Consider the following 288358-nt stretch of genomic DNA (forward strand, 5'->3'; position numbering starts at 1 on the left):
GGCGGCGGGGCGGGGCGTGCGGGGGAACCGCCCTAAACAAAATGGCAGCTGTTTGCGCGCCAAATTTTGAATTTGGAATTTAGATATTTGCATAAAGATGTTTTATTTTTGTAGTGTTACTGGGAATTAATAAGTACATAGGTACCTACCAATAATTCTGAATACTTACAAGTGCTTTACATAATAAAAAATGAAATTAACTAGCCCTATGAATTCATATCTACTATAAGTACCTACCTTATTAATAATATAATATTAATTTAGTGCCTATTACCTACTTCAGAAATTACGAAAGAAAAAGCCATTATACGCTATTTAGGTAATAATGCAGGCAGAAAGTAACAAATTAAATGTAATTTGTCTACTATTTTGAATTAAAAGGCCATAAATGACCATATTGATGACCCTACATCACTACCTCAACAAACATTAAACATAAATCTTTATTATTGCAATTTAAGGACCCATTGAAAGCTAACTTAAACCTACGCCAATTCAAATACAACCCTAAAAACACCAACATACGGTTCATAATCGCATGAGACTAAACAACACTTTAACTCTCATAAACTATTTTCAGCCGCTGCAAATGAAGAGACAAAGCTTCTTGTCCCTTACTATCTCAGTGGTTCGCAGTAAGTGTGAATGAGACAAAAAAGATTTACGAGGTGTTTATATCGATACAGGAGCGTTGATTTAACCATTGCTTTGGTTTATTGCAGTCGATAAAATTGAATGTTATGAGGCAAGGTCGTACGTCGACGTCAAAGATATGTTTACACTTTTCGCCTTATTACAAAGGAGTAAGGTTCAAAAGTGTAAACATATATTTGACGTCGTGTACGTGAAAAATTGTTAGTTATTTATGTCTTCATTGAGACAAGTTTTAATGTCCTGTTTAGTGTTTTTTGTTATTGATTTTGTTCCTTTTTTGTAAGATTAAGAAAAGGAGGATTATTTTTTCTTTAAGTCCTTTACCTTAACAAGATAAGATGTAATATTATAATAAATTAGATTGGTATGCATCTTTCTTTACATTGACATTGGTATTTTGGATACCTTAATCATACAAAATTAGTTTAAGTTTTGAAAAAGGGGGCAAACGTGGATTTATATTCTCTAATTACTTTTATATCTAAATCATTCATAGGTATTTATCCATTCATTCAAAGTAACCAAAAATTAAAATCATAATAAGATGGAAAATGTTAAACGTTAAATAATACGCAAGTGTGGTCAAGGCATTAAGTATTTCTATTTTCGAACAATGTTTTAAACTGTTTGTATAATATGACCTTCCACACTATTACAATAATAGTGGGTACTGAGCGTACAACGCCTGACCGTGAACCCAATTTGTGACAAGTGCAATGGCACTGAGACCAATAAATAACACTTTTCAACTCTGACCAGCCGACGTGACCTCTGGATCCTACTCAACTGGACAGAGATGTAAGGAAATTACTGACGAGAAGGACCTTTGAGGAATGGTCGCGAAAACAATTGAATGATAGCTTATCAAGGTATAGAAAGATGGTAATAATATGGAAATAAGAAGATACAATTAGATAGAGTCCCCTCTCTTGTTTTGGAAGTACGCCTGACCACAGAATAAAATAAAAGTACTATTAGGTACAGAGGAGGCCTGTGCTCAGCAGTGGCTGAAATGATGATGATGATGATGATTAGGTACAGAAGACTCACTCTAACGAAACGCGTCTGTTACGATCAGGACAGATATGGCCGCTAGGTGGCGACAGTGTCACGCGCGGCTTATGGGTAGCCACCAACATTGGTGTGGAACGGATGTACTTTTAGCTACCTGTAGCAAAGCGACGAAATCGCGGAGTGAGCCACGCCTGGCCAGATTTGAAATCGTAGAGAACTGGGTCACTTTTTTGCTATTGAGAGACCTATTTACAACTGTAGTACATAATTGTTTTCCATCGTATTTTCTCGGAAACGTTCGTTATTTGTCATGCTGTTTCAGTCAACTTCAGTACTTTTTGTATTGAGACTGACTGAGATAGCAAGAGACTTTCGTACGTTTCCGTAAAAATGCGAGGGAAAATAATCATGCCCTACATTTGTACCTAGTTATAGTACCTATTTGACGAGTAATACAGACAAGACAAGAAACGAAGACACAAGATGATTAGAGCGAATTCCACTGCTAGCAGTTCACATTAAAAAGGATGAGGCAAATTGTTGCGTGCCTATTTTAATGATGTTCTTATTGCCAACATAAGGATGCAACCGCTTACGTTGGCTGGACGTTCGGTTATGGAACGGAAAACGTAGAAAAATGTTGTACAAATTTGGATGTGCCTAAAAATCGATAATAGGTAAGATAGAAAATATGAGTAGGTAGGTACACGGACTTCATCGTTCTTGTTTTCATTCGGTTTGTTGGCTTATACTTGACTCGGTTGTACCTTTATATGTAGATAAAGCACGAAAAGGGCCCATAAACACAATTGGATTGCTTTTAGCGTAGATCGAATAGTTCCATAACAGATAAAACTAGATACAAATCTGAGCGACAATAGAAAACCTTGGCGCAACAATGAAAATCAAAAATCAACAAATGACTTCCGCAGCATTTCGACCAACATTAGTGAAACATCCGTGGAAACATATACCGCCATTTAAAACGCAGCAAACCCATAATTGCCTCAATTTGAAACTTGTCAAAATCGCATTAGTTCACCTTACGTTGAAATAATGGCGCGGCTGAAGGCGATTGGATGGGGGTTTATTAAAAACGCATTAACGTTGGCCACACCTAGCCTTATAAATAACCCTGTCGTGTTGAAACAGAAAAAAGTAATTTTGAGATTTGTGGTGGGAGGGGCCAATCACCCGTGACTGACACGGAAGGAACCCGGCCACGGGGCTCTATCACGCGAATCATTATTTTGTCGTTAGGGAAATGTATTATAATGTCGGTATCTCGGCCCGCGATCAGCGTGTGGAGAAAGACTTATACTTATCTAGATTAGACGTAATGCGGGCTAGGACTTGGACTTTGTTTTAGGCTTGAAATTTACCTACAGAAATGATTCATACAATTCTAGTTCGATGTATAAGTGGTATAAGTTAAAACTCAAGTAGTGTAAGCGAAACAAATAACAAAACATTACTAACCCTTATTTTGTTGCAACAAGGATTACAGCCGTATTCGAACAATGAGATACGTATCTCATTGTTCGAATACGGTTGTTACTATCGTCAGATATCTGTATAGAGGATTGTATCAGGAAATACTTAAAAACATAGACATTAGGTATATCACACGTCTCCATGGGAAACGTTTGATTAAACGACAAAGCGTCTTACATTATGATCACTTTCTTTACCACTAATTAGTCATAAACTAAATAGACTCTTTCGCGTCTAGTGATGGTTTCTACGACAGTTCCTTCAAGTCCCTTTTGGATAGGCTAATTTAAAAATAATTGATGAATATGTTATTACTGTATTTTTATTACATATATATCTACAAATATTAAACATGACAGCTACTCTGTACAAAAATGAACTATGATAGGGACCATCATTTGCCGCAAGAGGTACCTATACTTAGGTCCACAATATCCGATAGAAAGGTTAATGAAAATTCTCAGATACAATCATTATGCTTTATTAATTTCATGTATTTATATATTTATGACAATATCGTCTCACCTAACCTTATTAAGTTACTAATTATAGTTATATTTCATAAATTTTGAATCAATAGGACATAAACTGGTAGGTAAATAATATCGTTTTAACCAGGGATTTTCTCTAAGTGAAGTTTCTATTTCTCAAAATTTAAGGACAGTTCTGAGTACACCTAACATCAAAACTTAATAGTAAATTTTCTCATAAACCTAATTTTACATCAAATAAATTTAATGCTCCAAGACAAATTCGAAATTGAGACCTCTATCTGGCAAGGGATTTTTGTTCTTGTTTGAAGATTGCACATTCGATTTCTTACAGATGTAGATTTTGTAAAATATCGTCAAAACATACATTCTAGCTTCAAGTGTTCCGGACAAAACAACGCTTACTACTACAAACAACTGTACAACACAAACACGAGATTATTTCTTGAGCAAACGTCGAAATTATACAACAAAAATTCACCCTTAGCCAGACAGTTCTTAAACTAACTTTACCAGTTTCAATAGAAGATAGAAGTCAACGAAAGATAACTAAATTAAGTGAATCAATAAATAAATATCGGATATATCGACAATATACAATTATTACAATTTACATTTACTTAACGAACACAGCACAAAATTAAAATATGTATAAATGAAACCGGCTCACTGGGTCCTTAGTAAAAACGTTCACTAGTTACAACCTACGTGAAAAATCAATGTACAAATAGTTTACATTATTACGAAACACGTATAACCAGAATCCTGACAACAGCTCACCCCTCCTATATCACCCTCCTTTTAAAATATTCGTAAAACTATCGTTACGAGTAAATATATTCAATGTTCGATATTTTTCTTTACGTATATCGGTTTCTTAAAGCAATGATTTTATAAAAATACCTTTTACTAGAGTGAGGTGTTCTCGACGCTTGTATATGGGTCGCTTGCTACTCCTAGCCGCTACAGGGTCTACGGACGTGACACCCACCAGTTTATTCTCTAACTTTGGTATACTGTGTACATGTACGACGATCCGTACCAACCCATTCCACAATAAGATTCAAAATAAGAAATATATCAACTTTCTCTGTACCTACGAGATTGAAGGTAACTTTTGTTTCATTAATAATAAATTATTAAGTAGCGATTTGCACCTGATGTTTTCTACAATGAAATGTCTTTTAGAATCATTCTCCATCGAATGGCACAACATTCATTTCGTCCGAGTAATAGATTTTTATCAAAGGATATTGAGAATCTCGATAAGAATTTTCTAAATTATTAACGTCATTCTCGTAACATTTTACATTCATTATAATATTTCCTATTACGTTTATTATCAGTTAATTACGTATATGGTGTTATCGAAAATCGTATACATTGCACGTGTACTGGCCTTCCCAAACTACAAAGAATGTATAAAAGAAAGTAAAAACCGAACTGAGATTCACAAAACCAGCTCTCGGTCCTGATTGCTAACAAAATGAACTACTTAGTCGTTGTGTCTCAAAATTAATCTCAATAAAATTATTCACACTAAAACAATTGTACAATATTTAAACCCTAAAAATTATTACGTACGTATTTACAGAATAGCAATTCGACAGCAATTAGAAATAAACGTCAAATATATTAAATAATAACAATATCGTTACTAATTGCCTTCTTATCAATGGTTAATTATAAGAGGTCCTTATGGTTTTGTGATTCAATATCATGCAAAAACTTTGAGAATTTAGATTGTTTGCAAATTGCTTGATGTCAGAAATAAATAAAGACCTTCTCTACCTAGTCGTAAAGGTACGCTGAAGTAATCTATAAGAAGTTCTGATAGATGTGCTATTCGGAAACTTATATTAAAAATGTCGCTGTTAGAATAATAAATAACGAAGACTATCAAGCACTTTGCAAAAAAACAGTTCAATAAATAGCCAATCTGTGAATGAGAAGATAATACCAACATGATAATTATCCATGTATAATAATCACATAATATCGATGCAGTTTACTAATAATATACACTGCTTTTTTGGTAATTATTGGTATTGAGATTGTTCTATAAATAAATTTATACTTAACAACTGCAAAAATCTCTTCATCACACTATCATTACTCTTTATGCGATGTCACTAAGTTACATGCTAGTTATAATGTAATATTATCATGAAAAGTCCAACATACAATTTATACAAATTAAACTGTTCTAGTAACAGCGGCCGTTGGATCGATTGTTTCAGATTCACCCGTTGATGCAAACTCAAGATTCGACGTTACAACTAAATGGACACCGAAAACCAACTGTTCAATGGCCTTAGTGGAATCTGAAACAGAGATCGGAGAATGGCCGCACCCGGGGCGAGCCTACTGCGGCGAGGTGGGCGGACTCATGTTGTCCGGTTCGTCTCCGGAGCCCGGCTCGCCTTTGGTCTTGTTCTCCTTCTTCCACTTCATTCGTCGGTTCTGGAACCAGATCTTGATCTGGCGCTCCGTGAGGCAGAGCGCGTGCGCGATCTCGATCCGTCTCCTCCGCGTCAGGTACCGGTTGAAGTGGAACTCCTTCTCCAGCTCTAGCGTCTGATACCGCGTGTACGTTTGCCGTCCCCGCTTCCTTTCTGAAATCAGATAACGTAGCATGTTAATACAAAATAAAATTTACATTCAAATCGAAAACAGTTGGTTTCATTTATAAAATTCGCGCGGCAGCCCTGAGAGCGCCAGACGTTAAAAACTGCATAGGCATTTCTGATAAATGGTGGTTATTTGTAAAAGGCGAACACTCCCGGCGGAGTTAATTGAAAATTGTTTTGAGCTTATCAATTTGTTAATTGTTTTTGCTTGTCGAATATTTCTCTTCGCTGTCGAGAACTAGTTTAATGGTATCTACATTGCTAATCGAGTTTTGACATTGACTGCACAAAATCTTATACAATTAGCTCGTACGGCAGGTCTAATTAGTAGAGTTGAATCAAGAAGCGATATTTCGCAATCATTGCAAGCACACATTCAAGTTCATTAGTATTCCTTACGATTAGTCTTTGCCTATGTCGATTAGGCTAGTGGTTAACATTGAATACCATTATGGTTGGTATTGTGCGGATTAAATTTGAGGTGCGTATAAAAAAACGTCACAAAATCAGCTCCTGCGTGTTTGTGGATGTGGAGCCGCGGCGATCCGCTACCGGAGCCAATTAAAATAATTTAAGACGCCGCAGGCCTTTTTTCGTTTTGTAATCATTACTCTTCGAGGAAGATGCAAAGCCTATTATACACGGTTTAGATTCTCTGAACTGTAATTTGTATTAAAAGAACTGCAGCGAGATTTAAGTGATGAATGACACAATATTCACAAATGAATCATTCTAAATAGCAAGGACTATCGAGTTAACGGGTGAATTCCTCTAGATTGAATTATAGAGACAGGCTTTAGCATAACAATTGCACAAAATTTCTGAGACAATACTTATTTATAACACAGTTTACTATTGAAAACAAGAGCAAAAATTTGGAGCAAAAATGTGAGAAACCATTCCTTCACCTTGGTATTTAAAAACATTAACATACCAAAACTTTTACCAAATTCTTAGCCCAATTTTAGCCTTTAACATGAAGCATAAATCTTCAGGCTATTAAAACTCGGATAGTGGTGAGGTGAAGTTTGAAACTCGGGCGCAAAACGAAAGTTAACTGTTTGTGCCGCGGTTTCACATCACGCGAAACTCGATGTATGCACAGACACGAAAACTTCGTGGAAACAGACACGGGGTTTAGTGGCAGCCCTTCTAAGAAAATGTACAGTCAGAGATGATACCTAAGTATCTGCTATATCATATGTCAGTATTACTAATATTAAACCAATACCGTATGTTCTAGGACATAAGAGCGTTTTCAGAACATCTTCTAGTCCAGATGTTGACACTAAAGTATATAAAAAGTAAAAAACCCGTGATGAGATGATAAACGTATCGTTTTGTAAATGTTAAGACTTGCAGTGACAAATGTGGCCGCATATATCAATATAAGTAAGGGCAGATTGTGACCTTTCTCTCGAATCGCATTAGTCTTGATTTGGAATCGAAGTGGATTGAGGAGATAGCTTTTTTGCATGTTTTGCTTTCATCAATAACAATAATATCTCGAAGAATGACTAACCAATTTGAACATGAACAACACCGTCAAGAATTTCTAAAACAGATACCTAGTGGTAGGTAGATAGGTCTACCTATCACATTTGAAGTTACATTGCCTTCAGATTCCAGTTTTCTATAATTTTGCTTTTTAAATCTGTCAATCCCGTGTCCGCACGGTGAAGTTTCTTGTTGTCTTTATTTGTAAGTATATTTTACAGTCATTTACTACATAGATGGCCATCTTTTGATATTTATCATTTATGTTTACTCTTCACTGAACGAAACCATCGTGAGGAAACCGGACTAATCCCAACAATGTGGTTGGAAGGTCAGATGGCAGTCACTTTCGAAATCCAGTGCTTCGCTAAATTTTGGGATTAGGTTGCCCAAAAGCAGATCCCGATTTCAAACAAGACACTTACTCGTACTACTAAAGTATTTATATCACATCTTCCTTTACGATGATATTAACCTTTTGGCTTGCTCATTCTTACAATACATATTAAGTAAATTTATCCAAAAAAGCAAGTCCCGTTTCCCGAGTCTACGGATCGGGCGGCTGCAACGGGTTCAAAATTATCGGCCACTTGTTGCCGCCAAATTGATAAGTCTTCCCTCCCGTGAGTTCCAGTATGCAGACCATTGTAGTTTTAAGTATTTCAATGTTATTATAAATGTTTGTAACTATATATTTGTACAGTCGCCATCAGATACATAGGAGCGGCCAAATTATTTACAAATATCTAAACAAAGCCTCTATTATCAAGACGTTAAAGTGCATGTTTAGTTATTTTTAGCTTCTTGGCAGCTTTGATATATCTGATGGCCTCTGTACTTTTAATTTTACTTAGACAGGACGAAGCCTTTCTTTATCTTTATACCTATTTTACCCTAGTAAAAGTTTTCTCTCGAAGACTCAAGAGCAATGAGAAGGGTCTTCAATCCGTCACTCATTTTATCAAGGGTAATAACAGATACATCGGTCGTGTCATCACCGCCGCAGTAAAATCGCGACAGTAACGCAGTTGCAGGTGACATTCGAATGTCACCTTAAAACAGTCCAACGTTAGGGAACAGGCGTCAAGTCCCCACGCAACATCAGGGCGCATAGCCAACGTGCCAATTGTTAACGTTCCTTAATCCGTAGCGTATCGTAGCCATCTCTATCACTCTTCCCTAGTAATGCGACATTGACAGTTGCGTTTCGGTAGCTACGGAGCGTTAACGATTGCACGCTGGCTACGCACCCTGAGCGGGTTGGGCACACTGCATACATGTTTTTATGTATAAACATTACCAAAACCACCAAGTAATGCGCTCTCGGCTCCCAGCGGCTTTATTATACGCGGCTACGGGTAGCTGTGGATGCATAAAACATGATCCCGCGTCAGATTTAAACCGTATGTAATAAGAACATTAAGGGCGAGGGCACATTGGTGCGCAGTGTTGGTTTATATTTTCTATGGATGCTTGAAATTAGAACAAGTGCCGTAGCCAAAATGACAATCGTTTGTCGACGAGCGACAATCGAAAATTTAAAAAAATACAGGATTCCAGGGGCCTGTTTCTCAAAAGCTTGTAACTTGTAATACAAGCGGATGTCACTTTTTGACAGCATATGTTAGAAAGGGACTTCCACTTGTACTACAAGTTACAAGCTTTTGAGAAATGGGCCCCTGATGGTACGGAAAGTCACGTGACTAATTTCATACATTATTAAAGTTTCGATTGAAGTTTTCCATCAAAAATCGCAATCTTTGTTAGACCCCCAGAAATTTATACCCCCATTTAGACCCCCAAAAAATACATCTCACATGAAGTTTTTTAAACGAAAAAAAGTCTACAAACTTCCGTACCAATGCATTTTTTTTTATAAAACTAGCTAACTAACTTATTTTACAAGCAGCCCTAAGAAGAAAAAGGGGACGTACCATATTTTTTTATTCTAAACAAAACACATTGTTCATATAATATATCACATTATGCACCGTATATCCATTATATATTTTAATCAAAATCTCTTACACCATTATTTAATTAAGCATCCAAACGGGCGTTTTTATGAACGCGCCTTTACTCGCGCGGTTGAGCCGTTCGATACTGGCCTTTGAGACACTACGCCTTCTTAGTACAAAATAGGAACAAATTACAACGTTTATGTAATTTTCGACTCTTTAGTAACGTAATTAGGTTTAGTTTGAGTTGAAACGGTGTCAGATATCAATCATTTCAGTTATGAAGATTCTTAGTAACGTATTAATATCAAACACAGCTGTACTCTGTATTTATAAGGAAGTATTGCGATTTGCATCATGCAATCGTTTTGTTATTTCAGACTAGTCTGAGATTAGATTATTAATGTGAAATATCTTTCGACTAATATACTTGTACCTACCATTCATACGGATTGCGTGGAAAATATTAAATTGTATTTAAATTGAATTAGATATTATACTTCATACGAAATTGTCATTTTCAATTTATATTTTTAAAACTCCCTGCTTTAGTATAACAAGTATATTTTATGGACCTAAAAGTGGACCTATTTACTTACAAATTGCTTTTTTGGAAAAAAGGCGGTAACATCAATTACGTATAAATACAAACTGGAGTCATGTTTTTATTTTTTTTCTTTCCTCCAAAATCAACTTTAAAAACCCCAGGAACTTGAATTATTTATGTTCATTTATTCTTCAAGCAAGTCTGACCAAGATTTTTCTTCAAAGGTGTCAAGAAGTTTCGCCCGTGATACGCTTTTTTTACCTTTTAAACTAAATAGCACTCTAACTAATATATTATCGTGTGAAACTCGACCGTCTGCACAGCAAACGCAGTTTGAGCAGTAAACACAGCTCTACATGTTTCAGGGCACATCTTCATATCAAACAAGCGTTCAAACAGCGTGTCAGCCGCCCGTCTGCACCGCAATCGCAGCTTTACCAGCGGGCGCAGCGCTGCATGTGTCGGGCCCCATAAATCATCCGACAGCAGGGGACCGGGGGACCAGGGGGGAAATCGGGGGCCTTTCACGACACGGACCGTGGACGTTCGAGAACTTTCCTGCCCAAGGAAACAATGCGCGAAGTTTTTTGGGCCCGTAGTGGAAATCGTGGAAAGCGATAGAAATTATGGGGACTTATTTATGGATGTTTCGCTGTTCACAATAAATTTGAGCTTAAATATGAACTAATTTTCCATGAAATACTTTATTCTTTTAAATTTATTTTTGTTTAAATTCTCTTATGAGAAAACTTAACTAGATAAAACCACCCAATAACATCCAATAACTCACATTTACAAGATAATGAACGACACGGTTTATGATGGTCTAAGATGACAGATTTGAGCAAGTCAGCGAATGCGTCTTTTATTTATTATTACCTACAATCTCCATGTAAACCTGTTACGCCATTAAGCAAATATACGTTATAGCAGCTTTACTTTTTCCATCGACATAAGCCTCATGGGAAACTCGGCAACAATCAACAAATCCATATCTCTCGGTACAGAATATTGGACTAATGTTCCCAGGCACCAGAGGTCGAGTACATTTATCTGGATAGACGCGCAGAAATATTGAGCGGTCTGGGTGCTACTATCTGGGACCGCATTTGTACTGATTACGGCATGCATTCAGCCAGGGGTCGAAAAGGGCTTGATAACAGGCGGCTATCCGTCAGGCGGTGACAGATTAAATCATTGAATGAAATGCAATTTAGCGTAAAAGGTCTTACAATTGAGTATGATTTGAAGTTCTATAGAGTTCTACCCTGTGGCGACCTACTTTGGTCGCGTTTTTATTTATTATCACAGTAAATAAAACATTTGTCACATTCATCTTGTCAATACGTGACGCGACTTCTTAACCCACAGGATAGATCATTATCTAGGTACTATCCATAGATAATCTAGTTTTAATAGGTAAATTTCGTATTGTCAACATTACAGCAGAATACAATTAATTTAATGAAAGACCGTCATATTTTGTTGCGTGACCTTACCATTGTTTTTAGCTATTTTGAATTTATGAATTCATAACCGCACAACATATTCAACCGCAAATTCCGGCGTGCAAAAAGAGCGCGTAGCGAGCGAGCCTATAAATACCAAATTCATCAAGGGATGACAAGTGAAAAGAGCTTTTAATTTAATTCGTTGCAGCGCCCGAGGAACACGAAAAAAATACAGCGACAGCTTGAAGCGATATCGACAATCAATAATTCATGTCGTACAATTTCATACATATCAACGCAAGGGTATCATCACATCGTGAACCACAGCCTCAGCTAAATACCCACCTTATACGCTATAGCGGTAAATCGAACTTCGTTTGAGCGCGGTCGCGAGGTATTATCTTCTGTCATTCTGTGGGCACTCAGTGTATTGCAACATCGTACATGATATCAAACGGGTATTCAGATTAATGCAATTTCTCTTAAACGCTTGCACGTCATAAATAAAATTGCTGGTTTCCGACGTTGTTCGGCGAAGGTCCGTGTGAGGTTAATACGTTTAATTGATAATGCATTATTATCTGGGAAAATTTGACTTTCCCTTAACTTCAACGCCCGGATGATGATATCATTAATATATGAACAACACTTTATTGTATAAAGACTTTGTTATAAGTTCTCGAATATGATTCAGGTATTCTGAGCAGCATGACTTATTATATTAGGTGATAACGCTAGATGACGAACAACCATCATAATAATAACAACAAATATATGTAGTAGAGTGTAATACTATTTGAGCAATTTTTAAAGATTGTTCATATAATTCAGCGATATGTCAATATACAAATTATACATGTACTACTTATACAGATCATTGCGTTATGAAGACGTCTCGTTATGATCGAGAGTTATTCGAAGGATCCCTAAAATACAAGCTCGATACAGCCTGATTGCTTTACTTTTAAGGTCGTAGCAATTTAATCCCGTCGTTGGACCAGAGCGATTTAATTTATCCTTTTCAGTGAGAACTGAAATGTTGCACGATTGTAAATTTATGTCCTGCTACTATCAAAATAACATAATAAATTATGGTTGTACATTAGACTTCAAAACAATTGGACTCTGGAAGCAGCACAACGAGCCAAAATACACAAGCTGGTAACCCTACGAAAACAATTTGTGAGCGCCGTGATAATATCTACGCCCAAATACGATGGATGACAAAACACGCAACACCATAATTATAATTACCCTTACATGAGTAATGAAGAAAAACAAAACGCAACTCTCATATTTTGGACGTGTGAGCTTTATAGGCAAAGAGATAAAGTAGAATTTGGACTAGCACGGGCACGGAAACTGTCGCATTAACAACATGTTACGTGATAAATTGAAGTAGACCGGCTGATAGCTTGAATTACTTGTGTATGTAGAAAAATTGCATTTGTATGGACAGTTTATTTTGTAATTACTTAAACCTGTAATTTACCTTGTAAGTATCATTGTAAAGATATATTGGATTAGCAGAAAAAAGTTGCGTTATAAACGATTTCCTTTCTAAAAATAATGTTAATATAATGATGACATGTAAGTACTTACTTATTAGAATTCTAGATTAATGGCTTTCATTATACCTAATTTAATTTATAAGTAATTTGGTTAAATTCGAGTTCAACGCATAACCACGAGATGGTCTAGTTAGTTAGATCAGTTATTAACAATATTATGTTACTCCTAGATACAAAAAATAAGTTAATCGTTCTTACAGCGCAGTAGGTGGGATTAATTTATTTGGTCGGAAATGAAAAAAATGCAAATATGGCCGCCACTGCGACGTTAGTGGGCCGGCCCCTGATTCTATCCACTGTTACGTCTAATGACTTTAAAATATCCATGTGATATACCTATATGTAGCGTTTTCATGACATAGTAGAGAGGTACGTGGAGGTAAATATGTAGGCTACTGGATTAACTTGAGTATCATTCAGAAATATATTGTGAATCATTAGCATTTAGGTAATATTTTTCCATTTCCCCTTTCATACTCCGTGCTGCTGAAAAATAATTTATATGATGTCACACAACACAAAGACATCATTCTCCGCTGTCGGCACTCGGCACTGATTCGCGGCGCGTTACGAAATGGAATGTTATTCAGCTTAAATTCCGTCGGTATACGCCAAAAATTACGCGGTCCCGGTCGGGGATTGAACCAAATTCCACCCGCAAAAAAGGTGTCAAATGAAATATTCAAATATATTTTAATATAATTCATGCGGCGGGCGTTTCATTTCTCCCTCGTAATGGAATGCTAAATTTTCGGGCGAACAAAAAATATATATTAATGCGCGTACCTAATAGCTTATACAAACTCGTTTGTTGGGCATTGTCGGTAACAATGGGTGCCATAACTCGACGTCGCCGGCACGGCCGGTGACGTCTTTGTTAGGCCGAGCTTTGTGTGGGGCTCCGCCCGAGCTGTCGGCGCCTCGGCTAAACAACGATCACAACAGGCCCTGGTGCGGGAGCTGTGCGAATTGTTCAATTCACAGATAGAGCGGGTTAGAACCAGGTGGATAACAGTTTTGAATGATTCACGGTTAGTTTCACTAGACATATCGACACGACACTTTTCATATCGCGGTCGATAGAAGACAGGTGGATAATGCTGGCTAGCTGTATGCACCAGTCATAAAGTAAGCTCCTATTTTATGAAGAGTTACCGCGTTGCGTTTCTTGCGTCACCTATTCAAAGGTATTATATTCATTAAAATGATCCAATTGCGATAACAACCAAGCCGCCTAATTTCAAATTCCCATTACCTAAATGAAATCCATAATTCATAAGGCATCATCAACTAATCAACGGAAAAAACTAAAAACGAATCGTCCAGGCTCTTACAAAAATGAACCTCCCCGCGCGGAGGTGGGCGGCTAGCCGCCTAATTACCAGTTTTGTTCGACCATTACTATAATTTGCAGGAAAAGCACGAATGAATATTTTATTTGAGAAGGCGATGGAAAGTGAGTAATTGCGTCGGATCACGAAGTGAAAAGTTATGAAAGGTGCCGGCGAGAGCGATTTTTCAACGCCAGCCATGAAAGTGAAAATCTTAATGAAAAAGAAAATATTCAATCAAAAATGCTTGGGACGCTATCCATACGGGCGTCTTCGGATCTTGCTTTATTAAAAAGCTATGTATACATTGATTTTACAAGATATAATCAACTTGTTTACGTGGAAGTCAATTATAAGTTCCGAGCATTAAGATAGAAGCTTTCTTTAATTTCGTTTATACTCTTCTTGGACATTGACATACTTAACCAAATTAACTATTTGGAAAGACACAGGGCAGCCAGAGTAAGCAGGACCTCTTATTTGCTTTATACAGCTGATAAACTGAGACGGCTGGCTATCTTTACACACAACGCTGAAAGCATATCTTATTAAAACTAGGTAGATAGCGGCAAGATAAATAAGCTAGAGAGGTGCCTAAAAATTCATCTCAACGTAATGCTCAGCTCAGAGCGCATTAGGGCTCCAAGATGAGCCTCGCCGCGGGACAGCGAGCCCCAGGGGGCTCCCCTGCCCCAAACGGGGGGCGGTCTTCGCTCCAGAGAATATTTGACACGGGTCTGGCAGATAGACAGGCCGGTCATGTGTGATACCGAGCAGGAAACGGGGGAGGGGGGCCTTTTTTCCGCTCCTCTATCGACGCGGCTATACTTATAAGTATAAAGATACATTTATGATTTATGTGCCACCGTCTCACAGCACATGTGCACGCATCGGATGCGTCGCTTTTTGTACCCGCCTAATGATATGAATCGGCTTAATATCACATTAATGAGTTTCATGTGATAATAGATTCCAATTTTAATGTCTATTACTCTAATTTGCTTCTTATTTCACCGTAAATTGTTAAGTAGAAAGGTAGAAACGCTCGCGTGCATCAGACGGCAAATCGGCCATTATCTATTTCAATTTGAAATGGTAAGAGTTTGAAAATGGAATTTTAATACCACATAATAAGTTCGGCTTCGGCGGCTTAGCGGCGGTCAAACTTTGATTGGCGTCCTATCCCGGGCTTTAATTAATGTCCGCCAAGACCACCTCGGGCCAGACAGGGACAAGCGAGACGAAAAGGGACGACTACTTTTCGTTAATCTATAATAGGAACAAAAGAGCTTTCAGAACAACAATCAATCACTTAAACTTTGAACTTTATTTATTAAGTATCATGGTTGAAATTGGAAGTCGCATGTTAATCGACTAACTCCTTCTTAGTTGTGAAGATAGGAAATGTTGCCAGTTAATCAGGTTGAAGTTTACAAGTAACGCAAGCGGGGGAAATTTAGAGGTCCAAAGTCAAGGAGCAACTTGCGAGGGAAAAGTTAGTTGGGAAATGAAGGATTTAAGCCAGTGGAAATGAAATGCGACACGTCTAGAGCAGGCGACTAAGTTCACGACAGATTTTTGCAAGATCTTGCAACATTAACGACCAAATAGTTATAATACATATATCTATGACGAATTTACAGCTATTTTGTCACTTTCAAGTCTTATTTTAGCACTTTTTCAGTGGTTTTCGGTTTTCGTCACATTTGATTTTGCCTATAAGGCAGGTACCTATTAATTTCATTACTTAAAAACATTATAAAATATCGACGTAAAATAAAATTTACAATGAACAGTAGAACACATACCTACATATACCTAGGGGTTTATTTCGCCTGAATGTTTTTTTTTTTACATTGCTATATACAAAATTATAAATTACCACTAAAATGTCAAACTTCAATAAACTGGCAACTCCAATCACAACACACTCAAAACTACTGTCGCGTCAATGTGTGAGTAACATCTCGTACGACGCGAGCGCTCGTGTGTGAGTCGACATGTATTAATGGGGTTGGTGGATACGGACGTGGGTGTGCGTAGATAATTATAAGATCGTAATGGTTTTTTAATAAGCTCCCAATTTTTTTTACCCCACTAGTTTGTACACTTGGCATGTAATCTATTTTTTTGTCTCCACATAACAATATCACATTTTTTAATGAAAATTGTGGCCTAGACGACTAATGTGGTTTAAATTGCATGTTTTTAAATTACATTGCGTTGCAAAAAAGGCTAATTACGGAAATTTGCATGATATTCACTTATCGCTGGATAATAAACAGCACAGAGCTATTATTTACTTTAGCGCCACCTATGTGGGAATGGCGGAACTTTAAAGTTAGTAAAGTTACTGTACGCCACACTGCGTACATCATGAGCAGTGAACCGAAAACATTTAGTTAAATAAGTTTTAAATGCTTTTAAATTAATAAAGTTTCGACACTTTGATGGTGGATAAATTCAATGCTATATAAGCCTATATCTACGGTGAGTCTATACCTAACTACATAAACAAGGGACACTTAATTAGACATTAGTTTTTTTAACTTATTGCTATTTTAATTGTGAAAGTGTCTAGAGGTAGGTATTTACATTTTAAAGCCAGTCCCGATGAACCTAATCCAAACAAAACACCTAGTATCTAAATTCGACCGTCCCTCGCACGAGCGTTCGAAAATTCCCTTTCCCGCGTTCCCGTAAAAATATCAAAGGACAAAAATGCCATCCGTCAAAGTCACGCGTACTACCGCCTAAACCGGAAACTCAGTACCGCACAGAATTAGAAATATATTTTTATACTACAGTCCCCTCCAAAAAAAGTTTATGCAAATAATAGCACATGTAAATACAGGGGGAAATCGGGATATCGCTTTCTTGGTCTAAATAAATAAACATTTGGGGTTTCTTCTCTTAGGGTAGCTTTTGTAAGAGAGCGACGAATTAGTGCATAATCTAAGATGACGTTTGTTTTTTGCGGATCATAAACTTAATTGCGCAAAAGAATTGTGTATTTCAATTGGGAGTAAAATGGATAAGTAATTATTTTTTAATGAAAACTTTGGAATTCTTTGTTCATTTCATGAGACAAATATCTAGAGCGAATAGTCATTTAGAATAGAAAATAAGTATTTATAGATTTTATTTAAATAAATACCTACTGGACAATCTTATAGTTAATACTAAAAGCATGAGCTGTTTTCACTAACTAAGTATCCAAGTTAAAGTCAGTTCTGTTCAAATTATTTTAGAACCTACTTTAGATTTGATTTTTACATATGATTACAACAAATTAGTTAAGTGTATATGAATTCGTGTTTTAATATAGTTAGTCGTTATTTATTAGAGTCGAAAGAGCACAGACATTCATTCATGACAATCTATATCCGGGAAAATCGAGAAAAATCGTGCCAAACCAATCTAGAATTCTTATTTCAGGAAAAATCAGTTAGGGAAGAATGGCACGACGACATTGATGCGAGGCACAAAAGGCATCGGAACCAATCTATCGGTGCATTTATCGACATTGTCCCATAATCGATCAGGGCTATGTCAGCGGCTTGCCGAGGGGTGGACTTTTTCGTTTTGGACAAACCAGAATATACGCGGTCTCCGAATGTGTATGCTTTTGTTACGGATCTCGAGTTACGTTATGCTGGTTCGCCTTAAATGGATCTGATCGTCCTCGCTTTCCTAAGTTAATACACGAGCAGGGTTTTTATTTCCATAAATACATATGAGGGCATTCGCTGATTATCTACTCATATTTTTTCTTATGTTAGGTTAGTCTCAAGAAAATGTTGGAGAAGATATGGAAATGTAGTAGTAGATGAGAACAATAGTATGTTCACGGTGGCTAGTGAAAATATTCGTTGGAAAATTGAAGAGTGTTTAGATAACATGAGGCTGAATAAAGATGGAAGGCGAGTAAAGACTCCTGGGAATTAGGCAATCCTATGTCCTATCACTCTATCTAGAGTGGAGGCAGATCTCCGTGAGCTCAGCGTTGGCGAAAGCTGGTGAGATACCGCTCCGGACCGAGCAAAGCAGCGTGCGTTGTGTTGGGAGCCAATATTCATTTTGGGTCATCGCGCCATCCAAGTTAGTAAGTAAGTCACCATACCATAGGAACTAAGGTGGTGGTACTAGCGCTCGACTAAGTTTCAAGATGACATGTACTGGGACCCCGTCGAGCACCTGTACCACTACCTTAAATTATGAAGTGAATGTGTCTATACGGCTGCGCTTCGTTTGTCAAGATTGAGATGGTATATTATGGTGTTGGTGAATCATACTCCTTAATTAGTTTTACAGGGCATTATGCTAGTACGTATGAATGCTAACATTGCTATCTCCACAGTGTTGCTAAGTAACTTACGTAACCTAAGTTTGATTTGCTTAGTTTCGGACTTGCTAAGTGTCATATGAACTTAATTACCTACTATGATCCCATTCTATCTTTTAAAATGAATAGGATTAAGCCTATAGCTTTGTTAAATTGCGGTCCAGGGGTTTTTGACATGACAAAAAGCTCCCGAAAATCGTATTAGAAACAATCCAACCGCCATAATAAATACGGCTATACATACGCCCTCTATTCAGCCTCTTTCAACGCAAACGGGGGAAATCACGAGCAGGCACCAAAACAAATTCTCGTATTCAATCATCGGTTGTTCACAAAGGCTTGGAGGCTGATAACTGTACAATGAAATGTAACAAGTCGTCTATTCCCCATTGTGTGACGCGACCTAAGGGGGTGTGGGTGGGGGGGCCCATTATATTTCCATTTCCACCTCGATTCGCGGGACTTATCGCGGCCTACCTCGGACTAGGTGAGTCTATCTTTCTGTACCGTTGGGCAGGGTATACGTCATTGGTTTGTTCAGAAAGGAGAAACGGAATATTATAAATTGGAGTATCTTTATAATTTTCATTGGATAATTAGACCAGATATCTTATACATACTTGATTCTGTCCGCAACTTCGTCTGCTTGGAATTATGACGATTGATATAAACTATCCTATGCTTTCCCGGGTCTCAAACTATCTCCATACCAAATACAATCTAAGTGTCAATAAGTGTCTAGGATTAAAAGATTGATTGAATAAAAGAGATAACAGACAGATTCCTAGATAGAGTTACTTTCGCATTTATAACATTTAGTAGGTAAAACAAGCATTAGTAAATTAAATGAATAAGGATTAAACAAGTATTTCTAATAGGTGAATACGAGTACCTAGAAATAAATGCTTTTAAGTACATGATTACTCAATAACTCGACCAAAAGTAATTAGCTATTCAATTTACTCGAATAAAATCTACGATCGACAATATATTTTTATCTAACATTCTAAATGATGTAAAAATGCATCCAAGAATCGTATAACATGCCCAAAACATGGAATCACATTATTAATGGCCATAGGATACACCACGGGAATGATAAATTACTCATCCGCTTCAGCCGAGACAGCGAATCTATTTTTAAGAGCATTGCCATTGGCCGGGTTTTTAAAGATGGCAACCGATTTTCGAAGATAAATAGGCGAATGGTTTCAAGTAGATAACATGGGCTAACGAGATATGGTAAGTGCAAGCGCTACTGGGTTCTAACTTTTAAGTGGAGCCCATCTTTCATGCGTTAACTATCTGGTTATTTGCTGGTTAGGAGATTTGGAGAGTTTATTGATTTGGATAACTGTTTTATAATTATTATATCAGGTAAATGGTACTTAAATTAAATTTTATTAAACATGTTTGTGTTAAGATAATGTATTACTTGTGCTTATATAAAATAATTATTTACCTTATAATGACTGTAATGTTAGAGTTACCTAGACCAAGAAAAGTTTGCAGAGATTTTGAGAGCACACGCATTGCAGGTGTTATTTTAAACGTCAAACTTGTATGAAATTATGACGTATAAATAACACTGGCACTGCGTGTGCTGCCAAAATCTCTGCAGACTTTTCTTGGTACAACTCTATGCTATTTGAAGTGGTAAAAATATAGTAAGTATATGTTAACCGTTTTTTAAATAAAAACGAAATATAAAAACAAAAAGTTTTATCAAATTAAATGTATGTAGGTAGTTATTATTATTATTCAGAGCCCACTGTGTCCCACTGCTGGGCAAAGGCCTCCCCCCTCTTTCTCCACTCGTCTCTATGTAGGTAGTATTAATATGTAAGTAAATAACTCTGTAATATTGTCCGACCGTTTCCCCCATTATAAAAGGTCTGACAAACTCTGTATTTACCTACAACTACACCATATTTATAGGTATTTCACAGATAGGTAAATTGTAATTATTTTAAATACAACTCAAAATAAAACAAAATTTGAATGAATTTCTAAAAATTACAACACGGGTCTCTTTTTTTTTTTTTTTATTATGCATGGGTTTACTCATGGCCACAGACTAGCCGAGGCGTAGACGTGGCCTACGATGGTGCGAGCTCGCCCAGAAGGTGCCTGTTCACTCTTGATTTGAAGGTTGCCGGGTTATAAGAGCACGGAAATATAGACGCCGGCAAGGAATTCCATTCCTTGGCAGTGCGCATAAGGAAAGTAGAAGCAAAGCGCTTAGTGCGAATTGGCGGAATATCTACCAAGTAAGGATGGAAACCGGCCGTGCGTCTAAAAGTCCGATGGTAGAATGGGGACGGTGGAATGAGCTCGTGTAGCTCTTGGGCACACTCCCCGAAGTGCAACCTGTAGAATACCGACAGGCTGGCGACTTTCCGCCGATGGGCCAAAGTCTGAAGCTTAGCCGTTAGCTTCTTGTCGCCAATCATCCTCCTGGCTCTGCGCTCCACTGAGTCCAAAGCAGCGAGTTGGTATTTAGCTGAGCCATCCCACAGGTGGCTGCAATACTCCATACACGACCGGACTTGAGCTTTGTAAAGTGTTAGAAGCTGTCCAGGTGTGAAGTATCGCTTCACCTTATTTAGGACGCCCAGCTTTCTGGCCGCAGTTTGTGCTTTAGACTCAATGAAGCTGCCGAAGCCGAGGACTGAACTCAGCTCCATGCCGAGGAGTTCCAGGCTGTCGGCAATAGGTACAGATGCACCCCGGAAAGAAGGAGTCAGGTCGAATGGACTCCGTTTAGCGGAAAATAGACACGCCTGCGTTTTGGAGGCATTGAACGTGACCAGATTGTCATCACCCCACTGGGAAACGAGACTAAGGGTCAAGTTCATTCGCTCAACCATGGCCTCTCTCTGTGAACGTATATCCTCCCTGCTGTCCCCTGCACTAGCCAAATATCTCTCAACAACCGTACTGTCATCTGCATAACCTACAATGCTGGGTTGCAGCATGTCGTTAATGTGGAGCAGGAAAAGGGTTGCGGAGAGAACAGACCCCTGAGGAACACCGGCGTCAATGGCCATGAGGTCCGAAGAGCAGCCATCAATAACTACTCTGATCGACCGTTCACTCAAGAAATCAGATAGCCAGCTACAAAAATCAGCAGGGATGCCGTAAGCAGGAAGCTTGCTAAGGAGACTTGCGTGCCAAACCCTGTCAAAGGCCTTCGAGATGTCCAGTGAAACAGCAAGCGCTTCACCGTTCCTCTCGATGGCCTCGCCGCAGTAGTGCGTGACATACGCTAAAAGATCCCCAGTAGACCGACCTATGCGAATCTATCTATTGTTTCCTATAAAGTTTTAAATCATAATGTATTGTTTGTCCACATTTTCGTTAGTCATAATTTGGTTTTTCTCAGAAACGCGTAACTTTTCAAGATTGCTAAAACAAACCTAACCTATTAACCTATCTAAAAAACAACCCTACGAAAATGCTGAAAAGTTAACGGTTTCAGAACTTTGACTGGCTATTGATGATCTGACAATCATTACATTATGACTTTCAATAATTATGTCAAACAAATGGACCCCCTACAAAACATTGGCCTAGCTATGTCACTTAGCCCAACATCCAATTGAGTCCATGAATCCGTTTGGACTGCAGGGCATGTCAAAAAGTATACATACAAACTACATACTATACCATTTGGAGTTGAAACTCTAGGTCCATGGGGTCCCAGCGCGCATTTAAGTTGTTCGCAGAAATCGCGAAGCGTCTGGTTGACGTAACTGGTGACCGAAGAGCTGGCGGCTACCTCGCACAACGTATCAGTATTGCGATACAGCGGGGAAATGCCGCCAGCATTCTTGGTACAATGCCTCAGGGACCTATTTTAGATTTAAGCTAGTTATTAATTTCATTTAGTTGTACCACTGTATATATATTGTATCTAAATAAATGGTTTTATAACTACATACTAAGTACTCGTACATACACTATTACAACCACTTAATAGTGTAGTTACGTTTGCAACTAAGTAGTTACGAATGAACATCTTCCGAGGACCAGATGCTTGGAGCTATTCTCGTAGCCATGCATCAAGCTCACACAATCATAATATATCACTGCCTCATCATTAGAAACGAACTTTCAATTTAATTTTAATAATAATTAAAACACTGGCTCAACGTAGTGTGAAGACAACATAGGTAGTACATACAATTATGTTCAGATATCTATTATTTACAGGTTGGCTAAAAAATGACTGCATTCCCGTTGACAAGGAGGTTTTGGGATTATACTGAGCAACTTTTACTATGGGAAAAACCCTGAAATCGCAAAAAAAATTGGCTATTTCATACATTTAGGCTGGTCCATTTTCTATGGAAGGGTAATTTTTTTTCGCGATTTCGGAGTTGGTCCCATAGTAAAAGTTGCTCAGTATAATCCCAATATTCCCAAAACCTCCCTGGCAACGGGAATGCAGTTATCTTTTAGCCACCGTGTATAATATTAAAATATTGGGTCAGTATTGTGACGGGTAGGGCATAGAATTCTAATTTAATTATGTATTCACACATATTTACTAACATGTAGTTTTTTAAGCTTAGATATAAGTAGACTAACACAAATATGGATTGTTAAAAAAAAAAACTGAAATATATATTTTTTTTTAATATAGAGCATTTGTATGTATGATGTTCGTGATGAAACACTTTGATCGCTCTGACTATAGTAGTACATATTTTTCAAACAGCTTGGATATGTACGGTGACAGTAGATGTCATCTCAATACAATTTTGCGAGATTTTGCGTTTTAAGGTTATAAATTGTATTGAGATGACATCTGTCCGCGTACCCAAGAAATTTGAAAAATACTAATACATATAATAAATACTTACTACGTACGTACTTATATGACGAATGATGTAAAGGTATATAGACTATAATTTACATTAATCACTTTCGATAATGTTATTATAATAGATTCAGAACATTACAACACATCTTAATATGTTGTACATATATATAAATATGTTTGGAAGGTATCGACCGATAGATTAACTATACAGGGTAGATACGTATTCAGTGACACGGGTCCAGACAGAACTTCGTAGTTGGCGTAGATTGCCCTGAAGTAGGGGTAGCAACAGTATCAAAGTATAATTAAAATGCGTCAACATTAATTAAATATCTATAATACGTCCAACAGCTAATTGTCATTTGAAATTAATCACCTACCGTGCTCAAAACATTGAAACAATGTAGCACAGTCGCCAGGTGAGTGACGATTCAAATAAGATTTTTAAAACATTATTATACCTGATTAAAACTCACTTTGCTTTGCACTTTACACTAAAAATTTTGTCAAAATTTACAAAAAGTTATTATTATATTCTTTAATAATAATTTCACTCAGAAAACTTTACAAGTACATAAATCGAAATTAAGGAGAAACTAAAACGCTTTTAGCACTGCAAGATAGTTCCTGGCACTTCGAATTACCGCGGCGCAACTACGCTCCAAAATTCGCAACTCCGAACTCCAGTGCTATTTGAATGACCTCGCCAATTACAATAGAATCCCTAAATCAGGCGAGCCACCATAAATCAGTTCTCAGACAAATTCAAAAACAGTAGGAGACGGCGTACCACGGCTCATTGTTCCCGATCGGTGGCTAAACAGAAGGTGAGCCTTTGTACTCGAGAGTTGTAAATTTCATGAAAAGTGAAATTCCTTTTGAATACCACTTCGACCCATAAAACATAATCCCGGAACCGTGGCATTGTTTCTGGCACTTATTGTTTCACATCAATGCGAGGGCGAAATTTGTCTACCGACTTGCGAAACGTTTTTGCTGACGCTACATTGTGCAAACTTGCAAAAACTAATTGTATTAAACGCCACCGGAATCCGCTTTTACTTTTAAACTTTTTGCTGCCACCTGCCATTGCTGTTCTGAGAATACGATAAGTACTTATCTAATTTTATTAGTTCCAAAATTGAGCTCTGAATCGTGATTACGAAATCCTATCGGTTATCTGTCGTTTGTGCCGCAGTTACGAAATGTTAACGGAAAACGATGCAGTAATTTTCGAAATTACACCTTTGCTCTCTACAATCTGACAGCCAAATTATAGGCAGGTATCTTTTGCTACAACTGTTTAGTAAGGTGTGCTACGAGCGGCGTAGCAATTCGTGGTTACTAGTTGTACGCATGTTGTGGTATCAATTATGTTTGGATACCAACTTAAATGCCAATTCTAGTTTTAGTTATTAGATCTGTTTCCAATATTATACAGATCTGTCAGTGTCAAAAGTAACATTTCGTCAACCAAAAACTTTACTTTTGATTTGACACTGACAGAATCAGTATCACATCTGTATCATATTGGAAACAGATCTAATAACTAAACCTAGAATTGGACTGCTGGTTGGCTTGGCTGCCTGCTTGGCTGTTACGTCTACCAAACCACTCATTTATATAGACAAAATCTTGCTTAACAGTATAAAAAATTGGTGGTGAACTTACCAAATTGACTTCTCATCCAGGGGTAGAGTGGACTAGGCAGCGATGCGTTGGTGTTAGGCGGGGGCTGCTGGGGGGGAGGCTGCTGCGCATGCATCGGCTGCTGGTGCATGGGCGGCATCTGCGTCTGGTGCTGCATGTCGTCCACGGGGTACATGAGGTGCTGCTGGTGCGGCACCCCGTGCTGCACCATGTGCTGCTGCGAGTGCATGTGGTGGGGCATCTGCTGCGCCTGCTCGAGCGGCGGGCTGCCCGGCACGCCCGCTGGTACGGCCGCCGCCGCTTGCAGCTTGCAGGACGTGTACGCCGGCGTCGCTTGGTGACCGTTCGGACCGTACCCATCCTTAGGACCCATATGGCCCATCTGAGACGGACTGTCCGGCCGGTAGCCGTTCTGCTCCATTTGCGGGTAGTAACCCAACCGGTCGTAAGGTGGAAATCTAGGGTAGGGCATCCCCGGCGCCGGTTGCGCCGGGTAGTGGTGTTGCGCTGGCCGGAGCTGCTGGTCGCAGCCGTCCATCTCGTGCCCCTGCTGCGGCACCGCGCCGTAGTGCGCGTGCGCCTGCTGGTGCTCATGACCACCGTTCCGCATGTCCGGCATGTATGCGTTGGAGAAGTATGCCATGTTATCGCAGCTGTTGGCGCTCATCGCGGGCCCGCAGCCCGCGCGGCTCACGTCCGTATCTTCCGTTGCAGATTTTCGGCCTCCCGGGCCGACACTACACCGTTCGATCACCACAAAAACACTTCGGATTCCATTCACTACACGGGCACGATCGATCTCACTTGCGGCTCACGCGGCGGACGGTGTCTCCTCATCGGATCCTCGGCGAATCTGGAAAGGAAAGGTTAACGCACTTAGTCGATCTATTATTAAAGTATTTTTCCAATGGTCAGGTATCGAGAGGCGATTCTCGATCGATTGTTTGCTTTGGCGAGCTCGCGGCTAGATGTGCCAGAGTCAACACTCCGCCGCCTGACGGCAGACACAGACTGACACGTGTCCTAAAGCTGGGACACACACGAAGACATAAAACCTCATATGTTCCGAGTAAAACGCCTATTAGCGACAACCTGTCTGATACGGGCCCCCGTTTACCGCAGATAACTAAGCGGCGCATTCTTAGAAACGCGAGTCAAGTTCGAAGTCCGTCTTTGTCTGACTGATGGAACACCATCTCCGAAAATGAGACAGGGATATGACATAGTGTCACGTCGCGTACATGTGGCTGACCCGCCGTCATAGCCTCGACATTTCCCAGCAGTTGATGGAGCATGAGTGACAGCCGCGTATGGCCCGACGACATAACTTTACCCGGACGTTAATTTCTGTAGCGAGGCTAGAGTCGCCATTACCTCGGCTTTATCGTGGGATCTGGTCCAACAGGTTTTTAAGTACAAAATTTATTGTGTACGTGGTTTATGTGACAGCTACCAGAATTTACAAAGTAGCTAGTACAAAAAGTATAAGCATGCAAATGTACCGTCAGTTTACTTTACGCGGAAATACAATGTTATGTTTGGAGCGATGTCATCTACTGAGGGAGTTTTGGGACAACACGGCAAAGTCACATCAAAGTGTTCTGGATACGGATTGTTAAACTTATGTCAAAAGTAAAAAATCCGTACAACACATTGCTGGAGTGGTGCCGCCCCTTGGGCCGGCGTAAGTTATTTAAAACCCAAAGTTCAAGCTTCATTAGCGTCCGTTAATGATGGCGGCAACTCTGAGACAATGCTCCTACAGAAAACATGCTACTGTTTATATATTTCATAACAGTGACATAGAAAAATCTAACAAAATGCTTTGTGTGATATTATTTATCCCTTCACATTAAACTTGAATCGTGCAAGACGTTGGCAAGTATATTAATTCCTAAGGTTTACGTAGGTACACAGATTGATTGCTCTTTTCCAAACACTTTGAAGTAGTTACCTACGGAAACGTTGATGATGAATTTAACATAACAATGATTAAAACCATGGGTACTGCCTAAAAGTCTACAGATTTATTCATAAGCCACAACTCCCCAGCTACCAACCAAAACCATGGCTAGATATTTCGTAAATTTGCATGTTGAGGGATGAACAATTTAAATTTACGATTTTACCACCCTCCACGCGGGACAACCCTCACGATTTTTTTAATTTTCAATTTCCATTTGCATTCCACCAAGTAGATTGGACACACCAATCTGCGAATACCTACTGCGTAGGTACAGACGAGCGGCTGATTTATGGCTTTTTGTTTATTTGAAATGCCTCGTTGTCTTTTTAATTTGTATTGAAACAGTGCAAGAAAAACATATTGGCGTAATTACGCTTTGTAAAATTGCAAAAACAACCGCCCTCACTAAATCGCTATTAACACGAAGTAAAAATAATCATAAATTTACTCACTCATGTTTCAATTCAAAAACTGTTTAGTTCAGTGTTTATTCGCATCATGAATAATTAAATTTTTAGATTAGTTAAATTTAATTCAGACGTTCATAATCGGGGTTGACTCATGTTTAGAGTTTTTTACCCAGACACAAAAACCCGTTAGGGGTCTAAGCACTTAAATTTGAGCTTCGCCGTTAAATATTTCGGGGCACAATCTCGGTTACAGTTTTTAATCTTTAGAACACGGACTAATGTTCTAGCCCGCAATTATTACGACGCCGATAGCATCTCGTGGCGGTTCAAGGAACATGTCTTTAGCGGCGCGAGCGCACGTGAAATTAACAGTCTCACGTGATTGTGATAATTTGATAACGGACGACCGCATTTGATTTATTAGAGGTCGGTTCTCGGACACTTGTTCTCATGATCTTTGAGGCCCAACTGTTATGGTTTCCACGAGAGATCTAATTATCTTTTTCAGAAATAACTGTGCATTCGTGTTTTACACAGAACTGTGTGTCAACTAGATTATGGACCGATGAAATACGACGTTAAATAAAAAGTAACATCGGGAAATAAATTGTACCGTTTTATGTATCAGCTGAATGAAATGTTTAAGTACATAATATATTTTATACGTGACACTAAACCCAAATTTATGCGCTCGATTTCATTTTTATATTTAAAAATCTATTCCATCAGCTTCATTGAGGAATCGGAGCGTTATTATATCATTTGAAATAGTCCGAGCGACATAAAAATTGTTAAAATATTCGATAAGTCGTCTTACATCGTGTTTAGAGACTGGCCGATAAATCAACTAAAATAAGGCCGTGTAATAGACTCGCGGCCAAATTAAAAAGAATATTAATATGATTTCGCGTAAGTCGGGCCGGGGCTGTTAATCACGGGATGATCAAAGGGGGTATTTCGGGAAATTCCCAGCGCCTGTATTTATCATTTCCACTATTTGTCAATTAAAGAGCTATTGTGGGAGCACAAAGTGGTTCTGATTTATTTGTGTATCGGTTCTGGAACGAGTTGCCGGTGAAAGAGCACGGAAACTCTTCCTTTTATTTACGATCAGAATAGTAGTTTGATATAAAAAGTTTAAGAAAACTGTTAAATGATTATTGCCTAGTTTATTTTTATTAGATTTTGCTGCTGATTTCGTTACCTAAATTTAGTTTTAGTTTTCTTACTTTTCTGTACTTGTCTATTGATTACAGATAATACAGATCATGATCAGACTACCACATAACTTTTACAAAAGTACCAATTTTTTATACCATAGCTTAGTCTACTCACGCTATCACAGAACAGACGCCAAGTTAGCGATTTACAACCAACTTTTATAGAACATTGAAACATCGGTAAGTATGTAAATATTTAGTGTTATAATTACAGGTATTACACACTTATATGTGACGTCCCACGGGAAAAGTTACCTTATGGTGGTTGGCGCTTACAACGCGTAGCAGTGTATTCGTATTGGAGGGTCGTGAATAATAGCGTGTAGACGCCAGCCGCCCGAAAGTACCTTATCCCGTGGAACGCCACATATTACAATTTAGTAAAAACGCATCTGTATCCGCGGCCCCGGCCCTCAAAGGGCAGTAGTGTGGGAACATCCATTACGCCAGGCACTCCTATTAATCTCCTTTCGTCTCTTCTGATCTCCTCCGATTATCTCCCGACTCAGTTTCGACTAATTTATTAATTACTGTCCTGAGGTTTTATTTGAACGTTTCTAATTTTACCGCGAAGTTAATAGATGTCTGAAATACACGTGAACGATGAGACAGCTGACTATTTTACCCTAGAATTGTAATATTACATTTATTTTTAGAAAATTATCCTTAGGAATTTTATGCAATTACATACATATTATTTGAAGCACCGATTCAACATACTTACAAGCAGTTCCAGAAATCGTTGCAAATCATTTTTCGTCATCCATAGTATTCATACTCATTGCAAGAATAAGCCAAGTCAATAAGTAAACAGTAAGTACTACCTGCCTAATGTTAATTCAAAACAATTATGCATTGACTGTTTGCAATGTCGAAAACTACCGAAAGTGTCTGTTCATCAATCATCATGTTTCCTTGTATGCAAATTTGCGATGGGTCATGTAAACTAAAATTAAAATTGCATGCATTATGTGCGGTCACGCATCGTCCTGTTGTTTTTCATAGATTTTCACTGAATAATCTTTAACGAACTTTGAAAAACTATTCTTAGGAAACGAAAGCGCAGGAACGTGAAAATACTTTAGTAAAAATAAATAATGTAAAAAGCATAAGGTATTTATGGTCTATCAATTGGTTCCTTTGGTAAGTTATTTACAAAAACACGTCTAACTAATTGTGAAATATTTACAACAGGGTACTAAAACTTATCTCTCTTCAAAAACACGCATCCACTCAATCCTCGCCTCATGAAAAATTATGAACCTCAAAATTACTGAACTTGCCTGATTAAATTTAGAAGTTGGGCGGGTAATTACAGCAACACGGCATTTCACTCAGCCCCGGACCCCGGTGGGGTCGTTGCCGACTTTTTGATGACGAAAAAACTGTCAACGCCCGAAGTGTTAATTCAACTGTAATGTTTTTATTTTTAGGCATGTGGACTGAAAATGTGATGTATGTTTTGAAATCACTTACGGTAATTTTTGACATGTGAGAATTTTATTCGGAATAATTTATGGTACATTTACAAAATTAAATTCAATGGATCTACGAAACGCCTAACCCGAAACTAGGTATGTATAAAAGGTACGTCCGATGTTTGTCACAATAGCGGTACCATCTAAGTATGTACTAATTTTAAGGTTTAATTTAACGGGTTTTTCGGTACTCAAGAGTCGTTGTTGCCTGCATCTACTTTAACCGGTGTTATGTTATGTGTAATTTTATTTCATTGAGCTGTACAATAAATCTACCTTTTAGTTATGTGGTTACAGACCATATACACGAAACATACATTTGTGTATTCATCCGATAGATACTACACGTGGATGCAAATATCCTAAACGCAGCAGGAATCTGTTAATTAAAGCGCGCGATCAATTAAGGGCAGCAATCAAAATGGCGGGCATTCCCGGCCTGCCATCAAAGGCGCGTCAGACACAGGTAATATCCGTCAGGTAATGTCCGATATCTTGCACACATAATGGCTTTTGTGAACATCGGCCGTTAATAGATTGGAGTATACATATAAGTACTTATACAGGTAGGAGAAATATAGACATTATTGCCGAACGAGTGCTTTCACTACTTAAGTCATAGGTACTTTTGTGTATGTATTATACAGTCGCCATCAGATATATCGGAGCAGCCAAGGTGCTCATAAATATCTGAACACGCCTCTATTGTCAATGTGTTAGTGTGTGTGTTCAGGTTTTTTGAGCACCTCGGCCGCTCTGATAAATTTGATGGCAACTGTACACAAAGTACCTATAAGATGACTATAAGACTACCTACAATACAAGTACCTATTCTTGGTGTGAAATCTAGATAAGATCGAAATGCTCAGAAATACATAACTATTTTCATATTCAGATGCAAACATGTTTTTCTTCTGAAATTGAAAGATTTGAAAATGCCACTAAAATATTACGTTTTTACAAGCTTTTATTTAGCTTGTTTGTTATTTGTTTGTTGAGTCAAATCTTGCAAGCTAAATTAAACCCACCTTGTTGGTGAATGCAATATTATGGTACCTACCATCGAGCTGATCTGATTATGGACATAGATGGCCATAGAAACTCTGTGATAATGATAAAACAACGCTACGCCACCTAAATGTGTTGGGTTTGTTAAAAATGTCTTGTTGAGTATTAGAGTGACATTCCATTCCCAACTGCAGCTGCAATACTGTTCATTTTACTATGGAATCGCGTCGCTGTCATTGTCAATTTCCATAGTAAAATGAACAGGATTGCAGCTGCAGTTGGAAATGGAATGTCACTCTTAGCCGCCTGTTGAAAGAAAAGTACAGTCAGCGGTAAAAGCTTTTATTAAAAATGAAATTATCGACCTATTAAACTTATTGACAAATTAATAAATACTTACCTACCTAAGACCTAGTGTATAAATTGTCTATGTACCAGTGGCGGCGCGTCAAATATATCCATAGGCAAGCCGTGGCTAATTTGGCTTACATATTTCCTTTACAACTCTGCTCAAACGTCCAAAAACAGGCAAGCCGGTGGACGGTGGGAATCGGCATTTATGTACGCGCCGCCACTGCTATGTACCTACCTTATTCGACATGTAAAATATTATGTTTTATGAATAAATAACGAATGAATGAATGAATGAATGAGTCATTATAGTACAAATTAAAAACTGATGTAAACACGCTTGATCTAGCTCAGCCATATCTCTAATAGGATAAGTAACGTCTACGTGTTAATCGCGTAATTACGAACCTCTGTATCTGACCACACTAATTGCATTACAACTAGATAAGCCCTAATGACTGCACGTTAGCTTGACAGGTGTTAATTTAATCGCGGCCTGGATTAGCAGTGTGTCAATTAAGTAATATTAATTGAAAGGATTGCTTGAATGTTGATTTTTTCTACGTTTTGTCGCAGAATATAGGTTACGCAAATACGCACTAGTTACACTAAAATCCGTCGAAAATGGGAAATAGTAGTTTTTAGTACCTGAGCATTGGTTTCATCCATTCTTGGTAAGCAAGTCAAATTACCCACAATTGCTGAGAAGTAAGTAACATCTACATTAACTAGATAATAATCTACGTAATAGTTTGAAAGAATCCCACGCTATGCCATCAAAAGCACAAATATCTATGGGTTATTTTCTAGACTCTAGACTAATAGAGCACTCACGCGTCATATTAGGTACCTTTTCGGGTCTTTACTTTGTCAATCGACGTTACGACAATGTCAGACCCAGTAGCGGCTCGATTCTGAAAATGTATTAGATCTCTACTAGACCTCAACAAGTTACGATATGGATAATTTAAAGATATTTGTAAGATAGATATGTCAAATTTGACGTTTCCGCGATTCTGGAGGTCCTCCTGAACGATTTCGACAAGATAGATATGTCAAATTTGACGTTTCCGCGATTCTGGAGGTCCTCTTGAACGATTTCGACAAGTTATGACTTAGATATCCAAGTCACATCTAGTCGATATCTAATGTAAATCTAGTTGATCTCTATATCGTTTCTAGATCTTGTGATTATCTCGTTTCCCGAATACGCGTGTAGGTCTCGCAATAAGCTAAACTGAAAATCATAATTAGATTCCAAAAAAAGTGGGACATTATGTTGCCACTTTTTACTAGCGCGTCTTGTATTTATGTAAAAATAAGTAAGTACTTTTAGTACTTTTTTAAATCGTAGGAGTAAAATTACCAATAAATAAATTATTTAAGCGTGTTTATTTATAAATAGGAATTTACTATTTTACAAACAAATTATTACAGTGGCAACATTTTTTGGAATCTAATTACGATTTGCAGTATAGCTTCTCCTTAGCAGGCCTCTCAAATTTGCATGGTAGTTTATCCGCCAGGCCGGCGCCCGAATCATATTCGTTTAATTAACATTGCTATCATACCAGCTAATTGTTATATCGTGCGGAGCTGATTTATGGCCCTACGGACGCCGACACCTTTGTAATTGCAGCATTCTAACATCGCTTGCATACGTTCGAACAATAGGATGCGCGGACAGTATCGGGAATATCTTCGCATCGCACCAGTATGTGACTTACAAATTACAACCCTGTCACTTGGTGATAGAGATTATATTTAAAACTGATGATGAAACGTCATACGAGGCTTTGAAAGTTAGGCTAGCGTATACATATTGCTTGAGTTCTACGTTTATTTGACAAGCTAAGCTATTGCATTAATTAAACTACTAAAAATGTATGAATTAATTAAAATATGACCAATTACACTAATAATCACAAAATTTACCTATTTACATTTTCTCGAAATGTTTTGATTATAGCGCCATCTGTTATAAAAAGACTTAACTTTTGAGAAGCTCCATCTGTGGTATTTAATCAGAACTCTGTCGATATGCAGGTAGCGTCGCTTAGTTAACTATGCCGCTGTTGTGTAAGGGTGAGCTTAAAAGCTCGATGTTCAAGTTAAGCGTCACAGATAAGATAATGCTAGAACCGTATTGGTTTTTTTCGTTGAAATTTTTTTCGGAAGCATTGTAATCAATGCTAAATTTTTTTTTGGGATATAATTAGAAAAATATGATCAGTTTTTTAGGATTTAACGTGACTTTATTAGAAGTCTGTAACGATCGGATATTGATAGAAAAATATTGACAAATGTAAAATTATTAAGTTCAGCACGCAGCAGCATGTAGTGCTGGGACCGAGGTGCCCAAAAATATCTGAACACGCACTCTAACTCCTTGATAATAGAGGCGTGTTCAGATATTTGTGAGCACCTTGGCCGCTCCGATATATCTGATGGCGACTGTACCTACCTATGCACAAAAGGATTAATTTAGACATTTATATTTAGGCAACGGATATGATTTAAACAAATACTCCAACCCTTTAAGGAAAAGGTGAAAGTTGAAACAGGAAGGCAGAGCATCTAAAAGTCGATTAAAATTCCGATCGTGGGCTGCTCCCGCTCCATTGAATAATTCGGAACGCTTTCTGAATGGCTATGCCGGCACAACCCTACGCACGTTTGCTTTCTCTTGGGTAACTATTTACACTGTTGGGAGTTTTGTTTTTATTTGTATTTATTGTATTGTAGAAATATAAATATATCTACATATTATACATATTGTACATATAAATAGAAACATCGATAAAGTTTATCGATATTCCATACACTAGGTATTAATGTATAATAAACTTAATAATAATTCGTCACATACCATAATTTTATCCGACTTCAAAATAAACTTATTTTGAAGTCGGATAAAATTAGTAATCGGAGAATTTTAGCATTTTGTAAGCTACACAACACAAGTAAAATGTTTTAAAATAAGTACTGACCTTATAATTCGACAGTGAATGTTTTTTCGTATAATTATGTACACTCTAAAAAAAATTTGGTTGGCCCTATCAATATCTTGATGGCCCTAATCAAGCATCTTGATTCCATACGAGCCTAACAAGAACTTAAACACATCAAACAAGGTAATTCTGATTGCTATTACTATTGCTAGGTAACTGAACCAATTAAGATCTTGTTCAATATTTACACGAAAAATAATTATGCTGACTAATTGATCCTAGTAAGATCAACTAAGGGCTTGATAATGAAAACAAACAAGTTAGTTTAACTAAGATGTAAATCAATGTTAACATGAAGAATTACTGTATTAACTATTTGACCCAAATAAGTTCAACTAAGAACATGATTACACCGACTTATGGCGTATTAGCCTGAACTAAGATATTGGTCAATTTGAATCTTAATTGTTTAATCATTTCAACTAAGATGTAAATCAATGTTAACATGAAGAATTACTGTATTAACTATTTGACCTAAATAAGTTCAACTAAGAACATGATTACATCGACTTATGCATCTTATTAGCCTGAACTAAGATATTGTTCAATTTGAATTTTAATTGTTTAATCATTTCAACTATGAAGCTTGTTTAGTACAATACCATTCTTGTTCAATTGTACTATGACTTACTTTGTCGCATTTACTAAAACATTTCTTTCAGATCTCTAGTTTTTATACGCGCCGTGCTGAATAATGCTGGTGGTCACTACTTATTCGTTTAAATTTATAAAATTTAAACGAATAAGTAGTGAATAAAATATAACAACAAAGAAAGGGATAAAACATAATTAAACTAAATCAAGCCCGTAAAGTTTTATAAAAAGGGGGTAAATGAATAAAACAAAATAATATTATAATAAGATGTTATTTATTCATTTAATCATTTTGAAAGTAAACGTTTTGCATTTAAATTCACACGCACGGATCCGTGTCTAAGCATACGAGGGGTTAACACTCGTTGGTCCAATCACGTTCACACTTGTTGGTCTATCCAAGCACACTACACTCGCAGTGTCACTACGCGAGTTTGATTCGGATGTCACTGGTTGTTTTTTAGTCAAACAAATCACAAGATTCCACACATTTGACAGTTTAAAAACCCATTTTCACGATTAAAATTGTTGTATTTGTGAATTAAGGCTTCTCTTACCAATCTTGGTATATTTATTTATTTATTTATTTATTTAACACAATTATGTTTACACGGCATTACAGTAAAAATACCAATGCGCCGAGAAACGCTTACAAAATATTTCATTACAACTAAAATATAACACAAAGTAGGTACAAGATACAACATACACAGGAAGAACAGAAATAACAAATCACATAACATAGTATTACCTATACACGGACTGTGGAAGGCCTGTCATCCATCGTCTCACAATACTTCAGACACTCACGGTACACAGTCGTCCATCTCCATGCAAACAAATCACAATCAGGTGCTGACGTCAGGAGCGCATTGAGTAGCGTCAATGCACGAGGGAGCGGGGAATTCCTGCGTGACACAGTGCGCGCCGATGGCACCGCCAACAGTGGGCGCACCCGCGGTCTTAGATTCATCCTGGGAATATCCGGCACGTGCAGTCTGAGCACACGACTCACGAGGTCTGGACAGTCGGATTCCCCGCGCAGCATGCGACAAACAGTAGCCAGTAAGTTGCAGTTACGCCTTACTTCTAAAGAGTTGTAACCAAGTGCTCCGAGCAAAAACTTAGTCGGGTATAAAAATGGGTAAAACCCATACATTTTCTTATACAAAAATCTAAGAAAAGCCTTTTGAATCCTCTCTAGAAGTAAGGCGTAAGTCGACTCATACGGGATCCACACGACTGACGAAGTTTCCAACTTGCTTCTCACCAATGCGTTAAAGACAAGCTTTATGGCCTCAACATCTCGAAAGTCCTTGACGTTGCGTATCACGAAGCCTAATCTTTTGAAACAGCTATCGACTAGCGTTCGTATATGATCGTGAAATGTAAGACGGGAGTCAAAGACCACCCCGAGATCTTTTACTGTGGAGACTCTGTCAATCGTATCCGGTCCGAGCGTATACTGCGCAATCAGAGGCTCTGCAGCTCGGCTGAATGAGCATACACAGCATTTGGCTACATTAAAGAAGAGTTTATTTTCCACGCTCCACCGCATCACGGAGTCAATGTCATCCTGCAGAGAAACACAGTCTACACCATTATTTACGCCATAAATCAACTTCAGGTCGTCAGCATATAGCAAACACTTAGCGTTTTTAACTACCATCTCCAAATCGTTGACCATCAACCCGAACAAAAGAGGGCCGAGTATGGAACCCTGACTGACACCAGATCTCGTGTGATAAGGAGCTGACACAAAGCATCCATGACGAACGTACTGCTGTCGATCGCGTAGATAACTTGCAAATAGAGTGAGCAACTATATAGTGGCGTACTGTCGAAATGACCTTGGGACTATGCAGCTCGATCCAGTGACTTATACCCGACTCAAGGTGACACTGAGCAATAGCTGACTTGCGAGCGTCGTTGTTCTTGACCGCAGCGATGTGGTCTTTAATTCTGCAGGCAATAGTGCGTTTGGTAAGCCCACTGTACGAACTACCATAACTGCAATCAACTTTGTACACACCAGGTTTTTCCAGAGGAATAAGTAATTGAATGAGCTTAACGCAACTGCGTGCTACAGAGACTGACTGCTCGGTCGCACGCGCCACGAGAGGGGCGCAGGCGGGGCGGAGAGCGGGTGTACAGGCGATCCCCCTTCTTATCTCTTGATTGATCGGATTAACCGATTATTTAATTTAATTATTAAGAAAATCGATTTAACAAATAATTCTTAGTAGAATGGAATATTAGTTTCGTAATCAATACGATAACTTGATCATAATGGGATTGAGTGTTTTATCTTCGTTGTTCTAAATATTATATGTTTAGTTGATTCAACTAGCAAATCTTATGTAAATCAACAAAGACAAAATAATTAAATAAACTATTAAAATGTTCATAACTATTAACATATTTATCTGTTTTAATTAAATTGTTAAGGATTGAATTAACTTACGTTACATAATTATGCCAACAAGTTAATAATAGATGCAAAGTATACAATTGTTAGGATTAATAACATACCTACTTTATTAGTTCAATCACAGATACACTTATTGTTTTAAGTAATCAGCTTTCTTTGAGTTATATAAGATCGTTATTGTTGTAATTAACTTAACGTCAACTAAGAGAAAACTGCTCTTAGTTGGTCTTCATTTTTTAGAGTGTAGGTATGTATAACTTTCTTCATTTTAGAAATCGGTTAAAATGTTGCCAATGTCATAAGTCGGGTAAAAATCTAGGTTTGATAACACAACAAGTACTTAAGTAACACATTTTTGGGCACAATAGTTATTCACTTCGAAAATAATTCGTTATCCTAATGAAATTGGCATGAGAAGTCCAATTAGAAAAAATAAATAGGTAGCTTATTTTTACACGGTGCCTAATTGCCTACCTATTTACTTTCGAATATTCTGGCCAAATATTCTTGTCGCAAAACAAACGTCATACAGAGCCGTGCGCAAATATGACTAAGCGAATAGAAACCAGGTAAACATACTTTTTTATATAAACATTTTTGATTGCTCCTTATTCTACAGACAAACGTAACGTAAGTAACCAAACACCGCTTGCACATAATCTAAAATGAAAAGACACCATTTCAATTGTCAAAAGCTCAATAAGTTCTTAGTTCAGTGGAAGCGTGGCGACCGAACGATGATGAACGGTTTTCATCGTTCACTTCCGGCGCCAGACCGGAAGTCCACAGATACCGCCCGCTTGCCCAGCGCGTAAATTAACTCACTCACGGACAGCTTCCGGTGAGGTTTGATAGCGTTTCTATATTTTTAAAATGGTTTTTGTAGAAGAAATTTCGGTTGAACTTGTATCAAAATATTCCATGAAGGAGGTAAAATGTTTAATATAGGTACCAATTTGTATTTTCCTTGTTTGCTAGGAATAATTATTGTAAATTGGGGGTAAACACATTTTCCCAAATAGATCTATTACCTAAGGTTAAGAACTGAGGGCCTACCGTGAACCACGTTCGACGTGTTGCCTCCCTGTCACACTTATGTACTAATTTACAAGTGCGACAGAGAGGCAACACGTCGAACGTGTTTCGCGGTAGGCCCTCTGACTCAATTTCACGACTAAGCTTCGTAGGTATTCATAAAACTTTACAAGCCTCAATTAGTTAATCTATATTTTATCCCTCTCTCTTACAAATAGATAAGTCAATATGACAGATTAAGACAAACGATGAATACTTAAGTAATTTAAGCGTTGTAGCGTGTTTAATTGTTTATCAATAACGCCCATAATTTAAGCCCAATTTTCTTTAAGAACGTGGGCAGCGAATCAGAAATAGGTAGGCAGAAAACAAGTTTCAGGTATTCTGGCATTAAGAGCCATAAATCTTATTATTAAATCGCCCTTAAGGTCACACAGCTAAATAGCTGCGAGGCCCTTCACGCACTATTAATTTAGACACTGTCACAAATTGAGAAGGGTTAAGCCTCGCGATTATGGAATTTAAATTTTCGCGTAAACACACGGTTTTGTCAATAACTTGATTAGAATTTAACGTGATTGGATATAATAAATGGAGTTTGAATTATTGAAGTGTACATAGTTTAATTTGAGACTACTTCTGTATAATGGGAACCACCAAAAACATAAATGTAAAAAAGGAGAGCCAAGTTCAATACAAAAATTATGCTTGGCTGTGGGGCTCGCCGCAAAAAGAATGGAGATCTAAATGAGTGCCACTGCCAAGTTCTATGCAAAATCCAAATATGTATTTATAGGAACAAAATAACATTATAAACAAGTATTAAACTCTATTTCCTTGCTTTATTGGATACCTATAACAATTGCTGTTATTTAAAAAAATGTGAGATCTTAAAGTAGGTTAGATTTGACTTGGCCAGTTTTCATTATATCAATCATTTTATATATATTGTAATTCTGATAAAACCTGGCCAAGCCAAATCTAACCTACTTTAAGATCTCACATTTTTTTAAATAACAGCAATTGTTATAGGTATCCAATAAAGCAAGGAAATAGAGTTTAATACTTGTTTATAATGTTATTTTGTTCCTATAAATACATATTTGGATTTTGCATAGAACTTGGCAGTGGCACTCATTTAGATCTCCATTCTTTTTGCGGCGAGCCCCACAGCCAAGCATAATTTTTGTATTGAACTTGGCTCTCCTTTTTTACATTTATGTTTTTGGTGGGATATCAATACTTTTTGTAAAGAAAACTAGGCAGGTATTGAGATTTAATGTTTTTTCTTGTGTTTCCGCTGTATGGTTTTTACTTCTGTTCTTTGTATAATTATGTGGTACCGCGCGCCGCCGACGACACACCGTTGGCCGGTTGTTTAGAGCGTATTAAAAGTTTTTTGTATGGGGACACCACTTATTTTTTGACTAAACTTTATTTTAATATAGCAAATATAATAATACATATATTGGGGTAGTTTCAAATATCTGCTTGTAACGGTTCCAACGCTACAATAAAAAAATATTTTTTTGTATGGGGACCCCCCCTATTTTTTAACTTTTTTTTATTTTTAGATTTTTTCCTACGCTTACACACAATAACCGAGCTGGATTCCAAATTTCATCCTTCTAGGTCATCTGGAAGTAGGTTAGGTTTAGGTACTTATATCAGTCCCAATAAAAAATGTTTTTTTTGTATGGGGACCCCCCCTATTTTTAAACTTTATTTTATTTTTAGATTTTTTCCTACGGTTACACGCAATAACCGAGCTGGATTCCAAATTTCATCCTTCTAGGTCATCTGGAAGTATGTTAGGTTTAGGTACTTATATGTCAGTCCCAATAAAAAGTGTTTTTTTTGTATGGGGACCCCCCCTATTTTTTAACTTTATTTTATTTTTAGATTTTTTCCTACGGTTACACACAATAACCAAGCTGGATTCCAAATTTCATCCTTCTAGGTCATCTGGAAGTAGGTTAGGTTTAGGTACTATAAGTCATAAGTCAGTCTTAAAATTTACGACTTTTTGACCTTCATACCTTTATAACCGTTTGAGCTAGCTTCATGAAATTTGGGCTTCTAGATATCCTTATGGATATAATTAAACACACGTAGTTTTATGTGTTTACGTCAAAGATGTTTTGAGTTATAGAAGGGTCAAAAGTGGCACCAAGTGGTTCGTGTAATATTACACTCGGCGCTGGCTAGCCAGTTCCTTTGCTTGAACTTGGCTTGACACGCTGCCGCGTGTCTAGATAAGTAGGTATGCATTTCTAACATTAGGTCAAATGGGGATATAAAAATGGCACCTATTTGAAATCTTCAATAAGTGCATAAATACGTTATAACTACAAAATGTTTAATATAAGGGGTCATCCATTAATTACGTCACACGAATTTCAAGGTTTTTTACCCCTCCCCCCTCCTTGTCACACTTGGTCACATTTGGCAAACCCCTCCCCCCTGGTGTGACGTCACATTTTTTCAACGAAATCGGCAAATTGAATTAAGTATTATTAATTTTTTGTCAAAATATTAGTAAATTTATAACCCGAAACTGATTATGAAAAAAAAATCAACTATTAAAAACGATTATCGTTCCAAAAACTTGTTTTTGAACTGAACAGTAAATAAAATTATTAAAATAAAATTTTGGTTACTGCTCTCTCCCCCTTGTCACAACATGTCACATTTTCTTGACCCCCTCCCCCCCCTAAACGTGTGATGTAATTAATGGATGACCCCTAAGTACCTATATCACCATATTATCATTCCATTTTAAATTTTTAAAAATCTATAAATAAATAAATCCATCAATCAGCGATCCGATTCATCAATTTGTAAAACAAAATACAACTTGCAATGTATGTAAGTTCTAAATCAATCTAATAATTAATGGAAAAAATACTTAGAATATTGGTAGGCTGTCCATACAAAGCTTAATTACCCTCTGCTAATATTTAACTATCACATTTCATCAAAACTATAGGAAAATAAAATAATCATAATAAAAGTCAACAAGCTTTTTAAAAAACCGAACGCCAATGGAAATACAATGCCATATGTATATTGATAACAGCACCATCTCTGACGTGCTTGACGAACTAAATGAAAAGTAGTTTACGAAACTTTTAAAACTCGCACGCCGCTGACCTCTGTCGGTGAGTAGCAAAACTAAATAGCTTTCTAAATGACTCACGCGCTGCTACCTTATACTAGATGGCATTAATATGTCAACCACATTTTCTAGAAAACAGCAATTTAATGATATTAAATAAAAAAATATTCAAGAAAGGTTTGAATACAAATATTTGAATTTTAACAATTTTCATGCATGATTTTCACGCTGATTTGATGTCTGTTCTTATAAGAATTTGCGTTCCAATTAAAATAAACTAATTCAATGAAATTTAACTCTATCCAATAAGAATAGGTATTTGCTTTCCATTGTCTTGTAACATCTGTGATCATCGTGACCTTACATTATTGTTAATTTCGTTCATTTGTTTAAATATTTCAACACGTAATTTGATAATTTGTATTAAGAAAGTACTCAATTCGTTTAGTTTGAATTATTCAATGCCCAAATGTTTTCTAGAACTTTTTTCTAATTGGGAATGAATCTTCTTGAAAACGTTATTTGTATTAGACCAAAAGTCTTGCTACCTTGTTGGAATATTTCTTTGGCGTGTTTAGGTGGTTGAAGTGGAATTTGTACTAAAACAGAATAGATATGTAATAAACACAATAAAGTACTACAGATTGTAGTTTGTCCCTAGTTAAAAAACAAATTGTAGATACAAAGTAAGTACTTACAAAATATCGTCTTACATGAATTTTAATCCTAAACACATTTTAATGAATTCAACGGCCCAAAATTTAAATTTGGAATTCCGTCGATCGATCCAAAAAGGACCGGCCGATAGGGATGGGATGTTCGTCTGTCGAGATTTTTTGCGCGATTTTTTTCGACGTTATTATTATGAGAAAAAATGCGGAGTCAGTAGAGCGGAACGTGGGGTGGGGGCATGACGAGGGTTCCCCGTTTGATTGAAGCGGGAGGTGGGCGGGGCGGTGACGTCACGGTCTCATAATAGGCCGTGCAATGGCCGCCGTATATCAGCTAGCTTGCACTTGAACCATATCTGTTGAGAGAATTGACGGGTGATAGTGGTGCTGATTTGAGATAAAGTCACGATTGATATTAGAAGTGCGAAAATGTTTCTTAAAATTAGTATTAGTACTACCTACTAATACTAGAAGACTGCCTAGTCTTCTTCTTCCTCGCGTTATCCCGGCATTTTGCCACGGCTCACGGGAGCCTGGGGTCTGCTTGACATCTAGTGAATATTAGTACCTACCTATTAATGAGTATTAGGTAGTAAAATAAAAAAATGGTAAGTAGGTATATTCAATACCATGGTCTGAACAATTTGAAGTTGCTGTAATTTGTTTTTTTTTTTAAGAACTAAAGTGTTTTTAATTTCCGGAAATTGCAATTTAATTAATTAAATAGTAGGTACTAGGTAGGTAATTATTAAAACAGTTATCTACGTCGAAATGTATGTTAACGGAAGTAAAAAAAGTCTAGGAATACCATTTTGAAGCCATTCATTTGGTGAATGCTTCTTTACTTAGTATTGGATGTGCCACACCGCACCGATCAAGATAACACAAACAATCAGACTTGACACAACTCCACGATGTTCCAATCCAAGCTGACACAAAATAAATTATTCATAACTCTTGAAATGCGACCAATAACATTAAAAACAGCGTTATAGCGCTAAAAAGCGTTAGCAAGCGTGCCGATGGGCGGAGCGTGCATTGCGTGCCACGGCGCACTTAGCGCGGGAACACCTAGCAGCATGGCACATCACATCACTAGCTACGCCTCTTGCTTGCCTGCCAGCATTTAAATATTTTTTTCTTAATTGCACGTTTGAATTCAAGGAGTTATTGCTGACGATGGAAAGCCGGTAGCTACTTAGCAACGAGTTTTTCTTGCCAGTCAGTGATTGAAAGAGGTGAATCGAAAGGAAACGGAATGTTATCCCAGCGTTCAAATGAGAATTTGTCTTGAATGTAGACTTAAGTAGTACACAAACACTAAGCGCAGGAACAGCTATGTAGGTAGCAGCTTAGCACATGACATTAGGTAAAACTAATACCTACCTTCTTCCTACCAATCATTTAACTATTTTCTCAATTCCACTTTTTAATTCAAGAATTCATAGAAAGCCGGTGGCTACTTATGACTTTTCTTGCCAGTAAGTGATTGAAACGAACACCTTAAATCTCGCATCGTTTCGTAGAGATACATTTTCTATAATGTAGGTAAGTTCTAGATATAAAATAGGTCACAATATATCACACACTTACTGGATAATTCCTGGTTTGAAATCAAGAAGTTATTGCTGACAACAAGCAGCCGGTAACTGTATGGATAGATTACCATTACCAACGATTTAGTTCTCAAAGAAACTTTACAAACAACCAAGAAATTGTTACTTCTCTTGTAATTTAAATAGGATATTTACTAGTTTTCTCTTAAAAATAAAATCTGTAAATAACTGATTAATCAGCTAACTTACTTATAAGGCCCCTTTAACTGCTTTTACTTACCAATACAACATTCTTTAGACAACAAAAGTCTAATAAAACTTAAAAGAAGTTAAAAGCAACGAATCTATTGCCTAACCTTTCAATATGGCTTCTAAAGTTTAGACCAAGAAAAGTCTGCATCGATTTTGATTGCTCACGCAGTGCAAGTGTTATTTTAAACGACAAACTTCTATGAAATTATGACGTATAAATAATACTTGCACTGCGTATGCTATCAAAATCGTTGCAAATTTTTCTTGGTCTAACTCAACCTGCAATGTCAGGAACAACTGTAAACTAATAAGGATAATTGTTTAAATAGTAATAAAGCATAAAAACTAATTACGAATATGCTTAATTAAGAACAGTGCAGGTATTTAAAACAGCGAATAAACAAAACAAACAATCTATGAGTACGATTAACGCTTTGTTTGGACAGTTGTTTCGCGCCAGAGACGTGCTATGTCAATAGTGCTTACCTATACATACTTCGAAATAAATACAATGATTGTCTTGTCTATTAGGTAATAAGAAAACTAGTTTAAGGTTTGTTTGACGGCCTCCTAGCCTAGTCGGCAGTGGACTACGAAGCAGGAGGTCCCGAGCTCATATACTTTTATAGTTACCAAGAAAAGTCTGCAGAGATTTTGACAGCACACGTAGTGCAGGTGTCATTTTAAACGTCAAACTTCTATGAAATTGCGACGTATAAATAACACTGGCACTGCGTGTGCTATCAAAATCTCTGCAGACTTTTCCTGGTCTAACTCTATCACGATTTTTTTAAAACTGTAAATGGCAATAGCACAAATTATAACGTTCGGGAAGGTCTTCTAAAATCATTTTAGCGTTATTTTTAAGTACTTTAGCTATCAAAAAAATATGGTTGTCTGTAAAAAATATGGTTGCGTGATAACGTCATAAGAAAATGTTAATTACCTACTATTATACTACGCAACGTTACCATGGAAATCTGTCCACAACGTTACCATGAAGATTTGTCCACAACGTGACATTTTTCATGCATGCTACCAGTGTTCATCGATTTATAAGATGTTATCACGTCAAAAATTTTTTTTTAATAAATTGTAAGCACTAGTACGATATATAGTAAATTTCTTAATCGACTGTTAAGTAATTCAAAACTAATGAAGGCTAAACTTGAGCACCTCCCCAAAGAGAACATCAATTTAAATGATTTAGCAACAAATGTGACTCAAAAAATTACTGGCAAGAAGGTCAAAAGGATTATAAAAATATATGATACAGATAAAGGTGGTGACATTTAACGTAGCGATGCAGCGACATTATCGTGACCTTGTTTATTCCACCCTAGTACATTATTCATACTGCCGATCTGCGCCGAAAATCGGGGTTCATTAGAAAACCTAGAATAAGATAAAATACACAGAACAAGGTCTGTGATAAAATACATTTCTGCTGCGGGTAAAAGTGATACGCGGGTTTTTATTCTATATTTGAAAAGTGACCTACGATCTTGGCCCAAGGGCGGAATTTGAAGTTAAAAAAAAAAAGACAAATTTTAGGTATTGTTCTGATTATAGGTACTTTTAGTAGATTTCGTTCGTGCGAATGACATATTATCATCGGAAAAATGCAAACGAGCTTTTTTAGTCGCAAATATATAAGCGAACGCGCCATAGGTACATACACTTTTCGTAAAATTTCCACGTCTAAAATAAAAAGGGAAGAATTTGCTACATTGGAAATATTTCAAAAAACCCGACCATTTTCCTCGAACAGCCAATTTCTGGATCCCAATTTTTATTAGGATATAAATCATGCACACATCACTGGCCGGTACAAATCGGCCGCAATCAGCTGCGATCAATAATAAATAAAAAATTACATACGAGACGCCGCGAGCGACATCTACATTAGGTTTGGGCTAGATAATAATTGGTTTGGGAATCTTACTAATATATCGATTTTAATCTTAGCTATATAGTACCTAATTGGTATCGACCAATTAGGTACTATATAGCTAAGATTAAAATCGATATATTTTTAAGTGTATATCGATACACTTAAAAATAACGGTTTAAATGACCGTGGGGCTTAGTCAATTTGTGTAAAAATGTTAATATTTATTTATTTTAAATGAAGATATTATTCTGACTTCTTGTCATATTGTTGGTTTTAAATAGGTATCGATTTAATTATTGATAATCTGGTTCTTTACTAACAAAACTTCCGTGAGACACAGACACATTAAATATCTTAAGCGTTTCTTAAAAGCGTCACTCACGTATATCCGCCTGCGCCGGTCCGTCACCGTAAACGCAAGCTCCTGATGACACTCCTCGGTACGGAGTGAAACATGTCGAGCGTTTTTCGACTTAAAATACGTGAGTGACCCGTTTCTTAAGATATTAAATAAATCTGGTTCTTTGCCTGTTTTGACAAACTTTAAGGAGTATTAATTTTTACCATTTTTTATAACGCTATTGCTTTGCGATCGCAAAACGTACCTATTCGTACCAAAGCACCTGTTTATGTCTAAGCAATAAAATACGTAACAAAAGTTAAGTGGCAGCCCTACAATAAACCGCAACAAAAAAGCCCTTATCTCACATCACAATCGATTGATTGGTTAACAAAACCCGATCGCCGCTAGGGTCATCACATCCTAATTCCGAGCGCCCGCGCATGATAAATATCCAAGCCGCCCGATAATTTCGCAAATTCTCAACAACCTATAATACACATTAATAATATAAAGTTCGCATGTCAAACCGCCAATTCGCATGTGATTATCTTTATTTTGCACTAATTTATCAATGTAGCGATTACTTTTGTTTAATACTTACTTTTTTTAGCTTTTATGGTTAAGTAGTCCTCGTGCTTATGTTTTTAATGCTACGAGTATTATGCTATCCATATTTATTATGTTTGCAATAAATGCTTTTGATTTTCATTTTGATTTGGCGTAGCTTTTAACCACGTGAGCAGTTATACGAGTAGTATTTTTCACACACGAAGAGTTGTCAGCTCAATACAATTTTGGAAGATTTGGTGTTTAAAAGGATCTAAATTGTATGGATATTACTTTACTACTTAATTTTATTAGTTACTCCTGTCACGGTATCCTTTATGTTTGAAAAATACTATAACAGACAAAGTAGGTAACAGAAAAGCAAGATTAGGTACAGTCAGCCAAGAAAGTGGTCTACCACTTTTCGACTCTATCATCTGATTGATAGAGTCGAAAAGTGGTAGACGACTTTCTTGGCTGACCGTACCTAGAGAAAAAAAAATTGACCTACAAAATCCTTATCCTTTTTTTATGTATTGTATCGTATCGGTAACCATTGCGAGTAGTCTTTTATGTTTAAGTTTTGTCGTTTTGTTAAAACATTTGACTAACAAATCTCAACATTTCGCTTAATTTAATGTCGATCATTATTATCTTTCGGCCACCCACAAGAGGTCGAAGGTGGGCTGATTCTATTATGAGCTTGAAAGCATACTCATCTGTTTTACATTTTTAATACAACCAACATATAGTTAATGTAGATATATTATATTTTTTTTAATATATGTTTTGTAATTTGAATAAGCCGTTCTATTTTGAAAGAGGGCTATCAATCGGTAAAATGGAAACAAGCAATAACGGATAGTGGCGTCAGAAAACAGTTGATATTCTATTATTCCTCACATACTTCAGCCTCTAGAGGGACATATTTTTACTTTTGACATATAACATGACTTGAAAGTTAATTAAAATATTTAATGAGATACCAGTTTAGTCGCTGGGAGCAGACAAGAACAAATGATATTAAATTAAAGTTGCCGTGGTGGGCGTCTACGGTGACGTTTAGACTAAGCGTTGAGAGGTTATGACAATTCTTGTGACGAATTGGTTGGTGTTTTATAGCAATTTACTTGATTGTGGGAAACAGAATACAATTAATTAGTTGAAAGGTGTCGTCATCAAGCAGATGCAGAAGAACTCGTAAAGGTTTTTGTTAACTATTAATTATGCTATGCAAGTCTAGAAATAAACAATCAATTGAAAATAACGAGTTAGTATGTAGGTAGGTACTTAAAGTACGTGTAAAGTGTCTACCCGACATCGGAAGTTTTTATACAAAACGCATAAATGTATGTATGTAATGGGAAGTGTTCAAAATTACTTTGACACGCTTTTATTCTTTTATTCTCTATTAATTTTGAACACCTCGCCCGCTTTAGCAACTTCTGCTGCTGACCGTACACATAAAATACTTAGTCTAGTTTTAAAACATTCTACTACCTATTCGATATCAAGAAGCTTGTATGATTAACATCGTTTTGTAATAACTAATGTTTCTAAAAGATAAATTTGTAAATGATTCAACGACTGGCCGTAAACAATTATTTTTATCTAAGCAGCTTTCATCGATCTATCGCGTGGCTGAGATCGCCAACAAACCGCTCGCTTTATTACCATACTTAAAGGGCAGACCGTTCCAAATTTGAATAAAAGAAAGAAAAATGCCGGCCGAACGCAACTCCTAGAAAGTCGTGCACTCGGTCACGGAGTATTATCACATCACCGAATATCTCCGCTGCGCATTAAACTCTTGTACATTCGCTTTAAAAACAGTTCATCAGATGGTCAGCACTAGATAGCGGTGAAAGGGACCGTTATAATAATAGCCACTATCTTTATCTCGTTCTAAAAATTTCATGACCATGTATTTGGATCAATTTATGGAGCTAGTTTTGACAGCTTAATTTTTTTTTCATGCGCGTTAGCTGATTGCTGCCAGTGTTGCGTAAAACCTTTTTGGCCGTGTATGTTATGTAGATTTTAATTATGAATTTCGATAGCGAGCTTTAATTTATTTATTACGTAGGTTGTAATGAATGCGAGAATATGAGATAACATCTGTGGAAAATATTGATGTAATTAAATGAGTGCAATTACTTTGACGCATATTTTATTATTAATAGTGAAACTGTCATATAAATGATACATTGCTGATTTCACGTATCTGTTTCCGAGCGTTATCTCAAGAAAAAAAAAAGAATAAAAAGGGTGACTAATTAAGGAATGTCTTGATGGTTTTGTTAAAGACCGTAGCTAACTTGTATAAATAAACCTTTTTGACGTAACGAAACAATAACTCATAATTAAAATAACTTAAGCGGTCACATACACACAATAACATACCGAAACATGTGGAAAACACGATTCCCAACATTAAAATATGAAGTCACAATGACTACATTATTGCGGCTAATCCGACCGACTGACATAAGCATTTATATGTAACAATTTTGTTTCGCACTAAAACTGTCCTCAATTGTTTTTATTACCTAGTCTACCAGTGCACTATAAAAATCTTCTACATAGTCTATGAATAATTATTACTTTTAAACAAAAACAAAGCCATTTCGAGAATAAAACCGGTTATTCTTAAACGTGGAATCTTATTTCCAGAAGTGTTTCTACAACTCGTATTTTTTGTTCTCCAATTACCTACACTTTTTTTTAATTCCGGAGCAATACATAATTTGCTTCCAAATTGGCACAATTAAAATATGTTAATTGTACATTCTTGTTTAATTGATTAATTTAGTCATATCGTAGCTCGGTATCTAGAGATTTATTTACTTCAATTAATACTAATTGTTGGGTTAAATGTTATTTCTGTTTATGTTGTAAATAAAATTAGTTCTGATTCGATAGCAGATGAAAAAAAATCGCAGTATAATTGAAATAAATTGTAATTTAAAAATTGTATTAATTATTTTTTAAACAGTAAGTATAATAATATAGTTGAGTGTGCTCAGAGCATAAAAAGGTCAACCACGGCGTTGCATGAACAAGAGATTTCCTTTGGCAGGATTGGTCCTTAGGTCCCAAGGATGGATTTAAGAAGTGGAGCCAGATTTTTGATGCAGGTGGGGGTTGGGGGGGTTTTTAAGCATCTGCGACTTCTGAGGTTAATAATTCTTTAAGTTTAAGTTCTAAGTCAAGTTTAGTATCATTTTCAACTAAATCAAAGATGTAGACATAGATTTCATCGAAATCGGTTCAGCTTTTAATGATTTCCCATACAATCCTACACCTTTTAATTTTATAGGTATTTTTTTTGGAATAAAAACTATTCTACGTTCTTCCCCGGGACTCAAACTATCTCTATACCACATTTTATCTAAATCGGTTCAGCGGTTATTGAATCCCCATACAAATTTCCTCCTCCCTTTTCACACCCTTAAGGGATGATTTTAGAGATTAAAAGTTTGCTACATTATTCCCTGGGACTCAAACTATCTCTGTACCAAATTTTAACTAAATTGGTTCAGCAGTTTAAGCATGAAGAGGAATTTAAAAAAAAGTATTTTTTTCATATTTTATGTGTTTTTACTTGGGAATGGTGTCAATATGATATCAGAAATGAATTCGGCACCCCCGATTTATACCAAACTTGGCCTAGTAGCTTAAATGATACAGATATCAAGATCAAGTTGAGCTCTAAAAATTTACGTCAAAAATCTCTGTGGCTCCACTTCTTGAATCCATCCTTGGGTCCTAAGGACCAATCCTGCCAAAGGAAATCTCTTGTTCATGCTACGCCGTATGTTAGACCCAGCACCATCCGCTAATACAAAAGAGGTTTACATACAGAACAAGGAGCAAATTAAGTAGGTAGGTTACCTTAGTAGAATTACTCATAAACATGACTAAACCAGTTTCTATGTGTATGTAAATTTACAAGCACGGTGAATAATAATGGGAACTTTTCTAGTTGAAGTTATGAGTGGAATATGTGTATAAATATGTCGACCTCATGCTGGGTATGACGCTCACAATAAAACGATAAACTAATGAGCCTCTTATTGGTTTTACATTGCGGCATAGAAATTAACGGAATCCTATTTTTTTTTTATAATTTCAATGGTAATTTAATTACCTCAAGAATAAGCAAAGTAGACTTAGACGAAGAAAAGTCTGCAGCGATTTTGATAGCCCACGCAGTGCAAGTGTCATTTTAAACTTCAAACTTCTATGAAATTATGACATATAAATAACACTTGTACTGACTTGTCTTGGTCTAACTCTAGACATTTAGGTACACTCAGCATCAAAAGTAGCATATCAGACTTTGCGTCAAAAATATCAAAGCATTCTCTGATAGCTTATTAAAAAGAGACATGTCTCCATGTTTAGAACTATTAAACTGTTGCAGATACTTTACTGCACTAACTACAAGTTTCTGTTTGGCCAAATGGTTGACCGGTAGAGATTGTCTCAAGGCATTAAGTCCGCCATCTGTACAATTTTATATCTTGCAATAAAATTTAAATAAATTATATTATAAACAAATATGTACCTACTTAACACTTTTAACGCGAACTGTCGAGATATATGTATTACTATTTGGAAAATTATTCGAGGGTAGCAAATAGATTTTCTTTAACACATTAATTTTGATGCTGACTGTATGTGTTCAAAAATAGGTTTAACGTTTTTTGTGACTTATAAAATATTGTTGATAAATATTTTAAATCATCATTATCAACCAGTTAAGTCATATTGTAAGAACGAATGCATTTATTTATTTTTTTGCATGGACAAATAAAAAGCTTAATTATTATAATTATTATATCAACCAGTTAAGCTTAAACAAAATAAAAGTAAATAATCTAGATGTACATATATTTTTCATTCACTGTGTTTCGATTGCCATTTCGCACGTTGTACTAAGCACTTTCAATTAAATTTCGATTTGGGTTAAGTACTTATCACACAATCGCTCGCAATAGATAGAGCGTGTCTAATCGCAACAAAATGGTATCTAACGACGTAGACAAAAAATGGGCAAAGGCGGTCTCTCTCTAGGGCGGACCCTCGACCGACCAACAACTTAATCTATCTCCGCTTTCGTCGACTACCATTTTGATTAATGACCAAGTACCTGCTTAAGGTCCGATATACAAAAATATATGCTGATTCGTGTTAAATGTCTCTATTTATCTTTTTGACGTGTGCACCTTAGTTTTTATAATTCGACCGACACAGCTGTTTTGTTTCATTTGCATTTTTATATTTCCGTTTGGTGATTTTTCATTTTGGTCCACTTTTTTTACTGTCGACGCGTTTGACAGAAAAATAGATGCGTTATTAAGAGAAAAAGTTTTGTGGGAAGGTTTTGGATTTCTGCGAAATAATGTAGAGCAAATAAACTGTGTAAAAAAGTTTTTCAGATGAATTTCAATCTCAAGATAAAAACACTTTTGGCTAATAATGTATACATACAAAGCATTAATTTCTCTAATAGTTAAGTATATTCTGATAACTTTATTAAAGTTAGCTAATACGTGACGTGACGGCCTGTTTTACCTAACGCTCTACAATGTGAATAATTCAAAGAAATCATTCGTGAATTAATTATACATTTTAGTAAAGGTATAGGTACATATTAGAGTTAATAAAGTAGAAAGCCATCACATAAACAAAGTACTTTATAATTTTGTAAACACTCACCAATTCACGTAATATCCAACTGGATTCCGAATTACAAAACCAATACACATTTCCAAAGTAAATAACGGATCACTATTAATCTTGTCACTCATCCACTAAATAGGCACAGTTTGCTCCGAAAATATCCAATATCAACTACACATCGTTAACTTTTATATATAGATAAATGCTTTAAAACTTTAAATATATCACCTCTTTTTTGACATAATTGATTTAGTTTATTGTCTTCCGGTATCTCATTAGAGAGTATAGTTTTTAAGTTTTTCAGTGTTCGCATAAATTATTCTTTCCAGTTGGAAAAGGAAAATGGGCGATATTTCAATCATACCGCCCCGCAAACTAATCTCTAGCGCATAGAATCCAATTGGCAACATAATAGACAACTTTTTTAGATGAACTGATCTCCCACATGTCACTCAACAGTCGGTAAACGCGAAATCCGAGCTAATCAAAAACAAAGTTTGCGCGCGAAAATACCGTCAAAACAAAACACTGCAAATTCGCGGGGACAACCGACTTTGTCGCCGTCAATTATTTCACGAAAATTACGGCCGATGTATAATGAACGTCTGAACCCGCATTGAGCTAGCTGTCAAATCTACGGGCCGTCATAGTCCGCTGCCATGAGTGGGCTCGCACACATGCTCACGTGCACGTGCAGCCATGGACACCAACACACTGACAGGCTCCAGCGGACCGCGAACGTACGCACACATCTAACCTCATGAATCATACACGGCCCGCGTCTGTGTAGGGGCGGGTGGGAGTGCGAACATGCAGCGTGCTTTTAACGCGGCCAGACGAAATGATGCCTAACTGCAAAAGGGAGCGTAGTGTGCATCGGTTTTACAAAATGGCTGGTTATACGCGACTACACGCGCCTATGTGGCCGATCACATGAGAGATTAGCCGAATGCGTGTGAATGCAATGTAAGCTACGGATGGGCGGGAAACGCTACGGAGATCCGTCGTTTCTGCGATGCAAATCAGACGAATGATTTCTTATTCAACATTTCATTTGTGAACATTGTAATTAGATTGATATCGTAATTAAGATATAAATATCCCTCCTTTCTACCAATTCATTGCGTAACTTTGCGACTCGACTCGACTCTACGATTACAACTCTTTTTAGTTATAGGTAAGAAAAAAAATTACGATAATTCAAATCATCAAGAGAAGGCACATTTGTATGATTGATAAGTTGATAACAACAGTAACCAATATTTTAAATAACTGTGATACGATCCATCAGTATGGAAACAAAAAAGACTCCCAAAACTTCCCTTTGATTTTCAGCTGTCGCTTACTTACACACACTGTTGCAGTGCATGCTTATTCGAACTTCGAACCGACTCGGAACGTGGGGGCCGCGCGAAATTGAAGTACGACTTTATGTTAATCGCGATTGAACCGTTAATCGCGTGGCGAGCACGTGACAAAACAAACGATCACTTCACACACACACGAACGATTCGCAATTTGAATTTGGAATTCCATTTCCGCGGATTCCGCGCTTCGCTCTGCGACGTGTGGTATTCTTACCTGAAACAAATGACAACGTCGTTAGTAATCAATAAACAGCTATCGATACTTATACATTTATTTATTAACGAGCATAACCATAAAAAGGAACTGTTTAATATTTTTTTCTTGAATCGGAATAGTTGATATGACAGTACAATGCCATTCATTATGCACTATCTGGAGTCCAGGAAAAATGTTTTCAAAAAGTCATTGCCTTTATATCTTTAACCCGTAGTATCAGCTTAGCTCATGTGGCGATACCAGGGTCAAGAGTCCAGCTGTTATCTGGGTCGGTGCAATAGAATGAGGAATCTTTTTATATTGCCAAGTTCACTTCATCCGCTGGCATTGGGCTCTCTTATCTTTCAATGTTACTAGGTCCGCATACTAGTATGTACGCAAAACCTGCTTTACTTCTTAAATATCGTATCTTAGTAATATCATTAAAGACGCATACATCTTATTTGAATTACATTGTTAGTGGAAATCTTTGCTCCAAACAAGTCATTGTTTCCTACATAGAGCAAATAAATTAGGCAAATCAATTATTATTTATTGCTTGCAATAGACTATTTATCCAGCGACAAAGAAATTAATTACTCTGAACCCAAATATGCACTTTTAATGCAGTGATTAATTGCATAGAGATAGCAAAAGTAATAAATTATTGAAAAAATATAAACAGCCATAGTGCGTTATCAGAGAAAACACATTAATTAAATTGATAAAATTGCAAAGAATTTTGTAAACACGGGGTGACGAAATCAATAAAAATTAATTGTATCTCTTTATCGTCGTAGACTCATGTTCAAATTATTGAAAAATAAACAGGTACTATACGATAACGGCGTATAAACAATTCCGTAAGTTTTATGAGGAGGTTATTTTTATCGAACGTTACGCACATCTGTCACAGAACAAACGGGTCTTTAACGAAATCAACAAAGTTCATCAGCTTTCAGTACTCCACTATTGTCACATACACACACACACACAAATAAAGCTCTCAAAACCACTTCAAATCCTTAATGAAGATGTTACCAATTTTCCACAGCAGAATGATGTATCTACCGTGAAATTTTAGAAAAATACGAGCCGACTCCAAAACGCCCTCGGAGAGTTATTACATTAATATATTTACCAACACGTCCTATTATTACGTTTTCATGTACTGGTTCGAGCATAAATTAAAAAGTAGTCAGTTTTTCTTTTGTCCCAACCCTTATTTGGTATTCATATTTGATATTTTGATATCACAAAGGACCGACGCGCTTTGAAATGAAAACACAAAACGTCCGTAACACAAGAAAAACCTGTTTCGCCACCAAAGTGGGAATGGTAAAGATACAAATTGTAAAAGAGGCAATCGCACATATTATGATGTGTTCTTATCGGTGGATAACCATTTGTATTATTGTGAACTGTATTATCGAAGACATAAGAGTTTTATTCAATTGTGACCCGAGGCACCGCTTCAATTATGGTCATATTGAATGAAATATGAGTTAAGTGAGGGACATCAAAGGGCAGAGCGGGGTTGTTTGTGAAATGTGAACTTTGAAATATGTACTGCAACACAGCACCCTTTTTAATTTGTACCCAACTATGAACCGTGGCGAATAGGGTCTCGAAAATATGCCCGGTTTTTTATCGATCGATAGAAATTCGCTCTTTCTTTCGTCTAACTACTTATGTATAATTTGTGACTATTTCGGTCGAAATTTTCGTGTTTCTTATTGCTTCCGCAACGAATTTCGTGCGACCCACAAGTCAATGATTGAAGCTATCGGGCATTCGCCGGCAGCGGCCGACTCCAATTTAGTTTTTCGGATTAGATATGGCTAACATAATAACATAATTGCTCTAATAACAGGCCGCGGCGGGCGCGCCGTGCCTTACAATTCACTTTCCAAATTGGTTTATTTTTTTACCTCTTATCTGTCTAAAACTATTATGATTTATTATCAAATTTTCGTGCAGGCAAATTACGGCCTCACTATTCGTGAATGCGCCACAGACAGTTCTCTCTTTCTGACACGTTTTGGATTCGTAGGTTAGATAAAGACGAGACTAAGTCATTGTATTTGGCTGAAAGCCGCGAGGCTTTAAATGGCTTAGGCTTGTGCATGATTTATATCGCTTTTTATAATTAACTCGTAATAATTAGTTGGATTAACATGTAACAAGGACGTGGCCATCCTATTTCTCAAAGTCACGGAACTTATTATGAACCTCCATTTTTAATTAAAGATGCCGACGAAACGGAAGCTTTTGGGAAAAAAATTACAGCAAAAAATGTGTATCTTGATTATATGAGATTCGACATTTTTGTTTGAATGCGCAAATAAATCACATTTAAAAGTTGACTCAGACAATTAAATGTCTAGGTAGATATCTACGAACAAAAAACAAATTTTATTTTTACAAGGTGTAACTAAAGTAGTGGTAATCCGTTGAAGACATTCGGTATCGACGGTATCGTGTTTTAATTAAGAAAAAGTAGAACAAAAATTCAACCAACAGTCGGCTGACCCTCCATACAAAGGCCTAATTTGCGCGAAAAATTTTTTTTTCTTCTTTTTCCTAATCAGAACATGATACTTACCGAATATGCCCTTAAACGGATCACCACTATTTTTGTTACAACTTGTATAAAATAAATAATCCGAAAAACTTTGTTCAGTATTTGGATATAACTTTAAAGTTTATCAAACCTCATTTGTATTTGTAATTGTGAATGTAGAAACTGAAATAGCGCAACCGACAAATGTTCATGACAAGCGGCTGCATTAAACATGAACTGCCGCCGAAGCATTACCATAAGTACAAAAACTCACTTTCTGTCCCGACTCCAAGGGAAACGCGTCTCAACCGACGTAACACCTAGTGTGCACGAAGCCTAACTGGAGAAAAAAAATAGGAATGTAAATAGCCTAATTTGCCAAAAAGGTTTTATGTATCATTTTAAAGTGTTAAAAATTCTTTGCGGCAAATTTTAGTGTCACTTTAATGAATGACTATAAAATAAATGATGGTCACATAAAACGTTATGAGTTTTAGTTTTATCAACGAATTTAAAGCGTTTGTAATAATGTAGAAAATATTCTCATTAAATTCAAGTTTGACCGCGTGGGAATATAACGGAATATACTTCGAAAACGTTGGCATTAAAAGCCAGCGTGGATTCTCACGAAAATTCTTTTTCGAGCATAGCAGCGGAATATTTTAGTAGGAATTCTCTTTTCAAATAATTTATAATAATAGAAAATCAAAACTTTTGCCGCAATGATAATCTTGTGAATTTTATCAAATGTGCTATTTTCATATAGTCAATTCAATTCAAAAGTCAATAGTTTTGTCACAAATATAACCTATTTTCTGCCAAAAATAGCATGGTGGCCATAAGTATTTTAATTTTTTTTTATTAACGAATTTGTTTAGAATTGTCGTTTCTGGCAAAGTTTCCCCTTGAGGCCAAGTTGGCTATAACGACGGTACATATGAAATGATATGATTTGTAGGGACTTACATGTGTACATTTCATATATACAAATATCTACAACATATGACGAAACTCTTCCTCATGTTCATATTCACGGAGTAAAGTCTGAGGTAAAAAAAATATATTTTCAACAATACAATTGAATCAGTTCACAACGGTCGTGTGCCTATCTACGTTTAACATACACATATACATGTATATACATAATGTAACATTCACTCTCAGATATCGCGAGTGGTGAAGCGGAAGAGACCTCCGACAAAGGACTGCGACAATGAGCGCCCCAGGGTTGCCAAACGCAAATATTTGCATTTTTTGTGAATAGGCCTCATAACTCATGAAACTTTTTAATTATGCGCGGTTTTTAGGGCTTAGAGAAAAAAGCTCATTAGATTTTTTAATTTAATTCTTTATACACAAAGAGTAATATGTTTTTTGAATTGCTAATCTTGGTTTTTCTGACTGTTTAGGGGCGGATAATTGTAAATAATCAACAGTCACAATGACAAAAATGCTTTAACAAAAACAACCCTTTTAATACATCTAACTTCATAATAAATTTAAATTATGACGCCGACTGACACTTTGGAGGTATTCTCCACAAGTCTCTCTACGCGCTCGTGAAAACATCAGGTGAAGGCTAGGACTTACAGGTCACGTAGCATAGCTTTAAACAGGCTTTTAAACGAAACACTACTCATAGGTCCAATTCTCGGAAAACTTAAGCGCGATTGCTTAGCAAAATCCCTGGAGGAAATAAATAAATCATGGCGGCAGGCAACCCTGCGTCGGACGCAGGCCCGGACACGTTTCAGTTCATGAGTTATAGCGCCAGCCGATGTGACTTTTCAATTTGAAATCATCAACCTGGAATTAATTTCATTTTTGAACCCCATTATTTCTGCTATCTACTCGCTGATCGCAATATGCGAGATCCACATTATTGCCGTGCCGACAAAAATATTTTGCGGTGCCATTCGGTTATTGGTAATTTAATTCTGTTTCGGGGCTTTAATTTATCTGAATTTTCAGCGCCCGGCTGATATTGTGTGCTGATAGAAACGGACGGTTAAGTTATTAAATTCTACAATTAATATCGCTTAATGTGCCAAAAAAATACAATTTTCAATTCTATCCGATCATGTTTTATAAAAATATGTAGCACAATAATTTATAAGTAGTACAATAATTTTCGTCGATTCCATCTAACTGACAACAGGGAATTAAAGTAAGATGGTCGTATAAACATCTGTAACCAACATGATTTTAATTTAAAAAGAATGTCCCCCTAACACGCTGGGAACGCTACTAAAATTCATCTATCAACCAACGTAAAAAATACGTCTTCCGCGCCCGTGTAACCTACGTCTGTAACGCACAAATCTGTCAGCCGAACCCACCGTTAGCTCGTGTTCCGGAATACTGCGTAGGACAATCTATTCATAAACGTATCACGAAAATCGGCCAGAATTAGACACAAAAATTCCATACAGAACACCAACCACCTAGACTTTTGTTGCTATTATCGATGGCGTCCATTCTTCGGCTGTTGACCCGAAATTCTTCTAAAATTTATCGATTTCTAATTTTAAAATTGTCTCAGAGAACGTTAAAGAAAATTTGCGACGCTAGCGAAAACTAATTTTGTTTTTAATTTCACGTCGCAAATAGCCGACAGTGACTCACCGAAACGGCCAATCGGAAAGGATATAAAATAAATGAGAACCTATATCAGATCGGATCGCAGCGGAACATTCTAAGAAAGCGCGCCCAAATCCCTAAAGAGGAACCTTATAACAAAGCTAATATTAGACAATCATTTCCTGTCAAAAGGGAGGCGGCCCCGGGTCGGGAGGGGGTCGGATGGAAATACCTCCTCGTCTCTCCAGATTTCGCAGTCTCCGTGTTCGGGTGTGAGTCTGAATTTTTATTTTTTGCTGTCAGTGTGATGAATGGATTTCTAATATCCTCCTGCAGCTGTCTGGTTTCGAAGGTCTCGTGATGAAAAATGCTCTTCTAAATACGTTAAAACTTTTTATCGCGATATGAAATTTTGTAATAGCTTTTTTATCAGAGATTAAATATGGATGTGACAGCCCTGGTGTTTAAAAACCTACTTTTTTTATTGTAAACAAGGAAAATTCAATGTCGCCGTCATGTCCACGCACGGGGTATAGTTAGACAGGCAACAAGACATCAGCATCCAGAGACGTCTCAATACGCGTACGGTGGGCAAAAAACGCGCCGCTCTCACGGCACGACTCTATTACGGGTCCAACGCGAATAAATAAAACATGACGGCCCTTCCCTTACACATACTGAACGATATATTTAGCATCCTCATATCTCATGAGATTATCTATTTACAAAACACGACCTTACAACTGTTTATGTAAAGTTCAAACTTCAATAAGTTGTTAAAGTGTGATAAGAACGTGTGAGAAACTTACTCTTGGATACGATATGGACTCCCGTACATATGTGTTGATGTTAACAGATCTTGATTCGGATCTGATTTGAAACGCTTTCTCCTGCTGAGTTTATGAAATATGGGTTTGCATAATAGAAATCAATATTTTATATTTAAAGTAAAAATCTAGGACTTTCAACGTAAGAAGAAATGCTTATTTAAATTAATTTTTGTGGGTCAACCCGTTTTGCCATATCCATCATTATACTCATGAATCATGATAATGAGTAATATTTTTAAGCAATTTTCTAAATAATATTAGTAAAGAAGTCATTTGAAAAGTTACCACTATTTTTCAGGCTTCTTGGCGCATTTTTTCGCACAGTCACACCTTTTTACGGCAAATCTCGAGAATGTGGAGCGTTCTGTATAAGAGCACTCCGTATAAATATGTAACAGCCAATCAGCTTTCAGAATGTTAACTTCGATCGTGATTCAAGAAATGACACGACGGCAGAGACTGAAAAGCAAGAGAAGAAACACACGGGGTACAGCGACGCGAAACAAAATAAAGTTAAAAATAATTTTGATTAGGGTCCTTGCACAAGTTGTGTATGTGTACTTACAAGCTTTGATAAGATTTATGGCATACATGCTACGACCCATGACTTTGGCTGTATGAAGCAAATGCAAGGTAAAAAGTTTTTTTAAGATTAGGAGTGAATCCAAATTATATGTGGATCTGTTATCTCTACAGCTGACTGTACCTACGTACGTTGATAAACAATACAATGTCACATATGTATTTTTAATATTGTACGTAACATTTTTATAGCTTTTAGATTAATGATGGTCATGAACATGAATGATATAAGATAGAATAGATAGATGTTTTTTTTACATTTTGGTACATAACTGACCTAAAACTTGGTTAAGGGAGATTAGACAGGTAAGTAAAGATAATGTCGGTTTTAGCAAACTAACATTTGACTTATCCAAGCATTACTGTTTGTCATAAAAATGTTTTCATGCACAAGACAAAACATTTAACACAGTCACACACGGCGTGTGGCGAGCACATAGATCAACTAATGGCGACTGCGCCGATGACAATAAAAAGATGCGCGCGCACCGCCGCTACATTAGCGAGCTCGCCATACTTGGCACCACTAGCTCCTCCCGTTGGCAACAGAGTGCTAGTGACGGAACATTCGTTATCGATATCGTTTGGATATTCAGTACTACGTACTATATTTAAAACTAGTCAGTTTCAACTTTTCAAAAAACCTACAAGTGGTCTGGACCTCAATAAAGCATTCGGTATGGTCAATAGGTTAAATTCGTCTAAAAAATGGACACTCAAGTCAGAAGTACCTATATTGCTGTGTTTAGAGTATATGTATGATGGCATTGGTAACGTAATTTAAATTTTTACCCCGTCTGTCTCAATTCTTTTCAAATGCGGAAAGGCTTTCACCAAGGAGGCGACTTAGGACCAATATTGTTTAGTGCTTGGAGTCCGTATAACTGTAAGCTGAAAGTTACATATTATCTACGGAATGATAGCTGCAAATTGAAGCAAAGACGTACGACTTAATACATATTTATGATTTCATACATTTTACTGGGAGCATCATATAATACGATCTAAATTCTAAACTAATATATGAGGCAAAATGTTTTGTAGAATCTTTGTAATTATCAAAATTAGTCATAACTCTACTCATGTAGTAAAATAAATTTAAAGTGCCTCTAGCATGTATATAGAACTATTAGCAAAAAGTATTTAAGTCAAACTTCTGTGCACAAGTTTCCCGTCGTAACTTTTTGAGCTATACTTGAGTTTTATCTTACACTCAGCTAGCTCCTCCCGTTGGCAAGAACGAAGCTAGTGATGGACGACAAACTTTATCGATACTAATTTGTTGCAAGCAACACGAGCATTGGTGATTTGTTTATATTGAAACGCGTACGTCTTGATTATAATAATAACGTCTCATAAGCGAAGCCATCGATCAATAGAGACAGGAGTTGCAATTGTCCAGTGTGCTAAAACTGTTTGTATGTCAATTTATTAGGAAGATTTCATACGTGAACAGTACAGAGTAAATTATGGAAAAAAAATAAAGCGAAAAAAATAAAATAACGAAACGATCAACACAAGCTCATTCATCGATACGTATACGTACCAACTCTCGCGCCTACGCAATTTTACAAGTATCATTTGTTTTTTTCTTTTCGAAATTCGGCAAGAAGAGTGATGGTATCAGCGGTTGGGAATTTGTACCAAGATACCAGGGGTGTCATTCCAAATGGCTACTAAAAAAGCAAGTCGAAATATCAAGCAAGCTAGTATACATTCGCTCTCTTATAATGCATATTTGTTATGAGTTCAAAGGTCATGTTTTGTTGGTTTGTTCAATATTTGGATGAGTCTACGCTAGCAACTAGTGGGAATTCGGTCCAATGCGATCCTAGCAGTGATCCCTGGCAAGCCGTCAGCGCAACTGTTCCGCGCTCTCACCCCACTTGGCACTCAATAACTTTCGCTTCACGCGACTACCACTATAATTTGTTACTCCTATGTCTATTAAATAGATTACTGGGCTTATTAAACGTGTTGTTATTATGTTGCAAACGTTCCGCAGACAGGGGACGAGAAGAAAAGGTCTGAAGTAGGTAATAAGAAATATTGATAAAAACAACGATTTTCCATTTCAAACCAAGACACTAGCAATAATAAAATAAGCAATGTTAAGGGCAAATACATATTTACTAAAATCTAAAAAGTCTGAAAAAAAACGATTTATCTATGATATATACCTACTTTCCAGGCCAAAGATTGCGACATTAGCTTACGAAACGAGGTTCGGTGTCTGTTGCTCTAGTTCTTAGATTTCATATGTTGCTTTACATCAGGATGTGATGTCACTAAACGGCTCGTATTTAGGAAATATCAATGTAATTAAGAAATAATATTATCATGAGAATGTACTGAAGGTTTAGTTGTATTTTGTATGTATAGTGTTATGGAAGTTATTGGCTATGATTTACTACATAATTGACGTAAGGTTGTTATGATATTAATATTAATGAAAGCTTAAGAGATTGATAGGCAATGTAAAATATGGTAAAAGGTAAGACACAAATTTGAAATTCTAACGAATTTTTCAATAAAAAGCCTTTCAAGAGTTAATAGATGATGGTCAGGATAGTGTTAACATGTAGGTAGGTAATATTAGATAAATTTGAAATACAAAAAATTATAAAAACTAGACTCGACGCTTAACAGACAGCCCAAGTCGATAGACCAAAGAGTAAGACAAAAACTAGTAAATGTTATGACAGCGCCACGCGTACAATGTGGCTGGGGACGAATATTTATTTATTTATAACATCGAGAGGCAGTAAATTAGCGTTGAATTTACGGCGCGGCGCAGGAGTGATCGCGAGTTATTTTCAGCGCAGGCGCATGATTTAAACAGTTCCCGGTGGCCCGTTAGATCGAAACTGGGGATTGTGAACATTGTGTGTTTGATAGCCAATTATAATGTCATTTGATATTTAATGCTTTTAGAGCGGTCCTTGTGGTGGTTTTTCATTCTGTCCATGATATATTACCTATATTTATAGCAAGATATCGCAAATCATTTCAATCGATTGGTGTCAAATAGAAATAGAACTTCTCGCTTTTGTTAGGTAACACAGTATCCACTTTTTAGGGTTTAGTCTCCAGGACGAGACACACTGAAAAAATTCACTCCGTCCGGTTAACTTTGTACATTGTGATAAATGATTCTGTACTTATGTTTATTACAAAATATATAGGGTAAGGTAAAGAGATACTCCAAAAGATATTCTAAAGCTTCAAACTGTAGAAGATGAGTAGGTAGAGCAAATTAGATTTTACGGTCATTATCTCCTCCATTAAAGGACAGGTACATAGAGGTGAAGTGTGAGCTTTAAGCTCCAGCATATCTTCGTGCAAGAAAACGGTACCTAGCCTAGACCAAACACATGTTAGCATGTCCCATTGTCTCCCAACCTGTCATGTGAACATGACGCAACAATAGCACGAATAGTGGTCGGTACGCAGCATACGTGACCCTAATCCTTCTGATCCCGTCTGGTATATTTCTGGCAACATTGGCCAGTTTAATTAATAGTGTTTTGTGTTTTTTTACGAAAGCTGACAAGTGTAGCAGACGATGTAGGTGTCCAGAAAATAAAATTAACTTTATCAATTTGTTGAAATATTGTTAATATTATTTTGTGTTGTTTTTAAGAAAGCTGACTCGTGTATCAGAAAATGTAGGTGTCCAAAAAAAAAGATTACGTTACCATTTGTTTATAATTATATTCCAACTTTCCTTGTCAAAATGTAATTTGAAAAAAAACTCTATTTCCTGTACAAAATAACATATCTGATATTTCCTGTAATAATCATATGTAGAGTTTTATCAATATACCCACATTTTACTTAAGTCTAAACCACGTTGTATTCAAGCAAATTAGCATCAAAACGGCCATTACTGAACATTCTACAAGAATTAATGTCACACCGCTTAATTAGACAAGACAACTACAATCGTAATTTTGCTCAACGAACATCAAAATAAAAAACAACATTCAACATTGTACATTTGTTGTAAAAAACTTCATACAATGGAAAGTAAAATTTTACTGCCGCTTCGCTAATGAAGTAATGACAAATGGTAGTAAAAATTCAGCAAATTGGTGCTTTAGCGAACAAATGAATGCGAACGGAGTTACCGAACGTGATAAACGGACTGTGATGATGTTTGTATTGTAGATTAGTGTCACGGTAGTGGACGGTTGACTTTATATTTTATGGTTCACCTGCCTCTGATGTACTAGTTTCATAGTATATTCCCTTCAATGCCTTTGCAATAATTTGCCTACTCGTAGATGTAATCTAATGCTTGTATGGGGTCGTTAGTAATCATTTTAATGGCATTATCAACTATGTTAAGCACATGTTTATATTTGTAATGACAAGGCGAGTCATGTTTATTAGTCATTTTACCATCACATAGTGTTTTTACTTATGAGGCACCTGAAGTATTGTATTTCGTTCCTACTAAATAAGTCGTATTCCTTTATGTGACGTTGTTTATAAGTTTGCATTGTATGAACCAGCATAATGATCAGAATGAACTGCATGTAGCTCATTTATTTTATTGCTTCATCAAATGCTTTTTAATTTAGCTATTTTATCTGAACTAATATCTTCTTACTTACAGAAATTTAAGATAAATTTAAAAACGACCATACATTTGCGGCTTTTGTGGTAGAGACCCGAAGGCCGTGGATTCCATAACCTCTTCAAGGGTCTATAAAAATTCTCCTTGAGATGACGAGTGACGTCTCTACTACTACTTACTAGTTTTTATTTGTTTAGTTTATAGTTCGTGTTAAAATCCTAGCTCATATCAATGAGTTTTTACATGCTAAATCTTTCAACAAATTACCCAGCAAGTTTTGGAAAAATTTCACACAGGAAGACGTGTTGAAAATGTAAACAAAAGAACATTAGTAGAACATTCTAGACGCGAGGCCGGGGACACCGGCGCACGCTCCGAGCGCATAAATAAAGAGACGTCGCTTGTTTCGCCAATAAAATTGATTCCTTCCCATATCAGCGACCTGCGAGTTTAATGTTTCGATTGCTAGGATTTCAGATTGTGGAGATATATTGTTGATTTATTATTGCTTACAAGTTTGCATTAGGTTAGGACTCATTTTACAAAGCGCCTTTTTCACCAACCTGACAATTGACACCTGACACCGGCAATTTCTGGGTCGGTAACTAACGAAGGTACATTCGTATTGGATGAATGTTTACTTATTGGACCAGAAATGTATATACGATGAACTGTCAATGTCAGGCGACAATTTTCAGCTTTTTGACAGCTTTTGTTAGAAAGGGACTTTCACTCTTCTCTAACGCTAGACTAAAACTTCATCAGCTTTCCTTTTATTTGATTTAAATGTTCTTTATCAAAATAAAAAGCAGATAGCTTACGTTTAAAAATAGTATAAAAAACGATATTCACAGTACGTTTACATTTACTCTTTATCGCATATTGATATCCAGTGTAATAGATAATAAAACTGTTTAAAAAGAAATAAATCTTACAACTAGCACCGTAAACATTTCAACGAAACAAGCCATAATTCATCGATGCCTCATAGAACTACATTTAATACAAGACAATAGTAAAAAGCGTGTTTTAGAACTGAATTTCGCGCTTCATACATAATAAATCATTATATTGACATCCATTCATTGATCCCTATTTATTGGAAACACATAACGCGTGCCAAACAGCGTTGATCAATGAAAAATCGGATCGTGACAGTATCTCCCTTATACCATAATGATATATCGTGTCCAGACCCATTATGCCCACATTTATTATTAGATAGCACAAGAATATCGTTTAATAGAATATCAATTCAGTATTCATCAAATCAGAATCGCATGTGTAAAATGTGGTTATCGGTTTTACGGTTTTTAATTTACTGTGCATTTTGATTGAACATAAAAAGTGACATTATCGCTGGTTCGCATAAATTACCGCCGTTGACAGAATAAGCGGGCCGTTTAAAAATGTTTTCGATCTCTGCATGGATCATAGTACATTGCGGGCAATGAAATGTTGATGTTAAACCTATTATTATTTGTAAAATATTACTAAATAAATAAATTTTACATTTATTGATTTTTACAAATCTAACAATACTTTTCGCCACAAAATAATAATCTTATATTCATTTTATTTTTCTTTTCTGAAACCTTCTCTCATTACCTATAAAGTCAGGCGTGGTGAACCTAGAGTTACTTGATTGACAAAAATATGACATGTTATTCATAGGTATTTAAAAAAATCTGAAACAATTGTGACCCTGATATATAGGTACCTATAATACCTAGAGGTAGTTTTAATAAAGTTTTAAATAGGTACTAATTTGTATGGAAGTCTATTCCAAACATACGCTGGCAATGTATAATATAATAATAATAATTATTATTTCCTCAACAACGAGTGTGGGATGCATCGTGATGTGGTGGCAGCTGACAGGGGCCTCACGCCGCTCTCCTTGGCGAACGAGAACTGGCGCAAACCTGTAGTACTAAGCACCGAGGACCGCAAGGCGGTATGGAAGGATAAGCAGCTACACGGGCGGTTCTACAAGGCCCTCATGGGACCCGATGTAGACCTACCCGCGTCGGTGAACTGGCTACGATTCGGGGACCTCTTCGGAGAAACCGAGGGTTTTGCCTGTGCAATTGCGGACGAAGTTATCATGACGAATAACTACCGGAGATATATCCTGAAGGACGGTACGGTCGACATTTGTCGGGCATGCCGCCGTCCCGGAGAGTCACTCAGGCATATTATCTCCGGTTGTTCTCATCTTGCTAACGGCGAGTACTTGCACAGACATAATCTCGTAGCCAGAATTATTCACCAGCAACTTGCCCTCCTATACGGCCTTGTGGACCGTGAAGTGCCGTACTACAAGTACTCATCTGCGCCAGTTCTCGAAAATGGTCGTGCCACGCTCTATTGGGATCGATCTATCATCACTGACAGGACTATTGTAGCCAATAAGCCTGACATCGTGCTGATAGATCGATCGCAGCGCCGGGCTGTGCTCGTCGACGTCACCATCCCCCATGATGAGAATCTCGTGAAGGCCGAGAAGGACAAGTCCAGCAAGTACCTAGACTTAGCTCACGAGATAACCGCCATGTGGGATGTTGACTCGACGATCATTGTTCCTATAGTCGTGTCAGCGAACGGTCTCATAGCGAAGAGTCTCGACCAACACCTAGAGAGACTCTCGCTAGGTGGTTGGATCAAGGGTCAGATGCAGAAGGCGGTAATTTTGGACACGGCGCGTATAGTTAGTACGTCGATTCCTCACTCTGCGGCCCTGACCACCGGCAGCTTGGGCCCTGCCCCGCTGCCGGCGGCACCCTAGGTTAGGTTTTTTATAATGTGTTTATAATTTTCTTTTTATTGTTTGTAAGTGTTTTTATATTTTACTTTTATATCCATATTATAATTAACCTAACTTAAGAAGAAAAATAAATAAAGAGTATAATAATAATAATAAAAGCAAGCCTATCAAAAGACCGGGATTTACAGGCCCGTGATTCCAAAAAAAAGGAGATACAAATAATAATAATAATAACCCCGCGGGGGCAGCTTGTGGCGAGCTGACGGTGAGTGGCGACACCGCGGACCCCTATTCCAGAGGGCCCTGTCATCTGGCCCTCGCCTCTGTGCTTGCCTTGATTGGCCGGCCAGAGTGGAGTCGCAAGAGCGGGACCTATGCTCCAGGTTGGAAGTGTAAAATGTCATAACGCCGGCGGCCTGCTGAACGGATCACCGGGATCTGGCTACCGCAGACTCACCTCTCGACAACCTTACAGCCGCTCCGAAGTGTTGCCCTATTGTCGCACTGTGCGTGCGGCCGTTGTAGGGCCCACTAAATGAGTAGGCGAGTCACCACCTGTCTTACACAATTTTGAGACTGATTGTCACGGCAGGTGTCCGCTAGTCTCTCCCATAGCCCATTATCCAGTCCATCCAACTTTCAAATCTATAGCCCATGACCTTAGTTCCCATCGCAGCACAAAAGTGCTGCACTCCAATAGTCTTTGCACCTGGCGGGGACCATCTCCGGATGTATCACATTGTGCGTTCGGGGATAGTATCCGCCACGTGTATCCCTTGCCTTTAGATTAAATTGTCTTAAAGGGCCTCTGCGCTGTTGGCTTCGGCCCCACGCACGCCTCCCAAAAGTCCGGGATCCCATGGTCCCGAGATGTGGAAAGGACAAACAAATAATAATAAAATTCTTTATTGTGCACTACTAAAGAAAAGTACATAATAGAAAAAAAAAACAGGACTTAAATGAGTAGGTAACAACAGGCGGACTTATCGCTATAAAGCGATCTCTTCCAGACAACCTTCAGATAGCGAAACAGTGGCAAGAAGTAAGCTATTGGGCAGTGCAAAACAACAACAGAAAAATAAAATATATGTACCTATATATCCATATGATACGCTTACTTTAAATTATAGACTAAAAACAATGAAACATACACTACTTAAACTACATAAATTATTTAACTGCCAAACCTACCTATATACCTAATGAACTTTAAATAAATTACATCTATAACTATTTGAGGCTATTTCATTTATCTCCAGCCAACCACATCAAGCGTAACCTCGTAAATACATGGAGATTATTTATTATGGTGGAGAAAACTAACCAAAGTCGCGCGCCGGAACAGCGGGACACGAAACAAAGCACGAAAAAGCGTAGGTGGCACTTTGCTGTTAATCCCGTCTTTCCTTTGTAAAATAATAAGCTTCTGGATGGAGTAAAACTTTTTTGCAAGCCTGATTACTAGGTAGGATAAGAATGAAAAGTCTTTAAAACTCAGTTGTTTGGTCGTCATAGAGCGAGAACAATCGTATTTGTATGCGTACTTCGCTCAGACAAGCGGCCCGATTCGAACGATGCTTATAAGAAGTCACAGCGGTACGATACCTATCTGTCAGTGTGAAAACGACGTTTCCCGGTTGAAGAAATGTTGCTTTTGACACCGTGTGTTATCCAACCTCGACACTGGCGGAATCATCAAGCCCTGATGGAGCCATAATACTCAAAAATTGATTGATTGATTGCTTTTGACACTGACAGATACCCGTCGGTGTGACTTCTTATAATATAAGCATTCGAATCGGGCCGTCAGTCAGAAAAGAAGAGCTTCGCTCCTTCTGCTCTACTGACCTTCTGCAAGTACTGTACAAAAGTAAGAGTTTGAAGCGACGAAAGAACTTATAGATGAAGGGTCTTACCAGTTACCTGATAGACGGTTTTCTACACATTGGCCTTATATTACCTGAGAGCTTGAACGTTTGCATATTAGTTATCTTTACAACGTGTATTTACGAATAGTTAGATGAGGGAAGCGTATGACCGGTCGCCGTGGAGATATTTAAGGAGCTTGTGAATCGATCATCTCCTTTCTTAGTACTTTTTGTAGTCTGCTTGCTTCATACAATATTTACTCACTTTAAGATACGCTAGAACCGTAGAGAATCTTTCATTGTCAGCGTTTCATCTGTCACAATGATCAAATTAATATTTAATCTCTCAGTTTCAAGCGTTTGTGTGAAAGAGAAAAAACGTATCAAGAAAGGAGATACAACTGTCGCTTCTAATAACCTCTGGGGACCTGGAGGAATATTCTAATCCCTTACAAAGTTATGTGTGAGCGAGTCGGGTGTTTCGGTTTAAGTTTTTTCACTGATTATGCTTTTTTCTTAAGGATCCCAAGGATCAAAGTAATTGGACCACCTGAGCTATTGACTGGTCAAGGAATGGGAATAAGGCCTTTAGGCATTATACGTACTTTAAATATTAATGCCGCTTAATGTCAATCTAGGGGAATCGTGACGCAATTTGAATGAGCCTGGCCTGTGTTAAAACTGTTTCAGATCAGAAATCAGCAAGTTCTAGCGGTGCTTGCGGCTAATTCTTATTCGTAAACTGTTTTATTTGTTTTGAACGCGACTTATCTAAAGTGCTGTGTTTGGAATTTGCTGCAGATTTAAATGTTTCCCTTTTGTTTATTTTATTGAAAACGACGCTTAGATATTTACCGATAAAACGTTTTCCTATTTGGAGAAAATAACAGAAACAATTGAAAACCTTTGTTCGTAAAAGGATTTGTGAAAGTACGGGTTATTTCATTATTACAATCGGGAGCGGAGTTAACCCTGCCAACACGCCGGTGGATCCAAATGGCACAGTCATAACGTTAAAGTTTCTTGCAGCACATATGCGACCGTTTCGTTCCTTTATTTTCGCCTCCATTTTCCATTTCCGCTAAAGCGAAAGCGACTTTTCACGGCGACTTTTTTTCTCTGAAAGCTGCGAGTTGCGGTAAAACAATAAAAAAAAACAATGAACGAAGAGAAATGGAAACAAAAATTTTCGCTTTGTGATAAATCATAAAACGCTCGGACTGGTACAAAGTTTGCAAGTAGGTATCAATGTAAGCATTGTCTACACAAAAATAGCGAGTAAAAATTGCGCCTGTTATTGTTTCCCTAAGTAAAGAAGTTTATTTAAGTGTAGGGATGAAAAATACGGAAAGCTGCGGGAAAAAGAGGCCTACGAAACTGGAACTATGGCGTAATATAAGTAAACGGGAGAGCTTAACGCATCGCTCGACACAAATCCCAAGCGGAAAGATTCCATTAAGAAAATCAAAAAAGGTCTGCCCGGTTCACGGCCCGCGACTATTTTCATTTAGCAAAAACAACCCATAAATTGTCATCTTAACGAGATTTCTGTTTTTGCAGCATTAGCACCCTCGAGTGTTTGGCGACTAACAGTTCTGTGACGTCCTTGTCTCTAGACTTATTGCGTCAGCACATTTATGGAAATAAATGGCGAAAGACACGAGGGAAATATGTTACTTGCTAAATCAATCATCAGATAAACATTTTGTTCTAGGAAAATGCTGGATTTATTTTCATATCTGTTCTAAATCTCTTGAGTAGAATGCGTGTGGTTTGGCACGCAGCGCGCAAGGCGCATGCGTGTCCGGCCATCACACTGCGCGCGAGTGCGTTCAGCCGCTTGTTATTTATTGCCTCATCAACGAATTATGTAGCTTTGTTTATAGCACCTACCATTCGTGGGCGAACTTCGTAAAAAGCTTATGAATATGTTATAACCAGCTGGCTATCGTATTCATTTAAACTAGTAGTAAAAAGTCAATAAAATGACGAGTATTTTTATGGCTTCATGCTTCAAGTTCGAAAGCGGGTGTAAATTATATCATAATATACAACTGCTAACGGACTATTGAGAACGATCGGCAACTGGAATAAGCTCGGGAATCATAATTAAAGAGCCGTTCTAAGGGCCCGTCACGTGATAGCGTTGCCCAAATTATCCGAGCGTCGTGTCATCTTGTCCCAATCCAATATGGCGCCATAAATCCTCGGAAGGAGAAAAGGGGGCGGCGGAGGGGGCACGTCACTCAAACTTTCTCTGTACTCCGTCTTGCGCTCTCGGTCTTAAGGGTGGGTACGGACAGCAACTAACTAGGCATTCATTTTTCATTCCGTGCGGTGTTTTGAGGGTTCGTCGCCATGCGTGCACCGAGAGATGTTATTATTGTTAACGTTTTTGGAGGGGCCAATGAGCGTGAAATTAAAAATGATCGTGGAACTCATTTTGGTAATCGAGTTGTGTAACGGCATATATTATACATAGATAGATACCTACATTTCCATACCTGGATACAGTCTGCATCAGTTATTTTTGATTTAATAAATGTAAAATAAACATAAATTTTCGATGTATTTGTAAACACTAAAATAAAATTAAAATACTTATATATGTATTAAAAACCCAGAACTACATTTTTTGTTCGTTTATTTGGCCAGTCTGGTAATAAACCTTAATAAACTTATTTGATAATTGTATAGAAATCCGTTTAGCTTGAATTTAGGTACTTATAAAAAAATGAACAACATTCTTTTCTCAATGGAATTAATTGACGGGTTATTTAACAGCAACTAGACATTTAAAAAACAATAAGCCACACTTTTAATAAAGGATAAAAGTGGGATAGATTTGAAATTACAAAGCATTTTACGGGCTGTTCCGTACAAACACATTCACATTCACAATCATCAGTATTTATTTTTGAGAGTTCTAAGACGATTCATTTTTTCCAAGGAATATTTTGATTCCTTGTCACATAAACAGGAACACCTCTCCTGCAAATATTTAGAAAATTCGCGTTTGTCCGGGACAACGGTAGACAAATTCTTGGAATGCTCCATACTTCTTTTGCCTGATTTTGGATGTCCCCCTCAACCTAGTTACTATACTCTTAAATATTAAAGATTGTAACTAGGTTAAGAACGTGTAATGTTTTCTTTTTTTATTTAATAAACAGATTTAACTTTTTTTTTGCTAACCTTACGTGTTCGGAGGAGGAATGCCCAGATAGAGTTCGGCCGTGGGATGAGTATGAGTAATCTCTTTTTGTTTTCCTAAGAGCGTTGGACCGGCTGATTATCGGCGGCTTTCCACACAACCTTTTAACCGCGATATATAAACAGTTGAGGTAAGGTATTTTGCGCAAGTGCGTAAAGGTACGATTTGTTTAGGTGTTAGTAATAGTTTCGCATTACAAAAGTGGTTAAGTGTTAACAATTCTTTAACAGGAACTAAAAAGTTTCTGGGAGTACCTACATAGTTTATTGGGTGCTAGTTTTAGAGATTTTAATGTCGTAGGTGTGCAACAATAACAATATCACCAAATAGGATAGATACCTACTTATGTGACACGATTTTATCATTTACATTCATTAGGTACCTATAATGGCTCCTCTACACGATGGGCCAACGCCGGCCACTGCAAAAGACGCAGCCATGCGGTAGAATGAGACAGCAATATCACTTGCTCGCTCTAACGCATAATTGGTTTTGTAAATATTGTAGGCTTTGTAAATTTATAGGTTTTGTAACTCACATCACTCAACAAAAAGGATGATAATAATCCTCAAGAAAATTTTAAGTTTTTATAAAGTTCGATTTCCATAAATCAAAGCACGCAAAATGCAAGTGATCAAGACATAAACAAACCTACCAAACCACAACTGAGTGTAATCGGTAATGGCACCTTAACCGCAAAGTAAAGTGGATAACTAGTGTTCTATTAACTGTTTAATGGTATCTTTAAGTACTAGTCTGAGTGAGGACTATAGTTCGTTTTTTTTAGCATTAGAAAGAACTTGCTAGAAGGTAAGCGATCTTGACATGTCTTTTAATTGAAAAACGCTTTATAAAAATCAGTAACTATTACTTTCGAAAGCAGAAGAATATAAATGATCGTATTACATTCATGATCGTTACATATTTGTCAAACATATTTTTAAAATGTGTTTTTCAATTAAAAGACTCATCAAGATTGTTTACCTTATTTCTAATGCTAAAAAAAACGAACTATAGACTATTTTACCGTTGTATTATATGAACAGTCAGGCTATCTATCATGCTAGGCTATTTGGTAACTGTTTAGTATTTTTATAAATATAAGGAAATGAGTGAATAAAATAAAATAGTCGTACGCTACTCACTTTGGGTTCGTCATTTAGCTCGAAAAATACCACAATTAAAGTATGTACATACTTAAGTAAGACTAAGTATTTTGATTTCGAGTGTATTATTCAGGAGTAGGTATTTTAGCAAATTTCGTTAGTGCAGAGATCCCTATCTGCTCTTAACAATAAACCTACATGTTTTAATATAGGTATATCATAAATATATTTAATATGATGTACTAAACACATAATGAATTTTCATAACTCAGTGGACAAACAAATTACAGTAGATTGTAAAAGTAAATAATCATCTAGTTCTAAGGCCAACTGTACATTAAAGCTAACAAATTCAATTTTACTCCCATTACTTCCGGAGACCATCCAGGTCTAATTGTTGCCCACATGCTCTATAATCCCATTAGGGCCCCTCGCGTGCTCACGCTCCATGTAGAGACACTTAGGTATTGGTTTTCAATAAAGTGGTCGTCCATCACATAGTCTTAGCGCTCCGGGGGGCGACTGTATTAGAAAACCTTCGTCAGACGTGTCTATCTACTTGGATTACACACGTGGTACCTGAGTTGATGAATTAATTTATAAGATAAAGTTAAAGAGTTCATTAAAATTGAATTGGCTTCTATGATGGTAGTAAGGTAACAGGGCAGTAATTTAAAAAAATGTGCCTAGATCATTAAAAGCCTGTGCATACCGAGACCGACGGCTCGATTCTGAAAATGAATTAGATCTCTACTAGACCTCAACAAGTTACGATATGGATAATTTAAAGATATTTGTAAGATAGATATGTCAAATTTGACGTTTCCGCGATTCTGGAGGTCCTATTGAACGATTTCGACAAGTTATGACTTAGATATCCAAGTCACATCTAGTCGATATCTAATGTAAATCTAGTTGATCTCTATATCGTCTCTAGATCTTGTGATTATCTCGTTTCCCGAATACGCGTGCGAGTGTGTGTTAACTGTGTTAGTAGACGTGCACGTGCTCGTTGTAATATACAGATCCTTATGAGAGACGACACACCGCTTGCGTGATGTGTGCGTGCGCGGCTCTAACATTTTAGCGCATGCGCATGTGCACGTCTACGCACACGCACCCGGTGTGCACTGGCCTTTATTTCATTAATGAAATCAAACAGAAATACAGAACTTCAGTTATTTGTCATTTTAGCAAGGAAAGGGGAAATCCTTAATAAAAATATGTACAAAAATAAAGTAGGTAACACTAAATTACAAAAAAAAAAGAAAAAAAAGAGTCCTTCACTCCCGAAGGACAAATAAACTAAACTTATAGTTAACATACAAACATGCGCTTGATTATTTAAACGCTTATCAAGTTAAAAATCTCTACATCGCTCTAACTTAATTTGTCCATGTATTTCAAAAGAAAGCAAGCAAAGATCCCACAGATACGACCGCTCAAAGATAACATTTCGCAGGCAGGTGGTCCCACGCGTCCAAATTATGTCCCTTCCGGTCACCCACGGCCTAAACTCTAACTTATGTTATGTAAGTACATATATGACAAGATTTTATGTGTGCATTGAGAGCATTCCATGAAATTTTCTACCATTTGTACCGTACAAACGCGCATTTTCTGAAGATTTGCAGGTATATGAGTTTCCTTTTGTATGACAAATGGTCAAAATAATCGCCTGCTTTAAATGTCGAAAAAAAAAGTCGCAACACGGGAAATAAAATGCGTTTGTAAGGGACAGCCCGTGGCATGCTCCATTGTAGAGTCGCCATCAGATATACCGGAGCGGCCGAGGTGCTCAAAAGTATCTGAACGCGTGTTCAGATATTTGTGAGCACCTGGCCGGTCCGATATATCAGATGGTGACTGTACACATACCATAAAAATATTTATAGCATAACACTAAATTAACTTAATTTGTCCACTTAATAACTATTAGGTTATATTATTTATATTTATTGAAAAAATATGATTTTGAGCGATATTCGAATTCATGACGTTCGATCGATTAAGTACCTAAATTTGAATAGGAGCGGGTGTGCAAATGCCTTAGTTTCAGTTTCCATCTTTAATAATGGCTTCAGGAAATATGTAGGTAATGATAATGTGATAAATATAAAAACTTTCGCCAATTGGGGAATGCAACCCAGTACCATGATTACGTGGTGTACCTACATTATAAAACGTGTTTGACATTCTCTACACTTATGATATCAATCTTTATTACTTTTGACAGGCATTCAAGATAAAATAATTCATTCTAAGCTTTAGATCTGATTGAGTTTTAAAATAATTCTGGTCAAACTGCGTTATTTCGGAACACGTACATTAACAGTAAACATATTAGGTAAAGAAATAAATAAAATTATATTAATATTTTAAAAATCTTTGTCGAAAGTGAATTCTTATACTCGTATTTATTAATACATATTTTTTGTGGTCACTTTATGCTTGTGTAACTTTAATAGCTAATTTTTTTATTAATTTGTATATGTATATACCTAATAACAAAAAGCAATTTTATTTTAATACTACCTTCCTATTATGTCATGCATGATAATTTTATATAATATAATTATATTAATTGTTACGTGTTGTTGTGTTGTTAGTTAAGAATATATTATCTTAATATTCATTTTCTTGTTTCTTTATTTATATGCCAGTGAATTGTTATTTTATATAATATCAAATTAAAAACTAGCTACGCAATTAGTAATTACCCATGCACTCATTATGTTATTCATGACGAGCATCTATTGTCTATGTTTAAAAAAAACGCAGATACTATGAATGCGTGAAACAAAAGCCTCGACCAAAATTACCAAATCATCTTTACCTCATGTTGTTGAAAATTAGACTGTTTGCGGTCGTGTTAGGGGCGAAGATACACGCAAATACTTAGTAAATTTACCAAATTGCTTTTTATCCTTATGTTACGGGATTGTAGACCGTTCTTCCATGTAATAGGGATTAAAGTGGACGTAAAATTGTGCGTTCACGCAGCCCGCTGAGTTTAGAATAACGGTAAGGGGATCATGTGGTCCAACGTTTTCGAGCTTTGGTTTTGGCCAAGAATTAATTATGCAAACAAAACCCAGTTTTATTGCCTTTATTGTTCCTTTTGCCGAAATTTTCGGGACTGTTTGGACGTTTTGCGTAATTTTTTTCGAAAATAGAATCGTCATTGTTTTGAAACGTTTTGTCTCCGCGATGTGCTCATAATTGGGGGCCCGTTGAGTAACGGTTTGGGTCGTTGTTTATTTTTCTGCTTTTCGAGTTTACAATAATTCTGCGAAAAGACATAGTCCCGCAATTGTTTGAATTAACTACATCTTAGAATCACAGGAATTTGGATTAGGATAATTAACAAAACAATGAATCGCTCACAAAATTTCACGCGAACACGAGAAATATGCGACCTGGTAGACGAAAACATCCGGACATATGAAACTTATGAAAGTACATTTATGCCCAATCCAAAATGGAGACCTTCGCTTTCGCTCGGTCAGTTAAATCTAGACACGCGGCAGCGTGTCAAGCCAAGTTCAAGCAAAGGAACTGGCTAGCCAGCGCCGAGTGTAATATTACACGAACCACTTGGTGCCACTTTTGACCCTTCTATAACTCAAAACATCTTTGACGTAAACAAATAAAACTACGTGTGTTTAATTATATCCATAAGGATATCTAGAAGCCCAAATTTCATGAAGCTAGCTCAAACGGTTATAAAGGTATGAAGGTCAAAAAGTCGTAAATTTTAAGACTGACTTATGACTTATAGTACCTAAACCTAACCTACTTCCAGATGACCTAGAAGGATGAAATTTGGAATCCAGCTTGGTTATTGTGTGTAACCGTAGGAAAAAATCTAAAAATAAAATAAAGTTAAAAAATAGGGGGGGTCCCCATACAAAAAAACCACTTTTTATTGGGACTGACATATAAGTACCTAAACCTAACCTACTTCCAGATGACCTAGAAGGATGAAATTTGGAATCCAGCTCGGTTATTGTGTGTAACCGTAGGAAAAAATCTAAAAATAAAATAAAGTTTAAAAATAGGGGGGGTCCCCATACAAAAAAACCATTTTTTATTGGGACTGACATACAAGTACCTAAACCTAACCTACTTCCAGATGACCTAGAAGGATGAAATTTGGAATCCAGCTCGGTTATTGTGTGTAAGCGTAGGAAAAAATCTAAAAATAAAAAAAAGTTAAAAAATAGGGGGGGTCCCCATACAAAAAAATATTTTTTTATTGTAGCGTTGGAACCGTTACAAGCAGATATTTGAAACTACCCCAATATATGTATTATTATATTTGCTATATTAAAATAAAGTTTAGTCAAAAAATAAGTGGTGTCCCCATACAAAAAACTTGTAATACGCTCTAAACAACCGGCCAACGGTGTGTCGTCGGCGGCGCGCGGCACCACATAATTATACAAAGAACAGAAGTAAAAACCATACAGCGGAAACACAAGAAAAAACATTAAATCTCAATACCTGCCTAGTTTTCTTTACAAAAAGTATTGATATCCCACCAAAAACATAAATGTAAAAAAGGAGAGCCAAGTTCAATACAAAAATTATGCTTGGCTGTGGGTCTCGCCGCAAAAAGAATGGAGATCTAAATGAGTGCCACTGCCAAGTTCTATGCAAAATCCAAATATGTATTTATAGGAACAAAATAACATTATAAACAAGTATTAAACTCTATTTCTTTGCTTTATTGGATACCTATAACAATTGCTGTTATTTAAAAAAATGTGAGATCTTAAAGTAGGTTAGATTTGGCTTGGCCAGGTTTTATCAGAATTACAATATATATAAAATTATTGATATAATGAAAACTGGCCAAGTCAAATCTAACCTACTTTAAAATCTCACATTTTTTTAAATAACAGCAATTGTTATAGGTATCCAATAAAGCAAAGAAATAGAGTTTAATACTTGTTTATAATGTTATTTTGTTCCTATAAATACATATTTGGATTTTGCATAGAACTTGGCAGTGGCACTCATTTAGATCTCCATTCTTTTTGCGGCGAGCCCCACAGCCAAGCATAATTTTTGTATTGAACTTGGCTCTCCTTTTTTACATTTATGTTTTTGGTGGGATATATCTTACGACAAAATGTAAACTAAACTACTTACCTATCAAAAACAAACATGCTACCAAAGGATACTCGTAAATGTTATTGATGGCGTCCAAAATTGAGTGAAGTCGTGCCAAGGCCACTTTCAATTGAGTCATCACCACTTATTACCGTTTCACCCATGCGGTCATCTGACCATATCACCCCACCATTGTTTCCAACATTAATATATTAGGCCCTAAAAATATTACTAGTTCGACACCAGCATTGAAACGTCACTCACCGGGAACTTTATGGCCTCATTTGACCAATTTGATGGTACTTCCTTGAACCATGACCAACCATTTAACCTTGACCTTAGTAAAATCGAACTAATTGCCCGTCCCGCCTATTGTTTGGAAGATGGGAATATCGTGAGAGCTCTTCGTAAATTGGTAACATTTTAACTGTTTAGATTTTTTCGTTCCGTTCGAATTTTAAATAGCGTAAACGACGGTCGTAAAGTTTACGAGTATTGTGACGAGTTGTGTGCATTCTAATTGAATGTAAAAAAATCTAATTAACAATAAAACACGGTCTAACATAGTGATAAAGAAAGTTGCACACTGTATATTCAATCTAATTACGTACAGGGAATGTGTCGCCGAAATAGAGCCGAAAGCGAACTAAGAAATAAGAGATGGCGTGGCGGCGTTATAGAAAAAAACCTAATATCTCAAATGTCAAAATGTGACATTGAGTGATTTGTGGCTAAGCTCCGCCTGTCCTGTGTTTCAAACATCACCGCGCGCCAGACAGCTGAGCCGAAAGCCCCGAGGACGGTGCCGACCTAACACTACTTATCCTCTTCCCACTTACCTATAAACCTATCTCCATCTCAAGCGTTGGCTAAGACTGTTCTATACGTATCATGGCGTTACCTGAGAGCTTTTGTGTAAAAGTTCAACGCTTTTTCGTGCAGTTGTTTAAAAAGATTTCGTGCATTGCACAAGGGATTTCGCACTGTTGCATTATTATAGAGCTTCTTTAATTTCCGCCCGTCCCACGGTGAGTTGAACAAAAACATTTTTATGTAGTTACAATTTTGCGTTAATGCAGTTTTCCATGTAAATTTCACGTGTTTTCTCTTATAAAATATTTAATTTATGTACATATCTATTTTAATGCCTACATGTACTCATGTTTTATACATGAATTACAGACTTTCTTTTCAATTTGCTTAGATACTTACAAGCACTGCTTCTTCATAACTTTCATTATTTTATGAGTATAAGATCTAGGTTTTGTTGAATTTACATCACCAACGTACCTGAAACAAAATAACATAAGCTGATTAAAATATGATAATGAATTTTAGAAGGTACAATAAAATTTGTGGTCTTGTAAAACTTTAGTGTTTTAAGTAGGTACCTACTTAATTATATTATAGTTATAGACAATTAAACATAGTTTTAGCTTCCAAATAATTGAAGAAAATATATTCAGTTTTTTTAGTAATTTAGAAATGTATCTAATCTAAAAGCAGAAGGTTAATGATGTCCTTTTTAAATAGGAAAGGATAAATTATTTAATAATGCCAATATTGTCTACAAAATATAATTTGATGTTATAGGTATCAAAATCACTATAAACAACGTTCCATTTAGGCCAGTGACCCAGTAGCGGGAGATAAGATATAGCGGCCATTACGTCACATCTGGTCCCGATGAATACCCGTCTATGATCTTAGCGAGTTCTCACAGTAAAGCTGTGACACCAACTGCCCTAATTATGGAGTGTTACCTAATGTGGATGTGGATGTATATATGTTTTGTAGATATTAAAAACACAGTATAGATGTAACATAATACCTATACATGTACCATGTACCTATTTTATTGAGAACCTCATTAATATAATTATTTTCCGTTAGTTATCTCATCATCTTTTTACTCGCATTTTCCCGGCTATTTGCCACGGATCATGGGAGCCTGGGGTCCGCTAGTTGTTGTGTGTTGGTTAGTTTTCTATTTATCAATATTATCATTTAAATTACATTAAAATAATTTATTGTTAGTTTACCACTGGTATTTGTGAACATCCAATTAATGTTAAGTAAATATATTTTTTTAATTTGTAAATATTATTATACCTCTTTCAACTTGGTCTTGGGAATAACTTAGGTGAAAGTGATTGTTTTAGTCCATACATAAATACATCAAATAACAACTTATAACGATTTGTTAAATTACAAATATTCAAGTAAAATCCTTCATTATTATGACGTCTTTTGACAAAAAAAAATTCAATAAGAGAAAAAACATTTATCCGAGCTAACCCAACGGTCATCCTATCGATACATAGCCATCACAGTTGTGAAAGACGACCTAATTTTATCCATATTCAAGTAATCCCTCATTAGTCAGAGTTTGAATTAAGAGCATGACAGATGCGCCGACCAATCCGCCCGAAGATATAAATAGCGTCGCTTTAAGTGGTAAAGAGCGCCGGCGACCCTCCGATAACATCGCATTAGGGTGCGGTGGGCTACTGGTTTTAGTCATATGGAAAAAACTTACAAAGTATAAAGTCGCCACTTAAACTTAATGTTGGGTACCTACATATTTAAAGAAGAAAACTGAATTTAATTCTAAAGTTAATATCACAGACCAACTTTTGTGGTTTAAGTATATAAATAATTAAATATGTAGCTAAACACAAATCTTCCAATTTCGACCACTGAGTGACGAAAATGTAGGTACTTATTGAGTTTTCTTAATTCGATGGAAAACTAATAAAATATTTTTTTTTATAAGCAGGCCTATGTTAGAGCATTTTTTTTATTTCTACATAATTTGTACGTAACGTACAACGTCAGTTCATACAAAAGTTTGCACAATTGTGCAAGGTTTTCGGCAGTGGGGTAAGCTCTTAAAGGCGTCTATCTATATACCGGGTGTGGCCTGTTATATGAGCAAAAAAATAAACTGTAGGCTGTACTCTTCATACAGACCAAAATTTGTTCAGCGACTTTTAAAAATAACTTGTGGTTTGATTTTTAATACAGTTTAAAGTTTATTCTAAGACGCAATGTACCTATTGCGAATATTGTTATATTTAAGGCGTGACAAGCAATGTCAATCACAATGATATGGCGTGGCGATAGCGTCCATTGAAGATAATATTTATTTTGTATGAAAAATAGGGAGTATTAATACTTCATAATTTTTAAAAGTTGTTGAACAAAAGTGTCACCGTTTGAGGAGTACAATCTATGTTTTAATTATCTGCTCGTGTTAAAGGCCACACCCGGTATAGATGATAGCGCAATATTTTTTTTTTATTCTAACAAAATCATTTTTTAACAAAAGTAACATTGGCTTAACATAAACAACCTACTAAACTACATAAATAATATACAAATAACTACAGAATAAATGTAATCAAACGTACTAAATCAAAATTGTAGGCATGTACGATTTGTAACACGAAACGAATAGACCTAAAGCAAGAAAAGCATTCAGAAATTAGAAACAAAACCAATTTAAACTATTCCGTTTCGCCTCGCACAGGCCAGTACGAAAGTTGCCCAAAAAAAAGTAAAATAGCGAACTAAAATGTCCGCGATCCCGGAGGCATCGTTATAAGGCTGCGTTACTATTAATGATTGTGGTTCGAAAGGAACTGTAAAAATAGCAGGCGATTTAAAGAAAACCATTTCTAATTTCGTTGGTTTGCGAGTAAACCATTCAAAAAGGTTAGATACGTTAAGATTACGTTTAGCAGTCAGATTGTTTATACAGGGTGGAAAGGCACGACGATCCTTCCCGGAAGTATTAGGTCGTTTAAGTGATACAGAACAGATTGGTAATGGTAAGAATCGTTAATTGAGTAAAAAATAAAATTTCCAAATTTTCTACGTTTTAACTGTGGTGATAACCCTATATAGCATGTGCACATGACGGCTAGATTAAGGTTCTCCGTCGGGAAAGCTCGGTACTTTACGCTTTTTTCCGATCCTTGACAGAATCGCAATGATGTATGAATGACGCATAAATGACAAATAAATCAAATGAATGCAAAAATATTACAAGCAATTTTATTACTTTCTTAGATAATTACTTTTTGCCAATATTGAACACTATCTTCTCTTCACATACGGTGTTCAAATGTACCTCCGTGTCTTATAATGTACGCCGTAAGTAGCTCGCACCCGAGCCCGCGCTCATTGCCCATGCGATAGTGTGTGCTCTTCGTCATTTTTCCTCCGCAGATTGTCAAAAGCAGCAATTAGCCTTTAATGTCTCATTTCGTCCGCTTCGTTCGCATTCCGTTTGGTACACCATATCTTTTACACAGCCCCACGAATTTAAATAACCACGAGCATCTAACAACGGCATTTTTATTTGAAGAATATGACATTAGATAAGTAAAGATCAATGACAATTTAATTTCAAACATCAGACGTCTTGTCTATTTCCTACCACGCAAGAAGGTTTGTTAGTTAAGTATTTAAGAAGTATTTATTCTTGATTTATTCTTAGTATTTCATTTTTGCAAGTTCATTTGGTGCATTTAAACACAACCTACTTGTAATTTTTTATTATTTTAGATAGTTTCCAATTATTCGAAAATAATTTTGTGAAACGTGTTAAGAAACTAAAACCTTTTTATCAGTCAAGGAAACCAGAGATATTTATAAGACGATTGCGTACTTTTGAGTGGTCGTCAATGTCACAACTTGAACTGTCGTTGTAAACAATGTTGTGGTTTAATATTAAGGAATAACATAACTACTTCATTCAAGTATTGAACAAGTGAAACCACTATTGTAAGAAAGCGAAAATCCTGCAACGATTCTTACCGTGTTGTAAGCAGACCTAAGAATGGTTAGATGGCAACAAATTAGCATAATTTCCTGTCGTATACTGATTGTTTACAAGAAAGGTCATTGACCCTGTCACCTGTTAGGGTTAGAACAAAGTAGTTTTTTGCATGGATGTTTAAAAGGCCATAATTTAGAAACGGTTGCCCATATTAACATAGTTTCTATGGAGAAAATATAGACCTTAGGCTAAACAATCCCCCATTTGCGGAAAGGATCGTCGTGCCTTTCCACCCTGTATACTGAAAGTTTATATTGTTAAATATAAAATAAAATATAGTTGTTTTGTCAAATACTTATCTATATTAGAAACAAATATGTAATAACAATATATCTTTAGGCCTTGCCCTGCTGCCTGCGGCCTTTAGGTTAGCTCAGGGGTCGGCAAACTTTTGAAGAGAAGAGCACATAATATCTTAGTATTTAGAATCTACTGTGGTTGGTTAGTCTTTCTATGTGGTTTTTACTATATATTTACATTTATATTATAATTTTGACTTAATAACATATAAGTATATTTATTCCGTAGCCAAAAAATAATAACACTAATTACGTAAACTCTTGATTTCGAAGCATCTAAAATACGGTATCTATTCCTATCATTCAAGCTGCGTGACTAATGTAATGGGTGAGCCGAAAGTACAGTGATGAAGTCGAATCCATCGCATTCGGCCGTCGTGTGTGGCACTTAATTGGATAACGAAGCGATTTTTCTAATGAAGAAAATTGATTTGACGAATTTTATGACATGTGAAACTTCAAGCGGCAAGCATACCATCTATGTATATTGGTTTGGCTAATCAAGGCATTTTTGAAAAATAACAATGAAATCAAATGAAACAGAGCCTATTTTTACTTTTGTGAGTATTTATTGTCAACTTAATACTACGCCTTTCAATGGAAAAATAAATTCTAAACCAATTCTAGCTATATAGGTACGTACATCGTTTAAGGCGTTTCTCTCGACATGTGCACTGTGCACCTTTAAAATGGCTCCTAAATTCTGACATGAGCTAAGAAAACAAACGGAAGAGCCGACTTTATCAGGTTATCAGTATGTAGAATCAGCACGTGCGGCGCGGAATGTGCGGACGTTCCCAGCGATTTGCGATTTCGTGTCAATTAACAGGATGGGAAATTAGTAACGTGCACCTTTATTTATAAGCAATTACATGAGTTAGTCGGCAACAAGCGGCCCGCGAGCTTCCTTGGCTATTTTGTATATAATATTGACAAACGATAATGTCTGATAAAGTCATAAATATTAACAAAGTGCGGCTAGCGTCAACTTCGGTAACTACTATTTGGCCCTTGGCTGCTAAAAGGTTGCCGACCGCTGATCTAAATCATATTAAACTCAGGCAAATCAACTTTAAGTCCGACACTAACGTCTCTGACGTTACCCAAATATATCTGTGACCTCTGACATCGTCGTTTCCAATTTAAGATTTGTCTAACTTTAAGGTCGGTCAGAGAGCAAATCGCTAGTTTATACAAAATTATATTAAAGTAATATTCATTTATAAGCGAAATTTTTGATGTCGTGGACAAATTAGTTTCGATCTAAAATTTGATTAGCCCAATTAAGCCGAAATATTTTCTCTTGACGCAAAATTTATCTGAGCAGCGCAAGCCGTGTTTTTTTTCTTCGACCAAACGTTTTGAACTTAGACACTAGCGTTTTCTAATTTTAGCAAGCCTGTATTTTCCTAAAGGCACCTCTAAAGGAAATTCCTACTTCGCAAGCCATGTATTCCACGGCGTACGCTGCAGTAGGTAAACAGGCGTCCCGTTTCCCGCCCTCGCTTCCGTGCCCGTCACTCGATGCCGGCACAAAATAACTAGCTACAGTATTACGTATTAAAAATGGCTGTATAATTTTCCTTTGAAGGATTTTGCGGATTAAGTTATTCCACTGCTTTGAATTCTTGAAAGGGAAATGTATGAATGTATAATTATTATTTCCGTAAGGGTAGTATTTTACATGGAAGTTACATGATGGTGTACCTTGGTACTAGTAAGGTCATATGAGGTAAGATAAACATACTTAGTTTATTATGATCGGTGCAAGAAAAACTGTAATATGAAGATTCCCTACAAGTATGTATTTCTTTTACCCCAATGTTTCTCGTACCTACCCCATCTATTCTTATGCTTTATAATATTTTAATAACATTAATAAATGTTTCTTACGGCCCGATTCGAAATTTAAGATACGTCAGTTAATAGATCTAGAAACGATATGGATTAGATAGGTCAGTGTCAAATGAGACGTTTCTTCAAACAAAAACGTCACTTTTGATACTGACACATCTAATCCATTTCGTTTCTATACCTATTAATTGACGTATCTTAAAGTTCGAATCAGGCAGTAAATCAGTTACGAGTATTATACATATCCTCTAGCCGCCCAGAGACCTATAAAAAGGTCTCCTGTTCCATTCTAATTTGAACTTTGTGCTGACTAAATAAAATTTAATTTTACTTGGCATGGTTTGACGTATGTCCGTACTCGTCCAGTCATACTGATTTTTTGCAGGAAAACATAATTTAATGCAATATTACGTGTTTTGTATATATTTGTAAAGCGATTCCATTACTAATGAGTCATTAGGCATTTATTAACGGACGCGCTGACATCGATCGCTTTTAGCGATAAGCCGACCACTTCCTACCTATTTATATTTGTCCCCGGTATGGTCACAATTATTTTACAACAGCAGGTGAATATAGTATTAGATTGTGTACTTTTAATTATAATATTAATTAGATAAGTGCATGTTATACCTATTAGTTTTTATTCGCAAAGCATAGTGCATCTAAACTTCAAATTAAAATTACTAAAAAAGCTCTCAATCGGGCGACGTATACCTACATAGTTCGATAGTATAAAAATATAAAATATTTTTGCTGTTAGTTGAATTTTAATTTTGTTAACTTGAGGTCCACAATAGGTACAAAATGTTAATTAATGAAATGTTTTTTGCTCATAACTCCAATTAAATTTAAATAAGTTCTTTGTAAGCTTTTAATTATATTTAAATTAAATATCTATTTAAATGATTTAAATATTTTGTAATCGGATAAAATTAACTGAGCCAAACAGTAATTCCAAGCAACCCCCAACAGCAAAACCAAGTAACTCTTAATAGCGAATTCCCCGCACAGTTCGATCGGTCTTATTTCGTAGGCATTAAATCCACTAATACATTTTCCCAATGTCGACAACGGCAAAAATCAGGGCCGGCCGCGCCCTGCATAGCAAGCAGCCTCGAAAATGTTCTTTACTTACTTATACAGCTTTGCACAGTTTCTTGGATTGCGGGTAGCGATTTCTGAAATCGGTGCTTTTGGGAATATGTATGTGAAAGTAAAAAGCGTGTGTAGTGAGAGGGTTGGATTGTTTTTAAAAGGGTTAAAAAGGGCTCGGATGTGAAACTGGCAAAGTTTGGTACTTGCATGGGCTGGGTTAATTGGCTAACAATCGTTCGCGAATGTACTTTGAAGATATTGACATAAGATTTGTGGTCTAAATATTCATTGTAGAAATACATTTGGGTCTAAACAAAATGTCTATAATAATTATAATCAAATGTAGGCGACTTGTATGGTGTTGTGAAGTACAGTCAAGGAATTTAAATTCCGACCCATTTCGTACTTTGTCACAGTGACAATCAATATGAAAGCCGCTAGAGACCTCATACGGTTGTCACTGTGACAAGGTACGAAATGGGTCGGAATTTAAATTCCTTGACTGTACCATAAAGTTCAAATTGAATAGAATAATATCTACATAATTATTTACACAGTTTTACAAGACATCATAAAATATACAGCAATAAAATTAGTATTTCGTGAAGTTTTATGTTAAAAATAAAGTTATACATGTTTCATTAAATTTACAACGGCAATAAATGAATAAGCTAGATTTAGCTTGTATAATAAAAATATCTCAATTTAATTATATTGATATATGATGACTGACTTTTATAATCCATTAGAAAAATAAAAATAATATAATTTTTTTTCATCACTCATACTTTTACGCGATATGATTAATATAGCGAAAATACCCATACTTACCGTAATAAAAATAATCATAGCAAATAAAGCGATAACTTGTCTGTTTAAGTCGTTCTAAGTGGTTAAATTATATATAAAGTCTTGCATAGTTATCTCGGTACAAGCATTCCACCGTCAGTCACGCGAGCGTCCTACTCGTCTACATAACTTCATTGCTTCATTATGAGACAATCTTGTCTACAGTGATAAAAGTTTACTTGGCGCTCACATCTACAAAGCACCTACATAGATGTTAAGAAAATTTAGATTTACAGAATAGTCTATAATGTTTAGATTTAAATGTCATACTTCATACTCTTTGATTTGCATACAAAAATAATTATTGTTAAAAACTACAAACTACTAACTAGGAATAGGTAAATGTTGGATTAAGGTATTATGCATAAAACATTTAAATATTGCATTTTATATCAAATCAGTCGGCGCGATTCGAACTTTAAGATATCGCGCCGTTAGACATTCACTAGATATGAAATAGTAAAGATATGTGACGTTCCAGGGCAAAAGGTACCTTATGGCAGCTGGCGCTTATGCTTATTATTAACGCCGCTCCAATATTCAGTCGGGGTAATGGTACCTTTCGCCGTGGAACGTCACATATCTTTACTATATCTTATCTAGTGCATCTCTAATTCATTTCCCGAGTCACGCCGAGTGAATGTGTAGGTATCAGTAAACGTACAGATAAGTTTAGAAATATACAGTATGAATAATATCTATAATAAAAAATATTGATAGAAATAATGTTTCCAAATTTACTAAAACACAATTAAGTATTTTCTATTCCTACAAATCCGTTCATATTCCTATCAACATCAAAAAAATTACTTACAACACTTACGTCTTTATTCGCCAAATTGTCCATAATAATATAAAAATCGTTCATCCTAACAAGGTTGCATGTAAAAGTTCATAGCTCAGCGCAGGGAATCCCTCGGCATCCGAGGCCATTAAATCCCGCTTTACGACGCACTTACGGCGGTTGCGCCGTTTACACAGTCGTAACTGGCCTTAATTGGCATATTGAGATTATAACAGTGTAATCGCTTGTTTTACGGCCCTTTAAAAGATCACAGACGTTTAGAGCAATTGATTTCCGTATTGCACTTTCTAACTCTTTATCGCAACATTTACAAGTGATTTCGAATAGGGCATTCCAGAAAAGTATTGTATACGTGACGCAATTTTTTTAATATTTGGCATGTTAACGATTGATACGAGTAACTTAACTTTAAATTCAATGGTATATAATACAGATTTCTGCAGGTACTACCTACTTTGTCCCCGGCTGAGTAAATCTTCTTGTAGAATGCCCCGAAAAAATTTAAATACCAATCAAAAATGATTAAAATACTGTTTTTAAACACTTTTATGTGCAGATATAGTAGAGTAAAGTTTACGAAAAGTATTCTTAAAAGAAAAGTAAACTTTTTAAAAATAGCGGATGTATTCCGGTAGCTGCAATTAAATTAGGTATAAGAAAAAAAAACGTAAATAAAATTGCCAGCGTTCAAATTACACCCTACCTTTACGATAGCAAGGAGTGCTTATTAAATAGGACTTGGCCTGTAATTTCCAAGATGGCGAACACTCGACAAGATGCTTCCGTGCCTCATTATTAACACTTTTGACGCCGAACGACTTGTCGTAAACTATTAACACGATCATGATTGTGTGACACACGAACGAATGATTCAATCGTGTTGATTACTTATTCCGATTACCTAGCTGATAATCAGTATATCCAATATGATAAATGTTAAATTTGTAAGTAGTTCTAGAATATTAAAGCATCTTGCATCTATACTATTGGTTTAAAAGTACCTACATCAATATACAATGCAAACCGGTATAGGTTCGGTAAATATATTGACAGAATTTTAATGTAAAAATAGCCGTAAAATATCTTATAGGTTTTAAAAACAAAACACGGTGGGGTTAGTTACAGATCACCGAACGACATCACCTAATTCGCAAATCCTCAAAACACGCATCAGCCCAAAAACAACGCAACTGTAAATCCAAAACAATATTTCAATTGCAGTCCACTATTTCCATATTTGTGAACGCCCGTGCAATATCACTTTCATGTTTTTCGGCTGGCGGGCGTAAATTCGGAACGCCTGATTCTGGCGTAGACCAGTATTTTAATTACTCGTTTCAAGAATGATTTATGTCATGCCCAGGCACAAATAGCACTAGCTGCCGTTGCGGTTAAGTTTTTTTCGCGTTTTTAAGTGCGAATATGTAATGTTTTTTGGTAAGTAGGTACGTTTGAATGAAAAGTTTAAAATGTGTTCCTTTTTTTTTGCTATATGTTTTAATTACTGAATTATTCGTTCATTCATCTTTTTGGTTTATTTTTAGAACAACTTTTCTTAACTACTTTGAAATATTTTTTGTTGTGATTTAATTACATAGAGGTATTATATGACAGTCAACAAAAATCATTGAATGAAAAGCGTTTCGACAATGTCGTAAAAAAGCGAATCATGTAAACAACTTTAAAATTAAGTACAATCAAATAGATATCTAAAAAATACCTCAAGGCATTAAGTCCGCCATTTGTACATTTTATTATCGTGCAATAAAATTTAAATAAATAAATATCTCCCACTTCTAAACCACAACATCTTTTACCAGCCGAGCCGATATAAAAGGTGTCTTTATAAATAGCTGAATACAAGCTATAAAAGTTTCGAAAGTGTATCAAATTTGCTAAGACATTTATGACGCTTAGACACGATGGAACAGGAAATCTGATATATAAAAGCAGGCCATGGCTGTGATCAAACGTATGTAGATCACGCATGACATGTGGTCGCACCAGTTTGACGGGGCAGGTTAGATTAGACATTTAATTAGGGTCCTAATAACGGTGTTGCGAAATGTGTTGATCGATTATGCTAGTTAATTACGCATATGTCTTTTAATATCAATCGTTCTATAGTGTGGTCGGCATTTATATTTTGAAACTGTTTTATTTTTCTTACAAGTCTAGTTAGTTTAGCCTTATAATTCAGTTACCATTTTTATGTTTGGATGGTTCGTATTAAATATTTAAGAATGTCATCATTGCAAAATATTTAGATATTAATAATATGATCCAACAATGACTATGTTTTGAAACTTATACTAATACTTTACTGTCTCTTTATTAATTAAAACCCATTTCGAAATTATTGTCCTTTAACAACATAGTGCAATGACTATTTAATTTATTTCTATACTCGATATACATTCTCGTAACCCGTTACATACAATACTAACCAACTATGAGAAATTAAAGCAACTCAAAATTCCAAGAAGCTAAATGCTTTTAAAAGTATTTCTTATCTCAGTAGATTTCTCTTTTGGGTAAAAAAAATGAATAAGACTCGCTTTCTACGGCCACCCCGGCAACGGTTAGAAAAAAACAATTTGCGTTTGGAGCATTCACGAAATATCGTGAACAAAAAGACTTTGCGCAAGAGTCGCAAGACCATTCACTCGCATTGTGACTGTTACCGTTTTTGGATCGCAACATGCACCGTTATACCATAAAAAGACGTAAGTTGACCAGATTTCTTTGTCTAGTGACAAAAGCCCGATATGATTTAGGGTTTCTTAAAAATGTAGTGTTAAAAAGTTTGTAAATTGATTTACAATGCCAAAGCAATTTCAGTTGTTATGAACAATTAGCCTGGACCAGAAAAAAATGTAATGCATTTTGTTTGAAAAATTAAAATGGTTCAAAGTTAACCACAAATGTAAAACAATAACCAATTATTATTAGTAGTTTATTGTTTTGACATGTTTGACATTTTGTCTTCCTTATGTTATAATGCTAAAGTTTTATTTTTATCGTCTTTAATAACATTATATCTGTAAGCGATCAATTTTAACAAGGCTAAAAGCCTAATTGCTTTGAAATGGAAGAGTTACGAGCGTTATCTAAAACTGTTTCGTGTCAAAAGTCATTGTTTATTTTGTAGCCGAGATAAGGCTGTATTATTTTCTATTTTTTCTGTGGGTCTTGAGCAATTCCCATGGACTTTGAATGCCGCTAATGAAACATTAAGCTGCAAATTAGGTAATGTGTATGTGAGAATACAAATTTGTATACATTTTCTTAGTTCGAAACCATGCCGCGTTGTCGCCGTTTTATAGAGTAGCTTTTATATTTATAGTCGTAAGAAAACATTGCTTCCGCCTGTCATGGTAAACTCGTAAAATTTAAGTTAACTTATGTTAATCTTGTGGGAGTTGGGAATTTAATTCGGAACTTTGTGTAGAGTGCTATTGCAGATTCCAAAATTAGAGCGTGGATTAATCAAAGTTTCGACGCTGCACCGAGCAAGTGCTGTTGCTGCTAAGTTTCATTATTGAGTCGAAACAATTGCGTTCGATTCGATCGGCATTTGTTCGTTCTATATTTAAATCGTTAGGCGCGGGATAAACAATTTGAGAATTGCGCGGGGCGAGGTGTTGTCGCGCCGCTCCGCGTGATTTAGCGACGCCGGCGGATTTAAATCATAGTTGTCTTGTCTTCTGGAACCGGAATACGTATGCACTCGCTGCTGGCTGATATGAGGGAATCACTGAGAACTTGATATTTATGATTTGTTACGCTTTGTTTTGATGCGAGCGAATTCGCGTGAATAATGTGCTTATGTTGCTATTACTCACTTTTGTATAAAATTTCCGTAATATATAGGCAACGCTAGTCATATTTTCCTTTAATAATGTAAAATATTACATATTTCTCATGTTTTTCTTACACTTACAAATTATGTTTACTTACCTTAAATATGTCTCGGCAGTTTCCGTTATGAACAATAACCGATCTCGATTAAGCGACCTTAAACTACAATCACATTGAATTCATACAAAACTGACCCTGTATTAATTCGTATTCTAAAATCTCTACCGTGCTGCTAATTTATTATGTTACATTATTTTGTACTTTATAATAAAAATACTAATTTAATTACAAGACTTTTGTACTACGAAAATAATAGACACGAAATAATAAAACACTGTGAAAACACTTGTCTATATAGTGGTCCAGGTAGGAGAATGATTTGTCGAATTTATTCAGTTTTGTGGGTCGCCGTGGCAGGCTACAGGAGTAGTAGTCGCGTAGTCGCGCGTGCGTTTGTCGCGGGCGGGCGGAGAGTCGCGCGTGGTGTCATGGCGCGGTCGCGACTGGGCGGGCGGCGCGTCGGCCGCCGGGCGCGCACTGCCGCGGCCTGGCCGCCCCCGCCCCGCCCGCCCAGCGAGAATGATTAAAAATTCTTCGGGAAACTTTGTTGGGATAGTAGCCTTAACGGTTTCCTTGAGTCTGTCTTTGTAGGTAGGTATTGGGTATTGGATAAGTGTTAAATTAAACAATAATTCGAACATCTTTGCGCACGTTCAAGCAAGCAGGTACATAGGTACTTACTTATTATTCCTAGATACAATACATAAGCACGTAAACAGTTCTAAACAATATAGTGCTGTCTTTTATCCCTTTTAAGATATTTCATGTCTAGTGTGGTGTGGATGATTTTTTTTTTATTTATCACTGAATTTTGATCGACGGTATGATAGGGTTGCAAGTACATATATTTTATTGTTTTAAGCACAAATACCTACACAATTAGTAAATGACTGGTACAATCGTAGAAGTGTCTGATGCACATTTGGTATGAGATTACATGTGATTGAAGCAATAAATCGTAACCCAGTTCTGATTTCATTCTGGGAACCGACAGGGAATCGTACACTAATGCCGTTCATCAACATTATGTTGTATTTAATAGGATATATTCCCAGGAAACATAACATAGCACCATGCTATGTAACAAATATTTATATTAAAGTATATAAAACTGATTTATAATGGGTAAGTTGCACACACTATATACATATTATATGCAACATTGACAGCTAGATAAACATTAATATTATAACAAGCCCTTGATAGTCGTTTGTTCTTATCCGTTATTTTAACATTTGTGTTTGTTAGATAGTGACAAATATTAACAAAGGTTTGCTAATTTTGGGAAGTTATTAAATTTCTCATGATTTTGGGATCACTTCGGTCTTGCAAATCAGTTAAATACGTTTTTTAATTGGGTAGGTATTGGAAGAGGCCATACGGAGATTAGGCGGCAGGAAGAAACGGTTATTTATAGAACTTTGAGCAGATAGACTAGGTTAACTTAAGTTCGTGCTAAAAATGTAAATATTTTTCAAGCCTACCCACATTCCAAAAACACAATGAAATTATTCACCACCTTTTTATCTAGACTGCTAAGTTCATTAGCATTTAGTAAGCCGTTTACAAAGCCGACCAAATCAAGATAAGCGCCGCTGAAAGGTGACCGATCGCGGTAACTTTTGTTTCAGCTACCGAAACTACCGAAGCTACCGAAACTAAAAACTAGTAAAGGTTGGGAATGTGTGGCGCCCGATTGCCCCCACGACTTAAGTGCTGGTCGGATTATAAATGACCGCTATGTGTAGTCAGGACCACAGTTAATTATAAGTTTTACGGTTCTAAACGCTTCTCACTGCAGCCACCATGACTTTTTTCTGTTTGGCCCTATGGTTGACTGATAAAACGCCATGAGGCATTAAGTTCGAATTTTGTATTTTTTTGATGTACAATTATGTCTATAGCTTACAAAAGAATGCCCTTATTTAAAATTTGAGTCTATTTATTGTCAAAATTTTGAGTAGCTACGTAGTAATTACCTATTGACCATTTATTACACCACGATAAGTAAAGAGCATTAATATCTACCTACAGAAACTGTATTCATTTTAGTATTTCGATGTTTTAAGAGCCTATTTATTGGGCAAAGGGTTATGATGTGTCAAATTAAATAACCGCATAAAATATAACATTTGAAACTATGTACTTAAAACGCGTAGGTATTAAATATACTTTACCGAGTTTTCGCAGGTTAAGTAACGATTTCTCAATTTTGAATACGCTCCTATACGCTGATCAGATCCTAAATTTACTTTTTCATCTGACTCAAAGTCATTAAAAAGCGCTGGTGGCCTAGCGGTAAGAGCGTGCGACTTGCAATCTGGAGGTCGCGGGTTCAAACCCTGGCTCGTACCAATGAGTTTTTCGGAATTTATGTACGAAATATCATTTGATATTTACCAATCGCTTTTCGGTGAAGGAAAACATCGTGAGGAAACCGGACTAATCCCAATAAGGCCTAGTTTACCCTCTGGGTTGGAAGGTCAGATGGCAGTCGCTTTCGTAAAACTTAGTGCCTACGTCAAATCATGGAATTAGTTGTCAAGCGGACCCCAGGCTCCCATGAGCCGTGGCAGAATGCCGGGATAACGCGAGGAAGAAGATCTGACTCAAAGTCATTAAGTATGTCACTATGTATATATAACATATTCTATTTCCAAAATTCCCATATAAAATAAAAAAAAACGAATTATGACCTTACACATTTTCAAGTCCGGACTACACATACGCCCTAGCCCTACACAAAGGACCCCTCTATGTTTCTGTCCGCGTCCGAACCGCTGTAAGGGCCACCGGAGCCCTAACACACACCGCCCTTCTGCCGCTAGGGCTCCCCCCGCTACCGTGACGACCCACAAATATAATTTGGCAAACTTTCCCCCCGCTGCCTACTCATCGGCGATGCAGGGCATTAATATGCGTTAAAAGTTTGCATGTTCGGAGATCTTGCTAGGGTGCCGCAATACTTTGACGACGAATATCTATCTAAAGTATTGATCTTGAGGAGTCATAAATATGATTAAGTACCAGCCTTTAAAAAAACCGTAGGTAAAGTACAGTCTCAAGAGCAAAATTTTTCAAAGGTAAAAAAATAATAACAGCAACAATACTTTAATTTTACCTATTTGAGTAAAATACAACAAAAGACAATACTTTAAATGTCCGGCAAATAGGTAAGTATAATAAATTATTTTTAGTTTCTCGTTTGACCTACGTAGTGTGAAGGACACAAAATATAGTCTCTAAAATCGAGTTCATTTACAACTAAGCTACACTAAATTCAATACAGAGCAAAATGCAAAGCAAACAAATGAACGCATGCAACAACCCACACATATAAAACAACGTAAACGAACAAAATATGATAGTCATAGAGCGAACACTGCACAAACGTCACCGGACGCTGTTCGCAAAATCGCGACACACTTTTTAATTTATTTCGTCCACAAAAAGCTATTTTGCTTTATTTTCATTTCAACGGAGACTTGCGCTGTAGCGGGATCTCTATTTTTATTTATTCCGTGCTACGGTTTTTTCTTTTTTTCAATTTTGCTCGATCGACACGGGACGGGGAGGAACGTCGGATCTCATTTTATTTTAAATTGAATTCGTCTTTGCATTTTTCTTTGTTTCTAATTGGTGTTATTTGCATGTTCCTATTGTTCCGGTTTGATTGGAGTCCGTTACGCTAAGAGAAATACGACTATAAATAAAGTACGGAGTAATCGATACAGTTGCGTGATATCAGAGGCTTAAGGTAGCTCGAAGGCTCTTTGCAAATTAGTTTCTTTCTTTCAATTGTAATAAGAGTTTTTTTCTACTTCCGAGTCGTGAAGCAATAAAGCGTTACCCTAATCGCCTTTTATACACCTACCTATCTATCGATCAGGATTATTACTTTTGTATTAATAGTACTCGTAGAATAATATGTAGTTAGGTATGTAAGGTCAAAAAAATTATGAAACTTCTCTATATTTCTCGGACATTTTTAAACAAATTGAGAATGGATTTTTAATGGACGTACTCAATTATTTATGGAACATCTAAAAATCCAGGCAGATCATTGATGATACTTTTGCCTGCGTGTTGTTTTGATTGATTTAAGTACCAATTTTATAGAACTACGCTATAAGGTAGAAGCGAGAAAATCTTTAAGTTGTTAATTTCAAGTCAATCACGACATTATCATTTCAAGGTATAAATGAAAAACAGACATGGCATCTATTTCTAATCTCTAACTGTCGCTCGATCGACATTCCATTTAAAATTGACACAATCGAATAGATTGTACGAGTAGCGTTGTCAGGGCGAATCAAAAGGGCGATACACACGGCCGTGCGGGACAGAGTGGGGATGCATTCAATTTGACTGCCCCTTTATATGTATTAATGCTTAAGGGTGCTCGAACAAGAAATGGATTGTTGGCGGAAAGTTTTGCTGTGAATGTTTTATATGGTGAATCAGAATGAGTTAATTTGAAAACCAATAATTATTTATCTGTATTAGGTAAGAATAATTATCGTCTCCGTGTTGTTTTATGTAATTTTATAATTCCTAATTATTTTTATTTTATTTATCTTTCGTCTTAAGTTAGGTTTGTTATAATATGAATATAAAAGTAAAATATAAAAACACTTACAAAACAATAAAAAATACATATAAACACATTATAAAAAACCTAACCTAGGGTGCCGCCAGCAGCGGGGCAAGGCCTAAGCTACCGGTGGTCAGGGCTGCAGAGAGAGGAACCGACGTACTATCCGCGCCGTGTCCAAGATCACCGCCTTCTGCATCTGTCCCTTGATCCAACCACCTAGCGAGAGTCTCTCGAGATGTTGGTCGAGACTCTTCGCTATTAAACCGTTCACTGAAACGACTATCGGGACAATGATCGTCGCATCAACATCCCACCCATTCCTAATTATTATCTTTATTTTAACTAAAGTAACTACTTAAACCTATTTTAATTTTGTACTTAGCAGTACGGTCCACTACCTAAGTCCCAATTTTAACTAACACTATATTACTTACCTATTTGATTTATTCAAAAGATACGACCTTCAAAAAAGAGCGTGCTTCCATCTTAAAGGCCGGCAAATGACTTGCAACCCTTCTAGTTTTGTAGGTGGCTATGACCAACGGTAATTGATTACCATCAGAGACTATTCCCTCTTTTGCCTCCTATGTCATTAAAAAAAATCCATACCTAAGTTATATATTTTTATAAACTACAATTTCACTATTACCTCCCACATTTCGAACCAAACCTCAATCGACTCGCCACAATATTCGACGCACCGCAACAGTCATTGATAGCGACTGTAGCGATAGCTCGCTAATGAATATGTATGCAGGCAGGTGCGCCAACATGATTAACTGGGTGCCGCGCTCGATTTTCGTTCGATAGTTTTATCGATTGGATTTTATCGAGCGCTTTGATAATACGCTTTCATTTTCTTTTTGCAATAGTGTTGTGTTAACATTTAATTGCTTTTTTTTTCGTTTATTTAAAAGTGTTTGAATTTTACATTTTAATTAAAAGGAAAATTAAATTAACGCACGCAGTGTTATTAAACATGTATTTTATAATTAAAAAATATAGTTATAAGTAAGTATAGCATACTCACATTTATTTACAAATTATGATTGTTTTGACTTGTAGTATGTTGTGCCGTTAAAATCAATGTATTTCTTCTTCTTAAAATAGGCATTTATTAGAACTAAAATGTGCCCGACGAGGCTTAAAAAAATTGCATAATTATTAATCCTGATTGTGATTACGATAATTTGCGTTTACTTCGCTCATAATTAAAAATTACTGTTTTGAACGTACTCTTAATAACGAAAACAATAGCTTAATAGCGTAACAATTATCGGTCAATTTGTTTATCATACTTAAGAGACCGACTAATGCCCGTCATTAAGGAAAGACCGCAGGCGCAGGCCTCGTTTACTTGCTAACTGAAGTCGCTACTGCATTTTATTTAATTACTCTATCTTATCTTATTTTATCTTTGAGCAATGATTTGATTGGGCTTGCAATGTTCGCTGGTTTAGATTTGATTAAATTACTCTGTTACACCTAAATCCATACAATCAACTAACGTAATAGTTGGTGGGAAGCTATGTACCCTACCAAATAAACACTGGTCCTCAATAACAATACGCTCAATTTTCAAGGCGTTTATTTGTTGAAATGAACATATTTGAAATGGCTGATTATTCTGTGTTACACCTATCTATCTAGTAATATTTTATATTATTACCCACATAATCCAACAAATTATATTTTTGTACATATTCAAATATCACATGACATCATTTTCGTTTACTACTGTAGGTGTATCTGTCAATGTGTGGCAACCAATCAAACTGTAATGACATTTTTTATCCATTGCCTTCTGACGTCACAATCACACAGGCTAAACTCACCGCTACAAACGCCCTACCGCCGTTCGCGGCTCGAAAACTGTTACACATTTAATTATATTGCATGTGGTCTGATTAATTAATATGTATCAGAAGCTTAATGGTTACTAATTAGATCAATCTGCTTGTTCAATTTACTTTGAGATAGCGAAAGACTGATTGTTCGAGTGAAGACACGTGATTATATTGGGTTTACTTTAAAAATTTATGACTCGTTTAATTTATAACCGGTGTAATCTTGACTTGATGTCTACAATTATGTTTTTACTGTGATTTTGGCCGTAAAATTATGCTGTACACATTCATCATCCCAGGTTATGAATAAATTTGGTACTGCCACTGCGTTTCACTCAATTTTAGGAATAATATCAGCGGAACAAACATAACTTTACTTGAAGTCGTAAATTCCATCGGGTTTTATTCTTTCTGCTACAAAGAAACACTATTTAATTTAGTCTTCATGACCGTAATAAGATCACTAATAGAAAGTAGTAAATGTATGCAACATATCTTTCTTCTCTTAAGTCCACCATTTGTACTCTTCATTGTGCATTAAAGTTTAAATAAATAAATAAATATCTGAAAAGTCTCCTCTTGAAGCAAAATTCTTAATTAAGAACTGGTTGAAAGGTCTTAACTACAATCAAACTGAGATGCTGTTGAAGGTCATCACCTAATCACTAATTATAACAACCTCTGTAGCCTTACACACACTCGCGCACACACACGCACACTTTTTCGAATAAATATTCTTCTTATTCTTATTCTAGAAACAAAATTCCTTATTGACACCTGGAACATTATTGAAAAAACATATTATCACAGATAAAATCCTGACAATAAAATCTTAAGTCCCGCTAGACGTCCAGCCATGAAATACGCCGTCATAAACCCGGCGTGCACCGTGCGAAATCATCAATGGGGACAGCTCATTAGATATGTAAACAGCTCGGATACATTTAAATCGATAGATAACAAATAATTTAATAGACCAGTTTAGAAACGGGTTCGTTCTCACGCAAAGAAGTATTAACTAAATACCAGATTATTAGCAGAATTTAATAGATACCTATCCAATGTAATTTTTTTCACACGTTCGATTCGACTCTTAGCAACTAAGAGTGTTTTACAGCCGCTATCAGATATTTCCTAGGTAACCCTTGTTGTTCTTTAAAAGACTGAGAGGAACAGACGCAGAGGAAGGTCCAGGCTCACCTATCTCAGCCAAATAAAAAATAGAGTTTCTGTCGTGTCGAACGAAGGAGTTAAAAAGGCTGGCCCAGCAAAAAAAAGAGTTGTGAGTAATCGCTAAGGAGTAATCCACCGACAAGAGCATAGCTCTTAAACATTGATCATGATGAATCCTTGTTACATCATCATCTAGTTACATCTTAGTTACATGAGAACGGCCACGGCCATGATGCTCTAAAATATCGGATCTCTAACGCCTTGACCTTAGAGGCGTGTCTAGAATGTTTGCGCGCCGCACCTTAGCCCCTCCAAGAAATCTAATATATTTTTTATAAATGACCTAGATTTATACTAACAGATATACTTACCTATTTTTACTTTATGCAACAAATCATTTGCACAATTTCGTAGACTAACTAGTTTAGTAACGTTCTCACGGCACGTGTAACCAAACTGCAACCAAATGTCCTAGACATCCAATTTGAATAATCATAAAAGAGTAACCGGTTAATTGAGAAATGGCGTCGGAGGAAATTGGTCACTAGACGGTCTAGATTATTCATTAAGCAGTAAAAAGCCGGTAGAATTGAATATCAACGTGGAAAATTAATAAAATATAGTAATTGGTTAAGTATTTTTTGTGTGCTCATTGATAGGTCGGTAATATTAGAATTATTGCACATCTGGATAAAACTAGCGCAGCACCGGGTCGAATTTTCATTTGCAAAATTGTACTCAAAGCAAAACGCATGCAAGTATCATAAATATATACTGATAGTTCTGAGAGGTGTTCACATGTTGATATTAACTATAGGGGACAGTCTAGTATATAGTTCCTAGAAGACTAGGTAATAACTGCGACTTTAACTTGGTTTAAAAAACGTATCAAATATATGACCTTAGTAAACCTCACTAGTCCAGAAAAGCTTAACTTGCTTACGGTTTACTTCCCTAATAGATAGTAGAGTAGATTATTGACGGCCATCAAAATAATTTAAAATGAAAACTTGAAATATCCCTTCGCTAACAAGCTTCTAATGAAACTTATCTAACTAATGTTTCCGCATTTTATTTAAATTCGTAAAACACCGTTCGTATTTCCGAAGTGACACTTGGTTGCTTATTTCTGATTTTTCGACCAGGAATGCCCAAATAGACCGAGATTTACGTTCAGCCGAGTGCTATTTCCGTCGACGGTTCCTAAGATTTATACGAATTTGAAACAAGCCAGGACAAGTCGAAGGGAAATTTTAATTGAATTATTAACTCATTTCGAGATGAGTAAGTCAGTTTTGGAGTCGAGGCGTGGAATACGATTAAATCTCGGAAAGTGATAGCTGCTTCGATGTTGCCAATTTCGAGACTTAAATTCAGTTTCTTCTTAAAATTAGTGCTTTATTTGTACGGTATTTGTATGTGTACGTAGATAAAAAATATTAGGTACAGAGACATGAGAAATTAAAAAATCGCAACGTCTATAAAATGTAATAAAATGTATACTAAACTAATCCTGATAAATATTCATTTTAGTGATAAAAAATAATGCCCGCCTCGCCTACAGACCTGCAGGCCAATTTAGCTCTCAACTCTCTACAAACATTAAGTGCAAGTTGTGTATCTATTTAAAAACCATTATCTCTAATCTACGTTTACTTTTACCATAAGCAAGTAACAGAAAGGCTATCTACCTATTTCTCTGTTATCTTTAAAGAACGGGACAAAGACTGGGTTCTACATAAGATACTGCGTTTTGTTTTCAGTGAGTTCTTTTACCTACTGAGTTAAAGAAGCACTCGAGAATTGTCGAAACCCCGAACCACAGATTACACACTACACAGACACCGCAGTATGAAGCATTTACAAAGAAGAGGCCACCACACATAGGTCCAAGTTTACTTACTTGTAAAATTCTACTAAGTACCTATTAAGTAGAGCAGCACAATCGAGTTATATTCTACACCAATTTATAGCGTAACAGCCCTGTTACACTCGTAAACCTTAATTTTTGTACATATTTTTAATTTGCACGAGTACTGGTCGTAGGTAACTATGTCCGTTTTTTTTAGCATTAGAAATAACTTCGCAGAAGTAAGCTTGTGCTTCCAAATCCGGCACTTTTAGTGGTAATAATTTGAAGTAAATTATATGCATTGACCATGCTACATTAGATAATTCAATAATTATTAACAATTAAAGAGCCTGAGAAAACTGCACGCTTGCTTCTGTGGAGTTCTTTCTAATGCTAAAAAAAAACGAACTATATGGGCGCAACTGAAATAAGCGGTCGTGCTCCGTCGGAGCGCTTATGATAAGTGATGACCTCAATTATCTTACATGCTATGTCTATTGTCTAGTAGTTGAGATGGTCTGTGCTCCGAACATAGCAGACGTAGCTGACGTGGGTTCTTTCCTCTTTTTGGCACACCGAGCGAAAACTAACCGGGAAAAAGAATCTTATTCACTTTTACTTTGTTCTCGAGTGGGATAATTATTACGTGCTACCTGCTACCATAAAATCAAGCAACTAAAGCCCTTAAGTACAACTATGGTCTAGTTTTTAACGTTGATTCTTAACGAGCCTTTATGATTTGTACTCGTTACATTTATTTTGGTGTTTAGATACACTAATGGACTTTCCAAAATGCTCAACATTAACTTGAAAAATATTTACATATATTTTACCGGAACTTGAAATTGGGACCATAGTTATAGTTATGGACTAACTAGGTACCTGAGTTTACGGTACGCTTGAGGTAGGTTCTGTAATTACGATCTCATGTTATTAATCGTCATTCATGCGTAATAAATAATTATTTCAAATGATTTGTTGTTTATCGTAAATTTAAATTACCTATTGATATTATTGTTCTTACAAGCGTTCTAAAAAATATATAAGTAATACATACATTAAACATAAATAATAGTGAGAACATAAATTCCCATCAAGCGTTTGACATTACATTTTTTACATTGTCAAAATATACTACAAATATATTCATGTTTTTAATAAACAACATTCGCGTCATCCATTTCCATTAGAATATTAGGCAAAAAAATCGTGGCAGAATTAGGGGAGGCGTTTAAAATAATATAAATTTTAGTGATGTACCGACTATTGATTTGGCCGACTAGCCGACTAGCCGACTAATCGGCGCTCGAATGGCCGATTAGTCGGCCGACTAGTCGGCTAGTCGGCCAGATCATTAGTTTCGTATAATTTCAGGTGAAAAACAATAGTTTTGCTCCTTTGGTTGCGCTATTCATCATATATGTATTATTAGCTTAGCTAAAAGGTGTTCTCTACAGGTTCAAAGACCTATCACAAGAATCCTCGTTCGATTTCTGTATTTCTTTTATTTTGCGATCCTGAGCAGACCGTCAGTATAACTTGTAGGAGGTATTTCCAAGGCTCTATTTCCCGTACATAGTCGCCAGTTAAGAACCTATCACTTATGGTCAGCGTCTTTACGAGATTACGAGCAACGTGCCCTGTTTATAAGTCTCTAAATTTTGCAATAACATTAACAGTTCCCCATGGCTCCACCATTAAAAAAAAAAACAAAAACGGAATAATAATAAAATCATTTTATCAACTTTAGAACATGGCCATGAATTTACACGAGAATCAGTTGAGATCGACAACACGAGAGGAAAACACCAGCCCACCAACATACGATGACGATCAAACGGCCAAATTATATGAACAAAAGTTTTCGTCTGCACCCTGAATAGGTATTTTGTTAAAATAGACACAAAACATATGGCAAATATTGACTGTTGATTTCTTTTTTTTTCTGTTCTCTTTCACTAATAAAGTGCCGACTAATCGGCCATTTTTGCCGACTAGTCGCCGACTAATCGCCGACTACAAATGTGGCCGGATAGTCGGCTTTCCCGACTAGTCGGCGACTAGTCGGTACATCCTTAATAAATTTAGATGTGGTGTATAAAGCTTTCAGCGCGCCCCGCCGAATCCGACTCAAGTCGTGTAAATCACAAAAAGAAGGAAATGAGGTGCGGGGCACACCACACGTGGATTGGAAGTTCCTTTGAATATAACAAGGTATAATTTTTTTCTATTTTAGTTATAAAAGTTCTGTTGCTATATATAACTTGCAATTACATTAATTCAATTGTAAAATGGGTATTGGACTCGGTACATCTCGGGACGGGTATAAAGCAAATATGTTTAGGAAAATATTTACTACATAGATAGATATGTAGTAAATATTTTCCTAAATATGTTTGATAATTAGAGATAATACATATATCTAATAAGTAGAATATAATATATCTTAGTATATTACTGCATGAACTAGGTAGTCATACAAAATTAACAGGATACACAAGCGCAATTTCAGACTGTAACAAATTCACAAACTTTATAGTATAACTTTGCGAATCCTTGCGAGTTTTAAAGACAGAATTCTGGTTAAAAACATACTCGTATTAGTAACATTATCCACAAGTATACACTAACAACAAAACAATGTAAAATTGCTGCATAAAATTAAGCATGAGAAAGCCATTGTTGCATTTAAAACAATCAGCATATTAGGACAGATTGTCAAATGGAATTCCATAACCGTTTTACTATCATCCGCAAAGTTGGGGCAATGTTATAAATAAAAGATCAAATGTGGAGTCGGTGCGGTGTATGAATTGCAAATACCTGTCTGGGCAAAGTTGGGCGTATAAGTTAAAACTAAGTAGGTTTGGTGACACGCTCTCTTAGGCTTTCGGGGTTTCTTCTTCGCAAGTTTGGTGAATATTTTTTTAATATATCCACTTTATTCACAGGTATTTGCAAAGTGAATAAATTATCTATCGAGAAGAATAACTTACACCTATTTGCTATAAAAATATCGTATCAAATCATAATAATATCTTCTAAAGGAAAAAGTGAGCGGTATTTTTGGTACTTTCTGAGTCAAAAATGTCTCAGTATTGAGACTATCGAGCCATATAAAAATATGCATTTATACATAATTATATACGTTTATGTATATAATACATTCCGGTAACTATTATTCCTACTGTTGTATTAATATATGGTAGCTAGGTACGTAAGTACATACATAAATTCACCATTATAAAACGACATAAGTACATATAGTTCGTTTTTTTTAGCATTAGAAATAAGGTAAACAATCTTGATGTGTCTTTTAATTGAAAAACACATTTTAAAAATTAATTACGGCAAATATGTAACAATTATGAATCTAATACGATCATTTATATTCTTCTGTTTTCATAAGTAATCGTTATTTATTTTTAAAAAGTGTTTTTTAATTAAAAGACATGTTAAGATCGCTTACCTTCTTGCAAGTTCTTTCTAATGCTAAAAAAAACGAACTATAGGTGAATAATTAAGAACACGCATTTTGGGTAGCAGGCTAGCAGGGTGTATTTTGCTTTGTCTAATCTTCTGGTTCCATACATTTAAATTCCCAGGCAACAGCAACTTAAAATTAGACATTACATTAGATTAAACATTAGGTAGGTGCCACCTACTTTCCATATTCTTAGAAACAAAATTATCCAAGATAAAAAAGCTTGTTACACCATTTTTTCGTATCCGATTTTAGACAATAGTGTTTCTAAAACTAAGATGGTTATCGCTCGACGTAAAACAATTAAAATGGTAATTAAAATAAGTAGGAAGCGAACCCGAAACAGGTAGTAAACGTGCGCGCGAGCAAGCCGCAAGGATCGTAAAATGCTTTATGCGGACACAGGTTAAGGTATAGCACAGAGGTATCATCCCCTTTCTTATTGCACTCTTGAACTTATTTCGTCAATAGAGTCCCTGTAAGGTAACATTGCACCTTCTTGATTTAAGCCAATTCCAAGTCACTTAAACGTCATATTTTCATAGAAATTTGATATAATGCCATTGCCATACTTTGTCATTACAAATGCTACGCAGAGTGAGCTTAGATCACCTCTATTAGGCCGTTATATGGCAGGCGCCATGAATAGAGGCCCAGTAAATCTACTAAAAACATCCAGAGGGGCTACCGCGAAAACCGAAATTCGCAAATTGCGGGGATTTTTCTCTTTTATTCCAATGAAGGCGTAATTAGAGTGACAGAGAAAAATGCCCGCAATTCGCGAACTTCGATTTTCGCGGTTATAGTCCAGACGCTTTTATCAATTGTCACAATGTACATGTAAGGTACATGGTACCATCAGGCGATTTTTCTGCACGTTTGCCACCTATATCATAAAAAAATAGACAATGTTAGTCTCTGTTTCATCTCTAACCTACGCCAATAACGAAAGCAAGCTATAAAGTTGCATGAAGTTGTATAATATGAATTGTATTAGCCCGACTATACACTCGTACTAATTACTAATAAATACATGCAACCTGAGAATCGAAACTACGACGTAATTCGGCTTTCCTTTGACTACTTTCACTACGCGTTATTTATGATAACTTCCGTATTATAAAACATATAAATCAGATTTGGGCACTCTCATTAGTTACGAAATGAGAATTATTAATTTAGTTAGATTATAATTCATATTTACAGGGTCTGCAACACGCACCTGTTAAAAATGTATCGCAAACATCGATCAAGCACCCTCTTATACAAGTACGTATACTTATATGTCTCTCGCTATATTATTTTGTACTGTAAAGTGTTTCACTAATACTACTACTTATAACTATACATATATACGTGACCATCATCCTTAAAATGATGATACAAGGTTACCTATAAAAACAATTTGATAACCTGAAAATCTTAGAACTCGCAAATGTTTTTCTTTCAGTAGGTACAAACATTAACCAATATTTAAAGAAGTCGGACCTACGATAAGTTAAGACGGATTCAAACGTCGTAAATATATCTAGACCTCTTTACAAATAAACGAAAACAAAACAAAACTTCCTACGAGTTTAAGGTGCGCTAAAAATCCAGACGATTTAAAAACATTTGCTAAAAGCTTCACAACTCGGAAAAAAACTGGGAAAAAGAGGAAAGAAGAGGCAATAGACTTTAGGGAAGCTATTCACAATTCAGACCGACCAGTACCGAGCAATTGCCTCTTCATAACCAGTATAATTTTGAACTTTAACTACCCGCCTTGTTCTAGGATGTAAGTATGCTGGTTTTCTCGACTCAAAAGCGCGTCAATGCTTAGAAGGCGTTCAGAACAACAGCGTAGGTTCTCAGAGACTGAAGTTAAATATCCATTTAAATCTTCGACGCTGCGTGGCCCCTCGGGACGCCAGCGGTGCAGCGGCGTAAAGCGCTTCGCTGGAGATGGGGTATATTGGATTATGTTCTAGTACAGTCTTGAGCAATTAAGAGGAACATCGGTATACTTAGCTGCAAAATTTAGTGAGAATTTGTCGTTGGGTGTGAACGAGCTTTGATCTTTGACAGCCTCAAAATCAAATACCTATAGGTTAATTGGATTAATAGTAAAATAGACACAATGTACTGAATCGTAAATAATCTCAGAGAAAGCGCATCAATAAAAGACAACTAATCATTAGCGCTTTCGTAGTTGCAATTCCTACCTAATCTATATCAAGATACCTTGCAGGCGGCCAGGGGCCAATCAAATTCAACTGAATTAGGATATTATATAAGTAGACATAGTTTTTTATTGTTTGTAATGTTATTAGTAGCCTGTGAAAATCATTAGCACACACGAGAGTGCGAGCTCTTATAAACGATTTTAAAATTCGCTGACCCCTGAACAGCCGCTCCACAATAAGTACCTCATAAAAGTCATAAAGAAAGCGCATCAAGCGATAGCCACCTAACACTCGGGCCGACGGGCTTCGGCATGCCAGGATTTGTTGCAGACGTCAGTTAATACCAAAGCATCTGAATCTAACTAAGGATATTACACCTTGTTCTTCATAATGTTTCTCTTTTGTTCTTAACTCCGCGAACCTCATTAGCATGCACGTGAGTGAACTCTTATCCATGATTTAAATTTCGCGCGCCTGACCGCTGAACTACCTCAAACGCAACAATACCTCATAAAGAAAGCGCATCAAGCGACAGTACCCACCTAACACTCGGGCCGACGACGGCACTAAATCAATACAAGTCACCCCCCGCCCCACCCTCGAGCTGAGCTCCTACTTCTGTTCGGCTTTGTGGACGTGTAGCACGAGCGTGACGTCTTGGGATTTGCCCAATTGACAGCTCGATATGCGTTTTTTTTTGTTGTAATGGTAGTTGCAACTATTGTTTTTTTTTTTAGAATGGATTAAACTTTTTAGACGAAATTGCTTTCTAAAATTACTGATAGGTATAAGCGATGACCGTCATTGTAACATTTGTGTTTGTTAGAAGGAGATAAAATTTATCGGAGCTTTGTTAAGTTTTATGATGAGCGATACATTTTATAGGTTGCATTAGTTACATATGAGAGAAGAAAAAATTGACCTAGGGACGTGCATTTTTTTGTTAAATGGTTCTTGGAACAATGGGTAGATACCTACTAGTTTTTAAAAATTAGGTGCTTGTTTGTTTTTAAGATACCTCGATCTTCTGGTAACTAACTATACACACCTCGCCTTTTTATTAGGATTCTTATTTATGTTCTTATAAAAGACTTGTTTTAAACATGTTAAATATTAATACTTCTTGATATCAGATTACACTATTATTGATGCAAATATTAAGTCAAAACAAGAATTAAACTATTAAAATATCATTTTTTTATTGACCTGCGTAGCCCTTACTTTTACACAATCGAAGTCGTTTTTTCTATTTCCATTTCCAGAAAGGACTAAGTCTACTCGGTCGGCGTATAATTATCCGTAATGTTTCTACTAAGCGACTGTATAAGTAAATCAAACATGCGCCGCTATTGTTCGATTCGTGTAAGATTGATAAAGTTATTCGCGAGTGTGAAGGAGACAGATATCTATTCATCGCTTTCTATTCATAAATGTTTGTCAACTGATACCGTGTATATGTAAAAAATTCAGAATAAACATAGGAAAACCTTTACATTAGGAAGGAGATAGGTGAGTGGTATGATTTTCTATCATGTTAGGAAACGTTTAGAAAGCGGTTTTCAGTAAAATTGAAAAATTAATTGTTGCTTCTGGAGTTTTAAATGTACTGTAATCTCGCCTGGATGCCATCAAAAAGTTTTTGCGCGCTTTTACAGTTCGAAAACGATTTTCGTTCTATTAACATAACGTTTTAACCCTCTCGGGTTGTCTCGTTTTGAAACATAGCCCGTTTACAGCCCTGAAGGATTTTGGGGTAAGTAGGGGATGAGTTATAAGCTTTCTTACTTTTTTTCGACTTCGTAAAGTTGTTTTATAAGTACAACTAAATCACGATAATATATAGCTGAAGACTTCTAAACGCGTCTTTCTAAAGACGTATTTTATACCTATTTTAGTGAAGCTGGGCGATGAAATATTTTGAAGAGTTACCTGAAATGAGAAAAAAATGGAAGTTAGATAAGAAAAATACCAAAATGCAAAAAAATACTAATAAATATAAATTAATGTCAAAAATCATCATAAATAACTATGTAATACATATTAATTCTTATCAAAATTATCATCAACCATTTAAAACATATGGCAACGTTTTAAAACGATCTAATAGTTACGGCCTAAAAGCCTAGCACCCAGTTTTAAAAAGTTGAATGGGAACGCACCCTCCTAGCAATCATAAAATAAGCGTAGGACAAATATAATAAATCAATTGGTTACTTACACGAAGGCGTATTTTGTATGTTGGGTGATACTAATTTACGACTTTACATCTATGACATTAAGGTTGGTTTTGATAAAGATTAATAACGTTAAGATATTGGGTTGAAAAAGTAACGAAATTTCATCGAGACGCAAGGGCGACTTCCATCGATATTTGAATTTAATTTAGCACTGATTGGCGTCCCAAGCAAATTTAAAGTAATAAGTCAGCAAAGTGAAACCTATATACATAAAACAAAATATGTTACATCAAGTCTAAATAGGCATATTCTGGCATATAATTATACGATTATACGTATCTAAAGCCACTGGCCATTTCGATATAGGTACATAGTATGTCCAGCCATGAATTGTTTTCACCTATCTCCTGCCTTTTTAGTGTCATTGCCAAGTTCGCGATTTACAATTTCAGCGCTATATCAGTCCAAGCTAACTCTGCAACGAGTTGGCAATCGACAGAATTTGGAATTCCTATAAAACTGTGACGTTTAAAGTGACACTACCATACTTAGTCGCTGTAAGTTAGCTTAGACGAAGATCTAACGATTGTTGTAAAGTACTTTGTATTGGAATGTAAAAAGCTCCATGATTAATTAGTCAGTCATATTTTCACCTCACCTTCACCAATTGACGTTTTATGATGAAATATGAATCCATAAATAATATAAGAAAAGGAAATGCAACAGTGAACTAAGTTGCGCTTATACATATCCAGTACATATCCACTATCGATTTATTGTAGTTTTTGTATCGATAAAATGCTAAAGTTATAAATTGTCTATAACTACATGTTTTTAATATGATGTATTGATCGAATTATTTAAAAACGATGGTTACAGTGGGTCGGCAATTTTGTTTGACGTTGAAGGATTGTGTTGGTATGTCGGGGTAAAACGGCTGAGAGGAAACATTTTAGATTGATGTCATCAATTGTACCTACATTGAAATTATACCAAAATTCTATACCTAACAAATGGGTTAGTAAACTTTTTTGTCACGGACTGTCTGGTGATTTCTGCTAGGTAATTCATTAAACCGTGGTTTTTCGGCATTTAAATTAACTGATCATACATTTTTGTAGTACCTAATTAAACCCTTTTCATAAGGGGTCATCTAAGCTACCGAACCTGTTAGGTTAGTAAAACGTGGCACAACAGTTTTTCTTACAATATTGCTACTATTGTCCCTTGGCAGACAGACAGAATAACAAGATGATTTTTCCACCCAAATAGGTACGGGTACTCCATAGCAAAGATTTTCATTACAGAATATGAATGCAAAAATATACGAAAAAGTTCCAAAAACGGTAAACCATAACTTTTAGACGCCAGTTACTGTACTAATGACTCTGTTATTTAAATATCGCGTCTCAACCCAGTAGTTGTGTATGTAAATATTGACATGTTAAAATGTTAATTTGACTAACTACGCCACCATTAATAATACACAAGCGTGTATTAACTTTTTTGTATTTTTACACCCACTGCCAACGGCTATTTTACCATTCATTTTTAGGGTTCCGTACCCAAAAGGTAAAACGGGACCCTATTACTAAGACTTCGCTGTCCGTCCGTCCGTCTGTCTGTCACCAGGCTGTATCTCACGAACCGTGATAGCTAGACAGTTGAAATTTTCACAGATGATGTATTTTTGTTGCCGCTATAACAACAAATACTAAAAACAGAATAAAATAAAGATTTAAATGGGGCTCCCATACAACAAACGTGATTTTTGACCAAAGTTAAGCAACGTCGGGCGTGGTCAGTATTTGGATGGGTGACTGTTTTTTTTGCATTTTTTTCCGTTTTTTTTTATTATGGTACGGAACCCTACGTGCGCGAGTCCGACTCGCACTTGCCCGGTTTTTAAAACATACCCTGTCCTTGTGTCACCATTGACTGCACTAAGCTTTTACAAGAAAATATATGACGGTATAATATTTATTGTTTAAAGATGTTTTACTTGCCTACTAAATAAGTTAAGACACACACTGTAGGTACATGATTCAATTCGATTTAGTACCTATGTAATTATAATTCGATAGGTACTAATTATGGATCTATACAGAGATCATTATAAAACACTTTCTCACATTTTAAGTAGGTAAGTACTTACCCACTTCATTTTCTTTTGATCCTTTAGGAACTGCTTATTAAATTAGACACAGACTTTGACTGATTACTTTACCAATCTACAATATACAAATAGCATTGTTAATGGTTTTATATTTTTTATGCCATCAGATATATTGGAGCGAAAACATCTGAACGTGCACTTTAATGCCTCGACAATAGAGGCGTGTTCAGATATTTGTGAGCGCCTTTGTCGCTCCGATATATCTGATGGCAACTGTACAACTTGAGTGACCATGCTTTACTGAGGCATCTACAGCATTGTTGTGGAAAAAGTTTGCCATCGTCGAGAGCGCCATCCAATCGGCTTAACCTGGCGGTCGAATTCCACATTCAAGTAGATATTCTGTAGATCTGTAGCTGTATTAGATTATCTCTCTCTCTGTGGTAGCTCCCTCATGACTGAGTATCATGGTCATCGGTGGATGTGGATGCTCCACACCTGGTCTTTATGATCTGCCTCCAACGGTGCCTGTTCATCGCGTCTCTGACAACCGAGCAAAAGTTGGTTGAGGATGGTATTAGATTATACTCTTAGGAAATTAAATTGATTTAAGTTTTCTATGAAATAATTGAACTGATTCTACATTAGGGCGGTGTGGCCGGTCGGGGGGCGATCGTGTTTCGCGTGTTCACCGTCCCGGATTATCGCCGCCTTAACTCACGGTCTAAACGCTGGGTCGGGGGCATAGTGGGGCAAATTACAGGTTCGGACATGTTAAAATTAGAGGACTAGAGGAATTGGTGACGGAAATTACATTAAAATAAAAACGTAAATAATACCTTTATATTGTCAGCTTTTACTCAACTTGAAAAAACAATGGGTTTTTCTCTCAAGTGTTTGTTACGTGGACGTTTTATTGCACGCTTTACAGCCAAACTTTGATTGGAATGAATTTAACAATTAAATTGTAAAAATCATTTTTTATTAAATAGACACGATATGAGAGCTTGATACACTTTGTCATTTCATATATTTGCTTATGATTCGGAATCTAAATAATTTAAATGGAATGACATCACCTGGCGTCATGGTATTTTATTAGAAAAGAAAGTAAAAAGTATTTTCTAACATATGTAAGGTTTAAACTGTACTGTATTGTATTGGACACTATTAGCTTCCTTTTCTAAACTTGTTGCTATTCTGGCAAAAGACAAACACGTAACGAATTGTACCGCGTCGGTATAAAACAAGATGTTTCATTTTGTCTTCCTTTATTTCTACTTGCCTTTACCTAAGCCTTTAAATAGGTATTTATGTTTTATTAGTTACAATTTTCCTATAGACCATAGAGTGCTATAAGGAAATTTTGTATTTGGAACAAAGCGAATCCTCCCCGTGTGCCGCCAGCCCAACGCAGCCGCGATGATATAATCAGATTCCGTCCACGATACTCCTACACTTATATCTATATAGCCGGCTAACAAGCACTTTTTAGCCTCCCCGCCTTAGATAGCCCACGTCGTGACTGCGCCACGCTAGCACTGCTTATAATTACTGGGGCTACATGATTTTAGTTTCATCTGATGTATGATAAATTGTTTATTTGAAAATATAATGAGTAGAAAAATCTATGTAGAATATTTTGTTATAATATCAGACAGTAGTTGAATTGGTATTTTTAATTAAACTCATAAACATGGCCATAAACAGTTTCTTAACCTACGGCTGCGAGCGGTCGACCGTTTGAAAAACGCATACGATTTGATTGGTGACTTCTGAATTCGTTTAAGTACTAATTGTGTCGCCATTATTTATTATGACATTTCTCGATTTTCCTTGCGTGGTCTAGTAAACGTTGTGGTCTTTAGGGGAGGGCTATGTCCAGCAGTGGACTACTATAGCCTGATGATGATGATGAGGATGATAATGATGTCTAGTAAACAAAATACAATGTGGTCTGTGGATTAAATGTTTTATGTACTTACATATAATTACTTGGCCCGCCTGTGAATTTTACAATGCTACAGGCATAATTTTTACTGTCAAACGATGAATGTTAAAATGCCGTTAGGTGCTATACGTAAATTTACATGCACCATGCCAAACACCAACCTTTTATTTTATTTTATTTTTATTTATTGTTCAGAACACATACAGTCATACATTAAAATAGAGATTTAACAACAAACATGTAAACATTAAAAGATACAAAAGCGTTTTGCGAAGAGAATATAAGTAAAACATAACTGATAATACTACTACGTAGTAATTACTACTACTACATACTAATTAATAATAATTATAGTCATAATTTATTTTATCAACAGCAGTTTGGATCTCGGCTTTTGTTTTTATATTTAACTACTAAGCAAAAGATAATATTAACTTAACCTTATTATCTATCTCATTAGACAAACATTGTAATCCAATACACATCCAAAATTCAAACGCCACATCCTCGTGACGGGTAGGTGCGGCATGGGACCGAGAGGGTGACACGCTGTTATTATTAGTTTTTTGTCCCCGCTCTCCCCACTACTCGCTCGCGGCCATTTTGGCGTTAGAAACGGTTTTTGTGCGTTTTTTGTCGAGAGATGAGTTTTTGTGGCGATTGGCGGGATTTAATTTAAGTTTGAGTTTGGAACGTTCCGACGTAAGTGTTGTAAAAACAATACTCCATTGCTCAGTTGGTGACTGAAAATTAAACAGAATTATTAACTAACTCATGTACATATTAGGTTTTGTGTTAATGCGCTGGCTTAAATTCATTTACGACAACCACTTATTATATTATTGACAAAATAAGAAAAGTCGTAAATTGGATACAGAGAGAGGAAGTATCAGATAGGTAAGTATATAGGTACCTACTTATTAATTAAATTACCTATATGAATATATAGGTATGTCCCTAACTATATTTTATATGACTTAAAACTCTTAAAAAGTAATTTAAACATAAATTACACTAAAATATAGTATAAATATTAACGCAGATATTGATTTAGAAAAAAAAGTTTTTAGTATTAAGTCAATTCGCAAATAGACCTTACTTTTTTCTAGAAGCTTCCGCAAATTGCCTTACTAACAAACAGCAAAATTTTTCAATCTTCCTTTAAGCGATATAGGACTTAACACACTTACCCATGACATTTGTTGCAATCCATTATACACTATGTTTTAAACCGTAACATCACTTTTTTCACTTGTTAATAGATTTATCACATCAAAACGCTCAAAGCCCATCGAACCCATTCAAAAGTTGCATAACCGTAATCACAACCCATCCATCGACTTTTATGTCGATTTCATTCCAATATCGTAAGCCAGTTAAGCTATATCGTAAATCGGACTCGCTAACGACCCGTGTACCCACTGAATTTTAATACAGCATTTATCATTTTATTTCAATGAATCCACCGTTTCAACGCACCTTCACCGAGCGGCCGAAAAATTTGTACTAAAATCTATGACGATCGCTTCGGCAGTAGTTATTGAAGATGTCATTGTTTTTGAACAAAAGTTACGTAAAAACAGCGACAATTTCACACAAAACTTCGCTTTACGCATGGACCTTGAAATGTTTTGTTTATAAACAAAAGTGTTATGCAAGAGAACAGCCAGGTTTATGGCTCTTTTACGAGATAAAGCGTTTGTTTTGGGTCGTAAATAAGGCAACAGGTACGCCAACGGGACTGGAATTCCACCAGTATAAGTAGGAACACCGATACCATACACTGCCTATATAGTTACGAGTTTTACTATGTTGGTTTAGCTTTGGCAATGGGAATAATAAGGACCCAATATCGCGGGCGCTTTCACTTTCGCGTATTATCTTTATGCATTGATCTTTTACAATGCAATGTTGTTTAAAACAGGCTACTGGAATCGGGCGGCGAACTCAGAGATAGCAACGAAAATGTAAACAAAAACGCATCGCAACAGACCCGCGAATTATGGTAACATTCCATTTCTAACCGCAGCTGCACTACCGGTACTGAACGCGTCGCTGTCATTGTCAATTTCCATAGTAAAATGAACAGTAGTGCAGCTGTCGTTGGAAATGGACTGTCACCTTTACGTTATTTAGCTATATTTTAAACAATCTAAGTTCAACTTGAAAAAGATTGAGTTTGCGAGTGTTATTAAGGTGCATTGGGGTAAATTCGAAAGCGGGGTAATTTAAAAAACTAATATCTACTAAACCAGAAGCACTTTATACTTTGGCAAAACTTACTCTACTGCAACGCTTACCCAGGGATCTTGTTTCGTGTTGCTTTTACAGTATAAATTGCTTCTTTTAGTAGCAATTTTAGTGTATTTGCAATTTTTAAAACTACTTTTCTTTCGATGTTATCCCACAATCCAAAGATCAGCTATTAAAATTTTGCATAATTATTGCTACGTGTGCCTTTTTTTAAGCGACCTTTTACTTGTACTGTATATTATATTAGTATATAATCCAGTGTTAAAATACCGTCAAAAATGGTGTAGTTAAAAAGTACATAGTTAATACAAAAATATACCAAAACACTACATAAGTATTTGGAACTTGTTTCGGTTGCGTGATTCTGAGCTTCAGTTCATTTGAAGTCGAAATCTTTCGTAACAATGTTGACAAGTAAATAATAAAGATGTATAATGGCTCCTCTACACGATAGGCCAACGCCGGCCACTGCAAGGGACGCAGCCATGCGTTAGAATATCACTTGCTCCCTCTAACGCATAAATGCTTCCCTTTGGAGTGGCCGGCGCTGGCCCATCGTGTAGAGGAGCCATAAGATTGCGCCAACAGGCGTCTCACGGTATCCATACATTTTGTAAAGTGATTTATCCTCAACTTAAGTTTTAAGTTAAAAAGCTTGACGGTTAACACCTGAATACATAGTTATCAAGGTGCCTTATATAAAATTGGAGATGAAATCCTTTGTGTGTAGACTAATATAGGCACCTATATTATACTCGTATATAAGCTGTGTGGTATTTCACTGTTAGTAAAATTTAGCTGTAATTAACTTTCCATTTAATTTTATGTTAAATAAAATAAAATTCTAACCGTTTAACAAATGAATAGGTCAAATAATAAATTAAACAAATCTGTAAAAAATACAAATATTGTATGATTTACAGAGGAGGCCAAGACTCATTTTGGTTCACCGCGCCAACAAAGTAAGTAAGTAAGTATGATTTAAAGTATATGCATTACGTGCCATCTCGATTTCGCTGCGTGTCGATAGGTAAAAGGCGACTACCAGTAGATGGGCATTTTCATTTAATTTTAGATGAGTTTGACCTGATAATGTAACAGCTGTATTGTACGTAGTAAAACTATACATAGTAATTTATTGTAATGTATTCTTGACTAATTGCTATCTTTGTCTTTTGTATTCTTATTACTATCTTTGTCTTGTGTATTTATTAATTTTGTTGTTAATTCTCTTGTTATTCATGTTACCTGTCGTGATTGTTTCACCGAATGGTCTTATCGGAAGATCAGCGCTGGAAGTCGCCAGCAACATGCTGAGGTGAGACCATTTCGTGGCACTTTCTCTTTTTTATGTTTCTCTGTTTAGTATAAGTTTTTTATTTTGTGTTTGTGCTTACGAATAAAATTATTTCTATTCTATTCTATTCTAACTTGTACAAGTTAAGCGCGACTTAAGTCGTGTTTCAGTAACGTCTAACCGTTTCATTCCTGACAAAATGTATGGGATTTGACATTGACCGTCAGTTTTGTAACGATTGTTAACCGGCCGTTAAAGGTGTTCAATTAAGTGAAAATGCCCAGATATGGCAATCACCAATCTTTACTAATTAGCTGTCTTTGGTAACAACAACGCAGTAAATAACCGCTCCCGGCGACCCACCTACAAACTAGTAATTGAAGAGGTCGTATTATGAATAATATTTGGGCGTCGTGACGAGGGGCTCGAATCGATACGTAATTATAGAGTGAAAACGTACTAACCCTCATAAATATTATATCCAGGGCGCGCCCGTGGCGGCAATGACATAGATCGTATGTACTTGACGATTAGCGGCCTGATTCGAATTTTAAGGGTACGTCTAAAATTTGCTCGTATCTTAAAGTTCGAATCAGGCCGAATGACTATTCTTTAAGTTTAGACTATTATGACTGATTTATTTAGCCGAATTTGTAAAACACAATTGTGGAAACGCACTAATCCTGATAACTATTATATTTCGATGAATACAAATAGATAGAAAGATTAGAAAGAGACAAACCTATATAGATTGCATTGACTTGATGTCATGGAGGACTATACTTTAAAGCCCAGATTAACAGTTATAACCTTATAGCCTTACCGGTGTAATATAATAAAGAGTGAAAACATACTAAGGTAACCCTCATATTTAATAATATTATATCCAGGGCGAGGCGGGAGTGGCTGTAGCAGCAGCGACATAATATGTAGATCATATGGACTTCGTGTCTGGAAGAAGAAGCCATAACCGTTCAAGACAATAAGGATGGAAATGAATAAACCCTTATGAGACTTCATAATCATAACTCATAAATATTATATCTAGGTCGAGATTGGTACAACCTACACCCATGCAGGAAGGAACATGGAATAGGCCATACAGACTTGCATAATGCATATCTCGGCATTCTGTACGTTTTATGCATAGGTAGATTAGGTAGGCATAAGTTCCAAAACTAAAAAAAACATTGCGGGGGGTATAAAGTGTCGCACAGAGAGGTAAATAAAATGCCCGAACCGATGTTTTTGACGTTACTGCTTGCTATAATAACTTGGGGTCGAGAGCTCAAGTTTTAACACTCAATACCTATGCCAAGGTATTCTCATTAAATAATAAATTTGTATAAAATATACAATCTAATTTCGTTAAAATAATATATCTTCTAATTAGTACCTATGATTTTAAGTTACAAATGCAAGCCTATTTGTTTCGTTTGTCTACGATGTCAGCCGATGCTCGTTTAGAGACGACTGTGTTGACGTCATTGTACGGATTTAAAAGTAAAATATACGAAGCGTTTCCATGCTTTTGATGTTTTATACACATACATAAATGTAAATATGTATTGTACTTTTGAGCAATTTCCAGTAGGTAATCATACGCTGCATTTACTTAATCTGGGCCGATTTTTATTTTGTTTTCTATATTCTTGTTCTGTATTAAGTTATATAAGCGCAATTTCACCGTATATGTAAAAAAAATCTTACACCGAGTTACGAAAAAGTATGGTCTTTTCGTAACATAACGGAAAATTGTTTACTTTTGTTCGGACAAGTTGTGCACAGGTCATTTCATATTTATCCCGCTCAAAGTTAGGAGATTTAAGCCGTCTGTCATTTTTATAAAATCTGACTTTATCTAAATCTGATGAAAAACAATCAACAACAAAATAAAATCGGCTCATCTTATTGTATTTAAACAGTTTGTAATTCATAATTGAAGCTGAAACATGCAATGGGTAACAACAATTAATAACGTTTGTTTTAAAGCTAATGGCCACTGTCTTGTTAATTATTGGCCTATTAGAAACACATATTTCTACAACTGCCATTAAATTACATAATTAGTTAACGTAATTAAACAAATTACTTTCATCATCAAAACATTAACTCAAGCGCCAGACCATTAAGCGACAACTCAAAAGTTCCCTAAACGACCAACAAAATGAAACCTACGGATTCATGTACCAACTAATTTGTTAAATTGAATTCCTTTACTTAATAACACAAACGGGTCTACCGCGATATAATTTCATTGTTTTTACCCTAAATTCCGACGTTTCAGCTGAGTTGCATCAGCTGTGGTCACAGAAAGATTAAATTATATCGCGGTAGACCCGTTTGTGTTATTAAATTTGTGTACAAAACGCGAGAGTTGAATTCCTTTATTTTCTTTATAGTTGTAAACATTAATTTTGATGTACTACCGAACAACTTGGTTCCGGACCCAGTGTGAAACCTTTTCAAATGCTACGTCATTTACATTACAAGTTTTTTGTCAAAAAAAAAAACTTTTTTGATACGAGCTTTTATCGCCGACTGTATGTTTTTTAATAGGCAACACAATTCTAACAAACCCAAACACAATTAAGTTGCGTTGTTTTATCACAGAGTTCTTCTCCTAGTTTTCTCCTGTCTCCATCATCAAAATTATCTCGACGGTAGCATAATATTGATTCTTCATCCAATTTACGTATGTGTGCAAATTTTAAGCTTTATCGGAAACCGGGAAGTGAATCAAATTTAACTTGCAAGATTTGATTACAGTCAGACAGGAACTAAATAAACTAAATAAATTATAAACTAAAAGCTTGAAAAGGAAAAGCATTATGACACTTGCTGTGAAAACGTTATGGCTCCTCTACACGATGGGCCAACGCCAGCCACTCCAAGGGACGCAGCCGTGCGGTAGAATGAGATAGCAATATCACTTGCTCCCTCTAACGCATAAATGCGTCCCTTGGAGTGGCCGGCGTTGGCCCATCGTGTAGAGGAGCCATTATATGGTGGGCCAGTTTGTTAGAATTTACAAGCTCGCATATGTGTATGCAATTAAATGTTCACATTAAACCGGAGAGCAGACAAACGACTTCCATGGACGTAAAAATCGACCGTGAAATCGATTAGAGTCATATTCAATTAGAGAGTTCGTTAGAGATTTTTTACATATTTAACGTATATTTTAATTGGCTGTGATTGTTCCACTTTTGGCGATTAGTTCCGATGAAGTGGATACACTGGGTGGATAAACGTTTGTTGCTTGTCGGATCGAGGTTTAAGTCACGCTACCATAATATCTATTTTATAAGCAATTAAGATTAGACGGGGCAAGGGAAACACTTGTGGAAAATCCTCATACTGTTCCTTTTGCTCTTACTTCTATTAACCCATATACCAATTAAAAATTATACCTAACAAAAATATTGAAAAAGCACCCATTTTTGTTATTATTTTATAAGACGAATCCTTATTCATGGAGGCAACTTAGATGACCTCTAAATCTTGTTTAGCTATTGGGAGTTTCTGTTCCCAATATGTATACTTATGTAATATGTGTAATAGCAAATAATAATTGTCATAAGTTATCTAGTCAGGTGCTAAATTACATCATCTGAATGAATTGTAAATATCTAAATTTAATGCGGTCAGTAATAAATAGTCAATTTGTCACCTGATGAGATATACGACAAAAGTCATATAAAAGTTGTCTTAAGCAGTAAATGGAGACTAAAACATCAAGTAATTATTCTATTTTGTAAGTATAATAAGTATCGTGTGAGCTGCCCGCATTGCGGAGGGGTCAATCGTTTATTAAGGAATCAGACAAAAACAAAGGATGCGGTACTTAGTCTATAGGGGCCTTTTAACTTTGCGTCTGCCAAGAACCTAATTCTTACTGACAACTGGAATTCGTTTTTAATGTGTTTTTCGATATGAACGAAACGTTAAAGTTGGTTTACACGAGTTCATTTTATAAGTTTTCCTACATAGAGTTGAACAGAACAGAGTTAATAAGTTTAGATTTTAATTATAAGCCTAGCCAGACACATTTACGTATTTCATCTGTATGATTGCATTTAATAATGACGGAAAGAAAAAAAAATATTCTATGGAAAATGTCATGTGTTTTCAGTGTATTGGGTATTTATTTGTTGTTCGGTAATAATTATTAGGTCCAACGATATAACGTAATTATTACCGTAATAAAGGTAGCAATAACAACCGGTCATCATCGGTCAAGACTCTAGACATCCGAAGGATTAAGCATCTGCTCCAAGAATCCAAAGTAGCATCTGTTCTTGCGTCTCCTTCACAAATACATGCCCGCGCGCAAGCCAACGCACCAAGCAGATGTTCAGTCCTTCACAAAAACAACAATCCATATTGAACTTTGTCACAAAAACAATACAGATCAAATTACATTGGTGAGTGGTGAGCGATGGTTAACTTTTTTAACTAAGACTTAGATTATGTTGTTCGAATTTTAAATTTGGCGGCGTTTTAGGGCCTGTGGTAGATCATAGATAGCGCTAAACGGGTCATTACGACCCTTCCTACCCACAGGTATATTGCAGTAATGTGATGCATTTGTCAGAATAAGCGGCAGCGTTTTTTAAATGTTTTTGGCGCTATTTTATTAGATGTCATTAGTCATTCGAACTCCTTGAATTAAGTTATAGATCCGTGCGCTGGTATTAGGTACTAAACCCAAATTGAGTATATTTACTAAAATAGCGGTTTTATTCCGATATTATGAGATCGGATTTTAGTTTTATCTGACGCCGTATTGATTAAGATAAGGGGATAGTACATATTACTAAATAATGTTCAGTAAAACTGTAGTCTACTCCAGTCTAGTAAGGTAACAGCAATGGACATTTCAAGAAGCTCTCCCTTCGTTCATACGAAATAACAATACAACGATTTAAGAAATAGAGTGGGAAACCCCTAAGGGCTCCTGCTAAGCTGCTTTCCCATAAATTGAACATCGACCACTTATACGCAGAAAAACAAAAAGTTTCACAAACCCTACATACAAAATTAAACTCTCACAAGTCAATTATAAGATTGGTTTTGGTTTGGAGGTTTTCGGGGAAGAGTAATGTTTTACTCCACTTATTTGATACAAGGGGAAATGAATAAATATGTATATGTACAACTCAATCATTGTAAGCTTTTTAAATCTTTTGTAACTACGTAGCATCTGGGTTCTTTGAAACTCTACATAGACGGAACAAATAAGTATTATAGACCAAAAACTACTACTTATTGAAAGACCTACTTTTATTAAGGACACTAGTTGTTTTAATTAAGACACTAATCAAAACCCCCCGTTGCAAACAATTGAATGTACCTGCTTAAGGAACATATAAGAATAAACTTCTACTAAATTAGTTTCATTAGGTAGAGTCAGCATCAGAAGTTGCTAAGCGGGTGAGGTGTTCAAAATTACCTTGACACGCTCTTATTTTCTTAACAATAAATAAGTCATCATCATCTCAGCCATAAGACGTCCACTGCTGAACATAGGCCTCCCCCTTGGACCTCCATACGTGCCGGTTGGAAGCGACCCGCATCCAGCGTCTTCTGGATAAATAAGTAACGTCAATATAATTTTGAACACCTCGCCCGCTTAGCAACTTCTGCTGCTGCATGTCCCTACCGATCAATATTTTTATTTTTACCATCATTCTTGCAAACAGCACTAACTTTTTACCATTCTAAATAACTCCGTTCGCTTGCACTCAGTTCCACTACCCCTAACCTCTGCACCTATTGTATACTTAGACAATAGTTCACATTTAAATCAATCGGCCTCCCTGTTGTGCCTGCAGAAGACTTATTTCTTTGACCCTCAAATTTGGTAGGTAATTTAACTTTTCCCCTCCGAATAGCATTTCATTTACCTCTTCAACCGATACGCAGTGTGGGACGAACTAATCTGGCATAAGGAATGGAGTAGAGAAGACGTTAGATGAACTGACTACAGTCGATAAACGTTAAACATTCGTGTCTATTTAATGTAATCTCATAATAATATTACTTACCTACAATAATGTTTAAGATATTTTGTAAAAAAATATAGGGACATTTAATATTGACGAACACGTTTATTTCATTTACTTAAGCCTACAGCTTACAAAAAACTCGTAATGAAATGAGATCATATTAAGAAGAATTAAGTAGGTAATAAATGCTTTCGTTCCACCTTGCGTTCCCGGCGTTTTGAAAAGCATGTAATTTTTTAATGATATCGGTTGCTTTTTTGATAATTATTGATTCATTAAAGACCACACGTATGGCGCTGCAAAAACTGCTCGCACTGACTGTGCGGGGCTGAAATCCAAGGATGCTACAATCATTATTTGAGGTACATCACGTCTTTTGCATTTTTATTATAATATTGCTCATTACTTAAAAAAAGGATTCCAGCAAAAAAACACGTGTTAATAGTTAACAAATACGGAATTTTTATTGCATATTTATGCTTGTATTGATTAATTGACAATTGACAGAGCCATTTACCTCTGAATGACCCAAATCTATTCGCGTCCGTCTAACTAAGCTATATTTAACACTACACTTATTTAACATTTTCACTTTATTTTCATGGTGACACTTCCACACTACTTATGTCGCTTGCCAAGTCAGTGCAGAATTAGCTCGGACTGTCTCCATTATTAAGCCATATTTTAATTAAAATTTTATTAAAACACAGACTCCACTGTGTCCCTTGTGCCGATAATTCCCTCCATTGATTCGTAACGCCTCCCGCGCCACGCTACAATGCTCGCGAGTGAGCCCGACATTCGCCATTGTGTCTATGCCCCGCTTTCCGCCATGTTATTTATGTCATAGAGCAAGAGCGTGTTGAAAAGCTTGTGTAGCTCGGGAAATTAGACGGTCTTACGGCTTACATGAGTTGTGGCTACCGAGTTGAGGGCTCACTTTATAGGTCACAACAAAATTAGGTTTAGGTTATGGATAGAATATAAATTACTTTCTTGGCCTTGAAAGATTGACTAAAGAATAATTCCCCTTAAATCGATTCAACGACCATCCATATCACAAAATGAGACAAATTATTAATGCAAGCAAGAAGACTAAAAAGCAATCAAGTTTAGTAAGCTGTTCTTAATGTAAAATACTAACATAAAATATAATATGTCACTAATTACATTAACGCATATATGTACATATTTAGAAACAAAAGTTTTTCTCACAATTTTTTTTTTTCTTATCCTTTAAAGTTAGTAATACGTTGTAAGTAGGTAAAAGAAAGAAGCTGACAGATTCAACCTTACAAGGGCTTTGTCATTCTTTATTCTTGCAAAGTCACTTTTGACTAAATGTTTATGTTGCGTTGAAACAAAGCGTATCGGCCACGTCGGCATTTTTGTCTATTATGTGTACTGAAGACATAAAGCATACTCATGAATAGAAATGAAGTCAACCGCTGAAGGGGCAATACACGAGTATGTGGCCGTCGAGAATAAACAATTATTTCCTCGCAGTGCAGGGGGCAGCGCGTGGCTGCGACGCGGGGGCTCCGCTCCGGGCCCCAAGTTTGTGAGAACGGAACGGGAAATTCAGAATTATATCAGATCCATGGGAAATTTGGAAAATTATACCGTTAAGTTGTTGATTAACATATCGTAAGTTGTAATATAAATTAATGTAACAGTCAATTGGCGGTTTATAGGAATTCAGAAGGCCAAACTCTATTTCAGTAAACAGAAAAGGTATAATAAAATTAATAAAGTTTAATGTATTCTTTTGCCACGATGTTAAGGATACCTTGTTATTGTTAGATAGGAAGGTATATTTGATTTGTGTTTCACGTAGCAGCAACGTTAATTTAAGTCTTATGCCTTGAAACCCTCGCATCGCTCAAGGTTCTGTTTTTTAGGCTTTAGCTTGCTTGTGTATTAGCATTAAAGGTTAAACAACAACTTTGCCCCCTTATTAAATAAATAAATATTAATTACTTGTAACCGATTCCGACATAGTGCATTTTTTATCGCTTAGGTATTTTGTTTATCCGGGTCCAATTGATGTATTGCATTTTATAACGCTTTTGTATGATCACTGGCAATAAACTTAATGTAAAATAATTATAATTAACTATACATTATTGTAACTGTGCACATTTGTAAACAATGACCATTAAGGCAAAGATTGACGTGCAAGTTTAACACGGAATTGTAACTCATACCTATTTATTTTTTCAGATCTGCATTGATGCATTACATTTTATAACGCATTTGTGTGATGCGTGGCAATGTACTTAATGTAAAATAACTACATTATTGTAATGTCGTACGCTTATCAACAGATACAGTGGAGATTTGGTAAAGATTTATATATGTGATTAGGTGATACACACCCATTTTTAGGGTTCCGTAGCCAAATGGCGTATAATATAATATATCCGTCCGTATGTCACAGCCACTTTGTTCCGAAAGTATAAGCACTATACTGTTGAAACTTGGTAAGTAGATGTATTCTGTGACCCGCATTAAGATTTTCATACAAAAATAGAAAAAAAACAATAAATGTTTAGGGTTCCCCATACATAGAACTGAAACTCAAAAATTTTTTTTTCATCAAACCCATACGTGTGTGGTATCTATGGATAGGTCTTCAAAAATGATATTGAGGTTTCTAATATCATTTTCTTCTAAACTGAATAGTTTGCGCGAGAGACACTTCCAAAGTTGTAAAATGTGTGTCCCCCCCCTGTAACTTCTAAAATAAGAGTATGATAAAACTAAAAAAAATATATGATGTACATTACCATGCAAACTTCCACCGAAAATTGGTTTGAACAAGATTTGGTAAGTAGTTTTTTTTTAATACGTCATAAACCGTAAACCGCAATTTTATTGTGTTACTTGCTGTTACGGAACCCTTCATGGGCGAGTCCGACTCGCACTTGGCCGCTTTTTTTCTCAGGTCATGATTGTATTTTATAACGATTATGTCAAGCAAAAAAGAAATAATAAAAGATGAGTCGTAATAAAATTATTATTCCCTACACATTATTATAACTTTGCACGCTTGTCAACAGAAACAGTTAGTTCAATGATTTATGTGTTGTTTAATGATTTTAACACAGGCAATTGTAATTATTAGGTACATACATTTATTACTAGTTTATAATAATGTCCTATTGTTATTTTTCTCACGATTTTATGCATATTCATTTTATATTCTTACATTTAACATATGTTGTAAAAAAATACTTTTTCTTCACTCAAAATTTTCAGCATCACCCTTCTCCACGCAAGTCCACGAGCACCGCTGCGCCACCGCTACCGAATCTGATCACTGACCCATGAACGAACAGAAAGGAAATTTTCTCCTACCAAAGAAAACACGGCCTTATAAATAACTCTATCGACCCCACTCCTACATCACCCTATGACAAAAGAGTTATCGGTGCGTTGAAAACAAAATGGCAAAGTGATTTATATGAAACGCCGCATTAGCTGCGTATTGTGGCAAATATACTTTTCGGCAACCTGTACATGTGTTATATTTATTTTTGTGTGTCGCCACAAATTTATACCTCTAATAGTCCTCGTCGCCGTGTCCGACGATGGTGACTCCACACATCAAATTTCCTAATTAACAACATTTGGATGTTATTAATTAAGAACTTGGAATGCTCTAATATGACTTGCGAAGCCAAACTTGGTTTTGAAAATGCGTTTAATGGCGAGCAATGGAGCTGGCCGGCTGAGTTGTAGGTGGGTATTCTATTTAAGCGACCAATTTTTTATATGTTTAAGTAAAGTAATAAAAGATACATATTTCTTTTGTACTATGTTGTGGAGTTAAATAAATGTATTTTTCTCTTCTTTCTATATTAATCAGGTGTTGAAAGCAGTAGGATATAAAAACGTGTAAAGATGTAAATTTTCTTTAGGGCCAAAAGTTAATGTGACGCTGATGGTTTGTTAAAAAAGTTCTAAAGTGTTGATGAAAGTTTTACTACCATGGTCAGGATTTTGCCATGTCAGTACTAGAAGAATAGACAATAAAGACCTAAGAATAAATTTGTTTTTCATATACCTACAAAGACTTCCTTCATCGGGATTACCTACTTACCTTAATAATAGTTTATATTATTATATCATTTTTTTTTATCAAACTTCTCATCGACAACCCGAAAAAGATACCTGTACGGCCTGATTCGAATTTTAATTTTAAGATACGTCAAAAATTTGCTAAAAATACAACATGGATCGGATATGTCTTCAAACAAAAACGTCACTTTTGACATTGGCATATCCGATCCATACCGTATCTTGAGCAAATTTTTGACGTTCGAATCAGGCCGATAAAGTAGTACTCTTGTCTCATGTTTTATTCAAAAGGGTAGTTACAATTACTTTACTATGGTCGGTACTTTGCGTAGCAGCTAGACTATAATATTTGCATTCGTATATAAGCTTAGCCATAAAGCATCACAACAAGACGACTGCACGCTGGTACATAAATCCACTCGACGAAGATTAGGAGCGAGCAAGTGAAGCCAAAACTCGATATTGGGTGAATAATCGTCGCCACTACCGGCGCGGCGGCCGGCCGGATGCGGCAGATTTATACCCGGGTACCTACCCGGTACGGACGTAGCCGTGTACCGGCCTGTGACGGTATGTAATGGGTACGTGCTCAGTTCTAGCGGAGGTGTACGCAGTGCTGTCTTAGGTGTTGGCAGAATTTTTTTTGTGACGATAATTATTAAAGCAAAAAGCAGGTAAGACTGAAACGCGATATTCGGGAAATAATTGTTGTCACCACCTTCTGGCGCGGTGGCCGGCCAAATGCATATTTATTATCCGGGTACCTACCGGGTGCGGATGTAGCCACGTGTATGAGTGTGACAGTATGTAGTAGGCACGTGCTTGTTGTAGCGGAGATGTAAATAAGCGCGTAGCGCGTAGTTAAGGATGCGGATGCGGACATAGAATTGAAATACCCGTAGATAAGTTGGCGGCGCACTATTAGCTCACCTGAGGTCGCCTATGTCCATGAGCGGCGATGACTGCTTCCCATCAGGCTTTGCTTCCGACTACATAAAAAAAGATACCCGGACTTAGTGTAGGTAGAGGTATAACATTTGAACCACGACAAATCGAGGAACATCTTACCGCAATGATTGCGGCCCTTACCGCAATGAAACCTGTAGTCGTCCACAGGGACGCGAGACTGTCGTTATGTATTGGTAGGGTGGGTTGTTCGTTCGAGCGGTTTTAAGATGTCTACTCGCCTCGGGCAAAGTATCTTAAAACCTTCTTAAAACCGCTCGAACAAACGACCCACCCTACCAATTCATAACGACAGTGCCCCGCATCCCTGTCGACGAGTACAGCCTTCATTGCGGCCCGATATGTCCACTCGCCTTGGGCAGATATTTATGGCCTGGAAACGTCACGGGCTCTGTTATAGAATAAATCATCTACGTTTGTGATGTCTTCATTTGGGATCCGGATTTGTGGCTTAGGGGCAAATGACTGGACTAAGTTAGACATGTATAATTATATATGCATATGATAAAGAATGAACCATTATTTTAACGGCGCGATTCGGGAAATGAATTAGAGATGCACTAGATATGAAATAGTACAGATATGTGACCTTCCACGGCAAAAGGTACCATTGCCCCGGTTGAATAATGGAGCGGCGTTAATAATAGCGTAAGCGACAGCCGCCATAAGGTACTTTTTGCCGTGGAACGTCACATATCTTTACCATTTCATATCTAGTGAAGTCAGTCTAATTCATTTCCCGAATCGCGCCGTGAATCATTATCTCGTTATTAATTTATTATGTTTCTTAGTGCAAAGGGTTGAAATGACGGTAAACAATAAAAATATTTGACTAGGTTTCGTTTTATATAAGCTTTCGTAAATTAACCTATAAATTAGTATTGAATTAGTACCTGTGACATACTTTTTGATCATCTATTACTAAAAATGCTTAAAAAAGTAGTAAATAACACAAAAAAGGCCGCGAAAATAGTTTGTTGGCCTAAACAAATCATTATGCGTAATACCTATGCAAAAAAATTAAATACATCAGTATATGTAGTAGGTATGTTAACAGAGGAGAATGAGGAATACACCGAAGAAGAAGAAGAACTAAGATAAACCGTAATAGCAGGCAGGTTGTAGTTTAACATGCATAAAATCTAAATAATTAAACACCTCATAAAATGTATTGGACCATAAGACGATAACAGTAATGGAATTGTAAGTTACAATAATTATACCACTAACATTAACAATTTTAAAAACCTACTTAAGTATTTTATAGGCAAGTAATTCTACTTAGTTTATTATATTATGCAAGTATTTACCATATGTAACATACATGTAAGTATCTTATTCATGCAAGAATGACCACTTCTATATACAAACGTAGTCCACATTTTCCATTCTGTATAGGTATTTAGATTTTGGTGTTCTTTTTATATAATTTTATGAATATTGATGTAGATATGCTCTCAATTTGAGTTTTTAAGTCATATTAAAACATAAATATATCTAGTTGAAAATTAATAAATTATGTAACTCTAAGTATAGTATGTATATCAGCAATTTAAACCAATTCCGATGCAGTTTTAGATTGCATATGAAAATTGTACAATTAGGCCACTGAGACAAGTTTGCAATGATTTCGATAGCACACGCAGTGCAAGTGTTATAAAGGTCATAATTTCATAGAAGTTTGACGTTTTAATACCAATAACAGTTGCAATGCGCGTGCTATCAAAATCATTGCAGACTTGTCTTGGTCTAACTCTAAGTATGTAAGTATTTAATTCACCGGAACCAAAATAATTTTAATTTTGACGACCGGTCTGGCCTAGTGACCCTGCCTGCGAAGCCGATGGTCCTGGGTTCGAATCCCAGTAAGGGCATTTATTTGTATGATGATACAGATATTTGTTCCTGAGTCATGGGTGATTTCTATGTATTTAAGTAAGTATTTGTATGTTATATATATTATATCGTTGTCTGAGTACCCACAACACAAGCCTTCTTGAGCTTACTGTGTGACTTAGTCAATCTGTGTAAGAATGTCCTATAATATTTATTTATTTAATTTAGTAATTCAGAAAAGAATCACAATTGCACAACAAAAATTGACAAAGAGACTTTCAACATAATGTCTTTAAGCTACCGTTCCATTCAAATGCAGGTAAGTCAAAAACTACAAAACACTACAAGAGACAGGTAAGTTCACGAAATTTACGACTTTTATTGTTACCATTGTTATTAACTTACAATACGGAAGGACTCAAATGTTTATGCGATTTTAAATTTGCATGAATTTAGCTTTCACTTTTCTTTTGAGGATTAGAATGGAATGTTGCGTAAACTACTTTTTGCATTTTAAGATGACTATTGTCGATGTATTTTAAAACTCGCTTAATGTTATTAATAGATAAGAGCGGTTTCGTAACTCGTTTTTAGTCCATTTCTAATGCAATTACGTTTTAAGATTATTTTAATTTATAATATCTGGATTAAGTTGTTATAATATTAAAAGGTTTGCTAAGGTAATTAAAATGACAACTGTTGGCAATAAATTAAAAATAATTTGTTACTATTAAATAATAAACTTGATTTTTAGAGTTCCTTACCCGAAGAGTAAAAACGGGACCCTATTACTAAGACTCCGCTGTCCGTCCGTTTGTCTGTCTGTCTGTCACCAGGATGTAGGTAACTCACGAACCGGGATAGTTGAAATTTTCTCAGATGATGTATTTGTGTTGAGGCTATTAAGTATAACAACAAATACTTACTAAAAACAAAATAAAATACTTAAATAATTTAAGTGGGGCTCCCATACAACAAACGTGATTTTCTAACCGTTTTTGTGTAATGGTACGGAACCCTTCGTGCGCGAGTCGGACTCGCACTTGGCCGGTTTTTTACTCGTATCATATGTTTAACAACTATGTATTAAACTTTTTAATTAAATGCATATTAAAATCAAGATAAAACGAATTGACTTGACGAAGAAGCTTTATAAGCCAAATTTTTAAGCACCGCTGACTAGCGCCATCTACAGTTTCACCCTTACATCGCTTTGTCGCATCTAACACAACCCTCACTCACGTCGACTCGAACCATTTACAACCCCCGAGCTACCCCAAAACGCGAAAGCTTTCGCCATCTACGCAGCGCCATCTCAGGGATGGAGCACGAACTTCCAAAAAAGCTCGCAGTTTCATAAAAGTTCCGCGCTCTGCCGCCGCGGCAGCACCATCTGAAAGCTTGAATGAAATATTTGGCGCGTTGGAGAATAAATCTTATGTGTCAAGGATAGAGTTGTTTTCGGGTTGTAAGTTTTTATCGGTGGGCAGAGTATGCAGATTAACGGGCTATTACATGGTAATTTATATGAAAGGAATGACCACTTTGCGGTGTAGTGCATCGCTGAACGTTTATACGGACCCTGACCTTATGTCGTCAATTTATGGCGAGCCGTTAAACTCTTTTATGTAACAGCTGGCGTCTTAGCACAGTAACCCCGTTTGTTAGGACTTTCACCTTTTGATAACCAAAAATAATGTAACTGCCGTATTCGAACTTCAAGATATTCACAAGAGACGACACGTACTAGATCCATTCTAGATACGTTATAGTTTATATATCAACTAGTTCTCTTTTGCAGCGCAATTCGGGCAACCAATGTCACTTATACGTTAGAGAGAGTAAGATACCTATTAGATGTGAATTAGATCTCTACGTCATATCCTGTGGAAATCGTTCAAGAGTATCTCCAGAATCGCGCAAATGTCAAATTTGACAGGTTAGACCTTAAACATATCGTTATCGTATCTTGTAGATGTCTAATAGATGTCTATTTCAAAATCCGAATCGGGCCCCTAGAAAGGATATGAATTAGATGTGTCAGTGTCAAAAGTGACTTTTTGATTGAAGAAACGTCACATTTGACACTAACAATCTAATCCATGTGGACATATTTCAGAAAATTTCTGTCATATTTTGTAGGGGGCATCGATATTTTCCATTTCCTCATGAAAGATTCCTTTATTTCCTGTGAAATTTTCCTTAAATTTCTGACATGCTTTTCAACTGTTTTGAAACTTTCCGCAACTTGCACACTGGCAAAATTTCAACGACGTTCCATATTTAAGTTTTTTTTTTAATTTTCGAGTAGGTACCTACATAATATGGAATTTTATGTGGTCAATGACTTTATTACGGTATAGTTGATACCTAGTTCATAATGAGTTGTTTTATTTAGTTTACTACTTGATGAATAATTATATAGTAAAAGGTAATTTAAGTTTAGTAACAGCATAAATTTTATAGTACATACGTTATTCTTAAAAAAACAATCATATAAGTCGTAATTAATTAAATACCGCTAGTTTATTTATTTTTAATTACCTATAATATATCTTCATAATTTAGTGTGGATCATTAATTGCACACTTTATTTCTAATGTAATCATACTTGGTCTGAAAAACTACTACTAAACAACTACTTAAAGCAATATATTCACTTTCAACATTCATCATGACATTTCATTTCATCATTTCATCAACATTCTTACCATGCGATGCATTGGCAAGAATTATTCACTGAAATTGTATTATCATCATTAAAACCTGGATTTTTTTTTCATAATCCTTAATCCAACGCCCATTAATGTCACTAATTATGATGTATTGACAACATTAAAAAAGTCTGTCACAACTCATTACCAAAGAATAATCAATATAATCATCCAGAGTTCAAATTAAGCGCAGTAACGAGATATTACAATATTTTTCGCAAGCTTATCCAAAACACCGCCGCCTCTTTACAGTTACAACCTTATTACACAACATTTAAGTTGTATTTCCAACAACACAACACAACAAGATACGATTTGTTGAAAGTAACGTCAAAATGTACGGAGCTGGTCGATTCGCGTGCCAAAAACGGCCGAATACCAAAATCGGCGCGGTGTACTTTGAAAATCGCATCGTAAGTCTCATCGCGCTCCCTCTCATTGTAAATTACTATGAGTGAAAGAGGCAGCGAGATATGACGTTTAAGGTTGGATGTTGTAACAGCTTTTTGTCGGCAATGTCACCTGCGGTGTCTCGTTGTCGGCATTACTAATAATGATCGTGCCATCAATTAAGTATTAACTTAATCGCTTCCATTGATGAATTACGTGGAACAAGGAATGGGACAGCTCGACGGATTATGTTGAGATATGTAAGAGGTGAAACTATGAGTTGTTATCAATGAATTGCGCGGGTTTTTGTCGGCTTCCTTAGAGCATATTATCATTATATTCGATTATATAGCAATTATCAGTAACTAGTGGGTATTTAATAAGTAGTTACATTCCAATTACAAGTGATATAGTCACAAATTGAATAATTATCAGAATATACAGGTTTGATACCTAGGTGCAAACCTGTGGCCCTAGTGAATAAGGGTACAAGTCTCAGGCAGCGCAGGAGCAAACGGGTGTAAGTTCCACGTAACACTTATGCCCTTTTACACCCAATTTGTGCGAGACTTGTACCCTTTTTCACTAGGGCCACAGAATTTAACATTTAAGGGGGTGATGCCTAGCTGAAGTATTTTTGATCATTTTTAGGTTTATATGTTTTGGACGAAACTTTTATTAGGTACCTAATTTAAAATGAACTTTAAGAACTACCTGAAATTCGACCGGTTTATTTTATTACGTAAGAATAAGTCTAGTATCACTGTGTGTAGTGTGGAAATCACTGCTTATGATCCTTCGAGATGGTCCTTTAATAAAAATCCATGACAACCCCTTGAATAACAGCCAAAAATATACTCAAAATACTTCTTTAAACTCTTGTTAGAAAATAATAAAATTATTAATTTTCTTATTGTAGGTATTAAGCTGATTGTCGAGGCGAGGATCCCCAAAACGGGCCGAAATACGTCGATCAAATATTACCTATACATGGAGTAAGTAACCCGTTTAAATTAATTATAATATAAGTACTCAGAACACAACCAAAAATGCTTAAAAACTTCTCAATAAACCCAATTTAATTAACCAATCCTAAAAATAGAGCGTTAATCCTAGGTGCGTACGCGCAGCCCCAATCGTAATGGCAGCGCGATGGCAGCGCCGGATAGCATTGTGCGCGCGCCGCGATCGCGACACCGATTGCGAGCGCCTGTCGCGTCTGTCGCCTCCGCTGCTATCGCCTTCATCGCACGCAAATTATAATCGATACCATTATTGTAATATCGTAGCTATTGTCCGTCGTTGTTAACGCTTTGTTTTGGTGTAAGTTTTTAATTGTGACGCTTGAGGCAAGGGTTTTAGCGCGCGAAATTGTTTTTTAAAGTGCTTACCTAGGTTTTATGCACCCTACACATGAATTATACTTAGTTACCCGACAACTCTTTTAAAGATTTTTTCTAAAAACATGCATTTGAAATTGATAATTTTCAGTAGGTAATTTTAAAGACAATGTGGGTAGTTTGTTTACGTCGATGGCGAGCGCCTGTCGCATCTGTCACCTCCGCTGCTATCGCCTTCATCGCACGCAAATTATAATATAATCGATACCATTATTGTAATATCGTAGCTATTGTCTGTCGTTGTTAACGCTTTGTTTTGGTGTAAGTTTTTAATTGTGACGCTTGTGAGCAAGGGTTTCAGCGCGCGAAATTGTTTTTAAGTACTTACCTACTTTTTATAGACCCTACACATGAATAATACTTAGTTGCCTGACAACACTATCAAAGTTTTTTCTAAAAACATGCATTTGAAATTGATAATTTTAAAGGAAATGTGGGTAGTTTACGTCGATTACGGACGCCCGCCTGTCGCGTCTGTCGCCTCCGCTGCTATCGCCTTCATCGCACGGAAATTACAATCGATACCATTATTGTAATATCATAGCTATTGTCCGTCGTTGTTAACGCTTTGTTTTGGTGTAAGTTTTTAATTGTGACGCTTGTGAGGCAAAGGTTTTAGCGCGCAGCGCAGGAATGATTTTTGACAGGTTTCATGTGACTATGTATTTTAAGAGCAAATTGATTATTTAGATAAGTACTTTACTTCTTTTTATTAAGTCTACGTATGAATGGTTTAGAAACGACTATTTAATGGTTTTTTTATCGTTAAAAATGCTTTTTAAATTGATAATTTACAGTAATTTTAAAGACAATGAGTTTACGTCCATTGCTTGCGCCTGTCGCCTCCGCTGATATTGCCTTCATCGCACACAAATTGTAGGTAATCGATACCATTAAAATTGTAATAGGATCGTAGATATTGTCTATCGTTGTTAAAGCTTTTTCATAATATAATACACCTGACACTAGAACACACGTGTATTGTTGTAATGTAAGTTTTTAATTAGGCGGCGAGGGTGTTATAGGATACTGAGTATTTTACGGAAAAATCTATTCATTTAAAACTCCAACACAGAAAATCTGAGCGGAAGAAAATACATAATTATGTACCTAAGTTTTTTTTTTAGTTTTTGTATGCGTAGTAATTTAAATTCTCTAAATGAATGTGTTATATCTTGAAATAATATAAAAAAACAATAAATTTTTTGTAGTTTTCTTGTAATAAAGTTAATATTCTCAACCCCTTTTCTACTTAAATCTGAACCGACTTCACCTCAAGGCGGTATTCATTCCCACAGTTTCGTAACCAGGCAGTATTCCCATGGCTCATTTTCCACTTAACATTCGTAATTCAAAAGCCATAAACCGGGTTCACCGTTTAGTGGCGGTAGTTTTATTATGGAAACGTGTGGTTCAAGGAAAAGCGACCAGAGGTTGCCTTCTCTTCCTATAAAATTTCGGTACCGGTTATGTCAACGACTATATAATTTTAAAATAGTTGTATATTGAATTCAAATATTTTTCTTGCATATCTGACTGTTTTAGCATTTTTGTGGTAAAATCATTTATAATTGACGAAATATTTTCTTCTTTTATACATCGGTGACATTCGATGACTTTCATCGTCTGTTGTCAAAAAGTCTCCTACAAAAAAAATCTTCCTCTAAACTACGGAAACGTGTATTTTATTTTCGTAACTCAACCAAAAATTGCATATATTTTTTTGGCATTTCATATTTATTCCACCCAGAAAGAAGCTCTTCAAATCAGCCAATTTTTATCCAAATCCAACGAAAAGGCCAACAAAAAAATAAAATCGGAACAAATCCAGCTGTTGTAAGTGATAGTCAGAATGCTAAGCGACACAGTGTCAGTAAAGACAGTAAACTTGTCTTACACGTATGTAGGACTACATACGAGTAAGACAAGTTTACATCTAAGATATTATCATTGTCGCTTTATCGCGCCCTGCCGAGTTTGTCACATTGGCAAGGATCTGCCCCGTCCCGTTCTCCTCTTATCGCTTAAGGCCCGCGGCACACCAAGCTGTCGCCTGCCGGGCCCGAAGAAGGCGAGCGTTCCTAATAAACACGAGCGTCAATAAAAGTCACCGCCCCACTATACATATGTCCCTTTTCGCCAGCAGGTGGACGGGCCCTTAGGGCTGCTAGATATTATACTTAAATTGATGGTAAGATTTTAAAAATAATATAGGGAATCGTCAGAAAAGAGATGGGATGACCTAGACGCATTACTTATGACTGTCGGAAGTTTAATAGGTAAGTATGCAATACACTGCGACGAGTGGGGGAAAAGAGACCCTACTATGTTAGTTAAAAAACTCCTAATTAGTCAATGTAGAAACTTCATATTGCTTGCACAAGTTGAAAAACTATTTACCTACTGCCTTAAAGTAAGTCCTCAAACATTTCAAATAGCCATCAGACGTATGCTGGTAATGCTGCCTTCATGCAACTGTTTAAGACTTTCAGTCCTGCGATGTTGTCCGACTCTACCTTATCTCTATGAGTGCAATAAATTATACAAAGTGCAAAGGCTGTCCATCGCAATTCAACGCGGTAACGCAGCGAGTGTGATGGGCACCTTTGCGCCGGGGGTAGCGCGGGGAGGCCTCTTTGAGTAGTTTTTATATTCCTTATTTTATTTTAGATGTATTTAGGGTTTTAGTTGTAATTTAGTATTATTTATAGATGTATATAGTTCATAAGTTATTTATTTGTTTTTCTACGGTCTTTTTCCTATGAAATAAATCCAAATAAATTATACTGAACTAAAAAGAGAAATGGAATAAATTAAATCTTCAAATCTGAACACAAATTTTGAACATGTCAATTTTATCAAATCAAAGCCGAAATTGAGTGATGACCCTGCGTGTGCTGTACACGCATTAAGGTATGTAAATCCAACTTTCCGTAGACGAATGCCGTCATTTCATACATTCGGACCCAGCCCACGTGTGTACCTGGCTTAATAGATATATTTTTTAATATACCACGCGTGCAACAGCTCGAATAACATCCTTTGAAATACGTGTGTTCTAGTGTCAGGTGTCTAGGAAATAAAAAGTATCACATATCGGGTATTGATGACGTAAAATATATACTTTATTAGTTACCATTACTTTAACGCAATTGATTATCTCTCTGGGGGCCTAGCCAAATTGTTGGGATGACAAAAAAGTCATGCCAATCGATGGGGTGGCATGACTTTTCTGTCATCCCAATTAATTTAGCAATAAAATATTGCCACTTTGGCTACGACCCTTGATGGGATACGACACGGGAAACGATGTAGCTGATTAGCGTAGGTATAGGTATTTACTATTGCCTTGGAGAGAGCTAGATCTTATTTGTTAGGTTAGGGAATAGCTACAGATGACGGGAGCGTACTCGCACTGCATAACTAAGCATCATTCGGGAAAGAAATTTAGGATTTTCAATTAGTAAATAGTTATTTATAACAGATACGGAAACTGACGGACAAAGATAATATTTAAATGCTAGTCAATGATAATGAACCACCGCCCGGCTCAGAACTGCTCCTTCATTGTCAACTAAACTCTTGTTTATAAACAGGCTTTTCTTACAATAATTGAACAAACTAACGCCAATCAAATGCATCCGGCCATACAAATCGCGTTGGGCTTCAGTCAGGGCACAACGCAACGAGGTGTTTAATGATGCAATAATTTGCATAGAAGCCCGTTGGAGACCTATTCTCACATCAACTGTCTCTGTAAACCAGCATCAGCTGTCCCGTGCTTAAAGTTGCCTTTTAGAGCGCGGGCTCTTGTTACGGCGACGCTGTCACTAAAATATCGCGCCAATGTGACGAACGCGTTGTTTTTTTCTGCCAACTCATTATAGCAAGGAATTCTCTTTAGCGTGGAAGTATGCTAGCCTTAAGGCAGCGATCGTGTAAACATATTTTATTTACTCCAATATCCTTCTAAGTTACGCTAACTTAGCAAAAAATATTTTCAAAGGCCGTGCGAAATTTTAGTGTTTCATAAAACCTTACTAAATACGTTACAAAAATGTAAAAGCTTACCGTAAAAGAGACTCGCCAATTGATTTACAGCAATATGTTTACCTGAAAAAAAAAGGTTGATTATGTAAACAACGGCCATAAACGCAGGTGTGAAAAAAATCATTAAAGGAGCATTGAAAAATGGGCCCAAATCAATTAAGGCGCCGCGAGTGGAGAATAAATCGGGCCTTTCCGCCGATCCGGCCCGCCGCTAAGCCCGGCGCGCAATCTGACATTTATGAGTCCCATAAAAACGCTCAAGTAGTGACTTTTACTACTTGTTTAGTGAACATAAATGTCTTTGCCTTGCCCGCGCTCCACGTCGGCCGTATTTAAAAGCGCACAGTTCGTGCAATGTTTTGCTCCTTTTACCACTTTTTATTTACTGTAACTGTACTGTTATGCAACTGTATAATGCTTTGGTTACTTTTCAGCGGGAATTTACGAGTGTCGTCTTTTGTCTTTATTTTAGCTGCGAAAACATGTTTGTTTTTAGTTTCGGTAAGTTGCTTTGAATTATGTATTTGTCTTGACAAATTGCTATGTGTAAATCAGTGAACAATTCTTATTTTCCTGGGTCAAGTTTAACGTCTCCTTTTGAAATATTGTTTCTCGCTGCCTTCCGGAACATTGGGTTATAAATTTAATGGTATACGTGACAGGCTTTTTAAAGAACAACTGGTCGCTAAGTATGCGGTGAGTCAATAAATCAACGTAGAGTGATAGGACAGCCATAATGACGCTATCTGATATTGTTTACATCGGTGGTACTCGTAAAATCAATTAGACACTTACCGTTATTAATTATTCATCTATTTGGAGACAAACCTTATTTATAGGCCTAAAGTTAACTATGCCAAGTCATGTAGGTATCGACCTTTAGATCAATAATAAAATTGTTGTATCAACGTATCGACTTAAATGGTTGTCTCAATTACCAGTTCATAACATCGATAAGTACCTAATTGTACAACAACAAAAAGGGTGCATATTAATACTTAATTGCCTATACTACTTAAATGTATGAAATTATTGGCTCTTGGTTATCTACTTTATTGCAGGAAAAAAGAAAAATGCGATTAAGTTCTAAAAACAAATAAATATATTACTAGGCAGTAGCGAAACACTAGATAGACCTAGAGATAGCGATGAATTTAAAACTTCGCCACCTAGTAGAACTAATACGGTTCACTGACCTAGTGGTAAATTCTGAATCTAAATATTGTTGGCTTTGATATTAGACTTGAATCGTATAGAATAAGCGCACCTGCTTCCGCTAACCTCATACCATATATGAGCGTGGAAATACGAGCGTAACAGGCTGAAAATTAGATTGAACTACCTAATCGTATTAGATTAAAACAAAAAGAATGAAGTCCTACCCAAACTGAGTTATGTAGATACAAGCCTGATAACTAAGTAAGCCTCAGTCACTCAGTATTCGGCATCCGATGTAGGTACATGTTAGTGCTCAAACTTTCGCGTTGGCCACCCATAGCGATCATACATACATGGCCAGGCGCGCCGAGGAATAGCAATGCGTCTATGTACGAGTACACTCCAAGGTCGGATGACAATAGATACACTTGATTGCTTTTTGCCCTTAGCTGTTAGGTTTTGAAATTGTTTGCTCATATTAAACAGGGGTATCTGCATAGTTGAGTATTCTATAGATAATTCAGCTGAAGTTCCCTGCGGTCAATGCATAGCATAGGTAAACATTATTTTATGTCAGTGACCAACGACCAATCATTATCATCATCATTTCATTATGAAACTACACAACGGGACTTAATCGCGTATTTAAGTTTTAAGATTTACCTCCGACGTTTCGAGGACGGCGTTGTCCCCGTGGTCATCATTCCAGCCTATATACGTCCCACTGCTGAGTACAGGCCTCCATGCGCGAGAGGGCTTGGGCTATAGTCCCCACGCTAGCCCAATGCGGATTGGGGACTGACCAATGAAAATGGGTAATTTGTTTAAATATCTAAGTACAAGAATATGTACCAGAATGGGTTTCAAAAATACTTTTACGTACAAATGGTAAATCTGCGTGCGGTACTTTTGACGGCACGCGCTTCTAACATATCAAAAAGATAACCTGCAACCTGAATAGCCTCAATACCCCACATAACTTTTGAACTTATTTCACCATTATACTTGATTCCTGCTTGACAATTTTTTATGCAAAAAAACATATTATCATTTCCGTAGTTTCAGTGTCCATGTTTGCAAATCTACGCGGGTCTAAATACCACATCCAAATAGGTATAGGTAATTGCCAAATCGGAGCCTATAATTATGGCTCCCCAAAGAGTCTCGGCTCGTCTATCTTAGTTCTATAATGCTTTGTACGATAAGTACATAAAATTATCTCTTCCTGAACAGTTCAACAACATCACCGAATCCAGAATATCGTTATATTCGTTATCAGTGAGCGTCGTTCTAACTTCATCACGACATTCTTTTACTCAAGACCAAGAAAGAGGCTATTTTGAAAAACCAGCACAGCTAGCTACCGATGGCGTACCTTTCAATTGTTTATTTGTGCTGGTGGGAGACTAGCGAACAGCGACCAAGACCTAGGTATATGTCTCTTTCATACCATCAGGACAATGTACCCTATGCAATTTAGACCAATTTCGTCAAATAACATTTTTAATTGACACTTATTGTTCGAAAACTGACGATTGCTTAAAAATGTGCTACAAAACTGTGTAACCCTAAAAGTGATATGTTTTATTTTTTAGGTGGACTTCCACAACCACAACATGGCTTGTGTTTCAAGCGTATCATCATCTTTAATGAAAATAGGTAACGATTACAATGAGCGGTTTAGTTTTGTACTCGCATGTATGCCAAGTTTCGACAAAGCTCTTTGCTATTCGCCACGAGCCCTTGATATATCCGCGCTAAAAGAAAGTCCTCTGTCTTAATCAGACATTCGGCCGTCAAACACGCTGGTTTCGCCTCAAATTAGCCAATTAGAAGTCCCGATGGGACACAACACCTATTAAATTAAAGCGGAATACGCACCGGTCACCTCCCGCGTCGATTTTTAATCGTATGTATGCAACGTGCGGATCGCGACGGCATTTCGCATATCAATGCGAACGGCTAAATTTAACGAAAAAAACAATGCTGCTTTGTTGGATGTTTAAATTATTAATCGTGATTAACTTTAAATAAATAATTGAGAAGGAACTATTCAGTACTTATTTATATGGCCAAAACATTTCGCTTAATGCTTTAATTTAATTGTACATATTTAGGTTTTGGTTCAAAGGTAAACTAAATGGACCATATACATATAATATTTACTTACTCGAACATTTTATTACCTTATTTCCTTTATTGATTTATTTACCTTAAGTAACGCAAAACATTTAAAGGCCTTTTTGTCTTTAAGAATTGTTGTATTAAACATTCCATCATCATTTCATGTAGGTGTTAAACTGGAGAGACAAAAATTGCATGTTTTTATAAAGGTAACATTGTTTTTCTATTGTCTAAATACAGCACATGTATTTTGTTATTATTTTACACACACGTTAATCTCTGACGTAACAAATCAAAATCAATCAACCTACCAACTGCCACAGCATAACTTCCTAATAGTGTATCTAAATTCATCATTCAAAATAAAACAAAAATCTAATCACTAAGTAAGATCTTATTAATATAGACTTAATTAAATGTTTATTAAAACTGACTTTAGATTGATTTTAAACGAGACTTAAAGTCTTTTACTTCTTAAGTTAGGTAGGTATCATTTGTTCGTTACCATTGCAGTCAAGTCGATATCAAATGCACTGTGTAATTTATGAATGCATTTAGTTTACGATGCGTTAACTCTTCTGATGTTTACACATTTGAATTACATTTTAACAAAGTAAGCTTGATGTTAATTTATAATTTGAACTTTAAATGCTTATAATAAAGTTGAATTAGGAATAAGTAAATGCTTTTTTGAGTTGTGACGCTTTGGTTTTGACGCGGAATTTGCGTAGACGCGCGACGATGCGTGAAGTCTAGGTGTGCAGTTGGTGCGAAAATAGAGTTACTTAAGTATCTGAAGAAAAAACTATTTACTGAATTTTTTGTGTATAGTGTAAATGAAGATTCAGTAAAATTTTAGTAAGTAGTTTTAATTAAGTAGTGTTTATTTAGTTATGAGTTATGTGTAACACCAAAAGCATAAAACAGCAAAAAACTGGAAATTATACAACGATAGAAAACGAAGTCTTTTCGCTACATAGCGGTCTCATCCCAACAACCTACACCGCCATACTTCAAAGAATAGGTTCTTTGACAGCGTAACGACAAGTTTAATTATAAAATTACACCAGAGTCATCAGGTATCTAAACTATTAGTTACTAGGTCTTTACTTTGTACACTCGTACAAAGATGAAATTGATATGAAACATGTTGTCTGTCCACCGTTTTAGCACCTGTCTTCTATAGGTAAGTTAGTAGGTATGTACTAATGTACACATCAAATGAATGTATCTATTATGTCTGAAAGTTCTAAACCTTAGGAATGTTAATTTGGTTATATGTGTTTATAGATCGAAATAATAAGGTCGCGAAAATTAGTTACCTTGTGTCGAAACCAAACACACACCATCCCGATTCTACCAAAGACGAATAGTTATATAACATTATTCAAAACATTGTGTAGTCTAAATCAATACCTTCGATTAGTTTCTAAAACATCAGCTTCCCATATCATCTCCCGTAAATAACGAAGCCTTTACATTAATCAAACTGCATCGTCACTTGACACTATACGCCCGATCGCCCACGGCGGCCAATAAGTACGGACACCTCTAAATGTTAATCACCAAGTGTCGAAATTATTAATGACAATCGCACATCGGTGCGGGACGTTACGCATGCAGATTGGTATGCTAACGAATGATTAACTATGTATGTGTAGGCACAGGTACAGATTTAGATCTGTGCTGCGTTTAGAGGGAGCGCTGGTCATTGTTGCAAGTTGTTAGGGTAAGTACTAAGTATGTATAGTCAATCTCGTGTTTGTTTTGTTTTGGCCAAAGTTTCCGATAGTTTACCCATTTCTGTCCGTCTGTCTGCCCATGGCGTAGTAGAGCTCAGATAGGAGGTACCTATACCTTTAGTACCAGAAATTTGAGTCGAGATCAGGCTGTCACAGTGGTAAAATAAAATTGTTTAAGCTTTAAAACGTCTTGTTAACGTCTTGATAGTTGCATTTTAAGGCTTATATAGTTGTGCGGGTACTGAACACCACTTTGTTACCAGTTAAAATGATCTCGTTTTATTGTCGTGGCCTAGTTGATCAAATAAGGTTAATATAAAAAAAATACTTCATTAAAAAACGACTGAACAGCTGGATTTGGATTTACTAAACTAATTCCATTATAGTATTTTTCAAACTTGATGAGTACGCTGACAGATGTGATCTCAGTACAATTTTGTGAGATTTGGGATTTTTAGGTTAAGTATAAATTATATGGTGATGAAAGGTGTTTCCACCCCATCGAGTTTGAAAAATACTATAGTTGATAAAATGAAAGCAGATGACCAATTATTATTCATTACATTCACATAAGTCTCAATAATGAAACACTGGAAGAGCTTACTTGACTCACTAACAAAGCAAACACATCATCAGAGCAAAGCTGTGCGAATGCTAACTCTATAGGTTTAATCTAATGCAGACTAGATTTAAATTGGAATTTAGCTGGTGAAATAATTGAATTAATATTCGCAGTTCGAATGTCTTAATAACACAGTAAATGGCGAATTATGAACGCGAAATCGCTTATAATTTCACTGCTTAAATATTCTTATCACACATATTACTTAGCTGATGTGGTTGTCATAAAACTGCGTTATAAATAATGACTGAAGGTATTATACTTGAATGCAGCTTGTTTGCACATTGTGAGTATATTGCACCTGTGATTTTGTTACCTAGGATTATATTAGCTATATTAAAGAAACACGCGAAGAGCTTTCACCGGACATTATTACTTAAATAACATCTTGTTTTGAGTTTTCATTCACCATTCAAGTTTAAACCGTGAACGAGAGAGGGTTAGGGTAGAAGTATGTATATTAAGTATGTACCTATTATGATGATTAAGAATAACATAATGCAATTTTATTATAGGTAGCATACCCCGGTCTGACAGGAGCAATTTTAGTTTGACGTTTAAAGAATGTGATGTTAAATGAATCTTTTAATATGACGATAAAATTTCGACATACCGCACCACCGACAATCGGGACGGGAGAATGCTTATAAGGGAAACTTATAAGATGTGATTCAAGAAATTGATTGAGTCAAGTTTGATCGGTACAAAACAATAAAACTGGGCAACAATGTAGTGCCACGTGCTTGTATTATGGAGTTCAATCACGGACTCATTTTATTGGTTTCTAAAGAAAGGAATGTGCCGTGCGATCAGCTTGGATCAGCTATACGTAGGATTATGTAATGCTTCCTTAAACGTTCTTTGAATTAATGGTCAATTTTGCTAACTAACAGGATAATTTTTAATATTTTTAACATAAATAAACTAGATTTCGAAGTTACGCCCAGATAAAATAAAAACAATAAGTATATAAAATAACAATACAAATAACTTTCTTCTACGTATCGACCTGCTTCTTGACCCAAAGTCAGTAAGTAAGTATACTCTTATAACCTACTCAGAAAGTGTCGACGAAAATGATTACATATTTCGTAACTTTCCACGTGGAAAGATCCAGTAAATTTCTCAAATCTTGCGAAGGAACAAAGTTCAAACAAAGAAACTTTAATACGTATGAAATTTTGGAAGAGTAGATACCCATCCGAGTAGATTTCTAACATTTTGCAAACTTTCTGCAACTTGTATAATATTAATAAATTCTATAACTCTATGGGTAGGTAACTTCACTAGGCGACATTGTTACATCGGGCAACCATTTCACCATGGTGACCATTTGCACTTTGCACGACTTGCACTGCCAAAAGGGGCAGTTTTGATTTTTCAATATTGAATTTTGAGAATTTAACATTATTGTATCGTTAGACAAATTACCTTAATCCAAATGATTTAACTTGGATTGGATTGCAAGATATATCAGGTGAGACCTATCTGGTTCTTGTTTCAAAATTTTTTTTTCTGCGCAAAGGACCCTGAACCACAGAATAAATAATAGTACAGTGAAACCTGGTTAATTGGCACCTGGATAAATGGAAAACCTCAATAATTGCAACCAAAAGTCCGGTCCCGGTCCCTAGAGATCAAAAGGCCTCTATAATTGAAATTTTGGAACCTCTATAATTGCAATCTAGATTTTTGTGCTTTTCGTAATTTTGCCTCTGTAATTGACCACATCGCAACTTAAGACCTCTATAATTGACACTGTGTTAAAAAAATCCGTTATTTTTGCTCTTGTTTTTACTTCTATTATTGAAACGAGTCTTACTTCTTACCTCTGTAATTGAAATAATGTAGTTGTAGACAGCATAAACAATATTTTAATAGCAATTATCATTTTATTTATATCTCCATCCAGAATGCAATTTATTTATTGGGTATCTATAAACAGCTTGTAGTAGGTGTAATAGTTTTGATCAATAAAAAACAAAGTATGCTTTTTACATTCTAGTAAAACTTTCTTCTACAATTCAAGGGATTTTTTTAAACCCAAATGATAAGAAAAGAAAGTGGTAATTAATGTAGTGTAAAAGTGCAAGTATAGACAGAAGCAATATATAGACCAGAAACACAAAATGTAAGCGTGTAAATCTACTTTAAATGTTTATTTGCACCTCCATAAAAGAAATCTGTCAGAACGCAACCTCTATTAATGAAAACCTCTATAATTGACACAACGATTTTTTGAACCTCGTTAATTGGCACGACCTGCTTAAATGAAAAACCTGGTTAATTGACAAAAATTGGCCGGTCCCTTGAGATTGCAATTATCCAGGTTCCACTGTATTAGGTACAGAAGACTCACTCTCTAACAAAACGCGTCTGTCACGATCAGCACAGATTATGGCCGCTAGGTGGCGACAGCGCCACGCGCGGCTTATGGCAAACCCCAAAATTGGGGTCGAACGGATCTGCTTTTAGCTACCTGTAGCAAAGCGACGAAATCGCGGAGTGAGCCACGCCTGCCTGAACCAAGATCCAGCGCCACGTTCCGGAAGACTATCGATGTCACAGTATTAACATTCACCGGACTGGCGGCTCCGCACGTACCCGAATAGAATAGACTCATAATATTTTATGATCCCTTGTACTCCTTACGGGTGTACGAATTATAAATAATTAATTCTAGCGGTCGTCGAAAGGCGTTAGGAATCAAAACAAATCATTCGCTAAGCTCTATAAGCGAGGATGACAAAATACTTGGACACTGTCTGCAGTTCTAATTCCTGTGGATTTTTTTTACTTATATACAGAGACCACGATGGAACGAGTAGGTATGTACCTAATATGGCCATTTTTTGGCTTATGTGTTACCGACCACTTAGGGTTATGTCATTTCATGGAAAAGTAGTTGGTTGGTTTTATCTTGCAGACTTATTCTCATGTTACAAACATGCCCTAAACATTATAAGAGTTAGGTACCTATCTAACTTACGACTTAGCGACCGAAAATGTGAAGGTTACTTTTGCTTCTTAAACTATGAATGAACCCCCCCCCCCCCCACTTCTCGAAGATGCAGTGTAGCATTAAGTCCGCCTTTTGTCACTGTATATTTTTTACTGTGCAATAAAGTTTCAATAAATAAATGAAATGAAATGAGTCCAAACCGATTTCCGAGTTAAAATATTCGAAGGCATACCTACATAGGCCCGTTTATGCATAGCTTACAGATAGCTGCATAATGCTTGCGTGTCATACAAAATGCTTATTTGCAGTATTGTTAAATTGTACAGTGCACAGAATCGTCTTTAAAAGGATAGGAACAGACTAGCACGCGATCTCTTTGTGGTTCTGTTTAGACCGCCATGAATCTCAACCTTTAAAAAAGGTTATAGAATTATTCATTAAAGTATGTCTCAAAACGCAAAAAAATATGTTAAAAATACATAACACTGAAATAAAGAACAATATATACGTTCCAACCTTTAACTTTCAATTGCGATCAATCTTGTTTTATGATAATTTTAGGCATGTCTAAAGATAGCCGTATATATATGGCGTCCAATCATCTTACTGAGATAGTAAGTGATTAAGATAGCTGTAACAATGTTCAATCAAATTCACTAGGAAAGTGAACTATTTTCCATTCTATTCACTGACCGTTCAACTAGCTAGAGAATAATGCTGACGCTGACTAGGAAACGAGGGCAAAACATTCATACAATTAGGTTAAAAACACCGCCGTACTAACTATCGTGACCCGCACAGCGCCGTATATCTTTCTTTTTTGCTATCTCTCCTTGGATTAGACCGTCGCGGCTGGCAGGCTTGCATATGTTCCAGCGATTTTTCACGGCTACGGAACCCGTGTTCAAAGGGCACGCAGCCCGGTGTCGCAATCACGATCCCCGACCACGACTAGTCCTCTACTATTTATTCTTACAACTTGTCAACCCGGCCACTGGAAAACCACCCTTAACTTGGAGATACTTAAGTCCAGACTGAACGCAGCAATATCTTAGTTTGCAGACAAAATTGAAATTGCGAATAAACTGGGAGATAAAGACTTTAAAGTTATGGAAATAAAGCTTATGGAAGATGCAAAGTAGGGAAGAGAAGAAGGCAAAATGTCTCTAAACCGTGTCGCTACTAGCCTTAAAAGCATTAAGTTTATTTTAGAGATAATAATCATTGCGAATGCGAATGCTTTATTGTCAAGAAGATAGAGTTGCCTTTTGATTCTTTTTGGTTCGCTCTGGTTTTAATTATGAATTGGTTAGCTTCACGCATGCAATATTTGCCCGTTTTATGTAAAAATAGAGTAGTCGGTCACACCATCGGTTTCATTATCTTTAATCATCTAAGTCGACTAAGTTCCTGTTTAATATAAGAATTTATTTATTTATAATTTTGGACACAATACATAATACATCTTAAATAATTACGAAAGTAACTATGCGTCAAAAATATGTTTAATATTATCTGATAACATTAGTACATCTATCTTCTATAGTATCTATGACTTTTTGTACCTATTAAATTACAAGTAAACCAGGTCACATTGGTTATTATCAAATTTTTATATTACTTTTAATGTATTAAAACAGGTTATTCACGTATTTTGAGTTTATAATTTACCTAATTGTGGTTGATAAGTGCCTCCTAACTGGAAAACGATTTTGGGTAGGTAAGCACCACCTAAGTCGGTCGGTCATCGGTATAGAACTGTACAGCCTTGCAAAAAAAGAGTAGAAATTAAAAAGTGGCAACACTGTAGTGTCGTCCCTTTCAAATCAATTTATATAAGAGAACGGGACGACACTACAGTGTTACCACTTTTTTATTTCTACTCTTTTTTGCCAGGCTGTAGATGAAACTTGTACGAGTAAGTCTCGGTAGTTCAGTTGGTAGAGCGGCGGGTTAGTATCCCGGAGTCGCAAGTTCGAGTCTCGTCCGAGACAGTGAGTCTGTACATTTTTATTTTATTTTATTTTATTATTAAGGTTCATTACATTTTCCTTTATTTCCAAGCATTGTGGTATCGCAGACAAAACAAAAAAAATCAGACTTAAGTATATTTTGATCGCCTTGATGATGTCTCAAATCGACTCTCTATAAATACATTTTTATTTGTTTGTACTGGATGGCAGTCAAGAATTCTTTCAGCTTCTTCCTGAAGCACGCTCATAAATCCAGTGTGACAAAGTGGTAAGTCAAACGCATGACTGGGTCCCTCTTGGGTAGGAAATTTTAAGATATATGCGCGTCCTTCCGTATTAAAATCGTTAGGTGAAAATATTACTACATTTTGCAAAAGGATTTTCTTTCTTTAAACAGTTTTTGTTTTGTGCGTTTTGGTTACGATGAACTCAAATAACACAAAAATACTTACTGTGCCTACCTACTAACGTTTATGTTTTATCGTTCCGTTCGCTGCTTTTAATTATAATAGTTTTTACGAGACCATCGGTAAGTCTTTAGTTAGGCATAATGTAGGCCTAATAATAATGCGAGAGATATACAAATGAGATATATACGTATTTAAAATTAAAATAAAACCCAATTAAAACTTACGTTCTATGAAAATGAATAAACCAAACACAGATTCAACAATAAATGAGCCGTAATGATCTGATGAGTTCTAAAGAAAGGTAAAAGTGTAACTGTACGTAGGCACTTACAATATAGTAAAAGAAATATTTGGGTAAAGGTTATTAATCTCTTAATTATGAATATATACGCATTCTACGTATATAATATACTAGAAAAGTAAAAAATGAAATCAAAGCAAAGCCGGCTTATTAAAATAATTTCGGAGGAGTGCGTGCGGTGCGTTCCGAAACTACCACTTCTCACGCAAACACTGACAAACGAATTTAAAAAGTAGCACAAAATTTAAATAGATTAAATAAAACTGGACCTAGTGGCTTTCAAAATATGGTAGCTTTTAGTTTTAAATAAATAACGGGAGTTTTGGAAACGTAATCAGTAGCTGAACCTGTCCTACTGACTTATGGTGCCGGAGTATCATAAACATAGATTTGGAAAAGTATGTGGGCAAGTAGAAACACTAATTACGTAAATTCAAGAAAATATTGAACTTAAAATAATAGTTTCAGGTTTAAAATAGTATACAAATTAGGTATAATATGCATAAGATATGTTGTTAATAGGTAAATACATATTCTACTCGCTATGTTATCGTTTATAAAGAATTGTTATGTGTAGTAGTATTTTACGTAAAGTAACTAGGTATTTATCTATTAGCGTTATCCGTTTCACTCTAAAAGAGTTCAGACTTTTTAACAACCTAAGTATAAATTATAACAAACCTCTATCTTTGAATTTTAAAGCTCAATAAAGAAATACCTAATCAACAAACTACGATGATGCACCGCCATGCTTATTCTTTCCACTCTTATCTCTCCGCACAGAAAGTTAATAATAGCAAGGGTAGGCACCCCTAAAAATTAAAATGGCCGCTGCACGATCGGCAGCCATTATTCATCCCGCCATGCGCGCTGTCATTTGTCTAGGGGTGGGGAGCATTCTCACTTATTCGAGTGTGAAACTAATAAAATACCTAACTGATGAAACATACTTGTGATAGTAATAGTAATTGCTTTTTTCTATTAGGCCATTTTAGGGATTCGATTAAGGTCGCCTTAATAACTGAGTATACCTACTTTTGTCATGAAATTTTATAGTTCTTCCTTTGCGTGGCGTTTAATATTGTTGATATTTTTATGAACAATTATTGAAGTATAAAATAATGAGTTATTTAAGTATGAATGACTAAACGTAAGTACGTGTCTAAAATGAATAGCCTAATAAATCATCTGACTTAACCATAAAAGTTATTTTATTTGTTTTAAATAAGTTATTACTGTACCGTTTAACCAATAAACACGTGTTTGTAAGTAAATATTTGAAGTGCGACCATTAAAATCAAGTTTAATGCCTCGTAAAAAATAATGCCCTCATAATCGTCCATCCAACGCCAATGTTGACATAAAACAGCGCCCTCTATCGCCGTACCGTCGAACCGCTTCTCCACTACGTCACAATCTCGCCCGGATGACAAACGACTTTTATGGCAGTTTTATGACTGTTACATGCTTGTTTATTTACTGTTTTGTAATAGAATGTCAATAAACAATGTTGATAACAATAAAACGAGAGATATTGCTCTCGATAGCCGCCGGTTTTGGGAAGCGAGTAATTTGTTAACAGAGACATCTAACGGTGGGTAGATGAACTAAATGCCAGTGGTTTTTTTTTTTGAGGAGCGTTGAACGCATCCGTCTTTATAGACGCCCGGAAGTGTGTAAGGCCAAGTTTTATAAATACTATGTTTTTACCGTGTGAATTCAGTTTACTTAAACTTTGATTGCTATAAAATTTCTAACTAAGAAATAAAATATAAATACAAGGAATGTGTATGAAAATGGATAATAACATAGGTAAGTAGGTAAATTTTTAAAACAAACTTTACCTGGACCTTTTTTACATCCGTACCTAGTTAACGAGCGAATCATCATTTATCACGTTACTGTACATCAATAATTCATTACTAATAACATAGTGGTATTGACGTAATTAGTGCAATTACGCGCCCACCCAGCACTCGCGCAGAACGCTACCGTGCTACTCAAATGCCCCAAGTGTGTTTTTCAATCTAGTGCACTTGCGTCGTTTTATTTTACAGCGATAAAACGGTACCACGGTGCTGTATAAAAGGTGCAAGTGAGGTTAAGACGTGAACGTTTATACGACGTTCTGCGATCTCGTTGTACAGTAGTAATTGAATTTATCTTCATCTAAGTTAGGTAAGATAATTGCGTTCTTCACCTTTGTGGAGGCGATGTAAGGTTAAGCCTCGCTTTATTAAAGGTGCGTGAACGGTTGACAATAGGTGCGTGGTCAGATCATTGCTGAGATAACCCTTTGTAAACCGTTTAAGTTATGTAGGTTGTGTAAAACTCCATCAGTTGATCCCTTTTAATTTATTTTTGAGTGTCAATCTAAATACATACATAGTTGAGTATAGTTTTTTTGCACACGCTCATGATTTTCGTATGATTTCGAAACCCATTATTATATGTATTAATATGATCTTTTTTAAATTACATAATTTATTTGACGTAAAAAATAATGATTATGTTTGGTTTAATTAAAATTAAATAAAAATGTACCTACATAGGAAAAGTACGCATGTCTATAGGAACTGTGCCTACTGGTTGTTTAATTATCTACTTTTTATTTTTCTATAAAGTATATTTCCATTCCAAAAGTACCTATAAAAAATGATCGCCAAAGGCGAAAAAGCTATTACAAAAACTGTTTAAGGCTCTTGACATGGTTGTGAATGCCTTATAAAGTTTTAATTAAGTAGACAATTAAGTGTTTTTACCAACTGGCACATTTCTACTTATTATGTCTACGGAATCTTATTAGAAATATTAACTTATAATCTACGAGTACTTATAGTATAACAGGCAATCGACAAAAAAATCTACTGTAATTAATTTTATGTTTTTTTTTTCAATGTATGATGTAGTCTAATCAAATAAGTATGAATCTATGTTGGAAAAACCTTTTAGTTTTATTGTGAGACTTGTTAGACACATCAACAAACGTAGAATTGAGGAGTTTATAAAACAAAATCCTCAAATTCTCGCACATACATCATCGACAGCTGAGCGCGTATCTATGCGCTATTGTATATTATAGGGGAACAATTACACAACCATTAATCAGAACAGTGGATATTGCCCCGGGCAACCCTTTGTTACACCCTCCCGCCTAAAGACCCGCACTTGATTAGGCGCGGTAACTTACTTTTTACCCTTTTGTATTGTGTTTTGGAAGTTGGAACGGGAGGTTTTAGATTCCAGGACGAAGTGTCGTATTATTAGTAACTGTTTTCTTTTCTGTTTTGTATCTTTTGTATCTACGGTTGTGATGTAGTAAAATTAAATAGAAAATGTCTACATATGTTTTCAGAAGACGTACATTTAGTTAACAAACTTGTATTAAGTATAATGTCCTGGGTTCTAATCCCAGTAAGGGCATTTATTTGTGTGATGACACAGATATTTGTTCCTGAGTCATGGTTGTTTTCTATATAGGTATTTAAGTATTTATATATATCGTTGTCTGAGTACCCACAACACAAGCCTTCTTGAGCTTACTGTGGGTCTTAGTCAATCTGTGTAAGAATGTCCTATAATATTTATTTTTTTATTTATAATATACCGAAGCATGGTATAGAAGTATTTAATAACTAAGATATAGGGAATATTACTACAGTTGTCCCTGTGTTTAATTTATGGTCTTAATCGACCTTGCTTTGGAACCACTCTATTTATAACAAATTAATACAAACGTGGTTTTATAAATAAGTAGGTATTATAAAGTAACTGAAGAATACCACTTTTTATGTACACTTGTAAAGTAACATTTGTATTATTTTACGAATAATCTAATAAAAGATCTGGCAACTGCTTATTAGACGGCGTCTTATACGATTTTTACAAATATTATATATTTGTAAAAATACAAAAACTAATAGAAACTCTTTATAATAATATTGTCAAAATACGACCCTATTTGCGGTATTAAGAATAACACTTAACAATGTTTATGTTTCCTGAAATCTTACTCAAGATAAAAACAAAAGTGACTTCTGAATAATGGCATTGTTATTTGTTTTGTGCATAATCACATAATTCTTGGCAGATTTAATAGTTTTGTAACGGCTTGTAGAAGATTAATGAAAAGGAAATTTATTTTAACAACCGTTGAAACCGTGAAATTGTATTCCACCAGGCAGTATTTTTAATTAGGAGAATTTTTTGGCCCCTATCCAAGACAAAGAGGAATTGGTATATAGTTATCACAGAAATAATATTTTTCTATAGTTTGGTAGAATGAAAATCTTTAAAGAGAGAACAGTAAAGTATATTTAGCAGTAAAATGAAGAACTAAGTAACTGCCACAAACTCCAGTAGGTACCTAATTGGCGATGTTCTACATATAAAAGCTTTTTTGCATAATTTTGCTTGTTTTGTGCGAGAAATGTGATGTGTATAATTTAGAGGTGAAATATTAGACCGTACATAGGTAGGTATGTAAATAAAAAACAAGTTATTAAAATCTTTTAACATTATACCGTATACCTATATCAATAAAGAAAACGCTAAGTGGATATAAAGGTATATGAGTACTTGCTTGCACGCTTAAAAACAAAAACACATTGTTCTTCAAAGGTTTGCGTTAACGCCATAAAGGCTGTTTTTATTATTGCCCAGGATAATTTTGTAGAAAAACCTGGGCATAACAGATTATTATATTTGTAACGCTTCCTCAACTTGTAAGAACAATCTGCTTTAATAGTGTAGAAATAATGCTTTAAGTTTAAATTCGACAGTATTTAGCTTAAATATATAAAATGAATATTAAAACTAGAAGAGCAACGAAATATTGATTTTTCTTTTAGATATAAAACGTTTCTGGAATTTCCAAAAATCATTTTTTGTTAATTAAAATAATTCTCATTTATACACCTTACTATCTAAACAAAGCACAACCCCTAATCACTACACCGTGTGAGCAGAAGGCAGTAACTGCGTTTTAAAGAGGCGAAGCTAGCGCCACGCCACCCATTAATTATTTCGGGCGAACAAATGACGCACCTGATTAATGATTTACGTACACAATTCCACGTCCACACCAACCTATGTATCAGTGTTGGCAAAATATCAATTCGAATTGACGATTGACGATTGAGGATTGACCGATCAATTCGAATTGACGATTGACGATTGACGAAACTAATTCTAAATCTACTGATTGAAGATTGACGATTACTAATCGTTAATTCGAATTGACCGGTCAATCCTCAATCCTCAATCGTCAATTCGGATTGACGATTACTGTCTACTGTATGTACACCTAATGTCCTTTTTATTTAGGCCATTTTTTGAAACTGACCAAATGCGTTCCGAAGCGGTGTCCGAGTTTACCAAAGGTTCCGAAACATGTTTCTGACGGCATTATGAAGGATGTCCTTTTAGGAACATTTTCGGGACTTTCCTTGAAATTAACCGATAGCGTTCAAAATCGATATCTGAGGTGCCCAAAGGTTTCGAAACTTGTTTCCGAGGGAAATATTGAGAGATGCCCTTTTTTGGGACATTTCTAGAAATTACCCGATTGCGTTTAAAATCGATATCTGAGGTAGCCAGAGGTTTCTAAACATCTTTTCGACTGCAATATTGAAAGGTGTCCTCTTTCGGGACATTTTAGTGACATTTTTTGAAAGTGACTGCTTGCATTCAAAATCGATATCTAAGGTGAAAACAGCCTCCAGCATAAACAAGTTTTTTTGCCGTTCCTCTGTTTATCTTTATATCTACCTGTGTGGTGTGTTCTTATTATATTATAAATAAAATAATTAAAATAAATAAAGTAAAAGAAATAAATAATGTAAATAAAATAAATAAAATAAATAAAGTAAATAAAATAAATAAAATAAATAAAATAAATAAAATAAATAAAATAAATAAAATAAATAAAATAAATAAAATAAATAAAATAAATAAAATAAATAAAATAAATAAAATAAATAAAATAAATAAAATAAATAAAATAAATAAAATAAATAAAATAAATAAAATAAATAAAATAAATAAAATAAATAAAATAAATAAAATAAATAAAATGAATAAAATAAATAAAATAAATAAAATAAATAAAATAAATAAAATAAATAAAATAAATAAAATAAATAAAATAAATAAAATAAATAAAATAAATAAAATAAATAAAATAAATAAAATAAATAAATAAAATAAATAAAATAAATAAAATAAATAAAATAAATAAAATAAATAAAATAAATAAAATAAATAAAATAAATAAAATAAATAAAATAAATAAAATAAATAAAATAAATAAAATAAATAAAATAAATAAAATAAATAAAATAAATAAAATAAATAAAATAAATAAAATAAATAAAATAAATAAAATAAATAAAATAAATAAAATAAATAAAATAAATAAAATAAATAAAATAAATAAAATAAATAAAATAAATAAAATAAATAAAATAAATAAAATAAATAAAATAAATAAAATAAATAAAATAAATAAAATAAATAAAATAAATAAAATAAATAAAATAAATAAAATAAATAAAATAAATAAAATAAATAAAATAAATAAAATAAGTAAAATAAATAAAATAAATCAATACTGACATCAGGAACATGTTTTTGAACCTCTGGGAACCTCAGATATCGAATTTAAGTCCAGTAAGTAAGTCCCAAAAACTTACACCTTTGAAAAGTAATCTTAGGGACTATGGTTAATCTAGATTGAGAATTGATTTAATCCGAATTGAGGATTGATGCGTTAATTCAAATTGATTCAATCGGATTGACGCGTCAATCAGAATTGATTCAATTCGAATTGATCAATCCGGATTGATCAATTCGGATTGACGCGTCAATTCGATTGATCAATCCGGATTGATTTAGTTCAGATTGATGCCAACACTGCTATGTATCTACAAGCACAGGTATATACAGGGACACACTGTACAGACGTGTTATATGGATGTATGTTATTTATGGTCGATAGTTACATGTGGATTTAGGGTTATATTTTCATTATGTCATCATTTGCACTTATTTTTATAGAACCAATACGTTAGTCTCAAATAATTTACCTATAACTACCAAGCGTAATTTTCATCTATGAGGTATGTATAAAATAAAAAGTTAAAATACGTTGTTACAAAAAGGAAAACAGTGGCGTCTATAAACTCTAAATGATATGCTAAAGTAAATAATTTAAAAATCATAATAAATTAATCAATAATAAACAATACTTGAAAATGCAACAGGAGTGTACAAATGGTTTGTTTTTGTAGAAAGTCTATATCTAATAATTCTAACTCCTGCTGACTGGACTATCGGATGCCAATTGAACGATATCTTTGATCGTGTGTGGCAGACATCGCTATTGTTAGTACAACAAGTAAATGGGATAGCTGCCAGACCGCTGGATTTGTAGCATTCTATTTTTTATTATGTAATCATTATTTCATGTTTATATTTATAAATTTATTTATTTTAAAAAGTATAAACACATAATTTCCACTTTCTAGGCAACTATTTTTAAAAGTAATCCTTTCAAAATAACTTTTTTGGAAGCTTTAATTTTTTTAGAAGACCTATTCAAACGATGTGTCAGAAATCAATATAGGTACCCTAAACAGTTCACTAATCAATTATATACACACTGTCCATAATATATAATTCATTCGGCTTCTCATTGAACTTGGCCAGACATACTACACAATAGGTATTTGGATTTGCTTATCTTACCTCTCAAAAATATCGTACCGTCGTATTAATTAATACAAGTAGTGATCTAGCGATACATATAAAATAAGTAATACATATATTTAATACCGCCTATATTTCCCGTATAGGCATTAGGGTGACCATAATGAAATTGATTTCCCTGGTAATAAAATGCATCCTTGATAATCCGCCGTTTTTATTAGACCCCACATTGGCAGGTCAGGTGGCTCTCCAAAGGGTCGCGGGTTCGAACCGAGTCGACACTTTCCTGTGATTTATCTGGCCACCCGTTTTAATTTTGTTCTGATATATAAACGTGTGTTGTGCGAATATTTCAACTTATAACCTAGTATAGTAGGGGCAGAAAGTGTTTGATATTGGAATTCGATTTTGGGTCTGATTATAACCATTTTGTATTCAGTATATGTATAGGTATGTTGCCGTCAAACCCGTTTTTAGTGATAACGAGTTTTAAAACTAGTTTTCCGAAAAGCTTGAAGGCTATAGTTTTAAATGGGAGCTAGAACTAGTTTTGGCAAAGTGCATTTGATCATAACTAGTTTAAACTAATTGTAGGTTACTTTTAACTAGGAAAGACGTATTTTCCGCAAGGTGTTTCGGAAAACTAGTTTTAAATAGATAAATGTTTTCACTTCAACAGCTTTTTACGGTAGCTTATAATAAATTCAATGAAATCACCTATTGTGTGAAAAAGTAGAAAATAGAAGTAATGAGAACAATTTAAGTAACTGTTCCAAGTGGTTGTAAAATAAAAGAAACTTATACATATTTTATTACGTACATCAATATAAATACTTGATGTATTATTAATTTTAATGGTCTCTTATCTTTTTCTCATTAGCCATAGAATATCCGTTACGTAGTGATATAATAATATAACGGTGCATGTATTTGCGAACATGATTTTTAATTTAATAAATAGATACCTTCAAAATTATAATGTTAACTGTAAGATTCGACAGCAACACCCACTATTAAATAACATTTTGTATTCAACTATATACCCATTATTAAGACAGGGCTGGCTTCGGGCCTCGAAAGATTGTAGGTATCTTATGAGATTTTTTGTGAAAAGTTTATTTGGAATAGATAGGATCAAACTAAACATAAAAAAATTAAGGTCTTACCTAAATCTGATTTTTCGAACGATTTATTATTGTTTTTAAGAGTTTAATCATATTAGGCTAAATATACCAAGGTAAGTACCTAGGTATTTGTAAGCCACCTAACTCCTGTATGTTTCGCTGTTTTTTCTCTATACCAAATTGCCTATCTGAGCGGTCTGATAAGTCAATCAAAGCCAAAAAGTCTTTCAAGCAGTGTTCCAAGTCCGAACTTAGCAAGATTTAGATGAGGGATAAAATCGGCCCCCATTTAGCATCGGCGCCGGTATCACAATAGGTACTGAACGCCAGCCGATTTAAATTTATTTCGGACGTCGGTTACTTCCAATTTAAACCTCTTAATCCGCTATGATATATGTCGGTATTCAGCAGGATTAAAAGTTCTACGGAAAATAACCGGGAAAACCTTTTCCGGGGTCGGATTGACCCGGGATTAGGTGACCGGGATTGAATATACATAAATCTCGGAAGCTTTAGGGGCAATTAAGGCTGATAAGTCATGCCGCGATGATGCGGGCTAATCACGGATTCGCGTAAACATAATTCCGATATTAAAATTCTGCCCGTGCAATGGTCAGCCGGGTGTGGGGTCATAAATTATTCAATTTCATAGTAATAAAATACGCGTGACTGGAGCCGCGGCGTGAAAAGTTTTCAGCAATTACGGGTCGAATATAACAAAAAGCGCGGTGGTGTCGCTCTCATTGGCTGCGTAAGCGTGTGCCATTCGAGTTCTTTATTCAAACAGTATAGCTTGACCTCGAGATCCGTTACAACTAGGTGTAGTCATAGCGAGTTTTCTTACTGGATTATATGAACCACCGAGTCGGCTACCCTCGGAAAGCCGTTGGAACACCCATGACCGGGCACGTTGATCATGCATCAGCTTGTGGGGAAGGGTAGTGCAGTGACTTATAGCTTGTATTAATACGTCTCGTACATAGGAATCCGATCGGGCTCTAAGTTAATTGAATTAATTATTCGCTGGACGATTTATTAGCTCAGTTTGGTAATGATGAAATGTTACTGAGAGGTCAATATTGCCAAAATTATGCCAAGATACCTAAGTAGTTTGCTCCCGAGTGAAATACAATATTTTCCCCATAAAATACTAACTGTAAGATATCACAAGTCAAATTCAAATGAACGTTATTGAATAATTTAAACATGTAACATTCAAATTCATCATATAGAAGTCCATTCTACCAGCCAACATGAGAAAACAACTCAAAATTTGCATCACAATGTCACTCTTGTAGATAATATGTAACTTTCTCATTATTTGTTGAAGCAAGTTGAGCCTTTTCGAGCTGGTGTGGTAAAAAAATCATTAAGCATTGGTATGATATCCCGCAATCCACATCCCAATAACAACAATTCCATTATCTTTCATTAATTTGCATTTTATTTACAATTTTAGAAGCTTGGAAGTGCCTCAGCCAAGTCGGGTAAACCTACACACCAGCACATACTCGTAAGCGGTTGCCACTAATAATTTCCCTTTTTTTCCCGCTAAGCGCGTCAATAATAACCAGTATAGACATAATAACGGTAATTGCGATTTCACGATTGTCGCAATCGTTCCCAGCGAATTAATCGCAAAAACGCCTATGCAGAGGATACACGAGTGATATGCGGCTGATTTATAGCGGTTTAATTAAAACAATTAGTCACGCTGTACGTAAGCAAACAATCTTAGCATCATCACTGATACCTAAACAATTAGACTGATCAACGTGAAGGAAAAAAGGAAATTAAAGGATAAATATGCACCTAATGAGAATAAAAAAAACTCTGTAAGCCTTTTTGACATTGATAATAACGAGTACTGCCTACCTACCTAAAAATCGCCCTCAGTACCTACTTTATTACAAAATTGTAATGAAATGTTAAAAGATATAATATATCCTAATATTATTAGGTATTCGAGCGCTAAAAATAGATGTCTGCCTAATAAAAAATAAAAAAATAAGATAGTTCTCACATACACACGTGTGTTAACCTAAAGAGCAATCATACCATTTAAAAAATTACTTTGGTACATATTTAAAATAATGGACTATGAGATTGTGCACTTTTTGCCTATAAAAATTGGATGGGATACTTGGCTCGGAGGTTGAGCGCCTCATTGACTGGAGTATCTCGGAATCTAGTCGCGTGCGCGAGAGCATTACAGACGTGTTGAGCTAACGCGTTATTGTATTTTAATGGCACGGAAACTATCACTAAAGGCCCAGGAAAGAATTCACTCGATTAAAGTACCTATAAAATATTATTCCGATCATAATTTTATGCCGTGTATGTTCCATGATAAAAAAAATGATTTAAATAAATGTACCTAAACCAATCTACCTGCGAAGCTTAAACTACATAAACACCCTAGGCCAAAAGTATGGAAACAACGTTCCTTTCTTTAATATTTCATGTTTCTATAAGTTATAATTAAAAATTGTATATTGGAACCCAAAAACCCAAAAACTTAACACAACCTAAGTAGGTATTAAAACATCCTAATATGTAGGTATAGGTATTGTAAAATACTACATAAATTTTGAAAAAGTGACAGGTTACACACATTATTTGCCTTACGAAATGATGAACTGGCAATTATCGTAACAAACATTTGGGTCACTTAATTTTAAAATGTTCTATTATTTTTACTTGTCAATGCGGTATTATAAACTCCATCACATGTGTCCTATTTTCATATACCTAAGCATGAAATGCACGTACCTAAGCTTGTTTCCATACTTTTTGCCTGGGCTATACCTACCAAATTAACAAAGAAGTCCACTCCACACTTAGTGAGCACGGATGTGAGCGGTCTAAGCAGCCATTAAAATTAGGGTTGGGCCTCAAAACTCGCGACTAGGGCAGGGCCGGGCGCGCCTCGGGCCGGCAAAAAAACGAACCAAAACACACATCCAAACATACGGCGCAACCGAGCAACGATGAGATGAAATATTTCTCAATGTCCGTTGGTCTTGTTACTTGTAACTCAATATTGAACTTGGCCGATACTTTATTATTTAGTTTTATTTCAACGCTCGGCTTCAAATAACTTTATCCGCGAAGCTTTTAATTAATAAAAATCACGGGTAAAAATGTATCGATATAATTATAATAGCTGGTTTGAAATTAAAAAGCAATTTGGTAACCGTTACTAATTTAGAACGGCGGTCGAGCTCTCAATTTGGGAGGGGCGCCGAGGGGCTGCGGCCCTAATCTAAAAGCTGTCAGTTAACAGGCCAGACAGCTGCTCGCCGGCCTTCTATGTACACCCGCCCTTATATCCGATAATATATCCTATCCTATATAGATAAACAATTGAATTTCTTTACGAAAAAAAAATGTCTTCAATTAATATCATGACATCTAGGTACAAAAACTTATTAAAGTTTATCTAAGGTAAGCTAATATTTAAAATAAGTATACCTAGGCTATTTTTTTCTTTTTAAACTCTTCTTAGTTCTTAGGTCGTTCAATTTTCCACTGCTAATGAAGCTGATAAATTAAGAATAGAAACTAAAATTTATTTATAGAAAAAAAAGAACAATAATTCACTTCCCACATTTAGGACAGATTAATATCTCTAAAGCAATCTAATACGTGCGCCTACGCGTCTTCAGATTTAAAATTCGAACGACGAAAATCAAACACTGGCCAGTTGTATTAAAAACCACTTCGTAAATAGGTATCGAAGAAAAATTTGCATTTAAAAATCGAATATCCATTTCCGGCGACGCTAATTCCGCTTCTACTTTACGACAGAGTAACTATTTTCGTACATTCTTCTATCGATGGGCCATAACTTGATAGATTTTATTACATTATACACACATAAAGTTGTCTAACGCAACCCGATGGTGTTTTCGATCAGATATCAAAATAAAGTCTTAAGAGCGAGAATTAAATGAAATTATCTGCTTTGATGACATTAACGACACATTCATTAATTTAGATAGCTGATTGAAAATGAATAAAAATGTTAATTTTACGGCTCTTATCTTAACTCATACTTATGCTTTGATTGAAAAGTAAAAATCGGTTTTCCGTTTTATTTATATCTAAGTACCTAGTAAGAGTAAGTAGGTACCTACTTAAAAAGTTTACTAACAATATTGTATAATAAGTTTATATAATATTGTTTACATTGTTTAGGTTATTTAATAAGTTTTTGTATGTGCTTATTCTAATTTTTTTTTGAATATAGTAGCTCATATTTTAATAATCTTAACATTCAAACCCATTCTAAATTTCAAGTTGTCAATAAATTAATACACTCACGTCATAACAATTATTAACGATCTTGACCTTCTAGATGTTATTTATTGAGAGCTAAAAATCAAAACGAGATAATCTTGGTTGTTTGCATTAGTTAGCCGAACGCACGGGAGAGCTCCGGGAACGTCAAGGGAACCTAATTCTGGGACCGGTTCTGCCCGCCACGGCAAATGGCCAGGGACACTTTATAAATTTAAAATAAACCGATTATGCTAAACGAGTGTGCATGTCGATAGATATACGAAATAAATCTTCAATCGTAATCTTTGTGTAAGAATTTCCGATCGGTGTTGTCGCGATTTGTAAATAAACTAGTTAGATAAGGCAAAATGGGTTTAAGACCTTGATCAAAAAGGAAATGGTAAAAACGTATTGTGCAACTTTAATCAGTCTTAAAGTCGCCTACTTAGTTTTTATGACCTTTTTGTGCATCAAAACAATACTATTCTCAAATGATGTACCGAGAATAATCAAAGACGGTAACAAAAGGCGGCTGAATAAAGAAATTTCATTATCTCACGGAGTGTCCACTTTTTACGTCGTGGCTCAAAATTTTTTCTTCTGGCGACATTTCAATAGAGACTTAAAACAAACAAGAAAAAAGCTCGCAAGGCTACAGTGAAAGGCAGGACGCCGTTAAATGAAAGAACTTTGTAAAAAGTTTGACACATTTTTAGAAACATCAGGCACGCAATGTTTGCTCGCGCGGACCGATCGTAAATTTTAGTGTAGCGTCAGGATGAAAAAGGGGACATCATTGTTAAAAAGTTTTAAAACGCGTCCTGTGATTCCGATAGCGTCATAAATTTTAACGCTAATAATACGCAATATTTGTTGGTTGTCATCACCGACTTGAACAAGATCGAGATAACTTTTAAATGGACTAGAGCATCCTTAAAATCGTTTTCAATCAGAGCAATACACTCGGTTTTATCCACCCCAAATATTTACTGTGCGTTGTATTTTTAGGCTGAGCTCGAGATTTTCCCTTGATTCCGTTTGGCAATCAGATGTTGGATATTGCAGGCGCGCTGGGTGTTCCCCCCGATACATTTCCTCCGCGGATAACAGAAAGAAGTGGGCTTCTTTCAACCGAGGCACGATAAGAATTTCATTTCCTCGCCGCTGAGAAAGAATTCGCTATCTGAGGAAGTGATAAAAGCACTGGATTCAGTTCAGGTGCTGCTAATATTGTGCTCGCGGCTTTTTGAATTCCGAAACGGCTTGGGGATGTGCTTGATATTGCAGGTGTGTTTTAAAGTATTTTTTTTGCACATATCTAATACTGAAGTAGGTACTAAATCTTAATAGGTACGTTTAAATAAAGGACAAAAAATCAATCGATAGCAAAATATCTCTAGGTATGAGCGATCATAAAGGTCAATGAAGATTTTATTTGCATAACTAACTGAACAGTTTCACATCCTGAAACCTGGTCGGTGTATTTGCCAATCCAATGTCGTAAGTCTTTATATTAAACAAGGATATCAAAATAAAAGGAGCAAACTTCGAAGAACGAAACGAATCGGTCGCAGCTTTGATTTTATGAATTCCCAAAGCTAGGTCAGAACCTTTGCCTTCGTCTCCGGTAGAAAAAATAAAAACTACGTCCATGCGAATTTAAACCTTATTTTTATTGCATAAGAATTGTTGTTGTTTAAGACAATGATTCAGATAATATGGTTCGATTTTGCTTTTAGGTCTGAGAATCCGGATGACATCTTTTATCGCGATGCATTCCTACTCGCTCTTTAGAGGATCATCGAGCCGCGCCGCTGAGCTCTATTTATTTATTGCGTTTCGATATTATTAAATTATAATAATTTAAGTAGGTAAACATTTTGTTATATGTACTATAAATAGGAATTATTTACCGCTGATCAAGGAAGATGTGGATACTTAAATATTGCTTAATTACAGATAGGTACCTAGTAGGTATGTTTTAAAAGTCTTTTAAAGTCTTTACAATAGATAAGTAAAACGTTTTCACTGTTATTTACCTATGCATAGTCTGGCTAACCGTTTTAGTCAGTATAAAAAAGGCGGCAAATTTAATTTATGTAAAATCGGAACTAAATGATGATATATTTATTTCGTGTCTTTTTAGTAGAAGGTAGTACAATATACCTAGTATGTACCTAGTGGTTTGCCAAACTACTGTATTATTATATGTATTTATTATAATTAAATTAGATTAATTAAATTTATTAATAGATACTCACGAATAATTAAATCCTCTTAAATATCTTCATCCACTCACTAATTGATTTATGTTGACACTGTTTCACCAATAAACAATCTCCAATACCACTTGAACACTTGTTAATTAGTCGTAAAATCTTTTTGGTTTCTAGTTGGAACACTATAAATTATAAAACAATTGATAAAGGATTATCATCCCAGTGTTCTCTTATTAAATTCTAATTAAGTAATAGGAGCTATAAATCTCGTGCCGCGAAAACTTGTCCGATACGTATGGCCTATACAAATCCTTGTTTACAACTGACACTGTTGTCCATATACAAGAATCGTGTTCCGAACTCACCTAGCGCGGAGACGGCATCTGCCCGCCATCGCACAAAAACCTACGCCACAATGGACCCCATATCAAAATCGGCCCAATTTTTTAACTAACACAACCTTACAACCCTAGCACACTAGCTCAACTGTACAAAAAAAGTCACGAGGTAGGGGAAAAATTTCGTAAGCCATTACCCGGCTCTATACAAAAGTTTTGACACGATCACTTTGCGCTTGGGCACACAGTCTATTTTAGTGGGGTACGAGACGGCGATAGGCGGGCAGTGACTAATGACCGCGCGCGCGAGAGAGACGGCCGGATGAATGTGTGTCGCATTTGAATAAAGTTTAGGGGGACCAAAGATCGTGAGCCACGGGACGCCGAGTAGGTGGTGATAAAGCATTCGTAGCGCGCTCGCTCCCAAATCGAATACGATGAGTAATAATATTTAAAAAGCAAGATTTGTTACCTGTCGAGCGCCCCGAGATAATGCCCTACGTTTTTTGAGAGAAAAATACAATTAACTAGCCCCGAGTTATAAATCATCTTGTTGTACGCACCGGCTCAGGTTGTACAATTATATTTCTTTCATAAAAAAAGGTGACGGTAATAGAAAATTGTAGCGGTTTAGAAGTGGTCTGGCTGAAAAGAACAGATAATTACCGGCAAGAATGTGAACCGCAGGCGCACCTCTGTTGTTTAGATTAAACTTTTTTAAGTTATTAGGTCCCTTTGTATATTTAATTGCTAAATGAGACACATCCGCTGTTTTTGTATTATTTTTGCAGTAATTTTAAGTAATTGATATCCAAGGTGGATAGGTAAATATTATTGCAAATGATAGAGCAGACATTGGAAAACATTTAAATAGTTTCAAATAAGTACCTAAGGCTATACTTACCTAAGGTAAGAAATTAATAATGGATACACTAGTTACGTACTCTACTTCTCTAGAGATTCTTTAAACATCATTGTAACTCTAACTAGTAATAAAATGGCATAATTGAAAATAAATAAAGGCAAAAGGATGAAAATAATAAAGGACCGCACCAACTCATCATTTTAAACAACAATTTAATGAATCTCCCACGAAAATTACTGGAATCAGTCGTAAATTTAAAAGCTCTTAGTGTTTCGTTGCAAGTATGCAATAAGAGGTGAGCACTCAATCGCGGTAATTTTAAAATTGCGACCTGCCCCACAACCTCAATTACAACGGGCTGCGAGTGCGCCAATCGGCCGTTCGGAAATTGCCGTACAAGAAATTGTCGGGCGCTTTTCAGAATTGCGGCCCCGACAAATCGGGACCCGAACAACGCAAATTGCGGGCACAGCCGAGGGCCGAGTGGAAATTGCGCCGAGACCTGCGCAGGAGGTCGTGCTGCGCCTAATGAAGACGTTAAGCTAAATCGTGGCGCTTTTTATAGATTGTTACGGTGTTTATATTGATTTTTATGGGAATATAATTTTATTACGGCACCGTGGGCGACGGACTATACGCTTTGTCCGTAACTCATGATTTACGCTGACCGAATTTTTGTAAGTCACACCGTTTAAAAGCAAAAACAGAGTACAAATGATGTTAACGCTGTAATAAATATGAGCACACACAAAAAGCGATGTCACAATAATCAACACAGGCAATTTAATATAAGCGACATAAACACGGAGCTATCTTGCACTGCATCGATATCGTCGTATGAAGATAAAAAAGCTTAACCGACTTAAAACTTTTCTTATAAAAACACAACATTAAAGTATTCACAGATTATATAATCCCATTTATTTAATGAAACTCGCGTAAGACAATTTTTTTCTTTAAGATTTTTTAATAGTAGTACTGCAGTACGTACTAAATAATTAAGAGTGTGTTAAATGACTTACACTTACAGAGTAATTTTTATTGAATATCTCAGGATCTAAAGATTGCACATTATAAATTCCGACGATGACTGTTTCATATAAAGCGCAAGCCAATATAGTCCATAAGAATATCACATTAAGTTAGAATATCAATGAAAGGCGTAGGTTTAAACGCACCGCGTGGAATAAATCTAAAAGCAAAGCATCAGAGGGTCTACCGCGAACCACGTTCGAAGTGTTGCCTCTCTGTCGCACTTGTGAATTCGTACGTAAGGTGTAACAGTCTGTTGCTCAACGGCTGAAAAAGGAATCTTTCCTGATACATTTTTTCCTTTCGTTTGGCGTTTGTTGATGTACTTAATTAGTTACGATTGTCATTTTGGCTAGGCCCCTAAATGTCACAACTAAATATCACCGAGAGTTCTCACTTCCAATTTAACAAATTTAAACTTTGTACTACGATGAGAGTAAGAGAAATGAAAATAACTATACTTTTTTCTAATAAAACAATCAATAGGTAGGTATTGCCATTCAGCGAGGGAATGCTGCCAGCATCTAATATGATGATGAATATGATATATATGATAATTTGAATTTGCCACTTTTTTTATTAGATTTATTGTAATTTAGATTAGTTTAGTTTTTAATTTTATTGATGTTTATAGGTAGGCAAGTATAAGATCTAGACACGCGGCAGCGTGTCAAGCCAAGTTCAAGCAAAGGAACTGGCTAGCCAGCGCCGAGTGTAATATTACACGAACCACTTGGTGCCACTTTTGACCCTTCTATAACTCAAAACATCTTTGACGTAAACACATAAAACTACGTGTGTTTAATTATATCCATAAGGATATCTAGAAGCCCAAATTTCATGAAGCTAGCTCAAACGGTTATAAAGGTATGAAGGTCAAAAAGTCGTAAATTTTAAGACTGACTTATGACTTATAGTACCTAAACCTAACCTACTTCCAGATGACCTAGAAGGATGAAATTTGGAATCCAGCTTGGTTATTGTATGTAACCGTAGGAAAAAATCTAAAAATAAAATAAAGTTAAAAAATAGGGGGGGTCCCCATACAAAAAAACCACTTTTTATTGGGACTGACATATAAGTACCTAAACCTAACCTACTTCCAGATGACCTAGAAGGATGAAATTTGGAATCCAGCTCGGTTATTGTGTGTAACCGTAGGAAAAAATCTAAAAATAAAATAAAGTTTAAAAATAGGGGGGGTCCCCATACAAAAAAACCATTTTTTATTGGGACTGACATATAAGTACCTAAACCTAGCCTACTTCCAGATGACCTAGAAGGATGAAATTTGGAATCCAGCTCGGTTATTGTGTGTAAGCGCAGGAAAAAATCTAAAAATAAAAAAAAGTTAAAAAATAGGGGGGGGGGTCCCCATACAAAAAAATATTTTATTATTGTAGCGTTGGAACCGTTACAAGCAGATATTTGAAACTACCCCAATATACGTATTATTATATTTGCTATATATATTAAAATAAAGTTTAGTCAAAAAATAAGTGGTGTCCCCATACAAAAACCTTGTAATACGCTCTAAACAACCGGCCAACGGTGTGTCGTCGGCGGCGCGCGGCACCACATAATCATACAAAGAACAGAAGTAAAAACCATACAGCGGAAACACAAGAAAAAACATTAAATCTCAATACCTGCCTAGTTTTCTTTACAAAAAGTATTGATATCCCACCAAAAACATAAATGTAAAAAAGGAGAGCCAAGTTCAATACAAGTTTTCATTATATCAATAATTTTATTTATATTGTAATTCTGATAAAACCTGGCCAAGTCAAATCTAACCTACTTTAAGATCTCACATTTTTTTTAAATAACAGCAATTGTTATAGGTATCCAATAAAGCAAAGAAATAGAGTTTAATACTTGTTTATAATGTTATTTTGTTCCTATAAATACATATTTGGATTTTGCATAGAACTTGGCAGTGGCACTCATTTAGATCTCCATTCTTTTTGCGGCGAGCCCCACAGCCAAGCATAATTTTTGTATTGAACTTGGCTCTCCTTTTTTACATTTATGTTTTTGGTGGGATTTCATTTTCATTTACATCCTCATTTTCAAAGAGTACCTACTTTATAATGTTAAGATAATTATTGTAATTTAAGGATACCTTTCTCCTAATTGTTAATAGGTTGTAGGTATCTACCTACTTAATTGTAAAGCCTACACCCTACTTTATATGTAATTATTCATTACAGCATAGAAAATTATACAGCTGTCAAATAAATAGAAAACAGACACCTATTACATATGGTAATTAATTTATGAAACCGGTGAAATAATTAACTTACCTATCTTTTTTATCTATAGTACCTATTTCATGATTACCTTTTTAGTGTTCCGTAGCCAAATTGACAAAAACGGTTTCGTTACAATGTCAATTTAGTTTATTTAGTTTAGTAGTTTGTATTATTATTTTTAAGCTAATTTAATGTTTTATATTTATCTAATAGAGTTGTAATAAAAATGCTGATAATTAAAAAAAATATAACATTAAGGTTACTCAGAATGTTTTTTTATTATGTACCTAGATGTTTTTGAAATAATCACTTCGAAAATCATACATTAATCCAGGTCAATCGAATTACTTCGTTGCTTTTATATTTTGTATAAAGAGTAAGTATCACTTTCTACTAATATTTTTTTTGGACTTGGTACCTAAGCCTCTCACAATTAGCATAAATACTGCCAAATTTTAATTCTCTAGCTCAAAATTTGCATATCCCATGACTGGTTTTAACTCAATGCCACAGAGTTGAAGCGAGTGGGTAAACCACGAAACGTGCTTCGTTCAGACACATAATCAACGCAAGTACGAGGTTCGAATCCAGCGGGCCCTTTAAGGGGCTCCCCCACGCCAATAACCTTCGATCTGAATCCCTTAGTTTTCTAATGTTTTTTGTAGCTTATCATATTAACAGCAACGGCTTTATCAATATAGTATCCCATATTTACTTCACTGTATTCGAGACATTTCGCATCAAAGTTGAACAATTTTAGGCTAAAAAACTGGTTTTTTGACCATAACTTTTGTGTTAATTAGTTTAAAATTAAAACCTTGGACACGATTTTCAAGACTTCAAAGACAAACCCAAATGTGTAGATTTCGTACATGTAAGATCCTTCACTGCAAACTAGATACGAAAAAAGTGTTTTTTTAGACAATGTTTAAAAAATTCATAAAAAAATAAGTATTAATTTTTTTCAAAATCCGGTGGACCAAAAGGACCGGAGATAAAAGATTGAAGAACCGATAACCGTTTGTCTTATAATTCTATCTGTAGTGCAAAAAAAGAAGATATGATTCAAAACTTGTCAAAAATCGATGAAAACCTCGGGTAGCCCCGAGGTCACTGTGCGGCCATTTCTCCGGACAAAGAAATCTTATTTATTTTTAAAATATAAGTATCTACTTACGCCATTTCGTATGTTTTTATATGGATTGTGAGTAGGTAGGTACGAAATACTGTCAAATAGGTACACTGCGAAAATTTCCCATCGTTATATATAGCCTCTAAGCTCATCATATTCATGAAAAATTCTAATAAAAGAATATAAAAAGGCAGGTTTTTTTTTGTGTTAATCATTTCACAATACGGGACTACGAACTAGGTACATATTTTTTGTGGGTAAAATCTTAAAATCAGTCTCAGTGACATTTCATCTTTATCTTTTATCCATCCTTATTTCATCTGATTTCAAACACGAGTAGTGAGATAAAACTATTTTATCAAATACATACCAACTTTTTAAATAGGTAGGTGGTTCAAAGACCCAGTCTCCTCTTAAACAGTCGGCGCTTGCGTCACTGGGCGCAGAGTTCCTATCGAGCCACGTGAATTATTCTTTAATCACCATGGCATTTAGAGTGATATTCCTTTGACCTCAGTATGCAACGTTACATTGTATATGTACCGGGTAATGAATATTGCAGCATAACCGATTGAACACACCTCTTGATAAAGATATTATAAAGCCGGTTTGTCGTATTTGTGGATCGGGACTCGATATATGTAGATACATCTGCAGGTACCTATTGTTATATTTAGAATCAGGGTTTCATAAGCGTTATGGGAGCTGTGGCGACCAGACTATTTCGATATGGTGGTAAACATTTAGAAATTAGCATAGTAACTAAGACATAAAACAATTAGGGTACAAAACTTCGTGTTCATGTTTTTTTCACTTTTAAATCAATTTAAGACAGATTTGGCTTGAAAAAGAACGAGAAAAACCTACGAAGCCACACCAAAATTATACCTATTAAATGGTCTAAATATGATGAACATCTACACTCTACAGGTATTATATCGGAATAAACAAAATAAATAAATAAAATTACTGAAATTATTCGGAACAGTATATACTCATACATAAATATGTACTTATAATTCATTTACTTCAACACGTTGAACAGATTAGTTAATTAGTATCCTGTAACTAAATGTTCCCAACGTGCACAATCTGTCAACCCGAAATTATTTTCAGTAGCAATATTTCCCGCACCAATCCTACCAATATTTCAACCGTAGCCCTCGAACTAATCTAAACGGCCTCTTTTAAAACTAATAAAAGAGCTCGTTAAAAATAGCCCCCGAAAATCTCGAGTACCCGGTTTTATCTTCGGTAAACAGTCATGCCGGCTAATGATAGACATCCATCAAGTTCTACAGAGTAAATAGAGGGCCAAGTTCGGTGAATGAAAACAGTGTTTTAATGGTTTGTGAGGCATGGCGCGAGCGTGAGCGGTGGCGTGAGACTTGAGCCATAATATGAGTTTTATTGACATGGAATTGGGTTGTTGTCATATTTTAACCATTACTTTATGTATAGATAAAAAGTGATTATTGAACGTCTGTTATAAAACATGTCACTATTAATTACATTTAAAATCACAAACCTTATTTGTAAAAGATTTTGTACAACTTAACGTAAGTATGACATGTTTCGGTCGAGGCCACAGACGTCGAGGCAAAAAGCCGGGATAGCGCTAGAAGATGCTGATTCAAACCTACAACCGATTGATTAATTGTTAACATTACGTAAGTTTAATATTCCCCTTTAAAATTTTATGTTCTTATACCATACGCATATGATCTGAAAATGTACTTACCACTACCTCCTATTGAGACAGTTATATTTCGATCGATCCCCAACCCTGCGGTTCTGGCTTTATAATTCTCCAGTAATTACAAAGGAGGGCCGGCGGCCGCAATTTCGTCTTGTAGCGATCGTGCTGTACATAAATTATCAGATATTGATGAAGACATCGGGCTTGCGGACCGAACAACAATTAAATATCGCTTTTTTGGACGCAGGGCTGGCGAGCGATACGATTTTAATGTTCTGAGATTTAATGCCTTTATGAGTGCGCGGAAATTAAATTAAGTTTGGGTTGTAACCCGTTTTTGTTTTGTGTTATTGTTTTAGCGAGATTCAATACCTTTATTCTAAAGACTGGTACAGAAAAGTATACAGAAGTGAAACGCAAGGCACTCTGACTATGGCCAAAAGGAAAATTTAATATAATATTTAGGTATGTTACCTAAGATTATATGTAGTACTTTGCTTGTACAAATTTTATGTGCTTTTGGCGGCCGATAGCGAACTCTACATAATAAACGTGATGCCTTTATGGTTCAATTTGGGTGCCTAACTTTGAATACTCGAAAGAGTACCTAACATGAATCAAGGCAAGAAAATACTTGTTAAATTGCATTATTTCTGATGACCACGTTCACAATATAAAGTTTATTATTGTATATTTACTTAAGTGTCATTTCCATCAACCAATTACATTTATGTACTTAATCGTATTTTGTGACCAAATTGACTATACCTAAATAACCAGCTAGAACAACCGTTTCACGTGTACTTTTTAGTGAAAACGCGTTTTCCCTATTCAGTTAAAACTAGTTTTCCGTATCGCCTCAGTGAAAACAAGTTTTGACTGTGATTTTTCAGTCAAATAAAGTTTTCGCAATGTTTCATCGTGACACTAGTTTTCATTAATGATTTAATAAGTAAGTTTTACCTAACTGGGGAAAATGCGTTTTCACTATAAACGGGTTTGGTTAATTTCAAGGCTGTTTAATTATTTACTTTTTAAATATTTCAGTTAAAATCGTCAACCCTACGCGTACCGCTGACTCCAGACTCCTGATGAGCCGCATACGTGCCACCAATGCACTATGAGGACAATTATCGACATTTTCGTCCGAACGAATGTTTTGCCGGCACTTTATTAATAAGCGATTGTTTTCGCGTCAGCTTTTGCACTTGGCTGAATCTGTAATGAACGCATAAAAGTGTCTTTTCCGGCTTTAATGTGTCAGTCAATCAGATAACTGGCTTCACCTAATTTCGATGTTAATAACGGCGTGGAACAAATGAGATTAATTAAGCTTATACGTACCGTTTTTGTGGGGTCATAATTAGTGAAATGCCGGTAGAGATTTTCTCACAAAAGTGCTCTTGACCGTTACCGTGTGAGTTGTATTTGGGGCCATTCTGGTATCTACTTCTGTTAATCTAACTCATTTTCACTTGAAGTCCAGTGACGAATAACTAACATTTTAACATACCCAGGTATCATTTTTACCGTCACTTGTTACAAATACCCCATACAACCATTTCCAGTCGCCGTTACGACGCGGTGTAGACACATCTTGTGTCGACACCGTCTGTTTCGGTCACAATTCCAGTCGCAGAGTCGTCGCCGTGTCGACACAGTTACCAGAAATGGGGAAGGGTCGACACATGACACAAAGTGACATAAAGTGTGGTCGCCGTGTGCACACATTGTTTCGGGTTTGCGACTACTTTATGCCAAAATCATTCGTTCATTCGTTCATTTTGTTCCTGTCAAATGGAAACTGTCAGATGGAAAAATACTTAAATAAAAATAAGTGACATTAATACGCCATCTCTAAAACGGATTACAAGACGTAATTATATATTGTTTGCATTTATATTACAATAGGACTTAAATTATTATGGGGAATTAAACTGCTCGAGTGATTTGATAAACTAAGTGTAATATAATCAACGCGCCACCACATTGTTTTAGTTTAGCCGGAAATGAAATTGTTTACTTCTCAGTGCTTGTGTTCATAAATATATTATTTGATGCATTTTTAGTACTTCGATGCGTATACTATACTTAAATAACAGAAATAACGCTTTACATACTACGAAACTTGTTAATTATGATGTATAAATATGGTTTAAGGCTGAGAAATATTGCAGTCACAAAGTAGTCGCAAATGTTTCGACTTTGTGTCGACTCTGTGTAGACACATGACACGCGCTGTCAAAAGTAATAACAAAGTTACTGGATTTGCAAAATGGCTCCTTGTGTTCATTTGTTTTCAGATATTCTCAAAGTGTAAAAATGACGTGGTCAGAGATGGGACTTAATAGATTAACTGTTTATTCGACTAATTAATGGAATAAAAAAAGTTAATCCTCAAATTTTAATCACGATTAGTTTAGTCGACCTAACATAGATTGAAATTGAATTAATCCGAACATTAATCGAATAAATTATCGATTAAATCTCGGTTGGAAGTTGACAGGGGGCCATTTTTGTACGTAAAAATAATAGAAATGTCTTGCATGCAGATGGTAGCCAAACACTTTGTCATAAAAGTCGAGATGGGTGTCGATTTATAGGTTTTAGGGAGTGCCGATTTCGAAAATGATGACCATTTTGGAATCCAAAATGGCGGCCATGCACTGTGTCATAAAAGTCGTCATGGATGTCGTTTTATACGTTTATCTACACACATGTCATTAGTGCTCTATAATACGTTCAGAAACCGTAGGAAATGACAAGCTTTATTACAACCAATTTTACTATGAGAACTTTCTTATCTGTGGTAGTAGGAAAATTTGTACTTTAATGTACATAACGTTATAGATTTTTGTAGGTTATGAGTTTAAATTTGGAACAGCAGTCAAAATTCAAGTAGGTCTCTATTCTAGTATCCATAGATATTAAAACAGTTATCGATACGAAACGTCAATTTAGTATGTTTTTTAAATATAAACCGCACGACATTTGATCTCGAGTGACATGAGAATAGGGACTTCATTCTTTTGTCTAGAATTAAAAAAAAACTAAGGATGTGTGACATGCGTGAAAAAAGTTTTCATTCACCACCATTTGACGTACAGTTTATCTTTTAGTTAGTTTTAAGTATGTGTTTAGATAAAGTAGTGTATGTAACTGTACATAATTAGGCATTAAAACACTCGTGTGATCCTATTAAGAAACTCACTAACGTTCGTTTCTTAAACCCACACTCGTATTTTAATGCCTCTCATTATGTAGCAGTCACATAAACTACTATTTAGGGGGCCCCAATTTTGAAAATGATGACCATTTTGGAATCCAAAATGGCGGCCATGCACTGTGTCATAAAAGTCGTCATGGATGTCGTTTTATACGTTTTAGGGGGCCCCAATTTTGAAAATGATGACCATTTTGGAATTCAAAATGGCGGCCATGCACTATGCCATAAAAGTCGTCAGGGGTGTCGTTTTATAGGTTTTAGGAGGCGCAGATTTCAAAAATGATGACTATTTTGGATTCCAAGATGGCGGCCATGCACTATGTCATAAAAGTCGTCATGGGTGTCGTTTTATAGGTTTTAGGGGGCCCCGATTTAGAAAATGATGACCATTTTGAAATCCAAAATGGCGGCCATGCACTATGTAATAAAAGTCGTCATGGGTGTCGTTTTATAGGTTTTGGAGGGCGCAGATTTAGAAAATGATGACCATTTTGGATTCCAAAATGGTGGCCATGCACTATGTCATAAAAGTCGTCATGGGTGTCGTTTTATAGGTTTTAAGGGGCGCAGATTTCGAAAACGATGACCAATTTGGATTCCAAGATGGCGGCCATGCACTATGTCATAAAAGTCGTCATGGATGTCGTTTTATAGGTTTTAGGGGGCCCCGCTTTCGAAAATGATGACCATTTTGGAATCCAATGGCGGCCATGCACTATGTCATGAAAGTCGTCATGGGTGTCGTTTTATAGGTTTTAGGGGGCCCCAATTTTGAAAATGATGACCATTTTGGAATTCAAAATGGCGGCCATGCACTATGCCATAAAAGTCGTCAGGGGTGTCGTTTTATAGGTTTTAGGAGGCGCAGATTTCAAAAATGATGACTATTTTGGATTCCAAGATGGCGGCCATGCACTATGTCATAAAAGTCGTCATGGGTGTCGTTTTATAGGTTTTAGGGGGCCCCGATTTAGAAAATGATGACCATTTTGAAATCCAAAATGGCGGCCATGCACTATGTAATAAAAGTCGTCATGGGTGTCGTTTTATAGGTTTTGGAGGGCGCAGATTTAGAAAATGATGACCATTTTGGATTCCAAAATGGTGGCCATGCACTATGTCATAAAAGTCGTCATGGGTGTCGTTTTATAGGTTTTAAGGGGCGCAGATTTCGAAAACGATGACCAATTTGGATTCCAAGATGGCGGCCATGCACTATGTCATAAAAGTCGTCATGGATGTCGTTTTATAGGTTTTAGGGGGCCCCGCTTTCGAAAATGATGACCATTTTGGAATCCAATGGCGGCCATGCACTATGTCATGAAAGTCGTCATGGGTGTCGTTTTATAGGTTTTGGGGGGCGCAGATTTCGAAAACGATAACCATTTTCGATTCCAAAATGGCGGCCATGCACTATGTCATAAAAGTCGTCATGGATGTCGTTTTATAGGTTTTAGGGGGCCCCGATTTAGAAAATGATGACCATTTTGAAATCCAAAATGGCGGCCATGCACTGTCACAAAAGTTGTTATGGGTGTCGTTTTATAGGTTTTAGGGGGCCCCAATTTTGAAAATGATGACCATTTTGGAATCCAAAATGGCGGCCATGCACTGTGTCATAATAGTCGTCATGGATGTCGTTTTATACGTTTTAGGGGGCCCCAATTTTGAAAATGATGACCATTTTGGAATTCAAAATGGCGGCCATGCACTATGCCATAAAAGTCGTCAGGGGTGTCGTTTTATAGGTTTTAGGAGGCGCAGATTTCAAAAATGATGACTATTTTGGATTCCAAGATGGCGGCCATGCACTATGTCATAAAAGTCGTCATGGGTGTCGTTTTATAGGTTTTAGGGGGCCCCGATTTAGAAAATGATGACCATTTTGAAATCCAAAATGGCGGCCATGCACTATGTAATAAAAGTCGTCATGGGTGTCGTTTTATAGGTTTTGGAGGGCGCAGATTTAGAAAATGATGACCATTTTGGATTCCAAAATGGTGGCCATGCACTATGTCATAAAAGTCGTCATGGCTGTCGTTTTATAGGTTTTAGGGAGCGGAGATTTCGAAAATAATAACTATTTTGGAATCCAAGATGGCGGCCATGCACTATGTTAAAAGTCGACATAGATGTCGTTTTGTTGGTCATGGTCATCATTTTCGAAATCTGCTCTTCCTAACACCTATAAATCAACATCTATGACGGCTTAAAATATGACAAAGTGCACGGCAGACATCTTGGAATCCAAAATGGTCATCATTTTCGAATTCTGCACTCCCTAACTAAAACCTATAAAACGATATCCATGACGACTTTTAAGACAAAGTGCACGGCACACATCTTGGATTCCAAACTGGTCATCATTTTCGAAATCAACACTTCCTAAAACCTATAAAACGATATTCATGACGACTTTTATTATCATGCCGCGATCAGAAAGGGATTAGAAATAACAGATTTCCATACACTTACGTCAAAATCAATATGGATTGACAGCTATCTCAATCCCTTTTTAATTGCGATTCAGTAATATGACAAAATACGTAGCGGCCATCTTGGATTATAAAATGATCATCGTTTTCGAATTCTGCACTCCCTAAAACCTATAAATCGACATCCGTAACAACGCAAGTTATCTTTATTTTCAGATCTAACAAATTGCTACAGAATACAAAGGACAAAAAAAGAAGCGAGGAGGTAATGAAACAAGCAAAAATACAGATGATTCCTCGACGCAATAGGATGCTTCTTAAATTGTGTCCAGATTTTTTTGTCATAAAAGTTTTTAATTTTCACGTATTACTCTCACAAGTTCCGTGACATTTCGACCTTGTAATTTTTTAAGTAAATGTTTTTGTTTATCTGTGAGGATCTCACTAGAATAATATAATCAAGGTATGTTTATATTTGATGATTGAAATAGTAACGCAAAAAAAAAAATATTTGTGTCTTGTATTCCTGCCGAAGACTTTTATTTTTCCTTTTCCTTCTACACAAGTTTGGTCAAGTAATAAGAATTTAGGGCTCTGAATTTTATTTTGACTTCTACAACAGTAAAGCTACGAGGCCATGTTTGGTATCGTTTTCGTATAAATTCGCAGTACGAAATTTAGTTATGGTATCACATTGACACCATTCCAAAGTAAAAACATATAAACTTACTTTCTTTTAAACTCCTCTTCACGCTTAAACTGCTGAACAGTTTTAATTTAAATTTAGTACATATATATTTTGAGGCCCGAGACAGGACATAATAAGTTATCTCAAAAATCATCCTTCAAAGGTGTGAAATGAGGTGTAGGGAGGAATTCCGAATTGACTTCTTGAAGTTAATAATGTTTAAGTTTAGGTTTGAAGTCATGTTTTTTTTATCATTTTTAACTAAATCAAAGATGTAGACCATCCCAAATTTAATATAAATCGGTTCAGCGGTATTGATTTCCCGTACAAATTTCCACGCCACTTTTCACACCTTCAAAAGATGATTTTGGTTATAAGATCTATCCTAGTGTTCCGGGACGCAAACTATTTCTATACCAAATTTCAACGAAATCGGTTCAGCGGTTAAGCGTCAAGAGGAGTTTAATAAAAACCGACCAAGTGCGAGTCGGACTCGCGTATTAGGGGTCCGTACATTAAGTCCGACTCGCGCTTGACTGCACATTTCTAATAGGTTTTCCTATCATCTATAGGTAAAGAACTATTTTGTGTATTCAGACAGACAGACATACAGACGCACGAGTGATCCTATAAAGATTCCGTTTTTTGCTTTTGAGGTACGGAACCCTAAAAAGATTTTTTTAATTTTGTGGAATGGTTTCAATGTGATACCTTAAATGGATTCAGCAACCCAGATTTATACGAAAACGATACCATACACGGCCTAGCACCTTTACTGATGTAGATATATCAAGATAAAATTGAGAGCCCTAAATAAACTTTCAAGAGCGGATATCTCAAAAACTATTCAACATATCGAAAAAATTGACTGAATAAACTTGTAACAAATTAAATTAACTTTCATTTTGTATAAGTGGCCATGTCGCTAAGATGCATAGTTTCCGAGATATAATCGAAAAATCGGAAAATGGGACATTCAAAGCCACCTCTCTTCCCCCCGCTCAAGGGCTACGGCCGGGGACTTTTGATATGTTCACCTCCTAACTTGTCCAAACCAAGTTACAGAGTCAAAAATTGTGTTCCGAGCATTTCCCTCTACAACTTTTTTGAGCATTCGTTGGCTGACCTAAGTAGCTTATTGCATTTCTTTAAAAACTTTTCTGTAAAAGGTTGACGGGTGTTGGGTGTTTATATGGTTTTGGTCGATTATTATCATTTGCATCGCCCATGATGACTTACTAGAATTACTTACGAGCACACGAGACACTAATAGTAGTTTGACAAACCTTGGTTTTCAAGAGGTATTTTATATTGACATTTGCTGTCACAAATTTGCTGTCAGATTTAGTCGCAAACCGCACGCAAAGTGCACACAAATGTGTCGACACCTTGTTACGGAAAAGTGTACACACGGCGACGACACTTTGTTTCGAAACAATTCTAGACACATTGTGTGGACTCTGTTACGACACATCTGACATTTAGTTACCACTTTGATGATTCTGCGACTGGAATGGTTATATGGGACATATTGGTGCTAGGTAGGTATGCAAGAGTATATACGTCACACATTTTAGAAAAGGAAATCAAACTAGACATGTACAGTCAAGGAATTTAAATTCCGACCCATTTCGTACTTTGTCACAGTGACAACCGTATGAGGTCTCTAGCGGCTTTCATATTGATTGTCACTGTGACAAAGTACGAAATGGGTCGGAATTTAAATTCCTTGACTGTACGAGTAGGTAAATAATGATCGTCGATTTTATAGATAAAACAAAGATATAGCAGTAAGATCATATCACGTGATCGCCTCACATCCCAAGCCCTATTTCTCACACGAAATTAAGAAAAAAACGCATCTCCAGTAGTCAGAGCGGCGCAATTAGGTTTATATTATTTGCGTTTTATTATTGAAGTATAATCGAACAATCGTAGTGAGAGACAGTCCATGATTTACGCTCGCGCCTCGCCCTGGCCACATGTTCCCATTTTGCGCGAACGCCGGCCTGATGAGCTCACGGGTTAACCAGTGTAATATGACTTCTAGACTCTTATGAACTATGAGTGATGATAGAGTGATGTTACACTGGTTTTCAGGTATACCTAGCTCGCCCACGAGAACTAGAAATTGGAACGATATACCCCTACATCGCCTTAAGCCGCGGCCTACGAATAAAAGTCACGATTGTAATTTTAAATGTCGATACGGTTTGATGATTTTATTATTCGCTCATGTTATTTATATGCTTTACCGTCTTCATGTTAAATGAACGTAATTGTTTGTTTGTTGTAGGAGATGGGACGGTCTATAAAACGTAAGTACCTAAAGAAAACATATTATTATGGCAAATATTATTGTGGTTGAGGTTCGTAAAAAATATTAGTTATTGTGGTAATTGAGACACTTAATGCATGGGAATTTGTATTCTTTATATAGAAATTTCTATTAACTGTCATAATTATATATATAAACGAGATTGTTAACACTCATGTGAAATATTTTAGCAATATTTTATTATTTGTGTCATTAACGGTACAATAGTTCTAATTATTGCTGAAACTCTGAAATCTATACCTAATTACCATATCGATAGCTCTACAAAAACTTTCGCTTCAATTTAAATAGTGAATTCCTCATATAATTAAATAACTTTCGAACATGTTAATTAACGTGTTAACACGTTATGTACATTAACATGTTAAACAAGCATCAAGACATCAAACTTCAAGGTATCACTAGTGATACACTTACATGGTCAGTAACGAATACATCTGTCAGTCTGTCCGGTCTCAATACTGCATTCATACGTTGGTCTAGAGACAGGGGACAACTTGGGTGCACTTGAATTGGACGTTAGACTGGGACAGCCGAGGACTTAAATAGATTAATTAATTCTTTACAATTTTCTACAATAACAATGCAACTTAATGGTTAAGCAATTAATACGATAGTGGACGACTGATTTGTAACACACTAACTAACGTAGACTCTATTTTGGATAATGACATCATGGAAAATATTTTTACACTTTTTGTATTTGTGTAAATCGCTACTAACTATCCACTAATATCTTAAATGCGTTTAAGTAAGTAGGTATAATGTAAGCAGAATATTATTTTTCTTGTAAATATATTTTGTTTGTTACTTTAACAGGTATATGTACCTATAAAAGCAGAACTTCAAACTTAGGTAATAAATTGTTTACAGAGTTAAAATATTTTATTGATGAAGAATCAATACAAAAGTATTGGCTATTAAATAAACGGAATTACTATGCAATTGCCAGTTCTTGGTAATTTACCTTAGTAAAACACTCGGAGTCTTAATTCACTTGTTAATTACAAGCCAGTTATTAGGTTTTAAAGCTAAATAACTAGGTTTTAAAGTTTAATAGTTTTTATATAGAAAAAACACAGATTTAAGCGTTCACTCAACTCACGCGCTATTTACCACAAATGCGTGGAGATAATGCAATTATAGTACATTTCGATGCTAGTGCGGAAGGTATGTCATTACTTCACGAGTACCGGCACGGCAAGACTCGGGACGAGTGAAGAATGACATTTCCGCACGTGTATCGAACGACGTTTTTTAATACAGTTGCGAAAAAATAAGAAAAACATTGTTAATCGTACACTAAACAAAAGTGGTAACAGTGACAGCTCGGTTAGACGTCGTCTTTAAGTATATTATATATATGGCCGTTTGGCAGCTATTCCGTTCCATTCAGTCAACTTATTAAGAACGGAATTTTCAATATTGAATATTAAAAAATAAACGTGTTATAATGATGAAGAGGTAAGTAATTAAATATGAAATATGTAATATTTTTCGTATTCTTACATTAACGGTAGGTTTTTATGCTGATTACGACGTTTAAAGGAAACTAATATTAACACTCATCAATAAGTAGTCGTGAATTGGAACAAGTATAAATTTAAAAAAATTGGAAAAGTAAAAAGCACTAGTTCGAGATAACCAACTTTCCGCACGCTAAACAGCTACGTAAAGTAGCACTTTTTGAGCAACTGTATTAAAAAAAATAATAAGATGTAAGTATATCTGTGACACTAATTTGCAGTTTCATATTTCATTTTGAAACGAATTAAAACATTAAAAGTAGTAACGGCACCACTTATGAACCATTTAAGAGAAAATTTGGAGTACTGATTCTTGTAAAAGTTGAATGTCCTATCGTCCATTAAATTATCGTCGTGCTCAATGAGAGTTACTGCAATTGATTTCGACATAAGTAATGCATAAATAAAAACTATCTTTTTAGATTAGATCAGATCGAAATCAATGATACATCAAACTTAAGCAGCTCTGTGACTCTTGTTTGTTTAAATCCTTATTTTACAGAATTTGTGGCTTACGTTTCATTATTAGTGCCAAGTTCATTATTAGTATTTACCATGAGGCGTTAATAAGTAAGAATAAAAAGCATTTGATGGATAACCTATAAAAGTAGCGAATGGTCTAATTAATAGCCAAAATCAACATATAAATGGTAGCGTTATGTCCGATATTGATGGTTGGTATGCTCATTGTTTTCCAATGAGCCATGCAAAGGGCTATATATTTATGTAACACGATAGAGATACATCTAATTAAAACATATTAACAATAATGGAATTCCATTAATTAGGTATAATGGAACTGGCAAAAAATAATCAGGAATTGTCTAGCGCCATCATAGAAATAACATCATCGTATGTATAGAAATAAATGAAGGCATTTGCTGACTTGAGTATGAATTTTAAATGGAAGACTTTGGGAGTATGTTTAATTTAATAGGAAACTAGCGAAAGTCATTCCAGCGGCATCAAATGGTGCTTTTCTCAAAAACGGCGCAAATAAATTTTTTATGGAACCCAAATATTTTATAGGATTCATATAGTCTGATGAAAACATAATCATTCAATGCTAGAGTTACGTAGCTCTGTCTGTCTTAGTTTTGTCAGAGTCTGTCGGTTTTTTTTAATACCTTTCCCGCTAGGTCAGTGTTGTCGCTTGTTAGATAGGTAACAAAAACAGCCAGCCTTAAAACTCGAATGCATTGTTTTTTCTATGTATTCGCAGAAGTCGTTTATAGTTCATCGACTTCGGAAGACATTTCTTTTGTAATAGGTATGGAATTTCGGCATTCGTAGCCTGAAACTGGTTTCTTGATGCGGTTTCCTAGACCTGTGGCTTGTTATTTTTTAAAGCTACTCGAATTTTTAAGTCGATTTTTCGTATGATGAACATTTGAAAATTAATAGATTTTTCTACAATTCATATTCTTGATTCGTTTTGTGATTCTTTTGATCAGGGATATTATGAACTACTCGTATAGGTAATTATGCATTTAAATAATATCAACTTATGTTAGTAAATACATGTGTTTCGGTTATATCGGCTCATTCAATAACAATGGTCTGTCATTTTAATAACAGAAAACCCATAAGAACCTACCTTACCACACTTTTTAAGTAGCGTAATCCCATGTAAAAATTATTAAAGTTTCAGCCCTTAAAACTACATCGAAATCAGGTTACAAACAGCCATTAGTGATTCTCAATAATTAATATAAAATAATGCAAAAAAACTTGAATATGTCACAAATATAACATGGGCATCCATTCGATAAAGTCCACAGCCGTCACTGGGCATGCGAATGCGAAACGCGGGCATGCGAAAATGCCCGCATCGGGTATTCCGCGCGCCCGGCCGATGCGCGAATGTGAATAACAATCGATGGTAGTTGACAGGCACATTTACCCTTACCACGATTGCTAGTGAGCTTGGAAACTTAGCATTCGCTTAGTTGAGAGGTAAAGAGGTCTAACTAGAAAATGTATTTGAGTTTGTTCTTAAGAGCCAACAGGAGTGGTCATTCCTCCATACAAACGTAGTCCTCGTTTTCCTCCGTGGTTTTTGAAGCTAGAGCAATGATTTTTTCAACACAGATTAATATTGTCAGTATCTGTGTCGGACCGTTTTGCTTTTTGTGATATTTTTGTTTTTTAAGGCGCTAGAGCCCTTCAAAAATGGCCAAAATGGCCTAATTGACTATGCCGCAATGAGAGGCGTGGTATTCAAAACTGATATCAATTAGCCAAAAAAGCAAAACGGTCCGACACAGATAATTTCATAATCATTTAGATTTCCAAATTTGGTTACGATTAGTTAAGTTTTGGAGGAGGAAAAAGAGGACTACGAAACCTCGATTTTTGACATTTTTACGCAGGATTTTTCGCCTCAGCTGCAGTTGTCCCTATCGCACTAATTTTAGGGGCGGAGTCAAGTTTCTAAATACGTACACAGCCAGAAAAGTGATGGGCAATAGTCGACATTTAATGTCGATAATCTAGTGATGTAAGAAGTTATCGATAAACCGTCTTGTGTGAAAATATCTAGATCCTCCTAAGACACAAGGGGTTTTGCGTTGAGAGGGAACACATTTTTGTAGTTACATAGGTACAATCTATTTTGAACTTTTTGATTCTGAAATCTAAATCAAAAATATTTTATTGCATGGTTATGGGTTTACAAAATTTTTAGGTACAGTCACGCTCCGTAATTGTCGAGCAATTTAAAGTCCTAGCTAGGGAATGCAATCTCGCACCAAGATTGGCGATTCGAGATCTCGCACGAAAAATCCGAATCAAGATCGGGTGTTTCGAGATCTCGACAGTCAGATTTTCGGGATCGAGATTAATATCTCGACGAGATCGAATTTGACAAAGTAACTAAAAATGTGTTATTTTAATCAAAGATCTCTAAGAATTCCATACATATAGACATCGTAAAATGGGGCGTATCGAGATATTCCTAGGAATATAATGAAACGCCGACATTTCATGATCTGCCTAGCGAACACCAGCCATTTTGTGCAAACCTCAAGGTTCTGATATTCTGATACTCCTATAGTCTATAGGCAAATTAAACAAAAGTCGTCTCCTTCACGATTTTCGTCGACATCTCTTCTAAATACCTAAAACTGGTATGGACGTGTTTCTCGTGGTCTCCAGAATATGAATAGACCGGTTTTTATTTTATGGAGGGGGGGGGACGTGTCGAAAAAAAGGAAGGAAAAAGTGGGCGGCCGACCAGCATTGATATTTGTTCACGTCTTTAGTCCTATGGGATCGATCGGTTCGTGTGAGATGTCGTTTGAAAGAGTATTAAACGTGCAATTATTGTTTTATAATAACCGTAGTCATGACTGTAGTCATTTACAAAATATTTAAAATATATGATTTTTTACCGCGCATGGATGGCATAAGTACTGACAAAACATACGTCTAACTCAATAAATTATAACTTTACCGCAATTAATGTTATTATAAAATATACGAAATATTTCATTAGCTTTCCAAAAACATAAGTTTTATTGCTGTATGATATATATAACAAAGTAATGATGAATTTTGTTCCGTCACGTAAATGGCGGGCGACCGACCTCAACTGATCATTATTTCTCGGGTTCTATTTTACTGATCAATTGGTGATGCATACCATTAGAAAGAATATTAAACATACTATAATTGGTTTCTAATAACCGTAGTCATAACTGTAGTCATTTACAAAATCATTGAAAATATATGATTTCTCGATCAATTATATTACAATGCGCCCGCTATGAAGCTAGGAATATCAAAGAATGCATTTCTCTGATGGATCTGCCGTCTTTTTCATAAGGAAGATCGTGATATTCCTGGGTTAATATTAGATCAGGAAATGGTGGCGTTTCATGATACGCCTAGGCTTACGATTTTACGATATGCCGCCGACATACTACTTATTTAAGGTACCTCATGTTATATTTTGATAATAACAACAACAAATTAAATTGACATTTAACATAAAAACAATTTTAATTTTTACTTTACGTCTATGAAATGCTATCGATGTTAAACCACTATTTAGAAACTGCGTAACAATAATAGAGCTAAAGCCGGACACATAATAGCACGGCCTGAACAACATGAATCTAAGGTCATATATTATTTAAAACAAAGTATTTCACTTTCAGTCTTGTTCGAGATCTCGAAAATATTAATCGAGATCTCGACCGAGATTGCATATATCGTGACTAGCTTAAATTTCGAAAATACGTGCGAGATCTAGCGAGATCTAGATTGCATTCCCTAGTTCTAGCTGAATTGGTTGTTTCATACACTTACTCTTACTCTATAGAATGTCCAATCCTGCCTTACAAAGACGTTAATATTTATATTTGTCATGTCTACACTCCGTTTCTGAGCATTATAGAAAAAAAAAAACTTACTTGATACTAGTATTAACCACTAAGTACATAAATAGGGTAATTCGCCAGTAACAGGCCACTATTAGTAACTGGCCACGCCAACCCAAAAATGAATTCTATTCACCTATAAATAGAATTCATTTTAGTTTTAGGTGGCCAGTTATTGAAGTTATTGAAACCTTATACTAAAATGAATTCTGTTTATAGGCGAATAGGATTCATTTATAGTTTAGGGCGGCCAGTTATTAAAAGTGGCCAGTTACTGGCGAATTACCCTACTTAGTAGTAGCAGTAACAAAAAGTGACAATGCAAATTGCAATCAGTGAGGTGCGTGCCAGCGCGAGTATGGGCGCACCGCGCGCGTCTGTGTGCGTGCATTACACATACAAATACAGTCTCTCACGCCGCGGCTACGCCCCGTCAGAGCGACGGGTATATTCAGCTTGAAATCTCAAAATTAACTTTTAGCTCAGCTCCCGTTTCGTCTTAAGAGCCAACAGGAGTGGTCATTCCTCTATACAAACGTACTCCTCGTTTTCCTCCGTGGTTTTTGAAGCTAGAGCAATGATTTTTTCAACACAGTTTAATATTGTCAGTATCTGTGTCGGACCGTTTTGCTTTTTGTGCTATTTTTGTTTTTTAAGGCGCTAGAGCCCTTCAAAAATGGCCAAAACGGCCTAATTGACTATGCCGCAATGAGAGGCGTGGTATTCAAAACTGATATCAATTAGCCAAAAAAGCAAAACGGTCCGACACAGATAATTTCATAATCATTTAGATTTAATAATTTGGTTACGATTGGTTAAGTTTTGGAGGAGGAAAAAGAGGACTACGAAACCTCGATTTTTGTCATTTTTACGCAGGATTTTTCGCCTCAGCTACAGTTGTCCCTATCGCACTAATTTTAGGGGCGGAGTCAACTTTCTAAATACGTACACAGCCAGAAAAGTGATGGGCAATAGTCGACATTTAATGTCGATAATCTAGTGATGTAAGAAGTTATCGATAAACCGTCTTCTGTGAAAATATCTAGATCCTCCTAAGACTCAAGGGGTTTTGCGTTGAGAGGGAACACATTTTTGTAGTTACATAGGTACAATCTATTTCGAACTTAATGATTCTAATATTCCAAATTAGAAATCAAAATCAAAATTATTTTATTGCATGGTTATGGGTTTTAAGTACAGTCACGCTCCGTAATTGTCGAGCAATTTAAGGTCCTAGCTAGGGAATGCAATCTCGCACCAAGATTGGCGATTCGAGATCTCGCACGAAAAATCCGAATCGAGATTGGGTGTTTCGAGATCTCGACAGTCAGATTTTTGGGGATCGAGATTAATATCTTGACGAGATCGAATTTGACAAAGTAACTAAAATTGTGTTATTTTAATCAAAAATCTCTAAGAATTCCATACATATAGACATCGTAAAATCGGGCGTATCGAGATATTCCTAGGAATATAATGAAACGCCGACATTTCATGATCTGCCTAGCAAACACCAGCCATTTTGCGCAAACCTCAAGGTGTGATATTCTGATATTCCTATAGTCTATAGGCAAATTAAACAAAAGTCGTCTCCTTCACGATTTTCGTCGACATCTCTTCTAAATACCTAAAACTTAGTCCTATGGGACCGATCGGTTCGTGTGAGATGTCGTTTGAAAGAGTATTAAACGTGCAATTATTGTTTTATAATAACCGTAGTCATGACTGTAGTCATTTACAAAATATTTAAAATATATGATTTTTTACCGCGCATGGATGGCATAAGTACTGACAAAACATACGTCTAACTCAATAAATTATAACTTTACCTTAATTAATGTTATTATAAAATATACGAAATATTTCATTAGCTTTCCAAAAACATAAGTTTTATTGCTGTATGATATATATAACAAAGTAATGATGAATTTTGTTCCGTCACTTAAATGGCGGGCGACCGACCTCAACTGATCATTATTTCTCGGGTTCTATTTAACTGATCAATTGGTGATGCATACCATTAGAAAGAATATTAAACATACTATAATTGGTTTCTAATAACCGTAGTCATAACTGTAGTCATTTACAAAATCATTGAAAATATATGATTTCTCGATCAATTATTTTACAATGCGCCCGCTATGAAGCTAGGAATATCAAAGAATACATTGCTCTGATGGATCTGCCTTCTCTTTCATAAGGAAGATCGTGATATGCCTGGGTTAATATTAGATCAAGAAATGGTGGCGTTTCATGATACGCCTAGGATTACAATTTTACGATATGCCGCCGACATACTACTTATTTAAGGTACCTCATGTTATATTTTGAAAAAAAACAACAACAAATTAAATTGACATTTAACATAAAATCAATTTTAATTTTTACTTTACTTCTATGAAATGCTATCGATGTTAAACCACTATTCACCTTTATTTAGAAACTGCGTAACAATAATAGAGCTAAAGCCGGACACATAATAGCACTGCCTGAACAACATGAATCTAAGGTCATAATAATATATTACTTACAACAAAGTATCTCACTTTCAGTCTTGTTCGAGATCTCGAAAATATTAATCGTGATCTCGACCGAGATTGCATATATCGAGATTTCCTGTCAACTAGGTTAAATTTCGAAAATACGTGCGAGATCTAGCGAGATCTCGAAATTGCGAGATCTAGATTGCATTCCCTAGTCCTAGCCGAATTGGTTGTTTCGTACACTTACTCTTACTCTATAGAATGTCCAATCCTGCCTTACAAAGACGTTAATATTTATATGTGACGTTCCACGGGAAAAGGTACCTTATGAGGGTTTCTAGTTTCGGAGATATGAAATGTTTTGTAAAGAGGTGAAAAAATGCTCAATTTTTTTTTATTGTGTGATCTGAAACCTTAATGCGTAACGTTTGTTTACCTGTTTTTATTTTTGTTATAAGTTAGTTATAAGCCTAGTAATGTCGTCTCAGAGTTTAGTAGAAAGGGTACCTTATGGAAAAAAGATTGAAAATTCCCAAAAAAACTAGTCAATACGGGAAAAGAAGTTTGGTAGAGAACTGTATTAGCATTCTGCAAAACTATTTTGATAATTTCAGTTCTGGTTGGGGCGCCTAGCAAATATTATAACCGTACATCGACCGACATCACAAATCCAAGTAGCCTGCTATTATACCAAAGTTACTCTCGTCAAGTCTTTCTTAACTAGAATAATCTTCATTTGGTTTGGTCGCATGCAGTAAATCAGCCATTGGTTTGCTGAAAAATGCCAATACCCGACGCATTACCTTATGGAATATATGAGGTCATTGAACCTCAATCCCGCTTATCTTCAATGGCAACCAAAATATATTATTGATAAGAAATAGACGATTTATACCATCTTTACCCCAAAATATTATTAGTTTATCCTAACTGTTCCATCATCATCATGCCTCATCATGTAACTTAACCACAAGGTACCTTTTCATTACATACAAATTATTGGTCTTTTTTAAGATTATTATGACGAAGAACTAATTAAATTTGTGGCAGTTTAATGTAAATTAATATTTTCTATTCATAAAAGATAAACTGTAATGTGATTGATGTTTTGTAGTGATGTATTATTAGATTTATTTCCATAAGGTACCTTTTCGTAAATGTATGGAGCAAATACTGTTATTGTTATGTAAGTTTAAAGTGGCATAAGGGGTTAAATATAGTATTTAGTTGGGGTTTTAGGATTTATTTCATTGGAATGACAGAATTTCTTTCATATGTGCTCAGAAAAATTGATTGTGTGTCACATTAAAAGTAAAAATATTCAATTTTGTGATTTTATATGAAAAAGTCAGAAAATACATTTTCACCTCTAAATCGGTATTGTTTTTTGCTTAAACTGTCTGTCAGTGTCGTTTTCTAATAGATAAAATTTAAATCTTGAGAGCTCATTGCAATCAATCGTGAAAATGATATAAAACTTTATTTTCAAGGGATTGGTTAGTATACACATAAATCGGTCGATATCAAAAGTTTCTATTTGCATTACAGAACAAGTCGCAATATTTTTTTAATCTCAGATATATAAGGTATTATTATTTGTAGTCAACTATGTAACTTACTTCAGGAACATAGTTTTTTAGGCCGCTAAACTTAAAACTTCTCTATCGTAAAGTTGCTCATTTCACAACATTATTTTCAAAAAATCATATCTCTGTAACTACGCAACCTAGGAGGTTGATCTTTTGTGTTATCGATAGCTTATTTATTGTAGATTACTGGGGTATGCCTAACTCCATACCCGCCATAAGGTACCTTTGACCGTGGGACGTCACATATTTGTCATGTCTATACTTCGTTTCTGAGCATTATTGAAAAAAAAATACTTACTTGGTACTAGTATTAACCACTAAGTACATAAATAGGGTAATTCGCCAGTAACAGGCCACTATTAGTAACTGGCTACGCCAAACCAAAAATGAATTCTATTCACCTATAAATAGAATTCATTTTATTATAAGGTGGCCAGTTATTGAAACCTTATATGTACCTACTAAAATGAATTCTGTATAGAGGTGAATAGAATTCATTTTTAGTTTAGGGCGGCCAGTTACTGGCGAATTACCCTATTCGATATCGAGTTCCGTAAACGTAAGCCGGGTAAGTAAAAAAAACCGGGCAAGTGCGAGTCGGACTCGCGCACGAAGGGTTCCGTACCATAATGTAAAAAAAAAACAAAAAAAAGTAAAAAGAAAACGGTCACCCATCCAAGTACTGACCCCTCCCGACGTTGCTTAACTTTCGTCAAAAATCACGTTTGTTGTATGGGAGCCCCATTTAAATCTTTATTTTATTCTGTTTTTAGTATTTGTTGTTATAGCGGCAACAGAAATACATCATCAGTGAAAATTTCAACTGTCTAGCTATCACGGTTCGTGAGATACAGCCTGGTGACAGACGGACGGACGGACGGACGGACGGATGGACGGACGGACAGCGAAGTCTTAGTAATAGGGTCCCGTTTTACCCTTTGGGTACGGAACCCTAAAAAGTTCAATCGCAATAGGGTAATTCGTCAGTGGCCACCCCAAACCAAAAATGAATTATATTCACCTATGAATATTATTTAATTTTAGTATAAGGTGGCCAGTTATTGAAGTTATTGAAACCTTATACTAAAATGAATTCTGTTTATAGGCGAATAGGATTCATTTATAGTTTAGGGCGGCCAGTTATTAAAAGTGGCCAGTTACTGGCGAATTACCCTACTTAGTAGTAGCAGTAACAAAAAGTGACAATGCAAATTGCAATCAGTGAGGTGCGTGCCAGCGCGAGTATGGGCGCACCGCGCGCGTCTGTGTGCGTGCATTACACATACAAATACAGTCTCTCACGCCGCGGTTACGCCCCGTCAGAGCGACGGGTATATTCAGCTTGAAATCTCAAAATTGACTTTTAGCTCAGCTCCCGTTTCGTCTTAAGGGGCCCACTGATTAACCGCCCGCCGGACGGTATTGGCCTGTCAGTTAGAACAAAATTTTGACAGTTCCAAACAACTGACAGGCCGATACCGTCCGGCGGACTGTTAATCAGTGGGCCCCTTTAAAGACATTTTCAGTGTCATATAATGGACAAAAATGATGTCTAACGGGTTTAGTGGCTGCCATTTATGATCTAGATATTTAAGGAGGATCTCGTCTAATATCTATTCCAAAATATAGTGTACCGAACTTTTGCTGCTTTCTAATCTCATACCTTTTAATGTAAATTTTCATACAAGGTGACCCGTCTCTATCCATAGCTTTTGGGTGTATGTTCGATCATTTTCTGACATGTCCTTCATCTACCTAGTACGTTTCAGATTATACAGTCACATAATTTAATTTCCGATTCATTTCGTACTTTATCACATTGAGAATCAATATGAAAATCGCTAGGGAACTCATACAACAATAGTATTATTGTCACTGTGACAAGGTAAAAAAAAGTAGGTACTGAAATTAGATTCCTTGACCGTACGTAGAGGATTAATGACGCCCAATAATAATTATACAGACATGTAATATAATTAATCCAAATACCTTTTCTTAGATTTTGTCATTTTCCAGAAAGATTTAACTTCTTTCGAGTACCACAAGTAGTCGAAGAAACGTCGTAACCGTGGAAACGGGAGCAGGAGACAGTGACAGCGGTGACGGACGGAGATCCGTGTCCGGTCCGGGGAGACACGGGAAATTATATTCAATTATTTATTGGTAGTCGGTACAGAGTCTGAAGCACTGATATAGATATTTTTGAGGTGGAGATCTAGACAACTTTGTAGGGCAAGAAGATAAATCGTGAAATGCTCTTATGTATCTTCAGATATACAAGAAGAGAACGTTTTTTGACTGCATATTTACTCGTACTCGTATTCTGCTGGCGTATTATGGATAGCTTTATCCATCTTTATCCACGTGATAAAATAACTGTCACTTTCTAACACCGTGGGAGAGAAAGTGACGGACACCGTTTTATCACGCTGTCACGTAGACAAGAACGACCATCATATCCGCACTGGTCTATTTTGCTCTCTATTCGTAGATTCGTACCCTTTTCGATGCAGCGGTTCTTTTGATATCATCATTCTAACACATATTTGGCTTCCTTGCTGGAACATAAGTTCTCATAATTGCAGGTACCTACTCCTTAATTATTGTAGGCGCATTGAATGTCACCATTGATAAAATTTCTCAAAACGCAGCAATTTCTAATTTGTGCTTCTTGAATTGTAAAGTCAAAGGGTTCTATAAAGGTATACAAAGCATTGTTATGGTTTCATCATTTATGGTCCGATTAAGTCATGTGGAATTCCGTTCCAGCAAATGAACGAGTTTCGCCCGGAGATCGCGAAAACTTTAATCTCGTTTTGGATCGGCGTTTAATTTAATTATTGCTTCGGAATAAGCGAAACGATTTGAACTGCAATTCAAAATAACAGTTCCAATAATTACAGCCAATCTTAAACCGCTACTGCGAAATCGCGGCTAAAAAGTCAAACACAACACGTACACAATAATTACTTAATTCAGAAACCACAATTCGAACATAATAAGCTTTGGAAGCACACAAATCCCCTTATTTTTCATACAAGACAGGTAATTTTAATGCATATTTAATGGGCAATTCTTGGCTTCAAATTCGCTAAGATAAGGTACGGCTATAATGCATGCAGTTGCGCTGGTATTATTTATTGTGTGATTTTTGGCAACAGTACGTTAGGCTTACTTGGCTTGGCTAGATGTGCAATCTTCATAATGCATGCACTTTTGCGGACGTTTGCGGCTTTTTTGGACGTTGTGACGTAAGAGTTTTTAGTTTGTCACTGATACTTTGACCACGTTTATATAAACAGAGATAGCTAGAGCTTTATTAAGGGCGAGTGTCTCAAAATGAATTAATGAAAAGTGATTTGAAATTAACCATAAGATTTAAATTTAAAACTGTATGTAGGTAAATTGTTCTTTATTTTTATTGAAAATAACATGGAAATATAAAATATGTGTACCACAATACAAAGATTCGCCAAACTGCGGGGCAGTTTGTTGGCGATAAAATTGGCGATTTTACTAAGCGACTACCTAAGGGCCCCCCCACATCTAGAATCTTTCGAGCGTCGGCGTCTACAAATCTATGGCCGCTGCTCGACGCAACGTCGACGCAACTGCGCAGCGACGATATTTTCCATAGCGCTGACCAGACGCCGACAGACGCCGACGCTCGAAAGACGCTAGATGTGGGGGGCCCTAATAGCGCCCTATTTCAGTTAAGTTAGTTAACTCACGATACAGATAGACATTTGCTTGGCAGATATGAACTTTTATAAAATTAAGTAGACTTACATTTAATACATCACTCCACACTCCAGTAACAAGATTTGATTCGTACCTGTGAACAATAAAATTATATTTTATTTTTACTTAATAATACATACTCTAAGGAGCTACTTCCCTAGAAGGAACAAATATTTTTAATTTGGTCTTTCGTGTGTTAAGATTGTATAAATCATTTCGGCCGAATGATATGTTGCTTGGTCACGTCATGAATAATTCCGTCCCGCTCATGTCGGGCCACTCGCTTAATTGAGAGAACAAGACGTGTTTGTCGATGTCGAATCTTAATACACCCGGTTTTTCACAATGCGACACATACTGACCGAATTACATACATGTACAATCAGTACAATGATATAGGTATATAGGGAAGTTGATAAATGATGTAAGCACCGTATGTAGCTGCAATAAGAGCTATATTTTAATAAGTAATTGTGTAATTTTTTAACAGTTTTAATGTGCAAAATACACAAACGGCAGCACAAAAATGACAAATCAACATTAAAATTAATAACATGTATTTATTCATCTGCCTGAGAAACCACATTCGAATAGGTACAACCTGAAATATTTCGCGTAACTTCATAAATCAATAACATTAAAAAGGAGACAATTAATACATGATTTATAAATATTGCATGATTTATTCGTATAAGTCCGAAATACCGATCGGACTAAGCACCGCCTACATGCTGGGTCAATGATAAATCATATTGCGACATCTCAAAAACGCTTACCTCAAAAACATGTTTGCCCGGTCAGTACAGCACGCACGAAAAGACACGGAAAACAAACCAAAAAAATAAATTACTTTTGTCTACCTCATTTCTTTCCCGTTGTTGGACGTCGAACAAGTCATAAATCACCGAAAGATAAGCATAAAAAGATTGTATGAGGTGGGTACACGGTAGAACTAAACTTTTCGTATTTTGTTATCTTGTGTCAAGCGGGGCCTTAAAAAATCCCGCCTACGCGCTTCTACGAAGCTAAAGATAGCGTCCAGTTCCTTCTATCTACTGACGGGCAGAGACTAATTAGATTTTGTTTAATAATTTAATTTAAATTCGAAAGATATGTCGATACCTGGTCGATACAGTTTAAGTTATCGATCGCAATTTTTGCTTTTGGGGAAGGCAGGATTTATGTCAGAAACAATCCTGCGAGCCTAAAATTACATCGTGTATATAATACATATTAGAATTCTTGGTAGTTTTTGACATAAATCCTGTCTTCCCCAAATGCACAAATGGCGATCGATGGCTGACTGAATGACGCATATTTTTAAGATTAGTCAAATGATTATATCAGATAATAAAAGGTTATCCTCGATTGATTTGGAAAATAAATCTGAAAATAACAGTGTTCCTAAATTTGTCAGCTCTCAGGTTGCAACTGAGCACTGCCTGGAACGAAACAAAACTGAACATAGCCCGAAAAAGTGTCAAAATTCCCGGTCATCACTCAAAAAACTACGGTCACCTGAGCCCGAACAAATTGCCGCGCGTTACCACACGGCCCATTTATCAGCTCTACATGGCGCCTACTGAGCAATTAGATTTGTTAGCTTGTACCCGAGGAGTTTCATCACGCCCCCGCTCAACAACAGATGCTTGGACTAATAACCTCTCGAAGTTTCCCCTCGGCCCCTCTCTCCCCGAATCCACCCCAGCCTCCCCAAGCAACCCAACTAAGATAGATTGCGCCACCATTCTTGCAATTTTCCTGTCGTATCTTGCCTCGTAAATTCCTGGTGATATATTGGTTCGGATCTCTCGCGATGCGCCCAGGAGCATACTCGAAATATGATAAGAGTTATTTATTATTGTTCTTATTGATTTTTTTTCGGGGTGCTGTTTGCTTCCTTGTACATAGGGTGGAAAATATAAACATTTATTTGCTTAGGGCGATTTCGTATAAATTTTCTCAGACTCTTTACATGTTATTTGTACCAATACTTAAAAGGTAATTCTTTTGTAGATTTTCTAACAGTATTTAGGCACTAACAACGCCGAAAAATTTCCCTAAACAAGTGCAAAAGTGTTTAATACATTATACCTAGGTATACTGAACATTTTTTACATCCAGCCATTTAAAAACCCAGTAAACAACTGCGAGCGTGTAATTAATAAAATAAGTAATTAATCTACAGAGCGAATGCGGAAAGAGCGAAACCAAATTACTTGGAAAACTCGCTGATGAAAAAGCCAAATTAAAAACACCCGAGGCTCTTCTTCGGCAGCTTGCGCCGCCATTTCCATACTCTAATGACAATAAATCGTCAATGCATTATGGTGGGAACATCATTAATAAAGCTTAAAATGATATTAACTCTAAAAAATTACATTAGAAGGTTCAGGTGTTTTTTTTTTCTAAAAGGTGCTAGCATAGACACAGTCTAGATCTCGATAAAAATTGAACAGCACACAATTTTAGTTTCATTATTCCAAAGTGCGAGCACAGTTAGTAAAAAAAAATTAAAAAAGCAGTGAGTAGAAAAAGTGAGGCAAATTAGTCATATAGAAACAAATTCAGTAGGTAAGGTAAGGGTAAGGTAACTTTTTAGGGTTCTGTACCAAAAAGGTAAAAAGGAACCCTTAGGGTACGACATGCGACTCTGACCGTATGTTTGTCACATTGCCATTTACTGTGGATGTTGCTGAATTTGCTTCTATTTAACGCAAATTATAAAGGTAGTCAGTATGTTGTTTACTGAACCACCTTAAAACCATTAAAAACGTGTAAATTAAACCCACTTGCGACCTGCCTGGCCTAGTCAGCTGTGAAGGATCGCAGGCTTCCTTGGCAGGAGCCTAGGAAGCCGACGGTCCTGGGTTCTAATCCTGGTACGGCTATTATTTGTGTGATGCTGATGATCACAGATATTTGTTTCTGAGTCATGAATGATTCCGATGTATGTATATCGTAGTGTAAGTACCCACAACAAAGGTCTTATTGAGCTTGCGGTAAGGTTTCGTCGTAATATATGTTTACTTGCAGTGTTCGATATATATTTTTGTTTACTTACATTATAACCTAAACACAATCAGATATCCGCAAAAACTGAAGAGCCACTCAGCGTATTTGTCAAACCATAAACAATCCAGAGGAAGCCGTTCGCTCTAGACGCCGGAAGCGAGCCGAGTGTCGCTACCGGAACTGTTATTGCCGGAACGACTACTACTTCCGGTGTAGACTTCTAGTCTAGCGGGTGTCTTTGTCGATGGAGGCATCAAAAGGTATCGCCGTGCTCCAAATATGACAACATTCCAATCAACAACAACGGAAGGCGGAAAGGTTGTTGGGTCAGATACATTTTAGAAAAAGGTCACTTCTAAAATTATTAACGGCTATGGTACATACACATACATACCCCGTTTTTATTATTTGAGTCTCAAGTACTGAGAAAATGTATCTCGCCTGTAAGGATGCAGCGTAACTAGCTTTTAGATTCCCTTAACTATAGTTTGGCATTGGTACTTTATTTCACATAATATAGACATCTAGTTCACACCATACTAACATGCGCAAAGGCCGCCGTAAACTTATAAAATTATATAAAGTGATTAGAATTTGAAGTATGTATTAAATATATTCCATTGTATTGTCTCACGGAAGTTTAAGTATTAGTAAACTAGCTAAATTGACAGCACCAAAAGGTCTCGATACAAATTCCTTGCCAGTAACAAAAATATATTAAATATCAAGCGCAATTATCTTCAAAGCCACTACCACCAATACCACCATCCATCCAAATTGTTAAATGTCAAATCGGGTGAAACCTAATAGCCAAACTAAGATCACTAAAAGATCCGGCAACAGTTCCTTTCCATCAACACAGCACGCCGAATTATTTCCAAGCTATACCAAGTACAGTACGCCTAACAACGCCAACACCGAATTGCATGTTAAAATTATCTTAAGTTGTTAGACTTCACCGGCTAAGAGAAACCTTGCCGCGCTGACGTCGCGAAGATCCCGCCACAGATTGGGATTCCCTTTCTATTGAGGAGCCAACACGCCACGAAAGCCTTGAAATACGCCGCATTCTTGTGAATAATGCCGCCAGACTTAGGTCACAAGTGCTGTTTGAAAATCATTATCCCTACTAATGTTATAAATGCAAAAGTAACTCTGTCTTTCTGTATGTATACCTTACCTCTCTACGCTTAAGCTACTGAACAGCTTCAGATGCCCGGAAGGCCATAGGATAGTTTTTATCGATTATCATCATCATTTGACGTAGAGGTTGCGGCCAAAAGCTAGTATCTAAATACTGAAAAGCTTAGTTGCCAGCTGTTGTACACAACAGAAAGCCCTTAACTATCACCAATTTTCTTCTTTATTTTAATTAGGAACAGTAAGAATAGTTTTACTTCAGGTACCTATCTTTAAAAATATGGTGTAGGTGCGTTCATTATATTCTTGAGCCAGCACCTGCATTTGAAACAGAAGTTTGGACAAATATTAGCAGAGTTTTATAGGTAATACAGTTAGGTACTACATGTACCTACTCTTCTGTTACTTTATGTATACCAATCTCATATAAAATATCGTATGTAGTGCTTGTAAACAGATTTATTTACTATCACTATTAAATATCATTAATTTTATACAATCACATAACGCAGGCTGTGCCCAGTTAATTTTAATTAAGCGCTTCCACTACAAAAAGCCACAAATCAAAAGAATAAATTAAACATCCAGCCCCGCGTTAATTAATTCTGATAGACAAATTTACTATTATTTATTACCTGCCACGGGGGCGAAGCATGAAACTACAATAGATACAATTTGGTATCAAAAACTTCCGCGAATTGTCTTAACCCTCAACCCTTTCTGTTCGGCTCATAAAGTTCACAAAACGTACAAAAATACGAACATAATGCCATTTGCATAATATTTCGAGCTTTGTTTTTTCATAGAGCGGTGGGTTTCAAATGTCACCACAGACGGGGGGTGCGAAAACAGCCATTATGGGGCGCAGAGTGTATTAAAAATCGTTTCGCGTCCTTTGGATTCTTAAGGTTATGGAGCGTTAGTGCGTTCAACCCTAATATGCGAAGTCGGGCAGTCAGAAATAAAAGGATATAGATCACTTCAACTGTTTTTCTGAGGGAGTTTTAGAGCTTTTAAGTTTTACAGTGAAATAAAATATATTGTTTCCAAACTTATATCGTTTACTTTCAGTAGCATCATAAAGTAACAATAAGTTGGTACTGGTTGGTTGGTTCAGATTGGGTACTGACGTGCCGTCAGAATTTCAAACAATGCGAAAATGCCACATTGTAAAAATTCGGAAACTTCTTATAAATTTGTATGGAAATCGACATTTTCCATTTCCATAATGATAGTTTCGACCGTTTCGTGAAATTTTAAATTTCTTATCCTTTTCCAACTTTTTGGAAACTTTCCGTAACTTGCACATTTGTAGGATTAGGCAACATGTCACTTGACTTAAGTTGCAAAATGACAATGCCAAGCGAACTACACTCCCAAGCCAACCATTTTAAAACGGCATCACATTATGCAATTAACAATCCGGGTAACGCGGCCATCAATCATGCTATTTCAGCGCGTTGTGTAACTTTTGATGATTTATCACGAGATCAGGGATCCGTCAACGAGCTTGATACGTGGGTTCCTCAATTTGCTTCGACACGAGATGACGGCATCTCGCTCTATTTACCCAGATGCAGGTCGACAGCCTGGCGATTGACATCTTAATCGACTTAAGGAGATCTCTGAGAAAGTGTGTATTTAATATACTGGATCTGAGATGAACGCAGACTACCTAAAGTACTAGACGGAGTACATAAGACATTCGAGGACATAGAAACTAGGACTAAGGACTAAACCATAGAAGCACGACCGCTTATTTCGCAGTAGTTTCGAGGCAGAAGTCGTGTCAAATTAAAAATGTTCATAAAAATTAAGCTATACGCATGTAACTACAGTAGAACCCGCTTAATACGATTGCCCGCATAATACGCCATTTTACGCCGGTCCCTGCAACTTTAGGCCCGTTTTCATACATTTTCTCACGGTTAATACGACTCGCGTCCCGCTTAATACGCCATCTCAAATTCCTGTTACGCACCATCTGGACGTTTGTGTTATTGAAATAGGTAACCGTCGTACGGTCGTATTGTTATGCAATACACCGTTAGCCAATATTTTTTAATGTGTTTATTACCTACCTTAGGTTTTTGTTTTGTCTAATATCTTTTGTCGGGTCCTTATCGGGGTGACAATGCTATGCCATCTGCTTGACAGTTATGGACCACGGAGTGCAAGCTACCGCTCTCAGATTTTTATTTGCAGTTAGCTACTCCACGACATTTTAGTTGAGCCTATCGTTAGTGTTCCTAATAGATTATTTAACCGCGTGTGAACTTATACTTACCTACTCTTAGATATCATACGCTCATTATCACCGCTGCGGTGTTTGTACATGAAATAATACTACTCATGTTTAATACGATTTCCCGTTTAAGACGCTTTTTTTTGCTAGGTCCCCTCAGAATCGTCTTAAGCGGGTTCTATTGTACCTAGATTGTTATAGTATAAAGTAGTGTAGGTAGAATACAGCTCAGTTGTGCTGTTCCAATCGTAGAATTTTACAAGTAAAATTATGTAAACCCTTTAATTGTGTTCATTGTGTCTGTCTGTGTAGTCTGTGGTGATAAAGGATAATCAAGTTTTAGAGTCATCTCAAACAAATTTAAACTCCTGTTGTTCTGTATTTATTATGCCTGCCATTAATTTTCTTAGGCATTTAGGTTGTTCTACCCTTGACAGTATATTGGGTTGTCTTCTTCTATATTAGTAGCAGCTTTTGCAAGATTTCCAGATAATTTAAAGTGAAGAATAAATAGATAATTAAGACTAAAATTACAAAATAATACATAATAAACCTTGAATTCGATCATAATTAACGTGACATCTTCTATCCCAAGCATCCAATACAATTCGTCCCAGAATGCTACTATCTATCTTATTGAATTACATGATGGACGACAGTTAATCTGCCTTCAATCAGACAATCCTTGCAGATAAATTAGTCTAGCTGTCTGTCAACCTTTGTTCCAAGCCATTAGACCTTTTCACAATTATAATTTATTTATGTACTATTGTAAAATGTATGTACCTATCTCTTGTCACGGCCATTTTAAACCTGAGAGCCTACCGCGAACCACGTTCCACGTATCGCCTTGCACGCTCTATCGCACTTGTTTTGTAGTGTGACATGGGAGGCAACACGTCAAACGTGGTTCGCAGTAGGCCCTCTGGCCAGTTTTAAGTGGCTCTGTGTTCGAAATGGTTGCCTGTTCGTAAAATGTATACCATTGACAAGTAGCCAGTTGCAGTATTTGTTAAAAAATAGGATTTTCATTTTAGAAAACGACTGCAGCGCTATGAAAATGGATAGTTTATGTGCACCATTATAATTTGATCTGTTTTCGCGGTGCATTCCGATGATAAATCCTACTGCAGCGCACGGGCTGCAATATTTTTGCATCTGTCAACGCGGTCGGGGTGGATTCTAAAATCAAAATTATCATGCAATTTTAGTTAAACCAAAACGCATTTAGTTGACAGAGTGAGTTATTTGTTCTGCACAAACACGTTTAGCGCGTTTCGCTAAATGACAAATGTGTGATGCTGAGTAATACAGGAATTTGATCGCTAGCTTGTTACATTTAATTTACCAGGCGTTATAATTTATTTGACTTTTTTTATGTAAGTACATTTTCTCTTAAGAGTTCGAAATAAAGCTTTAATTTCGTCTTGCCATCTCCTTAATACTTTATCTAGATGATTTAGTTTTATTAAATACACATTAATGAGTGTCTGTTCAATAAAATACCCACGATTTTTTTAACGCATTTCACTGAAATATAAATAACTGTATTACTAACAAGCAAGAATGTCTGCTTCCTGTTTTGTCTAGACTACAATTACTACAAATTATACAATACATAATGATAATTCATGAACCAAAAATAAAATAATAATATTTAAAGATGTGTTTGTTTCCACAACAACCAAATTTTGTCATATAGCTGTGGAATGTTAAGTGGAAGATCATGCTGTGGATTTATTTATTACTCTAACTAACCATTTGAAATGCGATTTATTTTAACACATTCCGTAGGAGGTAATTCATTGGAATCTTTTTCAGTTAAACATTCAAATATTTACTATTTTTAACACCAACTAACCAAAAATGCTGGAAAATGTACGATCACTGGTTATATCATATTCTCTAGTTAATACCGCATAAGGTACAAAAAAGATACAAAACACTTAAAGTAAAAACAGATACGGATTAAAAAACGAGTACAAAACATCAATACACTAAACACAACAAAGCAAAGAAATTTGAGACCACACATAAGCACATAATAAATACATAGACCAAACCTAATCAGATATGTATTGTATCCCCGATACATCATTTGCATATCCCAGCCACATGTGGTCATAGGCTGGGGTCATATGGACCCCGTATTTAATTTTCATAAAACGATTCGCCTTAATCCGTCTGAACACCTAACCCTTTATTTCGGAATTGGTGCCGGGTGTGTGAGAATTTAATAATTTATTATTTGGGACGATTTATGGCTTTTGTCTGCGTAAAGTAAATGAATTTCAATGCGGACTGTTGGGAGTAATGTAAGTTTTCATACTAGGCTTCATTTAAAATTTTAGGTCGGATTGGTAACTAATTTTAGTTAACTATTGGTCTGCTTTTGCTACTATCCCTAATATACTAATATTATAAATGCGTTAGTAGTTCTGTCTGTCTGTTTTTTTGCTACATGCTATCTCTTCACGCTTAAACCACTGAACTGATTTAGATTTAGTTTGGTATGGAGGTAGTTTGAGTCCCGGAAAAAGACAGAAATCACGTGCACTTTTTTCGTTTGCCTAGTCTTGCAACTGTACAACTTGAGCGCTTTAATTTTAGAACGCCTATTATAACCTATCTGGAGTTATAATACCTATCATTGGTACAACAGCAATAGCTAATAATGCAACAGGGATAAAACTAAGACTAGAAAGAGAAAGAAAAACCTTGACCCTATAAAAGAAAAGAAGATCAAGTTCATCAAAACATCGCTCTCGGTCGATTGAATGCCAACTATTTAACTATCATTTGGCAACAGTTGGAGCTAGCAGCGATCTTAAAGCGCTATGAGCACCTAATAGTTGTTATAAAATACTTTTAAATTTTACTTTTATTGAGTTCATCTTATGCAATCAATTCATAATATGATTTCATTGTGATTTCAAAAATGCACAATATGGATAATTACAAGCCAAAATAAAATATTGGAAATACATTTTGATATAATTATTCTTTCTGGTGCTTAAATATTTTTTTTGAAAGCTGATTAATTGTTCAAAATATAAAGTGCTACATTATTAGTTGCAGATATTTATACAGCTGATAGTACTCGGTTCCTGGAGTATATTTAAGTATGAAACATTATAGCTTTTACGATGTTTTTTTGGAGAAAACTGATAGACAGATTTGCTACGTAAAAACACCCTGTTAATGTGATTATTAAATGTGAACTCATTGAACAGATTCTAGTAGGTACCTACCCCTTTTACCTAACACCTGTCTGGCCACTTCATCCTAATAACTTTTTGCAGTTTTCCCGCCGAACCATAATGAAATAAAATTTTTTGTTCGGTAAACTAAAACGACAAAATATAATAATTAAATATTCTTAATTTATATTTAAAGTTAATTGTTTTAAAGTAAAGTATCTGCAACTAATAAAGTAGCACCTTATATAATTTTATGCGATCCCGAATAAAAACCTTATATTGCTCACTAAACTACATACAAATTTGGACATATTCTGCAATTAATAAGAGTTTTTTTGAGTATCAAGTAGTTCCAAATTCGAAAGCTACGTAGTAAAATTTCTTCTTTAGTTTTAGTTTCTCGTTTCTTATTTTTATTTTACACTAAATAATACTTTTACGGATACGATTTTCTGTTGACATGTTCATAAAAGTAAAGAGTTTTGCCGTTCGGTTCGTACATTCAAATATACATTACAATTATCACCAAGGAATTAACAAAGAATAGATACCAAGCCCGCGGCGTTATTATAAATGCAACCCTACAATGATAGCTGCATTAGCATTTGTTCACAATGCCTGCCATGCCGCAACAATACAATGAACTATGCAGAACTGCCTAATACATTATTATGTGCTATATGCACCCAAATATATTTGTCTCCTGAAATGGGAACACAGTTCTAAAATCTAAAGGAAGGCATAATTATACCTACTTCGTTTGATAAATAGAGACTGAACATTTAGTAGGTAAATAGGTACACGAATAACTATGTAAGTATTTGGTGGAGCTTAGTGTACCTAATACTTATTAATTATTTATTGTAAATTTTGAGATGTAATTACGTAGTAGATACGACTTAACGCGATAATGTGAGTTTCTAAGTGACGATTCCTTTTATTTTTAATTTGAATGTATTTTCATTAATTTACAGATTATAAAGCTTCGGTTGGTTCTTGTATAATATTGCCTTATTGGAATTAACATAGCTATTAGCAGTTTTACCAGTCTTCTTTAAATTTTCACTAGCTGTCATAGAAATATGCTAAACAGATGTCCTGTGACCAAGACGAACGTTAATTTTGACATCAAAACATATCATGTAGTTATCATTCACGTGTCCAATTCGGTCGTACTTGTCCGTACACGTATTGGCGCAAGCGAGACGTACGGGCCAGAGATAACAAAATGACATCATTTTGTCAAAATGTAAGTTTGCGTTGTCCTCCCTGTCTCCTATGTAAGCGATATTTATTCCCCACATTCGGCGCACGCGGTTATCAAGCGGTGCGTCAGGATTTATTAACCGCGATACGCGCTCCGGACATCTCAGACTCTAATTAATATTAATTATAATCGCGCCTTCAATTCGTGTAATTCGCGAGATAACTTTGGACGTGTCACGTGTGGTACACGTACACGTCGATTTTACTTAGCGATAAATCGTTTGCGAGTAAGTGATGATAAAAATAAAGGTTGCATTACATTTTCGTGTTTATCGCGTTTTTGGATGTCAAGGGCTGGTTGCAACGAAAAAAATAAGTAACATATTTTAAAGTTAAATGATATTTAGTGTTGTTATTAGCCATACCAATATATAGCTAGGCGTATAGCGTCTAAGTACCTACCTAAACGGCAAACCTACCAAATGAATAACGAAATTGAAACAAATAATGGTCATGAAAGTAAAGAATGAAAAAAAAAACAAAGTAGGTACCTACTCCCAGCATTAATATAGGTACCGTTTTATTTATTGAAGTTTAGCTAAGATCATAATTTAACATAACTCTAATCAATGTTGCCGTATATACTACGTGTAAGCCAAGCGTGTAAGTATGTACTATGTGACTTTATACTTATGCAGATAAATACATATTAATTAGATCATATATAACACCCACAACTCAGAAACAAATACACTGTCGTCCCAAATGCCTTAAAAATCGACTATTTATTTATTAAAACCCGCTGAACTAATCAAGAGAACAGCGCGGAATTAATCAAAGTTAGAAACAAGCCCGTGTAGCGGCGGCGCGGCACACGCGGTACACGGTACTCGCGCTGATCAACTAGGACTGGAGCACGGAATATAATAGTATTTTCATGTACCTATAGAACAGACAACCTCCAACCCGTCTTGGATAGAATTAATTCTCACAGAGGCTTCAGCGTACCTATTATGGATGGCTTTATTCACGTGATAAAATGACTGTCACTTTTTAACACCGCGGGTTAAAAAATGACGGACACCGTTTTATTATGCTGTCGCGTAGACAAGAATGACCATCATATTCGTGCAGATTGACAGAATCCCAGTTCCACTAGATGACGGAAACGATTTTTTTTATCAAGCCAATACGTCGGCATCGATTTTATTAACGTCGTCTAATGTATGTTTTTTACGCCAAATAAATATTTTCTATTTTTTATTTCTATTTTCTTATGACTTGAGCTGGCAGTGCCGCAGTACCACATACCTACAATAGGACTCAAATCTATTTTTTGTACCAAAAAAACTAAAATCACACCCGTCTGTTACAATAATATTTTATAGCTGTATACCAGGAACTTGTCGCTTTTTCCACCATGTCCAATCTCGCCACCCGTGTCAATGACTGTTAGGGAACGCAGTGCATTAAAACTTTCTCAAGTGCGGAGCCGCGAGCCCTACACGGTATTCGCATTAAACAGAAAAATTTAAATATTACCTTAATTGGACCAAATGACCCTTATTAAGGGCTCAGTCTTAGAAAACGCATAGTACCGTTCACTTAATTGAATTGTCTGAAAATTTAAAATTTTAATGTTTTTAGTTTTTAGTATCTCATTATTCATATCAACACCTTAATTGGTCTCAAATTTACCGCTTTTGTTTTAGAAATCGTTACCAATATACAGTTATGATATTTGAATATGACAATATATTATAATGATACGATCTCGCGTAAAGTGTTAATTATTTAAATATTATGCGGTGTACACTTTCTTCTTAACCTTTAAAATTTCTATATGATTTATTTGAACTTATATTGATTATAAGATCCACTTCGGGTCGTTGCGCCACGGCAGTAAGTAAGTAAGTAAGTAGTATATTGCTTATAAAATATATTTACGTAGCAAAGCTGACACTTACTGATCATAATAACAATATAATACAATAAGTATTGTTATTAAATGAAATATTTATAAAGAATAATTATTTTAAAGGTTTATTAAAATAACTATAATTTGCTTCTGGTACCAAACAATTAATTACAAACTACACATAAGTCTCAACACCTCATACACACATTGTTATGTGTTATCATAAATAACGCCGTAATTCCCGCAGTAAGTTAAAACAGTGCCATAACACATGGTGCAGACACATAGTTGTAGAAAGCAATAAGTTATCCCTTCATCCCAACTATTCCCTTGACTCGAACCTCGCGCCATGTATCTAACATTGCGAGTGTACGTGTAATAGAAGTGGCAAGTGACGTCTCACTGCTCGATTTAAGATACGTTAATTAATAGATCTAGAAACGATATGGATTACATGTGTCAGTGTCAAAGTGACGTTTCTGTTTGAAGAAACGTCACATTGGACACTGACATATCTAATCTAGATCTATAAATTGACGTATCTTAAAGTTCGAATCAAGCCGTTAAACTAAGACTAAATACGAAAAAAGGTGTCAAGTCTCAAGGTACCGTAAAACCACCCAACTTTAGTTAAAAGCTAGCTTCTAACTATGGACCAAAACTAACTCAAATACCTATCTTCGTTCAGGTACCTTTATTATTTGAATGTCACATTTTTGAGGCAACTTAATTTTAAAAGGAAAAATAAACTTGGGCAGCACCAAAAAGAAAGATTTTTATTGATACTTAATTACGTAACTATAGTTGGGCCGCCTTACGTAAAACCTTTATAAATAAAAGGAGTGTTCGTTAAGTTCAGTAACATAGTTCGTAGTATATTATATCACCAATTCCAAAAATTTGTAACTTGACCTAACCTAAAACAATCATTCACGCGTGCATAAGGCACACTGAATTTATGAATTTACAAAATATTGCACTTTGGTGGGCGGAATGTTTACATAGCCGATTCTGACTTAACAATTTGTTAAAGTTTTGATCTTGCAACTTTGATGATCGCTTAGGCTGTTCGGTGCACGCAAAATGCAAAAACGGTCGTATCATTACGACGCATCTCATCGTAATGTCTCGTCTTCGTCGTGTCATATGTCATATCGCGCTACCGATTATACAACATTATTGAATTGAATTGTATAGTGTTAAGCTATTGAAAGTACATATAATGTGCAGTATAACATATCCTAAACCTAAAATAAAAGCCACATCTAGCATCAATAGTTCTATAACCCTTCCAAATACGAAAGTTGCGCGCTAGCACCGCGCGCAACACAATATATCACGTTTTGATTCAGCCGTGCCATAAACAATACAATATATCAATATAAGGCAGACGGTGGCGAAATTTGAGCGTAGCCAGTGCGTAATATTTATGTGCCGTGTGTTGTGGGCTTTATAAACTTGTTCCATTTTTGATTTTGTTGTGTTTGCTAAATGGAAGCAATAACTTAATGTAGTTGGAGGCATTAGTGGATTATTATTTAAATGAGTGGGTCAAAAACTTTCAGGAAAACGGACGTCTTTTCAATAGAGTCTATAGAAAAGACGTCCGTCCATAGTATAGACAATAGCATAAGATTTGGGTATATTTTACTAAAGTTTTGGCCTGAATGTGCTAGTCAGGGTACAGCCAGAAAATTAGGCTTCCAAGTTCATTTATTTTATGATATCCACAGGAAATACACATAAGTTTAATACGTACTAAAAAAAAATGCAATCTTAAAAGTTGATTACAACCTCATTTTATAGGATTAAACAAACTTTATTGACAACAAAAGTAGTACTTACATAGTTAACTTCGTCGAATATTAAAGTCGAATATTACTTCATTGTTTATGAAAGGTAGTGAAATATTGACACAAAGCTTCAACTATTTGACAAATGTTCAGAGTGAAGTTAATTAATTTAATGAAGCTAGCCTTAGCTTAGCAGCGGCGCGATTCGGGAAATGGATTAGAGATTAACTAAATACGATATAGTAAAGATATGTGACGTCCTTCGGGTAAAGGTATCTTATGGCGGTTGGCGCTTACGCTATTATTAACGCCGCTCCGCTATACGATGTAAGCGCCAGCCGCTATAAGGTACCTTTTGCAGTGGAACGTCACATATCTTTACTATTTCATATCTAATGAATCTCTAATTCATTTCCCGAATCGCGGCGCCAGCCGCCGTAAGGTACCTTTTGCCGTGGAACGTCACGTATCTTTACTCTTTCATATCTAGTGAATCTCTAATTCATTTCCCGAATTGAGCCGTAAGTCTCGCTGTGCCGAATATACGAGTACCCAAGCTACGAGTATAATAGCTCAAACTGTGTATTCCCATTGTAGTGTGGTAGCGGGCGAGTCGAGTTCTAGAGTTTAAAAATTGAGCTCATCTGACACATTTTCAACTTAAAGTTAGCTAATACCGGGTGTGGCCTGTAACATGAGCAAATAATTAAAACATAGATTGTACTCCTCAAACGGTGACACTTTTGTTCTACAACTTTTAAAAATTATGAATTATTTAGACTCCCTATTTTTCATACAAAATAAATATTATCTTCAATGGACGCCATCGCCACGCCATATCATTGCGATTGACGTTGCTTGTCACGCCTTAAACAAAACAAAATTCGCAATACATTGCGTCTTTGAATAAACTTTAAATAAGTGTATTAAAAATCAAACCACAAGTTATTTTTAAAAGTCGCTGAACAAATGTTCGTCAGTATGAGGAGTACAGCCTACAGTTTAATTTTATGCTCATATTACAGGCCACACCCGGTATAATGAGAATAAAGCTAGCCTTAGCAGGTCTCGTTGCGCCGAACATACTCAATCTATGAGTAGCTCTAACCGTGTATTCCCATTGTGGCGCGGTTACGAGCGAGCCGAGTTCTAGAGTTTGAAAATTGATCTCATCTGTCAAGCGTTCAACGTGAAGTATGCTAATACTAGCATACTTCACATACTAGCATTTTTCATTATTATACAATAATGAGAATAAAGCTAGCCTTAGCAGGTTGCGCCGAACATACCCAAGCTACGAGTAGCTCTAACCGTGTATTCCCATTGTGGCGAGGTTACGGGCGAGCCTAGTTCTAGAGTTTGAAAATTGATCTCATCTGTCAAGTGTTCAACGTGAAGTATGCTAATACTAGCATACTTCACATACTAGCATTTTTCATTATTATACAATAATGAGAACAAAGCTAGCCTTAGCAGGCTGCGCCGAACATACCCAAGCTACGAGTATTAGCTCAAACCATGTATAGTCTGTGCGGAAAGAGAAGAGTCGTAGAATGTATTGGATCCCATACATTTCACGACTCTTCTCTTTCCGCACAGACTCTAAGTATTCCCATAATTTTATTGTGGCGCGATTGCAGTTTGAAAATTGATCTCATTTTGACATTTGTCACTGTATACGTGTATACCGGTCAGGCTAGGAGGCTATCATGCTGAGCTTTCATCTAGCTCGGTAAGCGATGGTGACTACACCCTGTAAGTACCGGTGGTTAATGAAGTTGTAGCTGGTTCACGCACAGACTTGCTTTATTGTTCGCTCCGTACATTCACGTACATTGATAAACTTTGTAGCCCTTCGAGCAAGTTTCTATCGGAGTTGTTGTTATATTTAATTTGAGGTGGTTGTATGTGGATGTACGAAGATTTTTAGTGCCCAGACCGTCTAATAATATATTCGCTTTTACTGCCTAACTGAGGTGTCCGGCCAATAGATTTAATATAGCCGGATTTGATTTATCAATGTTCCAATAAAAATTGGTTACTCATCCTCGTAAGGCTGACGGTCTTACCTATAATATTTAGTAAGTTTAACGAAATTATATTTTTTTTCAATCTGAATAGAGTTGCATTTATTTTGTCTTGACAAGGCAACATGAACTCTATTTCTCACTTAATAGGTGCAAATTTAATTGGCAATGTTTATATTTTTTTCTTGTAGATGCCTGGGCTGGGCCATAGAAGGTTAAAATATAATGCAGTAACACTGTCAGAGGGGTTTTAACTTAATATCCTGTCCACATTTTCACCTAACTTACCTACAAATGTCCCGTGAATGACTAACATGGTAGGCATTATGTAAAATAGGTATATCCAAGTCGAACAAATACCATTTAAACCGGCCTGTTTAAAATGAGACTTGTATAATTGATCTGTCAAAGGAAACTGGTATGCCGGTACAGTGAGAGGTTTATCAGGTTGTACCTGACTACAATCGGCTTAGCCATATCACCTAAGAATTATTATAATGCCACTACACTCATTTGAATATTTGTTTTAGATAAAAAAATTAAAAAATAAGTCATTCATAGAGTTATAATGTATAAAATCATTTTATACATATTACTCTTTTGATAAAATAAAAGAAAAAGTAGCTGTAATGTCGTATAAGGAAATCAAGGAGGCGGCCCTGTAGAGAGTCAAATGGAGAGAGCTACACCGACAAGAGTCTAAGTCTTAAATTAGCTCTATTAATAACTTCTTTTCTATGTATGATAAGGATCCTGACCGAATTTTTTGTAATCTTTTTGCATTTTTAGAACGATATTTTTTGTTCTATACAGCACAAACTAGGATTGATTCCACGATATTTTACCATTACACACATATGAAAGATTAATGATTCCTTACATCACATCATTCCAGAAAACTGTAATAAATCTCATGTAAAAAACGATGATATTTTTGTAGCTTTTCACACTAATAAACGGACGCATTACCCTTATTACACGCTACAAGGAAAAATGTTTAATACAATAGAGTGTCGCAAAAAGCAACATTTTTCCATGTTTATGAGAGTAAGGATCAAAAGTGTTATATATTTGCCTAAAAAAGTGTCATAGAAAGCTAACCGTTGACAACGCGACCATATATCATAAGGGTGTTGGTTCACTTGCGCATAACGCGCGAAAAAAATATTTCCATATACTAAAATTTCCGATTCAATTATTTCATACATACAATTTTCCGTTACATTTGACGGATGAGTGAACGTCAATTGATGATAGATCGATGTATAAACATGAAAGGCTGATGAATTATTGAAGGGTGCTAATGATGAAAAATTCAATTGTGTGTGGTCGCGTTGGAGCAAAAATTACAGGCTACGTATGTTACTGGAATCAGTTATGTAACGCTGCCATACATGACCCAAAAAATTTTTAGCTTCATCACATCTGATATTTGAGTAATTCTAAGCATTTCTAGCCTGGGGTGGGGGGGAGGGTGGGGTACAAAGACGGCCGCCACCCGTCATCTTTAAAAAAAATCTATTCTGATCCTGGTGGGTACTTGGGCAAGTTTGGTATCATTTTCGTATAAACCAAAGACGTAGAATTCATTGCTGATATTTGTTTTTTTCAGTTTCATAGTAATTTTACAAGAAAAACGTAAAAAGGTGAAAAATTTGGTTGGAGATTTTTGCTACGCGGAGCCGAAACTACAAAAGATAGAAAGTTGAAATTTGCACACTAGATTACATTTATAAAGTGTACAAGAGATAAGAAGCGATTTTGGGAAATTCAACCCCTAAGGGGGTTAAAAAGGGGATGAAAGTTTGTATGGGGTTCAAGTTTTATTTTAAGCTAGGAATTTGAAACTTCGTAAAACGATATATTATAAACATACAAGAAAACTAATTTCAGCGTTTTTGAAAATTCATCCCCTAAGGTGGTGAAAAAGGGGTTGAAAGTTTGTATGGATATCAAAAAATTTTTCGAACGCGGGACTTGAATCTTTGTATTTGGGGATATTATTAAAAGACAGGAAAAGTAATTTCAGCGTTTTGTAAAATTCATCCCCTAACAGGGTTAAAAAGAGGTTGAAAGTTTGAATCCATTACAAATCCGAGTAGACACACATTTCTTATTGGCTCCCAGGCTTGAAATGCTTAGAATTACTCAAGGAACATATATGATTAAGCTCATAGCTTAATAAAAAATTTTTGGGTCAACTTTATAACTGCCTCCGCTATGTTAGAATTAATAAATAATACTTAAACGAATCGATTTGTATCGGAAATAAAATTCGATGCACAATATCTACATAATACATAGTTTATTTGACGGCGCTATCAAATAAAGCACATTACATTTAAGTATGCTTAAACTATGTATATATTAGGCAAACATGCGTAGAAATTTCGGCTCATTTATTATTGAGTATAATACATGAAATGCTCTCTATATTTAATTCAATTTATCAATATAAGACTCACTAAGTAGACGCTTAGCGTTACACCCATCATTAAAGTATAACACAAAAAATCAATAACAGTTAACGGGTATTTGACTAAACCCTGTATTTAAATCTATCACTAAAAATGCAATTTCGGTAATCGTTTTACATAACCGATTAGACGAACACGAATTTAAGGGGCCCACAGACGCACTCGAGCGCCTATGTCGCCCCCATATTTCTTAAGGGGTCAGAGGGGCCCAAAACCTAAATTACCCCCGATACGCCCCTGTCGCGCGCAGCCGGGGAGGGGCCGATAGTGTCAAAAAAAGATAAAAATAATATAAATTGCGCATTTTACAGATTCTTGTTTTCTTTTTCTTGTTTGATTTTGTTGACAAACCAAAAACATTTAGTAGAGTATTTGTAGTTTCTTTGAATTTTAACCAACATTGCGCTGAATGTGGAACACAATGACTCCATTTCATAATAAAAAATGAGTAAATCATCATCTTCATCATCATCTCAGCCAAAAGAAGACCACTGCTGGACAAAGGCCTCCCCCAAGGATCTCCACAACGAACCGTCATTCGCTGCGCTCAACCAACGGTTTCCCGCGACTTTAACCAGATCGTCGGTCCATCTAGTCTGGTCATCTGGTCTAAATTAGTAAATAATTGAAAAAAAGATAGCTAAATTTGCATTACAACAATGTATTTTTGTAGGCTGAGAAAAAATATACTTTTTATGAAGACAAAAATTTAACGGGAAGCATCATTTAGTAAGTACCTACATTAAATTCACATTAGTAGGAGATCCGCGAGGGGCCGAGTTATCTCGACACTGGAAAAAATAAATTAATATAAATACATTCAACATTTACGAAATCTAATTTAGGAGGTGGCCAAGAAAAAATATTAAATTGTATGGAAATGATAACGGGCGTTTGCTGCGTTTGAATTAGAAAAATAATCTGTTACTTTTTACTGGCGATTTACGAAATGATTTCTATTTTACTTAAGAAACCAAGTTTATAAAAAAAAACTTACATAACAAGGAAACAAATTGGGACCATTATTGGTTGAGAATGCGATTTCGGTTATCTTTTCAATATTTAGGTACATTTAGAAACATTATTTTTTACTGCTGGTAAAGTAGGTACTAACTAATGTTCGACATTATCTAATGTGCTAATTATCGCACTAGTGCGGTAAAGTGCGGCACCATATGTACCTACTATAAAGTCAGTTAACAGCATCTTTGGATTTAATTCAAAGGACTTTCTAGCTATGTACATATCTATGTAAGACAAGTAAGTCAACTCATTCACTAAATATCTACTACGATCTTCATTAGAACTATTTTCCCAGTTTTCATCCCAACATCAGCCTTTCATCGCCGCTAGGGCGACCAAACCGCACGGTCGCAGACAGCCACCAAGGCACGTTTAATATTAGAAGTCCTGATTTATGTCCTGCCCCCGTAATTAAGTGTCTGTACACTACAAACGTGTGTGCGCCGCACTAATTCACTACCGCGATTAATAGGACGCTCGATCACTGGCCGAAAACCGAAAACAGAGTTATGCAACGGTTTCATAAAGTTTGGAAAGTTGACACAAACTAAACGATCTCTGGGTCGAGCTGGACACAGATTTAACTATTGAATTAAAATATCAGACATAATTGGTTTTTATCTTTTTAAGTGGAAGAAAAGTTAGATGGCAGAGATAAATATTTGGATCCGCGGAAAAAATATTCTAACGTTATTAAACGGAAAATCACGGGCATTAGGTATTTGTTTATAATAATGTGATAATATCTTAATTTTAGAAGGGCCATTAATTTTGGCCTTAGCAAAACTCGATTAAATAATTTGCAGAAAACGCCTATTAAATACGTCGGTGGAAATAAAAAATGTAATACTAAATTTTAACTAACGGTCGAAGCGGTTGAAATTTTTGGCAGGCCTCCCATTCTAACAAGCTGGTCGAGATATACACTGATTGTTCTTAGTAATATAGCCCGGTTATCTGTAGGATGAATAGAAATCTTATTACAGCCGCTGCTCGCTGCTGAAATATTGAGTAGCCGATTTTTAAAACAGAATTATAGGTAGTGTATTCTGCGTATGAAGTTTATTATTTGCATTAGCGTCTTTATGTTTGATATGAAATGGTGTCAAGAAAATAAAAAATATAGAGTGTGAAATTTGTAACTTCTGCACAATACTTTTTTTTTCTATTATGTACTTTTCTTTAGTAGTGCACAATAAAGAATTTTATTATTATTATACTTAGCATTTTCTTATTTTAAGAGTCACTGTAACAGTTATTAACGATTATTAATGAAAATTAATTTATAAATAGGAAATACTCTACGCTGGCAAAAGGTAAGTAGAAAGACAGAAGCGAACAGTTGCGCAACTGCCAAAATGCGTATACTCAGGTAGCATAATCAATCATATTTCTAGCCTTTGATAATGTTGGCAATAACTCAAGATTAAAAGCGAGTTATATTTACTAAACTAAAATAAATATTAAAAAGCAACATCAGTTTAATATAAAATCTTCGTATCTAAATAAAACGCAAGCAAGACCATTTCCTTCGCAAAAGTCGCCGCATAGAGACGTAAATACAAAGTAAGGCCATTTAAATACCGGAGCGTTTAAAAGGCTAGTGTTTATCTTCAAAGCTGACACTAAAACAATGTCGTATATAATTCCTAATTTATGCACCGACAGCGTGTCTTTACAGTGCAAGTCGAGTATAACTTAGCAGCGCAGAAGGTGCGTTAATCTCGACGAATACAGCCAAGCGTAAATCCAATTAGTATAAGAACTCATTAAATCAATTCGTTTAGAGGACAGTAATGTATCGCGCACATCTCTTTGTGTCCGATGGCTACAATCCAAACTGATTCTGCTATTTGCTGAGTAAAAAGGGTTGTTGACAAAAAGATTAATGTTTAGGGGCTGATTTAAGGTGCGTCGATTTTTAAAGTGCACTTAGCGGGCTTTAAATTGCGGAAAGCCGCTAGGGATGCTACGTGCTTTTAAAAATCCATCCCCACTAGGTATTCGCTTCTACTGAGTAGGTAGGTGTTACAAAATAATTTGATATATTACATGTGTTAAAAGCCCGTAGATAGATATCTGGACACTACCATATTTTTAAGATTAAAAAACGAATACCTAATATGTAACTTAAACACAAGTTTGACACCAGAGATCATCTTACGTGTTATCTTCATAGTTCAATAACAACATATTAACTTTAATATCGAGTAAACAATTTAGATTTAAACGCTTTTTAGTGTGAAACATCTGCAATGTAGTAATTGACGCCCGCATAAACCAACAGTAGGGTGCAGAGTTAGTAGACAGACAAAAAAAGCGCGGTTTATTTGCCTTTTCATTTCGCTGTGGCGATTTAAATCGTATAAACAAACTGTTTTATATGCAGCGTTTTAACGGGAGTTTCGGGTTATATTTTACACGTGAAAATACATTTAACAACCTATAGATTCGTGCTCCAATGTACTGTATTGAAAAACAAGATCTGATATGGTCTGATATACTCTAAATATGTTCACAAATTTGCCTTAATTACTCTTGAAACTTTTCTTTACTAATAATGGTTTTGTACAAGAAATAAAATATAAGTATGATTGAAAATACCTACCTCAAATGAATTATTTATAATAAGCAACATTTAACATACCAAGAAGGCTTTCACAAATTTAATTTTAGAACCTTTAAAACGTTTGGGTTCACAAATAAAAGTCAAAAGCTTAGAAAGCGTCGCCTGATAAATAATAGCTGTTAACAATTAACATGATTCTATGATTAAACATTTAAGTACTTTCATGAGTTTCGTGACCGTAGTGAGACATTTTCGCTCAAAACATGACGAAAATATCCTAATTACTTGTGGCGAGTGCTAATCCATCCTCATATCTCATCCAGCGCATCCGATACAAAGGCCAGCGTTGGAGATGTAATAAATTACTAGGAAAGCTGCGCTCCAGGATTTCCCCTGGGCTTATTCTCACTCAAGAGCCCGCCTAATCCAGGGCCTTATTATACTACCCCTTAATACCAACTCAAGACTACTTGAAAATTTTCTCGGGAAGTAAACGCTTTAGTTTTGTTTCTTTTCGACCGTCTCCCGGATTTTTCTCTTTATACGCCATTGGAATAAATTTCGACTTGTTTTTAACGCGTGTTCTTCATTTGCTTTATTTGAGTGTTTTGCCTATGTAGAAAGAAAACACAAATCAATTAATCATTGCTCTATGGATACTTTATCGTTACATTATTTTGTCTACGTATCATACCTACGCTTGGCTTTTACAAAAATACAAACTTATTTTTATAGGTAAGTCTACAAGTCTAGTACCTACAAGTGCAGCCTTTAAGTCTTGGTCGTCTATTACTATTGAGCTTATTGTGGGACTAGGTTTATAAGTGGAAATTTGTCTTATACTTTTTAAGCGTAGGTACCTACTCTGACTTTACTCCTGCTTTATTTCTCTTACATATATCAGTACTCAACAGTTATCGGAGATAAATAACTTAATAAATGAACTAAAGAAAAAGATTAATTCTTATCAAACTGTTCAGCCTATTCTGCAATTAGTCCACCATTTACTTTGAATCCCTCACACTAATACTATATCCTCCAGCTGCCCATACGTCAAACCTTGCCAAGCAAAATGAAATTTTATTTTGTCAACACAAAGTTGAAATTAGAGTGGAACAGGAGACCTTTTTAATAGGTCTCAGGGCGGCTAGAGGATATAACACTTATCACTACCCGATACTTGCTATAAGATAATAATCAATACACGTAATCAGTTATTACATCAATAGAATACCCGCCATCCCCGTCCACATGTCATGTTTATCTTGCCATCGACATTAGACCGTTAAATTATAGGGTTACCAGATATCTACTATTTTCTTAAGTCCTGAATAAATAAACATTGCAAGTTAAATTAAAGCTTGTAAAAAGTTACTGTAAAATAAAATTTGTGACACACTTTTATTCCTGACTATTCTTGCCATATGCATGTCTATCAAGTACTTCTCAAGACCTTTCTAATGAGCCTGAACTCGATGTGTTTGTGCTTTCCATAGAGTTCCCTCGGCTATCTTCCAACTGCATCACCAAATCAACTCCATGTTAGCATATTAATGCATTGTCATTGGAATTACGGAAGTAGGTACTTACCTACTCCAAATTTCAACTGAATTAGGTATCAGGAAGTGGTAAAATTCAATTTAGATATACAAGATTTTAATCAAACATAAAAATAAATGTATAACGCAGTAAATATTTAAAACTAAATAAAACTGGATAAAAAGTCACATCATTCCTGAAAAATCCTTTATTTATCTTAATTATTCAACGACAGTCCTGAAAAATATCAGGAAATATCCCTTCGTCTGGTAACCCTAGACCGTTATGAACAGTTCCATGAAGTACTTCGCTACCAATTTCTCCAATTTAAATTGTCTATGAGCGCCGTCTGAAGTCAGCCGCACATTCTTCGGTTATCGGCGACGCGGGCGCACCGAGCGACAGAGATAGCGCGTGCCGACAAAAATCACGCGCGACAAGGACGCAGCGCCCACGCAACGGCAGTTCGTTTTTTAAATAATTGAGTCCGGAATGACGATAGGCACCCGACAATGCAAGGTATTTTGAGCTGGTAACCCTAATACGGATGGGCTTTCATTTGTTTCCGTGATCTCGTGTGAATTAATGTATTACCTAATTATTCATTTAAGGTACATATGGTAGGCAGCTACTAATTAATTAATAGGGTTTATTTGATTATTAGAAGCTTTGTTGCAGTACAAGTTGTCGCTACGTATTGTCTAAGGTTGACAAAATACGCGCATGTGCGAATACAAATAATATGAAAAATTATAATGTATAGGGTGACATAAAACAGTAGAAATTAAATATTATCGAACTAAAAAAATTCATACTAAATTTTTGCCATGTTCAAGCATCGTCAAAAATGTCACAGTTACGTAGGAAGAGGCGCCCTCGTTTATTCTTTACAATTCCTTGTCGGACTATACCTAAGTAACTAAATTAATTAACAAACATTATCTAAACAGGAGACAAGAATGACAATTAGGTATTACTGAATCGCAATTAAAAAGGCATTGAGATAGCTGTCAATCCATATTGATTTTGACGTAAGTGTATGGAAATCTGTTATTTCTAATCCCTTTCTGATCGCGGCATGATAATACCCGTACGCCTAAATTAGTCCTTGTACAAAACACTTCCACTAAACGGTTAATAAACAAACTGCAATAATTAACCGCAGAACAACTAAATGACAGTCGAGATAATTATTCCCAAGTATATAAATCAGCAAATTCTATTTTCAAATTAGGTATCGTGCGCGTGCGACGTTCCTAATTTGAACAAATCTATAATTAAGGCGAGACTTCTGATTGGTCGAGAGACCGTTGCTGAGACAGGTTCCTTTATTTGCCAAAAGTAGCCGTCTATTTATTACTGGTCTTAGATAGGATTAGAAATGCTAGAGGTGTTTATTTAGTAGGTACGAGTGGGTATAGTGATGGTTTAGTAATCACATTGAGATTTATATCGTGAATTAGGATCCTCGAACAATTTAAAATGGAAGTCAGTAATTAAGCTTTTTTTTAAATTATATAGGAATTTGATTTTCCGAAATACACAACGGTTTAAAATCTTCCAAAAAGACAATTTGTATAAAAAATCATAAGTCTGTCACTACTCCCACTATTGCTTACATTATGCCAGATTTCGTTCGTATTACACCTCACTTGTCCATATATTAGGCTTCATTTAATTACATATAATGCCACAATAAATATATAATGTACTTACTTAATAAAACTATAATTTAAATAACTAATTTATAAATTAATTCTCCTTCAAAAGTGCGATAAATATCACGCAAACCTCAACTTAACACGGAGCGAAATCTGCGCAAAATATCTCACGCAGCAAACTAAATTATTCCAATAAAACTGGAAACTATTGATAAGTATTTTATCCCCCAGGGATCACAGCATCTTTTACTGTTTGGCAGATTGCTCTAGATGATCCTAAAATGTTCGCTGGAACTCCATGGAGCTGATAAAACGAAAAAGACTACAGTTATATCGAGAATGTTTATTTATTACACACTTTGTTGTCCACTGTGTCGCTTCCTGTTCGCTAATTAATTTATCGTGGCAGCTTATAAATTTATAGGCGCACAACTAGACTCTTGTTAAATTTATGATTTAAAGATATAAGTGCTCACATTACTCATATAAAATCGCCGAATTTAATCCTATTTAAATGTTACAACACATGGAGGACGCATGCTCGTTGTGCAATAAAATATTTTTATGTATGCACATATCTAATTACATATGTACCATTCTCAATCAAAAGGGTAATTATTGACTGTTGTTGATAAGGCGGTTTCCTTCAAGGCTTCAATTTGAAATCAGCCTTATTGACAACCGACAATTTGGTACCTTTTCATTGAAAACGTAACATATGTTCATTATCCATAGACATAGATGTAAATTAATCCGTTTTTAATACAGCAGAATTTGTACAGTACACAGAAATAACATTGAGTTTGAGTGTTCACAAAACTATAAAATAGCTATACGTTTAGTAGTGGTTTTGACAGCTCCTGTAATATACTCGTCGGGTCGAGTCCTGTGTAATGTTTTACGGTATGGGGCGAGACAATAATGGCTTGCTCATAACATTACTCGTCCTCCTCCCTACCACGAAACCACTGTCACGGGCGAAATTTGGTAGAATACGTTGCACCTTAAGCGATATCTACCCATTTCGCAATCCCGTAGTACAGGCCCTCGTACCAAGACACTTCGATCGTGTATTATTTTTGGCAATACCGATGAAAATGAAGCCGACTTGTTGAAATGTGTTCGAGTAAAATTTTTGTGGTACGAGGGATTTTTTGTATAGCGCTTGGTGTTTATTTTGAGCTGGTCTGATGCTCCGCAGAATTCATTTAGAAGTGTAAATTTCACTACAAGGTCCATCGTGAAGGTGCTTCAAGAATTAACTATCGCTTTAAAATGTATTTATTAATAATACATAATACAGTATACAGTAATACAGTAGTAGGGAGAGGCACGTCAAATGTAACGTAAACTTAGCCATGTCAGATAAACGTCAGTCCATACAATGTGTATTACCATTAGCCGCCTAATTTCGACAGAGGGGAACGCCTGTTAATGGCTACTCCGTTTGGTTATATTCTCTAAGACATATAGAGCAGCAGAGTAACTTATCAGATAATGGTAGATACTTTTGGCGCGTAGTCTGATCTGTTAATTTTGATGCTTACCTACTAAAAAAAGGCACGGCCTATTTCTCATTAGATTGTTACCGGAATAAACTAGGTAAAAACTTTTTCCAATTCATGAGCACTTACTAAAAGTCTCAGATCCATGCCGCTATCTTTCATCAGTCACAAACCGTTTGCTAACATTACATCAACCCACACAATTCTCATAATACTCGGGTACCTAATTAATTATCAATTCCAATCACGCGTCGCTTAGTAATTCATGTTTGTTTAACCTACCTACACGATGTTAGACATAAAAATAACATAGGCAATAACTATCACAACCTCCTAAAATACGCTTTGGCACGGTTCAAAAATAAACTCTAATCCCTGTAGTTAAAGTTCTATTTTTATGTAACAACAAACTCAGACAGGTGGTTACGAAAGCACTTACGAATCAAATACAATGCCTTCGTAATCTCATTCTATGCGCTTGTCGGACGTTCAAAAACGAAGCGTATGAACTTGACTTCAAGGTTGTTTTTGCAAAAACGGAAGTGGTTCAGATATGAGGTTTGGATAGTTAATAGTAGCATATATTTCAGTTAAAATTTACATAGAATGCGCGTACGGCCTAATTAGGCGGGCTTTGCGCAGTATAAATCATCTTTGAAGACGTCCGTCAGAGGCCGGTCCGTCTTTCTTCTTATTTCTTGGGACGGTGATGTGAAAGTGAGACGTCTCTGCTAGTTTTGCCATGGTTAGCTCGATAGAGAGAGACATCACGATGCTTTGTCGAAGTCGAAACTAAGTACTTAAGCTTGTTTATTTACTATATTCCTGCCGGCTAAGACGGCTGTATTTACTATACAGACGTCTTGCTTTTGTAACAACCTTTCCACTAAAATGACAAAACGGCCTGATAAATTGGGGCAGTTGAATTACCTTGTCCTATCTGGGATATTAAAAACAAAGGTTAAGTAAGTTATTCTTATCGAGATTTTTTTGCCTGTATTCTGCTATTTATACATACCTACTTACAATTGACATGCAATTTATAACGAAAAAATCAAGCCAAACCCAGTATGAACTGCATTGATATAAAAAAAACAATATTGAATATCTCTCTCTTAACTGCCTCTTTTAACTGCCCTTCATCGTTTGATATAGCTTACTTTTTTAATTATTGTCATAATAAAGCTACTAATAAGTATTTAAGTGATTAAAAGCTTCATGTTATTTTATTATCCTCTAACTCCAATACCCTTCCTAAGATAATCTTGAGTTTATACAATGCAAGCATTTAATTCGAAACGGCGCAGATTGAGCCGATTGACGAGTGAGAGGTAACATGCGCAGTCTGGCCTTGAGATCTTTAACTATTATTATAAAACCTTACCAAGTCATAACTAGAGACTCTTATATACATAGTATACTCGTATATTATATCACCTGCATTAATATGCTCTTCGGAGGCCACAAAAATATGTGACACGCTCTTATGTCTCTACAAATAAGATCGTGTCAGATATTTTTGCGGCCTTCGTTATGTAACATGTTATTGCAGTTGACTGTAGGCTTGTCTGTATTTGCCTCTTTTTGGTATCAGGGGCCACAGTCAAGATGCCATCCATTTTACGAGAAATGCCAATTCAAAAGTAAAAATGAACATATACGAGTATATTCGAATGATGGTTCCAACGAAATGTCAAGTGCTCAATTGATTTCGATGGCCGTTTTATACAAATGATTGTCACCCTCAGATCAGAAATGGTTCAGTTCCTTGCAAAATTTTTTGACCGCAATTTTGCAAAACTTTTTTTCTTCTGAAACAATTTGATAAAACGGAAATAAAAGTCTTCACTGGGAATGTTCACTTTAGTATGCCACCCAACATAAACAATGATATCGATAAAATTAAAATCGAATACGAACTTGACGTAAGGTCCTATTCAATGAAAATTAATTAATTTTGTACTTCAATCACTGTCTATCTAAAATGAGTATGCGTTTAATTGAAGATTTTGCCCGTGCCTTGGTCTGGTTGTTTATTTTTTTTTAATTTCTACGGCAGCCTTTGGCCCATCAATCAAGTGTGTAAGCCTGGTACCGATGCACTCATTCGCTGGCGAGTAAGTTTCTAAAATGCTACTAGTTTATTAAGGGTAATACTGTTTCTTATTTTATATTACTCCTTCAACACAGCATAGGGACTTCTATAGGTACCTTAAGATTATTTTTGCCAACAATAACCCTCAACACAGCAACAAAATGATGTTGATAATTTAAATGTATTACATATCTTAAAAAGTATGATAATATAAATAATAATTCAGCATATAGGTATACATCTCACTGCTGGGCACAGGCCTCCTCTCATGCGCAAGAGGGCTTATTGGCCTATAGTCCCTACGCTCGAGAGGGCTTGGCCTATAGTCCCCAGCACGCTCGAGAGAGCTTGGGCTATAGTCCCCACGCTCAATAAATAATATAATCAATATTGTTTTAAGTCTTTATTCTGTCTTTTCATGTAAATATTCGTAAGTTCGCATAAAATAGGATGATTCGAACAAGAAGAGATTATTCTACAAGATTTTCTTAAGACCGTAGTTTCTGTTATTTTAGCTTAATTTCAGCCCAAAGAGCAATTTATTAGATCGAGCACATTCTCTCAAGTGAATACCAAAAAAGCAGTATTTATTTTGGTCAAAACCTCTGACCAGCCGTTTACACCTATACCTAACTATGTATACTGACAAATGGACCAAATGGTGTTTAAATTTAAATAATATATTAAGGTGTGGTTTAACACCTGCATGTCTTTCGCGTCTATCGACGACTATTGTGTAATCTTTCGTTATCTAGCTTAGTTAGCATTTATCACATGGGTGGGCTCGATTTAGCATAGCAAATGCAAGTTTTTATCGCCTTTTATAGACGATATAAAAACTGCTACAATGTTCTGCGGTCTAAAAAAGGCAACAGGATTACAGTCATGGGAGCAAATCGACAATAACAAGCTATATTCGCACTCTCGTTTTTATTTTGTTTAAGTTATATGTAATAGGTATAGTTTGGCAAAAATATTTTGTTATTGGAGCATAGGCAAAGAGAATCACTGTCTTTTTATCACGACGCTCCTAATAGAATGTAAAAGTTGTTTTTTTATTCTACTGTTACTGAAAAAATGTTTGCCATTGTATTTCTTTCTGTACCCTGCTCAAGCGCTTGCTCATAATGCAAATATGGAGACAATATTGTAATTACCTATCATTTATTTCATTATTCATCCATATTCACAGCTTTTCTTGCAGCGTGGTTAAATGTCCCACTGCTGGGTAAAGTAAAGTAAAAAATTATTTGTGGAACACAGGTACAGTTAAGGTCATATATATTAAATAATAAATAGAGCTCTGTGTTTTGCCTATTGGCGTAAAAATATTAAAACTTAAAAATAATGGTGACTCATAAAGGGTTAGGTCCTATCTCAAAATTGGCCACTGTCATACCACCATTTCAAAAAGAATGATAAAGATAACTTCGTCTTAAATCCACCGGCAAGCGCCAACTTAGCCAACCTAATCAATTGAGGCAGTCAATTCACTGCATTGTACTTCAAACGCATTCAGTAATTGTTAGCTCCGATACCCACATAGATAACCGCTAGTTTTCAACTGGAGGCCAATTGTAACTTTTGATCTTGTTATGATACGACCTAGACACGACTCGCAGTTCAACTCACGCGCACCATGTGTGCGAGTGGAATGTCTAGAGTCGGACGGATTTGTACCTAATGACAAAAAGTGTGGCAATGTCATCATTAAAATATGACGGTTATAAAGACACTGGCTGCCTTTATTATGTTTAAATCGTTAATGTTAGCTTAAGTGGACTCTAATAACAAATCTATCAAAACATCGTATCAAAACGTTAACAAATTGGTAAATCAGAATCCGTCTCGTAGTTGGATTTAATTTGTGCCCTTGCGAGATTAGGGGCAGAGATGTGTATTTGAATACGTTTGACATCATACGTCGTGAGTTAACTGTTGAGAAGTTGACGGGATTTTACATGACACATTTGTAGAGGATTTACCTTATTATGCGCTTTTATTATTCATTAGATATACATATTATTAATTCAATCGCAATGGAGGTTAAAGTTGGGTTAAAATTTTAACTAGTTTTACGCAGGCAAGGTTGCGAGCTGAGGCTAGCTAAATATTTATGCAACACACATAAGTGGAAATGATTGGTTAACGTCAATCAGTCGGTCTTACACAATTCGCATATTCCTGTGTTTCGATACAATGTTTACTTCAAATTAAATGTGAACGATTTCTTTTGTTTATGGACAATGGAAGCCAACGGTTGTGCTCGCTATGTGCCGTATAGGCAGGGTATTACCGATACGTTTAGCAAGAGCGCATTTCGTATCTGCACCTTGCTTTCAAATAAAAACTCGAAACAATTACAACAACGGTCAATAACGTCGGAAGTGCCGGTTGATCTTTAACCAAATTTTGACGTTACGTCATTAGGCACAGGGGTTAATTTAGATCGCGACGAGGAAGGTTCTATTGATAACGGTTTAGAGACGACATGTGGCATTCCGCCGCTCGCGGCTGGTTTCTTTGCTCGCATGCATTTTCATGGAATTGTCGACGTTTTTCCGGCACCTTACAATTGCATGGCTCGAATTCTAGAAAGCCATACTGGATGTTTTATGAGTGACATCACTACCATGTGTCGGCGTTATGTGAGTGAATTTACAATTTTGTAATTAAAAGGTCATAAAACTGATGGATTATAGGATTAACTGGAGTCGCCTGTAAGAGCTTACCCCTCTGCCGAAAAACTTGCACAATTGTGCAAACTTTTGTATGGACTGACATGACTATTTATTTATTTTTGTAAACCTGTGTTGTGTACAATAAAGTGATTACTACTACTACTACTACTACTATTTGTACGCTGCGTACAAATCTGCATGTAGAAATAGCAATACATTTGACGTCCCCTCCCCCGCAAAAATTGGCAGACTGTTTCGTACAGAAAATGACAGCCATGACGTCTCCAATTGCTAAATGCTCTAAGATTAGGTTGCTTCGTTAGAACTAAGTTTTGCATTTCTCTCTAATTACACTTTTTAAGGTTACACTTATTTCGATAAATCACTGATGAATATGAGTGGGTAGTATATTTTCACTCAACACTCACAGCCAAGCCCGCCACCGCGCCGAGAGAACTCTTTTGCGCCTTGCAAAGATGTTTCTCCATAAATGAACATGGTTAAAAACTAAAGAAATGCTCCTGGATAATGTGTTCTATACATGGGTATGGTAAGTTGACGTTCTATATTTAAATTTTTACGTATTTTGGTACATCGAGAGAACGGACGAGAGATACCTCTTAAGCTTAAAACTATTTAATTCATCATTTTAGTTTGGTTGTCATCGAAAGAGTAGGTACCAGTGGTACTGGCCTGTCCACATAAAAATGTCAAAGGTACCATACCAAATGACTCATGCCATGACAATATAAACCTGAATAATTCCGCACATAAATTATATATGAGGTAATACGAATGGAATAAAGTAAAGGCATAAATAAAATGAGGTTTTGCGGCTAAAGCTAACGCTTTGGCGAAGTTCCTAGACTCCGAGTTGAGGAATCTTCAAGCAGCCGCGGGGAACTTTGGAGTTTTGGACTCTTTGAAGCTCACGAATTAATTATTGGATCAGCTTGAGGCTAGATTTAGAAATATAGAAGAAAGTAAGTTGGTTGTTGGCTTAGAAAAGCAAGCTATAAACGGTCGAAAGTCTGTAAGGGACACACCCTTTGCGTGAAATGCTATATAGTCACAAAATTAACAGTTCGCTGCGAAATACTTCGATATAAGTAAGTATGTAAGTACATTATACATATGTATATTTCGAAATAAATTGTGCTTACTGACTATTTTTTGAATACGAAACCGCATCGCAATAAAAATCATTCACACGCATTAATCCAAGTTTTCCCACACTAACGCAAACTAACTAAAACATTAAGAGTGAATAGGGAATCCTTAAACAGCATACTTTTCAAACTTAAAAAAGTGCATAATTCACTCACATTTTAGAACAGTTACGACGCTTTAAAACACAGTTGATTTAAATAATCAACTGAAGAAAGATGTAAGTGATTTAAGAATTTGCGATACTTACGCCCTTTCAGACTTTCGAGCTTGTAAATGATAATCAAAAACAGCGTAAAATTTATTAACTTTCAAAGAACTTGTGACGTTATGGAACTGGTGTTGGTATGAAGTCGTTTGGAGGTTACTAGGCTTGCCCAAGACCGGTTTGTCACATGGTCCCAACCACGTGCGGCCTCCGGAATAAACTTCTGATGCCATATATCTACCTACGTACTACCTATAATGCGTTATACATATGTATGAGATATAGATACTCCATTCTTTGGATTTTTGTTGCTATGCGGAGTTGAAATTTTAAAGAATGTTTTGGCTCTGATTTTTATACCGACTTTCATAAAACACGATTGTTTTTTGAAACGACATTTTAATCGTTAGAAACACCATTAATAAACGATGACGGCTTTAAATTGAGCCAATAGTGACCCTTGTTACGATCCTAGGGATTGTGGGTTCAATTAAATACTGTATGTGCAAATATAATAAGAAATATGCTATTATACTTACTTATTGGAATGTATTGTACGAAACATTATACGTATTTAAACCTCCGTATCGAGATCGATCAAGTTCAAAAACCGATTAGAAGCCCTAGACTGCCCTAGAGCTAGAGCCAATTTGACACCTGGCACTACTTAGAGCAAACTTTACCACTGCCAACTTTGGTTGTAAGACTTGTAAGCGGCCAACAGATTGTTAAAATTTCATATTTCTACCTTGTTGTAAGATTCTGTATTCTGTAATAGTTAATAGGTAGGTACTTACAACGAAAGCTCTGAACATTTGCACAATGGAGTGTCTAATACCTACCTCTTTCAAAATTTGGTTGTATAAATCAGTAACAATAAGAATATCGATTTTAAGTTTGTTAACTTTCCCTCAGCCCTGACAAAATGCAACATATCTACGAGTATGTGCCATCTACCATGTACAAACATTTTCCTTCCACTAAAGTCACTAGAGCTCGTCTAAGCTAACTATGCATTGACTTTGACGTTTACATACTGCCGTATTCGAACTTCAAGATATACACAAGAGACGACACGTACTAGATCCATTCTAGATATGTTGTAGTTTAGATATCAACTAGTTCTCTTTTGCAGCGCAATTCGGGCAACCAATGTCACTTTTACGTTAGATATCGTAAGATATATTAGATGTGAATTGGATCTCTATATCATATCCTGTATGCTCGGAGTTTCTCTGAAGGATAAGATTCGTAACGAATACATTCGACAGAGAACCAAAGTTATCGACATAGCTCAAAGAATTAGCAAGCTGAAGTGGCAGTGGGCTGGCCATATCGCACGAAGAACCGACAACCGCTGGGGGAAACGTGTTCTTGAGTGGAGACCGCGACTCGGCAAACGTAGTGTAGGACGCCCTTCGGCCAGGTGGGATGACGATCTGCGAAAGACTGCAGGCAGATGCTGGATGCGGCAAGCTGAAGACAGGGCGCTATGGCGCTCTTTAGGGGAGGGCTATGTCCAGCAGTGGACTAATATAGCCTGATGATGATCATATCCTGTGGAAATCGTTCAAGAGCATTAAATATGTATATCGTTATCGTATCTTGGTGATGTCTAAAAGGTATCTAATAGATGTCTATTTCAAAATCCGAATCGGGCCCATAGTGTGGGATAGGTAAGCCGCAACATATATTGTATTTACCTATAATTAAAATAAGAGTGTTTATGTTTGATGTTTGATGATGTTTAATCTCAGTTACAATATCTAGATTTGCATTTAAATACATACATATATTGAAAACCTACAAAATGGGAATTGGTTCTAACTCTAAAAGACAACTTATTGAAACATCTGCTTCATAATGAACCTTTCCTTTACTTTAGCGGCTCGAGTGAAAGCAACATTATCGGACGCAATCAACTGGTTATCTACCTAGTAACCCGGCTCGCCCTACAGGTAGGTAGGTACGTTAATTAGACATCCATGTGCTTTCTCAAATACTTGACGCTAACGCTAACATTGTTGCCGTCTGAGGCGCCATAACCACAAGAAAAAACGGAGCATGCATTTACACATTCTTACTGCATTATTGGAAAATTGGCATTTCCATGACTGAGCTAAATGGCTCTTCTACACGATGGGTCAACGCCGGCCACTCCACGGCACGCAATATTATGCGTTAGAGGGAGCAAGTGATATTGCTACCTCACTCTACCGCATGGCTGCGTCCCTTGGAGTGGCCGGCGCTGGCCCATCGTATAGAGGAGCCAAAAGATATGCTGCTAACTATACTAAGTGGGTACCTAGGTGTTGTTTTTAAAACATTACTAATATACTTCTTCAAATTGCATCAGTAATATGCACTGTAGGAAGGGAGGATGTTAAATGTATAGAGAATTCAGATGTACCTACTTTAAAACTTTCATAATATTTTTTTGTGTAATTAACGTATTATTTATTATACAAAGATTAATTTGAAGATTTTGATGTACATTCGTTGTAAGAATATAGGTATAGTAACAGCACCAGTCATGGGACATTTAAGAGGAAATTTGGAGTATTTATGATATTTCCCTTATACATGTAAATGGTCTACCGCTTAGCGTGTTAAAAGATGAAAGTCTCCGTCTTTCATGTTTTAGGCGTGTTGTATCAAAGATACTGCAATTAGTTTCCACATATTTAACAAATTAAAACTATGCTTTTTTTCTCCAGTCATGGACACTAAAGTTCCAGTAATGGGCCCCCGGTAATGGACGTGGATCCAGTAATGGGCCCCCTATAATGGACATTGCTCTATCAGTATAAAATATTGAAATGGGGAATAAATTACGGCAAAATAAAACAATTTTTGGTATAAGCTTTTATCGCTGAATGTATTTTTCTTTCCACAGCCAATTATTATTGTATTAGATCCATCGAGACAATTCTAATATACCCTAACACAATTAGTTAGGGTTTAATGCGATAAAGTTCCCATGGCCACCTCCTGTCTCCATCATCAGATCAGGTCCATGTTATCATAATATTGCATTATCATCCGATTTGCATACTTAATTACGTACTTACACAAAATTTCAACTGAATCGGAAATCGAAAAGTGGCTCAAATTCAGCTACCAAGATTGGACCCACCCTAACTAACAGGGCAAAGTTAAATAAAAGTTTGGGAAAACGATATTAATTTATCCGAAGTCCGAGAATACGTCCTGATTGACATATTTCTTAACTACATTTTATTTCTGTATTGTTTAAACATGAAATTATGGCATAGCAAGCATCATTCTGTCATTTGTCCCATCATAGGAGGTACGCAGTTTTACAGCTCCTATAATGGGATTGGGCCAAATACCACTATTTTTTTACATCTGTGGAGTCACAACATAGTGTGTTGTTATATCTTATCTCATGGTAAATGCAATTAACAAAACACATTCTAGTTTTCATCAAGTATTAATAAATTAAAATTTTATAAATTAACTCACCTCTCTTAGCGAAGTTGTTAAGAATTCGTAGTGGTATTTTTTTTCAGTGACACGACAACTTTTAGGTTGACGCCAATTTCTTAAAAAACAACCAAATTTAATAAAACTTCAAACTGAAACAGCTCTAGGACTCTTATTTATGATAATATACAGCCAGTGTTTATAAACTACTTTTAGATACTTATTTTACTGGAATTATGTTTTTTTGTCCCATTACTGGTTCCACGTCCATTATAGGGTCCACTACTATATTAGGTAGGTGCCTATACAATTAGTTTTAAACAGGTGCCACTAACTAATAACAAAGAGAATATAGAGTGTAGGCCAGTGTATAGAGAGTTATTGTCATGGTAAATTATGTAGCCACAGTACATTTACTGCCATCTTTCGACAGAAGATTAAAACTGTTAGAACGCCATTTGACTTTGATCCTTATTCTTTCACTGGTGTTAGCTTGTTAAATATTGAAATTAACGCCATCTACTCGACTGTAGGCCAAAGGTTATGGCGCCATCGCTCAAAAAGATTACGCCATCCTTTGGCGTATCGAGTAAATGGCGTTAATTTCAATATTTAACCAATAGACACATATCAGTGAAAGAATAAGGATCAAAGTCAAATGGCGTTCTAACAGTTTAATTTTCTGTCGAAAGATGGTAGGTAGTCAATTTTCTATGGAATTTACTTTGACAATCCACCTCTATTTCAAATTCTCGTTGCTAATAATGTAAAGGCACTTAGGAGCAGAAGTTTTTAGAAGTAAGTTGGCAAGCCAGGTAAGCTAGAAGGTCACGCATACAACAAATCTACACATCCCTCAGAGAGAGCCTAAAAGCCGCAAGCAGAGTATTCCCTGGTCAAATAAACTTAAATGCGTCTTAGTTAAATGAAGCCCGGGTATATTTTGATCAAACCAAGGCAGAAGTTCAAAAACAAGGCTCTGGGTAAGTCGGCACGCACGGAGGGGGGAGAAGAGGGAGGGAAACCACCCCAACTCAAAACTTATCGCATTATTCAAGCGAACGCGACTCTTGAGTAATTTTGAAATATTACAATTTTCGAGCCGCACCATCGCCCGCGTGCTGGGCTACTATACTACATTGTAAGTTTTTCAACGAAATTGGGATGTTTGACTTGCAAAATTGTGAAAAATAGTCTTAATATTGTTGAGCTTTACCTTCGGCACGTGAAAAACTGGCCAATAGGTGCTGTGTAAACTTTTTAAAGAAGCAGGTACAATTCGGCATTTTTTTATTGGTTCTATGACATAAGGTGGAGGTGGAAGGTACTTACATTAAAAAGACTGGGTGTTGTTAGAGCAAATTTTTTGGTACACGTACTATGTTTTTTAATAATGGCATATATATTATGTATATTAATAAATTATCGTACAGGTCTGTCTTTTCTTCCTTTTCTAAGTACTATCCAAGTTGCTTCTGAAATATAATAGCAGTCCGGTAAATGACTTTGAAACGTAATATTAGCTATTCATTGACGATCAGCTTCAATGGCCGCGATAATTAACTATTAGCCAAGAGTTATTATCTGCACGGTTTAATAACACCTTAGATACAGTTAATGTGTTGCCAATGAAAGTAAGCGCTAAAACAACCATATATCAAGATACAATGTTAAACTGATTTATCATAAAAACGACAAGACGGTTCATAAAACAATTGAATGACGTTTAAAATAGTAACAGTAGCAAAACAAAAGACGATTTTTATTGCCTAAAAACGGTAGTTAGTAAAAACTGTAACAAATTACATATTGTTTAAAAATCAACAGTAGTCAAAATAAGAACATGTGCTAGAAATTAAAACAACGAAATTCTCGAAATCAATGCTCAACTTTAAAGTCGAGAGTTCACACAAAACACTCCGCATTCATCTATTGTGATGCTAAAGAGAGAAAAGATGCAAATAAGAAGTAATGCCCGTTATGTTTACGATATTCTTTTAAGGCCCGTTAGCTTATAAAAAATGGTTAAGAAAGGTCTCAAATATTTTATGCAACGCAGGAAACAATGTAACGGAACAACGAGCGTTGCACAAATCGACAAAGGAGGCTTAGACAAAAGCTCACTCAGGGCTATTCACCTGCTAAGTAAGCAGGTACCCAATTATCATGCTAATGCTTTGACAACGAATTAATACGGACCTATAATGTTTGGAGAATTGTGGCCAAAGGCTGAGCGAACAACACCTTGCGGTAATTTATTGTTCTATTTGTGAGGTTCACACAAAACCTCGTTTCCGTGTTTTTATAGGCATTTGCTTATCATTCTACAACATTCTACGTAATGCTGCATTCAGGTCGACTCTGGGCACAAATATTATTAATAATGGGTGACATTGTTTAAGTGACACTAGATATATTGTATAGATGATTGTACTCCTATTTACTTGCTATCATCAATTTTTACTATATGAGTAACTCTGAAATCTCAAAAAAAAACTGCTGTCTCCACACAATGGTTGAACTATGCACTGAACTTTAACGGGTTGGCTTAAAGTAATGAGAATTTTCTTTTTCGGAAATATAAAAAAAAGACAATAGCTATGGGTTTTCGAAATTTTACAATGACAAACAAGAGCATATTAAATTACAAGAAAACATTATATACAATACAATAACGTCTCCCACATCCAATTTCTCATAACTTCAAACCCTCTGCGTCATGCTTTGGACAACGTTTTATTAACATTCCATAACTGTTTTATTGCCGTTAATTTTAATTATTTCGGCATATTAGCTTGTTATCTATATCATGACATCATTCACAATTGCTAACTGACTAAAAATTTTCATGAAATCTGCAATTGATTGATATTTAGAGAAAATTGTTTATGTATCATATTTTGGTAAAATGTATGCAATGACGTTTTTAACTGGTTTTAGGCTCTCGCGGAAAAACGACTAAACGTTTCCAACCCTAGAATATCCCCAAGACTTAAATCAATCGAAGAATTTTGCCAAATATTATATACTCTGATATGTATATTGCGATAGTAGGCAAAAATATTCTTCTTCTTCTTCTTCCTGACGTTATCCCGGCATTATGCCACGGCTCATGGGAGCCTGGGGTCCGCTTGACAACAAATCCCATGATTTGACGTAGGCACTAGTTTTTACGAAAGCGACTGCCATCTGACCTTCCAACCCTGAGGGGAAACTAGGCCTTATTGGGATTAGTCCGGTTTCCTCACGATGTTTTCCTTCACCGAAAAGCGACTGGCAAATATCAAATGATATTTCGTACATAAGTTCCGAAAACAAAAAAATAAACGAACGAAGTAGGCAAAAATATTATAGAATAAAATAAATTTTACCGTGTAATTACAAAACGATCAGTCAGAGAGTACTTGGTAGTTTGTCCAAAGTGAAAAGCAAACGGTCAGAAGCATGTTACGTAAACTAACACAAGGGAGGCCAATTACTTCATTCTTGAATTTGGTTCTAATGTTGGATATTGCAAAGTTCTTCAATATTACATCCAGAAATCCATGGCCATTGTCTTTTTGTTTTTATGTCCGAAAACAAAAATTCTCATTGCTTTAAGCCAACCCGTTAGTATGAAACATCTGATTTTTTTGCGATTTCAGAGTTGCTCTTTGCTCTTATACCTACATAAATAAGTTGCTTACAGTAATGAGTATCTTGTAAAATATCTTGTAAGTATTCATATTAAAATTATATATACAATTAACAATAAATATATATTATACACTATATAATATATATATATTGTGTCACCTGAAAATTACACCCCGTATAAAACAGTTACCTATTGTCAATAATATGTGATAAACAGTAGTAGTGATCTTCAATTTAAGTAAGAAACAAAATATTACTCATTGTTATTGCTCTTGTTTGAAGTTAGCGCCGTTTTATTAGCCACAACACTTCGTTGATCGATCTCAATCTGATTACAGTTTATTAACCTGTCTCATAATTGAATAATTAATATTATTTGTTCGCGACGCTGTTCCTCGGCCAGATGTGTGTGGTTTATGACGCCTAATAGAGTTTATGGCTTTTTTATTGACAATAATGTTCTCTTGATTCCGACGTTTACGAGCGGCTCATTCATTATCGAACCGCTGAGGTCATAACATTTGTAAATCATGGAGTATGATAAATGTTTAAGTAAATGTTACCGTGTCTGCTCATTCGTATACCGTTAATACAACCTTATTACAGCGATTCTAATGACATTTTATATTATCTATGCAAATGAAGTAGAACTCTTTCTGTTGGCGCTTTAATTTATTCGTTCTTCGAACTACAATTAATTAGCAACGAAATTTTATCTAGTTTTACTGGCTATAAGGAAAGTAATCGATAAGAAATTCAAGCTGCAACGCAAGGTGTGGTAATCCACGGATGTATATACGATGGGCACTGGTTCTGCACTAAACGGCGCTAGTTTTCAAGTTTACGTTTTTTATTACGGATAACAAGCATTAGCAAGTAGGTAACGAGGCGAAGGGAATACAAACGACACTCGCCCGCACGCCGAACAATTTATTGCCTATACGATAATTATGCGGATTTAAGCTGAAGCGTGGTGCTTTACGGGCGATTCTACGGTTCTTTACGGTTTCTAACGATATGCGATTTTGCGTTTTGTTGCTAAAACGGTAGAATCGATTCCGCACGATCCGGGGCCACGGAGCGAAACAATCGGCTGCTTGCTTATTCCGTAGCGGCGTCGGGACACTCGCTCGCCACGTTTGAAGTGACTGCAATTTGTCTCCAGCGACGTATTTCAAGTAGATATGATCGTGTGTACGACCGATGCTTGCATAAATTTCTCACTAACAGATGTAGGTTTTTTGCGTGGTCCGCGCGGGAGGTAGACGTTCACCTGTTACTCCGTAATGTTTGACGCTTCGTATCGATTTTTTGCTGAAATTAAAAGTTCGATAGCGCCCGATCGGCCGTACGTGAGCCGAATCGAAGAAGACAAAAATTGAATAACGCGAAACGTTTCCACGTAATACTGCGTAAAGCTAAAGTGAATTTAAAAATGTAATTCACTTGGCCGCTAATTTATGACCATGTGTTTACATTTTAATTTACTTGAACATTCTCAGAAACGTGTTGCAAAGAGAGCTACTGTATGAAAGTCTGAACAAGAGCAACCGCCTACAACACTTTGGGATACACTTAGTTCGGCATGCGTGACTGAAAGAGTCTACACCACTTATTAGAAAAAAGCTGTATGAATTCTAGACTGTCTCTATAACCGAATAAGGTATTATTGTCAAAAAACCGTTGACGCAAACGCCCGGTTTACTCAAAAGCCAAGATTACTGACTCTAAATGGCATTGGAATACGGACGCCTTGTTTAAATAAATACACGATAAATAAACATGAACTTTAATCAAATTCGATAAAGGCAGATGCGCGCGCGCTACTTTTATGGGAATAACGACTCGGACCGGTAGCGGGCGCGCTGACACTTGTCCCCAGCACGCACAAAAAACGCAACTATCGCAAGAATTACTCATTAACTTATTAAGATGATAATTTATGACCCTAAGGGAGGTAATTTCATGCAGTCTATTGAAGACCTAAGCGAATTTACTGCGCTTTTTACACGTCTAGTTGGCGCAAGGACAATAAAAAGGGCAATAATAAAATTAGTATAGTTATTGATTGTTTGTTTTGTATGAATTCTTATTACTTATATGGAATTGTATTTATACGTAAAATAAAATAGACGGGGAGAAGAACCCCTTGGTATAGACATACATATAGAGTTGTAGATCTAAAGGAAATATGATGAAAATGTTATATTATCATACGTAATGTCAACCTTACTTATTTATTAGAAATTGAACAAGTAAATAGTGATAAAAACTATATACTTACCTAAGCGTGAGCCTGTGTATAGTCACATTTCCATAGGCGTTAGCGTTGTCATTTTTTTAAAGATAACTATGCATCAAGCCATCACGAAAAGCCAGTCAATCTATAAGCGATTTTAATTGCATGATTAATAGATGTCGGAATGTGTTAGTGCTTGTTCTAAATATGAATGAAAACTGTTACAATAAGTACTTATTTAAGCAACAGTACTTTAATGAATAAATAGATATCACAAACATAAATAACAGTAGGTGAGTTATCTAAAGAGACAATGGAATCTATGATACATTTTTAACAAATCGTAGCAGTTTGAATATAAAGTTTTCTATTTTTGACCAAGCCACCATTATGATATGACGCAAAAATGAATGGTCAATGAGAGAACAATGTGTTACAATTGAAAATTAAAATTCCAAAGTATTACAAAGATAAGATATTTTAAGCTGTGTGTGGTCTGTGTTAACACAAAATATAACATGTTAAATTCTGCATTAACACCAAATTGTAAATAATTACTACAATTATAAGTTAAGCGCAGCAATTACAAATTACAAACACGGAGTAAAAAATTGAGCAAGGTGTGGCATTTAACCTGAATAAAACAGATTCACTTAAAATAATGTTGTGACAATTGATCTTTATTTTGTAGGTAATAAGTATGTGACTCGTTTGAAAAATTCAGAACAAGCGCCAGTGAATAATAAACAGAGATTGAGATCTAACAAACAAGCTGATAAAATAAGACAAATATGGCGGAGTCATGAGCGGAATGGCAAGCAGTCGGTGGAGCCACTGCTTTTTCTAGACTCGAGGAAGTGGCAGGATTTAAAGTCGGAAAGTTGCTGGCTGCTATACTTAACATTAAGTTTTGTGGTGATATCGGAGAAAAAATATTGGTAAGCCATTTTATTTAAAACCATGTGGAGGTAAGAAAAATATTATATAAAAATTTATTTTGCTCTACTAGGCAAGAGAAACAGTTACCTTTAAGAAATCCACATCACTGTTTCTCTTGCCCCATCTACTTAACCTTTTACAATTAAAAAAATATTTGTCAAATTGAAATTAGCTACTAACAAATTTAAACAAATATGTTTTATATCTGTGCTATTAGAGTATTAAAAACCGATTGGTATATAAATGGAATTTTAAATAAATATTAATTTGAAATAACAAGAAGAAATACACTGCTTTTAACAGGTAGGTTCACTTGCACTTTACACTTTAAAATTTGACGATGTAAAAAAAACTTAAAATTCAAAAGGAAACCTAAGCGATTTTCTATATAAATTATCAATAATACAAAATTAACATTTATTTAATAAATACACAGTTTATTATACAAAAGGTTAATGGTACATAAATAATCATACAAAAGTAACTTAAATATATCTAAATATTAAAATATTTTAATCTAATAACATAATACTTATTATAATAATTATTCATGTCCTTTAATTAATCTTTGCCATCATGGTCATTTTAGAAATTTAATTTCATTTTAGCCTTTATGTAGATTGTAGAGCACAGGTTAGAATAAGAAGGTGATAACCTTTTCTTATGTTTTTATTTATTTTGAACAATGTCAAATACCTGTAGTATAAACAGCCTATGTAACTTTAACTTATATATATGTATATTGTAGTGTTCATGATAACCGACATACATACATATAATAGATTTATCTGAACCTAGAGTTATTATATTACATTGAACAAAAAGTTTATATTACATACATATTACATATTATTTACATATTTATGAAATATTTTTTTATCTATCGCCACTATCGCCAGCAGGATTTGACGTCAGAAAATAAATTATATTATATAGGTAGGTATTAATTACTTAAAAATATGAATAGATTTAGATTTATTTCATAATATTAAATTACCTACTTACAATATAGGTAAGTACATAATTTATCTTATTATAACCACAAAATTTTAGCTTCATGATATCATAACAGACACAACTACGGATAATTAAATTCAAAGAATATCGTTTATGGCGATGTAATGACATAATAATTAAGTAATAAAATTAACAGTCAATATATGTCAAAAAGGTAGCAATTCGTAAATTATTTGATGGCATTTAAATCGTTAGTCACCCTTAGTGAAGAATCTTCAACACCTCGTGGTAACTTAACGGCCCGGCAGTAAAATTTTACGACGGTCGTGATTCCGCCACGCGAATCGTTGTTTTAACACAAGGGGTTAGAGTCGAAATTTAAACAGAACTTTCTAATTTTTACTGGTAGTAACTTTAACACTTTAAACATTTTTTTTATTTTGCGTATTGTTAGTTCTTAATGCTCACTTACGCAATTTTTTCTTTGGCACAGTTTTTAAGTTTGACGGTAGTTTTTTTGTTGCTTCGTTTAGAATTTTTTCTACATGTATGAAAATTGTTATTCTTCTGTAAATCTCATGTGGACTTATGTTCGATGTTAGATTACTTCGCAAGCAATAACTTAGATTGGAGAACATAAGATCAGGTGAGTCTTTGTTTTATAACTTTAGTTGAGTACTTACCTATATTTATATTTCGTGTTCAAAACGATGTTAGATAATTTAGACGTTATTATGAACATTTTAATGATATCCAATTTAATGATAAATTACTAAATTCTTCATCTACCTACCTTATACTAATAATTTACTAAAATGAATCTTATCATAAATAAGTCTCACTAAAGCCTGATAACCTAGACTTGACAAAAACTTTTACTTGTTTAAAATTTCGTAATTATTTTTTTTACAAAATTGCGTTCAAAATCACGTTAAAGCAATTCACCGAATTAAGTTTAACAATCCCTAAAACGTTTGTAGTAAGTAGTAAGGGTTTGTGCCAAACCCGGCCCAACAGAGCCGCGCTCGCAACTTTGTTTTCGATCATAACTCGCGGACCCTCGCGCGGATAAAGCAATAAACTCACCTCAGGCTCGCGCCGACGGCATACTCTTCACAAAGCACTCCACTATGTCACGTGTGTTAAGGCATGAGTGTAATACGTAATATCGCACGTGGTAAGTGTTTATGGTGTTACGCAACGCGTTTGTTCGGAGCGACGCGTCAGTGGCGTGTGCCGATGCTTTACGACTACGACGCGACGCCCCCCGCACGACGCCGCGGCGCACTAAATCTGCGACTGACGACGCCACCCCTAAGCCACGGTTACATTGACGGAAAGACAATAATCGCAGCGATTAATTGGGTCCAGTCGCAGCGCGGTGGTGTAGCTGCCGGTAGCACGGGTCCCGGCAAGTGCGGCCTCGTAAAGTTTCTTCGTGTATCGTTCGATGCACCAGACGTTGATACGCCGATCGGCGGGGATGTTACTCTACTTCGATTCGCAACGGCACCATACTCTCAACAAACCGCTATTCACTCATATCTAAAATTTGTGAGACTAAAAACTTACAATATCTAAATCTTATATCGTTTGCTAAAATAGTTTCAACAAATTTTATTTCAATCATAAAATAATCATCTACCTATCATCACAATGTAACTGGAATGTAATCATCATACTACATTTTATGTATTAGCATATTTTCACATTAAAGTTCAATGACCTTTACTACTTGCAACTTACAATAGGCGCGCGCCGGCTGGCATAATAAAGTCGGCCCCCGCGTGCTGCTCTCGTCTCGGCTCTCGCGCAACGACACGCGTATTCGGGAATAGTACATTGTAGGAGAGGACGGAAAACCGCTAAAAGATGGACGAGTGAGTTCGAGGGCCGACACGTTAGTGGAGGCCCTCGAATAATACGAGTCCATCTTTAGCGTTTCCGGCCGAGGCATTACATAGTGCTTTTCACGACTACTGCGAGGAAATAAGAAAACATTTACATAACTATAAGTACTAGCCCGCGATTTCTCTGGTAGCAAATTACTAGCCACTGCCTGTACTGTCTCTTGAATTTCGGTAGGCGTCAGCGTAAGAATATCATTTTCTTCACTAGAAGAACTCATTTTTATAGCGAGCGTAGATACGCGTTTCTTATATTTTTTAGTCAAACACAATATACACTATCCAATTCAGTAAGTATTTTCAGATCCCGCCTTTTTTACTTTTTTTACCACTTTTAAGAGGCGTTTTTCTGTTATTTGCTTCAAACCGACTCTAAAATTAGAAGCGTTTTTGCTAAAAAAAACACAAACAGCTATAAAAGTCAAAAACGCCTTAAGCGTGAACTGAATGGATAATTGTTAAAAAAAAATGAAGTGAATGGTTTTCTCATTTCTTTTTTTTTTAAACAAGAAATTGGTTCTATAAATAACCTAATTTTATTTTTGAAGGAAAAAGTTGCGCAAAAAAAGACCTTTTATTGTTTTTTTGTTTTAAATGATACTCATTGCTGTAGCGAACTGTCACCAATGACAGATGATGATAACAATGAAACATTGTAGTAGTGGTGGTTCAGGTGCTACAGCTATTGCCTACTTTCCAGCTTGGTTTTAGACCATCTATTGCTACATTTCCGAACAGTGGCGTGAAAATGAGATAATTACAAGATCTAGAGACGATATAGAGATCAACTAGATTTACATTAAATATCGACTAGATGTGACTTGGATATCTAAGTCATAACTTGTCGAAATCGTTCAAGAGGACCTCCAGAATGGCGGAAACGTCAAATTTGACATATCTATCTTACAAATATCTTTAAATTAGCCATATCGTAACTTGTTGAGATCTAGTAGAGATCTAATTCATTTCCCGAATCGAGCCGTGAGTGTAAGTACAGCAACCGATTTATAAACTCGGCTTTTTAAAAAAGCCGACTTTTTATAAAAATTATGGCATGGAGAATCGTAGGAAATAAAAAATAAAAATAGAAATCTTCTATGTACTATCTTATTTTAGAAAACAAGTTCCATGTAATGGTTAGTAACAATTACTTAAAGCAAGGTCTATGTTAGGACTATGTTATCTACCTATACCCTACTAATAAATCTAATAATATAAAGGAAAACAAAGTAGGTACATAAAATTCAATAAATTATGATAAAAATACTTAACCCTTAAAACGTTTCTGTCACTTTTTTAGTACAGGTACAAAATGTGGCGCCAAGTTTAAACACTAAGTGCAGGCTAGAAAAGGAAGTACGTTAAAGAAAGTGCGAGAATTGTACTTTTTTTCCTAGTTTAAGAAAATATCAGACAAAATTCGGTTTATGCGCAGGCGGCAGTTGAAATTTGAATTTCGCTGAATTTGCGACGGTGTGTGTTCCTGGGGTCATAGAATATAAAGTTAATAGCCAAATTGTTTTCTTTGTGTTGATATTATTATTAGATGAGTTAAACATTGTTATTCTATATAAAGCTCATTAAATCATAGATTAATTCTAAGTCAAAAATTGCGAAATATATCTTGTCCCATTTTTGTGACATTGTCGATAGTACTGGTAACAAGGTACCATTTAGCACGTCCTAAAAAACGGACAGTGCCGACTTGTGCGGAGACAAGATTGTGACAGAAAACGGACATTGCCATACTTAGGGTTTATTCTTTTTTTTCATTTATCGTCATTTTATAGGCTATTGTTGCATTGGGGTTATGTTATACGTGAGTATATGTATACATTTATTTATATTTTAGTTTCAGGTGGTTCCACCATCTGATTCAGAAGAGTGAGATAGCAAAAAAACGACGATGACGAAATTTTACTAGAGACAGATTGTACATCTGCCTTGCCCCAATCTGACTCTTTTTCAGCCAGGTCACTTTCTACGAGGATGTCAAATATGATGGACAAATATATGTTCATTTACGAACACGCGTGCTTTTATTCTTATTGTCATGCTATTAAAGTTTAGTGCGCCTCATTGTGAATGGCACTATCTGTATTTAAATGTAATTTCGAAGTCTAACGTAGTCATTGTGGGAAAAAAGTTGTTCATAATATTCGACCTGATGACCTAAACACGACCTGTCCTCTAGTACTCTATCCACAAAACTTAATTCCTCGCCATTAAACGCATAACTCGCTTCAGTATCCAAATTATTGGCACTTCTTGAAATGTCCTACGGTTAGAACCTATTTCAAGTTGATGATGAAGATGCTACAATTCCTGAGGCCTGTAAAATGTAATCTCTACAAATTTCAGGAGAGTAAATAGCTAATTTCTCTGGTCTGGAATAGAATCTAGTCTTTCATATGTCGGGCAGACGAAGCAAAGCATTTCTACTCGGGTACAAGAACATATTATTATAGCTGATGTCAAGCACCGCCAACTAAAGTCTGCGGTCTGGGAGCATGACATGGATAAGACTCTGGTTCCCGCCAAGGAGGAGCCATATATTACCAGAATGTTGCCAGAGGCCATTGAGACTGAAAAATATCTAAACTTTTACAGAAACTACAGCTCTTCTTTACCACCAGCTTAGGTTCCAGATACTCCGGGTGATAAGAAAACAAGCAATACATAGAACTGTGAGTCCGTAGTGATAAATGGTGTATCATTTAAGTAAACTAATGTTACTTACAATCATTGTAATGTGTAACTATCTTTATGAGCCTATTTTGCCTGTATACGTAGCTTTATAATGTATATTTTTTGTTTATTATATCTGTACGTGGGTCGTTTTACATATAAACACTAGAAGTAAATATAGTATTATTATGTTTCTCATTACTTTTTTCTTCTTATTAATATAATTAAACATTTTTCCAAACATTCACTAGTGTGTTATTGAAATAATTATAAATTTTCTTGCCCTGTAATTCTTTAATATTTTTTATTTTGTGAAACTGTATAACGGCATTGTCCGTTTTTTAGGACAACCTTGAGAGCAAGCAATCTATAAGGCGAACCACCACGAATGGCAATGTCCGTTTTAACGGACGTCCTGAAAACCCTACTTTCAGAATGCTTTTAATTTTTTTTTCTTAAATATAGTACTTTTTTACCCATTACTATCCCCAAAAACATTCCATGAAATAGGTGGATACATTATTTCATGTCTTGCCATGTTAAGGGTTAAAAGAGATTCGAACAGCCACCCTCCACCGCTTCATAGATCCTTTATTATTACAAGCTTTTATTTAGTTTCATCTGACTGTTGTCTGTCTGTCTGTAATCAAATCGTGCAAGTTAAATTTGATCCACTTCCCGGTTTCCGATTGAGCTGAAATTTTGCATGTATGTATAAATCGGATGACAATGCAATATTATGGTACCATCGAGCTAATCTGATGATGGAGACAGGAGGTGGCCATAGGAACTCTGTGATGAAACAACGCAACCTAATTGTGTTAGGGGTTTTTAGAATTGTCTCGATGAGTATTAGTTGTCTGTCGTAAGAGAAGTACAGTCAGCGATAAAAGCTTGTACCAAAAATGAAATTTGTGCCAAAAACTTATTCCTTTCAGCCCCCTTTCATAATACGCAGGCCAATAAAGTGGCTGAGAACTGCTCGGTCCAGCCTGTCCGCGACCATCTGCAGGATACCTTCGACTTTTTGGGTAAGTATTGCATTATTACCGCATAAAAAAACATAAGACACTTAAATTGCGAATTTGATATTATAAGGTACCTTTAACTTGGTATACCTGTAATACTTAGGTATGCAAAGATTAAAGCAAGCGAAGAACATTAAGGTCAAAACATACCTACAATAAATAAGTAATATATAGATTAGCAAACAAATCATAACCATGTAGGGATAAGTAAAGACTTATTCATAAAACTTTACGGGCCGGAGTTAGTTAAATTATGTTTTATCCCTTTCTTACAAATACATAAATCAAAATGACAGATAGAGACAAACGATTCTTAGCTAATTCAGGCTAGTAACGCGTTTATGAACAACGCCATTATTATTTACCTAATACATAATTTTCTAATACGTACTAAAATGTAGGTAATTAGGTATTTGGCTATCTACCTAAAAATAATGAACAATAAAATACCACAAGAAGACAAATGATAAATTGTAAAGACCAGAAGACATGGGCATCAAAAGCAACCATTCAACTCCAATTGCCCTAACCGTCTGACAGATTACAAAGCGGCGAAATTGTTCACCAATAAGAACACGCTATTTGGGCGCCATCTTGTTTTCCCCTCTCTCGGCGAGCGCAGATGAGCGCAGACGACAGGGAGATGGATCACGGGCATCACGGCTAGGATGTAGTATCAAATGAAAACTGGTATTATTAGCTACGACTAGACAAGGCTCACGTTCGTAACTTATCAAAAAGTGAATATATTTTCAAAGTTTTATTCAGCTTAGTTTTGGATTTGAAACAGCTGGTTGTAAGGATAAAAAGGTAAGTTTTGAAAATTCGTCATTTAATGGAACCGTTTAGGTATATTTTGTGTATTTAGCTGCAATTTGCACTTTTATGTTTTTTTAATTGTTGTTACCTATTGTTTGCTGTATTTATAAGTAATGTGCTCATGAGTGCGGTTCGGGATTCAATTGTAAATTTTAAAACTGTGAAAGCTCTAGATTCATGATGGTAGTGCCGAAATATAACTACTTCAAACATAATTTGCACAAAACCAAATAAACGTACTTATTCATGATGTTTTTGACAGTATCATAGGCTTTTTGTACAAGAATGGGTATAACTAAAACAAACGATATAAGTTTTATTAAGTAAAACCGCCCATACTTAGCTACTGTTATAATAGGCAGGTAACTACTATAGCTAAATATAATATTTATATGTTAATAAAATATTAGAGACATTAAATGGGGCATTATCTATGAAAAGGGACCTTATTGTCGATGGCGCTTACGCCGTCCAGCGTCACCCGGCATTGTATTTATATCGGAGCATCGATAATAATGGCGTAAGCGCCATCGACAATAAGGTCCCTTTTCATAAATAACGTCACAAATACGATTGAAAACATCTATACCTAATAAGTAGACAAAGGTACCTACCAACCTATAATAAAATTTTAGTTAAGTTTCATAAAAATGTGAACCTTAGTGAACTTATATGCCTACCTTTATTCACACTACTTATTTACTCTTGTATGGGTAATTAGGTAGGTATGACGAATACGAACAACAAAAGAGTAAAAAATATGGAATAAATGAAAGGTATTTCACCAAAGGCTACAATAAGAAATAAATAAGAAGGAATAAAAGAAATTAATAAAGTTAAACTTTTCGTACATAAAGATGAATATGTACTATTACCAGAATAATGAACTATAGAGATACAGAGAGACATAAGCGACTAATAAGACCAAAGATTGTTTTTTGCTAAAAGTCATACGAAATTCGAGCAACGAGAAAGATAAATAGAGAAATGGGGGAATAACCATAGGTACCCAACTTCTTCTTTCTCGTATACTCATGGCTGAGGGACGTGACGAATGTGGACACTTTTCACCAGCGCTCTCTAAGCCGCTCTGTCTTGGGCCCGTGCATGCTAGCCTGCAAGGTACCCAACTACCCAGGTATAACTTCTTTGGATGAAAATAGAACTGAAAGAGATGACATCAACGCTGGTATACCTAATTGTAGATAAGATATAGTCTGTAGGGGAGACCTAAAACGGATAAACTAACGGAAAGGGAAAGGGCCTAAAAGATTTAAGTAGGTTTTATTTATTAGACATTACAAATAAATGTAATTCCATTCGACAGAAGAATTTAGATGTAAAACATGACGATGTAAACCGATACAAAGAAACTGTCGTTTTGTACCGGGGGGAAAAAACTCATTTATTGTAAAATAAGTGTTATAAAATGAATATAAAACTAAAATTTACTACAATTAAAAACTAAAGCGACGTCATGCGAAATGTGGTATCGACAGCGAGAGGTATACAAAATGAGGCACGAACATTTTGGAGGACTTAGACTACGCGGATGACATCGTGTTGATTTCGCCTACTCTGGCCTATCTAGAAGCCAAACTTGAAAGACTTAAAGAAGAGGCTGATAGGATGGGCTTGCGAATCGACAGACGCAAGACAGTCAGCATGAGAGTTAAATCAAGAACAACGGATCCGCTATCACTGGGAGGCGAGAGCCTAGACTCGGTGTCCAAGTTTGTGTACCTAGGGAGCGTATTATCCTGCAAAGGTGGAGCGGATGAAGACATCGACAACAGGCGAAAGCTGCGTTAGCTCAGTTAAAGGCTGTTTGGGAGTCGAATATGCTCACGCGACGTGTTAAACTTTCCCTCTTCGAATCAATTGTGAAATTTGTGTTGCTTTTTGGAAGCGAAACGTGGAGAGTGACTAAGGGCCTAACGAATAAACTTCAGGTCTTCGTCAACAAGTCCCTCAGGTCGATCCTTCGCGTTTTCTGGCCAAAAACTATGCGCAAAGACCTATGGCGTATATGCCGACAAACACCTATTGGCCAAGAAATCGCGACACGCGATGGAGATGGATAGGACATACTACTCGAAGAGGGGAAACAAATAACGCAACCATCGCTTTCGGTTGGAAATCGCCGGACGGAAGCCGTGGCCTCGGGCGCCCTGTACACTCTTGGCAGCGGTCCGTCACAAATGAACTACGAGGTCGGGTTGAGCTGGAGCGAGGCCAGAGCGGTCGCTGAAGATAGGAAGGCGTGGCGCGAGATTGTGAAGGCCCTTTGCATCTCTGGGGTGCCTTAGGACAACAACAACAACAACAAAAACTAAAAAATTAAAAATACCTATCATAATTTTGCGCCCTTAGTAAGGTGCCCATTACGCAGGCAGCGTTCCCGCGCTGGATTGCTATGGCCAATCTTTGCGCGAGAAAGCTGCCGCGCGAGGGTCACTAGTGGCCTGCCTTAGGCGTTTTGTACCTATCTAGTAATTATATAAATAAAGAAAGGCTCCCCGAAAACCAGTATTGCCCTATACCCCCTAGGCTAAAACGAATAATCACTAAGTACAAACGAAAATAATTTATTCACAAAACTTATTTTGTTATTATTGTTGTGTTTATATTTATTCAAATAATACATGTACATAAATTAATTCAAAGGATAATCTTAGACTGATTTTATCAGTTTGGAGCAAATCTAAGAGTATATCAATAGAAATTCACATTCACATTAACGACTCAATCACTATATTTTCGTTTTTTCGTATAATACATTGTTATTCATATATTTTTTTAATTTTAAAACAGTATTTCAAAATGTAAAAACAGAATTTAATAACCTACATAAAAACAAAATTTAATAAAAAATCGATTAAGTAGTTTATAATTTTAAAAGCTAGAAATGCTAACCTATTCAAATTATTTTCACGTGCTAATGTGAAGTCATGGAAGTGTCTAAGACAGGTAATATAAAGAGTGAGCTAAAAATAAGGGGAAGAAATATAGAACAAGTCAAGAACTTCAAATATTTGGGAAGTATTATAACAGAGGACACACGATGTACTCCAGATATAAAAGCAAGAATTGCAATGGCTAAGCAGACTTTCTATAAGAAGAAAAACCTTTTCAAATCACGTATATCCTTAAACATACGGAAGAGATTTATGAAAACATATATATGGTCCATCGCACTATATGCATGTGAGACATGGACGCTAAATAAGAGAGATGAAGAATACCTACAAGCATTTGAGATGTGGTGTTGGCGTAGGATGGAAGGAATAAGTTGGACTGAAAGAGTTACGAATGAAGCTGTTCTAGAGCGAGTGAAAGAAAAGAGAAGTCTAATGAGTGTTATTAAAAATAGAAGAGGAAGAATGATAGGACACCTGCTACGACACGACCACTTCATCGGAAACATTATAGAAGGGAAAATAAATGGAAAGAGAGGGAGGGGAAGACCAAGGAAGAGCTATATGAGCCAAGTAAAGGAGCATGTAGGGGCCGTGTCGTACCAGGACACAAAGGGGCTGGCTTTGGACCGACCAAGGTGGAGACATCTTCATCACGCTGCACCGACAAGAGCCCAGCTCTTAAATTGAAGAAGAGAAGAAGAATGTGAAGTTGCGCAGGCGATGACGGACTGACCACAGTATGGTCAAGGCCATTAGAGTACATATGTACGTAGGTATATGTAGGTACGCCTTAATTGCTTACAATTGTAGCACAAAAAATACTAAAAAAAACATCAAATTACAGTAATTTATTTATTTATTTATGACTCATAAAGTGACCTACTAAATAAATAACTAAATAACATACCTATATAGATTTATTATCTACACAACTTACTACCAATTATGTTACCTTTAAACTCGTCTTTGTGTGTATCAGCTTCGTTTCATAATTATGTTCACATAAACTTACTTATCAAAAACAATTTAAAAAAATCGAAGTAGAGCAACTTTCCTGTCGACAGCACTGCACAATTCGTTCGCCACATTCCTCAGCACGTTTCAAGCATGCCGTAAACAGCTGATTTCCCCGATATACTCTCATCTCCTTTATCGCGTAGTAAAACACGTAATAAAACAGAGAAAACTATACTTTACGAGCTCCCACTGGAGTTGCGCGGACGGCGTGCGTAACCTACAAGCGGCCATTTCGAGATTTACGATCTGGGAATTGTGTGTTAGAGGGAGATAAGAATATTAAACTCTCCACCGACGCCGAACTTGAGCGTAGCGGCTCCGTTCATACTCGGAGGACAAGGCTGGCACAGTACACGGCGAAAGTGGCGATAAAATTTAATGTCTGAAAGTCATATTTAAATTAATGCAGCCTTAAATTATTAATTACAGTGCATTTTGGATGTTACCTTTTTGAAAGAACTAGTAAAGAGGATAAGCATTTTTGGTTTGTCGGTATATTATATTCACAATTTGCCTTTACTTAATTATATGTATGTACCTATTATAAAACTGAATTTAAATTTTCTTTAGTCATACTAACATTTATACACGTGAGTTAATAAAAATAGTTTTAATAAAAGTTTTAAACAGCCTATGTCAAATCATAATCTTAGGATTTTGATTTATGACCCAGATATATTCGAATATCTTCAATACGCGCTTCGTGTAAAATAATGAAATTAGAAACAACAATTTATTTTTAAAAATGTTATTAAAAGTTTTACATACGAGTTAGGTGTTCAATGTGTTTGTACAATGAATATATATTTTTGATCAGAGGCCAAAAATAGGCTAAAGTAGTATCACATTGACCCGCATTTTTAATAATTAATAATTATTTATAATCTCACAACTTTGCATATACTGTAACCGCGAGCATACCAACTCATTTCTCGTCTGTGTGCGTAATTTAAACTATCCGCATGGGACCGATGAGCGTTATAGCTTTCCCTTTTGTTTGGTTAAGTTATGGCTACGTTAGAGTGAGAGGTCGTAACTCGCGGCGTGCGTCCAGAAGTGACATGTTTATGGGCGGGCGCGTGCCGCGCGGGGGGAGTTAGTCTTGAATATGGCGCCGGGAAGGAAGGACGGGCATGATTTTTGGGTAAAAAATATTTTTTTAGATTTTGTAAATATGAAAAATTATATCATTTTAAATACTACAGCTATGACGGTCATTATAATGAAATTAATATTAATAACTAAAAAAAATAAGCGATTTTTATTCATAAAAATTAATTAATTCAAGCTAAATAAAATTAAATTTATCATAGTTAAAATTATCGTCTCATATAAAATTGTTTTTATTAAATATTAGAGCCCAAAAAATGCCAACCAAAACCCGACCCTATTTCTACTAACTTAAAATCCCATTCACCTCAGTTCATGGATTCACACCAATTGCACAAAGCTCGTTACGCGACGCTACAGGTGTCACAGTGTGACCCGGCCCTAACGACTGGTCGTAAATTAAATGATGGTCCACACTAGCTTGGCTGCTCATTACGATAATTAGGGGTTTATTACTTGTTCAGGTAAATGAAGGTGGTCAAAGTTGGAATAGAAAAGTTGTAGATAAACTAATACCTATTAAGTTTGAACTAACAATTAAAATAAATAAAGAATTCATTATAAGAATGCAGTCATAGATAATAGCTACTCATTAAACTACCTACCTACCTAACAACCTACCTACTCATTAAAACAACAGACAAATTTACAGTAAGGTATATAATTAAGGGTAAATTTTACTTTAATTTATCTACTTACTTAATTGGAGTATTATTTGAAATGACATGTGCACGTAACTTAATTATGAAAACCTGATATTTATATTTGAATCTTATTTTATAGACTATAAGGTTGATTTTCGAATCGATTAAACACAGATGGTCTTTGCCAATAACAATCTAAATGAATCGTTAAGTTCACATTCGGACTAGAGGGAGGTTTTGGGATTATACTGAGAAAATTTTAGTATGGGACCAACCCCGACATCGCGAAAAAAAAATTACCCTCCCATGGAAAAAAGGCCAGCCAAAATGAAACATCCAAATTTTTATTAGCGATTTAGAGGTTAGTCTCTTAGTACCTAAGTAAAAGTTGCTCAGTATAATCTCAAAACCTCCTGGCAACGGGAATGCACCTATTTTTTAGCCAACCTGTGTACCCATTAGACGTGTGCGCCGATTAAAAAATGATCGTCGGCGGCGTTTGCCAAAAAATCGGCGGCGGCGGCGTGTTTTCGGCGTGAAATCGGCATGACCTTGACTTTCAGGTTTCTTAAGAAAAATCATTAATTTGTTGTTTTTCTTGAAAATTTGATCAATGCAGGTTGCTGGTCAGTCAAGCTACGTATAGTTTGAATATGCTGCGAGTAAAATGGGGTTTGTAAATGAATATAGGATAGGTATAATCACTTGATTTCCCTAGTAATTGGCTTGCATTAAGAGGTTACCTGATCCCAATGACCTCCGATCCGATCCGATTTGTAACTCTCCGTATTCTCAAGCTTTCCATGGCTTATCCTATTAAAAATGACGTACTTTAACAAAACAGAACTCCACATATCCTTGACATTTGCTAGACATAGTGGACTCCTATGGCTTAATTTTAATGGTTTTTTGTCGTACAAGCACCAGGCTCTCTGAGACGTATCTTCTTTCTTGTGTTCTCATTGCTGAGGCTCTCGACCACATGTAATTTGTCTCCATTTCGTGCGGTCATAAGCCGTATGGACTGCACGGTGCAGACTGCCGCAAGCCGACCTCCTCATTTCATAACGTTCGACTATCTCACATCACACATGCTCTAACTCGAGCACGTTTGCCATTCATTCGGCTTAAACTCATGTGTTGGATAATATTTCCGAAGAATCTAAGGGCTAACCCATGGCATGTTGGGAAGAGATGAGTGGCGATATAGAGCTCTTTGAGAATGGAGGGGTTTGTTCTTCTAGCTGTCCAAGCAGCACTAGCAGTCTTCGTTCGTTCGTTAACAGTTGACGGTGAATACTTAGGATAACTCAGTTACTTTAATTGGTGTGGCAAATAGTTTCTGCAACTGGCTATTCAGTTTCATTCAATTAATAATTGACGTATATTTGACAACTGTGTCATAAATAATACAAAAAAATCATATTGTAATCCAAAAACCAGCTTGAAATAGCTAATTAACAACACTCAAGGTCACGCCGATTTCACGCCGATCATTTATCGGCGGCGGCGGCGTGGTCAAAAATCCCGGCGGCGGCGGCGCGCCGGCGTGGCGCACACGTCTAGTACCCATTTCCTTTTTTGAGTCATTCGGCATTAGAAAAAGATTTTCAAAATATTGATAAAACCTATTTATTGGCTCCTCTACACGATGGGCCAACGTCTGCCACTCCAAGGGACGCATTTATGCGTTAGGGGGAGCAAGTGATATTGCTATCTCATTCTACCGCACGGCTGCGTCCCTTGGGGTGGCCGGCATTGGCCCATCGTGTAGAGGAGCCATATCATGCGTGCCAACCTTGTACCTACCTATACCTACATAGGTAGGTACCTACGTATCTCAAGTCCTTTGTTTAGAGTCAGATTTTCGTATGTTTTAGCGCCGACATGATCTTAAGTTGACAACAGTGAGAAATTGTCTTCAGACGTTGGCTGAGGTCCTGGATGCTCCTGATTCTGGCCATGCCCCTGGCACCAAATAAATCCAAATATACTACTTCAAATGTCTGTCCATCGTTTTGGTTAAGAAAATAATAATATGCCGCTAAGTTGACAATACTTCCATCGCTCCTTCTGGATGAGAAGTAGGTAATTATACTTACCTTGATTGTTACTAATTTTAGGACTTAAGTGTAAATCATCAAGATCCTACTGATGGTGATGATATGCCTTGCCTAGATGGTGAACACTGAATATTGAACTAACATAAATATGTAAGTACCTACCTAATTATGTGTCATCCCTACTTTCGTCCTAATCATTACCACAGAATAAATAATAGTACTAAGTACAGAAGACTCACTCTCTAACAAAACGTCTGTTACGATCAGCACAGATATGGCCGCTTAGGTGGCGACAGCGCCACGCGCGGCTTATGGCAAACCCCAAAATTGGGGCCAAACGGATGTACTTTTAGCTACCTGTAGCAAAGCGACGAAATCGCGGAGTGAGACACGCATGTCAGTACCCAACGATGTCAATTAAGTCATAAGTGGAGGGGGAGTGGAGGAGTGGAGTTCTCTGTTTTGGCCAATACACCCCGTAAGAAAATTGAGGAAAAATCAACACTTATTTGCATTTAAATTGCATAATTATAAGCTGTGTTATCAAGATGTATATGGCGACATGCAACAAGCATGAAACAGCCTCTTACCTTAATTGGTATTATCTTAGACATCTCACGAGCCGACTGCAAGTGCAGTTTACAAATATGTCTGTCTGTCCATAAAACATGAGATCTTATATCTGAACAGGTAAAAAATCAGAGTGTGTTTCTTTGGGTCAGGTGTTTTCAGGCTACTTTATATAGCGTCTACATTAAACTTTTCACCAGGTTTTTGTAAGCTTGTTCACTTTTATACTGATTAAGCACACGAGTAGTGAACAAACAAGTAAGTCGGTATCTTTTACTTAAAGGGGCCCACTCTGTTTACCGGACGATATCAGCCTGCACTCTAAAAAAAATTTGGTTGGCCCTATCAATATCTTGATGGCCGTAATCAAGCATCTTGATTCCATACGAGCCTAACAAGAACTTAAACACATCAAACAAGGTAATTCTGATTGCTATTACTATTGTTAGGTAACTGAACCAATTAAGATCTTGTTCAATATTTACACGAAAAATAATTATGCTAAATAATTGATCCTAGTAAGATCAACTAAGGGCTTGATAATGAAAACAAACAAGTTAGTTTAACTAAGATGTAAATCAATGTTAACATGAAGAATTACTGTATTAACTATTTGACCCAAATAAGTTCAACTAAGAACATGATTACACCGACTTATGGCGTATTAGCCTGAACTAAGATATTGGTCAATTTGAATCTTAATTGTTTAATCATTTCAACTAAGATGTAAATCAATGTTAACATGAAGAATTACTGTATTAACTATTTGACCTAAATGAGTTCAACTAAGAACATGATTACATCGACTTATGCATCTTATTAGCCTGAACTAAGATATTGTTCAATTTGAATTTTAATTGTTTAATCATTTCAACTATGAAGCTTGTTTAGTACAATACCATTCTTGTTCAATTGTACTATGACTTTCTTTGTCGCATTTACTGAAACATTTCTTTCAGATCTCTAGTTTTTATACGCGCCGTGCTGAATAATGCTGATGGTCACTACTTATTCGTTTAAATTTATAAAATTTAAACGAATAAGTAGTGAATAAAATATAACAACAAAGAAAGGGATAAAACATAATTAAACTAAATCAAGCCCGTAAAGTTTTATAAAAAGGGGGTAAATGAATAAAACAAAAAAACATTATAATAAGATGTTATTTATTCATTTAATCATTTTGAAAGTAAACGCTTTGCATTTAAATTCACACGCACGGATCCGTGTCTAAGCATACGAGGGGTTAACACTCGTTGGTCCAATCACGTTCACACTTGTTGGTCTATCCAAGCACTACACTCACAGTGTCACTACGCGAGTTTGATTCGGATGTCACTGGTTGTTTTTTAGTCAAACAAATCACAAGATTCCACACATTTGACAGTTTAAAAACCCATTTTCACGATTAAAATTGTTGTATTTGTGAATTAAGGCTTCTCTTACCAATCTTGGTATATAGTGGCGTGCTGTCGAAATGACCTTGGGACTATGCAGCTCGATCCAGTGACGTATACCCGACTCAAGGTGACACTGAGCAATAGCTGACTTGCGAGCGTCGTTGTTATTGACCGCAGCGATGTGGTCTTTAATTCTGCAGGCAATAGTGCGTTTGGTATGCCCACTGTACGAACTACCACAACTGCAATCAACTTTGTTTTTTGTTTTGTTTTTTGTTTGTGGTTTTTCCAGAGGAATAAGTAATTGAATGAGCTTAACGCAACTGCGTGCTACAGAGACTGACTGCTCGGTCGCACGCGCCACGAGAGGGGCGCAGGCGGGGCGGAGAGCGGGTGTACAGGCGATCCCCCTACTTATCTCTTGATTGATCGGATTAACCGATTATTTAATTTAATTATTAAGAAAATCGATTTAACAAATAATTCTTAGTAAAATGGAATATTAGTTTCGTAATCAATACAATAACTTGATCATAATGGGATTGAGTGTTTTATCTTCGTTGTTCTAAATATTATATGTTTAGTTGATTCAACTAGCAAATCTTATGTAAATCAACAAAGACAAAATAATCAAATAAACTATTAAAATGTTCATAACTATTAACATATTTATCTGTTTTAATTAAATTGTTAAGGATTGAATTAACCTACGTTACATAATTATGCCAACAAGTTAATAATAGATGCAAAGTATACAATTGTTAGGATTAATAACATACCTACTTTATTAGTTCAATCACAGATACACTTATTGTTTTAAGTAATCAGCTTTCTTTGAGTTATATAAGATCGTTATTGTTCTAATTAACTTAACGTCAACTAAGAGAAAACTGCTCTTAGTTGGTCTTCATTTTTTAGAGTGATGTGAGTTAAACGCAAAATTTGACAGCTCCGAAACAACTGACAGGCTGATATCGTCCGGCGAACTGGAAATCAGTGGACCCCTTAAGAATGGCACTAATTTAGTTAAAGCAACGCCTAATAAGGACAGTTTCAGTTTCGAAACTTTCATAAGGTGCGCGGGTGGGATGGTCGCGTCTATTTGTTTACCATCCGAACATTCCACCAAGCGCTGGCGTCGATGAAACTCCGGCGCCCCGTGACTTGCAGCTGAATCACCCATTAGCTTCCAAAGTCGCCAGGGTTAGTATATTAGGTAGAGCTCCTCTATGTACCTACCCTGTACTCACCTGGCCGCCTAGCCAAGGTGACGATCGCTGGCGCTTCGCCGTCGAATCGCTTTGTGTCTCTATCACTCTTCCCCATTAGTATGACAGTGACAGTTGCGTATCGTTCGCTACGTAACGTCTAGTGATTAGCATGTTGTCTACTGCCTGTTTGATTTGGAAGATCGCCTGTGCTTGCATCGGCTCAGTTTGGAATTCTCTTTCGGCGTTGGTAGGTAAGTATTGCTGGAGACCTTGATAACTCAGTATCATACCAGTATCCGTATCTGCCAGAATACCTACGTGTAGGTAATTAAATATCTTCCGGGTGTAGGTATGTGCTTAAGGAACTTTCCATCGAGGAACTTATAGCCCAATATAAACCGTGAACCTATCAATCATAGCAAAAAATACAGTAAGGTTGCGGCCGTGCAACGGAGTGTTGACGAAACAGGCATGGTTTCACTTCGGCGTCGCCAGTGGATTCAAGCACACCGTGACTTGCAGCGGAATCGCCCATTACCTCAGGGTCGCATGCAGAGCGCCTTTGTGTACTAATATACTTATTAACTCCATCCGCCCGCGCGGCCTCTTATGGTGTACCGTTTTTGTTGGCCTATGAATACGTTTAGCTATATAGTCTGGGAATGTTGTTGTTGGTAAGGTCACTGATCCTTATATACCTATCTGTTGGTTGACAGTCAGTAGGTACCTATGGCAAGGATTTAGCAAGACTGCAACACCTCTAAGTTACTAGTCCATCATGAACCAATTTAAGGTTGCGAAAACCTATCCCTGCAAACAGTGCAAAGCAAGTAAAAATTGTGGTTAATGCAGTCTGTACAGTGAGTACCAGAAGTAGTTAAGTGGGAGGAGTGTTTGAAAACTTTCGAACCGATATATGGTAGAAGGACGTGGAGGGGGCAGGCCCACACGGAGATGGCAGGATTACCTGCTCAGCTTCCTGAACAACAGGCCGGAGGAAACACCAAGTCGAGAGTCGTGGAAATGAAGGAGAGAGGCCTTTGCCCAGCAGTTAGACTCAGATAGGCTAGAAAAAAAAATGTCATTTGAACACTTAATTTGCTTCAAAAAATACCTAAATGTTGTTACTTATACTACCTGTGCTTATTTAGGAAAATTTTGGTAAACTTTATGAATATAGATCCGGCCTCAATATACATGGGAAGTTTAAAAAATTGAACCGTATCTAATATTTTCAATAAATCGTTCATTAGAACCGATTTATTCACATCGGATATCCGTCAACGAAGTTTTGCATGTCGAAATACTCGTAGGTAGCCGGACGCCATTCGTTACATATATATTTGGGAGATTTAAAAGTATTCGCATTAGGAAACCATAAATTGAATAAGGTATGCAATGGAGTTATTTCTGTTTGAGATGCGCGTTTAATAGTGTGTAAACACGCGGCAACGCAGCCACTGATTCGTTTCGCCTTGGTGAAAAATAAGTCGTTATGATTGTTTTTTGTTGGTAGGTACACATTTTATTTGCAGATTTTTATTTATTTTATTTCATACGCATTATTGTTTCCGGCAGGCAATTACTTGTTTGAGACAAATCTCGATAAAAAATATTTCGTAGCTATAAAAAACTTAGGTTATCTAGATGTTACTGTGATGTTACTAATATCTAGATCTCAGTTCCACAATTTTTAGCCCTCAACGAAATTGAATACCGATAGAAAGTAAGTATCTATTATTTTTTCTGCAACATTCTAAACGGCGAGATCGTCATCCATCGGTGTTTGACATCACTACGATAACCGACAATGTCACATCACTAGAGGTGGTTGTCCATCTTAGATTGGTTTTGCGCGAGAGCGTCGTGGCATATTATTTTCAGAACTATATTCTAATATTTGTGCTCCCCTAATAAATATTGTTAAAAGTGGTGCCCTGGTGTTTTTACTCTTACAATTCATTATTGAAATGCGCTACTGCAAAATAAAGTTATCATTTCTCAAACTAGCATGCAAAAATGGATGCATAAGTTATTCAATAAAAGACACATTCTCTTTTCAACGACCATTAAATAAACACGATGTTATCGCTAAGTGTTTTAGATAAATTGCGTTATTGCCGAAAAACGGCCCCATGAAATCTCTGATCGTCCACAATAGGCAGATCGCTACATAAATATTATTAATAACGGCCGCAGCGGCTGAAGTTTCATTCGTTCATAAAAGAAAAACTCTGCATGCACTGCCATCTATCTTTTTCCACAAAAGCCGGACATTATTGTTCGGTCCAAACACTCCTAAATCTTCGGGGGAGTAATATATTTTCGTTTTGCCCAGTGCGGTACATAGACAGTCAGTTCGCTACTTCTATTCACTAATGTTTTATACATATAGTGTGCGTCAAGTCTGCTGGCTTTGAAAATTTTCCTTGGTACGGGTTTATTCGTGATGCATTTTCTTGACCATTTTATTCTTCAACATCTATATTCAAAGCATATGAAAGACTTGCATTTGTGGTATGAAGATTGGCAACAGTTGTGTTACTTAATTGAAATACATAGGTACCTATTTACATATCCACATACATACCTCCTTTTACTTTGTCGTGGGCGGGTACAAAAAAAATAGGTAATAAGTATATTTAGGGTCATGGGACTTAGTTAAAAAAATAAAAATGGTGAGCACTCATCTCTATAAAGGACTTATAATTCAACACTTTATTTAGAGAGTGTCCCTTGCAAAAAACTGTATCGGAGTTTTTATTACTAATTATAAATAGTAGGTATTTATAAGTTCAATAAGCTAAATCCCTTTCTTCTTCTATTACCTAGCGTTATCCCGGCCTTTGCCAAGGTCCGCTGTATTCCTACCTACTTGCTTTTCTCCACTTTCCGAGCGTCCTCTCGTGTGAGCACGTTTACACTAAATCCCTTTAAGATAAAAAAAATCTACTTACAAAATTTTAAAGCACAGTATTTTTAGTTAGGTACTTATTAGTGTATCATACATACAATACATACCGACTTACAGTTTTTCAATTTATTCACAATGAGTGTATGTTATATTCAACTACAAATTTACATTCGTACGTTCTTTGACATTGTCGGAACCAGGGATCGGAATCGGTTTTTTGCAAAAACTTTGAAATAACCAGATAAGTATTTTGAATTTCTTTATAGGTACTTGAAATGTCGCTGCATTAGCAGAGCCTCCATACCATAGAGCCCGGGACGACGCAGGGGAGTCGCATGACCTCAGAATTTGGAACTCTGTCTTGCCGTTTGATTCTGTCACATTCGGGATTCGGGCTCATAACAGACGTAATCCGTAATTGCTGAGGTTGCCGTCATCGAAATCGATGATGAAATGTAGGATTCAGTTGTGTTTAGGTAAAGACTTTGCCTTCGTATTATTAGATTGCCCAATTAGAAATGAAATAATTAACAAAGAACGAATAAATACCGTTTTCGTTCCCATACAAAAAATACCGGTATCCGGTCCCTGGTCGGAACCTTTACACTCCAATTACTAATTAGGTATAATAACTTAAGAAAACATTGCTAACCTACGCTTTAATTCATCGCCGCTTAATCTTGAAACAGATTAATGTTTACTATTCAAATGACAAATTAACGCAGATTATCTCAACAAAAATAATTATCAAGCGCTAAGCTAAAACTTGGAGGTCTGTCTCGACCCTTATCTAACACTGATTTGTCGTCATATTTCTTCCCCGACATTTATTTATTAACTCCTACACTTCTTAAAACTAGAATATTCTCCGTATTACAACGGTAATTTGAGAATAAGCCCTAAAACACAATAATATATCGTGTAAAGATTTTATCTTTTCCGTAAAACGGCTTGGGAAAAAACATAAAGAAGGAGGTGTCACCTGATCCTGACGGCTGAGATTTAGTGCGCTCGGTGTGGCCGCGGCCTAAGGTCGCCCGCGTTATGACGCTTCCATATAATTTACCTACTTATGTAGCAAGAACAAATATAATACAAGGTTGGACTCTACTGACGTCAGGATAGGAAAGATAAAGGTTTTAGGTAAACGTTTTTTTCTTGGGTGTTTTCTCTAAAATAGTATTTTGAAAATGTATTTTTTTTTTATATTCAGAAGTACAAAATAGTTTAGGTATAACTTCCCTTACCATTAAAACGTGTCTAAATATAGGGAAAGGATGTTTTTCCCTTTTTTGACTGTCCTAGTGTCGTCACTTAGATTGGTCTCGAAGAAACTTTTAAGTCTAGATAGGTAAATGGAAAAAAAATGCTTAAAATAATGCTAAAATCACCATTTTGTCGCGAACTGTACATTTTGTTCTAAAATCTGTAAATGTCAATAATTGTTAATTAAAATTTTAGGGAGAATCTTCTAAAACCATTTTGGCGTACACCACAGGGTCTAGAAGCGGCTCTCAGTGCCATGTTTAAAAAAACCACTCTGTATATTTATTCTTATTATGCCCTAAGATCACTCATATCTAAATTTTAAGGGTAACACGAGGTTTTCTCGGCGAAAACGCCACTAATGAATGGCTACAAAAAATAACCCTAACATCAATCCAGAACATGACACGAATCAAATTAAATAAAGGACTAGCACTAATATCATCTCATTACAACCGAAAGACATTAGTGGAGGACGGAAAAGAAATGCGTGAGCCTACCAAATGTACCCGAAATACCCGCTACTAGAAAACGCTATCAACCGCCTAAGACCCTTCGAAAAACCAAGTGAAAATGGACATTAAATCAAACGTAATAGGGTTGGTATCGATTCGAATGTGTTGTGTAATTACGTCGTTTAGTTTTGGAATAGTGGAAGCTCAAGTAAAGTGGAGGAGTCCCCGAGAAAATTGGCACAAGTGGTTTTAGCCGGCGGGCGGCGCGGGGATCGGTGGGGCGGGGGACGGCAAAGAATACACGCAAGAGACTGGTATCGGTTTGTGGATGCGTTCGGAATATCTACATGAGGCAGATAAATGCTTGCGAAGCTTTATCATATATATTGGACTAACTGAAGCTCAAGTTCAAAATTACAGGCTGCTTATTTCCCTGTCGGCCCTGGCGGCGAATCTTAATATTATTAATTTTTGACAAAGTTTTCATAGTAGTAGTAGTATTTATTTTTGGATAAGGAAAATGGCGGTTAAAAGGTGATTGAGTAGTTTTTATGACATTTTATTTTCTATATTTAAAGCTAAATTTGCAGTCTTCCTAGTAACATGCATAACATGCATTTATAGCCCCTAGGTTTCTATGTAAGCCATTATCATTGTTTATATTGTATAATTACAGACTTGTTTAGGTATAATTATATTCATTACGCTGTTTACGAATACGCATTAGATGTGTTTTAAGTGCCTATTGTATATTTAATTATTTAAGTACTGCGGAATGGAGTATCGAGACAAACCATTCTGGTTTAACGATGCTTTTGGCTCAAAATATTATGTAATTGTGATTTATCTCCAATAAATAAAAAAAATAAAAATATATCACACATAGTTTGGCGACATGCCAAGAACTTACTTATCGGTATATAGTCTACCCCACGCTTATTCTTTGGCGCTCGGCGGGGTGACCGTCGAATGTTCGCTCAGAGATAGGACTCAACAAGATGTATTGCTGCTTACGAAAAATTTTCAACACACTCTTCTATCCGATTGGCCCGAACGGAAAATAAGAGGGGACAGCGACAAATAAATGAGTGCTGTAAATATTCCAATGACAATAATACAGCTCAGCAATAGATTCCTTTCAGGAGATAGTAGCCCGTTATTAATGTTGAACAACAGGGAAAGAGTAGATTGATGGCCTAATGAGAAAGAACAGGGGTGATTGATCAGCCTACTAGCCAATAGGATAAAAGCTTTCTTTTATTCCCATACAAATAATATCCTTTCATACTTACTTTTAGCGAAACGGCGGTAACATTTTCCTATTTCTTCTGAACATTCGTACTAAGCTGACTTCCTTTGGAAGTTTGAAAGTCAGGTGCGTAAATATATGTCACGAAAAGTTATTTACTCAGTTTCTTATTCTCGCTTGAATAATAACTTGCTTACATGTTTTCAATCGTTATTAGGAATAGAATATACTAAGCAAAAATAAAAAGATTATTTGATAAATGGCGGTTCCGTAACTTCAATAAAGCTCCTTTTTAAATTCCTTAAGCAGCCTCTATGAAAAATAACCTTCGTAACCGCAATTCAAATTAAAACCCAAATCACACATTCCAAGCGTAACCGTCGTCGATTTTTCTTTCAAAATTTATGTCCGTGGGTCGCCTCCAGAGGGCGCTTGTGCTGGGGGCCGGGGGGGTGAGGCAGCAGCCTCCGCGGGGGGAGGGCGCGAGTTCATTTCGCCCGCGTCGTTTATCTTGAGGCACATAATTCTCGGGACGAAGACTATGTCAACTTATTATTCGTATTCTTTCGCCTTTACGTGAAATGGGTGTGTTTTATACAAAATGTATGTTTGTTTGTAAACACGCTGGACGGGCGGGGTGGGATTAGCGGTTGGTGGTTGCTTAACACTTGACAGTTTATGTATACTGCGGTTAATAGTGAGTTATTAATGTGCACTATGCTCCTATGCCAAGTAAATCATTGTGGTTACTACGTAAAACGACTATGAGTAAAACACGGAATTGCATATTTTAATCACAGTTATGTTCACATAAATTTGAATTGAGAGGTTAGGTTAGGCCTAGTGGCAAATTGCATCACGTACGCTACTTAGGCATGCCTTAGGACTGTTAGGAGTTATTGTGTAGGTAAATAAGTACAAATATAGGTAAGTACCTATTCTGAAAATAAATTGATTATCACCTTGGCAACCTAAACTTAAAGGCAAAAATGGGCAAATGATAAAATGACATGTGTTCTATTAAAGGTCAATAAAATTAGCAGCGGGCCTTCATTTTAATAATCGAATTATTTATCGAATCGACTTCGAGCATCCCCAAAGCAGAAAACGTATAGCTATATCTTTCAGAGACAGTATTTTTAGAAGCCACTCACAAGACATTTCACTGCCATCTACACCTCCCTAAGATGAATCAGATATTTCTGTCAGTAACCACGTAATGGTATTATGATATTGGGAGGGCCGCTATCGGTCTGTACTGTAAGGAGATCGTAAATAACACGCATTCATTAGAATCCCCCAATGTTGGAGAAAAATGTTTAATAACGGTAGCGGAGATAAGTTTCCTTGTTGATAAGTCGATCCATTAACGAACAATTGGATTTTGTTGGTTATGCTGCTACCTACTGTATGTATAAGGCAATGTAGAAAGGAAAATAAGATAAATAGCTTTGGCAACTTACCTACGTTTGCGAAATCACTATTTTAGTAGGTATTAATTAATATAACACTTAAAACTCTCGCGTTTAGTACACATATTTAATTACACAAACACAAACACACATACAACACATATAACATATAATTACGCAAAGATAAGGTGATATTAATTGTGTACCTAAATATAATAGGTTTAATTGTGTACCTAAATATAATAGGTACCGTCAACAGGAGCGAATAGGGATGGCTGGGGTGAATAGGGACAAACTCAAAATGTTATTTACCTGACAATTTCTTAAAAAAATTCCCACACAAATTGTATCATTCGATTGAAAATCATAATCGATTGTGTATGATACAATTTGTGTGGGGTATTTTTTAAGAAATTGACAAGGAAACTACATTTTAAGTTTTGTCCCTTTTCACCCCAGCTATCTCCATTCACCCCGGTTGATGATACCTACTTTTGAACTAGACACCAGCATTAAGTGAAAAAGTAAAAATTAAAATAAAATAATAAGTTAAAATTATAGACGTCACTAGAAATTACCGACTTACGTCTACGTGCCAGGCCGCCGACGCCACGTCACGCGTGCCCCATCCTTAACCTCCGATAATACGTCTAACCGATACGTCATTTGACGCAATAACGGTCAAACAATAAATAACGCTTTGGGCAGACAACACGCGCAAAGTAATATATGAAGTTAAGAATAAATAGGCAATTTAGTGCGGGCCGCACGTCTCTCCGAATATTGCCGCCGTATTTCCATATCGTATCGCGATTCGCGGGCCTCCTTTATGGGGTAAAAATTAAGTCACCGGAGTGCGGGTGTTGATTTTCAATTGGTTTGATTGCGAATTTTAAACGATTTTATATTGGGCTGTATTTAGAGGGGTCGTTTAGTGTAAGGGAATAATTTAAATGTCTTGTTTGAGAATTAGTAATATTTAAAAGATTTTTTTATAAATACATATACTTAAATAAATAGGTAATTAGTGGATCAATAATTACTGTTATTATTTCTATTCATTATAAGGAACTTATTAATCTTATTTGTATTTTATGTTTAATCACAGGTACTATGGACGTAAGTACGGACATCACATATAGAGATAGGTACTGTAAGAGTAAAAACACCAGAGCACCACTTTTAACAATATTTATTAGGGAATCACAAATATGAGAGTATAGATCTGAAAATAATATGCCAAGACGCTCTCGCGTAAAACCAATCTAAGATGGACGACCACCTCTAGTGATGTGACATTGTCGGTTGTCGTAGTGATGTCAAACACCGACGGATGACGATCTCGCCGTATAGCTCGGCCATCTTCTGACCCGACCTACGTCCCGTCAGGTCACTGTTATCAAGGCCACCACTGAAGACTGCCGCAGCCAACGCAGTCGCAGCAAGCTGGGCCTTCACCAGGTGGCGGTAGCCTCCACCAGTTCATTACTGGTTGGCTCCTCAACTGGTGGGAGGCTAACGTGGGACACGTCTCATGCATGTGCATAGTTGCCCTCCAATACAGCACATGTAAACAGTACAAACTCTTATTCACAAAACTTTGTAACATACATGTGAAAAGCCTCAGTTCCTTAATATAACAAGGCGTTATAATTTACCCTAGCGCCATCGACAGGCTTTGACATTAGCATACCACAATGTTGTTCAAAATAATCATGATAAGGTTTCGATGATATATTAATGCGCAAATGGCACAGTTAGACCCTTTGATCACAGGTCCGGCTTGATAGCCATAAAATTATACCGTAATAACCATCACAGTCAAAAGGTCTACTTCTGTAAATAAAAATAAAATAAATTCTTCTGTCAATTTTCTGTGAGAAAGATGCAGTTATAATTGGACAGAACTCATGAGCGCTCTTTAGCAACATTGTTAATAAATTACATAATCACCCTTAATGGCGACGTAATCAAGTATGTACTTCATGTCACCGCTTTCTAGCATCGTGACTAATGGCAGATAACCACAGATTTGATTATTGGATAAAAAGAAAACATTACCGTGTTAAAATACCACATGCAGGCTAGAATACCACTGCCCTTGTAGGGACAACGACCGTAGAAGTCAGCCCTTCACGATAAGGCTGTCACGGAGCCCATTGCACGCACTCGTTCTACTGGGCATTTTGAACTGGCACTACCTAAACGTCTACTGGATCCGGAACTGCGCCAGCGATCTCTAGAAGGTATTAGTGCAAGCAACCCTTTCAAGGTAACCTTGAGATCATCAGTCTTAAGGTCATTAAAATATCCTTTTGTAAACAAAGTCTCAAGCCAACCTCTCAAGGTCAACAACAAATAGTACGATATAGATAAAACAGTTAACGGTAGTAGAAATAATGGTCCTCTTAAGGATAATCTCATAACACATACAATGGACCGCCTCTTAAGGCCTACAGTGCAGATTCCAGGAACAAACTAGCCTCTTAAGGATAGTATTATATCACATACAGCGGTCCGCCCCTTAAGGCCTGCACTGCAGATACTAGGAACAAACTAGCCTCTTAAGGATAGTATTATATCACATACAGCGGTCCGCCCCTTAAGGCCTGCACTGCAGATAACAGGAACAAACTAGCCTCTTAAGGATAGTATTATATCACATACAGCGGTCCGCCCCTTAAGGCCTGCACTGCAGATACCAGGAACAAACTAGCCTCTTAAGGATAGTATTATATCACATACAGCGGTCCGCCCCTTAAGGCCTGCACTGCAGATACCAGGAACAAACTAGCCTCTTAAGGATAGTATTATATCACATACAGCGGTCCGCCCCTTAAGGCCTGCACTGCAGATACCAGGAACAAACTAGCCTCTTAAGGATAGTATTATATCACATACAGCGGTCCGCCCCTTAAGGCCTGCACTGCAGATACCAGGAACAAACTAGCCTCTTAAGGATAGTGACAAGCAACAGACCGCTCCTTTAAGCCTTTGTTGCGATTACCGGCGCCAGGAACTAGCCTCTTAAGGATAGCATCCCTTGCCAAGACAAAAGTAATAGCACTTCTTAAAAAGCACACAATAATTAAAGCTCTATAGCAGACATTGAAGCAACCGGTAGAATTATGAACCAGCCTTTAGAGTAAAATGGCTAACAGTGGGGTGGCATAAATAACATATCGAAGCAACCGGTAGAATTATGAACCATCCTTTAGAGTAAAATGGCTAACATTGGGGTGGCATAAATAACATATCGCAAGCATTACCATGGTTACTACAATATTTAATCAAGCACAATGTGTTTATTTTCTAGGTTTTGTCGGCAAACCCGTTAACAAAACACATTAGTATGACAACAGTAACCCAGTTCTAAATCTGGAATAAAACAAAATCACTACTCGGTTCCTAATCCGAGAGTATGTAATATAAATAATAACTCAGTTCTTAATCCGAGTGTTCAATAAAAGTATAACTCAGTCTTAGTCTGAAAATATAGCCAGTTCTTAATCTGAAAACGGTACCTGAAATAACAGCATTTGCCTTCATTAGTCGGCAAACCCGTTAACAAAACACATTAGTATGACAACAGTAACACAGTTCTAAATCTGAAATAAAACAAAGTCACAACTCGGTTCCTAATCCGAGAGTAAGTAATATAAATAATATAATAACTCAGTTCTCAATCCGAGTGTCTAATAAAATTATATCTCAGTTCTTAATCTGAGAATATACTCGTCGTCAGTTCTTAATCTGAAAACGGTACCTGAAATAACAGCATTTGGCGTGAACATGGAAAATATAAAATAATAAGCAGTTGCTACTATGCAACCAATGTAAATGATCATGTGCAACTTGGCGTGCCTCTTCCGTGCCCCTAAATAAAGGCAACACTCTTACTATACCATGGTTGAACTACAGTAGAGCCTGAACAGAAGTTCATGTTATCGAGGTTCCTCTGTTACCCAGGTTCGCCTTACCGAGGTTTCACAAATTTGTATTTTCAACCATCATGAAAGTGTATATTGATAATGATCAATCAGCCGAATCAATGGCACATATGCTTAAACCATAAAGTTTCCAATCCCAAGGCACACATGGTTAATTTTTTTCAGCTGTATATGTGCACTTTATGTGTAGGTAACTCATCACATAATTCTCCAGGTTAACTTGTACCTGCACAAATCTAAATAATTTTGTTAAATGCCATGCAAGCACACATTTTAAGGTAAATGATAACATAATAAACCACAATTACTTAGTGAACCCACAAAATTTGTGAATCATTATTATTTTTTTTTTTTTTTAACTTCTGATTTATGAAACCCAGAAGCAATAAAAGTGTACTGTTTTATAATGCAAACAGTACCATAACACACTACAAGTTCAGACGAAAACCATTAATAACTTCAAACAGTAACTCATGATGACATGATATCCTTCGGTCAATGTTCAGCAGCAGTGAACGGGTTAAAATAGTTACTTAGAAAGCTTTAACCAAGCTATTTACCTTCGTTTAATATTCATCCATTTAACATTTAACTGACCGGTAGGTTTAGAGTCCAGTAGCACTTGCATGTAAAAGACATGTATATTATGTAGACCGTCAAAGTCCATATTGACTCCTGAAAGTATTTACCTCGCTTACCATTAGCAACAACCTGCTTTATTAGTATCATATTCAGCTCAGTAAATAAATATCTAGTTCAATATGTCCATCTCTTTCATAAGATTTAAACCTTGAAAACTCCTGTAATCATACTTCACCGGTGCAATTATTATAAAGTTATGATCAAAACTTCACCAGCAATCAAGTTTCGTTATAAGGAAATGCATCTGTAAAATACTGTTAGAACACAAATGATTATCATTGTCAATAACTCAAACACTTGACAATATCATGCCAATAAAATTTTCATTAGTTTGGTAAGTCTGTTTAAATATATGTCTTTGGTTAATTTTAAAACATGACTTTTGTGAAAAATATTTGCATTTCAACTTAAACCAACATCCCCATGAACAAAACAACAATCACAACATGTCAACACACTATATATTGTATGCAATGGTTGGATAGACATTTTATTCATAAATTCATAATCTATAATACCTATGTACAGACAGAAATTATCCTTGTTAATTTTCTTGACACTTTTTACTGAGATACTGCCTTTTACTATATCAGTATGTCTCCAACTTAATAGGAATTGCAAGGATGTATGAGGTTATATGAGATATGGAACATTTTTTTTAAATATTCAGCCCGAGGAGGCTCCGGAAACATGGAGTGACTAAACCTGTCACAGACAATACTAACCAGCTACAAATAGATGCCAATAATTCCTTTTGCTTATTCACAAAGCGCATTTTACCAACCCAGTCCATGTAACACATACTAACCATTAGTATCCATGTAAAACATGAACAATCATTTTATTTCTAAATAAATACCTCATTTTCCATGACATCAGAGATTAGTCACTTATCAACATTTTCTGCATAATATAATGAATTACTTGAACATAATATAACTGGCATCCATAACCAACTAACTTTGAAATACTTATTATCCATGTCGATTTGGGTTCATTATAGAGGTCTGAGCTGATAGGCGCTCTAATGCCTTCAACAGTATGGTAATTCACTTCAAGAATCATTGCTGTCAAATTTCTGGAAATTACACAACTCAAAAACATACTAACAAAGCATTATTTCAGTTGCAATAAGCATGTTTTACACACACACATGTGAAACAACAATTCACTTTCCTTACCGGTTTGTGTCTTTGAAAACTTGGAATCTATTTTAATTTGACTGTAAAGGGAAAGTATTAAGTAGCACTCATTGTTAATTGTGAAAGCATAATATCACCATACACATAGTATCAATCAAGGCTAAATTTACATTACCAAAATTGTTTTGTATGACTTTTACTTGAATATAATTCTCACACCGGAATACAAACCTTAGAAAATGATTATAGCATTGTGTTAATGTGTCAGGTGTATATAATCACATTATGTTATGTATCTGAAAGCACATGAATCACAAAAATAACACAACATATAAGAGAAGCAGTGAATATTTACCACTATGACCCCGGAGCATTCTTAGGTGTTGGATCAACGACTTCTTACCTGAGTTAACTTTGGTTCTTACTTTGTAATCCCAAGGATTTATTTAATTCATAAGTACCAACATTACACCATACTGTCAGTCTATGTCTTACATTTCCCCGCTGTGAACATTGCAATCTCCATCATCATCATTCATCATCATCTTGGAGTCAGCTGTATTACACTGTCCATATGTATTTTTTTAGACAGTCATGATGCAACGTAAACACATACACTGCAACATAACTGCAATAGGTATCTGAAAGTAAACACAAACACAACACAAGGAAAAGATAGGCGGCAGTAGTTTAGTAGGTTAGTTTTGGAAGTTTAACCTTGTAGGTCTTAGACGGTAAGACCTTGTATATTTTAATCCCTAACTGATGAGTGGTGTTGATGCGTTTACTCATTACAATCAGTTTCATTATTTTATATAACGATAACGTTCAATAACAATGAAACAAGAAAGGACTACGCCCGGTTAATTTTGTATTGACAATTTCCGACAAAATATATCGTAGTAGGCGAAAAGGTCACATCGCACTTCTGAAGCTGTAAGAGTAAAAACACCAGAGCACCACTTTTAACAATATTTATTAGGGAATCACAAATATGAGAGTATAGATCTGAAAATAATATGCCAAGACGCTCTCGCGTAAAACCAATCTAAGATGGACGACCACCTCTAGTGATGTGACATTGTCGGTTATCGTAGTGATGTCAAACACCGACGGATGACGATCTCGCCGTATAGTACCTAGAGCAATAAGGACATCATTCTGACAAACTTAAAATCGTAGGTGGTGCTAAAACTACAATTTAAGTACTTAAGTGTAATTTTCAGTCTAAAATTTCCAGTTTAAAAGTTAACAATTTATTCTAATGTATCAAGGTATAATTGCAGGATTACGTATAAAAAAAACCTCACATTATTCTTAAATTTCGAACGGTAACTCAGCTCGGTCGTATAAATCCGAGGAAGCACAGTCGTATGGAAAAAAGATCCACGGAGCCGGTATAAATTCAGCGGTAAGACCCGATAGAAATGAGAGAATTCCCCATTAAATCTGTCTAATGCGGAGGGGCGAGTTAAGAACGGTAGCGGAAGCGAAGGCAAAATTTGCCTAATTTTATGGTTCGCACTGGATTAGGTACATTTTTGTATTCTCGTATCACACACAGACATTGAATTGATATTTAACTGCATATAATGAACGTACAACACACTTTATAAAAATGAGAATAAAATACACTAAGACGTTGCATCTCCCCCCACACGGCATGGCAAGACATAGCGCTGGTTTTCAGTGGGGACCTTGGTAACATTCTATTTCTGACCGCAGCTGCACCACAGGCTGCACTACTGCTCCAACACGTCGATGGTATTGTCAATTTCCATACTAAAATGAATAACAAGACAATGAATGACAGTAACGTCGCAACAGTAGTAGTGCAGCTGTCGTTGGAAACGGACTGTCACCTTTACTAACCTATCTAGATAATAGCGGTTACACTAATACTAAACAATACCTAAAATAAAACTTGAGTAAAAAACTACAAAAATCGCAAATGGGAACATTTGTTTTCAAGGCACCTTTCCTATGCACCACGCAGGCGCCAAAATCAATGACACCATTTCTGTCTAGTCATTTCTGTCAATCATTTAAATCAGAACGGATTTTGCGGCTTGCTATGATGGAATTATAGAAACAAGAGAAAAAGAAAAAAAATGCCATAATTACATAAATATATAACCTTCTAATCTTAATCTAAGCATAGTGTGGTTGAGCTTAAGTTATGTTTATCTAAGAAAGTAATTATAATCATTACCTTAATCACAATATGAGTTTCTTCAATAGTGAGTTTAGAAAAGTTTAGAAACCGCAACAAACTCAATAATATTTACTAAATATCATATGCTGGAATGGAAGCATAAAAACATTTAGTAAAACATTTTTTTTTGTAAAGAATACGAATGTTAATTTGACGCAGACACATTTTGGGTAATGGGTGTCTCAAGAATATAAATTGCAGCTAGAACACGCGATAGCGATGGCGAAGGATGTCGCGCAAAGCACGACTCACTTAGCAATTACAGTAAACTAAAGGTGAAAAATTGTATTAAGATCAGTTTGTATAATAACGTGTAAGAGAAAGCGCTTATGTGAATACAATAAGTATACAAAATGATCACTTACCTTCTTTTCCATCAAGATAAACACAAATACAAAAGTATGTTGTAACACCCCACTCCTCTGCCATTCTCACCGCTCCCGCTCACTATTTGGGCCACCCGCGAGCCGCTAAATCTGTCCAAGTGGCAGATAGGTGGCGCTCTAAGCGGGACCGGGAAAACACATTTTAATAAGGGTAGTGAAACAACCATCAACGGCTAACTGGGAAATGTTTACGGGAGCGATGGATCAGATTTTAGATTAGGTTTTTATAACGCTTTTAATAGGGAGGGGAAATTTGGCTTACTTATGGCAATTATTGAATAATTAGCCATAGCAGGAATATGTCTTCTACACTTTTTAGTGTTTATTATAATAGGTAGTTCTAAAGTAGGCATGAGTTTCTTTTTTCCTTTTACGAGTATTACCTATATTATTTAATTGAATGGCACTTCTTTCTTTTCATTGTATACTTATGATGAGTTTTCGAATTATTTTGCGACATACATTATTTTCAACATAAGTACATAATTTAAATGCAGAAAAATCATTTTATCTATATTTTAAACTTAATATAATTACATTTCATAAATATCTAACGCAACTATTGAACTACAGATATAAGATATAAAGGATCAAACTTGTAGGTAGATATTTACTCCAAGGGTGCGGGCGCGCGAAACGAAATGTGGCTTTAAAAATTTGGAACACAATCCAGCTATTTGTCTTACCAACGTCTCGTATAAATCAAGGAATAAAGCAGCCAACAATGCTTTATGGCGGAAAAAAGGAACCTACATAAGACGGGGAAATAGCATATAGTACGCCTATCTACATACGCATGTTGCACGTATGTGTTTCCGTTACGAAACGAACCTAGAGAACACGGGATGATTTATTATTTGAATTTGAAACGATATGAGTGAATAATGCATCAAATAAAATAAGCATATATGCCCATGACCTATGCTCAGTTATATAAAGAGCACGTCATATTCCGCGGCCATTTTAATATCGAGCGATGCAAATAAAACTCGTCATTATTTAGTGTGTGTCCGAGCCGTCCGCACTACGCGCGGCGTTCGCAGAGTTATTACCGTGTAACGTACTATATCACGGCAAATTTACGACAACCTGAATATGATGGATTTTCAATCCGGCCCCAGAATTATATACGATGAAAATCGTTCCGCTGTCAAAATAGAGAAATAAATAAACTCTTGACAACCAATTAATAACTCGTAAAGTGTCAGTGTTGAGGACAATAAAAAACTTTAGCCGGGACAAAGGGGCAGAAAAAGGCGATAACAATGGCGGAATGAGGAGAAAAACGCCTGTAAAAAGCTCCGATATCGCCCATAAATTTGGATGGATTCAAAACAAATCGCCCTTATTCATTACACGTATGACTTATTGGCCGGAGAAGATAAAATTTATAATGCACTTATATAGAGGATACAAAGGAGTGGAATCGACTCATTCAGGCAAAGTTTTCGATTTACAAAAACAAGCTGCGTCGAACAAAACGCACTGCGCATCGTTAGTCACGTTTCGGGTTCGAAAATGAATGAGCCGATTAACCTTAGCAAAAAATTAAACGCGGCGTTAATAGATGTATGGAATCGATTATCAATGCTTAATAGAGCGTGCTTAAATATTTCAAATGAAAAATGTTTTGACAAATCTAATGAACTGTAGAAAATAACTTTGAAATAACCTCTGTTTTGAATAATATAATAAATAACTATTTAGCTGGAGTGATACTGTAAAAAAAACAGAAGTCAATGGAAATCCGAGGGTGACCTTTAACAGTAGACAGTAATAAAAATGCCGCTTAAGAAAATATCATAAGTCTCTAGTCATTATTTAAATCTAAAATTAAATTGTTTAAATGAAAACAACATGCAAATCGATGGCGAGCAAGTGAAGCGTTTTATTATCAGGTATCACATAACGATACCTTCATCAAGCCTCGTAAAGCGCGGAACGTCGAACCGAGAAATAAATGGCGTTCAAAAGTGTGATCCAAGATGTACAAAAAGGGGGAGAAAAAAGAAAAAATGTCGAATGAAATGATAAATTCCCTACTCGATGTGAAAAAGTGGGTTTATTTATGACACAGCAGTGTATTGTGGCTTCAGAAGTTTATCAGATGTTGGGCTTGCATTTATAATGTCTGTTTTGCTCTTTGACATCGGGGGCATTGGACCATCCGGCCTTCGGTGCCATATCCGTAATACCTATGTAGTTTATTAATCGTGTCTTTTTAAACAAATATCATATATCGCCGTTCTTTTCCATAACAATTTTCCGTATTAAAAAAACACTTCATGAAATGATCTAATCAACAACAGTTGAAAAAACTGTTGCAATTGTAACACTGTGAATTCTCTGTGGGTAAGGACACCCATTAATAAATAAATTATTTTTTATCGCATATAAAAAGTGTCAAAAGCGTTTCGCGACATCACAAAATATTTTACTTTAATATCACAAATTCCGCCCTTGGAAGATTCAAAAATTCTGACGGGAAAGTTTTTCCGAAGTCTATCTTTGACTTATCGAGATGGGAGGAGCGATCGCTTTATTTATCTGTTTTCTCACATTGTACAAGTTAACCGTAATGGCTTACAACTTCTACGCTTGCTGTGACATGCCTGGAAGTTTTGTACTGCAACAATACTTCTTTGAATTTATCTTGGGTAGATAGGTACCCAAATATAAAGAGCAGACTGGGAAAATATACATTTAAAGAAGTGAATTGTCCATCTGATGAAATGTAACGGAAAATGCCCACGGAATTGTGTCAGTAAAGACGAAAATCAGAAAGGCATTGAGCGCCTCCCCTTATCCGCCCTCAATTTTAAATTAGGTTAAAGAATTGTTCTTCAATCTCCTTAAGCGGTGACCACAAATCACAGAGCTCCTTTAGACGTAATTGAAAATACATTACAAAACCAAATTAAAGTGGGAAAGTGGTACAAGTTAGGAGGAGGCAGGTGGGCCCGTGACAACCCCCTACCCGCGGAATGTTTTGGCATAAAATATCGTTTCAATTATTTACGTGAAAGATTTATGGCACTTAGAAAGTGCGCCGAGAAAAAACGGAGCGACGTGTGCACAGAAAGTGTTTTTCTTGGAAAACTTATAATGGGTATGAGTGTAGGAAAAGTTTTTGAATCTCTTTTCTATGGTAATTTGTTTTGGGTTTCGCTCGCTTATAAAGATATTAGTGTTTGTATTAAGTTAGGTATATTGTGTTTCAGAAATAAAATATGATCTCCGGCGCTGTAGATATAGTAAAAGAGAATCGACGTTACAATACAAAGACGATAAAATTAATGGAGGTTTGAAACATGAAGTAGGTAGTTGAGGACTCGTATTTGAGGTGGAAACAGTTACTTAGCAAATATTGCCAAATACATTATTTTTATAAATTTTGTTTAATATTATACATTATAAGACGTTTCCAAAAATGCCCCATACCAAATTACAGGACTGGGTTGATGCAAACAAATATGTTAATTCCCGAGTGCAAAAAGTTTTTGTTTTACGAATTTGTCGAGATTTTCAATATACTAATAGTATATTTATTTACTATAGATTACCGATAAAAGCTGCAGACGAATAAGCGAACGATAAAATAACACGGGTAGAAAAAAGAAAAAGTGTCGTCCTACATCGTAATATTTCCTAGTAGTAGGTACTTATACCGGCAAAGTGTGCTAACTACCACCAAGAGGCCGATCCCGTTTTTAACAATTGATATGATTTTCATCTTTTGACACGAAATTAACCATGAGCACTAATTAGCTTTAGTGATGATGAAATGTCTATGTGTGTCTTAAATCTAAATGAGATGAAAACCTTATCAAATTAATAAAACAGACCCTATTAGAGACTAATATCTTTGTTAGGTATATCGTATTAAGTTTATTGTAATGTATTGTTGTTTGTCCAGAGACTGCTGCTGCAGTTGTATTTATATGATTTATTTTTTCATGCTACTAATTAACTATGTGTTTCAGTCAGGTGACCACGAACACTGTAAAGGATTCGAAACGTCGGGGTGTAGTATGAATTCAATATACGCGATATAATCCGTTTCAATAGTTTTATTTCATGACTGACTATCGCGGAAACCGAAGAGAATATTAACTATGTGATGTTAAGCATATGTTCATTGACTTGTAAAAGAGCTCTCGAGGCCTACTTACAGAATACATTTTTGAAAATAGAATTCAGAATCGGCCTCGCGCTCTAGACGACACAAACAGTTTTAATACGTGCGCGAAGATTTGTTAACGGCGCATGTTTATTTTTCATTTACGGGCCTCCTCGTAATAAACAGCTCGTGCTTTATTACGTGTGCATAGCGCGAGTATGGCGATGGAGTTTATTGCGAGGAAGTCTATGATAGCTTTTAACAAAGGAAATATGTTGAAACTTAAAATTTTGCCTTTGGTATTGTATGTAACTATTGGCAATTTTACAATAGTAAAATTGCCAATTAACGTTAATAATTAGTGTGGATTTAAGAGGGAAGTATCGTCCATACAAATTTTAAAAGAGAAAACGTTTTTACACTTCTAAATAATGTCCACTCTCCATGTTTTTAATATGTTATTGACACAATAATAAACTAGGTTTATAATTTTCCCTTTTTTCAAAATTTGCACTGCATTATGTTGCTGCATAGTATAGTTTTGCTCCACAAAAGTAAAGTGTGCTGTGGATGCACCTTGCTTATTGCACGAATAACAATACATTAAAAGAAGTAGTCGTCAAGTATAAAGATTATGTTAAAGTATGTTCCTTCTGTAGCATCACTAGCTGCGATTCTAGCAAGTTCACAACACGTAATACGCCTCAGGAAAGCTTTACGTCCGCGTGATAATCTCCAGTAAAAATTTAATTGAATCTCGCAAGCAGATGGGGCATTGTTGCTCTTAACGGGGCTTCTTTGTATCGCGAACATTCGCCCTCGAGAGGGCTTCGCGTTCGTTGAAGGAAAACGGCTGGGAAATAATGTTCGGAGAAAAAATGTTGGGCGGCCTGCGTAATTGAAAAACATTAGCTACTAATATTATAAACGTGAAAGTAGATACATCTATAGGTTATAGATTAAAAATGTATGACCTCGAACAGGTAGGTTAAACCTACTATCTAGTAGACTATACCTAGATAGATAGCTATCTAGAAAGTCATCTTTTTATGAGGGATTAGAGATTTGCAAAGAAGGAGTACTATAAACAAGTTCTGCAGAGAACAGCTTATAGATAGTAATAGTTATATTAATTTAAATTTCTTGAAGGTGGTTGAAGGTTGGTTGAAAATCTCATAATAGGTAGGTATCGGTTGATAACGCGGCTTCTGAAAAATTTGCCGACTCCTATATTATATTAACAAATAAATGCTTAATCATAAACCTTTTTTCACCTCTTTTTTAAATGCTTTGTTGATTAGCGTTGCAATTTTCGCAAGGTAAATCATTTAACAAAGCGATATTAAAAACACCAAAAAAGTCATTATAAAAATGTACCCGAAACTTAACTACTTGCAAACAATTAAGCTTGATAACAATCGAAAAAGCTAAAGCGGTACCAGGGAATCTCGACAAAAACTCCCCGTACGCTTTCATAATTCGTTTAATGATAAATAAACTCATAAATAAGTGAGGCGAGCGCGAGAATTTGTTTACAGCTGATGTACATAAAGATACGGGGGCTGCTTTGTCGCTAATCTGCTAACAAGTTTCAAGCGAAAATTTTTAATCCAACACGAGCGTTGTAATGAAGAAAAACTTGGCGTTTTTTGCTCTTTACGTGTGCTTGGTTAAGTTATGCAAGTTGTTGCATCGCTAAATATAAAATGTGCCTTTTGTTGCACTATTTACGTGTTTTTGAGGCTAAACCCAAATAATTTAACATTTAACCAATCAAAATTGTCAAATAATGGTAGAAACAAGATAGAAAAAATTGTTTGAACTATTAATTGAATATCCTATAACCTTTATATGGTTTTATTTAGAATGATCATTTTACATTAAGGACATTTCTAAGACAAGAGAACGGGCTCTATGTATGAACGGGAAGGGTCAAAGATGAATGCTACAAATCTTTTGTGACAGTTTAAATTCAAATTTCAAAATCTGGTCCGGTCCTGCGAGGGTGCTGGTTGACTAACCCAAATATAGAAGATGGCGTAGGGTTCATACAATTTAACTTCCGGCATATTTGGAAACTCATCCACATTTCAAATTAGGGATTCCTGCAAGACGAATTACGGAAGCTTAGCTCCTCAGCGCCCTAAGGAAGGCATTATGCGAGGGCACGTAGCCGAATGTTTTCACGTATAGCCCCTCATCTCGGGACCAACCCCAAATAATATATCTGGCAAACTTTACATATATTTGTACCGTAAATCCTCGTAATATATCGCTCTATTTTTGTTGGTTGACTCTAAATTTAAGGCGAGGACGAGGTATTTAATGAATGTTAATGTTAACTTGCATTCGCGGTTCGCAATTGGTGTAATGTCGCTTGGAATTTTATCGTTTGTTTTGTTCGCTAAAGTAATGTAAGCATGGGAAAGCGTTAGCGGCGCTTCGGAAAGGTCAATACATTCAGTTCACTATACTAGACGATTCCATTTTGTAATTCCATAGTTAAGTAAGCGTAGAACATAGAAAAATGTAATTCTGATGTTGACTTTTGCAAGCGAAAAATGGTCGTGCCTCGCCAACCATTTTTCATTAACGTCACTTCTGAAGATGAACGGAGCGGTCTGTTTTACATAAAAATTAAGAAAAAATTGAGATAAAATGCCCGGGCGAAGACGGATCGCGGGCGATACGTAACGTGAAAATGGCCAGGCTTTTCTCGTATTTGACACCGCGGATAAATTGATATTTATAAGTGGAAGGGACAAGGCCAGCACGTCTGAAGGGATTCCCTTTATTGCGGCCCGCGGCCCGCCTGGTTCCTGTCTCGCCTCAGGTTATTATGATATATACCAGCTCTGTTTAACTTGAAAACGTCGATAGTATATTTATTGAGCGTCGAGGCGAGGAATTATCGGCGCCCGGATGCAGGGGCGGCCATTATTATCCTTTTTATTGGTATAATATTTAATTTTGAGCCTTTAGCTAGTCCGCACTAGGATGGAAGACATATAAATCGAGGAATTATTTAGCGGTCCAACATAAAACCAGGTGACCTTTCAAAAAAAGTTGCGAGAGACGTGCAGTGGATTGTTATCGAGCCTTAAGTTGGTTAATGGGTATAATGCGTCGTTAATAGGTACGTTAACGATGAACCCATAACATAAGTCTACGCTTTTTACACTTATGTGCCCTAGTATTTATCACGTGTTCAGTTGTAATTAAAAACTTCCTCATAACGAAGCCATTACGGTAAATGTGTCTGAAACGAATGCTATTTTCTCCAAGCGCCGTTTAATTTTGCAAAAAATACAATATATAAACGTAGGTGAAGCAATCATTGCACATGAGTTTTAGCTTCCTGACTTTCTTAGTGATTCGACCATCAGAAAATAATTAATGTGATACCCTGATACCGTACGTACGGTGTACAGAAGAAGGTCTACCGCCAAAACCGAAATTCGCAAATTGCGGGGATCTTTCTCTTTTACTCCAATGGAGGCGTAATTAGAGTGACAGAGAAAAAGGCACGCAATTTGCGAACTTCGTGTTTCGCGATTATAGCCCAGGACCAACACGAATTCGTACTCCGCCGCCTCGGTAAGTCATCGCCATCTATCGGCGACCGTCGATAACTTTCATACGCCGGCACGCCTCGCCCTTGGGCCTCTGCCAACGGCGGAGGGTAGTAATCAATTCCAGTGTGTGATTAAAATTTGGCGGCGCCATCAGATATGGAGATTTTTAAATAATTATAGGAAGTGTAATGATGGTTAGCTCTAGGACTTTAAAAATAATACTTTTACTATTTAAACTCTCTAACATCTACATAACATAATTATCGCTCCGTATAAGTTATAATTTTTAATAAAAATATGACCTATGGCCATCTAGCATAGATGTTGTACGAAAAGCGCGGCGAGTATTACAAAAATCCCGCATAAAAATATATTGTGGCTATAACATTAACATTATAAAACCTCCCCTGTTTTACCATACCACAGAATAACTAATAAGTACTACACCATACATAAGTACCATAACTAACTAGATTTAGATAGTACAAACAGAACGGAAGAGAACTAATGATATTATTTAAGTTAAATAAGAAAGTTCATTAAATCGCGATCGGCTGTAAGTTTCAGGACGGGTCAGAGGTGTTCAGTGGAGGGGGCGGCCAGCAATTATATAACACGGATGTATGGACAATGGATGTGGCGTCAAACAGAACATTGTTGGGTTGTTCGAAGACTTGTGTTTAAATATGAAGAATTTTTTAGTACCTAAATAGGTGTGGCTAGCCTTTACATAGGGATGGAGGCTATTGGCTATTGTTGGTTTGTTTATATCTTAATTAGTGTTAATTTGCTACTTGCGTTTAGTGGCAAATATATGAAACACAATAACGCTTACCAATGTGTAAACACTAAAGGATGACTCACGCTAGACTGGGCCGTGTCCGGGCCGGAGCTTCCGACGCATACTTTTCTATGACAGATGACAGGTGATCACGTGATACTTTCCATAGAAAATTAAGCGCTGGAAACTCCGGCCTCCGGGCCCGATTTAACGTAAGTCATCCTTTAAGGCGTATTTTATTTATTTATTTATTTATTTATTTATTTAGATATTTAATTCAGGCAACAAGGCCCATATTACAAATACCTTACAGACTAACATACATATGTATTTTATAAACTTAAAACTAAACACTATTTAGACGACAAAACGGCGTGGCTCCGTTGTGTCGGCTGCTCTTGTGTCAGATTCGGCAGTTTGCCCCGGAATCTCCGAAACACGACACCTTTCGGCCAGAAGTCGGCGCACTCGATGGTCCCCTGCAGCGGTCGCGGCACGCGCACCACAAAAGAGTTGAAGTGCACGTAGTGGCGCGATCGAAGTTGGAACACCCTCAGCTAGCTGTAGGCTTTTTACCTCTTCCAGTGTCATCTGTAGGTCCAATCTGTGTCACAGTAGATAAAGGCCGCGGGGCTGCGTCACCCTGATTTATGTACCCGCCCTTATCCAAGATTACGATGACCGCGCCACTCGCTTAGTTTAATAGTTAGCTCTATGCTATTTTGGTTTTGCGTCACCATACATATACATATGTATTGAACTGTATTGATATCTCACACAATCTTAGTTAGATTAGAAGGAATTGGCCGATAAAATATTGATTGAAAGAAAGATCATCAATTTATGGTTTTAAACAAAATAAATTTGGACTTGGACAATGTACCGTCCGTCAGAGCTCAAAAAATCGCGACCCCTGAGTTGATAAGCACTGGCTTGCTTGAGAATGGAATGGCTCCTCTACACGATGGGCCAGCGCCGGCCACGCTGGCCCATCGTGTAGAGGAGCTATTAGACGCAAACTGGTTTAACATTATTGAATGATTGAACATGTTTCGATATGTTTTGGAGGATCGTCGACTGGAGCACTTGAATGCATCGTCTCTACTGGCGACAGTGGCGACCTACTCAGGGGGGTCTCATGGGAGTTGTATAGTGAAACTTACGAATTTGTTTCTAGTTATATTGGTATAGGTTAACTTACTACACTGAGAATGTCAAACAAAAGAGTAAGATTTAGTAAAATAAATGAAAATGTTATTTTAATCTAACTAATGTGTCTAGATTCGTGAATACGTGTTCCTGAAAACCTAACTCACTTATGTAGGCATTCAGAATAAAAGTTATGTGTTTGAATTTGATTATAAAGATCCCGTTGGATTTATGTGGGGTACCCGCGTTTCAAAGGGTGTGTATTTATTAAAATGCAAATTTTCGTACTCTCCTCCGGCTTTAGATACCGCTATCGGGGCGCCGCACGCTTTGTGTACAGCCTGTAGATTTATACCGTATGCCGGCGATTTACCCCGGGTACTCGTTTCTGACTCGGTTTACCCCGGGTACTCGTTTCGGACTCGGTTTGACCGGGGTACTACTCGTTCCTGACTCAGACGTAAGCCTGGAGAGTAACGGCGCTGTTCGGTGCTCAAACCGAAGTTAAATAGCCGGTAGTGCGTTGGTACATCTTATGGGCCTTTACGGTTTGATTTTGAATTGCGTTTGAGATTATTATATGAAGGAACTTAACCTCTTATCTGTGTCTTGTCGAATTTTTTGTCATCATTTAGTATTTTTTTCGAGAGCCTTTTTTTCTCTTTTTTCTGCTCTATAGATCACAAGTCACAACCTAGGTTTGAACCTGAACCTAGCACGAATTTTGAGCACCACGCACATATGAAAGGTTCAAGCATTGTATGTGGCACTCGGGTTATAATTTTTGCGATCGTAAATGCTCAATAATATACCAATGACAACATATGACCAGGGAGCGTACAATTCATACCGGTTTCGTCATAATGACGTATAAAATCTATACTGTCCGTCTTATATCTCAGGTGTCAATATAAATCTACTTAAACAGAAGAGGTTGATTAGATATATTAATGATTAATCCTATTTTTCATATTCGGTACCTATTACAGTAACGATAAATAAACGTAAAACCTGAAACATGATTTACATGATATATGTAGCTTGACGTCATTTGTCTCTCATCGGCATGATTGTATGGTCCCTGCATATGACGTATGACTTATAGAGCAAAATCACTACTTTTACTGCTACTTTGACGAATATTTCCAATTTAAATTCGAGATTAACTGATTTAACCCGTTGAGCGTCCCAGAATTACCGTAGTATGGAACTCCTATACCAGTTACCAGCACACGTGTGACAGTAGGGCGCTCCACGGGTTAAAAGCACATGATCAAAACCAATTCGAAAATTCATGGTACAGTCCAAAAAAAGCATAACTCATAGGGTTATATAAGCACGCGGGGCAGGAAACGCAAATTCAATCACGGTAGATTAGCGGCCCCTTAATATTTTAATGCTTGACCGTAGGCCCCAAACAATACGTATATTTTATAACTACGTATATCTCGAGTCTAATTGGGGTCGCTTAATATGGCTTACCGACGTAAGTAGGTAATTTATTTCCCTTCGCTGGAGAATTATGGCCGAGGTACATGGTTTCTTGGTGGCTGAAACAGCGGTAAGGAAAGGCAAGTAAAAATCAAGCCGCTGAAATGTTTCTAATACGTGCTTTGGATGTTTCCGGGTTATTGTGAGGTCTCGTTTCAGTTTTATTTGATACGGTTGTTTTATAGGTCGTATTCTCATTGCATTAACAGGTTATGAATTGGATCTGCATTTGTTGTGGATACGATCTATCAGTGTCAAAAGTTTTCATTAACCAATTTTGACCGTAGAAATATTATTTATGGTGAGTGTTATTTCACTTTAGATTTATTAAGTCATATTTTAGTTTTAATGTTTAGTTTTAATCAATAAATTAAATGTTTTATTTAATTGTTAAAAAGTTTAATATTATTTAATATGTTTAAATCTCACGGAAGTTTTGTTATTAAAATTAAATGTGTTTTCTTTTATTTTATTAGTGATGTAAGTTAAGACATGTTTAATAATATTTTCTCAAACATGCAATGAAATATTGAGGTTATGTTCCTTATAATTGGCTGCGAAGTATGACGTTTCAGGTGCGGCTAGGACAAAAGGTCGTTAATGGAATTTCATACAAATCTTGCAGGCCTAGGCCGGCAAAGTCCTCTTTTTTAATTTTCATATCACGGATATTTGTGACACAGCATCGTGGCATTCATCCATTAAAAAAAAACTAGAGGCAGTATTTGATTTATGGTTCGTAATGACACTCTGCCACTACGCCTATAAAAAAAAACAAAAATCAATGTTTGCTATAATTTGCAGTTTTATTTGTATAAAATCAACATGAACTTAATAAATGATACATTATTAACCAAATTCTATAATTTTAAATTATAAATTTAACTACACAAATAAAAACATTTAAAAATATTTCATCTAAACGTTAGCGGTAAAAAGGTCTACTCAAACACGCGTAGTTATTTTTTAAAATTGTTATGGAGGTAAAGTTGCAAAAATTTCATTCTGTTTTATTGGATTTATGGTGCGTTGTTAATTTTTTTACTTTAATATGAGTTCCGACGAAATAATGAAATTAATATTAATTGTAATCGTAGGTGTTGGAATTGGCAGCGTAAGCAGAATTGATTTTAAATAACTTGCTGCCTCTGCCGCTAAGTCAAAGACGAAGTATGTATATGGTTGCTTATGGCAATTTTATTATTTGAGAAACTAAGAAAAATGACTTACAGTTTATTAGAAACAGTTTTGTGGCATATTCTAAATGAATGTAACTACAAATTCGTCAACACAGTGGAAATTATACTTATTTACTCCATGCATAAAGCAACGATGTATGTGAAACATGACATCAACATGAAAGACTATGTAAACTTATGTGACGAAAACGAAAACGACAGTCAGACGGATACAAGGCGAAAAAATCAAAGATACATGAAAATATACGGGTAGTAAAAATACACGACTCGTGTAAAACATACGCGTGATAATGATATAGGTACGTGTTGGTTATATTTTGGCTGTAGTTTACTTTTAGTTTTTTCTATAAATAAAACTTGGGTTTCGTGGATTTTTTATTTTATTTATTTCATTGCATGTTTGAGAAAAGCACTATACATACCTCGGCGGGAAATGGGGTTGCCCGCGCTCAGACCTATCCGGCCTCGCTTCGCTCGGCCGTCTAAATGTCTTCGGCCGGCAACCCCTTTCGTCCCGGCCTTTGTAGTAATGTACTATTAATCAACTCAGGACTTATAATGTAACGTACCCTTTATTGGTACTTCTCGAAACAAGGCTCATGTCAACAATACTTAATGTGGAATAGTGGAATAACCAGTCTTGCTTACATAATTTGTATATAGTACAGTTATTCATAAGAATGCATTAACATATGTTTTCGTATATGAATGTGCTTGTAAACATAGAAATAGTGCGCAAATAGTACTAAAGAGCTAGTCTTCAAACAACTATCGAATTCAAATAATCGACACGCCTCGAATCGGAGCAAGCGATCTCTACGCCTTAACACTGACATTAACAACACAATTAAAAAGTCGATTACTCTGCCAATTTCCTAAAACATGCGCCAATTTCAATTCTGAGCTTTATCACTTCGGTTTAGCTTAGGCTTTAGATGTCCTATTAAGGTGGTTGGTTTAGTCTCAACTGTCATTTTGCTAAGAGATATTTACTAGCCAAATGCCGAATTCTAAGCTTTATCACAATGGTCTTAAGGTTACTTTGTTGGCAAGATTAAGATTGCCGAATTGGTTTCAAGTGTCCCCGGGCTACGCACGCGAGCGCGTCTCAATAAGGGGTCAAAAATAAACCAAAAGTGAACTTCGTTTAACATGCAAATTTGAGAGCGTACAGAATGAGCGGCGATACTTAATTACTTGTTTAATCGTTCAATCTTTGTGAATTAAAGTGGGTGGATGCTGGACCGTAGTTTTAATATTGAAGCAGATTCTGGCCAACAGTTTTGAGTTTGAGATCTACTTATTCTTTTATCTACTTATAACTTATATTATTCTTTAATCTACTTATTGTTATATTATCTAGAAAGAATATTTTTTCGTCTTTCGAGTTCCCTTATGGTAACATTCCATTTCTAACCGCAGCTGCACTACCGGTACTGAACGCGTCGCTGTCATTGTCAATTTTCATAGTAAAATTGACAGTAATGCAGCTGCGGTTAGAAATGGAATGTTACTATTAAGGTGACAGTCCATTTCCAACGACAGCTGCATTACTGTTCATTTTACTATGGAAATTGACAATGACAGCGATGCGTTCAGTACCGGTAGTGCAGCTGCGGTTATAAATGGAATGTTACCATTATTCTAACTAATTCCAACTGACCAGTTCATCTGTAGTTTAAAAAAAATTATATAATTTTCTTAATAAAATTTTGTTGGTTAATTTTCGGAAAAAATTGCTTTTGAGGCAATAATTGTCTAAATATATAATAAAATTACCTACAATTTGTTGATTCACAAACAGAAAAACACACATTTACTTTCGCATTTACTGCACGGCTAACCTAGCCAGTTCCCATCGCGCGAATCGCGTGAGCGAGCTCAAAGGTTTATCAGATTTGTACGAACACTTAACACGACTACCGGCGAGCAAATAAACAGACAAACAGACGAATCCCGGAACGAGAACGCGATGTTTAGCGTGCGTGGGCGCTGACGTGGGCTTGACGGCCTGTTGTTCCCTGGCGATGTAGCTAATGTTGGCACTCCTCTGATCATAAGCATGTTCAACCATAAATCCGCCAAAAACTAAGTATCAATCATGAAGTATCAAGTAGTATTTTATTTTGAGTGCCAAGTAATTGATGATTTA

General features: G+C 36.0%; 1 protein-coding gene and 1 non-coding gene across 7 annotated transcripts; one reads left to right on the top strand and one right to left on the bottom strand.

The window, feature by feature from the left end:
- Positions 1-3627: 3627 nt before the first annotated feature.
- On the bottom strand, positions 3628-242267 carry LOC134674822 (homeotic protein antennapedia-like). 6 transcript variants are annotated; one of them, XM_063532993.1, is made up of 4 exons: positions 241969-242267; positions 139862-139903; positions 25483-26314; positions 3628-6268 (listed from the first exon to the last, which is right to left on the bottom strand). In XM_063532993.1, the coding sequence occupies exons 3-4, from the start codon at positions 26126-26128 to the stop codon at positions 6018-6020; spliced, it is 897 nt and encodes a 298-aa protein (XP_063389063.1). In that variant the 5' UTR covers positions 26129-26314; positions 139862-139903; positions 241969-242267; the 3' UTR covers positions 3628-6017. The 6 variants fall into 6 exon arrangements, with proteins under 6 accessions (XP_063389063.1, XP_063389049.1, XP_063389067.1 ...); XM_063532979.1 differs by lacking the exon at positions 241969-242267 and adding an exon at positions 166509-166950; XM_063532997.1 differs by lacking the exon at positions 139862-139903.
- Trnat-agu (transfer RNA threonine (anticodon AGU)) lies at positions 150371-150442 on the top strand. Its single transcript has one exon. It is a non-coding gene; the product is annotated as a tRNA-Thr (tRNA).
- Positions 242268-288358: the final 46091 nt, after the last annotated feature.

This window comes from Cydia fagiglandana, chromosome 2, assembly GCF_963556715.1.
Source record: "Cydia fagiglandana chromosome 2, ilCydFagi1.1, whole genome shotgun sequence".
Classification (NCBI taxonomy): domain Eukaryota; kingdom Metazoa; phylum Arthropoda; class Insecta; order Lepidoptera; family Tortricidae; genus Cydia; species Cydia fagiglandana.

Coding starts and splice junctions, on each gene's coding strand:
- LOC134674822 (XM_063532997.1), bottom strand. CDS start 26,128: ATGAGCGCCAACAGCTGCGATAACATGGCATACTTCTCCAACGCATAC. Junction 6,269..25,482: donor CTGGATGAGAAGTCAATTTG/GTAAGTTCACCA, acceptor ATCTGATTTCAG/AAAGGAAGCGGGGACGGCAA.